Raw genomic sequence first — 240676 nt, forward strand, 5'->3', positions numbered from 1 at the left:
ATTATTTTAGGGATGTCTGGATATCTCAGTCAGTCCATTTCTTGATTTTGACTCAGGTTATGATCACAGGGTCTTGAGATCGAGCTCTGTGGGAGGCTCCGTGCTGAGCTTGGAGCCTGCTTAGGATTCTCTCTCTCCCTCTTCCTCCTTCCTTCCCCACTCTTAAAAAAAAATGTGTGTGTGTGTGTGTGTGTGTGTATAATTTTATTTTCACATCTTGTTTTATTTTATTTGGCATATGGTTATCCAATTCTTTAAGTACTGTTTGTTAAAAAGATTATCTTTCTTCCACTGAACTGCCTTGCGCCTTTGTGGAAAATCAACTGACCTGGGGCGCCTGGGTGGCGCAGTCGGTTAAGCGTCTGACTTCAGCCAGGTCACGATCTCGCGGTCCGTGAGTTCGAGCCCCGCGTCAGGCTCTAGGCTGATGGCTCGGAGCCTGGAGCCTGTTTCCGATTCTGTGTCTCCCTCTCTCTCTGCCGCTCCCCCGTTCATGCTCTGTCTCTCTCTGTCCCAAAAATAAATAAAAAACGTTGAAAAAAAAATTTAAAAAAAAAATAAAAAAAAGAAAAAAAAGAAAATCAACTGACCATGTGTGCATGGACCTATGTCTGGACTCTCTAATCTGTTCTATTGACTGACATGTCTGCCTTTTCACCAATACAACACTGTTTTGATTACTGTAGGCTTATAATAGGTCTTGATCATGTAACGTAAATACTTGACATGTGTTCTTTTTCTTTCAGAGTTGTTTTAGATATTCTAGGTCCTTTACCTTTCTATAAAAATTTTTAGAATCATTGTTAACAGTTTTTACAAAAAGCTTGCTGGAAATTTGATCAGAGCTGCATTGAATCTACAGATTCAATCCACAGAAGAACTGGCATCTTAACAAAATCGAAGTTTAGGTCCATGGACATGGTATATCACTTCATTACCCAAGTCTTTGCCTTTTCTCAGCAGTGTTTTATAGTTTCCAGTGTACGTGTCTTTCACATCTTTTGTCAAATTTATCCTTAAGTAATCTCTATGCCCAACATGGGGCTCCAACTCACCACCCCGAGACCAAGAGTTACATGCTCCACCAACTGAGCCAACCAGGTGCCCCTAAGTACTTCCTATTTTCGATACCACTGTATCTGGTACCATTTTTAAATTTCAATTTCTTTTTTTTTTTTTTAAATCATTTAGTAATCATAGGGTTTTTTTAATTTTATTTTTATTTTTTAACGTTTACTTATTTTTGAGACACAAAGAGAGGCAGAGCATGAACGGGGGAGGGGCTGAGAGAGAGGGAGACACAGAATCGGAAGCAGGCTCCAGGCTCCGAGCCGTCAGCCCAGAGCCCGACGCGGGGCTCGAACTCACGGACCGCGAGATCGTGACCTGAGTCGAAGTCGGACGCTCAACCGACCGAGCCACCCAGGCGCCCCTAAATTTCAATTTCTGACTGTTAATTGCTGATGTACAGAAAAAACAACTGAATTTTGTATATTGGCTCTGATTCTTGCAGCCTTGCTAAACTTACCTATTCACTCAACAAGAAGACAGCCTCCCAAATTTAAGGAGAAACATGATATTTGCATAGCCTCAAAGTATCTCCCCCAAATGTGCATCAATTACAAAGGGAAAAATAGGAACTTTACCGTGGAGAAGCATGCTAGATACCACCTTAACCAAGTGATTGAGATGAACATAGTCAGTAATAAGACATATCAGGGGCGCCTGGGTGACTCAGTCGGCTAAGCATCCAACTTTGGCTCAGGTCATCTCATGGTTCATGGGTTTGAGCCCTGGGTTGGGCTTTGTGCTGACAGCTCAGAGCCTGCTTCGGATTCTGCGTCTCCCTCTCTCTCTGCCCCTCCCCGGCTCACGCTCTGTGTCTCTCTCTTTCAAAAATAAATGAACATTAAAAATTTTTTTAAAAAGGTAAGACATATCAACAGTGTGTACCCCTAATAGAATGTGCTGAGAAGGGCACATCGCCTCTGAGGGGTATTTTTTTTAAACACTTTAAAAAATGTTTTTATTTATTTTTGAGAGAAAGAGAGCATAAGCAAGGGAGGGACAGAGAGAGAAGGGGACAGAGGATCCGAAGTAGGCTCCATACTGTCAACACAGAGCCAGATGTGGGGCTCCAGCTCATGAACCATGAGATCATGACCTGAGCCAAAGTCGGACGCTTAACCGACTGAGCCACCCAGACACCCCGGCCTCTGGGGTATTTTTACCAGAAATTCATAACGTCAATCAAATCATGAGAAAATGTCAGGTAAGCTCAGATTGAGGGGGAGCCTACACCATATCAGGTCAGTACTATTCAAAAATGTTAGATTCATAAAGCACAAGAAAAGACTGTGGAGTTGTCACAGGCTGGAGGAGGCTAAGGAAACATTAAAGACAATAGACAATCCTAGATGGATCCTAGAGCAGAATGAGGACATTAGTAGGTGGTGAAATCCAAATAAAATCTGTAATTTAATTAGTAGTATTGTAGCAATGTTAATTTCTTAGTTTTGTTAATTGTACCATGGTTATGTAAGACATTAGCCTCAAGCTGTGTGGGATGCTAGGTGGAGGGTATGTGGACACTCCCTATATTCCCTTGCAAATTTTTTCTAAATCTATTCTTATTTCAATAAAAAGTGTTTGTTTTTTTTTTAATGGGCAAAAGATTTAAACAATCACCTTACCAGGAAGAATATACAGATGTCAAAGAAGTGTCTGCAGAGACACTTAACTTCATTAGTTATTGGGGAAATGCAAATTTAAACACCAGTGAGATACCACCGCATGCATGGCTAAACTTAAAAACACTGACCATATCAAGTGTTGACAAGGATGTGAAGCAACCAGAACTCTTGCACTCTGATGGTGGGCATGTAAAGTGTTACAAGCATTCTGGAAAATGATGAGGCAGTTTCTTAAAAAGTTAAACATACATCTACCATACAACCCAGACATAACAATCCTAAGTATTTACCCAGGAGAAATGAAAGCAAATGTTCATACAAAGACTTGTACATGACTGCTCATAGCAGCTTTTTTTTTTTTTTCATTTTTTTGGTAATAGTCAAAAACTAGAAAGGATCCAAATTTCCATCAGTAGATTACTGGATAAACAAATTATGGACTATTTGTACACTGGAATAATACTCAGCAATAAAAAGGAGCAAACTATTGATACATGTAATAACATATATGTTTCAAAATAACTATTCTTAGTGAAAAAAAACAGAAAGAATACATCTTGTATGATTCCATTTAATTAAAATTCTAGAAAATGCAGTTGATTTTTAGTGGCAGAAAGCAGATCAGCAATTGCTTAGACACAGGATTTTGGGAGAAGGTAGGGATGAATTACAAAGGGACCTGAGGAAATCTTTGGGCTTGATAGATATGTTCCCTGTCTTGATTGTGGTGATGGTTTCATGTATCAAAACTCATCAAATTGTAGGTCTTAAATATATACAATTCAAAACATTTTTAATAGTTTTTATTTATTTTTTATTTTTTTAACATTTATTTTTATTTGAGAGTCAGAGAGAGAGACAGAGACAAAGTGTGAGCAGGGGAGGGGCAGAGAGAGAAAGAAAGGGAGACACGGAATCTGAAGCAGGCTCCAGGCTCTAAGCTGTCAGTACAGAGCCCCATGCAGGGCTTAAATTCGTGAACTGTGAGATCATGACCTGAGCTGACGTCAGACACTTAAGTGACTGATCCACCCAGTCGCCCCTAAATATATGCAATTTAATGTATCTAATTATGTCTTTTTTAATAAAAATTTTAAAAGTTTATTTATTTTGAGAGAGAGAGAGAGAGAGAGAGAGAGAGCACAAGCAGGGGAAGGGCAGAGAGACAATCCCAAGCAGGCTTCATGCTGTCAGCGCAAAGCCTGACATGGGGCTCCAACTCACGAACCATAAGCTCATGACCTGAGCCGAAATCAAGAGTCAGATGCTCAACCCACTGAGCCACTCAGGCACCCCATATGTTAATCATATCTTATTAAAATCATTAAAACGTGTATTTGGGCTCCAGGAACTGGTAGGAATAATGTGACCAGCTATTATATCCTCCTACCAGATACTAAATCAGATCCAAACTAGGTGTGGGGAGGGACCAATTTCACCTGTTATGGAGAGACAGGTAATAAGACACTTATCCCCCTGTGGCTTTCCCAGAGATTAGGTTTCCATGTCCAGAAACCAGGAATCTCCAGAAGGTATAATACAGTGGTCCCCCCTTATCCACAGAGGATAGTTCCAAGGTCCCCAGTGGATGCCTAAAACCACCAGTAGTTATGAACCCTATAGATACTATGTTTTTCCTATACCTACATGTCTATGATAAAGTTTAGTTTATAAATTAGGCCTAGTAACAGATTAACAACAGTCAAACTAGCACTAGAATTTCTTTTTCCTTCTTTAGTTTCACAGATACATACAAGATGCGTTCTTACTGTAGATCTCCGCAATTTCAGCATACATTTTTTATCTTTCCTTAGAAGAGAACTTCCACCTTCATAGCTACTCTTTGGCATAGCCAATTACCAGCATCACTGCTCTTGTGCTCTGGGGCCACTATTAAGTAAAATAAGGGTTATTTGAACACAACCACTGTGACAGTGACTAATAGGCGGGTACCGAATACGCCATGGATCCGCTGGACAAAACGATGAATCACATCCTGGACAAGACGGAGCGGGACACGCAAGATTCCATCACTACTCAGAGTGGTGCGCAATTTCAATCTTACAAATTGTTTATTTCTGGAATTTTCCATTTAATATTTCGGATCGTGGGAACTGAGACCACAGAAAGTGAAAATGCGGATCAGGAGAAGACTGCCATACAAATGGCTCTTATATTCATATATTCAGCTGGTAAGAGCTGAAGGAAGCCAGCAGGGTCCTGCAGGTTACATCCTGGGGGAGGGCTTCCCTCAATCCTTGGCAAAGAGAAATCCTTATTTTTAACTCACTCTAAATTTCAGACGAAGGTTAACTCGCCTGAGTCTTTCTCCACAGGGTGCCTCCAAACCACAAATTCCTGATTCCTACTCTGGTTTATCCTAATAAGAAGTAGGTTGAGCCCTTAATCCCCGTTTAAAGGGCCCTTGTTTATCGAAGCAGGAAACTCTGGGCAAAGGGTCATAAATCACTCTAGCTGGATCCAGAGTGTGAGGCGGGTGCGGGCTAAGAATGGGCATGCAGAGGTTACATTAACTGTCAATCTTGTCTGTTTTCCTTGTAGCCATACTCCTGGGAGCCCCTGTGCTGGGCCAGATTCAGCCTTGAATCTTCTCCACTCTGCTCGGTACGTAGAAGAAGGGGCGGAGGCAGTACCGATGCACCCTCCCTGCCCCCTACCCCTCTTCTCTGCTAGGCTTGGCCAGTGGAAGGTGCCAGTAGTAAATCAGAGATAGAGCTAGAGACTAGTGTCTCCCAATGATTGTTTTTTTACGTGAGGCCACAGCTCTGGTCAGATGCCTCCCTTCCCAAGACTGGAGCCCCCAGTTGGTTGGGGTACAGCTCCCTTGCCCATGTCCCTTTAGGTCTAAGGCTGATAACAGCTTCCCACTGTTCTAATCCCTGGGTTCTTCATCCTCCCTGGTTGATCCTCAGCTTCTAGCTCACACCTTTGTATGTGTTCCTTCTTCAATTCAATTAGCCCTTCCAGTGTGTAATCCCTTCCCCACCGCAGCTCTGACCCAGACATCTTCACAGCCCCCAAACACGGCCCTCATCTACTGTCTTTACATCCCCAGAGCCCACAGTTTGCTGATACACCTCCCTCAGGTCCTCCCACCTTGGCCTTGGCTCCCCTTCTGTTTCTATGATTCTTTCTCCCAGGTTCCTGTGTTTCCACCCATCACCGGCCCTTTGGCCTGTGCTGACATTGCTCTGCCCAGAATTGAAGACATCGGCCTCTTCTTCAGCCAGCGCCCACACTGTGCCTTTGATGTCCTCTGCCTTCCCAGACACAAAGCCTTGAAAACTAGGCGACAGCTCACTTCTGCCTCAGAGAAACCCAAAGGGAGCCACTACCCCCCAAAAGGTGAAACCAGTGTGTTATGCAAATATAGCCTCAAGGCAATTACCCCTGCATCTCATGGCCACCCTGAAATCCCTCCTTATAGGGGGATTCTGGCCCCACCACTGCCTCCTCCCTCTCCCCACTCCAGGCATCCAAGCATATCCTTAAAACATCCCACAGGGCATTCCTCATTCCTTTGTAGGCCCTCAATGTCTCTCACCTACTGCTGGAGTCTCCCTGTTGGTTCCCTCCCTTCCTCCTCGCCCCCATAATCTGGTCCGCACAATACCAGTCCCCGAAAGCACAGGTCTGAGCAAAAGCCTTCCCTAGTGCCTGTAAAGGCCCACCCCCTCATTCACTTCTCTACTGAATGTGTGAATTTTTATCAAAAGCTCTTAGTTAAAAAAAAAATTAATACTTTTCGTCACCTCCAGTTTTAAAACATTTGTCTTTAAAACATCAACATTAGCACTTAACGGGAAACTTCTTTCTTCGGCAACTCCGCTAACGATCACGCTTCCCTCTGCCTCTCGGCACCTTGGCTGACACCGAACAGGATGGGAGGGGTGGCCCCGAGCCGCATATAAACACAAACAGAAGCAGGGGTTTCTACCAACAAGTTTGTTCTGGCCGGCTCCAGACCCGGAGAGGTTTGGATAGGTGTCCCACTGTCCCACCCAGCGCCCTCGGGTCGGCGATCGGCGATCGTTACAAAGGGGATGGGCAGGGCTGCAGGGCAGGGTCAGGACGCGGGAGGAAGCAGAGGGAGCAGGGTGGGGGCCGCCACTCCGGCCGCCAGGTCTGGGCAACGCTGGCCCTTCCAGCGGGGACCTGGCCTGGGGCAGCGCTTCCCCGGGCTGCGGCCGCCGAGCCCGTCCATCCCGCGCTCTCCCGTCCCGCCCGAGCGGCGTAAACAAGGCTATTCCCAGGCGGCCTGGATTCCCTGCGGGAGGCCCGGCGCTCCAGCCCGCGTGACCCCCGCCCACCACGCCGGGAACCTGGCAGCGCCCGCCGCAGAGGAGAGCGCGGCTCGCGGGGAACAGGCGGGGAAAGCGGCGCGCCGGGCGTCGGGGGAGGGGCGGGCGAGGGCAGGTCAGGGCAGCCCCGGCCCGGGCCCCGCCCCCCGCCCCGCCCCCTCCGGGGGCGGCTGGAACCGGTGACGGACAGGCGTCCGGGCCGGTCACGGCGCGCCTCGCGGTCCGGAGAGCTCCAGAGGGGCGGGGCGCGCGGTGGGGCTCCAGAGGGGGCGGGGGCGGGCGGGGAAGCCTCTGGGTGGGGCGGGGCCGCGGGAGAGTAGCAGCGCTCCCAGCCAATAGGAGGCGGAAGCCGTCCCGTTAGCGCCGGATCCCAGCGGGTAGGGCGGGGCGGGCGGCGCCGTGGGGATCCCGGGGCGGCCGAGGGCCCCTGACTCGGCTCCGCGCGGCGACATGGACCGGATGGCTAGCTCCATGAAGCAGGTGCCCAACCCGCTGCCCAAGGTGCTGAGCCGGCGCGGGGTGGGCGCGGGGATCGAGGCGGCCGAACGGGAGAGCTTCGAGCGGACTCAGGTGAGGACCGGGGGACCCCGGGGCATGCGTGGCTTGGGCATCCCGAGAGACGCAGTGCCCGGGAGGGGCTTTGAAGGGGGCAGAGGTCTTCAGGCCCAGGGAGGACGGGGCAAGGGGGCCGCGAGAGGGAGCATCTGGGTGCTCAGGTCGAGGCGATCCTGGGGAGGTCGGGGACCCGGAGGCATCCCAGCTGGCCTGGGGAGAAGGGCAGGGCGGCTCCGAGGAGCTGGCACGACCCGTGGGGCAGGGCAGGGGTCACAGGGACGGTGAGAGCCGAAGGAACGGAAGAAGGACCGAATGGAAGGGGTGCCCTCTCAGCAGGGGAAGCGCATTGGGGGGCCACTTAAGTGTGGCGGCGGAGAGCGGAGCGCTGGACTGGGATGAGAAGCGGGGAGCCCTTTCCTCCCCTCTCCATCGCTTCTGGGTTGCACTGACATTCCCCCCCACCCCCACCCCCAGCACCCCCTTCCTAGTGCCTCTTGCTTGGCTCACGCCACCCCCAGCTGTCGGCCTCCGAGGGCCAGGCTGCAGGGGTCTGAGCGGCGAGAAGGAATGTAGGAAATGCGACGTGTGGCCGAGCTTGGAAAATGGGGGCTGGAGGAAAGGGCCGGCCAGGGGCCAGGGGCCAGGGGCCGGCCTTTGGCCGGACAGCCCGCTGCTGGTCAGGATGAGCTGCCCAGTGATGCCCAGAGCCCTGACTTGGGATTTTGGTTTCATCCCCCAAGATGTGCCTGACAGCTAATAGGCAGACTGCCCTATTTGTCCAGCCTGAGCAGGGCTGGGGGCCAAAATTCCCCAGTGTCATCAACAAAAAGCCACAATCCATTTCTACCTCGGAGTTTGAATGCCTGGTGTATTGATTTGACTGAATAAAGCGGATATGTTTCTGGTGTTCATCAACTCGTTTGTATGCAAAATCCATTTCAAAGGGCACAGCACTTCTTTTAATCCCGGTGCCAAAGTTGTATGGGCAGATTTGTGCTTCACTCTCGCGCTCAGGGTAGAACCTTTGAAGATCCAGCTGGGCCTCCACAGCCAGAGGCTGGTTCCCCTGCTGTGTTCTGCCTCACCCCCACCGCCAAACACAGTCCAATGTGAAGGAAGGCCTTTGGGGTTTTAGATAGAAAGATTGTGAGGACCTGACTGTGTATTCTGTGTATGGAATCTTGCAAAGAAGAAAGCTTTTCACCCCCCTGGGAACTTCGTCTTCTCTTTCCAGTTGCCTCTGGCCCTTTGCACGTGTGTCTGGGTGGTGTAAAGTAGGGTGTGTCCCCTTGCTGGGTCATCCTACCCCAGGCGTGATGGGAGAGGTGGCAGTTCCCTGCTGCCTCCCAGGGACCAGCTGGGTTTGGGTTTCTGGCTCTGTGGACTGGCCCCCTTGGAAGGAAAGAATCTTTCCGTCTGCTGGTCCACTGTGTGTGTTCCTGCCTCAACGAGCTGCCTGATCCTGAGGCTTCTTGCTCCAGGAAGCAGTGTGAATAGTCTTCTTTTTTTTTAATGGGAAAGGAAAAGAAATAGGTGTTATTTTATGATAACCCATTCCGTCTGGAGTCTCAAATCAGTAAAAACTGGAGCACTAGAGGAAGACACGTAAAACTTTGACTCATTATAGTGATGGAAATTAGATTTGCAAAAGCTTCCTTCTACCCAGGACTGGCATGTCCCCTCGCCATCCAGGGACCACCCAACAAAGGAGACTCTAGGTCAATGTTTGCGGGTATTTTAAATGCAGAACCCTTGCGATTGGCCACACCTGACCGAGTGCCTTGTTTTGGGGGTGGGGGTGAGAGTGAGGAGGTAGGCTGGGGCAGGAAAAGAAAGTTTCTCTATTATTGAAACCGTAAGGGGGGGGGGTATGAAAGCGAAGAAAAGAGAACAGTTCTAAAACTTGGCATTAATCAATCTGCAAAAGCTCATTTTGTTTAATGACTTCAACTGTATCCAATGTATTATGAGATATAAAAATGAGCTAGAAAAAACTTTTAATGAGTTGAGAGACCATGAGAATCAGCCAAGGTGTAGTGATAATTGTGGCTAATTATCGTGTTTGCCACTGTTCTAAGTACTTTGCTGTGTTACCTTCTTTAATCTCAACAAGGACCCATGAGGTGGGTATCAGCCCCATTTTCCATGGGGAAATTGAAGCACAGAGAGGTTAAGTCACCTGCCCAAGGTCACACAGCTGGAAGTGGTCCCAGCCTTTAACCACTGCGCTGTGTTGCCTCTGAGGCAACAGTGGCACCCAGTGCCTCTGGGTAGAACAGTGGCATTGGAGTGTAAGAGGTTTGAGTTTCATAGCCAGGCACTTGGATAGGCTATATGACCTCGGGCAGACCTTTCTAAGTTTTCCTTATTATAAAATAAAGATGATACTTACCTTACAGGTGTATTGTGGGGGTTAAATTAAATAAGAGGCGTGAAGGCATTTTTGTAAACTTTGGGACACAATTTCAGTGATTCTTGCTGTAATCTGGGGAGACCGAAGGAAGCACAAATGTCAAGTAATGGTGCAGGCTGTGATTAACTCTTCAGTAGGGGGGCAGAAGTGTTCCTAGGTAATGTGATAATTACCGAGAGCACAGGCGGAAAGTACAGGCTGGCGTGGGCGTGGAGAGGGGTTGGGAGCCCTCACCAGGACCTAACCGCCATTCAGCATGAGATAGTGCTTGCTGGGTGGAGAGGAGGGGAGGTGGGCATTCTAGAAATGGGGAATGGCAAAGAACACGTCTGGAGATGAGCGCAGATGAGGCTAACTGGCTGAAAAGCAGAATTGGCCACTCCCGCCTTTCAACCCGTAGCACCTGTTACCCTGTCCTGTCACTCTCTATGTTGCCCTCGGTAAACTAGGAGCTTCATGAGGACAAGACTGTGTCTTTTTTTTTTTTTTTGAGTTTATTTATTTATTTTGAGAGAGCACGCGAGCTGGGGAGGGGTACAGGGAGAGGGAGAGAGAAAGAATCCCAAGCAGGCTATGTGCCGACCGAGCCCAACTCGGGGCTCGATCTCGTGAACCGTGAGATCATCACCTGAGCTGAAATCAAGAGTTGGACACTTAACCAACTGAGCCACCCAGGCGCCCCATGATTGTGTCTTGCTCTCACCTGTGTCCTCAGATGCCTGTGTTAGTGCTGAGCCAGCTGTAGGTGAGGGTAGAAGATGATTGGTTAACCTCAGCAGGGAAGCCCTCCCTGGGTTAAACTCAGCTGTGGGCATCAGGTGGCATCTTTAATTACTTGATGCTTTTTCCTAACAGCCCCTGAGTGCCCTCCTGGTCCTTTGTCTCCTACACCCTCAGTCAGGAGCCCTGCCCCATGCCCATGAGAGGACTGTGAATTGTCTGCCTTCCTTCTGGTTAGGCCAGCATCCCTGCCAGAGTGGGGACCCCAGACCCGCCTGCCGCAGCCCCCATCTCCAACCTGATCCCTGCTGTGTCCCCCACCCAGCCCATCACAAGCACCCTTCAGGTTCTAGGGGAGTGAAAAGTGGCTCTTGCCCTCAAAAAAGTTGCTGGGGTAATGATACCTTGCCTGGAACACTTTACAGTTTATACAGCACGTTTTAGCCATCACTGGGGGCTCTACTATGGTTGGGTATTAACACCCTCATCTTACGGGTGAGAGCTCGGTAACTTGCCCAGGGCCACCCGCTGGTGACTGAAAAGCAAGATTCAGATCCAGGACTCCAGGTCCCAGGCCCCTTCTACCACACTGTCCCCATGTTGGCCAAGGAGGGCAATTCTGGAATGAACCAGGAGGGCTGGCACCCATAGACAAAATTCCCTGTCTGTATTTGCTTAGCTGGAAAATGGTTTTCTCCATGGTTTATGTTTTCACCATCCATTTAGTGAGCAGAGAGCATGGAGGGGACACCGAGATGGGTAAGATAAAGAGACCAGCCTGGGGGAGCTCATGAGTCAGCAGAGAGGTGGACCAGCTACTGTGGGGCTCTTCTACACAGAGGACTTACAGCACCAGCATCACCTACTGAATGAGAGCTTGCATTTCAGCCAGAGCCCTGGGTAGCCCTGGGCACCCTGAAATTTGAGCACCTCTGCTCTGTGGTTGGTGATTGCTAAGGTCAGAGGAGGCGTTGGGGCTCTGGAAACACAGAGCCTTCCAGTGGAGCCCTCCACAGAGTAACAGGATCCCAACCAACCGTGAGCTGGAAAGAGCCAGGAAACTCGGGTTCTCGAGAGGAAGAGACAGAAACAAATATTTATTGAGGGCCTGGTGGGCACTAGAAACATGCTGAGTGATTTATAGCCATTATTCTATTTAATAGCTCAGGCTCAGAGAGGCCAAGTGACTTGTCCAAGGTCATGCAGCGAGTAAACCGAGAAGCCAGGGTTCTGAAATCTGATGACCAAAAAGTCAGGGGGTGTTTCTACCATTTTGCTCATGATCTTCAGCTCTGGCTTTGATTCACCTGCTCAAAAATTTTGGGGTTTGAGCAGAGGGATCAGGGCTTCTTTTTTATTTATTTTTATTTTTTTTTAATGACTATTTATTTTTAAGAGAGACAGCATGAACAGGGGAAGGGGCAGAGAGAGAGGGAGACACAGAATCCGAAGCAGATACCAATCTCCCAGCTGTCAACACAGAGCCCAACATGGGCCTCGAACCCACGAACTGTGAGATCATGACCTGAGCCGAAGTCAGACGCTTAACCCACTGAACCACCCAGGCGCCCCGAGGGATCAGGGCTTCTTGACTCTGGCTGCACGGGAATGGTTTCTAACATAAAAGGTGCTGTCCCCCTTCCTGTCCCCTGCTTGCTCTCTTAGTTGGTATTGGAAAGAGAGAGGATGCTAAGAGCTTTCTTTGAACTTGTGGTTCTGTACTTTGGTTTCCTCCCATTGATAATAATGAGAATAGCCAACATTTATAGCATTTGCTGTGTGCACACGGTAAAGGCCTTTACGAGCCACACCTGCTCCCAGTTCTTGGAAGGAATTTACAAATTATGATCCCTATTTTACAGGTGAGGAAATCAAGGCTTAGACATGTCAGTAACCAGCCCAAGGTTCTGAAGTCAGGGTCAGAGTCGGGACCCAAACTCAGGAAAACCAGCCCCGGATTGTGCTTGATTGTCACCCTGGAGTCACAGCCTAGCCCCCTCAGCTCTCTTTCTCCCCCTAACGGTTGGGTCCCCAAAGTGCTAACCTCACCCCACTTCTCTTTCACCTTCTGTCCACTTCCTCTGTGCTCAGCTCCTCTGATAGTTTCTTTTCTTACTTCCTGTGACGCCACCTCCTGAGTTCTTGGCCTGTGTGACCACTTCCCATTGGACATTTGTCCCTACATAAACCACACATGCTCCAGACTCAACTTTGGGCCTCCCCAGCCTCTGAATGCCAGTGTCTGGTCCTCGCTGGTGCCCTTCAGCTCCTTGGCATCCACTGTGAGTCCTCCCTTTCCTGTTTCCTCACAGCCACACTGTGTTCTGTGATGTTTCTCTTGTCCACTGCTCTGCTCTTCACTGTTCCTGCCCTTAGTACCTCTTTCCAGTGTTGGTGTAATCCCCTCCTTTCTGCTTCCCAAATAGCCTGGGGCCAGACGGGTTGTCTCTAAAGCCCAACACTGGCTTCTGTAACCCCCTTTTTTCAAGAACCTTTGCTGGGTCCCAAGAAGCCCTGCATGACGGGGCACCTAAGGGTCCCTGGTGCCTCTCTCTTCCGGGCCTTAACACTGCATCCCTCCACTAGACCGCCACTGCAGTCTCCTCCAGCCAGATCAGGTATTCCAGCAAGCAGGGGCCCGTAGCTACCGTCTGTCTGTCCCATTCACCCAGGTCACACCGTGGCTTCTCTCCCAGACCGTAAGCTCTTGGGGGCAGGGTCTGGCTCTCCGTGCTGAGCGAGCCCTTGCAGGAGGCAGGCGCTGGGCCTGTTTGCCAAATGTGTGGATGTAAAACAGTTGGAGGATCTACTGGGAGCCTGGGTGCTACAGGCAGGCCTCTGCTTGCAGAGTACTTTCCCTTTGCACATTTTGGAGGCTCTCCCTCTGTCTCCTTTGATTTCTCCAATGATTAACTCTTACTAAGTGACTGCCCTGTGTGCCAGGCTGGTGCGCCCAGGGTATCCATTTAGGACAGAGCCTGCAGAGTCTAGAGATGGGATTAGGGCTCACGGTCGATGATTTGGATTTCCGTTAAGTTCCGAACACTTTATATACATTCCCAGAACACGGGCTTGGACTTCCCAAGGTTTCTTTCTGCTTCGGGTGGGGCCATTCTGAGCTAGAAGGTATTACGGGGAAGGGAGAGAAACTGGCCTAGTGTGTCCCAGGCACCTGGACACGGCTGATGGCAGTGGCCTGCGTACTGCTGCTGGAGTAAGGGATGTGCACATAATGTGAGAGTGCTCCCTGGGGAGTGAGCAAATCTGGCTCTGCTACTGAATTTCTCCGCTCAAACTGGGGAGGCCGGGCAAGATTTCCAGCTCTCAACCATTTGGGCTAATAGAATTCCTGTAAGCGGGTTTCCACCCTGAGGAATAGGGACCCGCGCTTGATCGGAGCTCTAGGCTGCTCCCTTGAAAAGCTTCCACATCCCCCCTGTATGTAGACTGGGGCGCATGAAAGGATGGTGCTGAACCTTGCTTAGAATGGGATGAGGAGCACCCACGTGGCCAGAGAGCTGAGTCCCCGCCCCACTTGGGCACTGAAAGGGCTCCTTGCCTGGCATGTCAGCAAGGCACCGAGGAGGACTGTTCTACACCCCCTGTCCACCGGCCCACTCACTCCACCACCTTGGGACAAAGTACGGAGCAGACCCGGGTTGGGGGTGGCGGGGCGGTGGGCCAGCGGCCAGTGCTTCTCCCGCATCCAGAGGGTTGATGGCCTGGAGAGGTGCCCACCTAGGAAAGGGAGCTTGTCAGCCCCACCTCCTGGCAGGGTGGGGGCTGCTTCCTGTTTTCCTGCCTGGGCAGGCGGGGAGGAGCCCTGTTCCTGGCTCGTGGGCAGTCCAGTCTGACACAGTGCGGGCAGAGGGACGGGGATTGAAGGTGTCCTCTGGCTGAGACGGTGGAAGGGAGAATGGGGATTTTCTTGGATCTGAAAGGTTGCTGCTGCCGCCTCTGTTAGCGCTAGAGACAGCTCTTGGGAAGCTGGTTGGGGCTGTTCAGGAAGCCCGTGTGGCTGATTGCTTCTGATTTTAACTGATAGGCAGTTTATAAAGCACATTTGCACATAACCTCCCTTCAGCCACAGAACAGCCGTGTGACAAATAGTGGGCCGTTCTCAAGTGTGGTCACTGAGGCTCAGAGAGCTTAAGTGACTTGCCCGAGAGCACTCAGGAAATGGGCTCGCAGAGGCTTGAACCTGGTTGGTCTTATCTCAAATTGTGTTCTTTCTAGATCTCCCTTTAAAGCTGAAGCCTGGTCTGGGGCTGGTAACTTAGAAAAATGACAGATTTTTTTTTTTTTTCTCTACGTCTTTTGCAATTGATTTATTTGGACTTTTGAAATTCCTCCCAGATTTTTGCAACACACATAACTATCAGAGGGCCTGTTTCCAGAATGTGTAAAAAAAAAAAAAAAAAAAAAATCTGAAAAGAGATCAAAGGACCACCTAAATGAAAAATAGGAAGAACTTCACAAAAGAGAATGAACAAATGGCTGATAAACATATGAAAACGTGCAACCTCATTAGTAATCAAGGAAATGCAAATTAAAATTGCAACGAGGGGCACCTGGGTGGCTCAGTCGGTTGGGTGTCTGACTTCAGCTCAGGTCATGATCTCACAGTTCATGAGTTTGAGCCCTGCATCGGGCTCTGTGCTGACAGCTCAGAACTCGGAGCCTGCTTCGGATTCTGTGTCTCCCTCTCTCTCTGCCCCTTCCCCACTTGCACTCTGTCTCTCTCGGTCTCTCAAAAATAAATAAATGTTAAAAAAAATTTTTTTTTAATTGCAATGAGATACCACTAGGTGCCCATCAACATGGCTGAAATAAAAATGGAAAAAAAAAGAAACACTGACAGTGCCGAGCATTGGCAAGGGTGCAGAGCAATGGAAACGCTCGTGCATTGCTGACGGGGCTGCATGTTCGTGTAACCGCGTTGGGTAGCAGCCTGGTGTTATCCTAAAATTAAGGATGTACAGACTCAAGAGGCCAGCACTTTTCCTGTTAGCTGTATACCCAACAGCAGTGCACACACGTGCCCCAAAAGATCTCTGGAAGCATATTCATAACCACCTTTTGCACCAGCTCCAGACTGGAAATAATCCAAAAGTCCTTAACAGTAGATGGATCACTGACTGAATCGTGATGTGGTCTCTCCTCGGGATACTGCACAACATGGAAAATGAAGAAGCTGGAGTTACATTCAACAACGTGGATGAATCTTACACACAGAATGGTGAATGGAAAAAAAAAAAAACAAAAAACAAAAAAAAAACAGAGCCAAAAGGACACCTTCTGTATGCTTCCATTTGTATCAAGTTCACAAAACAGGCAAAGCTAAACTGGTATTAAGTCTGCTGCTTCGACAGTAAAGCAGTAAAGAAATAAGGGGAAATAGGGGGACGATCACCATAAAAGGCCAGATAAATATTGTCCTTGGATGCAAGGGAGGTTAGTGATTGGGAAGATGTACAAGGAGAGTGGCTGAGGTCCTGCCATCAATCTGTTCATTGGTCTGTGTAGTAGTTTATGATAATTTATTAAGCTGTACATTTTATTTTGTGCAGTTTTTCTCTATGTTATATTTCAAAATACAGAAGGTTAAAAAAAAACTCCTTCCAGGGAGTAAGAGACAGTGTCTTGAGGAGGCCAAGAACTTACCACTTACATGCCCACCCACCGTTTGAGGTCTCCCCCAAATATAGCTTCCCCTGTGAAAACCCTTCTTCTTTTTTTTTTTTTTTTTTTTTAAATTTTAATGTTTATTTATTAGAGACAGAGACAGAGACAGAGACAGATCATGGGCATGGGAGGGGCAGAGAGACAGGGAGATGCAGAATCTGAAGCAGGCTCCAGGCTCTGAGCTGTCGGCACAGAGCCCGACACAGGGCTCGAACCCACCAACTGTGATATCATGACCTGAGCTGAAGTCGGACGCTTAACCGACCGAGCCACCCAGGGGCCCCAAACCCTTCTTTTTTTTAATGTTTATTTATTTATTTTGAGAGAGAGAGAGCATGAGCAGGGGACGGGCAGAGACAGAACCCGAAGCAGGCTGTGCTGTTAGTGCAGAGCCCAACACGGGGCTCGATCCCACAAACCACAAGATCACGACCTGAGCCGAAAATAGGAGTCAGGTGCTTAACCGACTCAACCATCCAGGCGCCCCTCCCCTGTGAAAACCCTTCTGATGCAGCTTTTGATTGAAGACACACAAGTATCCAAGCATCATGTTCCAAGCCCCGCTGTAACAGGTAGTTGTGAAGTTGAGACTTATCATTAGACCACACTGAGCGTGTTGCCCTCGGCTTCCATTCATTTGTGTCTTGTGTCTGCAGCGGCAGACGGGCCCTCAGGTCCTCCCTCGTCTTTCAGTGAGTCACTCCATGTCTAGCAGAGGGAATTACACACTGGCTAAAGCTCGGGAGGTCCGTGAAGTACAAAATAAATCAGGTGATGAAAAGTTCTCAAGGGAGAGAATGAGAGAAGAAAGTGTGGTGTAGGCTCAAAAGAAGCATATTTGAATAAAAGCAAAGATCTGGGGGGGGGGGCACCTGGGTGGCTCAGTTACCTAAGCGTCTGACTCCGGTTCAGGTCATGATCTCATGGTTCGTGAGTTCAAGCCGCGCATTGGGCTCTCTGCTGTCAGAGTGGAGCCCACTTCAGATTTTCTGTCCCTCCCGCCCCGCGGCCTCTCTGCCCCTCTCCAGCTTGTTCTCTCTCAAAATAAATAAACAAACTTAAATGACAATAAAATTAGTTAAAAAAAAAAAAAAGATCTGGGTGGCGGACTTGTGGAAGACATGACCCCACGCTTGGCTTGTGCTTCACAGATGTAGATCGAGTCTTGCTTGACCAGCAATGTCAAGTGGGAGAACCTGGGAGCTTGGGGGATGTCTTGAGGGAACATGGCCGAAACGCTGACCTTCTAACAGTGGTTCTGTGAGGTCCCTGTCCTGCTGCATGGTCCCTGGGGCCAACCCACAATGACAGTTCTTAGTTTAGACAGTTGTTGGTGTGTGTGTGTGTGTGTGTGTGATTACGTCTTACTGCCTGTCATGTGGCCCTTCTGCCATATTGATCTGGAAACTAATGCTTTCTCTGGTTTTTCTTGGGTCCATCTTGACCGATGCTATATTCTTCCCTCCCATTTTCCATGATCCTTCAGAAAGAGATTGACAGGCATGAGCTGTGTGGTTTTGCCTCTGAGCAAGATGCAGGGCAACTTCCCTTGAAGTAACAGGTCAGCCCAGGACTCTACCTCTCCGGGCCTGGCACCTGGCAGGCATGCCAAGACTCTATGTTGAGAACCTTATTCATCTTTGAAGCCTCAGGCTCCTGACACAGCATCTGGCCCCGAGTGACTCTTGATAAGGGTCCATAGCATGAAGGATGAAATATTTTGAATGAAGCCCTGATGAGTGTCAGCCATTTTTGGTCCCAGTTCTGAACTGTGAACCCTAAGAAGTACACCCTGACTCTGGGTTCACGGGAGCACGACTGGAGCCAGCAAGAGCCGGGGCCCCTGAAGAGACCAGCTGTCTGACGTAACTCTGGGTGGTTCTCAGGGACTTCCTCTTGAACGTCAGCTCCCTGACTCATGCTTGGAAGTGACTTGAGGTGCCCTGTTTTCTTGAGATTCTTATTGCAGGAAGGGACCTCCCTGGACAGCCTTAAGCCCATTACTGCCGATAAAAAACAAAACTACCCCAACACACCTAGAGCCGAACTTTGTCTCCTGCCACAAACTGGCTCCCTGTCCTTTGTTCTCGGTTCTAGAGAATCCCAGTTTATAAACCATCCCTGACCCTTGAAGCTGAAATTCTCGCGGCCATTTTGACCTCCCCGCATTCTGCGCCCCTGCGGCTACGCACGGAGTCCAGTTGTTGTGTCTTCTTGACTCCTTGATTGTTGTCCATATCGCTCCTGCTTTGCCACCGCTGCTTCTGCCTCAGCTCAGGCCTCTTCCTGGAGCCTGAGCTACGTCTTGCACAGCCCAGCTGGCCTTCCTGCCATCCAGCGCCGCCCCTCGGGAGATCTACCCTCCCTTTGGCTGTCTTAACGAGTTCTGTTTTAAAAGGCATACCTGCTTGTATCACTCCATGTTTTAATTTTTTTTTTTAATATTTATTTATTTTGGGGAGAGCGTAAGCCGGGGAGGGGCAGAGCAAGGGGGACAGAGGATCCAAAATGGGCTCTGCGCTGACAGGCTGACAGCAGCAAGTCCAGCGTGGGGCTCAAACTCACGAACCGCGAGATCATGCCCTGAGCCAAAGTCGAACGCTCAACTGACTAAGCCACCCAGCGCCCCTATAACTCCATGTTTTAAAAGCCTCTTTGTCACTCTAAGCTGAAACTCAAGCATATGGGCATTGCACAGAGCCAAACTTTGCGCCCCACACCCCCTCCCCCCCAGCCCTACTCTATCCCAGCAGCCCACTGCTTCACGCCTCTGTGTGTCTCCAGGTGGCACAGCGTTCTTTTTGGCCTAGAATGCCGCTCCCGCTTTTCCCGCCTGGCTAAATTCCTCATTCTTGAAGTCCCACGTCCGATGGCCCCCTCTCTGGGAAGTCCCTCCACCACTCTTCTGGGCACATCTACTTGGTGGTATTTCTGCGTGTTTCTGTGTCAACGTGTTGATCTGGATGACTGTCCATGATGGACTGTGACTTTCCCTGTAGCTTAGCCTTCTTTGTAGCCCCCACCCCAAGCATGATGCTCAGGGCCCCGCAGGCCCTCAACAAATGTTTGCTGAGTGAACTCATAATGCGTATTGAGGACCTGACTGTATTTGATTGTTGCTCTAACCGAAAATGGAATAGGGCCCAGATCCCATTCCAAGGCAGGTGCCCCATGCTGGGGTGAACGTACGTGGTCTCTGTCACATTGGACTGAAGCTGTAGGTTTGGCTACGGTGGTAGGGAGAGGAGAGCCTGTTTTAGGAGCGGAGGATTCAGTGGGAGGGACGCTTTCCAGAAAGAGGCTTGTGCATGCAAGAGTCCGTGCGCTGGGAGCCAGTATTCCCGAAGGGTGTCCCACGGGTGGGATGACAAGGACATGGTAGGCAACACAATATACGCCCCCCTCCCACCACATTCACATGGCGAAAAGGGCCTTTGCAGATGTAATTAAGGACCTTAAGATGGGGAGAGTAATCTGAACTTTTCCCAGTAAGGAACGCAGCTGCACCAGCACCTTGAATTTAGCCCAGTGAAACCGAGTTAGCCTTCTGACCCGCAGGACCGGGAGCTGATAAACGGGCGTTGTTTTAAGCTCCTAAATTGGTGGTAATTTGTTACTTTGGCGATAAGAAGCCGATACGGGATGATAACAGGTAACTCACGCTCTGGGACAACAAACCTCATGCAGCCCTTGCCTCGCTGCCCAGACAGGCCACCCTTTTTAAACCCGGAGGGACACTTGTTATTTCATCTGTGCTGATTGTGGCCATAGATAACACATGGCGTTTCCACACTTGGTGCCTATTCACAGAAATCTTATCCTGGGAAAACAATTCAGCAGCCGTTCAAACATTCTTTCCTGCTGCGCCGTGGGGTCCTTTGGTGCAATTCCAAGTGTGAGGGTCACAGATATAATTTACTTAACCTTACTTTTTTCTTTGTCTTGATCGAGCCCTGTGCTGTCTATTAAAAAAGGCGGGTGAGAAATCCCTTTGTTTTCTCTACGATCATGATGGCGTCTTTGCTCGCAAGAGAGCTGACTTGTGGTCAGGAATCAGAGGTGGTGACAGATGAACAGCTTCCCTCGGGGTGGCCCTGCAGTGTGCTGGTCCTTCTTCAGGGTCACCAGGGTGGTCTGGAGTGTGCCTGGGTAGTCCTGGCAGCCAGGAGCTCCCTTAGCACTGAATTAAGAATTGGGAACCCTCAGGGCACCTGGCTGGCTCAGTCGGCAGAGCATGAACGCTTGATCTCTGGGTTGTGAGTTCGAGCCCCACGTTGGGTGTAGAGATTGCTTAAAAATAAAATCTTTAAAAAAGGGGGGGGGGGCGCGCGCCTGGGTGGCTCAGTCGGTTAAATGTCCGACTCTTGATTTCAGCTCAGGTCATGATCTCATAGTTTGTGAGTTCGAGCTCTGTGTGGGGCATCTGTGCTGATAGTGCGGAGCCTGCTTGGGATTCTCTCTCCCTCCCTCTGTCTCTGCCCACATTCACTTTCTGTCTCTCTCTTTCTCAAAATAAATCAACTTAAAAAAAGAAAAGAATCAGGAAGTCTTGCTTCTCCTGGCTGTGGTTCCCCCTGCTCCATCATGGTCCCTACCTCCTACATACAGGTCTTCAGTCACAGTCGTGAAATGAGGGGGATTGGCTGAGATCACCCCGAAGGTTGAGAGACTTGGTGATTCTGTGAAAGCACAGTTATTGGCTGAAGCAGCAGCCCTGTGAGAGTTGACTGTCTTTTGACAACACCTGGCCCTTGTTATTCCACTTTTGCTGTCCCGTTTCTCAGCTTCGAACACGGAATTCTGTTTGGCTTTCCTTCTCTGTGAGACCTTCCTCTGTAGCCCTGGCTGCACTTAACTTCTATGGGTAACTTCTTCTGCATTGGTCAGAGAGGGTCTTGTGCCTCCCCGCCCACCAAGAACTGGCCTTCCAAAGTCACTCACACAGGAAAATTACCTAGTGAGAAGTCTTTTGCAGTTGGTCACTGCTGCCCAAGCACAGTCTTCTGTAGGACCACCAGGTACATCTGCATAGTCTGAGCACTGCAAAACTCCGGGAGCAACTTCTGATCTTGGGCTTCCCGGGGTTAGTCCGTTAGGCCAAGGTTGTAGCACATGACAAAAATGATTTTCCAGAAAAACTCTTTGACACTGACTCAAAGGCCACGCAGGGTGTCCAGAAGGGTGCCATTTTGTCTTCTGCCAGCCTGCTTCACCCATTGACCTTCCCTCCCTGGTGCCTCCCGTTTTCTGAGGTGTGGCCTCTGATCCAGTCCAGTTTCCCAGAGGAAAGTGAGGATTAGAAAAGAAACTTCAACTTGCCTAGGGTCCATTCTGCAAATCCTTGCCCAGATTTGAGGCAGACCCAGCCTTGTGTCTGGGTCCAGGTCGTGCCCCAAGACTCTGTAAAGGTTAGGAGCATGGGCTTTAGGTCCGGCGGGTCACCTGCCATGGGTTCCAGGCAGGCTGCTTTACAGAGACGCTGGTGGGCATAGCTTGATCTGACTCAGTTAAGCAGAGAGCCATGGGAATAGCATCTACGGTAATGAAAATACCTACCTCATAGGCGGTTGAAAGCATTAAATGACATAATGCAAAGAAAACGCTCAGTGCCTTGCCATCCATATAGCGAGCATTCAGATGCATCACCTCGTGGGGTGCTTGGGTGGCTCGATTAGTTAAGCGTCTGACTTCGGCTCAGGTCATGACCTCGTGGTTCGTGAGTTCGAGTCCCTCATCAGGCTCTGTGCTGACTGTGCAGAGGCTGCTTGGCATTCTGTCTCCCTCTCTCTCTCTGTCCCTCCCCTGCTTATGCTTTCTCTCTCTCGCTCAAAATAAACAAACTTAAAAAAAAAAGAAGAAGTATCAGCTGATATTATGATTCTCTTACTAGTACTTAAGCACATCTAAATTTGGGGGACTAGTGTACTACTGGGCACGGGGTAGGCTCATGGCTGTGAGATAAGTAAATGAATGGATCTTGGCTTCCTTGTTGGTCTGCTGCCCGAGGACGCCTGAGTTGAGGGTCACCTAGATGAGGAAATCCCACATTTTCAAGGGTGGGCACAGAACCACAGGAAGAGTTACCAGGAGATCTCAGGAGGCGATTGCCTGGACCATGACCCCCCCACACACTGGCCCACCTTTGCATCGGACCTGGGGAGGGATGGCGTGCTTGGAGGAATCTTTCTGGTCCTAAGTCCCAGGGCTGGCTCAAATGTCGGCTAAGATGACAGAGGGCATGCAGAAGGAATTGTCTAGTCTGGAAAGACAAAGGCCGAAGCGAAGGCACAGACAGGAGGGCAGAACACTGGGGTCTGGGTCGCGGCTCTGCCTGTGACCAGTTGTGTGATTTTATTTCCGTTGAAGGTCTGCATGTACACGGTTTCAAGGGTCAGATAGCAACTCAGACTTGTCACCACAATCCAGGAATGTCCTGGTCCAGCACTTTGCTCCTCCCCAACTATTTCCTGCTTCCCAGAAGCACACCACTTTTAATTCTTGAAACTGCTTTCGTTATAGCCATTATTGTGAACCTCATTATAGCCATTATTGTGAACCTGCCATTCTGGAAGATAAAGATCTAGCTTTCATCTGCGTATATGCTCCCCCCATCCCCAGGACACTTTTCCTCCTCTGTGCCGCTAGAGTTTTAACTCTCTATTCAGTGTCAACTTTATCACGACCCTGGAAATGCCAGGAGCAGCTGAGTATACGTGGTATCTTTTCCTTTCCTGCCTAAGTTTTTGTTATTCCCAGACTAATGAATTGTTTTCATTTGCTTGCTTGGGGTTCTGTGTGCTTACCACTGATTCATCCACAGCTCTCCCTTAATATGCAAATCTCCACTTACTCATTATGGTGGGGGTTGCCTCGGTGTCCCCATCCTAGGTCAAGTGAGAAGGCGAATGAGCAGGAGGTTGGAGGGAAGTCAGCAATCGCGAAGGTGACGTCAACCAGTGATGATTGTTGCTGTCTGGAACTTTCTTCCCAAACCTCTAACTGGAAAGTAATTATAGGGCAAGTGAAGGGGTGCCTCCCTGTGCACAGTGGGGATTAAGGCCCACCTAACGCGAGAGGCAAAGTCGGCTAAACCGTATAGGGCCGTAGGAGTCTGGATCAACTCACAGATGATTTAGCCGTGACCTTTTAGGAAGGAAAGTCTGAGCAATTAAGGGTATCCTTATGTCATAGGGAAAGACCTGGACCTCACAGACCCCTTTGGGGGCCTCGTTGGAAGCAGAACTTGGGGCTGATTGGACAAGACTGATCTGATGACACTAATGATATTTTTATGGAAAGAAAAAGTTTCCTCTAATGCCTTAGAAAAACAGTAACTGTCATAGCGATGATGGTGATTGGTGATGGTGTGGTCATCTCCTTCACACCCTGCTCAGGGGACGGCTCAGAGCCTGGGGTTTCCTTCTATTTATTCTCGGTGCCATTGAACGTATTCAGAATGTCTTTTCTCATGGGAAATGGGAAATAAAACCCATTGGTAGGAGAGAGTCTTAAATGCCTGGGGTAGATTCCCAGCTACTATTCTGCCTTAGGCCTCAGAGTGAGGGGCAGGCTGGGTAATGAGTGGCCCTGAGACCCTCCCAGCCTCTGCCTCCTCATTTGCAAACGACTTTATGTAACAGGCCCACAATTCCTGGTCTGCAGTTCTGAGATCCCGAAGGTCTGGAAGACTACAGGTTTATTTCAGGGTGTGGTGCCCGACCTGTACTTGTCTGGGCCTGTTTGTAGACTGTGTTACGTGCCCGTCTTAGAATGGAAGGTCCTACGATATGCTGCAAAGATGACCGTGTTTGATCAGAGGGTGTTGCCCAAACCCTGAAGTCCTAACTCCCCAGACACACGTGACCCCAGAAGTTTGGGATAAGGGATCAGGCCCCTGCAGCACCAACTCCCCTGTGTTGTGGCAAGGTTTTGAGCAAGATACTTTAGGGATGAAACATGAAGCCTTATGCCAGGCAAATAGTAGGCGCTCAATAAATGTTAGCTGTTGGGAGTCATCGGTTTTAGAATCCTATCTGTAAGACTAGGAATAATTAGGTTAACCATTCAAGTCCAATTTCTTCCGATCAGTCAAGGTCATATGAATGAGTTTAAATTGGAAAGAAGTGAAATGGCAGCTTGGCGTGTACTAGAAAGAACTGGGTGCAAATCCTGTCTCTGCCGCTTATCACCCCAGTGACCTCGGGCAAATGCCTTAATTTCTTTGCCTCAATATTCCCATCTGTGTAATGGGGATAATAATACCTGTCTCACGGGGCTGCCTTGAGTATCCAGAGAAACCCAAGAAACCGGTGTGTGAAAATGAATGGCTCCTGACAGATACGCTGAACTGGGCACATCACCCGAGTGGTTTTCTTGCCAAAAGTGCGTAGCCCCAATCTTATCATGAGAAACATCAGACAAAGCCAGTGAGGGATGTTCTACAAAATAACGGACTAGCGGTTCTTCAAAAACGTCAAGGACTTGGGACGCCTGGGTGGCTCAGTTGATTAAGCGACCGACTTCAGCTCAGGTCACGATCTCATGGTTCGTGGGTTCAAGCCCCACGTCAGGCTCGGTGCTGACAGCTTGGAGCCCGGAGCCTGCTTCGGATTTTGTGTCTCCCTCTCTCTGCCCCTCCCCCAGTCGTTCGTTCTCTCTCTCTCTCTCTCTCTCCCTCTCTCTCTCTCTCAAATATACACATTAAAAAACAAAATGTCGGGGTGCCTGGGTGGCTCAGTCGGTTAAGCGTCCGACTTCAGCTCAGGTCACGATCTCACGGTCCGTGAGTTCGAGCCCCGCGTCTGGCTCTGGGCTGACGGCTCAGAGCCTGGAGCCTGCTTCCGATTCTGTGTCTCCCTCTCTCTCTGCCCCTCCCCCGTTCATGCTCTGTCTCTCTCTGTCCCAAAAATAAATAAATGTTAAAAAAAAAAAAAAAAATGTCAAGGTCTTAAAAGACCAGGAAAGACTAAGGAGCTGCCACAGGCCGGAGACGAGACAGTACGAAGTGGGATCCTGATTGGGTCCTGGAGCAGAAGGAGGACCATAGTGGGTACACAGGAAGCAATCCAAATGAGTCCTGTAGTACATAGTTGATAGTATTGCACCCAGGTGAGCTTCTTAGCTTTGATGATTTTCCTACGCTTATGTAACATGTTAGTTAGTGTAAGGGGAAGCTGAGCAAAGATGTACGGGAACTCTGAACTATTTTTGCAATTCTTCTTAAAGTCTAAAATTATCTCAAACTAAAATGTTAAAAAAAAAAAAAAAAAAAAAAAAAAAAGGAATGGCATGTTGCTTGGCCGAGCTTAGTCAGGGCTAAGTAAACGGTGCGTTCCCTGGCTCCCTTGGGTCATCCGGGGGACACTGGAGACGCGCATACGCAGGGGGGCCGATCACGCAGGGGGGCCTATTGGTGGTTTGTGAGGAGGGAAAGTGTGACTAATCTAGGATGCATCGGGGGAGGGAGAGGTCCTCTGCCTGAGCCGCGAGGAGCTTCCCTGACCGTCCCAGGTCTTCCGGCAGAATCGGAGTGGGACCTGCGTGTGCGGTCTGGGGGACGCGCTCCGTCAGCCTCCACCTGTCGCTGCAAAGAGTGGTCAAGCCCTTTGCTCAGTTTCAGCTACAGCTCTGTTACTTGTTATCTCTTTGGACTTTGGGGAACTTACTCATCTGTGGTCGGAGACAACGTACTGGCATCTGGGTTCAATGAGTGGGTTCAAGGAGAGGGTCCAGAGCAGTAGCCAGTGCTGAGGGTTGTTTCCTTTCCCAGATGGCACCAGCAGAAGTGCCCCCCCACCCTCTGAGTTCCCCACAGCGCTCACTTTGTGCTCCCCCGAGAGCCCTTTCTAGGGATGGCCTCCGAGGGTCCATGGCTTGTGCATCCTGTTTGCCACGTAACCTAGCGCTCCTGTAGGGCCCTGGGCTTTCAAGTAGGAAGATGTGCAAATGTACTGAGTGGGTGAATGAACAAGTGAGCGAATGAATGAGTGAATGAGGGAGTGAATGAATGAGTGATGAATGAGTGAATGAATGAATGAGTGAGTAAGTGAAGGAATGAGTAAAAGAGTGAAGGGGCGAATGAGTACATGAATGAGTGAATGAGGGAGAGAATGAATGAATGAGTGAATGAGTGAATGAGGGAAAGAATGAATAAGTGAATGAGTGAGTGAATAAACGGATGAGTGAGTGAAGGAGTGAGTAAAGGAGTGAAGGGGCGAATGAGTACATGAATGAGTGAATGAGTGAGTGATGAATGAGGGAGAGAATGAATGAATGAGTGAGTGAACGAATGAGGGAATGAGGGAATGAATGAATAAGTGAATGAGTGAGTGAATAAACGGATGAGTGAATGAGTGAAGGAGTGAGTAAAGGAGTGAAGGAGTGAGTACTTGAATGAGTGAGTGAATGAATGAGTGAGTGAACAAACGAATGAATGAAGGAGTAGTGATGCCCCTTCTGCCTCTCTGAAGGAGGGCTGTGTACTATATATGATCACTGGCACATAGTTGCCCCGTGGCAGGCCATTCTCGAGGATGCCTTTCGAAGTGTTCAGACCAAGCACACCGTTTTATTATGATTTTTCTCCCCCTATCTTGGGTGCCAGTCACCTATCCAGAAAAAGCAATTACCTCTTTTTCTTACACCGAACCTCTCAAGCCTTGAAGCTGTGTGTTAGTAGTTCAGAATTCTCCAGGCCTCTCTCCTTGCTGCTGAGAACTTTTTGCCACAGGAAATCAGTCTCATTTTAAGGGCCAAATAGTCACTAAATATAGCCTCCCAGCACAGATATTTAAAGAGCTGCGTTGATGATGTTATGTCTGAACAGAGACGAAGGGGAAGAAAAAAAATTTTTTTTTTTTTTTTTTTTTTCTGGAAAGAAGCATGAAGTTACACCAGCATTTCTGTGGGTCTGCAAGGAACAGACTGACGGTATGGTGTCAATGTCTTAGTTATGGGATCGCTGGCTTGGGCCTCGGAGTTTAGGTTTCTGGTGCCAGGCATTTTTTGATAATTCCTCCTTATCTCTATTTAAAAATGACTCCTGCCCTGGAGAGTGACCTCCGACGAGCGTGCCCTCCCCGCCAAGCCCAGGAGAGCTGCCCTCCCCCAGCTCCGGGACCAGACGGGGGTGGAGTGGGACCCACCCCACATTATCCTCTCCCAAGTGCTGGCAGCAGGTGACAAAGGCATGAGTGGATGGCGTCCAGGGATCTTTACTGAAAAGTGAGCAGTGGGTGCAGAAGCCAGGAAACAGTTCATGCCTCAGAGAGAGGCCTGAAATTCCACTCATGCTGGCCACCATGATGTGGGGGAGGGGGGTGGCTTTCATGGGGGCTGATGGCTTCCCACTGACTCTCCTCTGGCTTTCACCTTGAGCTCATTGCATGGTCAGGGTAATATCAAGAGAGTATAAAGCCTTGGGGATGATGTTTTTATTTCTCAAATATTCCTTCAGGAATATAAATAAGACTATTTTAGGACTTCTTCAGAACTTTCTTTGGGGCTGAATTTATGATGTCTTTGGGAGAGAAACTTCATAGCTGTTTTCTGTAAGAAACTGCAGTGAACTGTCTTAGTCTTTGTCTGAAGATGTCTACATATATCACTGTCTTTCACCCCACCCCACCAACCCTGTCATAACCAAGATTTTATTGGTACTTGTTTGTTGATTGGTACTCAGACATCATAAGTTAATGCTGGTATTAAAAAGTCTACGCAATGTAATTGCAATACTTTGCTAAAGAGTTACTTAATCAGTGTTCCAGCTTAAACTTTGGGGACATTTTATCCACAAGTAGAGGTCACCAGAGCTCGGAATCTTCAAATATTTGTAACTCTCAAGCCTTTTATTGGGACTGTCCTGATAACACGGAATGTGATATCTTACACATTATATCCACGGCCCATTAACAGGTTTGGGGAAATTCTGGACCTTCCTTCCCTAGCCCAGATAGTGTGCAATTCTGATAAGGAGACAAAAGAACACACAGAAGACACAGAGACAACAATAGTAGGAGAAAAACACAAATATGGAAGGTGGGTCATTTAAAATGACTCTGTCACTTGGGTTATGTGTATTTTAGAGGATTTTTTTTATAATGCCCTTCAAAGTGGATGGAATGTTAAGTTTACATCAAACAAAGCCTTTCTTAGTCCAACATTCCACTATTTTCTGCTTTTTCTAAAATTAACTAGCACATTTTATCTCTTAAAAAGTCATTGGACTGGGGCATCTGGGTAGCTCAGTCGGTTAAGTGTCCAACTTTGGCTCAGGCCACGATCTCACAGTTTGTGGGTTCGAGCCCTGCATTGGTCTCTGCGCTGACATCTCAGGACCTGGAGCCTGCTTCAGATTCTGTGTTTCTCTCTCTCTGTCTCTCTCTCTCTCTCTGCCCCTCCCCCACTTGTGCACGCGCGCGCGCGCTCTCTCTCTCTCTCTCAAAAATAAATAAACATTAAAAAGTAAATAAATAAGGGGTGCTGGGTGGCTCAGTTGGTTAAGTGTCAGACTTCAGCTCAAGTCATAATCTCATGGTTCGTGAATTCTAGCCCTGTGTCGGGCTCTGTGCTGCAGCTCAGAACCTGGAGCCTGCTTCAGATTCTGTGTCTCCTTCTTCTCTCTGCCCTCCCTCACTCATGTTCTGTGTGTGTGTGTCTCTCTCAACAGTAAACATTAAAAAAAAATAAAATAAAATAAATAAAAAGTCGTTGTACTTATTTAAAGATGTATTAAAACATGCCCACTCACGCTCTGTGTCTTTCTCTGACAATAAATACCTTTTAAAAAGTTAAAAGTAAACAAATAAATAAATAGTCATTGTACTTATTTAAAGATGTATTAAAACATGGGATGTTGTGGGAGTCCATGCTTCTTTAAAAATATGTTTCTGGGGGCACCTGGGTGGCTCGGTTCATTAAGCCTCTGACTCTTGATTTTGGCTCAGGTCATGATCTCAGGGTCGTGAGATAGAGCCCCATGTCAGTCTCCACACTGGGCTTGGAGCCTGCTTAAGATTCTCTCTCTCCCTCTCCCTCTCTCTGCCCCTAGGCCCCCACTCATGCTTTTTATCTCCCCCCCCCAAATAACAATAAATAAAATAAAAATATGTTTCAGTTTATTACAGAAAACTTGCGTTCCCAAAATGTTGATAAAGCTGCCTCTTAGAACTGTAGGAGAGAGAGTATGTAAGAACCACCACTGAGATTGGTCTAAGACTGCTTTGTCTCCCACAGCATTTGGGCCTGAAATACCTTCATTTTTAGATTCTGGTTCTGCTGTTAAATCTTCTTTAGTCTCTGTTTTGATGATCCTCCTCTGCCCATTTGCTTTTGTTTCATTTCGCCCCTTTTTTTGAGACTTTTTTGGTCAGAAGATTTATCCTTTCCTATTGTCTTTGGGGGCCCAAGCTTCCATTTTTTTCAAGGCCAGATTAGATTACTATATGCTGGTATTCTTGGGGGTTTCTCTTTAGTGCCCACTGAGCAGAATTGACACTTTCCTTCTCGTCATCTTGGCTGCAAGCAGTAACTATGGACGCAGTGGGACAGGGCGGCAGTGCTAGGTGCCTGTGGTACCATGGTAAGAACCTTCCAAAAGCCAGCAACCTGGACACCCACCCTCCTGCCACCTGAACTTCTGGGATACAAGGTGGTGGTAGAAGAGCAGAAGGAACAGGATTAGGATACTGCTTCCTTCTCACCACACTGTTGGCTCTTTTTCTTCCTTGCTTTTAAGCTCTTCTGTTGTCTTGAGGCATTAATTCATCATTAATTGTCAGTCCCTTATGGATAATCTACCTTTCTCTCTGATAGCTTTTCTTTTCTTTTCTTTTACTGTGGTGTACCATGGGCACTGGGTGTTGTACTTTATTTGGGGAACTTGTTTTGCCTTTTACTCTAATTTTGGAAAATCCTCAGCCTTTGTCTGATTATTGCCTTTGATTTCTTTATTCTCTCTTTTGCAATTTCTGTTAAGTGTATTGTGGAACTTCTCATTTTATTTATTCCATTTTATTTAATGTCTTTCAGAATTTCCTGTCCAGTTTTCTTTCTGCATTTTCTAAGTGATTTCCTCAGATTCATCTTCCTATTCATGAATTCTCTCTTTGGTTGTGTCTAATCTACTCTTTGACTTCTAGAATATCTATTTGGTTCTTTTTAAAACTCACTTGCTCCTTTTCTGTAATGTCTCGTTTTTGTTCTGTGGTTTCTATTCCTTCCTTTATCTTATTGAACATTTTATTTTATTTATTTGTTTTTAAGATTTTATTTTTAAGCAGTCTCCACACCTAGCATGAGGCTTGAACTCACAACTCTGAGATCAAGAGTCACACACTCCACCGACTGAGCCAGCCAGGTGCCCCTTGTTGAACATTTTAAAGTCCCTTTTGGGGAACCAGTATTTATAGTTCCAAGGTACTTTATTCTCTGTTGAATCTGCTTTTTGTATAGCATTTGATTTTCCCTGTATCTTTTGTCATATTTGTCTGTGAGATCATCTTTGGTACAGATTATATTCTGTGGGGTCCTGCATGTGCCTTGTATTATGGAAGTGTCCCTTGGGAAAGTTGTATGGTTGTCTCTTCTAGGCCCTACAGGGTTCATTGGTTCCAAGTCCAGTTTTACATGATTTTCTGGGGGCAGGGCTTCCACACTACATGAGTAGTAAGGGAAAGGGAACTTGCAACCCAGGTCAGAGACTCTGGCTTCTCTCTAGGCTCCCCACCAAGAGTCTATCCCTTACAGCTTTGTCCAGGAATTCAGTTCCAGATCCCTGATGCACACACAGTCAGGGGTCTCAACTTTGGTCTCTTATAACATATACCTGGCTTGTTTATTCCATAGCATGTGTGTTCAGATCTCATCTGCAGTAGCCTTCTGGTACCTGCGTCTACATGTTCATGTTCATCTACATGTTAATGACATTTTTAAGGGGGCGCCTGGGTGGCTCAGTCGGTTGAGCGTCCGACTTCGGCTCAGGTCATGATCTCACGGTTTGTGGGTTCGACCCCCATATTGGGCTCTGTGCCGACAGCTCGGAGCCTGGAGCTTGCTTCGGATTCTGCGTCTCCCTCTCTCTCTGCGCCTCCCCCACTCACGCTGTCTCTTTCTGTGTCTCAAAAATAAACATTAAAAACTTGTTTTAATATCTTTAAGGTTTTTTTTCCCCAGCATTTCTACATATTACATGAGAAAGATCTTATGTATGACAGCTGCTGTCTTTCCCCAAGTGTTAGTCCCCTACTATTCATCTTCTGCAAAGCAGCCAGAGAGATCTTTAAGAAAACCCTCCTCCCCCCCAAAAAAAACCGCATAAGTCTGATTCTTTCACTGCCTGCTTAAAACCTTCTAGTGGCTTCCTGATTGCTTAAAATAAAACCCGCCTTCATGAAGTGAACTATGACATCCTCTCTGTGCTGTCCCTCACATCCTCACTGGCCTTGTGCCCCCTGGTCTTCAGCCTCGTGGTATTTTTGCCCACCTTGCTCCTGTCTTGGAAGCTCTGCGTCTGCTTTGTATGTTCTCTGCCCAACTGCGGCCTCTTTTTTCTTTCATTTTAATTTTTTTAATGTTTTTCTTTATTTTTGAGAGAGAAAGAATGCAAGTCGGGGAGGGGCAGAGAGTGAGGGAGACACAGAATCCGAAGCAGGTTCCAGGCTCTGAGCTGCCGGCACAGAGCCCGATGCGGGGTTCAGACTCGTGAACCATGAGGTCATGACCTCAGCTGAAGTCAGATGCTCAACCGAGTGAGCCACCCAGGTGCCCCCAAATTGCTGCCTCTTTAAAGGGGCTTCTTCTGATACTCCCCCCAAAACACTAAGTTACACCCCAACTCTCTGTTGTATTACTTCTTTGTGTTTTCTTCATGGCACCTATCACTGAGTAGAATCATCTTGTCATTTTGGCGAGGGGATTACATCATTGTCCACCCCATCCCCCCAAAAGCTGGGGTGAGCTCCATGAGCACTAGAAGAATCTGTCTTATTTGGGGCACCTGGGCGGCTCAGTCGGTTAGGTGCCTGCCTCTTGATTTTGGCTCAGGTCATGATCTCACGGTTCGTGGGATTGAGCCCTGTGTCGGGCTCTGCCCTGACAGCGTAGAGACTGCTTGGGATTCTCTCTCCCTGCCCCTTCCCAGCTTGTTCTCGTTCTCTGTCTCTCTCAAAAATAAATAAACATTAAAAAATTTTTTTTTAAATCTGTCTTATTTACTGTTGACTCTTGGCCTCCTGCCCAGTGCAGTGGGTTAGAAATTAACCTGAGACCTCTCCTCGGTAGATGAGATCACTCAAACCCCTGCCGCCTTTCTCCAGAATTCCTACCGGGAATGTCGGGAAAGAACCCACCCGAGGCAGAGTCAAAGATCCGTGTTCGATTCTGGCCGCAAGGCATATTCCCCATGTGATCTTGGGCAAGTCACGTCCTTTCCCCCAGTCTCCATTTCCTCACCTCTAAAAGAAGGACAGCCGTGCGTGGTCGAGATGTTGTGAGAATGTGACGTGGATGTTCTCATCGTCTCGGGAGAGGGAGCATCGATCCTTTTCATTTAGGAGTAAAGGCATTCACCTCTCAGCGAGTGGCTGCGTGGGTGCCCCTTTCCAGGACCGTGGAGCCCTAGGAGACTTTCCTCACTGTGTCCCGTGCATCTTCTTGTTGGCTTTCTTTACATGTTGGCTCTGGTCTCTGCTGTGGCTGTTTTTCGGGTGACTGGATGGTAAGCTCCGTGAAGGCCCACCATCAAACCTATTTTTGAGGGTTCCCTCTGTGTCAGGTGTAAAAACCAGATCCGGCCCTCGTGGAAGCGTCTGCCACGTCCCTTGAGGGCAGGCATCCCATTGTCTGGTTTGGCTCGTTCTCCAAAAGTCCTGTTGGGGTTCCGAGGAAGTAAGTTAGTTGACACGCCTACCTGCCCCCAAAGCATACATCCTTCAGCACAGAAGGTTTCCTAAGTGCCTGCAGTGCTAGGAGTCTGGAATGAATCAGACTTGCTTGCCGAGTTCAAGTTCCTCCTAGACCGAAGGAAGAATGTGGGCTGAACGGTCACTGCAGTCCGCTGACCGCAGAAGCAGAAGATGCCAAAGTGGGTGGGAAAGAGCCCAGGAAGTCAGGATGACCAGTCTCAAGTCGCTTATGAAAGAACTCAGGGCCACACCGTGGCTGGCACTGATTCTAAAGCTGACGGCCCTGGAGAAGAGGAGAGAAGTCCTGGGCAGACTGGACAAGCCAGGAAGGCTTCCAGGGGCAGGAGGGCTTCAGAGGACAAAGAGGTGGGGCTGAGGAGAAAAGAAGGGAAAAGCGTATTGACAGGGAATGCAGCACGCAGACTGGCGTCCTGGAGGCTGGATTCTCTTCTGGCCTTGTTTTGTTTGGCTCACACAGTGTTTTTTAAAAACTGTAACTTAATGTTTCCACATGGGGGGCACTCCTGCCCCATGATCCCCAACATTCTGAATTTCCATCCCCGACCTGCCCAAACACGTTCACGGAGCCAGCCCAGGATCCCTGCACGAGCCACTGAAAACCCAGGAGTATCCGTGGAAAAGAGAATGAACGGTCAAGTTCAGCATCAGGAATAAAAGTGCTGGGAGCAAGATGTATAAAAATCAATAGTACATTTTCCTCCACAACAGCAGCCAGCTGGAAGGTATCTTAGAACACAGATCCTATGTGAGTAGCAAAGCAGCAAGATCATACCCTGCCTTTATAAAAATCTGAAATCTCCAGGCATTCACTCGAATCACCTTTATTGAGTGTCTGCCCTGCATTTTATGTGAAATTCAAAATTTAAAAACATGTGAATTTTGAATAGGTAAAATGAAAAAAAAATAATTAAAAAAGATTTTTTAATAGATTGTATTGAAGACAGTGTTTCCTTTTTTTTTTTTTAATGTTTATTTATTTTTGAGAGAGAGAGAGAGAGAAGGAACACATGGGCAAGGGAAGGGTCAGAGAGAGAGGGAAACACAGAATCCGTAGCAGGCTCCAGGCTCTGGGCTGTCAGCACAGAGTCTGATGTGGGACTTGAACCCATGAACTGTGAGATCATGACCCGAGCTGAATTTGGACGCCCAACCGACTGAGCCACCCAGGTTCCCCCAAAAAGAATTTTTTTAAGTAAGAAAAAAAAAAAGGTGAAAGGCTCCCTCCCACCCTTGTCCCCTGCTGCCTTGTTCCCGTTCACCTCCAAGAGAGAACCACTCATTTACTAATTTCTTGTTGAGTCACTCCACGTTATTTTATTTTCACGTACAAGGAAACATGAATATCCTGAAATATGACCCTCTTCCCCACTTTTTCTACAAGTGATAGCTCAGAATCTTTCTTTTCCCCTTAAGGGACTGTCATGGCAGTCTTCTTATACCAGCATAGAAAAGGCATCCTCCGACGCCTGGGTGGCTCATTCGGTGGTCCGACTCTTGATTTTGGCTCAGGTCACGATCCCAGGATCATGGGATGAAGCAGGCTCTGTGCTGCGCAGGGAGCCTGCTTGAGATTCTCTTTCTCCTTCTCCCTCTGCCCCTCCCCTGCTCACGTGCTCTCTATCTCAAAAAAAAAAAAAAAAAAAGTCATCCGCATTCCTTTTTACAGCTGAATAGTAAAAATACTGATTTCAGATAAAACCACGGGCTCCAGGGGCGCCTGGGTGGCGCAGTCGGTTAAGCGTCCGACTTCAGCCTGGTCACGATCTCGCGGTCCGTGAGTTCGAGCCCCGCGTCAGGCTCTGGGCTGATGGCTCGGAGCCTGGAGCCTGTTTCCGACTCGGTGTCTCCCTCTCTCTCTGCCCCTCCGCCGTTCATGCTCTGTCTCTCTCTCTGTCCCAAAAATAAATAAAAAACGTTGAAAAAAATTAAAAAAACAAAAAAACAAAAAACCACGGGCTCCAGAGTAAAATTGCCTGGGTCAGAAACCTGCTGTGATTTTGACCTAGTGATCTCTGTGCGCCTCAGCTTTCCATGTGCAAGTGGAAATAATGGGTCCCTGTTCATACCGCTGCAAGAATTTAGTGAGATAATGCTTATAAAAGTGTTTAGAACAGTTGCCTGGCGTCTTGGTGAGCTTTCTCAGCTGCTTTTCTCATTCTTATTATAACAGCACTAGCAACGAAAGCAGGGTAACGGGATAAAGAGTGGCGTGGGGGGGTATTTTAGATAGAGGGGCCCTGCTGAAAATCACAAAGTTTACTGAGAGATGTAAAGCAGGCGAATTAATGGAGAGACACGCTTTGTTTCTGGGTGGGAAGTATGGATTTGTAGAAATGTCAGCTCTGCCTCGTGTAATTCATGTTTCTCCCGTTTGCAACTGACACCCCAGTAAGAGGATTTATTTGGGGACTTAGGTTTTTCTCAAACTTATCTGGAAGAATAAATGAAGTAGCTTTAAAACATCAGCAAAGATGGTGATAAGGAGAAACTTGCCCTGCTAAATATCGAAACACGTTTTAATGATTAAAACTGACGTAATTAATGGCTTAAGAATAAACGGGAGGTGCCTGCGTGGCTCAGTAGGTTGAGCGTCCAACTCCTGGTTTCGGGTCGAGTCATGATCTCACGGTTGTGAGATCGAGCCCTGAGTCAGACTCCGTGCTGGGCATGGAACCTGCTTGGGATTCTCTCTCTCCCTTTCTCTTGGTCCCTTCCCCACTTACACTCTTTCTCTCTCAAAATAAATAAACACTAAAAAAAAAAAAAAAAAAAGGATCAACAGAATAGATCACTCAGAAACATACCTTTATGTACACATGAATTAATTGTATGACAGAGGGGACTTTACACCTCAATACGGATGGAAAGATCTTTTGATAAATGGGTTTTTTTTTTTTAAGTTTATTTATTTATTTTGAGACACAGAGAGAGAAAGAGAGCAAGCAGGGTCGGGGCAGAGAGAGAGAGGGAGAGAGCGAGAATCCCAAATCCCAAGCAGGCACCAAACTGCTAACAGGAAGCTTGAGGAGGGGCTCTCAACCGTGAGAGCATGACCTGAGCCGAAACCAAGAGTCTACTGTGAGCGCACAGCCCGCTGCGGATCCTCTGTCCTCCTCTCTGTCTCTGCTCCTTCCCCACTCGCGCTCTCTCCCTCTCTCTCAAAAATAAATAAAGCATTAAAATAAATAAAAAAATAAGGACCCCAGTCATATTGGATTAAGGTCCCAACCTACTCCAATGGAGCCTCATCTCAACTAATATCTGCAAGTAAGGTCACATACCGGGGGTTAGGGCTTCAACACATGTTTCAGAGGGAGTATAATTCAACCCTGAACAGGCTTCATCCGTCAGAGCCCAACAAAGGATTTCACCTAAAGTAGCAGATTGGCTACATACCTCCATCTCCCAAGATTGGTTACAATTATAGTAAGGAAACATGATAAAGACCTCCAGCGACAAAGAATGGGAACAGGACCGTTATTAAATAGCACGTTTCAACACTTTGGAGGGAATTTGGAATTCCTTCCAACGTTTTGGAAGGAATTAAGGAGACAGTAACAGGAGAGCAGATATGCTCTGCTGGGCCAGACCAGCTTGAGTTTGGAGGTGTCATGGTGGAGGTGGCAGGACTGAAATCAGGTGGAGAGGGTATCAGTCTGTAAGAACTGGTCCTCCCACCCCCTGCCGCATTCCAGTGGACAGGAATTTATCCTGTGGCTGTGGACCAGATTGGAGAAACAGACCTGGATGAGATCCTAACTCACAGACCCTTTGTGGCAGAGGGTGGGGATTCCGTGGTGCTAAAAACAAGGGGTGTAGTTCCGGAACTTGCACTCCATCCAGATGGGCCACGAATATCCACCTCCCCGGCTGGTGATCAGAAGATGTTTTCTGAGGGCACCTGGGTGGCTCAGTCGGTTGAGTGTCTGACTGTGGCTCCCGTCATGATCTCACGGTTCATGAGTTCGAGCCCCGCGTCGGGCTCTGTGCTGACAGCTCAGAGCCTGGAGCCTGCTTCGGAGTCTGTGTCTCCCAGTCTCTGCCCCTCCCCCACTCACACTCTGTCTCTCTCTCAAAAATCAATAAACATTAAAAAATAATTAAAAAAAAAGGAAGATGTTTTCTGGAGGAACCCAAGACTTCAGAATAAAGCCCTTCACAACCAGATCTCTGGGAGGCACCAGTGTGGGGCTCACTCCCTGCCCACTCTCCCGAAAATGAAATGTGCTGGCTGACGAGCTCCACCATTGGAACTTCCACACGGAAGCTAATGTAAACAGCTAACCAGGGATCAGCTGACGTGTAAGGAAAGGAAAGGCTGCATGAACAAAGGAACTAAAATAAACAATCAGGAAGAAGTTATCTGTAGGAAACAAAGACTATGCAGGTTCAGAAGAAAACTTCAGAAACTTCCAGACAGTATTCACATAGAGTTCAAGAGGTTAGTGAACTCAGAATTTCATTAGGAAGGTAGAGAGGATAAAGTCAAGGAAATCTTGTACAAAGTAGCAAAAAAGGACTAGGAGTTGAAAAGTACACACAGTGGATAAGACACAATGGAGCATCAGTCTAAAAGGCTCCGACTGAAAAACAGAGTTCCAGAGGGGCAACTGGGTGGCTCAGTCGGTTAAGCGTCCAACTCTTGATTTCGGCTGAGGTCGTGATCTCACAATTTGTGGGATCGAGCCCTGAGTCGGGCTCTGAGTTGGTGGTGCGGAGCCTGCTTGGGATTCCCTCTCTCCTCTCTCTCTACCCCTCCCTCTGCCCCCACATGCATGCACTTTCTCTCTCAGAAGTAAATAAACTAAAAAAAAAAAAAAAAAGAAAAAGAAAAAAGAAAAGAAGAAAATAGAGTTCCAGAAAGAGAAATAGAGGCAACAGAAGTGAAGAAGCCTGGAAGAAGTTGTACGAGGAACGTATCTGCAGACCACAAGTAACCAGCCCAACAAATGATAAAAGTCACACTAAGGTGGGTTAATGAGGGGATTCTGCAGTTGTCCAGAGAGGAGCACAAGGCACCAGGCACAGGAATGGGAATTGGAGGATATCGAACTTTCCAAGAGCGACTCTGGACGCTAGGTGTTGTATGCCCGCGGCATCCTGGAGGAAAATGATTTTCCGTGTAGTATTTCATACCCAAGTATGAAAGCAGAACACAGATCTTTCCAGAGAACCAAGGATGCAAGAAAAAGGCATCTCCGTGATTCCTTTTTCTGGGAGGTGAACTTCAGCAGGACGAGAGGTAGAAGACAGCACGAGGTGCAGGGGAGTGGATCCTGTGCAAGGGAGCAGCAGAGGGTACCAAGGGCTGCCTCCCCGAAACACGGCGCCCCACAGAATTATCTCCTGCAGCAGAGTATTTGCGAGAAGTTCAGAACGTGTCTGTAGAAAGTTATGCAAATAAAATAGCAAAGGAATTTTTAACTTAAGGAAAGTTAAAAAAAAAATTGGACAAGAATGGAAATGTAGTCATTCCCCACCTATCTCTGTGCAGAACGACATTTATACAGTCATAATTTTGAAACACTGATTACTTAACGGAAATATTTGTATGACCATCGAGAAGATGAAGAAGTTGAGATAGTTGGATATCTAAGGGAATTTTGTCTTATCTATCATAATAGGAAGTCATTAGGAAACATTTAAAATTAATAAATTAGGTCATGTACATATAATAATTGGAAATAGCAAGTGTATTACTACCTACTAGAGGCGGAAAGAGGTGAAAAACAAGGCTGCCTTTGGAAGGGTGGAGGGGGGAATAAGGAACTTCTGGTTGTTTATTAGAAGCTGTCCTTCCCACTTGATTTTTTTTTTTTTTTTGAATTTTCGCTTCAGAAGCAATTAACCATTAACTATTTTAAAGTATAAATTTCCGTGGCATTAAGCACAGTCACAGGGCTGTGCAACCACTATCTGTATCTAGTTCCAAGATATTTTCATGCTCCCCCACAAAGGAAACCCATTAAGTAGTTACATTCTTGTCTCCTTGCCCCCACCCCCTGGCTCCTGGCAACCACCACTCTGCTTTCTGTCTCTAGGAATTCATCTGTTTTGGAAGTTCTGTACGATCCTACAATATGCAACTTTTGTGTTGGCTTCTTTTGCTTAGCGTCATGTTTTCGACGTACGTCCGTCTATGATGTAGCGTGTTATCAGTGTCGTTCCTTTTTATGGCTGAATAATGTTCCACTGGGTGGATGACACCACCTTTGTTTACCCGTTCACTGACCAAAGGACACTTGGGTTATTTCTACTTTTTGGCTGTTGTGAATAGTGATGCTATGAACATTTGTGTTCAGGTATTTGTTTGAATACATATTTTCAGTTATTTGGGTAGATACCTAGGAGTACAATTGTTGGGTCATATGGTAATTCTGTTTAACTTTTTGAGGAATTTCCCAACTATTTTCCACTGTGGCTGCACCATTTTCTGTTCCCACCAGCAACGTACAAGAGTTCTAATTCCTCCACAACCTTACCAGCACCTGTTATTTCTTCCTTCCTTCCTTCCTTCCTTCCTTCCTTCCTTCCTTCCTTCCTTCCTCCCTCCCTCCCTCCCTCCCTCCCTCCCTCCCTCCCTCCCTTCCTCTCTTTTTCTCTCTCTTTCTTTCTTATCAAGTATACCCAGACTAGTGGATGTGAAATAGTAGCTCATCGTGGTTTTGGTTGTCATTTCCCTAATGAGTAACAATGTTCAGTATCTTTTCACCTGCTTATTAGCAATTTGTAGATTTTCTCTAGAGAAATGTTTATTCATGTCCTTTACCTATTTTTTTAATTGGATTGTTTTTCTTTTTGTTGCTGAGTTGTAGGAGTTCTTTATATACTCAGGATTCTAGACTCTGATCAGACACATGATTTGTGAACATTCTCTCCCATTCTATGGGTTGGCTTTCACTTTCTTGATGGTGTTATCACTTGATTTTTGAAACTATATTCATGTGTGGTTTTGATGGTCTTTATTAAAAATTTAAATTAGTAAAAGGATAAAAATCATAGCTATTATCAAAAAGGAAATGTTTTTTATTTTTATTTTATTTTTTTATTCTTTTTTTTTTAACATTTATTCATTTTTGAGAGATGAGACAGAGACAGAGAGAGTGTGAGTGGGGAAGGGGCAGAGAGAGAGAGAGAGAGAGGGAGGGAGACACAGAATCCGAAGCAGGCTCCAGGCTCTAAGCTGTCAGCACAGAGCCCAACATGGGGCCTGAACTCACGGATGGTGAGATCATGACCTGAGCTGAAGTCGGACACTCAACCTACTGAGCCACCCAGGCACCCCGGAAATATGTTTTTTAAAGGGGTAGAGTAAATATTTTTGTATATAAAGAATTTACACGAACCTCTAAGACTCTCCAACAGATAACTGAACAGGAATAAATGACCCGCAAAGGAAGAAAACAGTTCATAAACACAAGAAAAACTATTAAGTAAGGAATACAAAATAACCAAATAAGATACTCACATTTTTTTCTAGTGACAACACTGAGTAATATTAGGATGTACAAGATAGACACTCCTCTGATAAAGAAAGTACAAATCGGCGTGACCTTTTGGAAAGCAGTTTGGTGCAATATGTCAAGAATCTTATTTGTTACTCTTTGACCTAGTAACTCAACTTCTAAGAATCTGTCCTAGGAAAAGAATTTGAAATATATAAAATACTGTTATAAACAAAGATGTTTATCACAGTGTTATTTAATAGTGAAAAACTATAAACAACTTATGCGTTCAGTAGGAGGTGGGTGAGTAATTTCTGATATACCCAGTGCTTTGAAAAATGCCTAGTACATGGGCATAAAATAAGTAGTTGTTGAATAAATGAATATATTCACAGGGAGGAATGTCATACAGTCATGTAAAATTATATTTATATATTTTTAACAAGTGAAATTCTTAAACTTCAAGGGGAACATGACATTTAAAAGTTTATCAGGATTATGGTCTAACCACCTGTTTTTTGTTTTTGTTTTTTTTAGATTTTTATTTTTTTGTTAAAAATAAAGATTCAGGCGAGCCTGGGTGGCTTAGTCGGGTAAGCGTCCAACTCTTGATTTCAGCTCAGGTCATGATCTTACAGTTGGTGGGTTTGAGCCTCGCATTGGGCTCTGCAGTGTCAGCACAGATTCTTGGGACTCTGCTGGGATTTTGCTTGGGATTCTCTGTCTCCCTCTCTCTCTTGGCCCCTACCCTGGTTGCATGTGCACATGCTCTCTCTCTAAAAAATAAATAAACAATAATAATAATAAAATAAAGGTCAAACAAAAGCATATTAATATAAAATGGAAATAAAAGGAAATAAAAATGTTACCTCTGGGTGATGGAATATTAATAATCAAAAATATACCATTCACTTAACTCCTGCACAGTTATCCAGCTTATCTCAGCTTAGATAGTTTCCCCAGGACCTCATCACCTGGGCAGCAGGAATGATCAGAAGGTGGAGGCTATGCCTCCTTCTGTGCCCTCCTTTCCCCCATTGGATTATTTCATTAAAGACTTCAGCCTTCATTAGAGCTGGGGCATCTGAGTCTTGGCTGGGTATCCTGGGAAATGCAAAATGTACGAAATTCATTCTCAGCCACTCTCTAGCACCTGTTTTGCACCAGGGACCAAGGACACAAAGTTCAAGGAGCCCCTCACCCCAGGGACTTCACATTTAAGATTAAATAAAACCTAGGGGCGCCTGGGTGGCTCTGTCAGCTGAGCTTCTGACTTCCGCTCAGGTTGTGATCTCACGGTTTGTGGGTTCGAGGCCCACGTTGGGCTCCACACTGTCATTGCACAGCCTGCTTGGGATTCTTGCTGTCTCCTCTCTCTGATCCTCCCCAACTCATGCTTTTTCTCTGTCTCAGGATAAATAAACTAAAACAACAACAACAACAACAACAACAACAATAAAACCTAAAACCCATCAGGACTCCAAACCATCTTCTGTACACGCGTTGCAAAGGATGATGTAATTTTCAGGTTTCCTGATGGCGCTGTCGGGGCAAGTGTCTCAACCCGCTCAGTTGACGTGTCTCTACTAGGCCTAGGATACCTGAGTGCTCATTCTGTTGCCAGCTCTCACTCTGTTCTTGTGGTTTGTGGCGTGGGCTCCTCGTGGAAACACAGACACGGACATTGAACATACTCCAAGGAGACTGACTGCCCCCAAGTGCCAGGGCACAGCTAAAACTTTTATTTATGTTATACATTCATACATGCATGTGTATACATTTATTGATATATATATGTATATATACATGTATAAATAATTTTCTGTGAGTTGATACTGCCTTTATACAAAATAAAATTGGGGCGCCTGGGTGGCTCAGTCGGTTAAGCTTCCAATTTCGGCTCAGGTCATGATCTTGCAGTTGGTGAGTTCAAGCCCCATGTTGGGCTCTGTACTGACAGCTCAGAGCCTGGAGCCTGCTTCGGATTCTGTGTCTCCCTCTCTCTCTGCCCCTCCCCTGCTTGCATTGTTTCTCTCTTTCTCTCTCTCTCAAAAATAAATATTGAAAATTTTTCTTTTTAAAAAAAAATTTTTTTTTTAATGTGTATTTATTTCTGAGACAGAGAGAGACAGAGCGTGAGTGGGAGAGGGGCAGAGAGAGAGGGAGACACAGAATCCGAAGTAGGCTCCAGGCTCCGAGCTGTCAGCACAGAGCCCGACGCGGGGCTCGAACTCACAGACCACGAGATCATGACCTGAGCCAAAGCCGGACGCTCAACCGACTGAGCCACGCAGGCACCCCTGAAAATTTTTCCAAAAAGCAATAAAAATAAGATTAAAACTAAAAAAGTAAATTTCTGCTTTGCGTTTCCCTTTAGGCATTCGCTCTGCTTGTTTGCTTTATTGTCTTGCTGTCTGGGTCGCCTGTGGGCTGTCCAGGAGGCTCTGAAGAGGAGGACAGGGATCTGGGCATGGCCATAGTGTGGAGCTGAGCCAGAGGGCCTCAGAGAAAATGAAGGGGCCTTGAAGAGAGCCCCTGGTCACCTGGAGGCACTTTGTGACTCAAGCTGGGGACACTAGGTGCCGTGGGGCTACTCTCTGCTGCTGGCTCCTGAGGAGGCTCCAGTGATTTGAAGATTGCAATTAGAAGCCAGGGCGGGGAGGCCCGTGATGAGCCACCTCCCACCCGCTGCTGTGGTACAGCTGTCCCCGGGAGAGGACCAAAGGCTGCCCATGGAGGGAGGGAGGCAGGCAGCTGCTGGCGGCAGGCACGGGGCCAGGCCTGGGAGCACCAGGCAGAGGAATCGCGTGGAGGGCCTGACAGGTGGAGCTTTGTGTCCCGGGTGTCCTCATCCGGAGGGGTGGCCGAGCAGATCTCCCCTTAACCCAGCTCCCTCTCATCCGGCCCACTTGGCTGCCTTCCAGGGACTCGCTCCTGCAGGATCTGTGCTGAGAGCCCCTCCGCCGCCTGCTCCCGCAGATGCAGCACCGTGCGGACCCCGCATTCCCCGGAGGGCCCCTCAGCCTTGACCACTCACGGTGAGGCTGAGGGCCTTTGGTTTCTGTGGTTGGGGGGGGGGGGGTTGTCTCGCTTTCTGATCACAGAAATTTCCACCAGCTCCTGCCCTGCCTAAGGGAAGGAAGTACTGGCAGAACTGCAGACAGCACCTGCCCGGCTTGTGGCACACAGTGGGGTGCCAGCAGTGTGGACAGGCACGGTGGTGCGTCCAGGGTGCAGGAAAGACCCCAGCTCTGCCCCCAGTTTCGTGAAGGAGAGAGAGTCAACAGCCAGAGTGAGTGTACTAGCCAAGGTATGAAAGGATGCTCTAGGGCCTCTGGGAAGGAAGGAAAGGACTCTTTCTAGGTGGGGAAGATAAGCTTACAGAGGAGGTGACACATGAGCTATGCCTTGGAGTTTTACAGCAGAAGAGGGCAGAAGGGAAACAAATTCATTGAAGAAAACATCACAGGGAAAGCCCCGGAGATGTGAAAGAAAGTAGAGTTTTGGGAACAGCCAGTGTTTGAGGATATGGGGTGAGAAGGGTATAAGGCGCAGGGAAATGAGGCTGGGAAGGACAGTGGGGCCCAGACCGTGGCCCCACCGGATGCAAGCCTGGACCCTCTCTGCACTGCCTCACTCCAGGCCTCAGTACCTTCCAGGGCCTTCGTAAATCTCAAGTGAGTAATGAAGGCTGATGTTTGTCTCTTGGAGCTCATTTAAATCCTTCAGCCTCACTGCCAAAGTCCTTGAATTAGAATGCCCCATCCCAGCCACCATGCCCTTGCCTGACCAGCAGAGCAGGAATGGATTAGCAGCAAAATCCCTCTAGGGCAGCAGGCTGGGACACATTTAGCAAGGAGGAGGTGGGGGCACGGTCAGAATAGTTTGCTGCTGTTTGTAAGTTTCGTAGCAGGTGTGTTTTGGAGTGTATGTGTGTGTCTGTAGCCACGTGTATCTATCAGTGCTTCCTTAAGCCTTCCAAGGTCAGAGGCCTGCGTAAAACTCTTACCTCCTGGGAAATAGGAATTTCAGTTCCCTCTGGGCGACAGGGTTTTGGTGTTTTTTTTAATGATTATTTATTTTTCAGAGAGAGAGAGAGAAAGAACAAGTGGGGGAGGGACAGAGAGAGAAGGGGACAGAGAATCCAAAGCAGGGTCCAGGCTCTGAGCTGTCAGCACAGAGTAAGACACGGGGCTCAAACTCATGAACTGAGAAGATCATGACCTGAGCTAAAGTCAGACGCTCAACCTGCTGAGCCACCCAGGTGCCCCTCCAGTTCTTTTTTTCTTTTTTTGTCTGTAAAATGAGGATCTTGGCCTAGATAGCCTTCAAACCTTTTAAATTTACTAATTTGACAGGCATTTGTTAGTTGTTCTTCATGAGAGCAGACATTATGCCAACCCAAGTGGTACATTTGGTGGGTGGACAAGACAGGACCGGGTGTCCCCTTCATTTATCTGGTGGTGGTGGACAGATGTTTAACACGTGATGACCGGTATGATGTGGCATAGAGAAGAGCAGGTGCTATGGGGTGAATAATAGAACCACCCTAATCTGGGGATGGCAAGCAGAGAGGTTCAAGTCAACATCTGAATTAGCTGGGAAGGAAGATCAGACAGAGGGTGCAAAAGCCAGAAGGTGGAGAAATGCTTTCATTCCAGGAAGGGTGTGGAGTGTCTACAGGGTGGATAAGGAAGAGATAAAGGGCTTCAGGTAGGGTTGAAGAGACAGGGCAGACACACAAGGCCCTGAGAGTGTTCTATTTTATCCAAAGGACAGTGGAGAACCTTCAAAGGGTTTGAGGCAGAGGAATCTCATGATTGCACCTGCACACAGTTGCAACCCCACAAGTATTTGAATGAGGGCAGCAGAACAGGTGATAGGGAGGCCTCACTGGGAAGAATGAGATGGGGGAGGAAGGAGACAGGATGAGGAAAGTGGATGGCGGCCTCCACAGGGATGGAGAAAAGTGGACGGGGGGGCACTTAAAAGACCAAGTTGCCAGCAGTTGGTCATTGGTGAGATATGAGAGGAAGCATAGTCAAGGATTAATCTTAGGATTCTGGCTCTGGCCATGATGACAGCATGATGGTGTTATCAGATTGCGGGGATGGTCAGGGATGGATTTGGGATATGTTGAATCTGAGGTCACTGTGGACATTGCTAAGCAGATCCAGAGGCCAGAGAGATGGAAATTCTGTTAGCTTCTGGGTGGTAATTAGAGGCATGGGGGTGGGGGAAACCACCGAAGGAGAGAGTACAGAGGGCCAAGAGGTTATGTCTGTCTTGAGGACCCCAACATTTAACACCCAGGTCAAGAAGACAGGTCTTTCAAGACTTTTGACTTAGAAAGGGCGGAGTGGGCTAGAGTTGGAGGGGTGTGTCCGGTTGACGAGGGATATTTATTTTTTATTTTTTTTTTATTTTTGGGACAGAGAGAGACAGAGCATGAATGGGGGAGGGGCAGAGAGAGAGGGAGACACAGAATCGGAAACAGGCTCCAGGCTCCGAGCCATCAGCCCAGAGCCTGACGCAGGGCTCGAACTCACGGACCGCGAGATTGTGACCTGGCTGAAGTCGGACGCTTAACTGACTGCGCCACCCAGGCGCCCCGAGGGATATTTTTTTAAGTTGGGGAACTTTGTCTAAAAGCAGATGGAGATGAACTGAATGGTTGAACGTACAGGTCACAGTGGGTGTAGCAGCTGGGTTCAATCAGAGAAGCAGAACCACTTGGGTTATAAGGGATGTATTATAAAGATTTGACCTTGTGTAGTTGTGGGGACCCATTACCCTGTCTATGTGAAGTTGTCGTCTCTGTATCTGGCGCTAGGCTTGGAAGTCCACGGGGGGCAGTTGGGAAGGGTAGAGGGATGTGAAGTCGGTGGGGAAGAAGAAAAAGCAGGAACCTTAGAGGTTGACCTGGAACCCACCAGGATGGACCAGAACTGTGCTGACTTCTCACTGACTCCATTCTTCCGACTGTGATAATAAAGATGTCACGCAAAGTAGGGCTGTTCTTTGTCACAGAGCTAAGTATGCCACTGGCCCAGGAGTTGGAAAAGCTAGAGCTAAGGGAGCTGCGGGCCTGCCTGCTGCTCCATGCCAGCCAGTTGACCCAGCAGACAAGTGGCCGTGTGCATCTCTGCAATCGTGCCTGGTGCTTACACCAGCTTCCTGAGCACAGAGGAGCATGGCTGCTCCTTCGTGGTTGCCTTCCAAATCTTGGGCAAAGTACCCCGTGATAATTTGGAACTACACCAGGAAGGGAATTCTGGGAAGCACCTGACAGAGTACAGATCCATCTTAGAGGACTACTTCATCTTTTAAAGATGGTTGTCTGTTTGTTTAGAGATAGAGAGCACACACAAGCAGGGGAGGGGCAGAGAAAGAGACGGAGAGAGACAATCCCAAGCAGGCTCCATGCTGTCAGCACAGAGCCTGGCGCAGGGCTCGATCCCATGACTGCGAGATCATGACCTGAGCTGAAATCAAGAGTTGGATGCTTAACTGACTGAGGCCCCCAGGTGCCCTTCCCGTGCTCCATTTTGAAGTCAGTGTTTATTAGCGGATCCAGGCACCACTTTAGAAGCTGGGAATGGAATGTAAGTCAGAGTTCATCCTCACAGAATGTAGGTTCCAACAGGGAAATCAAGCAATAGCAAATACATACATGATATCGTGCCAGATTGTGATAAGTACTACTGAAAAAAAAAAAAGAAAAGAAACATCTAGTGTTGGTGGTAGGGGTTGGATGAGAAGGAGGTTTTTTTAATTAGAGAGGGTGATTGGAAAACTTCTTTGATAAAGTTACTTTTAATCACAGATCATAATGAAGTGATGAAGCCAGCCAAGCAGAAATCATGGGAAAGAGCTTTTCGGGCAGAGAAAAACATTATGTGCAAAGGCCCTGAGGCAGGAACAGTTTTGTTCAAGAAACTGCAAGAATGCCAGGGTAGTTGGAGCACAGGGGTGGGAGGGGAAGTTGGAGAGCTAGGCAGGAGCCAGACCATGTTGAATAGTCATCATCTAACCTAGCTGGTGGTTCCCTTGAAGATGTCACTTAGAAGGCTTGTCCTTTTTTGACCTTACTTAAACCAACCCCAGTGCTTAAAAGCCTCTCCCCAGGGACATTTGCTAAATATTTTAACATCACAGCTGCATGAGGCAATGGATTACAGTTGGTGTGAACAATAGACTAACATAAGGCTTAAAAGGAAAGGCTGAAGAGTAGGATGTCAACTGGGGGCTTTTTAGAGCTCTGATGTTCCTGTAGTCCGTGTACATGTGTTGGCTGTGTGCATGTTCAGGGAAGACTTGAGAAGGAAATAATCTCTCACCTCTGACTGACCTCGAAGCTGTGTGCAAGCAGGACGTGAAAGTCAGGGCTGAGGTATATACACTGCCTGGCTGGGTGTTGAAGGCATGCCCCAACACACAAACAGAACCCCTCAGCAAAGAGGGGGAGATTGATTGCTTCCACGAGTTTAAGGAAATCTCTGTCTAATCATTAGCTGACCGCTAAGTTAACTGAGCAATGAAAGACTCCAGCAGTCACTCATGACCTAGAATACAGACTTTGCAGAATTAGTTCAGGAAAGTCACCAAGCAGTCACCTCATTAAGCAGCAACAGTGACAAACCCTATGAAGGGGCAGAATCTCATTTCCAGGGCTGCCACATTATATTCTTTGAAATGTCTGGTTTTTGACAAAAATTTTGAAACATACAAAGAAACCATAAGAAAATATCATGGGAGGGGGAAGCAATTGACAGAAACTGTCCCAGAAGAAGCCCAGAAGCCGGAATTACTTGACAAATACTTTAGATCCGCTATTTTAAATATGTACAAAGGACTAAAGGAAGTCATATCTAAATGACAGTATGGAAATGGAGTCTCACACAGAGGCAATCAATGGGGAAAGAAATTATAAAAAGATACCAAAAAGAAAGTCATAAAATTGAAAAGTGTAACTCAAACCGAAGGAAAAAAATCACTAGGAGGACGCAACAACTTATTTGTGCAGGCTAAAGAAGGAATCGGTGAGCTGGAAGGTAGATCACCTGAGATATTTGAAGAAATAATGACCCCAAACATGCCATATTGGATGAAAAAACATTCACCTCCACATACAAGAAACTCAACAAACTCCAAGTAGGGTAAATTCAAAGTGCCTCATCTGGATGCATCATAACCACAGCATCCAAAGCCAAAGACGAGGAGAGAAAGCAAGAAAAGTGATTCATCATGTACGGGGGATCCTCAATATGATGAACAGCTGATTTCCCATTAAAAAACCAAAAACCAAAAACCAGGGAGGCCAGAAGGTGGTGGGAAGACGACCAAGAATTCTATGTTTGGTAAAAGTGTCCTTTGAAAATGAAAGAGAAATTAAGATACTCCTCAGCCTGATAAAGGGCATCTACAAAAAACCCACAGCTAACATTATACATAACAGTGAAAGATTGAAAGTTTTCTTCCCTAAGATCAGGAACAAAATAAGGATGTCTGTTCTTCCTACTTCTATTCAGGATTGCCCTGGAGGTTCTCATGAGGGCAGTTAGGCAAGAAACAGAAATAAAAGGCGTCCAGATTGGCCAAGAAGAAGTGACACTATCTTTGTTGGTTGAAGACATGATTACGTATGTATATCTATGTCTGTATATCTAAAAATCCACCAACAACAACTATTAAACTAATAAATGAGCCAAAATGGTTGCAAGATACAAGATCACTACTTCAAAAATCAGTTGTAGTTCTAGCTGCTAGCTATGAAAAATCCCAAAATAAAATTAAGAATGTAATTCCATTTATAGTAGAATCAAAAACAATAAAATGCTTAGGAATAGATGTAAGCAAAGATGTGCAAGGCTTGTACACTGAGAACTATAAAACATTGTTGAAAGAAATTACAGAAGACCCAAGTAAAGGAGAGACATCATATGCCCACGGGTCAGAAGACCCAAATAATATTGTTAACAAGGCAATACTCCCCTAACTGATCTACAGATTCAGTACAGTCCTTACTAAAATTTCAACTGCCCTTTTGCAGAAATAGACAAGCCTAGACTAAAATTTATTTGAAAATTCTAAGGACCCCAAATAGCTAAAACAATTTTGAAAAAGAACAAAGTGGGTGGAGTCAAACTTCCGAATTCCAAAACTTACTACAAGGCTATAGTAATCAAGATAGTGTGGTCCTGACATAAGGACAGACATACAGGTCAGTGTCATGGAATTGGGCTTCCAGGAAGCAATCCATATATCAACGGTCAGTTCATTTTGACTAGGGTGCCAAAACCACTCAGTGGGGAAAGAAGAGTCTATTCAACAGATGGCACCAGGACAACTGGATATCCGTATACAAAAGATGAGGTTGGACCCCTACCTCACACTGTATATAAAAATGAACTCCCAGAGGATCAAAGACGTAAATGTCAGCGCTAGCCCTATAAAACAGGAGGAAACATAGGTTTTTTTTTTTTTTTAAGCCACCATGCCCTTGGCATTCCCGTCAAGGAAACTGGAACTTGTACTTTGCTTATGGGAATGTAAAATGGTAAATTCTATGATATTGAATTATATCTCTACTTAAAAAGCGGGGGGGGGGGGGGGGTTATTATAGGGTAGGAACATAAGTGCCCAAGAGTGGGAACTGGAAGATTACTGCAGTCTAGTGAGAAGTTGATGATGCTCTATGGTCCCAAGAAGATGATGCCTTTAAAAGGTGGGAAGGCCCAGGACAGGACTCATTTGGAGAGGCTGGCCTCAGGAGGAAGAGGGACATCTCCCAACATTCAGGCAACAGAGAAGAAGGAAGGTGTGCACAAGGGTGGCAATTTTAGAAAATTGGGTCTGTCTTTGGATTTGGGCCAGAGAAGATCATGCGTGACTGTGGGCAGAAGATGCCTGAAAGCATCCAATAGCTGTGGGCGAGCAGGGAACTTGGCCTTGGCTTCCGGGAAGATCATGGAATCCTGTAACAGGGTATGTGGGGTTGCTTGCCAGGGAAGCGGTCCTCTTGAGTTGTACCCAACCCTGAGTTTTGAATTGGAATTTGGGGAAATCTGAGATATTCATCCCATCACTATGGCTCAGTAATACCAGCCACAGATGGATTTTCACGGAATGACTGTTTTATGAAATCAAAGTGACTGATTAGTCAAGAGTTGGATTGTATTTTACAATTACCATTTAATTTTGAACTGGGTGTGTGCCAATGCATTGATCAAAAAAAGAGAGTAAAAGGTAGAATTAATAATTATATTAAAATACCACGCTTTACTTGATTGACAGATTTTTTTTCCCCCGCAGGGTCTCACTTGGTGTCTGCGGCAACCGCGTGAAGCAAGGTTTATTATTTTCACACTCATTTTATACAAGGCAGTGGAAGCTTAGGGAGTTACTTCTCTAAGCAGCCTGAACCCAGGCCTTCTTAATCTCGCGTTCTTTCCACTATGACTCCGTGAATCAAGCAGGCTACTTTTTTGTTTATTCAAATGCTCAGGGTATATTGCCAAGGTGTCCTTTTCCAGAAAGTCTATTTTTATAGAATGTCTTTAATACTTGCCCATTCCAGTGATTATTTTGAATGACATTTTTTCTGTTAATAATACTAATGTTAATTATAGAAAATCTAGAAAAACATTTTTTTTAAAAATCCCCACTCAGATAACTCCTGCAAATATTTAGTATTTCTTTCCAGGGTCTGCCTATAAATAATACTGCCTGTAAATACACACACACACACACACACACACACACAGTTAACCCTTGAACAACACAGATTCCATATGAGCAGATTTACTTATACGTGTGGCTTTTTTATGGTCCAGTACTGTAAATGCATTTTTCTCTTCCTTAAGAGTTTCCTTAAATTTTTTTATTAGTTTATTGATTGATTGATTTAGAGACAGAGAGAGAGCGCAGGGGAAGGGCAGAGAGAGAGAGGGAGAGAGAGAGTATCCCAAGCAGGCTCCATAATCAGTGGACGGAGCCCAACTTGGGGCTCAAACCCACCAAACCATGAGATCACGACCTGCGCTGAAATCAAGTCGGACGCTTAACCCATTCAGCCACCTAGGCGCCCCTCTTCCTTATGAGGTTCTTGATAACACTTTCTTTCCTCTAGCTTACTTTATTGTAAGACTACAGTATCTAATACACATAACATACAAAATAGGTGATAATTGATGGTTTTGTCATTGGTAAGGCTTCTGGTCAACAGTAGGCCATCAGCAGTTAAGTTTTTTGGGGAATCAAAAAGTATATGTGGATTTCCAATGCATGGGGGAGTTGACGCCCTTAACCCCCTCATTGTTCAGGGGTCAATTGGATTTATGTTTGTTGTTTTCTTTTATAGAATTGGGCTCACACTGTAAATAGTTTTGTGCCCTGCGTTTTCACTTAGTATGATGTGGTGAAGGTTAGTTAGGCCCTGGAGCCAGAATGCAACACCCTGTTAGCTATGTGCCCTTGTGAAGGCTGCTTGGCCTTTTTGTACCTTAGTACAAAATATGGTCCATCCTGCACACTCTCCTCTGAGCCCAGGTGATCTCTGATCTTGGGGTCAGGAACTTCTCCATGTTAGAAACATATCTGCTGTGTCTCCCATTGGCCAGGGGGTCCCTGCCTTCAATCCTCTTCCCTGTGTCCTGTTATCCCTTGCCCTGTGACTTTCTGCAACATCTACTCCAACCAAGTGAACTCCCCAGAGGCAGCCCCCTGACAGCATGGTCTTCCCAAGACAGTCTGTGGCTATGCAAGCTTATCATCTAGGTGAACTTCCCGCGCTACGTCACTTAATATATTTTTCCTGGATGTTGTTTGTATGGGCACATATGGTCCCACCTTTTTTGTTTTGTTTTGTTTGTTTTCAAACTGCCATGTGGGAGAAGGCTTTTTAAAGAATGCCATAAAAGCTGTAAAGGAAAAGCTCGTCGATTTGGCTACATAAAAGTCAAAAGGGTTGGGGGGCCTGGGTGGCTCAGTCAGTTGAGCGTCCGACTTCGGCTCAGGTCATGATCTTGCAGTTCGTGAGTTCGAGTCTCGCATCAGACTCTGTGCTGACAGCTCGGAGCCTGGAGCCTGCTTCATATTCTCTCTCTCTCTCTCTCTCTCTCTCTCTCTCTCTGCCCCTCCCCTTCTCGTGCTCTGTCTCTCTCCTTCTCTCTCTCAAAAAGAAACATTAAAATGAAAGTTTAAAAGTTAAAAGGATTAATTCAAGAAAAGATGCCATAAACAAAGTTAAAAGACAAAAGGGCGTGCATGTTCAGCAAGGCCTTCTACGTTGCTCTGTGATCCTCTTGTGGCCTCACACCTTTCTCAGCAGCGACTGCGTTGGGAACCCCCCCGCCCCCGCCCCCCCCTCCCTGTAAGATAGCGGATCACTTCCTGCGGTTCCAGGTACCCTCAGTCAACCAGTCAGAAAACAGATGATCCTCCTTCTGACGTAGCATCAGAAGGTCGCAGTGCCTGAGGCATTCACCTCATTTCGTCCCGCTCCGTAAGCATCTTATCATCTGGCATCATTACACAAAGAAGGGTGAGGGGTGCCTGGATGGCTCAGTTGGTTAAGCGTCTGACTCTGGATTTCAGCTCAGGTCGTGATCTTACTATGGCCGTGGGATTGAGTGCCACGTCGTGCTCTGCACTGAGCGTGGAGATTGCTGGGGATTCTCTCTCTCTGCCCCTCCCCTTGCTTTCTCTCTCTCTCTCTCTCTCTCTCCCCCCCCCCTCAAATAAATAAACATTTTAAAAAAAAACCAAGAAGGATGAGTTCAATACAGTCAGATATTTTGGGAGAAAGACCACACCCACGTAACTTTTCTTACAGTATATTGTTACCATTGTTCAATTTTATTATTGGTTATTATTACTGTGCCTAATTTATAAATTAAACTTGATCATAGGTGTGTGTATATAGGAAAAGACACCGTATATGGGATTTGGTACTATCCACGGTTCCAGGCATCCACACATCCACCGGGGGGTCTTGGAATGTATAAGGTCTTGGAGTGTGGATGAGGGAAAACCACTGTATTTCAAACCTTCCTGCTCCCCAGAGCTCTCCCGTCATCCCTCCTTCCTTGCTTGTCTTCTACTTCACCTAGAACGCCAAAGTCATGAGGGGCAACTGCTGTCCCCCCCACCCCCAGGCCTCTAAATGTATTTGAACCCGAGCCCACCTGCCCCACCTCCTGCAGTTAAAATGGAAGGTATCTCTCCTCCTGTCTGAAGCTGACACCACCTCTGTGCCTGGATCCCACCCCATCTTGCCTTAGTGGGACAGTTGCCCCGTTAACTACTGAGTCAGAAAACTACAAGCCAACCTGCCCTACCACTGCTCCACTCCCACCCTGTCGAGTACTGTGTCCTGCTACCTTTCACCCCCTCAGCCTGTCCCACCTGTGTTCTCTCCCCTCTTTCCTTCCCACGCTGCTCAGCGTCAGGCCCCAGCATTCCATGCCTGGGCCACCGCAGCACCCTCCCCACTAGTGTCTGCTTTCACCCTGGCCATTCTGGATGCTGTCCTCCGCACGGCGGTCAGTGGTGTGCCTAAAACTTGGACCTGCTCGTGTCACCTGAGTGACACCCTGCCCTGACCACCTGCCCCCTCCGTCAGGCAGTCTCGGCTACTATAGTTTGGGGGTAAGAGCAGCGTGTGAGGAACCTTCTGGTTGGTTAGGGATGGTCTGATCATACGGGGCCCTCTCCTCCATCAACCTCATGGCCCGTCTCTCCAGATTCACCTGCCAGCTTTCCTGCATTTGACTTTGTGTCCTTGTGACATCAAGCTGCCGCATACCTACCCCCGCTTCTTCCAGAAATATGCTCATCACCCTGCTTCACCACAGTGGCCACTTCCAAAAGTCTTTCAGAACTCGGCTCAGGCATCATTGCCCCCGTGCTGACTGGTAAGTGATACCCCCCTCCTCTGGGCAATCCTAGCATCCTGCACAACCTAAGCGGTTTATTGAGCAGTGTGGTGGTCTGGCTGTGCCCCCTCCCCGGGGAGCTAGTTGGAAGTTACTTGACTGTGTGGAAGGTGGAACACATATCACCCCCTTGGGGCCCAGCTTTGGGTCACAGCAGCCAATTCTGGGGCAACGGGAAATGTCCCCCTTCCTTCCTTCATAGCGCTTGCCATGCTGCTGAAACTATATTAAAAGGGTCTATGACTTACCTCCCGACGACACCATAAGCCTCTTGAGAGCAGACGCTGTGTCCTGTTCTTCCCATGGCCTGCCGCATACCTGGTGCGGCTGAAAAGGAACTTGGCAAACCAATGGACCGAGCTGAGTGTCTTCTTGGTCATTGCTCCGGAACAGATGGGCATCTAGACAATTTATGAAATGTCGTTAGGGTAAGTGTAAGTTCCTGTAGTTACATCCAAGAAGCGGCAGGCCTGCAGGTGTTCGGTGGGCGGCCGTGGCTCTGCAGCAATTCGTGTGGAAAGAGGGGAGGGTTTTCACTGCGGAAGCCTCAGTGTGAGCGGCCAGTGTGGCGAGGCTGCTGGGGTTGTGGTCCACCATGCTCGTGTCCCGTAACCTTGCCCATTCTCACTCGAGTCTTCAGTCATTTCCCCTCCCGTCCCTTTGGCCTGTAGACATGCCTCTGTGTCCCCCAGCCTTAAAATCCTCTTCCTCAGGGTGGCCGCCCCCCCCCACCCCATTCTTTCCTTTTACACTCTTGAAAGCAAAGTTGGAACTCACCGCCTCCCCGTCCTCACCATCCTCCCCTCACCATCCAAAAACTCTCCTCCCACCTTTGCCTCTGGGACACCGCTCTGTCTCGGTTCTTCCTTCCTCTCCGGGGATAACTTCGCTCCATGGAAAAGATGGAGACCCTCCAACACAAGCATCTTCTGCGTTTCTAATTTCCTCCACCATGACATTGACGTTGTCGGATGGGCTCCTTCCTCTCCCCGCTTCCCAGTCCCCTGATGGTGGCTCGCCTCCCCGCTGTTCCCTTGAGCCCACCCAACCTCAGAGACCTAACTCAGCCATCAGTCTCTCTTCTGCTACGAGCCTGTGCAAGTCTTCCCTGTCCTAAAACACCCCGCTGCCTTCTGGAGATTTTTCCATCCCCTTAGGAACTTCCTGTGGCTTTGCCACCAGCCTCTTCCAAAGAGAGGGCCGCCTCCCTGCCTCCCCCATGTCCCCTGGCACCTGTCGCTCAGCCTGACTTTGGCCTGACTTACGCTGCCACAGCTGCTCCCCACATGGCACCAGAGACCTAGCCACAGCCCTTTCGTGCCTTCCCTGCCTCTCCCCTGCAGGGAGCTGCAGGATTCAGCCAGTTGCTCCCCCTTGTAGGGGGGTCCAGAGTCCCCATCTTCCCCTACCGAATTCTGCACTTTCTTGGGTCTCTGCAGTGACTGCTCCACCCCTTCTAGAAGGAGGCCTTCCCCATGCTCTGCCTTGGTCTTCTCTCTTCTTTACACTTTCCCCATTGCCTCCAGTGAACAACGAGGCTGGGAGAGGCTGCTGACACTTTCAGGATGGGGGAGCTCTTTGTGTTGGCTTTTGTTGTTGCTTTGGCAAATGGCATGAGGGATTCCTCGGGCTATGACAAAAAGGGTTTTAGAAGGAGATCAACAAACCACATGTTGGTTTTGGTATTTTCTGGACTTGCCACAAATATTCTCTGTCTTCATGGTCTTGTGCTTCTCATCTCGACCTATTGTGTCCTCTCCTTGCTCTCAACCTCTGTAATGCTTCTCTTACCCATCAGATATGGCGCTACGGTCATTTTACCACATACTGTAGCTTAGACACTTCACCGGTCCACTCAGGCTGTCTCGAGATCAGGACTCAGCTTATTTCACATCCCCGGGAGCAGGTAACAGAGATTCTGGCTTACAGTGGGTACCAGTAAGAGCTTCCTCAGTAGCGTCAGCCAATGGGAAGAGCATGAGTTTTCGATGGTTCTGATGCTGGCTTTGCCCTCGATCCTTGCTAGTTGAGCGACCTTGGGCACATTGCTTGCCTTTTTAAAAAATAGTTTTGCATTGATTTTATTTTTTTATTTTTTTAAATCTGTTTTTTTATTAAGTTTTTAATTTTAATTCCAGTGTGGTTAACATCCTGTGTTTTGTTGGTTTCGGGGTGTAAAATATAGTGATTTAACAATCCTGTCTATTGCTCAGTGCGCAGCCTGAGAAGCGTGCTCTCTAGTCTCCTCTTCACCTGTTTCACCCATTCCCCACCCACGTCCCTTTTGGCAGCCATCAGTTTGTTCTCTGTAGTTGAGAGTCTGTTTCTTGGTTTCTCTCACCCTCTCTCTCGCCTTTTTTCTTTTGCTCATTTGTTTTGTTTCTTAAATTCCACACGAGTGAAATCATGCTTGTATTTGTCTTTCTCTGACAGACTTATTTCACTCAGCATCATACTCTCCAGCTCCGTCCATGTCATTGCAAATGGAAAGATTTCCTTCCTTTTTATGGCTGAATAATATTCCATTATGTATATATATATATATATATATATATATATATATATATATATATATATGATATCACATCTTTATCCATTCATCCACCGATGGGCACTTGGGCTGCTTCCATTGGTTGGCTATTGTAAATGATGCTGCCATAACCGTAGGGGTGCCTGTATCCCTTTGAATTAGTGCTTCTGTATTTCCCCAGGTAGATACCCAGTGGGACGATTGCTGGATCATAGGGTAGTTCTATTTTTAAGTTTTTGAGGAACCTCCATGCCATCTTCCACAATGGCTCCACCCACCAACAGTGCACGAGGGTCCCTTTTTCTCCACATCCTCGCCAACACCTGTTGTTTCTTGTATTTTTTTATTTTAGCCATTGTGACAGGTGTGAGGTGATGTGTCGCTGTGGTTTTGATTTGTATTTCCTTGATGATAAGTGATGTTGAGCATCTTTTCATGTATCTGTTGGCCAACTGGATGTCTTCTTTGGAGAAATGTCTGTTCATGTCTTCTGCCCATTTTTTTAGTTGGATGATTTGTTTTTTGGGTGTTGACATTGCTTACATTAAATTTTTTTTTTTTTTTTTTTTTACTATTGATATATAGTTGGCATACAATGTCACATTAGTTTCAGGTATACAGCATAGTGGTTGGACAGTTTTATACACCCGTGCTCACCACGAGTGTAGTCACCATACATTATGACAGTGTTATTGACTATGTTCTCTATGCTGTACTATTTATCTCCATGACTTATTTATTTTTATAATTGGAAGTTCGTACCTCTTAATCTCCTTTGCTTATCTCTCCCATCCCCCAACGCACCTCCCCTCTGGCAACCACCAGTTTCTTCTCTTTATTTAAGAGTCTGGTTTTGCTCATTTGTTTTCTTTCTTAGACTCCACATACAAGTGAAATCATATGGCATTCGTCTTTCTCTGTTTGACTTATTTCACTTAGCATTATACCTTCTAGGTCCATCCATGTTGTCACAAATGGCAAGATTTCATTCTTTCTTCATGTGGCTGAGTAGCATTGCCTATCTTTCTTTTTTTTATATATAAATTTTTTTTAAGTGTTTATTCATTTTTTGATAGAGACAGAGCATGAGTGGGGGAGGGGCAGAGAGAGAGAGGGAGACACAGAATCAGAAGCAGGCTCCAGGCTCTGAGCTGTCAGCACAGAGCCCGACGCAGGGCTCGAACTCACGGACCGCGAGATCGTGACCTGAGCCGAAGTCGGACACCCAACCGACTGAGCCACCCAGGTGGCCCAACATTGCCTACCTTTCTAATTACAGTGATTGTGGGGATGAAATGTGATAGTGGGTGCTCAGAAGATGCGGATCCCCTCCCCTTCTCAGATGGGAAGGGGCCGGAAGAAGTGGAGGGGGGTGGGCACCAGTGGGTGGGGACACTAGGACACCCAATGAGACCAAAGCCAAACATTTTTTGCAGACCTGAGGATTTGGGGGGAAGCCATTTGCAAGACTGCTGTAGTTTGTCATAACACACTATCCTCCGTGAGTGATTTACAGTTTCAACCCTGGGATTGGCCAGAAGTAGGAGGGCACAAAATGACCTAAAGCGGCACGTGAGGACATGTTGATGATGCGTGATGTGCCTCTGCCTGTAGACAAGTAGCCAGTCATTGGAATATTACTGCACTTGGTATGACCCCTTTGACCTTCACACTGTCCTGCCTTAGCTTACTTTCCTGCTCTTTTTTACAGGGTTTTTCCCTGCCTCCTTCCCTCCCTTGACCCCCTTCTACATGCACGAATAACACCAATACTCCAACCCTGCTATCCTCTTTCTGACTTCCTTTCCCTCAGAGTTAGCTGCAGGGGCAGGACATTCTAGGCCCTCATCCCAAGTCTGGCAGCTCTTCAGATGGATTCACACAAAGTTGTCCTGGAGCCCGGCAGGTGTGTATTCCACAGCAGAATCCTTTGAAAATGAAGCCAGCCAGCAAATCCATTTGGAGTGATCCAAGGGGGTGGGGTTTTCTTTCTCTTTTTCTTTGAGATTTTTCTATAAGCATGTTTCTTTCTTTTTTTTTTTTTAAGTTTATTTATTTATTTTGAGAGAGAGAGAGGGGAGGGGAGGGGCAGAGAGAGGGGGAAAGAGAGAATCCCAAGCAGACTCCGAAGTCTCAGAACGGATTCCCACATGGGGCTCAATCTCATGAACCGTGATATCATGACCTGAGCCAAAACCAAGAATCAGGTGCTTAACCGACTAAGCCACCCAGGAGCCCCCTTCTGCAAGGCTTTTTACATCAATGCCATTCTTTTTAACAACAGTATGGTATTTTTTTTAACATATTCTTTTTCTTTAAATTTTTTTTAATGTTTATTTATTTTTGAGAGACAGAGTGCGAGTTGGGCAGGGGCAGAGAGAGAGGGAGACACAGAATCCGAAGCAGGCTCCAGGCTCTGAGCCATCAGCACAGAGCCTGATGCGGGGCGTGAACCCACAAACCGTGAGATCGTGACCTGAGCCGAGGTCAGACGTTTAACCAACTGAGCCACCCACGCACCCCAGCATAGTATGCTTTAGAATTAAAATACCCTAGTTTGTTTCCACTTTCTGCTGTGGTGGGAACATTTGCGTTGTTTTCGCTTTCTCCTTAGGAACGATGCTCTGGCAAATGCCCTTGAAAATGGCTCATGGGAGCATTTCTCTGGGATAGATGTCCAGTGGTTAGAGGATATGTGTATTTATGGGTACTCAGAATTATATTAGATCCTGCCAGACCGTCCAGTTCAAAGACCATACCGCCACAGGAAAAATGTTTTCCTCTTTGGTGCCATCATTCTATATCTCGCCCGAGAAGAGCTTCTCATTGCCTAAGTTAGAACAGCTTTTTCTGTATTTTTTTTCTAAGTTTGTAGTTTCTTTTTTTTCACTTTTGGTTCTCCAGCCCCCTCCCCCGCCCGGTTGAGAACTTTTTCCATTGTGCTGAGACCCCCTGCATTATCTGCTTTGTTTTCCAACCTACTGTTCTATTTCACTGATCTGTGGGTCTACTCTGTGCTACTGCTATTGTGTTTTGCGTGTGTGTGTGTGTGTATGTGTGTGCATTAAAAAAAAAATTGTGGTAAAGTAGATATAAATAAAATGTGCCATCTTAACCATTTTTAGGCATGCAGTCTGGGGGCATTGATTACACCTATAATGTCCAAGAATCACCGCTGTTTCCAAAATTTTTCATCAGCCCAAACAAACTGTGCACCCGTTACACAATGGTTCCTTCCCGCCCTCTAACCCCACTCCCTGGTAACATCTAGTCTACTTCTGTCTTTGTGAATTTGCATATTCTAGAAATTTCATGTAAGTGGGACCATACAACAGCTGTCCTTTTGTGCCTGGCTTTTTTCACTTAGCATAATGTTTTCAAGATTCATCCGTGCTGAATCACGTATAAGAATTTCATTTCTTTTTGTAGCTGAGTTATATTCCATTTTTTGCATATCCATTCATCTGTCGACGGACACCTGGGCTGGTTCCATCCTTTGGCTGTCATGAATGATGCTGCTGTGAACATTGGCTCACAAGTACCTGTTAGGGTGGAGCTCTGGGTCATACAGTAATTACGCTTAACTCTTTGAGGAGCCACTACACTCTTGTCCACAGGGGCCCCAGAAGAGATATTACATCTCCTTCACTGCTGCCTGAGCATGCTCCAAACGATACTAGATTTTGCTCTTATCCCAATTTTGCATTCCCCTCCCCACATCCTCCCCCTCCCCTGGAGCCGAGCACAGAAGCTGGCTCGTGGTGGTAGCAGGTGAAGGGTGGTCTGGTGGGGTGGGCGGATGGACAGATGAACTGCAGACCACTGGGTGATCGAGCTCCTCCCTGTGTACAGGGACAGCAAGAGGGAGGATGATGCCGTGGAAAGAGCCTGCAGCTGTGTTTGGTGAATGACTCTGAAAAGAGACGTTTCTGTTTCTTAGATGAGCCCTTAGTTTCTCTGGGTCCCGTTTAGCTCATCTGTGAAGGGCGATTGCATGCCTACCCCACGGGATGTTGACACATAAGATACGGGCACAAAAGCCCTTGGGTAGAGCCAGAGGCAGCCGCCTGCATGAGAGATTGTAGTTCCCCATGCGCCCCACCACCCAGAATAGTGCCAGGCACGTGGGTTAAGTGATTTCCTGCACGCGGTCATTCATACGTTCAGCTGCTGGTACCTGAGTGCCTGCTCTGTGCCAGGCGCTGTTCTGGATGCTGGGATTCGGCTGCAAACAAGAGACAAAAAAGCCATGGCCTCATCAGTCATTGTGGTCCAAGAGTGCATCCCAGGAGTCCTCACTCCCTATTCTTTTTTTTTTTTTTTTAATGTTTATTTATTTATTTTGAGAGAGAGAGAGAGCGCGAGCATTGGTGGGGGGGCGGGTGTACAGAGAGAGAGAGAGAGACAGAATCCCAAGCAGGCTCCACACCGGCAGCGCAGAGCCCGATGCGGGGCTCGATCTCACATACCGGGAGATCATGACCTGAGCCAAAATTGAGAGTTGGACATTTAACCGACTGAGTCACCCAGGTGCCCCTAACTCCTCATCCTTTTTGGCCCCAACTCGAGACTTTTTAAGAATACAGCAAGAGGGGCATCTGGGTGGCTCAGTCGGTTAAGCGTCCGACTTCGGCTCAGGTCATGATCTCATGGTTGGTGGGTTCAAGCCCTGCGTCAGGCTCCATACTGACAGCTCAGAGCCTGGAGCCTACTTCAGATTCTGTGTCTCCCTCTCTCTCTGACCCTCCCCCATTCATGCTCTGTCTCTCTCTGTCTCAAAAATAAATAAACATAAATTAAAAAAATTTTTTTAAATGCAGCAAGAAACGCAGGGGGAGAGCTTGTATCTTAAAGCAGCATCTTCAGCTTTGAGGAGGAAAATGGATTTTAAAATGAAGAACAAAGAATGGGCCAGGTAACTGCCAAGTTGAACAGCTTGAAACTCCATGAGGGGAGCTGTTTTGGGGTTTCTGTGTGAAGGGAGGAAAGAGAAGATTCCAGATATATTGCCCCCTTCTCTGTCGCCCCCACCCCCAGGAAAAATGAGAGGGCCATGGGTTCCATGCCTTTCCTTGCAGAAGCTTGGGGCAGGGGAGACTGTCACCAGGCTCGCTGCAACACCAGATCTAACTGAGAATGGTGTCGGGTGACACCTTGGCCCCACCTGGCCTCCACAGGGAAACAGAGGTCTGCTTCTCCGGTGTGGTCACTGTGCCCTGCCCCCCAGGAGCCTCCGTGGTGGCCCAGGAGCTCATGGCCACTGAGCACACTTCCCATGCACTGGATATCAATCATCCCATTTAATCCTGTCCACAACCCTAGGTCATCTCCAAAAGACAGGCACAGTGAGGGTGAGGTCCTTATCTAGACCATACGGCTATATGTGGTCAAGCCAGAATCCTTGCTCTTACCAGGATGCTAGTTGAGCCAGATCGTAGGGGCCAGGCGAGGGGAGGAACAGCGAGGTTGGCAGGATGAGAACTGGCAGGAGACTCTATAAAATAAAACCTGTTATACCCATAAGGACAAGTGTGTTATTTATTAATAAAATTAGCAATACAGGGAACTTTTTGGAGCCCAGAAAATTTCATGGGCATTCATAGTTTACTCTAGGTACTTGTCTCATGTTATTTTTCATTTGATCCTTAATAACTTCTTGTGAGAGGGGTGTTTTGTTTTGGTTTTTATTTATTTTTTGAGAGAGAGACCATGAGCCGGGGAGGGGCAGAGAGAGGGGGACAGAGGATCCGAAGCGGGCTCTGTGCTGACAGGCTGAAACTCACAAAACATGAGGTCATGAACTGAGCTGAAGTTGGACATTCAATCGACTGAGCCACCCATGTGCTCTGAGAGGGGTGTTTTTATGCCCATTTTATGGAGCGAGAAACTGAAGCGCACAGAGTAAGATGCCTCAGGCTGTACGACGAGTGTGTATGTGAGCCTTGCTGTGTGTAGGGTATGGGTCTAATGGTTGTGGGCCAGTGGGGTTCTCAGAACAGAGGTGACCCCAGCCCAGGGGAGGGGCAGGAATCCCCAGCTTAATGAGGTCACAGGTTATTTTTCCTAAACTTTTATTATTCAAATCATGGATTGTAACAAATGCAAATGACATGTTTTTTTATTTAACATGTATATTATTTAATAAGCTCTGCCTCCATACTGATCCCATTTGTTTAAAATTTTTAATGTTTACTTATTTTTTGAGAGACAGACAGAGCACGAGTGGGGGAGTGACAGAGAGAGAGGGGGACACAGACTCTGAAGCAGGTTCCAGGCTCTGAGCTGTCAGCACAGAGTCCAATGCAGGACTCAAACTCACAAGCTGTGACATTATGATCTGAGCTGCAGTTGGATGCTTAACTGACTAAGCCCCATTTATTTATTTTTTTATAAACTTTTTTAACGTTTTTATTTATTATTTTTGAGAGATAGAGCGCACGCAGGGGAGGGGCAGAGAGAGAGGGAGACACAGAATCCGAAGCGGGCTCCAGGCTCTGAGCTGTCAGCACAGAGCCTGACGCGAGGCTTGAAGCCACCAACCACAAGATCATGACTTGAACTAAAGTTGGATACACAACTGGCTGAGCCACCCAGGTGCCCCATAATGTTGCCATTTATTAAAAGGATGATGGCCACCTCTAGTGATGTTGGTATATTTAGCAGTGGCAGAATTTTCCCCGTGCATATGCTTCAAGAGCCTCCCTGGAAGTTTGGAAGAGTTCCTGGCCCTGAGCTGGGCTCGGAAGGAGCCCAGGTTCCTGCCCTCAAAGAGTCAACCGGCCCAAGTAATCCCACCAGAGCTAGAGATGTTCAAGAAATACTGTGGGGAGCCTGACCCTTCATAAGTGAGGGTGTGTGTGTGTGTGTGTGTGTGTGTGTGTGTGTGTGTGTCTGTCTGTCTGCTAGGGGGAGAGAAAGAGAATGGACAGAGGTGGCCCTGTAGCAAGAGGAGCTGGCTCATGCAAAGGCCCTGTGGCAGGAGTAATGTGGGATGAGGCTGGAGTGGGTGGCAGGCCCTTGGGATCACCCCCTTGAAAGCTGTGTATAGGGAGCTGGGTTTTTAAGAAGGGGGTGACCTGCCTGTGTTTATGAATGATCTCTCAGGTGGGGAGGTGGGGCAGGTGGGGAGTCTGGAGGTAAGGAAGCCACTGCCTCCAGCATCTCCCCACCTAAGACTGAGATACTATGACAGAAGTGGACCCTGGTCCTAGAGTCCCTGCTGAGGCCTGCTGGGTGCTCAGCCTAGGAAGACTTCAGAGGAGAAGCAGCCTTGAGGGAGGCAAACAGGCAGGACAGAGTGGGCTTCACATCACCGTGACCCTGGGGGCCAGGGGCGTGAGGGCTGTGGAAATTCTAGCTCCTATCCTGGTCCCTTCCCCACCCCCCACAAGGGTCCTTTATCGCTTCCCGCAGGAAGATGTCCCCAGCCTCCTACACCCCTTCCCCCACTGCCCTTGGTGTTCCCTGGACACCCGCACCATCTTCTTTTATTTATTTATTTGTTTGTTTGTTTGTTTGTTTGTTTATTTATTTTCAATATATGAAATTTATTGTCAAATTGGTTTCCATACAACACCCAATGCTCATCCCAACAGGTGCCCTCCTCGATGCCCATCACCCACCCTCCCTGCCCTCCCACCCCCGATCAACCCTCAGTTTGTTCTCAGTTTTTAACAGTCTCTTATGCTTTGGCTCTCTCCCACTCTAACCTCTTTTTTTTTCCCTTCCCCTCCCCCACGGGTTTCGGTTAAGTTTCTCGGGATCCACATAAGAGTGAAAACATATGGTATCTGTCTTTCTCTGTATGGCTTATTTCACTCAGCATCACACTCTCCAGTTCCATCCACATTGCTACAAAGGGCCATATTTCGTTCTTTCTCATTGCCACGTAGTACTCCGTTGTGTACATAAACCACAATTTCTTTATCCATTCATCCGTGGATGGACATTTAGGCTCTCTCCATCATTTGGCTATTGTTGAGAGTGCTGCTATAAACATTGGGGTACAAGTGCCCCTATGCATCGGCACTCCTGTATCTTGGGTAAATTCCTAGCAGTGCTATTGCTGGGTCATAGGGTAGGTCTATTTTTAATTTTCTGAGGAGCCTCCACACTGCTTTCCAGAGCGGCTGCACCAATTTGCATTCCCACCAACGGTGCGAGAGGGTCCCCGTTTCTCCACATCCTCGCCAGCATCTATAGTCTCCTGGTTTGTTCATTTTGGCCACTCTGACTGGCGTGAGACCTGCATCATCTTCTTATGCAGGTAACCCCCACATTGTCTTGAAATGACACGAAGGGTGGGCCCCTGGCTTTATGTGTCTCAGTCATTATAGCACTTAGCCTGGTGTCATGCATACAGCAGGCACTTAATAAAGGTTTACTGGATGGAACTAGAAGGGAGCAGCCAGTAAGGGTTGCGTTCACATAAAGGGGGTGTCAAGGGCAGAAGGAGCAGCCAGGGAGGCAGGGGGTGTTGGGGAAGGGGCAGGTGAAAGGTGGCCCATGCAAAGAAAGGTGACAGCTGACAAAGAGAGGCAGATTCCAGAGGGGCCTGGATCTGATTTGGTGAGCAACCAGAGAAAGAGACCATTATAGATACAGATATGTTGATATATTGATATCACTATGTGTGTGTATGTATATATATTGAGAGCGAGGGAGGGAGAGAAAGGAGGTATTTATTTAGAAGGAATTGGCTCATGCTGCCACCTGCAAACTGGAGACCCCAGGAAAGGCAGTGGTGTAATTCGGTCTGAGTCTGAAGGCCCGAGAAGCAGGGAACCCATGATGGAAATCCCAGTCCAAGGGTAGGAGACCAATGTCCCAGCTCAACCATCAGGCAGAAAAAAGAACAGAATTCTCTCTTTCTCCACCTTTTTGTTCTCTTTGGGCCCTCGACATTGGACAAGGACCACACCGTGGAGGGCCTTCTTCTTTTATTTACGCCGTCCATCAGATGCTAATCTTGTCCACAGATGCCCCTAGAAGTCAGTTAGTCAAATCTCTGGGCTCCCTGTGACCCAGTGAAGGTGAGACACGGATAAGCCGTCACACCAGGATGGGCAATTCCAGAGTCAGTCCTAGTGCTGAGCACCTGCTGGGAGCCACCCTGTGGGCTTCTTTTTATATCGGTCCCTAAGCCCCCCAACAGTGGTTATTGCCCTGTCTGCAGGAGGAGAAACTAAGTCACGGCATCCACATCTAAACAGAGGCAAAACTCTTGGACACCCTTCCTCGGCAGGCATCGGGCTGCCAATACAAGTTTGCCTCTTTCCCACCTGAGGCCTTCGGTGATTTTCATCCCCATGCTGTGTCCTACCCCAGTGTAATTCTATTTTTGATGGTCATTATTACCAACAGTGATAATTAACACATGTGCGGCTCTTCCATAGAAATGATAGCTAACTGTTGGGTAACCTGAGATATACCAGGGAATCTTCTCTATGACGTGCATTGACTAGCCTCATTTTGTAGAAGGGGGAACTGAGGCAAAGAGAGGTTGCGTGACCTACACAAGACCACACCTGACCGGGGTTCCGAGCCCAGGGTCTCCTTTGACTTTCCCAGTGACCTGCCCCAGGCTGTATAGCAAGAAAAAGATGGAGGTGGGGACTTGAACTTGGCGGTTTTGACTGAAAAGCTTCTCCTCTGTAGCCTCTGCACTCTGCCTTCCAAATTCTGGGGTATTTTTGCTGTGTGTGTGGGAGGGGTGTCCTTGAAGACCCTCCCACTCTCCCTCCTCCTCCTGTGAGCCCAGCGCTTACAGGTGCCCCCAGCCTCACCTCCTGTGTAAGGAGCTGCCTCTTGCTAAATAGTTTTTGTACAGAGCCCATGTCCTGGCTTTTACAAAGAAATGTGTGTGATGAATAAGCATCTAAAAATAACTCAGGATCAATTTTTTGGGGGGTGTATGTGGAGAGCTGTGTTTTCCTTTCTCTTCCCTCCTCTCCCTCCCTCTGCCCCCAAGGCCCATAAATTGCTGCTGTTTGACAGCTGAGCCAGGCTGGCTTCCTGTAAGGCTGTAATAACATGGAATTAGCCTGGCTGCCGCCCCCCTCCAGCATGGAAATGCCAGTGCTTGGTCACTACAGACATCTCTGGGTTGCTACCTCCCGCCCTGGTCTACACCCCGGGGTATAGGTCTTTGCTTATTCGATGACTGGGCAGAGACAGGTTCCTGGACTTGTCCTCCTGGGAAGGGGCAACTGAGAGAGGCTGACAGCTTCTGGGCTGGGCCACTTGAGGGTGCCCAAAATTGCCGCCTCCAGGGAGGAGCCGGGCAGGCAGGGGCAGAGCTCTCTGGGAGCCCCGGGCCCCCGAGTAGAGGTTTCCAGGCCGTCTGCTGACTCGGGGACTTGGCTGAGTGGCTCCCCTCTGTCTCAGTGCCTTCAGTGGGCCCCCTCACCCCCACTGGCCACCCACAGACTGCCTGGAGAGGCTTTAGAAATCTAGCAGATTTCTGCTGCCCAGAACCCACCAGCTAAACACGGCATCCTAAGACCAGGCCGCTTTTCTTCCCCGGGAGAATCCATCTCGAAGAATGGGTATCGATGTCAGTGCCAGGGCGGGGCTGGGGGGAGATGTGCCAGGGCTTTTGCACGCTGCTCGGCTCTGCCTGGAATCCCTCTTTCCTCCTGTGATGTGAAATGTGCAGAGAGGGCCCACGGACACCCGTGTCTAACAGGGGCCGGGGCGTGGCAGCGCAAAGAGGGAAAAGAAATCTGCAAAGGTTCTCGCATATGCTGAGCCTTTGGCCAAGGAGTGGAAAATTCCAGGTGGAGCTCGGAAATCCCCAGTGTAGACTGGTAAGGGAAGTGCAGCACTTCCTTGTCTCCTGTCCCCTGTGGCTTGAGCCAGGACAGGCCGGGGCAGTGGGGGGGGGGGGGAGGGTGCTGCTGAGCTGAGCAACGGCTACTGTTGTACACTTGTTCCCACTCTTGACTGCACCCCAGCGTCTCCCGAGGGGAGCTTTAAAATGCTGATGCCCAGGCTGTCCCCACGCCAGTGACGTCAGCATCCCTGGGGCGGGGGCCAGGCCTCTCGGGTGGTTGAGATGTGGATGTGTCTCCGGGCTGGAGGGCCGAAGCTGGCTTTTCGTCCACACTCTGCCTTGCTTCTTCTGATCTCTCGAATTCAGAGGTGGGCACGGTGGGCACAGCCGAGCTTCCTACAAAACAGGGGCTTGGTGAGTACTGTGAAGGGCTGCTGTGCTGTGGATGAGGATAGAGAATGATTTAGGCCACATTTCAATTTCAGAAAGTGCTTTTCATGATGGCATTAAGAAATGGCCCTTACGCCTGGGTGGCGCAGTCGGTTAAGCGTCCGACTTCAGCCAGGTCACGATCTCGCAGTCCGTGAGTTCGAGCCCCGCGTCAGGCTCTGGGCTGATGGCTCAGAGCCTGGAGCCTGTTTCCGCTTCTGTGCCTCCCTCTCTCTCTGCCCCTCCCCCGTTCATGCTCTGTCTCTCTCTGTCCCAAAAATAAATAAAAAACGTTGAAAAAAAAAATTAAAAAAAAAAAAAAAAAAAAAGAAATGGCCCTTATAGGGGCGCCTGGGTGGCTCAGTCGGTTGAGTGTCTGACTTCGGCTCAGGTCATGATCTCACAGTTCATGGGTTCCAGCCCCTTGTGGGACTCTGTGTGGAGCCTGCTTGGAATTCTCTCTCTCCTTCTTTCTGCCCCTCAACCCCGCTCATGCACACATGCGGTGTCTCTCTCTCTCTCTCTCTCTCTCTCTCTCTCTCTCTCTCCCTCTCAAAATAAATAAATAAAGTTTAAAAAATAAAATTAGGGGCGCCTGGGTGGCGCAGTCGGTTAAGCGTCCGACTTCAGCCAGGTCACGATCTCACGGTCCGTGAGTTCGAGCCCCGCGTCGGGCTCTGGGCTGATGGCTCAGAGCCTGGAGCCTGTTTCCGATTCTGTGTCTCCCTCTCTCTCTGTCCCTCCCCCGTTCATGCTCTGTCTCTCTGTCCCAAAAATAAATAAACGTTGAAAAAAAAAATAAATTAAAAAAAAATAAAATTAAGTAAAAAATTAAAATTAAGACAGAACTTTCCCTTGGCCCATCTTTAAGCCCCACTGCCTTCCCCTGGGCTTGCCCTGAGCTGGGTTCTTGACCTTGAGACCCAGCAAGCCTCCCAAATGGCCCTGCTGGCTCCCTTGACTCACACACAGGTGACTCCCAAATCTGTGTGTCTGGGCCCTCGCGGCCCACACTGCAGTATGTCCATTGCCAACCACACGGCCAACCAGCAGCATAGACTTGAGGTACTGACAACCAGGGGTGTCGCCTGCCTCCCTGGAAAACAGGGCCCTTGTCCTGATTCCTCCTGGTTCTTCTTAACGGCACCTTCCTCCCAGTGCCCAGGGTCACCTCTTCCTCTGCCCCTCCGCCGTCCCTACAGCAGGTCTGTCTCCTGTTCCCTTCCGGAAACCATGGCCGAAATCCTGGCTCCTGTCTTCCTGGCTCCCCGCCGCAGCCCCTGACCACCTGGCCCCACTCCGGATGGGCATCGGAGAATCTGCCGGGACTACAGGAGCCATCCCCCTGCCCAGCCTCTGCCACTTGACTCTCCTGCACCCACAGCAGGTGCCCCAGCTGGCCTCAGCCTGAGCCCCACAAGCAAGGAGGCCCTCAGTCCTGCTTTACTTCCTGAGTCCGTCCTTGGCTGTAACTACTTGGCGGCCATCTGCCTTTCTGTTGCCCACATGTGAGCCTGGGTTCTAGCTGGGACTCCCTCTCCCTCCCCATGGATCTGCCTGGGGACACGGCTCTGTTTCACATGGATCTAGAACACAGTTGGCTTGTTGCCCTGCCACCCCTGGTCACCCTGCTGCGTGCGGTCACCCTGCCGCCCTGTCCCCCTGCGCATGCTGTGCCTGATTGTCCCCAGCCTCCAGTCTCCCTTCAGGGCTTTGTCCCCACACTGCTCTCCTGGGACCCCACCGGAGCGCAGTGGCCCATGGAAGTACGTGGGGCAGTCCCTGTGCACCAGGCAGTGGGGGCCCGGTAGCAGCCTGGCATTGCCTGGCCCATCTCGTTCACCTGAATTCCTGAGCCCTCTGGGCACCCTGCTGGTTTGGTCCCTTTGAAACTGCTGTCTGCCCATTCCTTCACCCTTTACGTGTATCCCTTCCTCCGGAGAGAAACACATTTCTGGGATGGTTCAGGTGCTGCAGCGGCCAAAGCTCTAAAGGGAGCCACTGGTAGGCAGGACCGGAAGCAGAATTCTAGATTTTGAGGTCCGTGGATGATGAAACTGGGACTAAGCCACACGGGTTCATGCACACTCAGTGTCAGAGTGGGAGAGGTGCCCCAGGCCTCTGGTTCTTTCTTCTAGGAGAACCCCGGCCCTTTCCCTGCCCAGGAGGGTACATTTCCAGGCACCTTCTGTAGCAGGCTGCACTCCCAGGCTCCTGAGTGTGCCTCTGGGTCCCAGAGGGGGCCTGATGATTGCAGAGCACTTGACCTCCCCTAGCACTAAGTGGCAATTCAGGCCTCATCTCATTACTCATTTATGCTGCAGGTCCCCTGGGGTAGCTCTGACATCCCCGGCCGCTACCCAGAGAGTGCCCTGGGGGAGACACATCCCAGCTGATGGAGAGGCTCCTGTAGCCTTACTCCCGGATGGCTGATGGACTGTCCATGAACAGCGATCCGCGTTTTTGCCACGGCGAGTTTGCCCTGGGAAGGTGGGCCATGGACGTGGAGGGTGGGGGGAGTGGAGAGTCTGCACTAGAAGAGCTGTGGAGTCACATCTGTGTGACCTTGGGTGTCACCGACGTCCCCGTAGCTCACCGTCTGTGTCGGGGTCAGGGAACAGACAGGACAACACAGGCAGAGCAACTTGTCCGGTGCCTGGCAGGTGCGTTCCTTGCTCCTGCGAGCACTGTGACGGGCAGAGCACTGCACAGACGCTTATTAAGTTTAGTGCAGGCTCAACAACACGCATCGCGATCATACTTCAGCAACTAAGTCTTTGTTTATTTAAAGTTTTTTTTTTTTTTATTTTGAGAGAGAGAGAGAGAGAGACACAGAGTGGTGGGGGGGCAGAGAGAGAGACAGAGACAGAGACAGAGACAGAGAGAGAATCCCAAGCAGGCTCCACACTGTCAGCACAGAGCCTGATGTGGGGCTCGAACTCACAAACCCTGAGAACATGACCCGAGCAGAAACCGAGTGTCAGATGCTTAACTCACTGAGCCACCCAATGCCCCCTAAGTCTTCACTGAGTGGCTGCTCAGAGCCCTTGCAAGGATTTGGTGGTACTGTGCCTACTCCAAGCTCCTAATGTGGATTTTGGAGATTACCAGCCCTGCTTGGGCCTCCTTGTGAACGTCAACACACAGGTGGCTGGTCTAGCTGAGAAGGAGAGCTGGTGGCCTGTCGACAGCGGTTCCTGCAGACCCAGCACTTACTTGGCTGTGACGTGAGCCCAGGACTCTGATGAGTTAAGCCGCTAATATGACCTGGTTCTTTGAGACCACAAAGGATGAGGCTTCTGGGGGCAGTAGTCAGAGAGCAGAGATCCAGAGCTCGGTGGAAACATCCATCTGGGTGGGAAACCTACGTGCCACCAACTGCCCCTGCCAGCCTGGGGCTTCCCCAGGAGAATTGGTCAGCTACACATTTTACTGTTACCATGTCACCAGTATCTGGATACTGCTGAGGGGTTCCTGGAAAACGCATTTTACACCCTGAAAGCAAATAGCTAGGATTCTGTGTACGCTAAGAGGTATATGCTCCAGGAGGTCAAGATAGAGACAGACTTACCAGTGGTTCCACCTGAAGGGTTTTGGCAAGAAAATGTTGAAATGGAAGCTGGAGCCTGTTTGTAACCTTCAGCAGCACCATGGGAGGTGGGGATTTGAGTCTCTGCATAGCCCTTCGTTCTCCTTTCCAGCACTTTCTTAACCCTGGTGACCCCATCTGCATTCTCTCCTTGTCTTTGACCTCACCTCATCCCCCTGTGTGGCTCTGGGATTTTCCTGGCCATGCCCTCAAATCCCGTTCATTGCCCACAGCTCCCTGCCTAAGTTGCAATCATGTTCTGTCCAGCTGGTGTCTTACAGTCAATATTTATTTTAACTTTGGTTTCAGAATTTGGGACACCTGGGACAATGCCAGGTGTCTCTAACATATAGGCCTGTTCTGTGTGTTCATGACCAAAACCTACGTGAGTCATTTCTTTTTTTTTTTTTTTTAAGTTTATTTATTTATTTTGAGAGAGAAGGAGCATGAGCGGAGGAGAGGCAGAGGGAGAATCCCAAGCAGGCTCCACACTGCCAGCGCAGAGCCCAACACGGGGCCCGAACCCACAAACCATGAGATCATATGACAAACCGTGAGACAAAATCAAGAGTCGGATGCTTAACCGACTGAGCCTCCCAGGTGCCCTGGAGCCTACACTTCCTTAATACTCACTGTAATTATGCAAGTAATAATATTTCAGTTCATCCTCCGTATAAAATACTAAAACACTGAGGCAAAGCTAAGAACCTTTGGACCTCCCCTCCCCCCATCTCAGTGCCTTCCTCTGGTATCAGTGGCACACCCTTTCTTCTGCAACACCTCACCTGCAGAATAGGTGTTGGCGTAATACCTGCTCTATCCGCCTTACCTGATGGTTTAAGGGTCCAACGAGAGAAGGGACCGAAGGGCATTTTGTGAACCTCACAGCCCTCTGCGTATGCTTGTTGTTAGTGGTAGCACAGTGACATACGCTATCTAAGGCCCTTCTTTAAGGGAAGATTGTTTGGTCGAAACTTCATTACTGGGAATTAAGGGACTCTCGCACTTCTAACGTACTCTGTAAGGTCCAGCCCAGACCATCTGTGTGGGACGGATTTGTAGGGCTAGGCTGCAGAACCGCGGTTCTCCAGTAGGTGTCACCCTCCACCAGGACTCATGGGCCTCCTGGGTCCATTCCATACTTTCGTTGCCAAAGGTGAAACCAGGATGTGGGTATGGAATTCTGGCGGCGGGGCAGGATGTAAGGCCAGTAAGGCCCAGCCTGTGCCTGAAGGAGCCCACAGGGGAGCAGGGAGAGCCCAGGGCACGGACCATCCCATCCCAGGGTGATCCAGGCTGTACACACACAGGGGCTGTGACCAGCTATGTGTGGATGGGTCTGGGATGGCTTCACAGAGGTGACATCTGAGATGGGTCCTGAAGGATGAGAAAGAATCTTCCAAGTGGAAGAAGTAGGAAGGGCATTCCAGGAGCATCCTGAGCACATGTGAGCAGTTTGATGGGCCAGGACCTCCTTGATGGGGTAGAGGGGGGAGGGGGGCTGGGGGAATACAGTAGAATGGAGATGGGGCCAGATCAGTAGGGACCTTGAGTGTCAAATGAACTATGGAAAGGTTTGGGGATTTCTGTTTTCCCATTTGGGGTGGGCCAGTGAGGAGCTGCAGTTACATGTGTGGAGATGAATCTGATGGGAAGAGACTGGAGGCAGGGAGGCCAGTTCGGAGGCTGTTGTTCAAAGTCTCAGCCAGCGGAGGAGCAGTCCGTATTGGAAGAGAAGACATCGACTGGAAGCTATTTGCAAGAAAGAACTGCATGGATGTGGAATCTTGATTACATGGGGTGGGAGTAGGCTGTTGTTAATGGACGAATAAGGCTGACTTCGAAGTTTCTAGCTCCAGCAACTAAGCAGAGGTGGAACCATTAGATGAGACAGAAAACACAGAAGAAGCAGGCTGTGAAAAGATGGGGGGAAACAAGACTATATCTTTAGACTCCTTGAGTGTGAGGGCCTGGGAGTCTGAGCCCCTCCCCCTCCCCCCATAGGTGGAAATGCCCAGTAGGCCACTGGATGCAGTGGCCTGGAGCTGGTGGAGAAAGGACAGAGTAGCAGCCGAGGGCCTCGGCATTCTTACATCCGAACCCCCTGTTTCTCTTCCTGTCCAATTTACTAAAAAAGAGGCTCCCCCAGCCTGAGCCGGTGGCCCATAGCCTCGTGGGCTTCCTCATGGCACAACCACTGCAGAATGGGGGGGGGGGGAGTCCCCTTCTCCCCCTCTTCTCCAAGTCTGAACCCATCTGCCCAAGAGCAGTGGTAGGAAGAAGGGCAGGCACCCAAAGGTGTTCATGTGCTGAGTGGGCCTGGCAGGGTGATGGGTTAGTGACAGCAGAGAAGCTCAGCCTCTTTAAAGACGCTGTTTGCGTGTGTGTGAGCGTGTGCGTGTGCATTTTATGCATATACATGCTTGCATGTGGGGACTTATTTATTTGCCACCCCCCCACCCCCCACCCCCACCGCCAGGCCTGCTCCTGGCCAGCCTCCTCTGCTGTCACTTGAGCAGCTCCCCAGCGAGGAAGTCTATAGGGAGGGCAGCCCGGAGGCAGCCATGGTATCAGTCCCCACTGACCCTCGGGCAGCCTATTGGTTTCCCGTGTTTGCTGGAACAAAGGATCATAAACCTGGTGGTTAAAACAACAGAAACTTATTTTCTCCCAGTCCTGGAGGCCAGAAGTCTAATACCACTGTTTTTTGGCCAAAATCAAGGTGTTGACAGGGGCCATACTCCTTCTAGAGACTCTAGGAGGAGACCTGTGCCTTGCCTGTTCAAGCTTCTGGAGGCCACCAGCATTTCTTAGCTTGTGGCCGCATCATCCTGACCTCTGTTATGCTACCTTGCCTTTTCTGTGCGTCGGATCTCCCTGTTAGAAGGGACACATGTGATTGCTCTAGGATCTACCCAGATAATTCCAGGACCATCGCCCCATCTCAGAATCCTAGACTTAATCATACGTGATCATCTTTGCCACAGATGGTAGTATTTATAGGTTCCAGGGACTAGGACATTTTCTCTTTGGGGGCCACCATTCAGCCCACTACAGGCAAAGTTTGGGAAAGTTCTTTCATTTGACCCTTACTGCCTGTGTGCAAAGTAGGCGTCACTATCCCCTGTTTCATGAGAAAATGGGCTTTGCCAGCTAGGATGCCAGGAACTATTAGGAGACTTTGACCTGTTGAGTTCATAGTATTTTTTTTAAACATATGAAAGCTTTTTTTTTTTTTTTTTTTTTTTAAGAAAGATGTTGGCACATTTCATTGGGCCGCAAATTAACCCCAAACTCACCTGCAGCCCAAACTCAGGGTTCGACAGAGAGACCCTGGCCCAGAGAACCGTTACCTGAAGCTGAGGGCCCCTTAACTGAGCTCCAGAGCCAGGAAATGAAAATACTCACCACAGTGAAAGCCCCATCCGTTCCTCTCCTTCTATTTTTACATCTTTTATATCATGCTGTTCTCACATCCCCCTAAGGAGGCAGGCTAGGAAACAGTCCCTATTTCATAGATGGAGAACTCAGATTTAAAGGGGAGGGGGCCCTCCTAGTCAGGCCAGCAGGCCCTGGGGCCAGGATGGGGCACTTACTAGTGCTGCCTTCCTGGCCCCTTGGTATGGGGCCAGAGGGTCAGGGTTGTGCATGGGTCCTGCCACCTGTTCACTGGAAAGGGTTTAGAAGCTGGGGCTCAGGGTAGCCTGGGAAGCTCTTTTTGGCTTGGGCTGCACTGTCCTAGTTGGGGGTTCTCCTGCCCCCATTCCTTGCCAGATGCGTGACCTGGAGGAAATCACTCCCCTGCTCCGAGTCTCAGTTTCCTCGCCTGGGTAAAGCAGGGTTGGTGTAAGTGGACTCCGGTCCCTGCTGACTCGGTTTGTGCCCCAAACCTCTCTGCTCATCGGAGGATTTGAAGCAGCTTGTGTTGAAACCATAGGTTTTTCCTGGAGACTGTGGCCCAAAAGAGCATTTGCCAGGGGCCCTTTGCTGCCACCAGCTGTGTCTCCTGCAGAGAGGAGTGTCTGCCTCCCGTTTCGCGAAGGGCAGGCTAGGCATTAAGGAGTGGAAGGTTCCGCGATTCTGGCTTGAGAGAAAGCTCTGCGCTCAGGGCAGACGGCGGCATTGAGAAGCCAGTTTCCCTCACCCCCGGAAGGGCTGGCTCGGGCTCCCTTGAGCCGGGCCGCAGAACCTTCCGGGGATACCTGTTCCACTTCCTTCCATTCGCCCGTCTGTTTGCAGACCCCAGACTCATCTGGGCGTCCCCTCCGGATTAGCCGCAGGAGGCAAACTGGCTCTGAATTCCGCCTTTGTGCGGGGAAGCCAAGTGGGGAGGGGCCGAGCGGACCCCCTGCCCCCACTGGAATGTCGGCTCGCTGCGCCCCCATCTCGCTCCTTTTCAGCCGCCTCCCCCGCTCACTTCCTGAGTCCCACCGATCCCACCACCAAAACGCGCACCCGCGCGCGCGCGCGCGCACATACACACACCCAAACACGCTCACACTCAAACACACTTCCTGGCGGGCCTGGCTGTCTCGCTCCCCGCTCGGCGATCCCCGCAGCCAGGGCTCCGGGAGAAGCGACCTTTTGTTATTCAAATCACACCCTCGCCGCGCGCCCGGGCCGCAGGCTCCGGCCCCGGGGATCCTTCCTTTGCCCGCACCGCCGTCCCCCCCCACCCCGATCCTCGCGCGCCCCCGCGCCCCCCACCGCGGCGCCACCAGCTGATCGAGGGACTCCCAGGCCCCCAGGGGGCTCGGCCGTGCGGTCTGCCCGCCGAGCCGCGCCTCCCCCGCCCCCGGTGGGCGCTGCGGCTCCGCGCTCGGCCCCCTCCCCCTCCCCGCCTCCCCTCCCCCTTCCCTTCCTTTCTCCGGTCCAGCCTCGGTCCTGCCGCCGCCGCCGCCGCCTTCCCCGGTCCGCGGGGGCCCTGCCGGCCGCCCTCCCCGCAGCATGGCACCATCCGGGCGGAATTAGCCGGGAGCAGCATTTGGGGGAAGCGGGATCTCAAGGGGTGGGGGGTGCCCTGCAGCCTCGGTCATGGATGTGAGCAAGATGGTAAGTGAAGAGCAGGAGCTCTGCCCTGGAGCCTCCCCCGGTCCCCGTCCCCGAACCCCCCTCCCTTCCTCTCTCCCTTCCAGTCGGCTTGATCCATTGAAAGTTTCTGGATTGTTGATCTTGCTTGTCGGCCCCAACTCCAGGAGTGCTGGAGGAGGGATCCCGGCCAGGATTGTGGGGGCGGCTGGCCAACAGGGACGGGGGCTCCCGGTTTCCCGCCGTGCTGCCACCAGGGCTGCCCGGGAGAGCTCACTAGATCCCAAGCAGAAGGCTGTTGAGTTCTCCCGAACTGGGAAACCAGCCTGGTACTGGGAGGGCCAGGCTGCAGGAGGGGGGCTTGTCCTATCCTCTCTAGAGCCCCCTGCTTGCACACCTATTTGAGATTTATGGGAAGATTTTTGGACTGTGCCAGGGGGCTGGGTGGGGGCACAGGTGGCTGGCCTGGAAGGGCAGTGAGGAGGAGCTAGGGCTTAAACCATCTTAGAAAGTGAGGGGGTAGGAATGGAATCCTTGGCATAGATGGGAGATGTTTTGATTTACCACTTGTAGACCCCAGCGGCTTTGGCCTGAGGACCAGCAAACACCTTTGCCTCTTAAGCATCTGGCCCTGGGGCGGCTGATTCCTCCCCCAGGCAGCCCTGTGCCCCCACCCCCACCCCCTTCCCAGGAGCACAGTAGGAGCTGAGTACATTGTGGTTCATTGACTGATTGGGGAACAGCCCTCAGGGGGTAACAGGATGTGATTTGGGGCACTTGGGGCAGGTTTTCCCAGAGGTCCCAGATGGCTCCCACTCTGAATGGAGATTTAAGGCTGTCCTTGAGACCGCTACCACTCTGACCCTGGCTTTAGACCAAGAGTGCCCCCACCCCCCGGCTCCCCCAGACTGATAACATTTGAGAGCCTGTGTGTCAGGCTGGAGAGGTACCCAGTGATGGTCTGTGCTGGGATGGGGTGTGTCTTTGTGTCTGGGGAGAAAGAGGTCTGGGTCTGCCTATTCCTTAGGGAAGAGAAGGTACTGGAATTTCAGTTCATCTTGTACAGAATTAGGCTAGTTTCCCCCAGAGAGTGCATTTTGAAGTTACCATCTCTATGGAGAAAGCAGGTGAGCTCCTGGGCCTGCCAGCCTTTGGCATTCCGTCTTGGGATGGGAAGCAGAGGATAGGTGATAGTTGTCTCTTCCACCGCTGGAAACCAGTCTCATACTGAGCAGTGCCCTGGACCTGGGGGCTGGATGCGGGGTCTCGCTGGCTCCCAGGTTCATACGAGGACACATACCCATCCGTGGTTGGGCGGGGCCAAAAGGCTGGACCACCATTCCCCGTGCGTGTACTATGAAAGCTTACTTTCTTTGGGCAACTATCAGAATGACCCTTCCAAAAACATCCTGTATGCAGCTGTGAGTGTGGGGAGGTGGAAAATTGAGTAGCAGCCACGCTCTTTTCTAGAGATGTCTCAGCAAGACCAGAGTCACCTGTCCTGCACATGGACCTGAGGCTCTAGACCAACGTCCACCAAACCACATCACTCCCAAGCTTCCTTCTGGCCCTGAGCTAAGCTTCCTTCCAAAGCCTGGACTGTGAGGACCAGCTTACAGAATTCAAAGACCTGCATCTTTAGAGATTTGGGTCCCTTCTAACACTACCACCTCTCTTCATCTGTCTGCTCATGGACTCAACAGCGTTTATTTAAAACCTGTGATTCCTATAGCGAGTGCTGTGTGAGGTACACAGAAATGTCACCTGTGGCCTCCCTCCCTGCTCCTCCAGGGCATCTGGATGGAGGTCTTTAGAGAGATGCAGGGCCAACGAAACACCTACCTATCAAGGCTCCCAACCAGAAGGCCACAGCTCTAAGGGGTCTGCAGAGGAATCAGGGGTGGGGGTGGGGACAGAGTTCAGATGGAAAACAAGGCCCTAGGCTGGCTGTCAAGGCTGGGTGGAGTTGGCTGTGCTGAGAGCAGTGAGGGGCATTGCCTGTTGGGAGAGTCACAGGAAGAGGAATGGCCAAGACCATCGGGTGAGACTGGGGACGTTTTGGTTCGGGCACATTTAGATCAGGAAATGTTGAGATTGTTGGTTGGAGCCAGATCACAATGGCCTTGAATGCCAGCCAAGGTGTTCCGACCTTGGCCTGTAGGCACCGGGTAGAGAACGGGGGGCACAGGAGAGGCACATGTATTACCTCTCTCTTCTTCTAGCTCGGGGTCCGAACAAAAGTGATATTAGGTTCTCATTAATCATTGAGCAGTCAAAAGCCCAGTCCAGAAACAATGGTCCCCTGCTCTTTGTAAAGAGCACAGACCCAGGACTGTGCCGCAAGAAGAACCTGACCCACCCCAGGGAATTGGCACCTGCTTCCCATTCCTGCCAAAGCCCAAAGTCGCTTTCCTGTTCTGACCATTTAAAGTCCTCTATCTGGTTTGAAGTCCTCACTCTTGGAGGCCATCGGCTCCAGGATCGACCTCAAACCCAGCATTTAAGCCACATCCTTGGCAGAGCCTGACATCAGCCTAGAAGGTTTCTCTTGCTTCCCACCGAATGAGAATAAGCAGATTGTAGTCCACCCGATTCCCTACATGCTATTGAGCAAGTTTTTGTAATCTCTTAGTCCCATCTGTAAAATGAGAAGAATGATATCTGCCTTGAGCATCCTAGCAAAAGTTGGAAATAATTCTTTCAAGGCACAGCACCCAGTATAGTTAGTTAGTCCCCCTTCCATGGTGGCTATTATGATAATGATGGTTTCCAGAGTCTCATCTAAGATGACTCTGATCTCTACCCCCTCCTTTCTTTCTTTCTTTCTTTTTTTTTTTTTTTTTTTTTGTTGATTTATTTAAGTATTCTCTACACCCAACGTGGGGCTCAAACTCAGGACCCCAAGATTAAGAGTCACATGCTCCCCCAGCTGAGCTGGCCAGGTGCGCCCCCCCCCCACCCCGACTTTATTCTCTTGATTGGCATGAAGAGTTGCCTGAAGGCTATATTTCAGTTGACTGCTCTCGGGAGCAACTCTTCCAGATCTATTCTCTTTCTGAATGAAGGTACAAATGACTGTGACAGTGGACCTACCAGCTGTTGCAAGCGATGAATTTTTGATGACCTCAGATTTCTGCCCAAGGGAGGGCCTGTTTAACCTGGCACTCGGGTGAAGTGCTCTTGGGGGATTGATGATGGAGTCTGTGCCTTTACTGAACGCAGAGAACGCAGTGCTGAAGTTTGGGGATCAGAGCCAATGTCGTCAATCCTTACAAAAGAATGCATGGTTTATGTGATGACTGAGATATGCTTAGTGCTTTACAGTGTACGAAGCGTTTTTACACCTGTTCATGCTTAGCACAACTCTGTGAGGAAGGCAGGGTGGAATTAGCCACATTCTACAGATAAGAAAACCAGAGTTCGGGAAATGAAGTCTGGATCCCATACAAGTGGCGGAACCAGGTCTCATACCCGGTTCTCCTGATCACCAAAACGTACACTATGGTGACAGAGTAAATAAAGGGCAAGGGAGAAGATTCAGTGACCAGATTCTAGAATGGACACAAGCCAATCTAGAAGGGCAAGCTGGAGTGGTGGCCTTTGGCTTCTGGGTCCCATAGAGGGGCAGGGGACGTTAGTGCCCATCTATATGCAGACTACACGCCTGTCGGTTACCTACCTACTGCTGTTTTCAAAATTCAGGTTTCTTCCTGCATCTCTGCTGCCCTCCTGAGATCCCCCAGCTTACACAGCAGGAAAATGGGAGGGGTAGAGAAAAGGTGTTTCATGTGTTCAGAGTCAGTGATAACGATGGTGCGGCGGGAAAAGAGCTTGTGCCCGACGTGTTGTCGCTGCTGGTGTGCGGGTGTATTTGCTGAGTTGAGGAGGGGCGTGGGAAGAGGAAACGCCGAGTCGGGGAGATCCCTGTGTAGAATGATGCTGAGAACTGTCTTCACAGCCCGGAGAGGCTAATGGCTACATGACGTGTTCTCCTGCCTAGGGTCTGAGCTAAGTAATCAGTTAAGGCTGGGCACGGATGACCGGCTTGGTGAGCCTAGAGCAGCGTTTTCAGCTCTGGGTTACAAAATCAGTGTAGTGGGCTGCAACCAGCATTTGGAAAGAGTGAAGTAGATTGGAAAGCATCCAGGCATGTTACGTGGAAGGGGGTAAGCGTTCGCTCTCGAAACTGGCTTTGGTGGTATGCACACGTGTGCACAAGTAACGACTGGCCTTGTAAAATGTACGTGTTTTTTTTACTATGGTCAGAGTCAGAAAAGGTTTTGAAGCCTCTGACCTAGAGAATGTCCAGAGAGCGAGGAGCATGTCAGCCTCGTAAGATGAGTGGTTCAGCCCATGGAAGAGAAAACCCCAGAAGCGCTGGTGGTTATCTTTGACTCACTGTGGGCTGTTGAGACAAAGAGGTAGTTCATGCACTCCACATGGCTCTGGAAGGTGGGATTCGTTTGAAGAGGGGCTAGATCTTGGCTGGCCAGCACTTCCCACAACAGAGCCGATCTTCGGCGGAATCAACTCCATGAAGCGGGGGAGAGCCTGTCTGTCCACCGGAGCTGCTCGGGGACCCTGGAGGAGCCTGGCCTCCTGAGTCCTTGCCAACCTTGGAGACTCTGGCACAGCTTGGCATTCAGGTTTTGGGAGCCTCAGAGACCTGTGGGTGGATGGCTGAGGTCTAGTGTGGCTGGTCTCACTGTAACACTGGGGAGCAGTTCTAGGGAAGCGAGTCCACATAGCCTAGCTTTGTGCACCCCTCACCATCGTTCCTAAACTTTCAGCAGAGCATCCTAGCAGTCTTCTCCAAACAGTCCCTGTAAGAAGGTCGGGGATGGTGGATGACAGTGGCCTCAGCCAAGTGCCAGCGAGGAAGGAAATCTGTGATTTGCCTCCTTCAAAAATGCTTAGAAAAAAAAAAGTTTTTGACATATCATCTGATTGTCATGTCTTATTGTCACTAATCACTAAGATTGTTATGGGCCAGGATGAGGTTCAGTTCAACCCACGTGCATATTGGATACTCACTTTATGTGTGGACCCCTGGATGTAGACGTTAAGATGTTTGAGCCAGAGCTGAGGACGGCCGGGCTGTAGACAGACAGAGACTCCCTTGAAATGCATTGAGTGGAATGACACGTAGACGCTTGTCAGTGACAAAAAGAACACTCTCACTTGGATTATTTACTGCCTTAAAACAGCCTTGAGAAGCAGAATTCATTGTCCTCGGAGGTATCTCCCGATCTCCCTGGCAGGCAGGGGCTAAGCTCAGAAGCAAATGGAGAGTTTTGTTTTGTCTTTTTTAATGTTTATTTATTTTTGAGAGAGAAAGAGAGAGTGTGCGCACATGCATGCAAGTTGGGGAGGGGCAGAGAGAGAGGGAGACACAGAATCTGTGGCAGTCTCCAGGCTCTGAGCTGTCAGCACAGAGCCTGACACAGGGCTTGAACCTACGAGCAGTGAGATCGTGACCTGAGCTGAAGTCAGACGCTTAGCTGACTGAGCCACCCAGTTGTCCCTATAGGGTTTTTTTTTTTAATGTTTACTTATTTTTGAGAGAGAGAGAGCGAGCGAGCACACAAGTGGGGGAGGGCAGAGAGAGGGAGACACAGAATCTGAAGCAGGCTCCAGGCTCCGAGTTGTCAGCACAGAGCTTGACATGGGGCTCGAACCCGCAAACAGTGAGATCATGACCTGAGCCGAAGTTGGACGCTTAACCAACTGAGCCACCCAGGTGCCCTGCAAACGTAGGTTTTAGGACGACGGTTCAGCCCACTGTGCTCTGTCGCCCAGCCCATCCCTGCCATCTCCCCCCACCTCCCCCACAGCTGGGTGATTTTCTCAAAGAACACGTCCCGGGGCTGTTTCCGCTCTACCTTTGTCTCCTTTCTTGCTGGAGAGGTCCCAGTCCAAAGCCAGACAGGCACGTGGTCTGGCAGCTGCCCCTGAGCCAAAGGATTCCAACAGCCAGACAAAACGCACGCTGCCCCGGAGCCCCAAAGAAATTAAGTATAGGTCTGTTAAGAAAAAAAAAAAAAAATCCCATGTCACCTTTAGATTCCCTGAAGTCCTAATGACTCTTTGATCTGGAGGGGATTTCTCTGGGCCAGTAGGATGGGGTTAGAGGGGTAGGAAGCAGCTGGGAGGCAGCTGGGGTCCAAGTCCCCTGCATGTGGAGGATCAGGGAGCATCTTCTGTGCCCTGAGACCGCGCAAGAGGCTGACCGCGGGCCTTTGGAGTCACCTAGGCCAGAGGCTAAAATCCTGACACCACATTTGCCTCTCGAGGACTGTGGACCAGTTAGTTGACCAGTCTGTGCATCACCTCCTTGTCTCTTGGATGGATTGGTGTCTGTCTGCCTACCTAAGAGGTATTGACATGGCCTGTTTAAAGTTCTTGGCACATGGGAGGGCACAGTAAGCCGTGCTGTAATTATTAATTTTTTTTTTGTTTATTCAATTAGGCAGCCAGTAAAATCTTAAGACTTTAGATGAAGGGTGGAACATTCCTTCTTTCAGAATGACCCCTCTGCTAGTAGGGCCATCAGCCATGTTGTAATTACAGTACCTTTGGTCAAACTCACAGAGTGCATTTGAGGAACGCGCTAGCATGGGAAAGTGGGGGGATAAATGACCTGGCACTAGAGGAGGGGTCTCCCCGAGAAAGGTGGAGAAGGAGGGATAAGGAGTCCCCCGGGGGAAAACCAAATGAGGGCATTTCAGGAAAAGAGAGCCATGTGCGTAAAAGCACAAGGTCCAGGGAACACGAGGCGTGTTCGGGAACTATCTGCGGTTATACTAGAATAGTAGGCGACGGTCCCTGTCTCAGGGGCCCGGCCAAGTTCCCAGGATGCGGGATCCAAATCCTCTTATACGTCAGTGCTTCCTGGAAGAGGAGGTGTTTCATCAGCTGTGTTAGGAAGAAGGGGAGCAGCCGTTTCATTGATGGAAACACATGGCGTGCCGTAGGTGGTAAATGAATGGGTGGTGACGTGGTGAAGGCCAGTGGCAGCATGCTGAGTAGGTTTGCTAGGAGCAGGGCCAGAGGGAGGAGCGGTGCCAGGTGTGAGGCCCACGTCGAAACAACCAGCATCCCGCGGCCGAAACCAGCGAGAGGCTGTCCCGCTTGGCGGTCATGTCGGGACGTGCGCTTCTGGCCAGCAGGCCTGCGCCTCCCTCTGGTCCCAGGCCTGGAGGTGGCCCTCACTGGGACCAGGATAAGCACGGCAGCCGCAAATTTAGTCGTTTTTTTGTTTTGTTTTGTTTTGTTTTCAAATAAGCGTTTCATTAACTGTTCTGACTTCTCTTTGGAGCACTCAGTTCGGCCTCGTTTTCTGGGACCTAAAGTCGTTTTTTCTCCTGCTGGATTTGTCTCAGGCTAGACTCTTTGGAAAGCAGTCTTACCGAGTGACTGCGTCTCGCGTCAAGTTCCATGTCAGCGGTCTCGGTGCTGGACAGTGTCAACCGGGGTCCTGGCCATCGTCCTTTTTGTCCTGTGCAGATGTCAAGATTGTTGCCTGAGTCGGCACACACCGAGGCCCTGTGCCAGGCACTGAGAATATAAAAGAGAATGGGATAGTTTGAAGGCCCCTCTCTTCAAGGAGGTGGAGACAATTATTATAATAGAGTACAATAAGTGTGATGTCACAGATTTAAGGAAAGAGCATAGAAAGTCAAGGGTAAGGATAATTAATTCTGCCAGGTGGTACAGGTGGGTGGGGGAGGGTAACATCTCAGGTAGGCATTCATTCATTCATTCATCTATTCAGAAAAATATTTAGGGAGTACCCCCCACATGCCAGGTGCTGTTCTAAGCACTTGGGACGCTTGACCGAACCAGAGATCCTTGCCTGTGCAGCTGACCTCCTGTGTGTGCATCGGGGATGGGGTGTAGACAGTAGCGGTAAATGTAAACAAAGGAAATTGTGTAGGATGTTGGAAGGTGGTGAATGGCCCAGGAAAAGGGGACAGAGAATGCAGCCGGGGATGTAGTTGCCCCAGGGTTAGAACGTTAAAGGTCAGGTGCATTACAGAGGTGGGCCAGTCATGCCCAGCAGGGGTTTTCCTTGGCTCTTGGTGGAGCCTAGTCACGGTCTGCTGTGGCTCACCGTCCAGCTGAAACTTTGCAGCCAAGGATGGCCATTGGCCTATTGCTCTGAGTTGCCTGAATCTGACCTTAGGGCACTTACCCCGCACCCCAGCCGCCCTCCCTGCAGTCTGTTCAGCTTGGCCTCCAGGACGGAGGCCGTACTGGACGGAGAGCCCTGGAGGCTCATCGATTCCTTCCAAATTTCATTGTCAGAGAAAGACACTACCTCTTATTTCTAACAAACCTCCATGAACAGAGCTGAATGTCAAGTGAGCAGGTCTCTGGCCATGGTGCTGTGGGTGGATTTGGTGACATCGTCAGTTTTGGAGGCCCCCTTGGCTGTACCCAAGTGACATCAGCTAGAACGAGGGTAGGATTGACACATCACCTTGGTACCTATGGCTGGACTCCTCCCTTTGAATCCTGGGCCCTTTCTATGGCAGTTTTTGTCTAGCGTTGGCTTCTCACCTCCTGAGGGGACACGACCGTGAGCACATTGGCCTCTGATGCTGTGGTTCAGTGAGGCTGGGGCTTCTGTGCTTTGGGTGCATTTTAATGTCACAGAGCTGTCTATGGTCTTCAGCAGCCGCAGCGAGGAGACACGTAATCTACTGAAGTGTTTAACTTGCACTATTTTTTTTTTTCAGAAAATAGGTAAAGGTGTAAAGAAATAAAGATCGAGTACAGTTCCACCATCCAAAACTTCTGCTAGCGATTTGGTATAGATCCTTAGACTTTTTCTGTGTGTGTGTGTGTGTGTGTGTATGTGTGTGTGTGTGCACGCGCACATACATACATGCTAGGTTGTGCCATATAAAAGTGCTGCTTGTCTAAGTCAAAAATGGCCAAGGGGCACCTGGGTGGCTCAGTCGGTTGAGCGACCGACTTCGGTTCAGGTCGTGATCTCACAGGTCTGTGAGTTCAAGCCCCGCGTCGGGCTCTGTGCTGACAGCTTGGAGCCTGGAGCCTGCTTCGGATTCTGTGTCCCCCTCTCTCCTCTGTTCCTAACCCACTCACATTCTGTCTCTGTCTCTCTCAAAAAGAAATTAAATAAACATCTTAAAAAGTGGCCAATTTTCACTTGATTCAACCAAATAGAAGCGTATATACAACAGGTACACACGTATTTAAACCAAACGGGACCATCCAATAACATAGGTTTGTCTAAGCTTATTTAGCTTCCACTATGTCTCGGGTCTAGAAACAGTATATCAGAATGGTCAAGGGCATGGGTCCTTAGGGCTCAAATTCTGTCTCCAGCAGTTACTCACCTGGGCAGGTTCCTGAGGCTTCCCGAGCCGGGGTTTGCCCCCTAGTCTGGTGGGGATGATCCCAGTGCTGTCTACCTGGGGTGTGGCGAGGGCATGCTCTGTGTGCCATTATTTCCATGTTCCCAGAGAAGTAGAGATGATGTATTACTTCCCTGTAATCAGTACACTGTTACCAGACATTTAACTATGTCCTATGTCCATTTCCCACCAGGAAGGTGACGTCCTTGTCCACACATCGATGAGTGACGCTTTTTCACTGCTTTATGCTTGAAATACTTGGGGTTTAAAGTTTTAGATTTTTATCATCAAGAAATGTATTGGATATATAACATTGTGTAACTTTCAGGTATACAACGTGTTGATTTCTTCCATTTCCATATTACAGTATGATTGCCATTGGATTGATAAAGGTTTTTGGCATTTAAGAATTCTTTTTATTAATCTGTTTCTAGCTGAGTGGTGGGCCCAGGGGATGCTCGCTTGGACTGTTGTATATAATTCTGCGAATGGGGGTCCCTGGACCCGGCTTCCTCTTCGTTTGCTTTTCTTTATTTTAATTTTAACTTTTTAAATTTTATTTGAGAGAGAATATGAGCAGGGAGAGGGGCAGAGAGAGAGAATCCTAAGCAGGCTCCACGCTCAGTGCAGAGCCCGATGCAGGACCCAGGCCCACAGCCCTGGGGTCAGGACCTGACCTGAAATCAAGAGTTGGATGCTCAACCAACTGAACCACCCAGACGCCCCTTCATTTGCTCTTCAGTGCTCCAGCAACACATCCCCACACTGGGCACTGGCCCCCATTTCTGTGCCTTGATGCCTGCTTCTCCACACCAACGTCCCTGCAGGCCCCTCCTCCAGGCCGGGTAGGTGGCTGGCTCTTCCTCCAAGGGACGCCCACACCGGCCCTGCAGCCTTGGTCAGATGCCCCCCCCCCCAACTCTGCACTCACCAGTATCTCCTCTCTAACCGGCTGTGCACACAGAGCACTTACATCTGACTCATGCATGAGTTAACTTAGTACAGCACTTGACGCATAGGTGCTTGATATATGTTTGGTGGGTGAATTTCGTGAGTGTATAAAGTCATCGCTGACTAAACTCATGGGGGCCAGATCCCGAAAGCCTTTTCCCCGCCTGCAGTGGTGAGCCCCTGGACACCTGGGCATGGTTGGAGCCGTGCTTTAGAAAGAGGGGTCTGGCCATTTGTACCTACCAGGAGCTGAGGGCCCTTTGGGTGACCCCCCTCCTGAACCTCGAGGCTCTTACCCCCTCCTTCCCTGAGGAAGGGCTCCTCTTCACTCCTCAGGAAACAGAAGTGAGAGTTCTTGGGTCCTCTGCTTTCGGAGGAAGTCATATCAGAGCACCACTGATGGTGATGAAATCCACCCCCGGAATTAGCAACCACCAACCCCCCGCCCCCTCCACTTTAGCAAACTGCTCGGCAGCTCTTCCCCAGCTTGTTTTGACTCCCTGGGTTCTGGGCCAGAAGTATCCATCAGGGCTCCTGCCCGCCAGCCAGGACGTTCCTTGGCCTCCCCGGGGTGACCAGATCCTGCACTGCCCCTCCACTCCCTCCTCTTCGGCTCTGCCCAGAGATCAGTGATGCCTGTACTTTGATTGTGTGTTAATAAGGACTTCAGTGGGCCGCCTGGGTGGCTCAGTCGGTTCAGCGTCTGACTCCTGATTTTGGCTCAGGTCGTCATCACACGGTTTGTGGGATCGAACCTTGCATCGGGGTCTGCGCCGCCGACAGTGCGGAGCCTGCTTGGGATTCTCTCTCTCTCTCTCTCTCTCTGCCCCTGCCCTTTGCACTCTCTCTTTCTCAAAATAAAGAAATAAACTTACAAAAAAAAAAAAAATAAGGACTTCAGTTCTGGAGGCTAGAGCTTGACAGACCTGTGTGTTCTCTCAGTGGAAGTGAGTCTGACTTCTCCTTCCCAGGCCTGGAAGGATAGAGCCGGGATCCGTGAGGTCACAGCTGGAGCAAGGTCTTGGCTGAAATCCTGGCTGTGCTGCTGGCCAGCCAGGCATCCCACAACTAGCTGGGCAAGTCGCTTCCCTGTTCCAAGACTCTGTTTCCCCATCTCATCAGCGGAGTTGGCAGCCCGGCTGCGACCATAGAGTTAAATGACATCATGTGTGCAAATGAGCCTGGGATCTATTACAGGCCAGGAGAGGTTAATGGCATTAGGGAATCAGAGCTGGAACTACAATAAGGTAGAGACCATTCAGTCCCAGTTTCAGATAAGGGAGTTTCAGATAAGGGAATTCGAGATCCAAAGGTTGTGGTGGGTGGGGCTTGGGGTGGGGGAGTGGAAGGAAGCTGAGAGAAGAATTGAGAGGGGATCTGGACATTCTGCCTTATGCTTCCTGTGTCCCACCCCCAGCCCCGCCCCGCCCTGCTCCCCACCAGCACACACATCTGCCAAAGGAAACCCCAATTTCATGTCTCCTTCCTGAAAGGCCTCATCGAAGAAGAAGAGCACAGAAGTGACCGAGTGTGTCAGCATTGATTCCGTGGAGGTGCAAGCAGTTCCAAAGCTGGAAGGCAGGGGGAAGGAGGGCACGAGTTAGTGTGAGAAACAAGGCGGGGATGGGGGAGAATTGGCCCCCGGGGAAGAGGAGGCAGAGAGGACTGGCTTCGTTTGTTTCTTCAAGCTTCTGTGGAATGGGCCTTCAGTGCCCCGAGTCCTGGCAGCCCCCCACTTTCCTAGACAACACTTCTGCCTTCTCCTCCCCCGCCCTCACTCTCAGCCCCTGACCTTGCTTCCTGTTTCAACAGCGAGGGCTAGATGCAATCCCCAGAAAGCCGGCACGAGCCCCCGCCAGCCATCTGCCGACACCTGTTTCCATACGCTGTGACCTGGGCCCGTGCCTGACAGAGTGGCCAGCACCTCCTGTGCACGAGGCCCCTTCCCCTGCCCCCTTCCCGTGACGCTCCAGTCCTTCCCCTCACACCTATGCAAACGTGTTGTGATTTCTCCCATTTAAAACAAGGAAACCTATGGGGCTCCTGGGTGGCTCAGTCGGTTAAGCGTCGGACTTTGGCTCGGCTCTCAGTCTCAGGTTCCTGGGTTCGAGCCCGACGTGGGGCTCTGCGTTGACAGCTCAGAGCCTGGAGCCTGCTTCAGATTCTGTGTCTCTCTCTGCCTCTCCCCTGCTTGTGTTCTCTCTCAAAAATAAATAAATAAATATCAAAAGAGAAGAAAAGACATCTCTTCATGTGCCTTTCAGGGTGCCACGCTTCCGGTTTTCCTTCTTCCTCGTGGGCCGTTTCTTTTCTGTTTCCACCCCTCGCTCCTTCCTACCTCTTTCTTGAATATTGGGTGTCCTCAGGCTGTCCCCAGATGTCTCATCTGCACTCACTCCTTGGTGATCTTACCCAGCCTTAAATCCTGTCTATATGTGGATGGCCACCAAATCAACTGATCTAGCTCAAACCCCTTCTGATTTCCAGGTTTGCGCCCCACCCTGCTGCCCCGGATCAGATAGAGTTCCATTTGGTATCTGATGGGCATCTCATTGTAACATGCCCCAAACCACGGTCCTGTCTGCCCCCAAACCCACTCTTCCTTTGGTTCTCTAGCGTGTGGATGGCGACTCAGCCCCGCACAGTGTTCTGGCACGTTGTCAGATGCCACTCTTGACTCCTTCCTTCCTCACACCCCACGTCCAAGTCATCAGCAAACCCCGTCGGCTCTACCTTCAAAATATATCCAAAATTCCTGAAGTCAAGACTACACTGTATGTTAACTAACTGGAATTTAAATTCATATATGTGTGTGTGTATATATGTATATATGTATACGTATATATACATGTATAGACATACACACACATACACACACACACACACACACACACACACACATATATATGTATATATATATCCAAATCCATCTCAGCATTTGCACCACGACCAGCCTGGTCTGGGCCCTCATCCTGTCTGGCCTGAACTAATTCATCCGCGATGCATCTGTTCTCCCCGATTCCCTGCTTGTCAGCACAGCAGCCCGAGAGTGGGGTCCTCGAGAACAGGAGTCTGATCACATCACCCTTTGCTCCAAACCTCCCAGGGGCTCCTCTCTCGCTGAGACAAAGACCGTTCCTTGCCAGGGCCCATGTGACCCCTTGTGATTCGGCCTCTCCCACCTCCAACCTCCAGGCTGCAGCCATACTAAACCTCCCACCTGCCAGGTGGGCTCTGATTGCAACCCTTCTCCCAGGTGTCCCTCAGGATTCCTTCCTCATCACCCTCTGTCACCTAATACAGCCTTCCCTGGTGACCCTGGGTGAGGTCGTAACACCAGCCTAGTAGGCCCCAGCCCCGTTCTTGGCCCTATAGCACCTGCCACCTCTCAGACACCATATAGATTGTATTTATTTGTTCACTGTCACGCTGTCTTCCACCCGAATATAAGATCCACGGGGCAGAGACGGGTCGTCTTGGGTGCATTGTAGGCCTTCAGGAAGTACGTGCTGAACGAATGAGTGAGTGTGTAAAGGATTTGAAGCAGTTGCTCCTTGCATTTAGGCAAGGCCAGAAGAGCTTCAGATGGTCTCTAAGGATCTGCTAACCACAATCAGGTGAAACAGAGGGAGAGGTGCTGGAGAGCTGGGCTGGGCATCTTTTAGAAGAAAGTAGATGACGATCTGTGCCGGGCCAGGTCTATAGCTGGCCAGACTACAAGGGAGGAGAGCTCTTTTCCTGAGCCTTATGTAACAGATGTGGTTTTGTGTAAATCACACTTCTGTAAATGGAATCCTATTTTAAATGTACTAGCAGAGGCTGCTATTTAAAGGAATGTGATGCCAAATTCTTTTGTGAAATGAATCATCTCCTAATGTGTCCTTAGTGTCAATTCATATCCCACCCCCCCCGAAATGTGTATTGACTTAAACCAAAGTCTGCCTGTCTGAGGTAAGGAAACCTCCATGTCCCGTTTTTTCTCTGTCCTGGCCATTCCCTTTCTCTTTGTCCTCATTCTTCCCTCGTTTCATTTCTGCCTTTCCTTTGGCTGAGTTGTTGTTGTTGTTGTTGTTGTTGTTGTTGTTGTTTCCTCCTTAGACACTGACATAGAATGTTCTTCTGTAGCATGACCAGAAAGAAGTAAAGAGTACGAGGGGCGCCTGGGTGGCTCAGTCGGTTGAGCATCCAACTTCGGCCCAGATCATGATCTCACAGTTCGTGAGTTCAAGCCCCGCATCGGGCTCTGTGCTGACAGCTCAGAGGCTGGAGCCTGCTTCAGATTCTGTGTCTCCCTCTCTCTCTGCCCCTGCCTCGCTCACATTCTGTCTCTCTCTCTGTCTCTCAAAAATAAAAATAAACATTAAGAGTACAAGGGGCGCCTGGGTGGCTCAGTCACTTGAGCGTCCAACCCTTGATTTCAACTCAGGTCATGATCCCAGGGTCCTGGGATTGAGCCCATGTGGGGCTCTGTGCCGAGCACGGAGCCTGCCTGAGATTCTCTCTCTCCCTCTGCCCCTCTCTCCAGCTCGTGCACTCTCTCTCTCTCTCTCTCTCTCTCTAAAAGAAAGAAAGGAAGAGAAAGAAAGAAAGAAAGAAAGAAAGGGAGGGAGGAAGGAAGGGAAAGAAAGGAAAAGAAAGAAAGAAAGAGAGGAAGAAAGAGAGAGAAGGAAGGAAGGAAGGAAGGAAGGAAGGAAGAAAGAAAGAAAGAAAGAAAGAAAGAAAGAAAGAAAGAAAGAAAGAAAGAAAGAAAGAAAAGAAAGAAAGTTGAACAGTGGTCCCCTTCCAGAAAGAAAGAAGGGAAGGGAAGGGGAGGGGAGGGGAGGGAAGGGAAGGGAAGGGGGGAGGGAGGGAGGAAGGAAGGAAGGAAGGAAGGAAGGAAGGAAGGAAGGAAGGAAGAAAGTTGAACAGTGGTCCCCTTCCAGATCAAATGAATCCAGTCTGGGGTGGAGTGGAGGAGTCTGTTAGGGTGATAGTCTCAGGTGATACTCGTACACAGCTGAGTTTGGGAACCACTGACCAAAGAAGCAATCGTGTGCTATTTGCCGTTCTCACATCCGAGCTCACCCCCTGCAGGACTGGTGAGGCTGGATGAACATCCGCTTTGGGGTTTTGCCGAGGGTGGCCAGTGTGAATCTGGCTGTAGACTGTTCTAGGACTGGCTGGAGCTCAGGGCTCAGGAATATCCCCTCTCAGTGCATCACCCATCCTGCTAATATCTTAGACGAGAGTAAGGTCCTGTGGCCACACTGCCTGGCAGAGTTCTGTCCTAATTCTCTCCAGAGTTTTGCAACAAACTTGGGCTTCCTGGACCCGCCACCCAATCTCTGTTTCCCTTCCAACCTGAATGTGTCTCTCTGAGAAAACACAACTGTGTGTTAAGGGTTTGGTGGAAAGTGTGGGAGCATCTAAGACCAGAAACTGCCTCCTAAAAATAGTGGAAGGTTGACTCATTTATTTAGAGGTTATTTGGCCTAGGGTCAGGTTTCCACTCTGGATTTTCTGAGAACTTTTTCCTTTTGGTTCTGATCAGACCAAGAGATCATAACATCTGCTAGTAGGCCTGGTTGGACCTTTTACAAGACAAGAGAAATCTGCCTCTAAGATAATGAATGTGGGTGGCTCAGTCGGTTGAGCATCCAACTCTTGATTTCAACTCAGGTCACCATCTCACGGTCCGTGAGTTCAAGCCCCATGTCGGGCCCTGTGCTGACAGTGTGGCGCCTACTTGGGATTCTCTGTCTTCCTCTCTCTCTTCCCCTCCCCTGCTCGTGTTCTCTCTCTCAAAATAAATTAGTACAATTAAAAAAAAATTTTTTTTAAGTTCTCATCACAAGGGAAAACTTTTTTAAAAAGATAATGAATGTGTTGAGGGCAGAGCAGAGGCTTAGCAAACAAGTCGGCTTTGGCTAAGAGATCAGTTATAACTATCTGACTACATCTAACTGGGACATGCGTACCTGACGGAGAAGGGCCTGACTACATCTAACTGGGACATGCGTACCTGACGGAGGAATGCGTACCTGACGGAGAAGGGCCGGTGCTGGGGCTGCTGTGTGGCTTGACCTCTCCAAGCCCACTTGTTAATAAAGTGCGCCCCACCTCCCTCCTCAGGTGTTCTCAGCATCGATAAGACAGTGGATTTGAAAGCTCTTGGAAGCTGAAAAGGACTAAGCAAAAATTGGAAATGCTTATTGCCATTATCATTCAAGCACACCTAGTATTTACACACTGGAGTGAGCCAAAGCAGGTAAATTGGGAATGTTTAAAGTTACAGAATTAGTTGATGGACTCAGATAAGAACGATATCTCCTCAGAGCCACCCCTGTACATAAAGTGGGGTTGTCTTTATGTACAAATTGTGTTCATGGGGACGCCTGGGTGGCTCAGTCGTTTGAGTGTCTGACTTCGGTTCAGGTCATGATCTTACGGTTCATGAGTGCGAGCCCCACATCAGGCTCTCTGCTGCCTGTCAGCGCAGAACAAAACCGTGTTCACGAGCCCAAAACAAAACCGTGTTCATGAAGATCGGATCATAGCCGCGTGAAGACCACCCTCTGAAGCGAGACATAAAAGCTGAAGAATTGAGCGGGGAGGGGACCCTGAGCCGAAATGGAGAGTTTGGACCCCAGAAGGTCAGGAGTCACCCTAGAGTCCTCAGCTGGGAGGAACGCATGAGGAGTTACTCCTGAGGCTTTATTATTTGGGTCCATTTGTGGTGGAGACTAGAGGTGGGGGGCCATATAGCCAAATGGGCATTAGGTAGGGGGGCGTGTGGTAGAAATGGAACCAAAAATAGCGATCTGCGGGAGAAGTGGCAGGCTTTGGCACATCTGGGTACAGCAAGTGCTTCCCGGCTCATTCATGTGACAGATGGAACAGGGCTCTGGAAGGACACAGAGCGGGGAATGAATGGGTGGCTCCTATGCCCAGGGACCCCCTGTCAGCCCGGCGCCACCTCCCCCTTGGGTCTTGAGATAGTGGGAGAAACGTTGCTCTGTGTTACTAAAAGAGAAGAGACAAACCGACCTCACAGAAAGCTGAGGTGGGGGGTGCAGGGGAGGGGAGGAGAGGAAGCTGGCAATGCCGGTGGTTCGGGGAGAGACACAGCACAGGGTTTCCGCTCTTACAGAGCAGCTGTCTCTCTGGGAGGCAAGGGGTGTCGCAAAAGGCCACTCCAGCCTGGCCGGTGAAGAGCGAACCATCAGGACATGTCTGATGAGGCTGCCTGAGTCTTGACCGTGTGGGCAAACTTGCCTGGAAAGTGACTGGGACACGTTCTCCGGTGCAAAATTCCTGGTGAACAGGGGCATTGCCATTTCATTTGCTCAGAAGGCAGAACCGATGCTTCCTCTGTGGCAAGAGAGGCAGAACTGTAGCAGAGGGGTGCTGTTCCAAAGCCTCGGCCACCTGCAGGTGGGCAGAGGGCTCACTTTGTCCCTTTCTTCGTGCCTTGGAATTTGGGGAGCTTTGGGACCAGTAATGAGGGGCAGGCAGGTCGGAGAGGCATCTTGTGTAGAAAGGGAGAGTACTCTTCGCAGGATTCATGAGCATCCTGGATCAATTTCAGAGAAGGACGGAGGGGCGCAGGCATCCCTTGGAGAGACTGCAGGTTCGGTTCCAGACCACCGCAGCAATGCGAATATCGCAAGAAAGCAGGGTCAGATGAAATTTTTGTTGCCCACTGCATATAAAGGTTACATCTACCTTGTGCTGTAGCCTATTAAGTATGCATTCGTGTCCTGTCAAAAGAACAAAATGCATACGTGCCTTAATTAAAAATGCTTTTGTTAAAAAAAAAAAATGCTAACCATCATCTAAGCTCTCAGCTAGTCGTCATCGCTGATCACAGATCACCACGACACATAATAATAACAAAAAAGTTTGCAGTATTGCAGGAATCACCAAAATGTGACCAGAGACACGAAGTGAGCAAATGCTACGTGCCGATAGACTTCCTTGATGTAGGGTCTCCACAAACCATCCGTTTGTAAAAAAATAAAAAATAAAAAAAAATAAAAAAAAATAATAATAATACAGCATCTGTGAAGCAGTAAGGCAAAGTGCAATAAATCGAGGCATGCCTGTATTTGTCTCTGGCAAAAGAGATTTTTTTTTGCAGCCTCTCTGCCCTCATTCTGGGGACATCCTATGCCTGTGTGTTCTCCTCATCCTCATGTATGACCCTGTCTGGAGAAGGAGAGGCAGCCTTGCAGCCACCATTCCAACGGGAACACGCTGGGAGGGCCTGGAGGGAGGGACGCTGGTGAGGGACAGGTACCGAGAGCCCCACCCCTGAACCCCGGGCCCTGGGAAGGAGGGCCGTTCATTTTGTCTTGGCTGCTTCCCACTCTGCCTCCCATCCTCTCCTCCCCATACAGACTTTCACCTCCATCACGGAGCTGCTGCATTTCTTGCCCTGGTCACCAGTGATGTCATAGGCAGTGGCGAATTCTCTGTCCTCACCCACCTGCCGCTGCAGCACTCTTTGACATACTGTCTTCACCAACAGGGGTGACCCCCCCACCCCTCGATTCTCCTCCTGCCTCGCTTGGCTGTTATTTGTCTTCTTCCCCGGTTTTCTCATTCCTCCCAGAATTCCATCCCCAGCTCCTCTGGAACCTCCTAGGCTCAGAAGGCATAGGGGCCCTGGAAGACCGTCTTGTGTAAACACTCCTCCGGCAGCCCGGGCCAAGCATCCGTGCCCACCTTCCAAAGTCTCCTTGTCCACCTCCCACTAAACTTGCTTTCTTTATCTTTAAGGCCAGGTCTATTGAAATGTAATGTAGATGTCATAAAAGTCACCATTGTTGGCATAGAGTTTTGTGAGTTTTGACAGGAACGTGCAGTTAGGTAAACTCCACAATCGAGATTGAGGATAGGATCACCTCCCCCAAATCATCCCCCTTTGTAACCACCCCTTCCTCCACCTCCAGTCCCTGGCAACCAGTGACCTGTTTTTTTTTTTGTTTTTTTTTTTATTCCTATAATTCTAACTTCTCCAGAATGTCCTATAAATGGAATCATGCAGTTTGTGGCCTTTTGAGTCTGGCTTCTGTCACTTGACATTCATACTTTGAAGATTCACCCATGTTGTTGGCATGAATCAATAGTTTGTTCCCTTTTATTGCTTCCTGTGGTGGGGCTGTACTGCAGCTTGTGTATTCACCCCCAAGTTCAAAGACGTCGTAACTGTTTCCAGTTTGCAGGATGATGGACACAAAACACAGCTTCTCTTAATGCTCACTGCCGGGTTGTGTCAGATCCCCGAGGACCTCCACTTCCCAAGTGCTGGGAATTGAGATATTTAAAGACCTCTGTACCCTTTCTTGCCCATCCCTACTTTGCACCACCTCTTGCCCTGATATCTGTTCTTATCTGACCTTGGGTGGTTCCCCATACTCATTGGGTTCCTTTGCATGCACCCACATTATCCATGTTCCTCTTGGATGGGGCGCCCAAAGCTGCATGCCGTATTTGGTGCCCGGCAGGATGTCTGGCACATGGTGGGATGAATCAGTACTCCCAAATGCGGTTGAAAGCCATAAAACCAAGGACTGGCTCTTGTTCTCGGTCATCTAATTCTGTTGATATAGCCCAAAATGAACTTCGCTTCTTGAATTTCATGTTATTATAGTGGCCACGTCATACTGTTAAACTCAGCTAACCTACCCGGAACTCACTGGGCACTTACTGTCTGACCATGTGCAGTTGAATTCTGGGCCCGGGCGTATTCTTCTGTTCCACTGGTTATCACCTATGGTCATACCCTTCCACTGTCATCCAAACACGTGTGCACTTGCTCGAGACATTACTTAGATCTGGCGCTATGCCTTCTGTATACCCTCAGTAGTAAACACGGTGGAGGGCACAAGTCCAGGGTGCCGGCACACCCTACCCCAAGGTGACGGTAGCCAGTTATCAGCACCTGCAAGCAGAGACAGCTGCCCTCATGGATCTTCCCTTGTAACCCAGGGACTGGCAAGCTTTTCCAGAAAAGGGCCAGGTCGTAAACTTTTGGCTTTGTGGCCAGATGCTGTTGCTTCCCTCTCCCTTCCTCCTCTTCCCTTAAAAATGTCAAAACCAACCTTCACTCACAGGCCACACACAAGCAGGCTGCAGATTCAGCTGGAGGTTAGTGGTTTGCAACACTGATATCCTGTAGTTTCTTGTCCTTGTGTATGAGATGTTGTACGAAACTTTGTTGAATGCCTTGATCCTCGAAATTCAGACACACGGTGCATCTGCTTGATTTTTCTGAAATGTTGCCTTAGAGTCTAGAAGGCACATCACCTTGGCTTGCTCCAGTTCACTCAGCACCGGCGACCCTTCGACACCCTCCTAACTCGCCTTGGGTTTTCCCTTTCAATGCTCTGTCTGCCTTTTTCAGTTTAAAGGTCCTTCTGGACGGAAAAGACAGAGGCAAAATAGGAGTTTATCATCCACAGTGCGCCACTGGCAGAAAGCAGCGTGCCCATTCCGTCTTGTTCTTTTTGCGTTTTGTACGATAAGATAGGCTTTTTGGGTTTCCTCCACATTTTCTGGAAGCTTCATCTCATTTTCGGCTTTCGCTTTCTGATACCACTCATCCGTCTGTGCCACTCATAGACGTAGGCATAAGCAGCTTGCGTAAGTAGCTTGCACACCCAAACTGGTTACTTTTTTTCATAAAGCGTTGCTGAAATTGCACAGAGAAGAGGGAAGGAAAGAACAGGAAGAGGAAGGAGGACGGTCTTTATCTCCCTACAAACAGTTAACTCTTGGATGGCAAGGTCCACTCTCTTCCATCTTGTGTTGTCCAGGAGCGCCTCGCTCCGTGCCCCACACCCAGGCACCTGGTCCAGTTGCATAGAATGCCCATCCCAGTCTGCAGAAGGCCCACTTGGGCTTGCATAGCTCAGTGCTACAGCCTAGAGGCAGCCCTGCACTACATCTGATAGGTATTCAGTCAAAATCACAATTCCTTGGTGTTTTCTACTTAAAAAAAATCTTCCACAAAACACAAAATTCACCATCTTAGCCAATTTAAGGCGCATAATTGAGTAGTGTGGTGCAGCCATTGCCACTAGGTTCAGAACGTTTTCGGCATCCCGAGAGGAAACCCCATCCCCATGAGCCACTGCCCATCCCCCCCACTCCTACCCAAACCTGGCAACCAGCAACCTGCCCCCTGTCCCTGTGGATTCACCCCTTCTGGACGTTTCCTATGAATGGAATCCTATAGCCCATGACATCGTGTCTGGCTTCTTGACTTAGCACGATGTTTCTGAGGTTCATCCACGCTCCTTTTTGTGTGTGGATGTGTGTGTTTTGATTGTGGCAAAACACATGTAACATAAAAATGTCCCATCTTAACCACTTTTAACGGTCCAGTTCAGTGGCATTGAGTGCATTCACACTTCTGCACCTGTCATCACCATCCATTTCCAGAACCTTTTCATCTTCCCAAAACTGAGATCGGTCTCCACTGAACACTAACTCCCCATTCCCCCTTCCTCCCAGCCCCCGGCACCCACCATTCTGCCTCTGTCTCTTCTATTTTGACTACTCAAAGTAGCTCACGTACATGGAGTCCAACAGTATCCCTCCTTCTGTGTCTGGCTAACTTCACCGAGCATCATATACTCCAGGTTCATCCACACTGTAGTGTGTGGTAGGATTTCCATCTTTCTGAGGCTGAATAATATTCCACTGTGTGAACAGACCATGTCTTCACTTATCCATTGCTCTGTGGACGAACACTTGTGTTGTTCCCACCAGTGTTTTCCACTTCGGAGCACTGGTTTCCTGCTGCACGGTCTTGACCACCCTCCTCCCAACTCAGGTTTGTACCCCTCGCCAATTGCAGGAGTGATTGACAGTTTTTAATCTTGTCAACTTGCTTACTCCATCTTCCCTTCCAGATGATGAGACTGCAGAACAGCACCTTTCTTTCTGCTAGGCCCTCTGAAATCTGTGTGACCCAGATGGCTTGGTTACTCCCCACCTATCCTGAACCTGGAGGATATGGTCGGGGGCTTCATAGAATGGGAGGAAGAGGGAGATGTGATTCTAATTTCAATAGCCCCCCAGGTTTTGATACAGAGAAGCCACACAAAATACTAAAAAGAAAAAAAAAATACTGTCATAGTCTGTCTGGGCTGCCATGATAAAATGCCATAGACTGAGTGGCTTAAATAACAGGAATTTATTTTTCACAGTTCTAGAGATTAGGTGCCTGCTGATTCAGATCCCTGGAGAGGGCTCTCCCTGTGACTTGTAGACGGCTGCCTTCTCGTTCTGTCCTCACATGGTGGAGAGAAAGAAAATGAGAGAAAGCAAAGATGCTCTGGTGTCTCTCTCTCCTTTTTTTAATGCTTTATTTGTTTTTGAGAGAGAGAGAGAGGAAGTTGGGAAGGGCCAGAGAGAAAGGAGGATAGAGGATCGAAGCAGGCTCTATGCTGACAGCCTCCAGCCCGACGTGGGGCTCAAATTCACAAACTGTGAGATCATGACCTGAGCCAAAGTCAGACACTCAGTGGACTGAGCCACCCAGGCGCCCCCATAAGGGCACCGATTTCATCATGAGGAGCCCATTCTCACGGGTTCATATAACCCTAATCACCTCCCAAAAGCCCTCATCTCCAGATACCATCACATTGGAGGTTACGACTTCAACTTACAAATTTGGGGGGTACACAATTCTGTTCATAACAAATAACCTTTTATAAAAACAAGGAAATGAGTGGAAGTATTTAGCTATATAGAACCTAGCTAAGTACTAGAGGATAATAAGAACAAGTAGCTGGATATCATTAGTTAGGGCGGCTTCTATGTAACTATCAGCAAGAATTTTTTTTTTTTTTTTTTTTTTTTTTTTTTTGAGAAAGAGCAGGGGAGTGAGGGAGGGGCAGAAGGTTGGCAGGGGAGGGAAAGAGATTGAGAATCTGAAGCAGGCTTCACGATCAGTGTGGAGCCAGACATGGGGCTCAATCCCACCACCCCACCACCCCAGGATCATGATCTGAGCCAAAACCAAGAGTCAGACACTCAACCGACTGAGCCACCCGGGTGCCCCCCACCCCCCCCCGGCAAGATTTTTGACTTAAGAACTGTGAGGAACTTGGAGGAAGGAGAAGATGGGGCATCCTAGACAGGAGAGGGGAGTGCACACGGTAGGGAGCACTGACAAGGAGTTCTGCTTGGAGAGATCTGAGCAGACAAGGCCTTCATCCATCAGTTCGTCTGGGTACCAGGCATAGTATGTATGTTCACGGGGGAAACGGCCAGATAACATGGTCCCTGCCCTCACGGAGATCACTGGCAGGTGGGGAAAGACACCAAGCAAATGAACAAACAAGGGAATTTCAGCTTGCGATAAGAGCCTCTACAGGAAGTAACCAGGGTGGTTAATCTTGGTAAAGAGATACTGCAGGACAAGGGGCGGGGAGATGCCGTAGATTAGACGGGCCGCCTAGGAGGTGACATTTGAACGGCCCGGAGAGGGAGGAAAAGCCAGCCTTGCAGATGGAAGAGCTTCCAGGCATAAGGAGCGTCAGCAACAGAAAGACTTAGAAACGCCGAAGGAACAAAAAGACAGCAGTGTGGTTGGACCGGGTGGGCTGTATGAAAGCACGGACTTCATTCTGTGTGCACACGGTGATCAGCTCTGAGCGGGGGCGTGACCTCACGCGCGTTCATACGGATCACTCTGGTTGCTGGGTGCAGAGCAGCTGGGGAAGGGCCGGTACGGTGGGGACCCTATCTCAGTGGCCCAGTGGGGACATCCTAATGGTTTGGGCTGCGGAGGAGGCAGAGGAGTGGAGAGAAGCAGAGGGGCCAGGGGGTGGGAAGGGCCCAATGGTCGATGTCTGGACGGAAACTCAGAGGCAAAGGCTGATTAAGGAGGACTCGGACACGGGGAGAGAGATACACAGATGGGCGTGCTGGCGGAAGTTGGGAGTGCAAAGCCACAGGCTTAGTTGAGATCATTAAGGAGGGAGGGCAAGTGGATAGAGATCTGGGGACGAGCCACCAAAGAAACCAGGGGACCAGGCGTCAGGGGTGGGAGGCGAGAGGCAGGCTGCTGGCGGGGGCGCAGTGTGGGGAGCCGAACTGGGTTGGAATCCTGGCCCCACCTGCTGTTGCCTGTGCTACTTTGGACAACTCGTCTCGGAAAATGTGGGCTCAGATTCCCCGCCTTCCAGGGCTGAAGGGGAGGATCAGAAGCAAATCTCCTGAGTACAGCGCTCCGTGGCAGCTCTGCTGACAGCAATGATGACCGCGCTACTATTCTTTCTGATCCAGAGAAGATTTAAAAAGACTTGATGTGGGACACCATGCATTCTCAGGGCGAAGGCACCCAGTGTGGAAGGCCACGTTTCATCTTCCACACCCTGATCGTCCTTCCCCCGGGCTCTCATGACCTCACCTGGGTTCTGAACCCTGCCGCCCTGGCTCAGGCTCCGCGTCCCGGCCGTGAACTCAAGCTGTGCCCCCCTCTCCCGTGACTGCTGCAGCGCCCTCCTGCGCTCCGTGCGTCCCCGGTGTCTTGCCCTCTCCTCACCCATCACCAGCCTGGTCCTCCCCAGCGGACCCCTTTCTGCCCTGCGTCTCGGCATCGGGCCCTGGGGAGGAAGGTTCTCCCAGCCCTGTGTTGGCTGAGCCCAGTTCGTGGAGGCCATCTCAGGGGCGCAGGCTGGTTGGGGGAAGGATGAGACCTGAGACCAACTTGCAGGTGTGAAAAGCGCCCTTCCTCTGGTCTGTTTCCCTCAGGCTCCAAACCAGATGAGGGGAAGCACACTGTAAGGTGTCACCAGCTCCCAGCCCGTCCCCAGGCCGCTGGCGGCCACCAGCTGTGCCTTTGCTCAGCCACCTGCACCCCACGTGCTCTTGGCATTTCCTTTCTCTGCCTTCCTTCTATCTCACTTTCTGCTTTCCCCTTCTGCTGCCCCGCCTGGTCTCACATTTCTGTCCGTGTGGCGCCGGGCGGGGACCCCTCCGGTCCCTCGCTTTGGGACCTGCCGCCCCGACCCTGCCACATCTTCTCTGCCCGGCCCCGCCATGGAACCTTCGCGAGCCAGCCCAGCCTTGGCAGCCCAAGCACGGGGCCCCTGCCAGGAGCTGTGTGCGTGGCCGGACAGTGCCCAGCTGGCCCCCAGAGGCTGAGCCCAGGCCCCGCTTCCCGCAGCAGCAAGGCCCCACGGTTTTCCATTGGGTGCAGCCTGGCCGAGGCTACCCTAAAGGAGCAGAGGAAGGGGCTGGAGAAGGAGAAGGAGGCGCTTGGGAGAATGTCCCCCTTCCCGCGGTGCCTGCTGATAATTGGCTCTCCGGAACCAGCTCGGGACACAAGGGCCAGCTGGGCCAGGAAGCAGTGCACAATGCTGCTCTTTCAGGGGGGACTCTGCGTGGTCGCCGGTCTTGTGTGACTCCAGGGAAATCTGGAGTACAGCCTGTTCTCAGAGGACGTTCTCGAACCCCGACTTCTCACTCTCTGTCCTGGGAGGGTCCCCGCAGCATCACCTGGTTCCTGATGATTTCTTGCAGGGAGAGTCTGGGGAGGGGAGGGAAAGGGAAAAGATTTTCTCAAGGAACCATGAATCATTGCGTACCTGGTGCTTTTTTTTTTTTTTTTTTTAATTTTTATTTTTGGGACAGAGAGAGACAGAGCATGAACGGGGGAGGGGCAGAGAGAGAGGGAGACACAGAATCCGAAACGGGCTCCAGGCTCCGAGCCATCAGCCCAGAGCCTGACGCGGGGCTCGAACTCACTGACCGCGAGATCGTGACCTGGCTGAAGTCGGACGCTTAACCGACTGCGCCACCCAGGCGCCCCCCTGGTGCTTTTTAGAGGGGGAGCCTGGGAAGCAAGCCACTCCTTAATCACTTGATGGTTTACTAAGACTCTGCGCCTGCCTTAGCAGCTGTGGGCCCTCGAGGGAAGAAGGCAGGTCCTTGCCCTCGGGAGTTTAATCTCGGTGGGGAGGTGAGACAACATGCCAAGTGTCAAACTCTAAGAAAAATTGGAATTCAAGAAGAAGGTTGGAAAGAACTTATTGGCCAGAGTGGCCTGGCCGGTCTAAAGGATGGTAAAGTTTGGTCTGCCCTGGGAAGACGGGCAGAATTTGGAACGTAGAAGGAAGTAGAACATGTGTGTTATGAAATTTTACAGAACTACAGGAAAGTCGTCGTCGTAGCTGGGAACTTCTGTCCTGGAAACATCCTGGTGTCCGACGTTCCGAGGACCCCCGAGGGCCCACAGCCTGCCATTACGAGCCCAGAATGCTGAGGCTCAGCCCTGCCAACGAGCCCAATAAATCTCTGGCTCAGAAACCGGGCGGCCTGCCTACAGCCGTGGGCCGGGCTCTCTGGGGCACTTGTACGTTAGGGAAGCGTTGGTCGGGGAACTTGGGGCATGTGGGCCACAGTAATGGAAAACTCCAGTGAGCTGCAAGTGAAGGGGCCGGGGCAGCCTCCACAGGGGCGGGCAGGCAGGGCTTGCGGGGGTCAGGGAGCTGTTGGTTTGGGCAGAAACTTCATTCCGCAGCCCAGCGCCAGGCTGGGCCCTTGGTCAGTGTCCTAGACTCGTACTGGGGGCTGCGACTATATGTGCACGTGGAAATTGTTCCACGCTTTCCTTTTTTTTTTTTTTTTTAAGTTTATTTATTTTTGAGAAAGAGGGAGAGAGAGAGTGCACACTTAAGAGTGGGGGAAGGACAGAGAGAGGGAGACAGAGAATCTCAAGCCGGCTCCGCATTGTTAACGTACAGCCTGATGGGCTGCTCAGTCTCACCAGTCTGAGCTCGTGACCTGAGCTGAGATCAAGTGTCAGACACTTAACTAACTGAGCCACCCAGGTGCCGCTGAGTAGTGTTTTATGTGTGAGTTGATCCTGCATAGAGTTGGAACAGTCCCCTCCCTCATTCTGAACACTATACTCCTTTTCATACAGCCAGAGCTCAGATTTGCATTTTGACCAATCACATCATAGTGTCACTTACAGTAAGTTAGCAGGCAAATAAAACACCTAATTTATTTCACAAGGGCTGATTTGAATCCTGCTTCCTCTGTGCCAGAGAGTTAGATCTAAATATAGGAAATCTCTTTGCTACCTACTGGGTTGCATATTGGGAAATGTTACTGTGGAAAGCATTTGGATTCTGATTCTGTGTTCCTGATGTGGAGGGCCATGTCTGCTATGGGGATGGTGACTCAGGGGCTGAGCTAGAGCCACATCGCAGAGTCTGGTTCTCAGCGGAGTCTCAGAGTCTGGTTCTCACTCCACTCATTGGAGTGGCCTTGGGCAACCTACTTGGCTGTGGTTTCCTCATCTGTGAAATGGGGGCGGTTAATACTAATACTCACCTACTTGGAGGCTATAGAATTAGGAGATTTTTTTTTTTTCAACTTTTTTTTTTTTATTTATTTTTGGGACAGAGAGAGACAGAGCATGAACGGGGGAGGGGCAGAGAGAGAGGGAGACACAGAATCAGAAACAGGCTCCAGGCTCCGAGCCATCAGCCCAGAGCCTGACGCGGGGCTCGAACTCACGGACCGCGAGATCGTGACCTGGCTGAAGTCGGACGCTTAACCGACTGCGCCACCCAGGCGCCCCTAGAATTAGGAGATTTTAATAAGATAATGAACACAAAATGTTTATTATTAGCACGGGGCCTGGGAGCAAACACTCATTAGCTGTCAGTAACTTGATGATTATAACCACTGCTGTTTCTGGTTCACGTCCTCCTTCTTTTAAAAATGACTGTTTCTCACCCCTAAGGTGCCCTCCTCTGCAGCATCTTCGATGCTCCCCCTGCTGTGTCCCCTGTACCTGGGAGCTCCTATCGGCCAGTCCTGTTTTTAGAGCCCACCTTCCACTGGGCTCTTGGCATTTTAATTTCTGTCATTTTGGCCGAGGCTTTACTCCCTCATTTCTCTGTTGTCACTAGCTTCCTCCTGCGTCTCCCTACCTCCAGGTTCCGTCCTCTTCTGCCTGTGGCCTTCACACCCCTGCCGCTTCCCCACTGGCACCCAGCACCGCCTCCCTCTCTGGCTCCCCGTCCCCACCCTGCCTCCGTGCTGCCCTCCAGCCACGCAGCCCGCACGCGCTCTGGTTGCCTGTCCTCTGTGACCCTGACCTAGACAGCCCCTCCACAGTCCAGAGCTGTCACGATGGCTCAGGGCTGGGATCCAGCTGACCAAGATTGGAAGTGAATAGCATGACCTCAGGCAAGCTGCTTGGCCTTCCTGTGCAACAGTCATAGGTGCCCCTGAGTTTGAATGAGCCATAACTGAGAGAAGTAGGTGAATTGCAGGGATAATTACAGTACCTGGGACAGGTCACACCACCTTCTTCCTCTAAGCGGTGTCCCCCTGGAGCAGTATCATGATTTCCAGGGGCTTCTGCCTCCTGTCAATGTTTAGAGCACAGAACATGTGCAGCGTGCAGCCCACACACAAACACATACAGGATCTGTAGTTCCAGACTCATGATATATTATTTTAAGGGAATTGTAAGGTGTTGGGTTTTCTTATTGTTGCAAGCAAGACTCATAGTGACCGTGAGCTTGGGCACTTGGTCAGTACGGTTTAAAGACGTATTTGTGGGGGCGCCTGGGTGGCTCAGTCGGTTAAGCGTCTGACTCTTGGTTTCGGCTCAGGTCACGATCTCACGGTTCGTGGGTTCAAGCTCCGCATCGGGCTCCGCACTGGCAGTGCAGAGCCTGCTTGGGATTCTCTCTCTCCTACTCTCTCTGCCCTTCCTCTGTTTGTGCTTTTATTCTCTCAAAATAAATAAAATTTTTAAAAAATTAAAACACTTAGAAGAGAACGTAGGAGTCTACCAGTATAATCCAGGGTCAGGAAAAACCTTAAGTACACGCAGAAGCGGTCAAAGTTGAGGTGAGCATACTTAACTATGTAAGACAGTCGAGCCGCCTGGTTGGGTCAGTTGGTTGAGCATCTGACTTTGGCTCAGGTCATGATCTGTCGGTTCGTGAGTTCTAGCCCCGCGTCAGGCTCTGTGCTGACAGCTCAGAGCCTGGAGTCTGTTTTGGATTATGTACCTCCCTCTCTCTCTGTTCCCCTCCCGCTTGCACTCTCTCTCTCTCAAAAATAAATAAACATTAAAAAAATTAAAAAACAAACTATCTAAGGCAGTCAACAACCATGAGCACATGTAAGGAAATACTCAGAACTCACTAGCAGTCAGTGAAATACAAAATACAGTCACAGTGAAGCGTCACCATACCCATAAGACCAGCAAAAATGGTGATGGTGGGGACGCTTTTGTACATTGTCAGTGGAAATGTGAACCATTAGGGTCTTTTCGGAATGCAACATGGCAAGCTTATCTGGATCCTGACTAGAAGAAATGCAAGAAAGTTTTCCTGTTTTCACACAACAGGGAAATCTGAACACCTAACTAACCATTTGATGATATTAAGGAATTATCCTTAAATTTTTTTTTAATTTTTATTTATTTTTGAGAGAGAGAGATGGGGGGAGGAACAGAGAGAGGGAGACAGGATCCAAAGTGGGCTCCACACTGACAGCAAAGAGCCCAGTGTGGGCTCGAACTCACAACCCTGCAAGACCACGACCTGAGCCAAAGTCGGACACTCAACCGACTGAGCCACCCAAGCGCCCCCATCCTTAAAAGTTTAGGTGTGATAATAGTATTATGGTTTAATTTTAAATTTTTTAAAAAATTTTTACATTTATTTATTCTTGAGACACAGAGAGAGACAGAGCACAAGCGGGGGAGGGGCAGAGAGAGAGAATGAGACACAGAGTCCAAAGCAGGCTCCAGACTCTGAGCTGTCAGCACTGAGCCCGTGGCAGGGCTCGAACTCACGAGCTGTGAGATCATGACCTGAGCCCAAGTCGGATGCTCAACCGACTGAGCCACCCAGGTGCCCCGGTTTAATTTTTAAATTGTTCTTTTTTTTTTTTTTTTTTTCTGTAAGAGGTTCATCCTGAACCTCTGGGATTTTACTTCAGATAATCCAGAGAGCAAGGGCATCAGAGGCTGACAGGAGAAAGCAAGGGTCAGCATACTTAACAGGCACTGGCCGAATCCCCACCACTGCCTGGTTTTTGTGCATAAAGTTTTATTTGGAACACAGCCACACTCATTTGGTTATGTATTTGTTTAGTATCTCTGAGGCTCCTTTCGTGCTCCAACTTTTGCAAAATTGAGGACTTTCAGCAGAGAGCCATGTGGCCCACAAAGCCTAAAATACCCACTAACTGGCCCTTACAGAAAATGTTTGTGACCCCTGGTCCATAAGGAAGTGGATTTGGCTGCAAGTTCATAAGGGTTGACACTGGGGGCTGTGTGGGCCATGTTTGTCTATGTTTGGATCTTTCCATAATGGCAGATTTTAAAAAAAATCACAACACTTTGACCCAGTGTATCCCACTCCTGGAAATCTACCCATTGGGAATGAAGGCATCAATATGTATAAGCATGCTTACTAAAATGGTTTACAGTGGTTAAAAAAGTTGTTTGATGGCCTGCCAGCACGGGAATGCTTGTATAAATCATGCCCACCCACACCATGAAATATTATACTGTCTCTTTAAAGAATGAGCTAGAATTTTACCATGCCGCTTGGAGAATTTTTCATAAGATGTTTTCAAGTGAGAAAAGGAGGATGTTGAAAAGTCTGTGCTTGGTGATCGCATTTCTATAGAACAGTGGCAGAATTAACCCCTTTGGTAGGGAGGGGTGTGTGTGTGTGTGTGTGATGCATAACATGTTAACGTGGCTTAGGGTCAAATGCCAACTATGGAAAAGCACAGCAAAACAGAAAAAGGAGAAAAACTGTACTTAAGCAGCCTCCATGATAGGATCCCATTTCGTCTTTCCGTAAGTTGTATCCATAGGTACACACGATTTGCTAAATTCCAAAGGGAGTTACGATTTTTAACACAACTGGAAAGGAGTGGGTATTGTTAATGCCTTGTAAGTAAGGAAATAAAAGGGAATTTGGTTAGGGTTGGAAGATGCCCAGGAGTGGGAAAACAAGGAGTTCCAGTGACCCCGCCGCAGACCTGGGCTGGCTAGGGAAGCCTCCGTGGAAGGCTCTCGTGGTGAGAGAGGGGCGGCTGGGTGGCCTTTGGGCCGCAGCCGCTCCCTGAGCTCAGCCTCTTCCTCCTGCTCCCGGAGAAATAATGTTTCCCTGGGGGATGAAAAGCATCCCTTTGTGCAGGCTTTAATTGCCACGCTGTTGTATCGAGTGAATGAGTGGCAGGCGGGCACAGCAGCTGGGCACAGCCAATGCCAGGCAGCAAAGCCCGCTGCCTTAGGACAGCCTGGGCCAGCTGGCCTGGGAGCGTTGCCCACCTCTGCCCCCCACAGCCCCACCTCCTCCGACCCGGACCCTGGTCCCGGAGGGGTCCTCAGAGCACTGGGGAGGAGTCACTGGAGGGAGAGAAAGGGGTGGGGCACCTGGGAGGGTCTCAGACACTCTAGAAGCTTATTCATCTCAGCCTCCTTTCCCCTCCCCCTCCCTCTTGTTTTTCAGACTGTCAGCATCAATAAGGCCATTAATACGCAGGAAGTGGCTGTAAAGGAAAAACACGCCAGAAATATCCTTTTGGATGTTGTTTGGAAGACTGACCCCAAGGAGGGTCAGGTTGTGGGGACTGAGGTCAGGGCGAGGCATCCTTGCTCAGCTGCAGGAAGGGGAACCCCCACATCGGCCAGGCCTCCTGCAGGGTTTGAGAAGCTCGGTTGGCAGCAGCTGGCCTTCGAGACCACAGCTCATCATGAAGGGACCCAAGGACCCCGCCCGGCCTAGGACTTGAGCTCCTCAGAACTGCCAAGTCCCTTGACATTACTTTCCTTTGAGAGATTTTCTCGGGCCACAGGAGTGACTTTTCACCTGTGTCCTCAAAGCACTTCAGGCCCTGCACTTGGCCCATAGGGCCACACTGACCACCCCCTTGGGAACATGATCGTCTCCCCTTCTCTGATCATGAAACCCAAGCAAAAGGTCTCGGCTGCAATGGTTGGCCTTACGAAAGCGCAGGGGCTCCACCAGGGAAATAAGATCCACCTGTGTGGGCCAGTTCACCCCCAAAGGCAGCAGGGGTGAAGAAGACAAGGACCCCAAGGTGGCTTAGGGAGCTGGTGGCTTGGAGGTTCTCACCAATCGCACCTCCTGGCCCCCACGCCAAGTTTGAACCTGGGCCACTACCATCATGGGTCGTGTCTTCGGAGAGAAGCGCAGGCGGCATCCTGGCTGATGGGTCCTTTGGGATCTGCCCTTGAGGTATAGAGACCAAGAGCTGGAGGGCTGATCCTCAAAGGCCCAAGGAGAGGCTGCTGGTGTGTGCAGCTCGGGGCGAGTGGAGGCTGGGCTTCGGCCTGGGACAAACAGCTCCTTCTTGCCTGGGCTCATCGTGGTGGCAGGGACACAGCCAGTCAGCTCAAAACCGCTCATCTTGAAGCCGTCCCACCTCAGCCCCTTAAGGTGGCGGAAGAAGCCCCGGACTGCCGGTGCGATGCCCCACACCTGTCAAGCCCCTGGGAAGTGTTGCTAAAAGCACGTGCTGCTCCTACTGGTGGAAACGCAGCTTGTGTTTGGTGGGAAGATACTTTGGTTGGATTTAGGGTTTAGCTGCAGGATGGGGGCTCTAGAACTTTGCCCAGGTACCCCAGAAGCCTGGCTCAACAGTGAGCCTAGGGAGACCTTGTAGACCTCGTCCTTTTATCCCCACAAAGGCACAGTCCCCTTGCTCTACTGAGTCGAGAAAAGCCTTCATTATAAGTGGCCCAACTGCTGGCCCCGCCCTGCCAAAAATACTGATCAGTCCAAATGAGACAGGAAATAAAGAGAGAGACAGTTTTCAGAGACTAGTGTGCTGCAGATGGGGGACTGGCAGGGCCATATCACACCCTCTCAGGAAGGCTGCCTGGGGTGATGGAAGGGACACCAGGAGATTCTGGAATCCCTCCTCTACAGCAGTCTGGCTTGCTCTGGAGCCTCGAATGGGTCCAGCGGGGGGGCCTCCAAGAGTCTTCGTCCCCTTGTCTGTCACATGAAAGACCTGGGCCAAAGAAGATTTGAAACGTCTAATGTTCCAGCTGTAACATTCTGTGAGTCTCTCTGCTTCACCGTTAAGAGGTGGATAAACATTGAAAGGGTAATTCCATAGGGTAGGGTTTTAAAGCCTAAAGATATCACACAACCTTTATTCTTTATTGATTTTTTTTTAAAAGACTGTCAGCCACCCTCAGTAACAATTGGATAAGCATTTGGAAGTCTGACGTCAGAAATGCTGTTCAGACAACCATTTATCCTTAGGTGCCTAACTGTGCCCGCCCCCACCGCGGCATCCACTCCTAGAGGGCTGGCGACTGAGTCTTAACTTTTTTTTATATCCCTGAGTGCCGTTTATAGTGCCTGACACGCAATGGGTGCATTAAAATGCTTATGAAATCAAAGGACAGAAAGGTCTCCTTGCCTCTTTCAAAGTCAGGGTGGCTGGCTAGCTTTCTGCAGAGGGGTTGGGAGCTATCTACCGCTCCTCTTGGCTTCTGTCTAGCCCGAGGGGGCTGTACTTGAGGGGAGACTGTAGTCATTGCAGAAATCACTCTAAGACCAAAAGCTGACTTCAGATTCTTAGACCCAGAAGTCTGTGTTCAAGCTCATCCCCTCTCGAAATGTAAATTTCAGTCTGGGGAAGGAACTTTATGATACCTTCCAGCTCAGAAGCAAAACAACATGTGTTCTGGATGAGTCATGAAGTTCCCTGACCCGAGGCAAGTTTTTCTGGCCTGCTTGGCACCTTGCTTCTTACCTAAGCTTTGACAAAGAAGCCTGTAGTTCTGGGGAAAGACCTGCACTTGGGGGTTGATGGTGCCTAGTAATTGGGTGTGTGAGGCCTATTTAAACGAACAATTAACGAAGGAAGTGTGGACATCCCCTACTGAGCCCAAAGGGGCTCACGAATTCCACATACAGAGAATTCAGAGTATTGGGAGATTAATGCATCCCTGGTTGAGGCCAGGCAGCTTTGCAGAAGCGGTGGGGTGTACGAGTCATTTTAGGTTTGGGGGGACAGGCTTCCAATGTGGTCAATAGTATTGTAATAGTGTCGTATGACGATAGGTTGCTAGTGGCCTGTTGCAGCCTCCACCCCAGGGATTGGCTGCCCGAGGCAGGGCCCGTGCCTTTGTTTTCCATGACCCTCCCTCACCGTGCATCCTGGGCACCCACCATGAGAAAGGGGCACAGACCTTTTGGTCTGTTGTCAACCGGCTGCCCCTCTCTAGCAACGCTGTCCTCTGCTGGAAGTTCTGCCACGTGTTTCACAAACTCCTCCGAGATGGACACCCAAACGTGAGTTCCTGGGGCCGCAGGGGTGACCAGGGAGCCCGGGGCCCCTGCGGGGAAAGTGGGATCGCCTGGGGCACAGGGGCCGCTGGCCACTCCCGCCCTGAGGGCCTTTTGGTTACTGGTGAGAGGAGGGCTTGTCTGTCTGGTCAGCCTCCCTGACTGCCCCAGCCCCATCTTCTACTATCCTCTGTCTCCTTGCCTTCTCGTCTCTCATCGGCGGATCCCTTCCCTCTCCAGGTCCTGAAGGACTCTCTGAGATACAAAAATGAACTGAGTGACATGAGCAGGATGTGGGTGAGTTTGGAGATGCAGCCGGGGGCCATCTGCACCTTCTTACCCCTCCCCAGAGGCCATAGAACAAGGACCATGGACCGCAATGAATTTATGTCTTTCAACTTGCTTAGAATTTCTCTCATGAACATCACAGAGGGGTCAAAGATGGCCCCCAAACAGTACCACGATATCCATAGTCTTACTCGGGGGCCCTGGTAGCCGTAGGGAAGTTCTAGGGCCTGAGAGCTTCTCCTGCCAATGGAAGCTTACATCAGAATGTGCTCCAGGCACTGGGATCCCTCAGCAGTGACTGCCACCGTTCCTGTGTCTTTCCTTCCGATGGCCCCGTGCAGGTCGCAGTACATTGAGAACCAGCATTCCCAATTCTTAATGTCAGGGCTTTTTCTTTCCTGTCTAGGGATTCTCAGTGCCTTAGGATGAAGGAGGAGGTAGGTGGTGTTATCAGCATCAATTGAAAAAGAAGGTTTTTATACACACACCAGAATCCCTCTAGATTCTGTTGTCCGAGGAGTATGTGTGTAGATGGGGTGTAATCTGCATTTTGAAGCCTCTCCCGGGTTGATTCTGATACGTCTCATTGCCCCCACTGGTTGAGAACTCCAGCCCTTTCCTTCAAATTCTTACCTGTATCTGTCTGCACTCACAGAATGTTATGTCATCCAGTCCACCCATTGCTGACAAGAATACAGGCCCAGAGAGGGAAGCAGCTCTTCCTACATAACAGGCTAGGTAGTCTGAATAAAGCTGAGGGGAGCACCTAGGTGACTCAGTTGACTCTTGATTTCAGATCAGGTCATGATCTCACAGTTTGTGAGTTCAAGCCCTTCATCAGGCTCTGCACTGACAATGCCGAGCCTGCTTAGGATTCTCCCTCTCTCTCTGCCTCTCTCCTACTTGTGCACGTGTGCGCGCTCTCGCGCTCTCTCGCGCGCTCTCTCTCTCTCAAAATAAATAAGTAAACTTAAAAAAAAAAAAAGCTGAGAGTTGTCCCCAGATCTCCCAAGTGCATATTGGAGAGCTTTCTATTATTATATCTCTAAACACGGGAAGCTTAGGTCTTTTTTGTTAGAATTTGCCTGGTGTGCCTTTTTCCTTCCTTTTAAAACTTTTGACTTTTCTAGGGGCGCTGGGTGGCTCAGTCAGCTAAGCATCCGACTTCGGCTCGGGTCACGATCTCACGGCCCGTGAGTTCGAGCCCTGCGTTGGGCTCTGTGCCGACAGCTCAGAGCCTGGAGCCTGTTTCGGATTCTGTGTCTCCCTCTCTCTCTGACCCTCCCCCGTTCATGCTCTGTCTCTCTCTGTCTCAAAAAAAAAACGTTTAAAAATTTTTTTTTTAAAATAAAAATAAAAAAAATAAAACTTTTGACTTTTCTATATTCTATGTCTTAGAAAAGTCCCTTATAAATAGCATTTCATTGGATTTTTGTTGTTGCTTTTCTTCAAGATAGCAGCCTTTGTCTTTTAACTGTACATTTACTCCATTTACATTTATTATAATGCATGATATTTTTAGATTTATATCTTCTATCTTAGTTTGTGCTATTTTCCCCTTGTTTTATGTTTCTCTTTCTCTTCATTTCTTGTCTTCTTTGGATTGATTGGGTATTTTTTTTTTCTCATTCCATTTTTCCCTCATTACTAGTTAGGAGATTTTTTTTAAACTCTCCTTTTATTTTTTATTTTTTTGGTATGTTTTCCAATAATTACAAAATACACATTTAGCTTATCAAGAGCTAAAATTCCTGTCTTTATCTGTTTCCTATTAACACAAAAACCTTAGAATATTTTCCCTCCATGCCGTCCCTATAAGCTTGTAGGTTATTGTTGTTGTGTATTTTAATTTTGGTTTTGTTTTTCTTTTTAGACTCTATAAGATCTTTTGGTTTAATTGTTTTATTCAGTCCTCTTTGTTTCTTTAGATCTCAGTTGAATCTAACTTTAAATCTTTAAATATAACGTCCAGGATTACTTTTTTTCTGCCTGAATTATTTTCTTTAGAACTTCCTTTAGTGAGAATCTCATGGTGGCAGATAACCGATTTCACTTGTTTGGGAATGTCTTTATTTCACCCTCCTACATGGAATATACTTTGTCTGGGCTTAGGATTCTGGGGTGACAGTTTTCCTCAGCACATGGACAGTATTATTCAAGATACCCTTCCACTGACTTCTGGCTTCCATCATTTTCAGGAAGTCGGCTGTCAGACTCATTGTCCCTTCTTTGAAGCAAATCTGCATTTCCTCTGGCCATTTTTAAGATCTTACCATGTATAGGTGCAAATTTATTGTGGATTCCTTAGACTTTTTAAATCTCTAGGTTAGTATCTCTTATCAGTTATGAAAAATTCTCTTTGTCTCTTCAACTATTGTCTTTCCTCTGTTCTGTCTTTTCCTCTGAGACTTTGGGTATATCCGTCTTTCTCATTCTATCCCCCAGTATCTTTTTTTTTTTTTTTTTTTGAGTAAGCTCTACTCCCTATGTGGGGCTTAAACTCATGACCCCAAGATCAAGAGTCACATGCTCTATCAACAGAGCCAGCCAGGCATCCACCACTACCACCACCACCAATGTCTTTAGACTTGTGTTTCATTGTTTTCTACCTGCTTATCCCTTTACTGTATTCTGGATAACCTCAGTAGATCTAGCTTTCATTTTATTTGTCCCCTTTTCAGCTGGATCTCATCTGTTAAACCTTTTCATTATATAATTATAATTTTAGTCTAGCTTTCATTTCTTGGAGTTCTTTTTTTCCCTCCAAATCTGCTTGTCATTTTTTATGATTTCTTGTGCCCTGCATGTATTTTGAAGCAGACTCTGACTTATTTAAACAAATTAAAGGGTGATTTCATGTATCACTTCTTATACTTCCATTATCTAGAGACCTTTGAGATATGTTTCTGCTGTCCATTGTTTTTGATGAATGCTGTTTGTGCTATGGAGTTTCTTTTTGTGCTTAGTTATTTTTTACTGTGAGGTGCTCATTTTCCTAGGAATCTTATTTGTGGGAACTCTTTGAAGTCTATAATGAAGGCAGGTTCCTCCAGAGAGAATGGGCATTTGCCTCCATTAAGATCACTCTAAGTTAAATCCTCAGCTTAAGGTTTTGTGAATTCCAGGAAGATTCCCTTGAGCTTTGGCTCCTTTGGGTCCATTTCCAAGGAGTTGTTTTTCCCTCCTTCTGATCACAACAGTGGTTCAAGGGCCTCAGGGAGGACTTTTTTGGTGCAGGAGTGCTGGGATCTGTGTTATGTCCAGTTCACCTTTAGTTCTCCTACACCAGGAAGGCAGTCTTTGGCTCTTCCCCCAGACTCTTCAACTTCAGCAGGGCTAAGTTCACACCTGGCCCCTGAGGCTCAGAAAACCAAGTTCAGTTCACCTGGTGAGGCAAAACCCCTGTCCCTGCCAACTCCATCACCCCAGTATTCCATATTTTCTCCTAGTAGCTGTAAGGGCTTGGTCCCTGGTCTGAAGATTCCTTACCCTCTCATTAGTTCATTAATGCCTTCAAAGAGAAGTTTTAAATATTTTTCCCAATATTTTAGTAATTTTCGATGGGAAAGTCAGCCCAACGTAATCTGACTCATTATCCAAACTGGCATTCCTTTAGGCCTGTCCTCCTATGTAGTTTTCTCTTCCATTTGACTGAGAGTTTCTAGGTATTAGAAACCTTTTCACTCTTTTTTTTTTTTTCCAAATAAGACCTTATTTTCTTTTAAAGCAAGTTTTATTAGGTTCACAGCAAAGTTGAGCAGAAAGTACGTTAATTTCCCATATACCCCCACCCCTAAATGTAGCCTCCTCTGTTATCAGCATCCCCTACCAGCGTGGTACATTTCTTACAAGTGATGAACCTTCACTGATACATCCTAATCGCCCAAAGTCCGTAGTCTACATTATTGTTCACTTGTGGGGTTGTGGTGTTGTCTATTCTGTGGCTTCGGACAGATGTATCATGACACACATCCATCACTGTGGTATCGTACAGATGAGTTTCACTGACTTAAAAATCCTCTGTGCTCTACCCGTGCATCCCTGCCCATCTCCTGCAGCCCCTGGCAACCACTGGTCTTTTTACTGACTCCACAATTTTGCCTTTTCCAGAGTGTCCTGTAGTTGGAATCCTTTGGTATGTAGCCTTTTCAGACTGGCTTCTTTCTCTTAGTAACATGCAGTTAAGGTTCCTCCATGTCTTTTCATAGCTTGATAGCTCATTTCATTTTTAGTGCTCAGTAATACCCCATTGTCTGAGGGGACCACGGTTTATCCATTCACCAACTAAGGGGCGTCCTGGTTGCTTGCAAGTTTTGGCAGTTATAAATAAAGCTGCTCTAAACATCCACATGCAGATTTTGTCTGGACTAAGTCTTCATCTCCTTTGGGCAAAAACCAAGGAGCGCCATTGCTGTATTTTGTGGTAAGAGTATGTTTACTTTTATGAGAAACTGCCACACCATGTTCAAAAGTGGCTGTATGCTTCTGAATTCCCACCAGCAATGAATGAGAGCTCCCATTGTTCCCTATCTCCTCACTGGAACTTGGTGTTATCAGTGTTCTGGATTTCGGCCATTCTTGTAAGTGTGTACTCCTATTTCAGTGTTGTTTTAATTTGCATTTCCTGGTGACACACAACGGGGAACGTCTCTTCACATGTTTATTTGCGGTCTTCTTTGTGGTGAGGTGTTGGTTAAGGTCTTTGGTGATTTTTTTAAGCAGGTTGTTTGTCTTTTTATCGTTGACTTTTTCTTTTAATTTTTTTTAATGTTTATTTATTTTTGAGAGAGAGAGAGAGAGAGAGACAGAAAGAGACAGAACACAAGCTGGGGAGGGGTAGAGAGAGCAGGAGACACAGAATCCAAAGCAGGCTCCAGGCTCCGAGCTGTCAACTAGAGAGCCCGAAGCGGGGCTCGAACTCACGAACTGTGAGATCATGATGTGAGCTGAAGTCGGATGCTTAACTGACTGAGCCACCCAGGTGCCCCAATTTTTATTGTTGAGTTTTAAGAGAATGTTACATAATCTGGATAACAGTCCTTTATCAGCTACGTTACACTCTGTGGGTTCTCGTTCTGTTAACGGTGATTTTTGCAGACTTTTTTTAATTTTAATGAAGTCTAGCTTGTCAGATATATCTTTCATGGGTCATAATGTTGGTGTTCTAGCTAAAAAATCATTGCTGGGGCACCTGGGTGACTCAGTTGGTTAAGTGTCTGACTCTTGGTTTTGGCTCAGATCATGATCGCACGGTGTGTGACTTTGAGCCCCTCATCGGGCTCTGCACTGATGGTGTAGAACCTGCTTGGGATTCTTTCTTTCCCTCTCTCTCTCTGCCGCCCCACCCCTGCCCCGGTCTCTCTCTCTCTCTCTCTCTCTCTCAAAATAAATAAACTAAACTAAAGTAAAATAAAATAAAATAAAATAAAATAAAATAAAATAAAATAAAAAGTCTTTGCCATACCCAAGGTCATCTGTGTTACCTCCTAGGGTTTGTTTTTGTTTTTTGGTTTTTTTTCAACGTTTTTTATTTATTTTTGGGACAGAGAGAGACATAGCATGAACGGGGGAGGGGCAGAGAGAGAGGGAGACACAGAATCGGAAACAGGCTCCAGGCTCCGAGCCATCAGCCCAGAGCCCGACGCGGGGCTCGAACTCACGGACCGCGAGATCGTGACCTGGCTGAAGTCGGACGCTTAACCGACTGCGCCACCCAGGTGCCCCACCTCCTAGGGTTTTTTATAGTTTTACATTTTACATTGACGTCTATGATCCATTCATATTTTGGTTTTTGATCCTGGTGCGTTTTCGTATGAAGTACAGTTGCCTTTGATGATGAGCATAGTTTCACTTTGTCTTTCTGCTACTTTCTAATTTTTCCATGATGAACAAGTATAATGTGCAACTCATAAAATATGATTCTTCATAGAAATGAATACATTAGGAAATACTGTCATCTCTGGCATTGATATCTTTAACTTCCTCTGATGACCCAACTCCCTTTGGTGCCCTTTGAGGCATGTTTCAGTGGGGTTCCTCTACCTTAGAGGATATAGATGCACCCAGAAGAAAATGTAGAAGTCAGACCTCAAGTGAGAACTACAACTATTCAGATCAAGGGTCCTTTGTGCCAGGGCGCCTGGGTGGCTTAGTCGGTTAAGCTTCCAATTTTGGCTCAGGTCACGATCTCACAGTTCGTAAGTTAGGGCCCCGCATTGGCTTCTCTGCCATCAGCACAGAGCCCGCTTTGCAACCTCTGTCTCCCTCTTTCTCTGCCCCTCCCCTTTTCTCTCTCTTTCTCCCTCTCTCTCTCTCAAAATAAAATAAAACATTAAAAAAAGAGAGTTCTTTGTGCCACCATGTCCTTCCTCCTTTGGGTATAACTGGCAGTTCCAAGCATCACCCTGCTAATTCCAGCTTCTTCCCAGACACCCAGGACACGACCGCATGGGCAGCCTCCATGGGAATGCTTATTTGTCCCCAGCCGGGATCCATCCCATTTCAATCCCCCCTCCATGCGGAATGTTCTAGCCTCTCTTAGTTCGCTGGAGTCCATCTGGAGGAGGTGTTTCCTCTCCTGCAGTTAGAGAGAGACAGAAGGAAGGAAATGGCTTGTAGCCAGACTGTGATTACTAAGGGTGGGAGACTTTAAATTCTTAAATCTGAAGGCTTGTCTAGAATTCATGCAAAGGAAGTTCTCCTGTGTGTACACAAGATGATACCGTAAAAATGTTCGTTGAGATAGAGCTTATAACAGAAAAACTTGCCTACAACTAAAACATACAACACTAGGGAGTTCGTTCGATAAATTACATTACACTCGGATAATAATATCACTGAAAATAATGATACAGGAGAAAATGTGAGAAGATAGAGAAAAAGAAGTATATTAAGTTAAAAAATGGGTTCCATTTTTAAAATTTTATTTAGTTTTAGAGAAAGGGAGAGGGGCTGACAGAGAGAGAGAGAGAGAGAGAGAGAGAGAGAGAGAGAGAATCCCAAGCAGGCTCCTTGCTCAGTGTGGAGTCTGACGCAGGACTAGGAGCCTGATGCAGGGCTTGGTCCCATGACCCTGGGATCATGACTTGAGCCGAAATCAAGAGTCTGGATGCTCAACCAACTGGGCCGCCAGGTGCCTCCCATTTTTAATTTTAAAATAAAGGTAGGACTCAGAGGATTTTTAGGGCAGTGAAAGTATTGTGTATGATACTGTAATTGGCAGGTACAGGACATTATGCATTTGTCACAACATAGAATGTATCACACCAAGAGTGAATCCTAATGCAAATTTCACTTTGGATAATAATGATGAGTCAGTATAGGTTCATCGGTTGGAACAAATGTCCTCTCTTGTGCGGATATTAACAGTGGGGGAGGCTATGTATGTGTGGGAACAGGGGGTATATAGGAGAGCCCTGTACTTTTGGCCTAATTTTGCTGGGAACCTAAAACAGCTCTAAAAAAAACATAATGTCTATTTAGGGGCACCTGGGTGGGTCAGACAGTACAGCATATGACTCTTGATCTCGGGGTCATGAGTTCAAGCCATGTGTTGAGTGCAGAAATTACTTAAATACATAAAACTTAAAAAAAAAATGTCTAGGGGCTCCTGGGTGGCTCAGTCAGTTATGCGTCTGACTTTGGCTCAGGTCATGACCTCCCAGTTTGTGGGTTCAAGCCCTGCGTCAGGCTCGGTGCTGACAGCTGGGAGCCTGGAGCCTGCTTTGGATTCTGTGTCTCCCTCCCTCTCTCTCTCTCTGTCTCTCTCTGTCTCTCTCTCTCTCTCTGCCTCTCCCCCCCTCAAAAGTAAACATTAAAAAAAATTAAAAATAAAGAATATCCATTTTAAAATAGGTCTATTTAAATTGAAAAAATTAGATCAAAGAACACTTTGTGCCCCAGAATGTTCGCCATGATTGTATCTTCTGTCTAGATGAAGGCTGATGTGTGTGTATCTGTACTTGTCTGTGTTTTCCAAATTTTCCACAATGGCCATTTGTTGTTTTCCAGAATTGAGAAAAAAAAAAAAAAAATCTATGTATTGTTTATAGAAGTCCCGGCCATCAGTCTCTCACCCAGGTGTTGTTAGTGGTGACCCTTGCTTTCTTTTCTTTTCTGGAAAGGGCCACCTGAGTGAGGGCTATGGACGGCTGTGCAGCATCTACCTCAGACTGCTAAGAACAAAGATGGAATATCACACCAAAGTGAGTCTGCGGACAATTCTGCCACCGCCCCCGGCTCCCCCAGCTCCTCCCCTACGGTCCCCTGGCACCTCCCTGAGCCTGTCAGGTCTTTACGGGAATAAGGCAGCCCAGGGCCCCTCAGGGAGTGTTTGTACCATATCCAGTGAGAGAAAGAGATTTCACGCGACAGCTGCAGTCAGGCCCCCAGGATGGGACACGGAACTGGGCGTTTGGCCCACGTCTCCTGCCCCTTCTGGAGAGGAACCCTGTGCCCTGGGTTGCCTTAGGAAGGTGTTTCAGAAAGCACCGCCTCGACTGTTTCTAAAAACGATCCCTCCATTTTATATAGTGAGTTTCCACACAGAACCTTCTTTCTGTCCATGTATGGCGTTAGACAGTATTTCTTATGCGCCCGATGCAGGTAAAACCGTTGTGCTCGGTACCAAGTGGCACATAAGGATACATAGGAAGGGTCGGCCGGTCAGGAGTGCACCGATCAGTCAGAGGGAGGAGGCTTCTTACCTGCAGCACCCTGTAACAGTGCAAAGCGGTCACTTGAGCCTATGGAAGGAGCCACAGATCACATTAGTATGAGGAACAGTCAGGCGCAGGGTGGCAGGGGTGGGGGGTGGCTGGGCAGCTAGGTGAGACCATCTCACTCAGAGTGGAAGATGGTCAGAGCCTGATCGAGAGACGGTGGTCCCTGGGACAGGCAAGAGCGGCAGGGACTCTCTGAAGACTGGCAGGAGGGGTGGGGGGCAACAGCTAGGGAGATGTGGGGCCTGTGGGAAGGACCTGGGCAATAGGAAGACGCAAAGGAGCCCAGGGAGACAGAGTGAGGCCACAGGTGCTCTGGACTGAGGGTTTCAAGAGGACAGAGGACAGGAGCGCGTGTCTCCTTGTATCCTATGTGCTGTCCAGTGTCTAGCCCAGAACAGGCGCTCAATCAGGACTGCTTGGATGAGTGACAGAATCAACTAGAACCTATATCGGATCGAATAGCACACAAGGAGGGCTGATCCTGAGTCAGGAAAGAGCTGGCCCCTCCTCTTTTGAAGCTGGAGAAATAGAAGGTCAGCTGGTACATTCAAAACAGGGAAGGGAGTGAGAAGAAGGATGCACAGGGAGTTCCAGTGATGTCAGGAGGAAGGCACGTGAGGAGGGTGATGGCATGGGCACCGGGTTTGAGAGCGGGACTGTTTGAGGTCAGGACAGTCATTGATGGATTAGGGAGCCCGTCGGGGCCAGGAGCAAGGACTGTGAAGGGGCTCCAAGGCTGGAGAACATGATTAAAGGGTGACTCCAGCTCTGAGTCCCTCTCCAGGGACATTGGCAGCTGGTCCTCAGCACAAAGATCCAGGTTCACCAGGTTTTGACAGCAATGTGGTGGAAGGACAGGCAGCAAGAAAGGCAGGGGACAAGGGGACCAGGTCTCTGTAATGTCCAGCCCGAGCGAGGAAGTAAACATGGCCAGAAGGGGGCGCTCAAGGAACCAGCCAGCTCTGAGATGGAGGCACAGGAGCGGTGAGCGTGGGGGCAGCAGGGGACAGCCAGGGCAGAGGGCCAGTGGATAGCCAGGAGGTGCCTGAGTGGAGGATCTCTGTCTCCCTGTGGAATTGAGACCCCCTTGATGGAGCAACCACCCATCTGTCTGTGCCCATCTACACCTTTCCCTTTGCCACACTGGGGAAGAGATAATGATACGGGTATTTGACAAGATTGCTGATACGTAATAATTTTTCCTGACTTTGGGGGTGCATGATGTAATGTTTTCCTACCTTCAAGTTTATTTTACTCATTATGTTTCCCTAAAGCTAATATCCCCTCCCCCCCCCCCCCAAACTCCCAAGGGCAGCTTCAGAAAGTGGCAGAAGGACAGAGGGAAGCATGGGTAGGACTCAGAATGTACTGGCGGTGCGCGAATGCAGCACTGTCTGCGCTTCGTGGTTGGTTGAGGTCCGACCGCTGTCCCGCTGCCTCTCACTGCAGCACCAGAGAGCATCTTTAGAAGAGGGTCCCAGGACCCAAATTGTTAGGACGGAGCCCTGTCCTGGCTCCCAGAGAGGGGTGGAGCCTTTACCTGTGATGATGGGCAGTGGATGTCCTTTGATGTGAGCTGGTCAAGGGGTCTGTGTGTACGTGAGGTTGTGTGCCCTGACAACCCCCAGGAAGGGCATCGGTGTTACACGAACAGAATCAAGCCTGCTGCTCCCCGAACTCAGTGTAGACAGTTTGCCTGGTGTCGGCTTAGTTGAGGTGCTCTGTCCTGACTTCATTCCTCTGCCTGCTTGCCAGAATCCCAGGTTCCCTGGCAACCTTCAGATGAGCGACCGGCAGCTGGACGAGGCTGGAGAGAGCGACGTTAACAACTTGTGAGTGGACGTCCTCGTGCGGTGGACCCAACGGGCAAGGAAGCTCTTGTCAATGTTGCCACTTCTGGCTGGGGTCACACAGGGCCTGACGGCAGGGACAGTGGCTGGGGTGGGGCGACTTAGTGCCGGTGCCCCATCCAGAACCCTTCCAGGCTGTCCAGGGTTCACTTCTCAGTGTCCCCTTCTGCCCTCCCACCCCAGCGTGGTACCTGCCCTTTCCCTCTGCCACTGTCACTGTGGAATTCACCCTGTTTGATCTTCAGATGGCCTTAAGACCCGTGTAGGCGGAGCTAGGGATTGGAGCTAGTGTGTGGGTCTGTGTGTGTCTGTGTGTCTGTGCGTGTGTGCATATGCTCGTGTATGCATGCATGCAGGCAGGCAGGCATGCACATGTGCACCGGGGACAGACACAGAAACACAGAGCGTGGGGAGGGAAGCCTTGGCCTTGGGCTATGGAGTATAAGCTCTCTTTCCTCTTGGGTCCAGTTTCCAGTTGACAGTGGAGATGTTTGACTACCTGGAGTGTGAACTTAACCTCTTCCAAACTGGTGAGTCTCTCGCTCCCGTCTGGCCTAGGCTCTTCTGAGAATTGCCTGATTCCAAACTTTGTTCCCGGCTTGGCCCAGCCGTCCTAGCCCCTCTCTCCCTACAAGATGTACAGCGCAGGCCAGGAAATGGGGATACCCACAGGCTATCTCCGCTCTCTCCATCCCTAGTGCAGGGAAGGACTGGAGCTCTTGGGTATTTTCAGAGTCAGTGATCTCATTTTGAGCAGAATGACCGTGCCCCCTACCCCGCCAGCTTCCCTCTAGAGGCCCAGGCCTCCAAGAGCCCAAAGACCGGTTTGGCCTCTTTGATAACCTCTGGACTGTGGCCCCAGCACTGGTCGGTCCTTTGTCTGCTACTCAGCTGGGCCGGCACTCAGGACCGATTTCCGCTCAGGAAGAGGGGTTGCTGTGTGCTGTTTGGTCAGCAGCTGGGGTTGACCTGCCGGTCGAGTTGAGTTTTGGCCAAGTCCGTGTATGAAGCCCCTTCCTACAAGCAAGGGGAGTTGGCCACACTTCCGGGCTCCCTTCGCTGAGAGTTCTGGTGCCTCCCGGCTGTCAGCCCCTCACACTTCCCTGACAAGAAATCAGGAAGGAAGCATTCCATTCCCTTCTCTCTGGTGTCCCCTCTTCCCCGCACCCCCCCCCCCGCCCCCAGCATGGCTCCCCTTCCTTCCCGGGGAACAGAAGAGCCCGTTTTCTAAGATTCACCATGCACCACGACAAGTGTTCGGCTCCGTGAAAGAGTGGATTCCAAACTGCAGGCATTCGTGCACAAGCTTGGCGACCTTCTCAGCATTTGGACGTGTGGGGCCCACTCCTGGGGTTCTGATTTCCTCAGGAAAAAAAACACCCTTTCACCCTGAATTACAGCTTCTTCCGCATGTTCATCTGTACAGGAGCTCGCAAATGGCCTGTTACCAGCCAGCGCTGTACTGGGTTGGCAAACGCCTTCCTGCCTTGGCCAGTCAGTTCAGGGCAGGTTATGGTGAGAACAGCACCACACACAGTTGGAAACCGTGGTTTGTAGGAGAAATAAGACGCTTGGCCTGCTAGCCACCTTCTCATACAAAAGTCAGTAGTTGAAACACAAAACAGAGTCCCCGCCCTAAAGCGTTCCCAGCCAGGTAGGAGAAATGGTGCGGATGCGTTTTTTTGAATGCATCGGCAATGTTTGCACAAAAGTACACCAACAACCGTATGCTGTCGTGGCTGCCTTTCGGTTACTAGTGGTGGGTGGGGAGGTCCTATGGGGATAATTTAGAATTTGTCGACATTCAGCCTCGGAATGTGCTTAAATCTGAATGCAGGTAGGAGTGATATTGCAGGGGTTGTCATCCTTGGGGGAGTCCTGGCCAGAGCCTGCCACTCAGGTGACCCGAGGCCTCTTCCGGGCCTCCTCAGACCCACCTGCCGCTGCTGTAGGGGTTATGGGAGAGCAAGTCAACTGTTTGAGCCTCTGTGGGGGTCGCTTCCGGCCCTGACAGACTTGAGTAGGAGAGAGCAGAGCTGTGATAACACCGAGCAGAACTTGAGGCTGGGAAAGCATGTATGTGATGCCAGCCAGTGCCCCACGCCAGGTGGCCAGCTCAGTCCCCCTTTTAGTCCCACATCCCATGATTACCTGGCTCTTTTTTTTGTGCGTCGGTCGCTTGTATTATTACCACTGGACGCTGGGCCCCTCCTCAGAATCAGGAGCCGTGTCCCACTCATCTTTGAATTACGTCCCTTCTGTTCTAGCTCAGTGCCTGGGATACACAGCGGGCGCACAACAAAATTCAAGAATGCTTGCTTCAGATAAACAGCAGTGAGGAAAGGGCAAGGGAACAGAGTTGATAAAACGGTGCCAGTATGCAGCTCAACGCGGTGGGATTGTCTGGAGTGAATCGGCCACTTTGAGTTTTCTTTTTTTTTAACTTTTTAATTTTTTTTTTATGTTTATTTATTTTTGAGAGACAGAGACAGAGCATGAGTCAGGGAGGGGCAGAGAGAGAGAGGGAGACACAGACTCTGAAGCAGGCTCCAGGCTCTGAGCTGACAGCAGAGAGCCCGATGCGGGGCTCAAGACCACGAACCACAAGATCATGACCTGAGCTGAAGTCAGATGCTTAACCGACTGAGCCACCCAGGCGCCCCGCCACTTTGAGTTTTCTAGAGGGGAGCACAGATCTTGGCACAGATCCCTCCACGGCTAAATGTTGGTGGCTTTCTTGCTCCTGAGCAAGCACTGATTTGGAATTGAGAGCCCTCTATCTTTTCCATTCCCCATCCATCCTTAGTTTCCTAGGGCGTGCCATTAAAACCAAGAGGACTGGTATTGGAAGAAGTCCCTCCAGCTTCTGAGTCCTAGTCTGTGACCCTGCAGGGTTCCGACCGGTACCCTTAGAAAGGTGTCCCTGCTTTTCAGCTGTGGGAAACATGGGCCAGTAACAGTTAACGTTTATCTCCAATGCTTGCAGTGGCTCTCAAAGTGTGATCCCTGGACCAGCCGCAGGAACAACTCCTGAGAACTTGTTAAAAACGCAAAATCCCCAGGTCCCACCCTAGACCTACTGAATCCAAATATCTGGGGGTGGGCCCAGCCCTGGGCCCATCTGTGTTTTTCAGCCCCCCAGCCCCAGGTCTGCACTGTCCAATATGGTAGCCACGAACCACGAGCGCCTGTTTAAATCGACTGTAATTAAATACCAATCAAAAGTCAGGTGCTCCGTTCCACTTTCCATATTTCAGGCCCTCGGTAGCCACATGTGGCTAGCATATTGAACAGCTCCTACAGACACTTCCGTCGTCACAGAATTCTGTCGGACGGTGCCAACAGGTGATTCTGCTACATGAGAACCACTCAGCTGGGAAACACAGTTTTCAACCCTGGCTGTGTATTAGAATTACCTGGGGGGCTTTGGAAACCTACCAATGCCCCAACCCTTCCCCAGAACAATTAAGACAGAACGGGAGGTAGGGCGGTTGCAGGCAAACACTAGCAGGCTTTAAATTTCCCCTAAGTGATTCTGATCAACCTGAAAGCCAACTCCTTCAATAGGTACAAGACCTTTTTGAGGTATGTGCGCTTTGAACCGTCTGCATTTTACAGAAAAGCATCTGGAGGCACAGCGAGGTTGAGGAACTTGTCCGTGGTCACACTGCTCTAGATGTTACTGGATGCCAAGGGGCATTCCTGGAAGGAGGCAGGAATTCCTGGAAACCTGGCCGCCTTGCAGTGACAGCTGCTTTTAATTTGTGTCAAAAAGAAAAACTGTCTTTTAATTAGAACTGTTGGGTTGTTTTTTCCTTTTTGTTTTTTGTTTTCAGCTGCCAGAATAAGCCAGTTAACGGGGATTAGCAGTCTGGGAAGCCAGAGTACAGCAGTTCTGGGCTTTCCCCCGGGGCAGTCCCACTCACTGATTTTTTTTCATTGCTGGCCATAGTGGAGTCTACGCAGACGGTGGGCAGCCACTGTGGGAGGGAATTCGGCCCTGGCCACTGCTGTGCGCAGAGGGTCCACGGCCAGGGGTCCGGTTACTTGGTTTAAGAACAAGGGGGTAGGGGGGCGCCTGGGTGGCTCAGTCGGTTGAGCATCCGACTCTTGATTTTGGCTCAGGTCATGATCTCACGGTTTGTGAGATCGAGCCCCGTGTCAGGCTCTGCGCTGAAAGCATGGACCCTGCTTGGGATTCTGTCTCCCTCCCTCTCTCTCTCTCTGCCCCTCCCCCCCCCCCCCCGCTCACACTGTCCCTGTCTCTCAAACTTTAAAAAAAAGAACAAGGGGTAGGGAGCGGAGGGTAACATGGAGGGGTCTGTGGAGCGAGACACTTAAGGGAATGACGTGCGGTCTGGAGCTCAGGAGAGTGGAGGGCAGTATTTCTGCTGGCCAGCCCCCCAAGGACCAACAGCAGCCTTCGATCCTGCTGGTTCATCCTCGGCCCTCCCAGATTCTCCAGTTGTCCAGCCAGGGCTCCTGCGCATGTCCCCTTCTGGTGTCCCAAGACGCTGTGGCAAGCCACCAGGAAGCCAAGGCTGAATTACTCCCTCCTTTGTGCTCTGATCAGTGTTTGATTATTTTCCCCTGCCTTCGAGGGACTCACCCTCCGGTTCCTCCGTTTTCCTCTCCCACAGGAGTGTTGTAAGGGGTAACCGCACCAGATGACCCAGCGTGTGCACAGAGCAGGTCCTCGGTGCGTGTCTTCTGCCCCCTCCGAGAGGGTCACCTGCAGTTTCCTGCCCCTACCACCTGTCTCCCTTTCTATCTCCTAGTGTTCAATTCCCTGGACATGTCCCGCTCCGTGTCAGTGACGACAGCTGGGCAGTGCCGCCTGGCCCCGCTCATCCAGGTCATACTGGACTGCAGCCACCTGTATGATTACACTGTCAAGCTCCTCTTCAAGCTCCACTCCTGTGAGTACGCCCGGCTGGATCATCTCTGCGCGCTTGGGGCGGGAAAGGGGTCGCAGCCTGAGGCTCTCCCTGGAGAAATGCGGTCCCCTCAGCGCCCTTTCTCCTGCTGCTCTCAAAGGCCCTAGAGCTCCTGACCTTCTTAAGAGTGGAGACGAGCAGGGCACAAGTTTTGGTGTGCCCACTCACCATAGGGTTTCCTAGGACGGTCCTTTCCCTCTACCTCTGGCTTTTGTCGCACCTCTGTCCGTATGTGTTGTGTATCCTGGGACCCACACAAATGATGCCAGACCCGGCCTAGACCCACAGGAGCAGGGGCACAGTGGTTTCCAGAGCGTTACAAGTGGCATTTTGTGGGGAAATAAAAAAAAAATAATAAAACAGAGCTGCTCTGGTAACCGGAGGGCCACCCGCTACCCAGCCAGACACCCCTGGGATGCTTTCGTAGATTGTATTTTGGAAACTACTAGTGTCGTGGATGTTCTCATGCTTTCACGTGTGCTTCTCGCTTAAAACAGCGTGTGTGGGTCCTGCCCCTGCAAGGTCTGCGTTGGTCAGTCTGGTAGGTTAGGGGTCTTCGTTATTAAACCGTATCCCAGGTGAAACTGATGTGGGTGGTTTCTGGGCCACCCTCGGAGGTGTTCACCACGAAGGATATACACATGCAGAGTGTATGGGTGATGGAGAAACAAGAGTTGAGGCCTGAGTGGATACTAGCAAGGTTTTGTGGCCCTGGAAAAGGGGACAGGATGAATTTTAGAAGACAAGGACAAGGGATCACTCTAGAACTGTGGTCACTGACGAGATGCGGATCTGGTGATTCAGACGGGACGGGAAAAGCGACATTCAGTCTGGTTAGTCTGGGAACAGTGTGAGGAAGGGAGGTTGGAAATTCGACGTTCAAGCGTTAGAAAGGCGTCGAGGCAAGTGGACGCCCCTGGAGGGGCACAGGGTGGACTGAATGCCAAGAGAAGAAACGCAGTTGCCCCACAGAGTATATACTTCTCTAAAAATGAATGTTTGATTTTAGAATAGTTTTAGATCTACAGAAAAGTTGTAAAGATAGTTCAGGAAGTGCCCCTATACCTTGAAGCGAGTTTCCTCTGTTGTTAAGATCTTTCATGAGTATGGTACATTTGTCACACTTAATGGACCAATATTGACACACGACTCTCAACTGAAGTCCAGATTTTATTCAGATTTCCCCAGTTTTTACCTCATGTGCCATCCAGGACGCCACATTGTATTAGTCTTTGTGTCCCCCTAGGCTCCTCTTGGCCGTGACAGTGTCTCAGACTTGTGACCTTGACGGTTTAGGGGAGAATCGGTCCGACACTTGTAGAATGTTCCTCAATTCAAGTCTGTCCGCTGTTTTTCTCACGACTGGGGCTAAGGGTTCTTGGGAGAGAGATCACGGAGGTACAGTGCCATCGTCCACCGTTTATACTTGGCATTCCGAATTCTCATACATTTTGCATGTGTTCCCTATTTATACCAAACATCACCTACCCAAAAATTACTAAAATGTAAATTTAAGGAATAAAGCAAGAACTAAAAGGATCGCTGAGCTGTGATCTGTGGTTGAAGTACACGGAGTGACATAATCTGGGAGCAGAAAGGACCTCAGAGAGCCCGCTCTGTAGGGGCGGAGGCCGGCGCTTCGATGCTGCCACTCGTCCAGCATCATGCAGTGGCAGGGCCGAACGAGCACCGGACTGAGATCCTGAGTGTCGTCCGCAATCTTTGCCTTCGCACAGCCAACCTCTCAGGCAGGCTCTCTGGATCCCTTCCGTCCCGCAGCTTGGTCAGGTCAACCACGGTCGCTTCTGTGGTCAGGGACACAACTTCCAGCCCACTGTGCCCAGAATAGCTTGCACTCCGGGAGCAAACAGGAGGACAGATTTGAGGGACAAGCGCCCCCCACCCCGGGTTCCCTGCGGGTCCTTCTGGGCCCCTTGGTTACCAATCCTGGGGCAGCTCTAGGCCAGGAATGCCCACCTTCCTCCTCCCCCCGCCCCCGCACCGGCAAGACTGGCCGCAAGCCCCAGGGTGGCTGGTCCCCTCCTTCCAGAGCCCCGCTGTGGCTCACCTGGTCCTCCTGTGGTCCTCTTCCCTCTCACTCTATTCCAATATCTTCCAGGTCTCCCAGCTGACACCCTGCAAGGCCACCGGGACCGCTTCATGGAGCAGTTCTCGAAGTAAGTGGCTTATGGGAGAGAAATGAAGGCGAATCCAAAAACTGCTATAAAATCAACTAATCCTTGGGGCGCCTGCGTGGCGCAGTCGGTTAAGCGTCCGACTTCAGCCAGGTCACGATCTCGCGGTCCGTGAGTTCGAGCCCCACGTCAGGCTCTGGGCTGATGGCTCAGAGCCTGGAGCCTGTTTCCGATTCTGTGTCTCCCTCTCTCTCTGCCCCTCCCCCGTTCATGCTCTGTCTCTCTCTGTCCCAAAAATAAATAAAAAACGTTGAAAAAAAAAATTAAAAAAAAAAAAATCAACTAATCCTTGTAAGAGCACTTGCTTTATAACGATTGAGGATCGCCAGTATCTGAATGGCAAAGCAGTAAAGTGAGGGGAAGTAAGTAGGACAGCAGCAAACCTACCACTGGCTGGGGAAGCTATCTGTTCTCTGATAAAAACCATACACGCGTGTAGAAGAAGGCGATTCCGTACATCCATTCATCACCTGCTGTATGCCCAGGGCTTCACCCTCTGTTTCCTCTTCCTACGTTCTCCTACCGCGTAGGGTCTTACACCATGTACATGAAAAGCAACGCCCAGATATGTGTCTCTAGCAGGGCCTTGACTCCGAATTCCAGTCTCACATACCCAATGGTCCGTCTGACATCCCACACCAAACTTACATCTCAAACTGAACTCTAGATTCTCCTCCCAAAGTGTTCTCCCCAGTCTTCTCTATCTCAGTAAATGCTGCCACATCCATTTGGGCCAGAGACCGGGAACTCCCCATTTTCCTCATCCCCATCCCCCACGTCCAGTCTACCAGCAGGTTCAGCTGATGCTCTGCAAATATATCTTGGTTCCAGTCATAGCTCCTATCTCTCTGGCTGCCATTGTTGTGGGCCAGGACCCTCCAATATGGCGGACACCCTGAGTTTCCACTGCTGCCCCCTGCAGTTCTGTCCTCCCCCAGCAGTTAGAACAACCTTGTGAAGACATCAGTCCCTTGCTCAGAACCTTCCGGTGGCTTCTGATTACACCGAGAATAAACTCCAAGCTCTTCTCCGTGGTCCCCAAGGCCCTGCTTGCCATCTCTCACCTCGTCTCCAGGGCTTACGAGGTTTCGGCCACACGGGGTCTTCTTGTTCCTGGAACCTACCCAGCACATTTCTCTGTCAGGGGCTTAGGGCTTGCCATTCCATCCCTGGGGATGTTCTCCCAGCCTGGCCAGCTCTGGATCATCTTCCATCACCTCCTCACAAAGGCATCTCTGGCATTAAATCTTTTAAGATTTTATTTTTTATTTTATTTTATTTTTATTTTATTTTTGAGAGAGAGAGAGAGTGCACGTGCACACAAGTTGGGGTGAGGGGCACAGGGAGAGAGAGAAAGAGAAAGAAAGAATCTGAAGCAGGTTCCACACCCAGCAGAGCCCAATGGTGGGGGGCTGGATCCCACGACCGTGAGATCATGACCTGAGCTGAAATCAAGAGTCTGACTCTTAACCGACTGAGCCACCCAGGCCCCCCTTAAATCTTAAATCTCTTATTTAAGTTGGGTTTTCTTCACCTCCTGTTCCTCCAACCCCAGCCCCGCCTCCCCATATTCTCCAGGCCAGTGCCTTGTTTCTTTCATGGTTCTTAGAACCAGCTTTATTTCTGCTTGACTACCCATTCTTACGTCCCTAGCTCCTGATACGTAGCAGCCAGTTACCCACAAATATTGGGATAAATTACTAAGCGAGGAAGCCAGGTGTCTTGTCTAGAAGAGGAAGAGATTATCTGACCGAGGGATAAATTATTCTGTGCATTTGGGCAAGATGATCACTGGTGAGGCGAGAAGTACAACTCAGCTTTCGATACGTGTGCCCCAGAAGAGGGGAAGGAAGCACGAGAGAGAGGGAGAGAGAACCCAGGTGCCGAGAAGGGCACTGGGGCTCGGCACGCTGTATTTGACCCTCTTGTTTTGCCTATTAATTTCTTCATCCCTGACAATAGAGGAAAAATACCCACCAAATCCCAGGCTTCTCCTACTGGTTCCGAGCCACAGTCAGAGGACAAGTTCAGGGTTTTGCTCACCTCCCGGTTTCCTTATTCCATTTGAAAAGCCTCATATGTTTATTCTATAATAAATGACTTATTAAATCCTAGGAGACAGGCCCTGGGGCTGATTTCCTGGAATGGTAAATTCCAGTAGCTTGTGAAAGCAGTGCGGCCTATTACTGTTGGCTCCAGCCCAGAAAGAGGGGGATGTGTGGTCAGGTGATTTTATTTCCTTTAATGTTCTCCTAGCTTATAAAAACTTCTGCCGTGAGCAGCTGTCTCACTTTCTCCTCTGCACAGACCTGGCAGCTCCCGGAGGCCTCAGTGTCGACGACTTTGGGGAAAGCACCAATGACATCACAGGGGCAGTTCCAGCCTTGGGGTCAGAATGGCTGACATGAGATCCCAGGGGTTTAGTTTATTGGGCTGAGCTGAAGGAGATTCTGAGAGAGGTTGCAGAGAGAGGGTGCTGAGACCCACGATGCTCTTTCCTCTCAGGAAATCTGTCTGGTGCCCTCTGCTTTCTGGGCCTTCCACGTTTCGATTGAAAACAGAGACCTGAAGACGAGAAAAAATATTTGGTTTCTTCACCCCCATATCCATCCAAGATGAGGACACAGTATAAATAGATTGCTTTCCTCCAATGAAGTCTTTCTTGATGAGTTGATGCCTCTGTGCATGGTACTGTGGTACCCCTAGCTCAGCAGGGCCCAGGCTCTGCCCTCTAGAGGCTTCTAGTCTAACTGGGAGGTAACACACAGCTTTAAAGCAGGGTGAGTTAATTAAAAGGAGCTTTACCTTAGTTTTGGGGTTGGTTTTTTTTTTTTTTTTACTTTTTTTAAATGTTTATTTATTTTTGAGAGAGAGAGAGAGAGAGAGCATGAGCAGGGGAGGGGCAGAGGGAGAGAGACACAGAATCCAAAGCAGGGTCCAGGCTCTGAGCTTTCAGTCCAGAGCCCAACACGGGGCTCGAACCCATAAACCGTGAGAACATGACCTGAGCTGAAGTCGGACCCTTAACCAGCTGAGCCACACAGGCACCCTGAGGAAATTTACCTCAGTAATTAAGTTCCCTTCCCTTTTCTTATGGTTAGGTGGTTTATCCTCAGAGAGAGTAAATTTATTTTCGTGTTATTCTAAGCCGAACATTCTTGGGAAGAGACATCAGCCAGACAACAGCGTAGATTCTGTGGTGACGCAGATCTTGTTCTGGGATGATCCACTCTTCCGGAGGATTCGGTCATTTGAATCCCTGTCTCCTGTGAGGACTGGCTACAAATGACCTTCCCCCTTTAGCATCACAATTGAAGCCCAGCGCCATGGAAGCCGTCTCCTTGACAGCCCACGCCTTTGGGCTGGGTGGGCAGCAGGAGAGCTGGGTGGCTGCAGTGTCCCCGACCCGGGGCTGGGGAAGGCGCCCAGCACCCCTGAGGCCCTTCTCCACCCCCCAGGTTGAAAGATCTGTTCTACCGCTCAAGCAACCTCCAGTATTTCAAGCGGCTCATTCAGATCCCTCAGCTGCCGGAGGTAAGCGTGCCCGGCCCCCTGGCCGTGGGAGCTGCCGGGTCCAGGGTGCTCGTAAAGACCGGCAGGCCTGGTCGGTGACGCGGTTCGGGGGCGTGTCTTCCCTCTTCAGAACCCACCCAACTTCCTGCGAGCCTCTGCCCTGTCAGAACACATCAGCCCCGTGGTGGTCATCCCGGCCGAGGCCTCGTCCCCGGACAGCGAGCCAGTCTTGGAGAAGGATGACCTCGTTGACATGGATGCCTCACAGCAGGTGCGGAGCGCCTCACTAGAACCCGAGGGGGGCGGGGTTGGAGCCCAGCAGGTGGCGTGCCCCAGGGGCGGCCCTTCCAGCTGCCCCATGCACACAGGGGAGAGGACGCGAGAGGCTCTGGCCAAGACCCTTTGACTGTCACCAAGATCAGCTGCCGTCTAACCCAAGCGCTAACCTAGACTGAGCCCCCTCCCCCCGCCCTGTGGTCCCCGGGAGGGACCACAAATGGATTTGAACCCAGTTAAGAAAGGGTCCTTTTTCACATGTCACTCATCTGACCCCTTCCCGGAAGTCTCTGGGTCTCTAACTTTGTCTTCCCTCCCTTTTGGTCACCACAGAACTTGTTCGACAACAAGTTTGATGACATCTTTGGCAGCTCGTTCAGCAGCGACCCCTTCAATTTCAACAGTCAGAACGGCGTGAACAAGGAGGAGAAGTGAGTGGGAGCTGGGCACAGCCCGCTGGTGCGGAAACTAGGTGGAGCCGGGAGCCGGCTTGCCGCACCTAACCGGGGCGGGATGCTCCGTGACACGTGGGCCCCCTAGAGAAACGTCTTGACCCACAGCCCCGTGATCCCAGAGGGAAATCGAATGGGGCTGAAGTAACGGTGGACCCATGAGTGTTAGGTTCAGGTCTGGGAACACTGAGGGTCTTAGCATATAATTTATGGGATCTCAAAGCACTTTCCCCACATTAACACCAGCTTTTAACTTCCTCCCCTGATCTCCCAGCTCGCATTTAAAAGGAAAGGGGGGGAGGCGCAGTGGAAGCAAACTTGTTCTCCTTCTGTTCCCAGGGAACACTTAATTGGTCAACTCTACAGAGACATCAGTGAGCTGAAGGCACAGCTGGAGAACATGAAGACTGAGGTAGGACTCAGGCTGTGATCCAGTTCTGGGCTTCATACTAACTTCGCTTTGTGGAGACACTTGTCAGACCTCATTTTAAGTGTGTGTGAGGGGGGGGGGACTCATTAGTAGAAATGCCCAGACCAGACAGACCTGGTCCTCTCGTGGTCTTGGTGGCACTGTGTTTCCACTCTTCCTACCTCGAGAATGGCATCTAGGCCAAGCCCGGCATCCCCGTGGTGCTTGGAAAGACCTATTCTCTTCCCATGGTGATCAGAAGGTTTGATTTGTAACTCTGGTGGCTGTTTGCAGAGGCCGGGGCAGTGAATAGGCCCGCCCCTCCGGCCCACGGCTGGTCGGAGGCTTCATTCACTGGGACAGGCACACATCGCCTCCTCCCTCAGGCCAGCTCACCCACAACTGCTCCTAGGCCCCTAACAGGGTCAGAGCTCCCCTGCTGTCACCCCGTGTTTGGCTGGGTGGCTTAGAATGAGCAAAACCCTCAATTCCCGTGAGGCCACGGGAGTGGGTTTGTTAGGCAGACTCGGGTACTTTATTGGATCAGCGCTGGAAACCCTGGAGGACCCGCTTCTCCCGCCCAGCCCAGCCCAGCCCGGCCCGGCCGACCCCAGCGGTGCAGCCATGGGGCTCATTGGCTGAGTTCATCCCACAGAGCCAGCGGGCGGTGCTGCAGCTGAAGGGCCGGGTCAGCGAGCTGGAGGCCGAGCTGGCAGAGCAGCGGCACCTGCGGCAGCAGGCGGTCGACGACAGCGAGTTCCTCCGCGCGGAACTGGATGAGCTCAAGAAGAAGCGAGAAGACACGGAGAAGGCCCAGCGGAGCCTGACAGAGATAGAAAGTGAGTCTGTCGGGCTGGGGCTGAGGGTGGGGGCCGCAGGGTCAGGCTAGGCTCACAGGGAGGACGGGGCTGGGTGGCAGAGCCCCAGGTGATACATCTGTCCAGAAGAGCTGCCAGGAAGGACCCTCGTGTTGCCAGTCTGAGGGGGGCAGGTTAGGGCCCAGCAGGTAGAGAGCCCCACGTGCCACACTGCTCAGAATGCCGGGACGGGAACCAGGAGGTGACGGTGGGGTGTCCAAAGGAGAGATAGCCTAAGAAAAACTTGCCATAAAAGCCAAAAACACTGATGAAGCAAATACCGTGTGTGTGAATGCCCAGGAGGCACGAATCAGTGCAGCCGTCAGAATCAGGTAGATTTTTTTTTTTTTTTTTGAGGTTTATTTTTGAGAAGGAGAGAGAGCATGCGTGCATGCACAAGCAGGGGTGGGACAGAGTGCGAGAGGGAGACACAGAACCAGAAGCAGGCTCTGAGCTGTTAGCCCAGAACCTGACGCAGGGTTCGAACCCACAAACCACGAGATCGTGACCTGAGCCGGTGTCGGACGCTTAACCGACTGAGCCACCCAGGCGCCCCACGAGTCAGGTGGATTCTTTTTTAAAGACCGCTTCCCAGAGGAGTTTATTTCAGTAGGATTTCCCAGGGAGCAGAAGGTGCATGCATTTGTGAAAAGAAAGGAGGATGTTCTAGGGACTCTGGCGTGTTGGAAGGAAGGCACGGGGTCCCCCAGCAGGGGTCCACTGCTCACCTTGGCCCCCTGACAAAACAGGGAGAGCCCAGGCCAATGAACAGCGGTACAGCAAGCTAAAGGAAAAGTACAGTGAGCTGGTGCAGAACCACGCCGACCTGCTACGGAAGGTAGGACCCTCCACCCGCCTCTTGCCCCGCGGCCTGGGCAGTCCCCACGCCACTCCCGTGCCTGCATCGATTCTGAGGGGCTCACCATCGTTTCTTGGAACCACAGCTTTTCAGGCTTCCTTGCCTCCCACGCCTTGAGCCCCACCTTTGATGCCAGCCCCGAAGGGTTTGTCCCCCGTCCTTGTTATTCTTCTTTTAAATACTTAAGCGTTGAGTATCTGAAAATGACAGCTTCATTCTGGCTTCTCTCCAGGTAGAAAAGTGATTACTGTGTCCAATAGCCTGAATGCTGTCATTTGTTCTAGAAGGGAGATGTTGTCCCCGAGATGTTACGCCTGAGATAAGCCCGCTGTTCTTTTCTCATCCAGAATGCAGAGGTGACCAAACAGGTGTCCGTGGCCAGACAAGCCCAGGCGGATTTGGAACGAGAGAAAAAAGAGCTGGAAGACTCTTTCCAGCGCATAAGTGACCAGGCCCAGCGGAAGGTGAGGGGGGAGAAGTGGCGGGGGGGTGGGGGGGGGGGCAAGGGAGGGGCCTGCCCGAGTTGGAGGCGGGCCTGGGGCACTAGGCCAGTGGAAAGACTGCTCCGTGGACAGCAGAAGTGGGTTAGAGCCCTACAAGTGTACTACAAGAGGCGTGAGGCAGGGCCATGGTGTCCGATGCACAGGGGATTAGAGGCACGGAGCGACGAAGGGGATCCAGCTGAGTAGGTACATCAGCAAAGGCTTGTCTAGGGTGAGTCCGGGAGGGTTGAGAGAAGTGAAAGCACCTGGGTGTCAGAGAGACTTGTGGCCAGGAGAACACCCATGAGTTGGGGGGTGGGTGGCAGTAAGAGATGTCAGATGGGGGTGCCTGGGTGGCTCAGTCAGTTAAGCGTCTGACTTCAGCTCAGGTCATGATCTTGCTGTCCATGGGTTCGAGCCCCGCGTCAGGCTCTGTGCAGACAGCACAGAATCTGGAGCCTGCTTTGGATTCTGTGTCTCCCTCTCTCTCTTCCCCTCCCCTACTCGCATTCTACCTCTGTCAAAAATAAGATAAACATTTTTAAAAATTTAAAAAGAGGGGTGCCTGGGTGGCTCAGTCAGTTGAGCGTCTGACTTCGGCTCAGGTCATGATCTCGCGGTTTGTGAGTTCGAGCCCCGCGTCGGGCTCTGTGCTGACAGCTCAGAGCCTGGGGCCTGCTTCCGATTCTGTGTCTCTCTCTGCCCTTCCCCACTCACACTATGTCTCTCTCTCCTTCAAAAATAAATAAACACTAAAAAAATTTTTTTTAATTATTTTAAAAAGGAAAAGGATAGTGCCTTTCACTTTTCTGTGACCCAGAGTAGGAAGTAAAATTTCACAAAGCCATGCTTAGCCTTACTGTGTGGATGCGTGTGGTTATATTTTTTGCTTTGTTTACTTCCTTTTTTAAAATGTTAGCTGTAAATTCTAATGGGTTGCAACGGGCTCTTCAAAAAATACCCCTCAGAAAAGAAATTTTGAAAGAAGGGAATTGTTTCCAGATGGTAAGATGCAGCGACATAGCAGGCGTTGGGGTGGCTGAATTAACGATCCGGTTTTGTATCAGTAATGCTTCTATTTAAATAATAAGAAAGAACACCTTCTATGTATAAGAAAAAAGAACTAGTTCTACTTTAATTAGTATCATAAGCCGAAGCGTGACACTTAGGAAATGTCCCTGAAACTCCCGTCTTTGATATTCCACTTAGCCAGAAGACTCGTCACTATACTCTGGGTTCTCACCTCCTCCCGCCCACTTTTGCGCACATCCAGTCTTGCCTCCAACAGAGCACACAAATCTCCCATTGATAGCTTGGGGCTTGTTTTTGAGATTTTGTTTTTAAGGAATCCCTACGCCCAACACGGGCCTCCACCTCACCACCCTGAGATTGAGTCGCATGCTCTTTGGGGCGCCTGGGTGGCGCAGTCGGTTGAGCGTCCGACTTCCGCTCAGGTCACGATCTCGCGGTCCGTTGAGTTCGAGCCCCGCGTCGGGCTCTGGGCTGACGGCTCGGAGCCTGGAGCCTGCTTCCGGTTCTGTGTCTCCCTCTCTCTCTGCCCCTCCCCCGTTCATGTTCTGTCTCTCTCTGTCTCAAAAATAAGTAAACGTTAAAAAAAAAGAAAAAGAGTTGCATGCTCTACCTACCGAGCCAGCCAGGCACCCCAGTAGCTTGGGGATTTTTACAGGTGTTTATCCCTGGCAACCAGCACCTTGATCAGAGTGCTCCTGTGTTTCTTCTCTTTCAGACTCAAGAACAGACCGAAGTACTGGACAACTTGAAGCAAGAACTTGCCACCAGCAAACAGGAACTCCAGATTGTCCAAAGCAGCCTGGAAACTTCTGCCCAGGTGAGCATCACCTCCCTTCTCTCCCTTATTTTTTCCCCTCTGGCCTGGGCACTGCCGTCACCCGGCGGCCAGCTCCATCCAGCAGCTGGCCAAGCTGGTCCCATCCGTGTTCTGTGTGTGATTGGGGAGGGTGAAGGTGGCGGCTTAGAGATACCACCTGCTGTTCCGTGTGGCCCGCTGGTGGGTCTGGACTCCTGGGAAGCAGACAGTTTGATTCTCCTTCTTCCCACGTGGCCGACATTGCAGGCAGAAGCCAAATGGGCGGCACAGCTCGCGGAACTAGAGGAGGAGCGGAGCGGCTTGGTGCACGCTGTGGCCCTCCGGGAGGAGGAATTATCTACTCTTCAGGAACAGCTGGAACTCGCCCAGCGGGAACTATCCAGCACACAGGCAAGTAACAGACGCCTGCTGGGTGCCCGGGTCCGAGCCGTGGGCCTCGGTGATGTATCCATGGAGGCGGGGAGCTGGGGACGGACTGTGAAAACCGTCTGGGGCCTCTGGGCTGATCGTGAAGGCATTCTGCTCTGCATCACCCCCAGAGCAGATGAGGGACAGCCAAGCTCCGTGTCTTCACAAGAGAAGCGCTGTGCGTGGTGCTCCCCCCAGGCGTGGAGAATGGGTTACAGGAGGTCCGTCCCCATAGCTTCCTGTGTTGCACCCCTGCGCACGCCTGTGGACCAAGGGAAAGGGTCGTTCTCTGTGGCAGGCGAACTGGCTTGGGCCTCGTTAGCCACAACTTGAGTTAAGATGCCGGAATCCCAGCTGCATCAAGATGGCTGCTGTTCGAAGGCTCATGACGGGGTCTGTGTCAGATTCTCACCTCCCTGGACCATTTCTAGGAATCAGCGTGCCAGCTCGCCAAGGACCAACGCAAAATGCTTCTGGTGGAGACCAGGAAGGCTGCGGAGCGGGTGATACAAGAGGCCCTGCGGCAGCTGGAGGAGCCCCCTCTGATCAGCTGTGCCGGATCTGCAGGTATGTCCCCCTGTCCTGGTTGCACACGTGAATCCTTAAAGCCCGTTGCCGTTGGGTGTTGACATTGAACCCCAGCGACACTGAGAGCGGGGGTCCTCGGCCTGCTGCCTGTCAGAGTCGCCTGGTGATGACCAGCCCCCACTCTGAGATCAGTTCAGCCGGAAGCTGTGTGGCCCAGGGCCTCAGTGGTAGTTCTTTCCGAAGCCCCCAGTTGTGATAAGGACTGCTCTGTGCAGTGGGTCACGCTAACGAAACTCTCCCTGGGAGCAGAGCCCTGATGACGACTCTAAGCGTCAGGGGGTGGAGGAGCAGACGGCCCTGCGTCTCTGAACAGAAAAACGTGGTCTGAATGAAGAGGTGGTTGCTCAGGAGCTTCAAGCCCACACGGGGAGCACCATGATGTATGGCGGGGCAGAAACAATGAGAATACCCATGCAGTCGCAGGCTATGAACGGGGCCCGCTCTGCAAGGTCAAGAGTCCTAAGGTCATGCGGATTGGGCAGCATTCGGAACTGGAGAAGCCCACCGGATGAGAGGAGGGCCGGGGGCGCCTGGGTGGCCCAGTCGGTTAAGCATCCGACTTCGGCTCAGGTCACGATCTCACGGTTTGTGAGTTCGAGCCCCACATCAGGTTCTCTGCTGTCAGCACAGAGCCCGCTTTGCATCCACCGCCCCCCCCCCCTCAAAAATAAACAAAAGAAAAAGATGTAAAAAGGAGAGGAGGGCCTTCATGCACACTAGGTAGCAGAGCATCCAGGCCCAGGACATTGGTGACGTCATGTGTAGTTGCTGGCGAAGTAACGAGAGGACCCACTGAGAACAAAGGTGGATGGAAGGGAACAGCTGGTAGTTGATTTTCATTATCGAATAGAAACGTCTCCATTCGGTGACGTGTACGGCCAGGACTGTCCTATCTTTTTCGCCAGGGAAGCCATCTGTAATGGCTTCCATTACAGCAGCCCCAAATGAAGGAGCACACAGTGCCCCGCCAACCGGGGAAATGCCAGGAAATGGGGCAGCCACGGGCAGGTTCTGAGAAGAGATTTCATGAGCCGGGGGTTTGCCAGAAGAGGACAGACATGAGCAGCCAGTGGAGGGGCAGAAACGTGGGCGTTGTAAGTGCTTCACATGCCTCAGCCCAGCGAATCCTCACGATGGCGCCGTGAGGTGGTGCCGTTACTCCGTCTTCAGATGAGGAAGCTGGCATGGACGGCCTGAGAGCATAGCCAGTGATGGTGGGGCCGGGAGCCACACCGATGCAGTGTGACCTGAGTGCCCACATATTAACTCCTATGGGACACCGTCTCTGTGGACCAGGGCACAGAGGCACAGAGTGGGGACGGCTGTGTTGCGTGCACAGCATGAGCCTAGATTTGCCTCACGGAGCCAGGGGTCTGGGGTCGAGAGTAATGCGAGTCCAAGGGCCCTGAAAGACTTAACAGGAAGGCCTGGATTTGATTTGGCGGCAGTAATGAGAAGTGAGAGGCTGATTCTCGGCTGCTGACGTGGTTGCCCTGGTTCTTGGCTCAGGGACCAGATGGCCTCAGAAGAACAGCTTTCGAAGCTGCGTTAAGAGAGTCGTGTACCTGCCGAGTCAACCATCTCCGCCCCCACCCCCCCTCTTAGGGCACCCCCCGCCGGGCTGAGGCCACTTGCTAGGCAGACTCATCCACTGGGTGGCTTGCCCTCACGGGGAGAAAGTGACTCCAACGCCAGTTGGCTCTGCCTCTGCCCTGTCTCCCCTCTCGCAGATCACCTTCTTTCCAAGGTCAAGTCTGTTTCCAGCTGCATTGAGCAACTGGACAAAAGCTGGAGCCCGGAAGGTAAGAAAGGCGAAGGATGGGGTCTGTTGCTAGTGACGGCTGGGCAGAGTTCAGAAACGCTTGCCTGCGGAAATAACCACCAGGCCCTATGCTCCAAGAAAGGGGTGCATATAACTTGTCAAGCAGGGAAGGAGGTAGGGCGGTGACGGCTCGTGAACAGTGCTGAGAAACCTCCTTTACACTCCTGGCAGATATCAGTGAGCTTCTCCGCTCGGTAACCCTCCTGGCCCACCTGACCAGTGACACCATGGCTAATGTTAACACCACCTGCCTTCGAGCCCCACCGGAGCCTGCTGACTGTGAGTACTGGGGCTGGGGGGGGGCCAGTCTCATAAGCAGGGGGAGCGGAGGACTCAAAAGTTTTGGTTGTCTTACGTCTCCAGCACTGACCGAGGCCTGCAAACAGTTTGGCAAGGAGACCCTCACCTATCTGGCTTTCCTGGGGGAAGAAGGAATGCTTGAGAATGACAGCACAGCCATGAAGAGCTGCCTCAGTAAGATCTCCGCCATTGGCGAGGTAGGACCAGTGTCTCAACCGGGGGGAGTGACGATGGTTCTTGGGTGAGTGCCGGTGATGGGCCAGGGAGTCGGTGATGTCCGAAGCCAGTTCTTTCTGGCTTTCCACTTGACTCCAGAAAGTGAGAGTTGGGGCACCTGGGTGGCTCAGTCGGTTAAGCGTCCGTCTTCAGCCCAGGTCATGACGTCACAGTTTGTGAGTTTGGGCTCCATGTCAGACTCTGTGCTGACAGCTCGGAGCCTGGAGCCTGCTTTGGATTCTCTGTCTCCCTCTCTCTCTGCCCACTCCCCAACTTGTGCTCTGTCTCTCCAAAATAATGTTAGAAAGAAAGAAAAAGAAAGGAAGGAAGGAAGGAAGGAAGGAAGGAAGGAAGGAAGGAAGGAAGGAAGGAAGGAAGGAAGGAAGGAAGGAAGGAGCGAGCTGACACTGAAGGAAGGAAGGAAGGAAGGAAGGAAGGAAGGAAGGAAGGAGCGAGCTGACACTGAAGGAAGGAAGGAAGGAAGGAAGGAAGGAAGGAAGGAAGGAAGGAAGGAAAGAAAGAAAGAGCTGACACTGAAAAATCTGACCCTCTGCCCAATTTTCCAGTCATATTTCATTCATCGGCTATGAGTTGAGAACCTACGGTGTGTTCATCGCTATGCTAAACAATATCAAAAAAGAATAAGCATAGTTTCTCTGTTTTTAAGGATTTGTATCTGGTTGGGCAGGTAACACCTAACATGGAGATAGCAGGATATTTACTGATTTAATAAAGATGTAGTGAGCATGTCACGTGTAGTGGGAATTGTGGTAGATGTCGTTGTACGGAGACAAGACATCGTCTCTCTGGGAAAGAAAAATAAGGAAATCATCCATTTTGATACAGCGGGACAAGAGCAGTAATCAAGTGTGTTTTAAGAGTTCAGTACAAGGCCGCATTTACTTAATTCCAAAAATGTGTCATGATATCAATTCCAGGGAGGGAAGAGATCAGGGCCAGAGTTCAGATTTTCGTCATCCCTCGTCGGAACTCTTAAAACAGGCTTCTGGTTAGTTTGTCTGCCTCTGGTCTCTTTTTCCTCCGATCTCTTCCAAAAACAAAGATCGTTGGATGACAAAAATCAAATCACGTAATGTGACATGCAAGGACCGTCACAGTCTGGCCCTTATTCATTTTTCTGGGTCCCTCTCCCCCTTTTCCGCCTTCACCTTACAGTGTTGGTGGCTAGTGCCACGGGGTACCTGCCTGCCTGTCTCTTTCCCCCATGAGTCTTCAAAGGTAGAGCCCGTAGCCTTTTTCCATTGTCCCTTGGTCCCTGGCGTGATATCTGGCAGGGGGTTTACACCCAGTGAATGTTTAACTAATTGAATATGCACATGGAGAGAGCAAAGCAGTTACAAAGATCGGATAGAGAGGAAGGTTCATACTGGGGAGAAGTGGGACGACGAGGTAGGGATCCGTGAAGGTCTGGATGAAGGAAGACTGGATACCGGTGAATTGCTAACCCTTCTTTCAATAGAATGACATGATCCTGGTGGTATTTTAGTATCATTAAATTCCTGATGGCGGCCAAGAGCATTGCCACAGTCTGGCTTTTGCTGGAGACAGAGCATCTTCTCCCGTGCTGTGCAGAACTCAGTGTCAGTAGACACACACAAAGCCTGTAGGACACCGTGAGGTGAGGAGATAAGAATCGAGTTAATTTAAAAAAAGCAAAGTGTGAGAGCAAGATCCTGGGCAGGTTTCCTTTCTGGCAGTAAGACTGACCAAATATTTAGAAGCTCTTCCAGCACAAGACATGGAAAAAGCTAAATAAAATTGGCGGGGGGGGGGGGGGGGGGGGGATGTTAATTGAATCTGAACTGGCCGAAAACTAAGGAAATTCTCAGAATCAGAAACCAAGAGGACGCAGGAACTGGTGTTTGTCCATCTCTTGACCTAGAGCTTGGATTTTAATGGGCCACACATACAGAGGAGACTAAAAAACAAAACGTAAGCCCGAGTAAGGTAAAAGTTTGGAATGCAGAGACTTCCTCCCCGAAGCAGAACTCCAAAAGGTCACACCCCAAGTAAGTGGGGGGGGAAAGTCTACTCTGTTGGAGAGATCTTGTCTCAACCTCAGTTGTAGGGGGAGAAGGAAACACGGCTGCCTAGGGAATTTCTAACTACAAGCCACCTTTCTATGGTTTCAGGGTCCAAATCTCCTACTACCTGTGTGACCTGAAAAAACCCAAACAGAAAATCAAATATAGGGCGCCTGTTACACGTCGGTTACGTGTCTGACTTCATCTCAGGTCATGATCTCGCAGTTTGTGAGTTTGAGGCTGGAGCCTGCTTTGGCTTCTGTGTCTCCCGCTCTCTCTGCCCCTCCCCGCTCATGCTCTGTCTCTCAAAAATAAATTTTAAAAAAATTTTTTTTTATTTTTTTTAATTAAAAAAAAAAAAAGAAAATTAAATGTAAAGTAGTCAGGTTTTTAGGAGCCCAAGTACCTGGTGGAGGCAGATCCAAACGGTCTCTGAAGGAATATACCTTGAACCTAAAACCCAAAGAACTTTCACAGAGTCCCAACGCACATCAGTTCACCATGAGTGTGTTTGACGTGTTCCAGCACGTTTCCTTTTTTAAGTTTATTTATTTAGTTTTGAGAGAGAGAGAGCATGAGCAGGAGAGGGGCAGAGAGAGAGGGAGACAGAATCCCAAGCGGGCTCTGAGCTGACAGCGTGAGATTATGACCTGAGCCGAAGTCAGACACTTGACCGACTGAGGAGACTCCAAGTACTTTTTATTTTTATTTTTATTTTTTTCAACATTTATTTATTTTTGGGACAGAGAGAGACAGAGCATGAACGGGGGAGGGGCAGAGAGAGAGGGAGACACAGAATCGGAAACAGGCTCCAGGCTCCGAGCCGTCAGCCCAGAGCCCGACGCGGGGCTCGAACTCACGGACCGCGAGATCGTGACCTGGCTGAAGTCGGACGCCCAACCGACTGCGCCACCCAGGCGCCCCTCCAAGTGCTTTTTAAAAGGCAATGGGGCACCTGGGTGGCTCGGTCGGTTAAGCGTCCGACTTCGGCTCAGGTCATGATCTCACGGTCCGTGAGTTCGAGCCCCGCGTCGGGCTCTGTGCTGACGGCTCAGAGCCTGGAGCCTGTTTCAGATTCTGTGTCTCCCTCTCTCTCTGCCCCTCCCCCGTTCATGCTCTGTCTCTCTCTGTCTCAAAGATAAATAAACGTTAAAAAAAAATTAAAAAAAAAAAAGGCATTGAAAGCGTGGCAAAGGAATAAGACATTTTCAAAAGTCACCAGATATATTTGATAAACAACCATGGGACTTCTAGAAATGAAAAATATAATCATTGAAAGTCAGAACTCAGTCTACAGATTCAACAGCAGGTTAAACAAAGCTAGAGAAAGAATTAGTGGGCTGGATGATAGAACTGAAGGAATTATATAGAGTGTGGCACAGATTTTATAAACTAGAGTATAGAAGTTATATGTAGAATGGTTAGTCAGGGTTCCAGACGAAGACAATAGAAAGACTATGTCCTTTTCTCCCCCAAGTAACATTTTTAGTTCTAAGTGTTACAGACTTTTCTCCTACACCTTGCTTTTTCCAGCATTCTGTGTGTGAGGTTCATCCATACAGATACATGCATTTTCACTGCTCTGTAATATTCTGTCGTGTGACTATAGCTCAAATTATATATCTGTCACATATCTGTTTATATTTATTTATCTATCTGTCACATAGCTAGATGTCTATGGTTGATGAACATTTGGGTTCTTTCCAGTTTGAGGCTGTCACAAATATGCCATATGGTCACTTGTGTAAATATCTCCTGATGTAAGAGTTTCTCTAGTGCATTTGCCTAGGGATAGAATGACTACATTACAGGGGCGGCTGGGTGGCTCAGTCGGCTAAGCGTCTTGACTCTTGGTTTTGGCTCAGGTCACAATCTCACAGTTTCACTAGGTTGAGCCCCATGTCAGGCTCTGTGCCGACAGCACAGAGCCTGCTTAGGATTCTCCCTCTTTCCTTCTCTCTTCCCCTCCCCCACTTGCTCTGTCTCTCTGTCTCTCTCTCTCAAAATAAATAAATAAACTTAAAAAAATAATAATTCCTACATTATAGAACAAATCTCACACACAATGCCAAACGAACAAGCAAAATACATACGGTAGGATTCCTTTTAAATAAAGACCAATATATGCATACTTAGCATTATACTGTTTAAGGATACATTCTTATGGAGCTTTAAAAAAAAGACATGACAGGGACGCCTGGGTAGTTCAGTCAGTTGAGCATCCAGTTTCAGCTCAGGTCACGATCTCATGGTTTGTGAGTTCGAGCCCCGCATCGGGCTCTGAGCTGACAGCTCAGAGCCTGGAACCTGCTTCAGATTTCGTGTCTCCATCTCTCTGTCCCTCCCCGCTTGCACTCTGTCTCTCTCTCAAAAATAAATAAGCATTGGGGCGCCTGGGTGGCGCAGTCGGTTAAGCGTCCGACTTCAGCCAGGTCACGATCTCGCGGTCCGTGAGTTCGAGCCCCGCGTCAGGCTCTGGGCCGATGGCTCGGAGCCTGGAGCCTGTTTCCGATTCTGTGTCTCCCTCTCTCTCTGCCCCTCCCCCGTTCATGCTCTGTCTCTCTCTGTCCCAAAAATAAATAAAATAAAAAAATAAAAAAATAAAAATAAATAAGCATTAAAAATAATAATAATAAAAGGATATGAGAAAGCATTCTCCTGAATTCTGTGTTTATCTTAAGGTAGGGAATAGGGATGTCAGGAAATGGAATTAGAGCAGGATACAAAGGAAATTTCAAACATACTGATGTTTCTTAAGCTGTTCCTTAGGTCGGGTGGTAGATACATGGGTCATTGTTCTTATTCTTTTTTTTTAATGTTTATTTATTTTTGAGAGAGACAGAGAGAGAGAGAGCGTGAGTGGACGAGGGTCAGAGAGAGAGAGGGAGACCCAGAACCTGAAGCAGGCTCCAGGCTCTGAGCTGTCAGCACAGTGCCTGACACGGGGCTCGAACCCACGAACCACGAGATCATGACCTGAGCCCAAGTTGGACGCTTAACCACCTGAGCCATCCAGGCGCCCCGTTTCTTATTCTTTAAACCATTCATACCTGTTTTATATTCTGGGAGGCGTAACACATAATATTTTCAGAATTCACAGACTTTGCCATCAGACCTGAGTTCAGATCCCTACTCTGCCATTCATTAGCAGTGTGACTGTGGTCAAGACCTCTCTGAGCCTTGGCTTCCCATCCGTAGAACAGGACGAGTCACTGCCTCATGATTGCTGTAGACACAGAGTTAAATAAGAGGCAGAGTGTTGGTTGGAAGGCATCACCCACATTTGAAGAGGTTTTTGACATACCTCCCAAGCCTCAAATACAATCAACACTGTGCAGCTGTGGGGTCAGGGTCCAAGCAGTCGCAACTGAATGGCCTTGTGGGGTTAGGCAGGGTGGCTTTCTGGAAGGAGGGGGAGTTTTTAGTGAAAGGGGGGGTGTGGAGCATGAGGGTTTACGCAGTAGCGAGTTCTAGATGAGGCCTCCATGGGTTCTACAAGCGTGTTGCGTAGTGGGACCTTCCTCTCCTACCTTCTGCCACCATGCGAGGACTGTGGGTCTGTCGGGGAGGAATAAAGAGGAAGTCAAAGGGTCATTTCAGCCTCTGTGCTGCCGTTCGCAGGAGCTCCTGCCCAGAGGCCTGGACATCAAGCAGGAGGAGCTGGGGGACCTGGTGGACAAGGAGATGGCTGCCACGTCAGCTGCCATTGAAACCGCCACGGCCAGGATAGAGGTATGGAAGCGTCTGCCCGTCTCCTAAAGCCAGGCCCTTGCAGCTTCCTCGGGTGTGACATTGCCCATGGGACGTGTCTCAGTTGTCCATCCAGGCCACAGATGGCCCCTGTAAAACCAACCCCAACCCAAACTCCCCAGGCTCCCTGAGGCATAGAAAAGGAGAAGGTCCTCACCTCCTTCGGTGTGAGGCCATCCTGCGTTACAGTTCCAGCTGGACCGCTTGTTCGTCGTGTGACTTGTGACAGGTTGTTCCATTAGACTCGCTCAGATTCCGTTTCTAGATGATAGCAGTAATAATAGTGCTTGCCTCAGAGGGGCGTTGGAAGAGTTAAATGAGATAATGCACATTTATCTTCGTGCCAGGCACGCACCAAGAGTTTCGATTGTGTCGGGGAAAAGCTGAGTGGGCACCATTGGAAGGGTCACATATTGTTCCTTTGGTGGAAGGCTGCAGGCTGCCCACCTTGGTTTGCCCCTAGCCGCTGCCCCCTCTGGCAGGTGCAATATCTCAGAGTTCTGTGCACGTCGGCCTGGGTGCCAGAAAGTCAAGACGGACACTCAACGGACAGGAGAGCCAGCCTGCCGGGGCTGCTTCTCGCTGACTAGATCGGAGGTCTGGGCTCTTTTCCCAACCCACCAGGACGTGGATGGGCGTTTCTGGATTTGGGTTTCTCAGCTACCACGGGGTGTTGGACACAAGGTGCTTCAGGATGCCAGTGAGTGCTCTGTACCCGCGATGTATTGAGATACCCTGCTTATTTTCAACAGGAGATGCTCAGCAAATCCCGAGCTGGGGACACAGGAGTCAAATTGGAGGTGAACGAAAGGTCAGTCTACACAGTGTGGTGGTGCCTAGGTGATCAGGATCAGTCTCTCCTGCATTGGATTATATTAATTACAATAGGACATTAGCAGCCACAGGCATTGGCTGAGTCTGTATAATTGTCGATAACGGTATTCTTAATAATATTGCTGCTGCATTTTAGGGGAAAAGAAACCCCGAGAATCATCACATAACTGTCTGCAGTCAAGTCTCCTCACTCACGTACCTTTCCTCCAAGGCTTCACCGCACCCCCAGCCCCCCTCCCCCCGCCACCGTATTCCCCACCCCCTTTCCCATCCCAAGTTTGCCTGTGTTTAGGCATGAAAAAGAAAAACGTCTGTTTCATAGCTCTTGGTCTGTGTTCTGTGTCCCTGACCTTTTTTTTTTCCCCCTAGGATCCTTGGTTCCTGTACGAGCCTAATGCAAGCCATCCAGATCCTGATTGTGGCCTCTAAGGACCTCCAGAGAGAGATAGTGGAGAGTGGCCGGGTAAGCGTGGCTGAGGGCCCCTGGATGGGGGGACCAGACATCATTCACAGACTCCCAGTTCACTGGGAGGCTCTGTCCACTCCATACACTCATCCACCTTCAGTCAAATCCACGGCTGCTGCCATCTTGTCCCATGTGTCCATCTGAGGGCGTGGTTCCCTTTCCCCGGGCCGAGCACAGATGCCATGGGAATCTGGGGCGCTGCCAGGTCCCCAGGGAGCAATCAGCCCCAGCCTCCAGCTGCAGGCTCGTTAACCCAGGCGCCATGGCCAGATCCTGCTCTGGAAACCCCGCGTGCATTGCAAGCCTGGGCCCTTGGAGGAGGAGGGGAGGGCTTTTGAAAAGTGGGCAAATGAGAAGAGCCAGCCTGGTGCTGACCTTTCATAGCGGGTGGGGCCATGTCTGTTTCTGACGGTGGAATCCACTCCTCGCAGACAGACTCTATCCCAGTTTCTGGTCAGCATCATCGCTTGGCTTTCTCAGTCCTCCGCGGGCATTCCTACTGCCGTGTTTCCTTCTCACACCTGCGTGCAGTGCAGCTCAGGAGACAGAGGTCCAGGGAGGGATTCCTGAGCCCGAAAACTATCCTTTATTTTTTTAATGTTTATTTATTTACTTAGAGAGAGAGAGAGAGAAAGTGGGAGAGAGGGGCAGAAAGAGAATCCCAAACAGGCTCCGCACTGTCAGCACAGAGCCCGATGCTGGGCTCGATCCCATGAACCATGAGGTCACGACCTGAGCCAAAACCAAGATTCAGACACTTGACCGACTGCACCACCCAGGCGCCCCCTGAAAACTATCCTTTAAAGAACGAAGCCATATCTGCTTTGATGGTGGTGCTTCTTACCAGTCTGGGAGGGGATGGTTTCTGCCCCCCGAAAATAGAGACGGGGACTGAGTAAGGAGAGCTTGGAGATTCTGAGATTATCGTCTTAGAATTTGGAAATGGAAGACACTTCCAAAGCATGGAAGCATTTTAAAATTCCAGGCAGAAATTATTTGCTTAAATTATTCACTGTGTAGTCTCTTCTTTTGGCAAATCATGGTAAGTGGTTGGACTCCAATCACGTTGTTCATCTATGCAGATGCCTATATACATATATATGTATATGTATATATACACTCTTATATATACAATGTAGAAATGCTGTGATATAATAGAAATTCTAGGGGCTTTGGAGTCAGAAAAGCCTGGGATTTACTTCCACTTATTTCCTGCATCAACTTGAAAAGTATTATTGCCTTTCTGAATCTTCGTTTTTGTCATCTGTAAAATGGGATGATAATGATTACCTCTTGCGGTTACTATGAGGTCTGTATGGGGTAATATATATATATATATATATATATATATATATATATATATACACACACACACACACACACACACAGATAGATAGATAGATATATATAGATATTTGTAGGTATCTAAGCACCGGGCACACAGTAGGCACTCAATAAAAGCTAGCCATTCTTATTTTTCATTTCCTTAGGGAACAGCATCGCCTAAAGAGTTTTATGCCAAGAATTCTCGATGGACGGAAGGACTCATTTCAGCGTCCAAAGCTGTGGGCTGGGGAGCCACTGTCATGGTGTAAGTGTCTGTTGCTCCCAAGGCTCCTCAACCCCACCCCCATTCCAGTGACCCATCACAGAGAATAGCCGAGGGAAAATATCTGCCCCTTAGAGACTGTTGATAGGGAAGACTACAGTACTAAACCTTTTTTTTTTTTTTTTTTAGTGTTTATTTTTGAGAGAGAGAGAAAGGCAGAGTAGGGGTGGGGGAACAAAGAGAGAAGGAGACACAGAATCCAAAGCAGGCTCCAGGCTCTGAGATGTCAGCACAGAGCCCAGTGCAGGGCTCAAATTCATGAGCCATGAGATCAGGACCTGAGCCGAAGTCAGACGCTTAACCGACGGAGCCCCAACAGGACTAGAAGTTTAAAAGGAAACCTGGGGGCGCCTGGGTGGCGCAGTCAGTTAAGCGTCCGACTTCAGCCAGGTCACGATCTCGCGGTCCGGTCCGTGAGTTCGAGCCCCGCGTCAGGCTCCGGGCCGATGGCTCGGAGCCTGGAGCCTGTTTCTGATTCTGTGTCTCCCTCTCTCTCTGCCCCTCCCCCGTTCATGCTCTCTCTCTGTCCCAAAAATAAAAATAAAAAACGTTGAAAAAAAAAATTAAAAAAAATAAATAAATAAAAGGAAACCTGGATCTCTTGGCAGTGCAGGGGTGGGGCAGGCAGTCTGTGTTCTCTGAAAAAGCCAGGGTGATAGGCGAGGTCTAGAGGTGGGATTATAAGGGGTTGCAGCCGTCAGTGACATAATCTATCTTGTCCCTTCCTGACTCCCAGGGACGCAGCCGATCTGGTGGTACAAGGCAGAGGGAAATTTGAGGAACTGATGGTGTGTTCGCATGAAATTGCTGCTAGCACAGCCCAGCTTGTGGCTGCGTCTAAGGTAGGAGCCGCACACGACGCCCCGGGGCTCTGTAAGGGCCGGCTAGATTAGAGACACTCGGATGATGGAGCCTGCCCCAAGAACAGAGGAATTATCCGGGGTCCACGTAGGTTGGGTCCCACGTTAAAATTCTGCCTCTCAAGGGTCCCAAGCTACCCTCCTCTGAGAGCCTGCCATCTGTCATCAAGGAGCCCCTCTGCCCAGCTTGTCACATGGGCTTCTCTTCTTGGCTTTCATCACTTTTGTTAGTAGTGGCCTTTGAGGGGCCCAGCCATGCCGACCTCTGATCGACAGTCTCGGCATTCAAGGAGCTCTTAGATAAGGAATATGTCGGCACAGGGGGCTGCTTACCTGGCCCGGCTCTGAGGTTCCACTACCAATGTCTGCCTCTCCTTAAGAGTCTCTGCATTTGTTTTTTTTGTTGTTGTTTTTAAATTTTTTTTTAACGTTTATTTATTTTTGAGACAGGGAGAGACAGAGCATGAGCAGGGGAGGGGCAGAGAGAGGGGGAGACACAGAATCCGAAACAGGCTCCAGGCTCTGAGCTGTCGGCACAGAGCCCGACGCGGGGCTCGAACTCACGGACCGTGAGATCGTGACCCGAGCCGAAGTCGGCCGCTCAACCGACTGAGCCACCCAGGCGCCCCAAGAGTCTCTGCATTTGAACCACTGCCCCATCTAAACGTGATACAAAGCTTGTTACCAAAATCTGTCTGTGAGTTATATAGTACCCCGGGGAGTGTTCTTATCGTCCTTACTTACCATCACCCCAAATTAGTTTCCATAACTAGGAAAGCTAGAGTCTGAGGCCACCAACTATGCCGGGGAGGTGACCCCAGAGGCAGCGATTTTTAAGAAGTCGATTGGGGACCACAGCGGATACCATGTTTGTCAAGAACTATCGGACCGACTGTTTGATTCAGTCGTCGCCACGTTGTGTGAACGTCAATCCGCTTGGTCCTGGCAGGTGAAAGCTGATAAGGACAGCCCAAACCTGGCCCAGCTGCAGCAGGCCTCTCGGGGAGTAAACCAGGCCACCGCCACTGTTGTGGCTTCGACCATTTCTGGCAAATCACAGATCGAGGAGACAGGTAGCCTTCCAGAAGCAATGCTTTCCTTACCTATCTTGTTCAGCTATTTTTGTGTTCTTTTTCATGACCCCAATGTCCCGCAATTCTGTTTCCAAATTCTGTACTGTTCATCGTTCTCCGCGCATACTTATATTCTCGTAAGATGGGACACCGCATAAGCATCCTATTTGTATCTCCATGGCAACAGACCTTAAGGTGGATTTTCCATTTAGTAATTTCTCTGGATTCAAAGACATGAGTCTCCAGGCCTGGCTGTCCCGGGGGGTGAGGGGAGGGGTGGGGAGGTTCCGAGCCTCGTTACCCTTTCACGGCACTTCTGTCCCGTCCATCCATCGGTGACTTTCAAGTGTGTGGTGGGAACTAACAAACCAAGCCTTTTAGCAGAGCGCTGACATCGGCCGCCTCTCGGGCGAGAGTCAGCCATGGGCATTCTCTGACAAGACCTTCTCTCTTATCCTTGCAGACAATATGGACTTCTCTAGCATGACACTGACCCAGATCAAACGCCAGGAGATGGATTCCCAGGTACGATCCCCGCTTCTGAGTCCACTGTTCTGTTGCTGGTGACGTCACCCCCAAATCTCGTCCCCATGGAGAGAAGCCAGTGGGGGAGAGTCTTGGGGAGGAAACAAACACGGACGGACAGTCGCCCAGGAATGAATGCCAATGATGCTGGAAGGGACAGTGGAGGCGGCGGCAGATGACGGGTTAAGATCAGAATCTTAACTCTTGCTCACTAATGCCCCTCTCAACGTTACCATCAGGGATTTCCTAGCTGACATCAACGAGCATTTAATGTCTTCTGATTGACAATTTTTTAATTGTAGTTGACATCTAACGGTACATTAGTTTCAGGCATACATGTAGCGACAATTCCATGTATGGTCCCCATCTGTCACCATGCAACATCATGACAATATTTTGTTAATGACAATATTATTGACTATATTCCCTATGCCTATGACTTATTTTTCTCATAACTGGAATCCCATACCTCTTAATACCGTTTACCTGCTGCACCCATCCCTCCGCCCGCTTCCCCTCTGACACCCACTAGTTTGTCCATTTCTGCTTTTTTTGTTTTTCAGCAGTTATTTTTTTTTAAACTTCTATGAATTATTTGTGTATGACCTCTGGTTTAAAAAAGAAAAATCAATTCACTGAGAACCCATCAAAAGACAATGCCATTATCCCCAATTGTTCAGTAAAGTTATGGCATGCAGAGGAATAGGAATCCATGGGACCCTGAAAAAAAACCCTGACATCCTTGTTTTAGAATGACTGGTCCCAGGGGTGCCTGGGTGGTTCAGTCGGTTAAGCATCCAACTTTCGTTCAGGTCATGATCTCACAGCTCGTGAGTTTGAGTCCCGCACTGGGCTCTGTGCTGACAGCTCAGAGCCTGGAGCCTGCTTCAGATTCTGTGTCTCCCTCTCTCTGCGCCCCATCCCTGCTCATACTCTGCCTCTCTCTCCTTCAAAAAAAAAAAAAAAAAAAAAGAATTACTGGTCCCAGTCTTGGAGTAAAGTCCAGGTTGAAGACCGTTAAAGGCTCTGTATGTGTCTCTTGACATCTTTCAGAAAAAGTCATATGGCCAAATACTGGAAGACCTGAGGTCAGGCTTGAGTCTACACTGTCTACACTGTCTTGCTTACTGGTCTCATCCAGCCCCGCTTGACTGCAGATCCCATCTGTATGCTGATAAGTACCAGAGCCTTCTCCCTGGCCTCAATCTTCTCCTTGAGCTCTGTGTTTGTCCAAGTGCCTACTTGATCCCTCCACGTGATGCCAAATACATCTCTAATTGAATGGGTCCAAACCAGGGCTACTGGTTTCCTTCCCACTCAGATGTGTCCCTCCCCTGTTTTCTCCATCTCAGTAACTGGAACCCCCCCAGACCTGGATGGCGGAGACCTAGGAGGCATCCTTGGGTCCTCTCTTCTCCCTCTTCCTTCTACATCCAGTCCCCCAGCAGGTCCTGTCAACTGTGACTCTCCTGGCCTGAACCTTCCCCCTTTTCTCCGTTTCCCTAACCCAGCCTAAGCCACCACTGGTTCTCTCCTGAACTACTGCAAAAGCAACTTAACTGTAACTTATGCAAGTGTTTGTTTCCAAGTAGTTTTGTGGAGGGGCCAGGGAGGTGGGGCAGTTGGGGTGGAGAATAGGAAAGGGTGTTGCTGAGACAGGTCCAGCCCTGGGTTGACAGTTGGCAGAACTTGGTGAAGGCACACGATGGAGTTCGCCATATCATCTCCATTTCTCTGTATATGTTCTCCATTTTGCATAATCAAAAATTTGAAAAGAAAAAAAAGGAACCACCTAACCGGGCTTCATTGCTTCCACTCTTGCCCCCTACAGTTTGTTCAGGTTCCGCATATTTTATTTACTTTATTTATTTATTTATTTTTAAGTTTAGTTATTTTGAGAGAGAGAGAGAGCGAGCACACACACATGTGAACGGGGGGGGGGGGGGGGGGGGGCAGAGAGAGCTGGAGAGAGAGAAAATCCCAAGCAGACTCCACACTGTCAGTGCAGAGCCCAACATAGGGCTTGAACTCACGAACTGTGAGATCATGACCTGAGCTGAAATCAAAAGTCAGACGCTTAACTGACTTGAGCCGCCCAGGTGCCCCAATTTTACGTATTTTAAAAGCGTAAATAACATCACTTTATGTCCCTTGCTTAAAATTTTCCAATGGCTTTCCTTTCACACTTGAGTTAATACCCCAGCCCGGGGCCCTGGGCTGTTTTTCCACCCATCTCCCATGGCCCTCTCCCCCTCTCAACCTCCTTCCTGCCTGAGTAGCCTTTGCTGAGCACCCTTTGCCCTTATCACATGACCCTGCGTCACTTTCACTATGGGTCTGATCTATTCTTGTTCATGAGTTTATGTCTTTGCCCTGCAGGGTAAGCAGAGACCTTGTCTGTCCATGCACCACTCTGTCTCCAGCACCTGCCGCAGAGCCCTGGGGTACATGATGGGTGCTCAGCTCAGCAAATGTTTCTTGAATTAATAAAATAACTAGAATTAATGAGGGATAGGGATAGCCAGGGACCAGCCTTTTCCTTGGGAAGATTGTGCTTTTTCCTGTATAATGATAACCCTAAGTTGGACCAGCCCTTCAGAGATACCAGAGCCATCAGAGCTGGCTCTTGCCTGGATTTCCAGGAAAGCGGGATTGAAGGAGAAGGGGGATTTGGTTGGAACATGCCACACGGATGGGCTACACGTTGGAGTTGCTTTCAGGTAGAGATTTCAGAGGAGCACGTTATGAGCCCTACTCCCAACAGGCGTTGGGGCTATAAGGCATCAGCTCCAGTAGAGGGCCCCAGTGAGGAACAAGAGGGGCCACTGGGATAGACTGGTGGATGGCAGAGGGTGGGGAAATCCACAGACCCGAGGATGAAATTGAGAACCAGGTACACTATGGAAACAGGGTGAATAATCCAAAGGAAGAAGAGACCCGGAACATGGAGGAGAGGGACTGAGTTAACACGAGACCACTGTCCGGTTGCTGCTCAAGAGCACATTCCACTCTTCCCACAGGTCCGGGTGCTAGAGCTGGAGAATGAACTGCAGAAGGAGCGTCAAAAACTGGGAGAGCTTCGGAAAAAGCACTACGAGCTCGCCGGTGTTGCCGAGGGCTGGGAAGAAGGTGGGCCTCTCTGAGGGCCGGTGAGGGCACGGTGAGGGGAGGGTGCACATCCCCTCAGACGTGACCGAATGAGGCGCCCTTCAGGCCGCTGACTTCCCCCTCACGACTCACGGAGCGTGTTTTCTCTGCAGTTGTAGATAACCTCCAAGCCCAGAACTGCCATAAATTGTGGCGAATCGAGAGCTTTGGGGGTCACCTGTTAAGGCCTTAACCTTGACCAGTGGGCTCATCACCCACTCACCACTGTTCCCTTCCAGGCCCAGTTAGCCTGGTTTCCGGCCCAGCAGTTTCCTGTGTGGCTTGTACAGAGTTGAACGGTGAATGAAAAAATGGCGGCCAGCAGGCAGGGCAAGTGGATCACAGGCCTCTCGCTGACTAGGGTCAGCAGTGGGCACCAGTGGCCGCGCCATAGACAGGGTCAAGAGCTAGAAATGGAGTGGAGTAGGGGTACTGTCAGGCCCACCCACCCAGAGAGGCTTTATCGCCTGGAATGTACTGCTCTCCCGTGTGCCTAATGCGGCCAACTTGATCACAACCAGGACTGCCAACCCTCGTCTTGTCTGTGGGAACCAACCACAGATGCGTACCACTCATGGTCGGGCACCTAACTTGGGGAATAGATGCCTGTGAGCATGAGGTATCTTAGAGCCTAACGCTGGTCACCGTTCCTGTTGGGTACATGAACGCGTGCACATGCGACGCGCTATGAAACAGAAATTACCGTTGTCTTTCAGGAACAGAAGCATCGCCACCAGCACTGCACGAAGCGGTCACCGGAAAAGAATAGAGCCACACCAACACCCCACACGTCTGAGTGTAAATCCTGTTGCAGTCTCTGTGTGTTATTCCCCAGCCACAGCCTAAGCCCCCGGGGGTCCCGGCGGCAGCCACACCGCACACCGCTCCCGTTGTCCAGAGCCGGGGACCCGAATGGCCTTCCACAGAGGAGGGGGACCAGGGCCGCCCCCGCGGAGAGGCCCTCCCTCCCAGTCCTGCCTGCTGTTTGACCCCCCACCCCCCCCTCCCCGATGCTCGGCATCCTTGTCCGAGGGGCCTGCTGTTCCGGAGAGCCTGGCAAGGGGCCATCTATGCCTTCTCTTCTCTGTTTTCTTCTCAGCCTTTTCTTTTACCATCACTTGCACCAACTTGGGAGCATCCGAGGGCTGGTGGGCTCCAGACCAGGATGCCGCCCCGAATCTGCCGTCAGAACGGCAGGAGCGTCCTGGCTGAGCACGCCAAGGCAGCTCTCCCCTCTCTTGGCGGTTCCATGGCTTCCCACTGCTTCTTACGGTGGTTGGTTGGGTTTTCTTTGGGGGGGGGGCTGTTTTTGGTTTTTAGGGGTTTTTTTGGTTCTCTTCTTTCAGTGTTCACTCGTAGAGCCAACTCTCCCAAAGGGAGCGCCCCCAGAGCTCTGAGCCATCGGGGAGGTGGGGGGGGGGGGCCCTAACCACAGCAGGTAACAGCAATGGTGCTGCTTAGCCTCCACCTTGGTGCTCCACGCCAGCCTCCATGCTGGGTGTCCTGCGGAGCGAGGATGGGTCAGCCGAGGCCACTCCCCGGGGGCGGGCACCGCTGCAGGGCCACGCTTTCCTCCAAAGGCTGAAGCAGAGCGAGTGCCTTTTCCTCCTAAAGCGAGAGTCCGGCTGAGAGAGCCCCTGCCCACCTTCACGAGCGACCAGGGGTAAAGAAAGAAGGGGAGGAGGGGTGCACACTGCCCAGGTCTCGGGAGACCCCGCTCTTGGGAACTCTTCGCGACCAGGCTGAAAAACCTGATCACATGCCTGAATGTGTTGGTGAGAGAAGCCACATTTCTGACCCCAGAATGAATTTTCCGGGCCACCTCCCTTCAGACCCAGGCAGGACCCTGAGAGGGAGTGCATGAGGGGTTTCCAATTCCTTTCTCCAAATGGCTGCTTTGGCATCCTTGTGAACCTGAAGAAGCTATATAGTTCCACGTTCTACCTAATCGATAGACCCAGAAGATCAGGCCAACTTGCTCCCGGCAGGAAAGAACCCTGTGCTTGGTTTGGTACCTTTCATATTTATTACTAACCTCCGTTGAGCAGCAGCAGCCTACAGAAAGCCGCTTTGAGCAATCAGGATTTGAGGTGTGACGATGGCAAGGCGTGCGTTGCTGCCCTAGGTCATCAGTCTTCAAGTATCAGAAACAAGCTTCCCAATCTGTTACCAGTCTAGACCCCGAAGCGAGCAGCTTCCTCCGAGCATCTGGGTCAGGGAAACCGAGAAAGGGGGACCACTGGCTCTGAGCCCTTCCAGCCACACATCCCGGGCCCTTGCTGCTCGGACGGGATGAGGACAGAAGGCACGTAACGGCTTCCTAGAGGCGGGCAGCCTGACAGCACTTGTCCACCTCCAGCTGGACCCCCGCATTTAAGTGACCTTCCGATCTTGGACAAACAGCGTCTTCCTTCCTTATCTGTAGCAACTCGTAGGTAGAAAGCCAACAAGCACTTCCCAGGACCTGTCCCAAAGGAACGTCTCGAAGTGTTGCTACCTGACAGGTTGTGAGAGTCCTGTTTGATCACTGTGAATCAACCCCGCCCCTTCCTAACCACGCCCCTCCCTCTCTGTACATTTCCTAAGTAGGGCAGTCAAGACGCACCCTCCCATTAGCTCAGATTCCAAGAGTCAGACGTGCTATCTCCACATTGGGCTAAGGGGGGGTGGTCAGCAGTAGAAGATGAGGGGTCTTACGCTTTAAAGCCCCTTGGTGCTCAGCGTTTTTCCATCCGCGGCTCAGAAGGAATGGTGTGCGGCATCCCCGTCCCCGTTGTGCGTTCTCCAAGTGGGTCAACATTACCACAGAGGACTAGTCCTCACTTCCCAGAGTCTTGGCCAAACTGTTGTGCTCTAGGTTCCCAGTGGTGACAAAAAAATCTAGAATGTGGGACCACACTAGGACTCTGAATCACACTCCCTCTAAAAAGAAGCCACGGTAACTTTTAACACCTTTGTGGACTGTGGACTTAGCCCGAGTAATCCAACCATGCAGAAGGCAATTAAACAGGAACACAGGCTAATCCCGTCTGTGCCAGATGCAGCACAATTCTGTTGGTCATTGCTCACCTTGGAAGCTGGTCCATGCTCTAGCCAAAATCAAATTGTCCTACCTTGGCTTTTCTAAAAATGAGCGTATCTCTACTTGGTGTGAAATGCTCAATTAAAACAGGAATCACATCCTAAGGCTAAAAATGAACTCACAGCCTTTTAGTCACCTGAGCATCGGTAGTGACTGAAGTCCCATGGGTCAGTGTAAATGGGTCACAGCAAGGCAGAGCAAGAAAACGGCTTAGGGCCGATGAGAGGTTGAAAGACAGCCGTATCCGTTATTTAATTTTGTAATACAGTGCTCTAATACCTCTAGAGTAAGGGTCTGTGTGTACATATTAAGGAACACAATAGAAAAGACCTGCCTTTGTGGGGTTCTTTTATATCTGAGTCAGGAGTTTAAATTAGACTGTAATTTAGATTGTTTGCTGATTCTGCTGCTTACAGCAGGGTCCCTAGGATCCCACCTGAATGGGAGTCCCTAACCCATGGCTGGAAGAACCAAACATTGTCCAGAATATCCTTTTTTGGAAGTGTTTGAGCTGCCAGGTCAACACCAGGGTTTACCAGGTACCACGGGGGTCACGATGCATGTCGTCCATTCAGTCAGGTTGGTTTGCTTCGGCTCCTCCCTGAGGAGGAACTGGTTCTGAACTTGCACCTGGGACATACTCACTTCTCTGCCGGCTCCGTGGCCCGGAGGCATCTGCCGGCTCCACTTACCCTGGTCTCTGACAACAGGTAGAAGTTCTTGCTACCTTCTACTGCCTTTGCAAGTCTCTGGAAATCCTTCCTGCCAATGAAAGCCTTCGATCCTGGCACTGGCCTCTCAACTAGATTGGCTTTGCCCGTCGCCATCTTCGGTCCTCCAGACACCGCCCTGTCTATAACATAGAACACCACCACCACAGGCCTGCCAGCCTTCACCACAGCAAACCGGGCCAGCTGTCTGCTGCTCAAGTCCCCTTCGTCTCCCAGGGTCAGACCAAATGCAGGATCAGCGACCCAGAGTGGTGGCACAGCCTCTCACCCCCAGGAGCCAAAGCAACGGGAAACAATTGGTTAGATGCCGTGGGGTCCGATTCTGAGAGTAGGTCATTTCCAGACATGGTTTTCAGGTGACCCTCAACTACCTCAGGTTTGAAGGCCCTAAACGAAGCTGATTACTACTCATAGGGACAAACCGAGGGGGTTCAGATAAATCTTGGTGATAACTTATAACAAACTCTCACATTTAGGTTTGCAGGGATAGGTTGGGTTTGTTTTTTTCTTGTTTTTAACCTTTCCCCCAGTTTTCCATTAGAATAGTTCCTATAAATGAATTTCATTTTCCACTGAGTGCCTACCTTCCCAGGGCAGGTAGCCACTGGCTTTTGTTCCCTTCCAACAATACTTTTCTTATGGTATTAAGACCTTTCTTTGTATAATACATTGCATCTGTGTTTTCAATTTTTCAAATAAATATTTCAACCTGGCAATGGAGAGTAGTTGTGATGACCGGCCAACCAAAGTGGTATGGAGGTTGGGGCTCCAGTGAAAAGCCTACACTTCTATCCTGGGATTCACTGAATCCACTTAAGCTCTGCACCTCTGGGAGTCGGTCTGAAAGGACGTTTTCTGAGGAATACAACTGTAGAGAAACTGGTTTGCACCCCTTAATCATGTTCTGTCTCCTATACACTGTCCTGACCTTGGGAATGATCGAGCGGAACGTGCCAAAGTGGCCAATGCTGTCATTTATCTTGATGGCCGGGTCTGTGCATGAAATCTCGGGATTTGAGGTGTGATCTGAGGTCCCAGGCTATGGATGAGCCTTTCCCCACCTGCAAGACACAATAGTAACCTGCCGTCTTAAAAATTGGATGGGACAAATGCCGCTCAGTGCCAGAGGCTGCCAGTCTCGGCTCCCAGAGGATCTGCAGAGGGAGCTGCTGTTAAGCTAAGGGGACATCCAAGGGAGGGAGGGAGATGGGGAAGGCCCGGGGATGAATTGCCCAAATGACTCATCAAGTAAGGAGAGAGGGACCGCCCAGCGGGAAGATGATCTGGATAAATACAGAAATGGGGGACGCTTGCCTACAGCCGGGGTTTTCTGCTCCCTGCAGCAAAATGCAAGGGTGAGCCTGTTGAATTTGAAGCACCACTGAGACAGTGGACAGACCTTGGTCACAGCTGTCTTGTAGATCACTCCTGGGGCTCAAGTGTGAAGCTGAGGGGTCTAAAAAGCCAGGCAGAGGGCTGCTTTGAGCTTCGAAGTGCCTTCCAGGGGCCTAGGTCTGGCCCGGCCAGCTGTGCCACCAAGGCAGGTGTACCCAGCCCTCGACACTGCCCAGCCTGCACGTGGCCTTGACCAGATGCCCCAGAGGCTCTGGTACTCACACCTAAGGGGTCTTCCCAGCCTCCTGTGGCCACGCCCCAGTTCTAGAAAGGCAGCTTGGCCGGCTGGTCACTCCAACAGTCAGAGCATTGCAAGGAATCTTGAGATCAGGCCACTAGAATGATACTAACAGGCCTTAATAAGGGCAGTAGGGGCGGGAATTAGGACTTACACAGACGGGCCAAATTTGGGGCCTAGGGGTAGCCCTGCCAAAGTAAAAAGCAACGAAGGGAATGGGCAAGTGGAAGGATGTGTAGCTGAAATCTAAGCCGAGGGCACACAGCTGAGGCACACGCTGTCCTGTTGTCTGAAGCCAGTGAGTTCATCTTGCTCAGTCTGTAACCCGTTCCTGAACAGATGGTAGGCCTTTCAGCATTTTGGGGCGAGTGAACGTTTCTCTATTTACTCTGCATTCTTAGTCATACACACGTTTTATGAATCCATCCACTGTGCGAGCGCCGAAATGTCAAAAGATGAAGACTGTTCCCTACCCTCAAAGGTTACGTGCACGTGTTAGGTTTTATCAGATGTCTGTTTTGTGCAGGGCTGGCAACACGGTGTAGAGCAGAAACCCACCCTTCTGGAGCTTACAGGCTACACAGGGAAACAAGCAGGACAATCCAATAATCACAAAGACAAATGCAGAACTGCAGTCGACCCTTGGGGCACCTGGGTGGCTCAGTCGGTTAAGCATCCGGCCTGGGCTCCGGTCACGATGGCCTTGGCTCAGGTCACGATCTCACTGCTCGTGAGTTCGAGCCCCGCGTCGGGCTCTGTGCTGACAGCTCGGAGCCTGGAGCCTGCTTTGGATTCTGTGTCTCCCTCTCTCTGCCCCTCCTCCACACGTGCGCGCGCTCTCTCTCAAAAATATATAAACGTTAAAATTTTTTTTTTTACAAAAACCACAGCTGACCCTTGAACAACACGGGTTTGAGCTGCAGATTTTTTTATCTGTGAATATTTTTTGATAAACACAGTATAGCACTGTAGGTGCGTTTTGTGCCTCTCTTAATAGCATTTTCTTTTCTCTGGTTACGTTAGTGTAAGAATCCAGTGTATATGAAAATACTGATTGGAAGGGGTACATGCACCCAATCTTCATGACAGGATTGTCAACAATAGCCAAATTATGGCAAGAGCCCAAATGTCCATCGACTGATGAATGGATAAAGCAGGTGTGGTATATATATAAAATGGAATACTAAGCCACAAAAAAGAATGAAACCTTGCCATTTGCAACGACGTGAATGGACCTAGGGAGTGTTCTGCTAAGCAAAATAAGTCAGAGAGAGAGAAATACCATATGGTTTCACTCACATGTGGAATTTAAGAAACAAAACAGAAGAACATAAGGTGGGAGGGAATGAGAGAGATAAACCAGAAAGCAGACTCTTAACTATGGAAAACAAACTGAGGGTTGTCAGAGGGGAGGTGGGCAGGGGGTGGGTTAAATCGGTGATCGGGATTAAGGAGGGCACTTGTGATGAGCACTGGGTGTTGCATGTAAGTGATGAATCACTAAATTCAATACCTGAAACTAACATTACACTCTATGTTAACTAACTGGAATTTAAATAAAAACTTGAAAAAGAAAAAAGAAGAATACGGCATATAACACATGTACAAAATAGGTGTTTGCTGACTAGGTTATCGGTAAGGCTTCTGGTGAACAGTAGGCTACTAAGTTTTGGGAAAGCCAAAAATTACATGTGGATTTTCAACTGTGTGGGCATCGGCGCCCCAAACCCCTACATTGTTCGAGTCAACTGTTCACCTAGAGTAGGCACAGTAACAATGCTCTGACAGCGTGGAAGTCCAGGTTATAGAAAAGCTTCCTTGATAAAGTGACAGCTAAACTAAGTTACAGAGTGTGAGGAAGTGTTGACTAAGCCACAAGGGAGGGAAAGCCCGTTCTCGATCGCAGGAGCTGCATGTGCAAAGGCCCTGTGGGACATTAAAGGAACTGAAAGGTCAGTAGAGCGGGAGCCCAGACAGTGGTTCAAGACGAGTCTGGGCAAAGAGGCAGGACCTGATTACGCAGACAATGGAAAGCAGTTGATGGGCTTTAGGCAAAGTGATGTCAAAACCGCATTTGCATTTCAAACAGACTATTCCAGATACAGTGTGGAGAACAGACCAGAGGGCAGGCCGCAAGAGTGGATGCAGAAATCCGGTAAAGAAGCTGTTGTATTAGTCCAGGCAGAGATGGTGGAAGATAAGACAGTGGCAGTGGAGGGGCGCCTGGGTGGCTCAGTCAGTTAAGCATCTGACTTGGGCTCAGGTCATGATCTCGCGGTTTGAGAGTTCAAGCCCCGCATCGGGCTCTGCTGGCGGTGCCCAGCCTGCATGGGGTTCTCTCTCCCTCTCTGCCTCTTCCCCAATTGCATGCTCTCTCTCAAAAATAAGTAAAATAAATAAACTTAAAATAAAAAAAAGGAGTGGCAGCGGAGATGGGGGGAAATGACAGGACAGAAGCACGTGTAAAAGGCAAAATATTCAAGTCTTGGTTTAGATAGAGGGATACGGGAGAGGGAGGCCCAGGTTTCCGGCTTGTGCCATCCGCTCAAGAGAGGGGACACAAGAGGGCCAAGCTTGGCACAGATATTATGTCCTCAGCCGAGGTGCCTCTGAAGCACCCAGGTGAAAATGTTCGGTGGGCCCCTGGAGCCCAGGGAAGTCGGAAGCGATGGGAATTCATGGTAACTGGAACCATAGCGTAGATGGCCAAGAGGAGGGTGTGAAGAAAGAAGCGGGTCCAGCACTGAGGCATTTCGATATTCACAATAGTCAGCTATAGGAGGCCACACTTGCCACGGACCTTTGAAAGAGCAGCTTGAGAGGCAGGAGGAAAATCGGGTGAATTGGCACTTGGAAACGAAGGGGGGACAGCGTTCCAAGGAGTGACACAAGATGGCGTCAGGTACTGCCCTTCTGGATGCGGGTTACAAGCAGATGCTGTAGGAGCTGTTGAGATCACTCCCAAATGGAAAGATCAGGAAAGGCTGCACGTGAACAGTGACTGATCCCCTAAGAGGCAGATCAGATTTCAACAGGTAGAAATTGGGGATGAGGACATAGCAGGTGCAGGAAGATGCCACAGAAGATGTCAGTGTGAGGAAGCGAGGCGAGGAAAACGTCTACACTCTGGTTTGGTTAAAGCATCAAATACAGGAGTGGAGAAATGGAAGACAGAGCTGAAGAGGTAAGTTGTGGCCGAGTGAAAGAAAATTTTGACTCAAGGGGCACCCCAATGGCTCAGTTGGTTGAGCGTCCGACTTCGGCTCAGGTCATGATCTCGCAGTTCATGAGTTCAAGCCCCACGTCGGGCTCTGTGCTGACAGCTCGGAGCCTGGAGCCTGTTTCTGATTCTGTCTCCCTCTCTCTCTTTGCCCCCCCCCCCATTCCACCTCCTCGCTCTGTGTTTCTCTCTCAAAAATAAACAAACATTAAAAAAAAAAGAAAGAAAGAACATTTTGACTCCCAGGCTGAGAAGTTTTCATTTTGTTCCCCAGTGAGCCACTGACGAGCCCTTGGTAGGAGAATGGGCTTGTCTCACATCCTCGCCTCTCGGGTTCACCGGTCAGACTGGCCAACCGGAAACACTGTTGTGTCACCCCACAGGATCCTCCACACTCCCTCGTGGCCCCCTTTCCACCCTGCCTTTCACCTCTCACAATTCCATGAGCCTGCACTGAGCAATCTTGTGGGCACACGGGCTCCGTGATCCACACTGTTCCTAGAGAAAGTCTAAGTTTCTAGGTTTAGTAAAGCATCCAGGATCCTTGAAAGCATCCTGGACCGTCCCTCAAAAACTTCTCCTGAAATCTCCACGTCTAGTTACATTTTTTCCCTTCCAAGACCAACTTTGGAAACTAAATTGTATTCGACTCGTATCTGGTTGAAAATGACTAATATTACAACAGGTGTATCTTCTTGAATTCTGTCAATTCAGCAACCGTCGCTGATTTCCTATCCTACACACGAGACTAGTAAGAGGGAAAAAAAAAAAAATAAGCAAGAGCTTGTCCCTTCTTTAAGGACCTTCCAAACTTGGAAGATAGACACATACATGAGAAACTGAAGGATACGTGTGAAAGAGATGAAACGCTGTTTGAGGAAATCCAGCGGTATCCAAAGGAAAGAGAGGGGTGAGGCGATCACTTTAGGAGGTAACAGCATCTAGAGAGGTGTTTTTAAGGAGGAAGACGGAAGCATGCTTCAAAGCTAAAACAAAGTCGAAGGAGGTAGAGATGGAGGTATGGCGGAAGGAGGAGGAGGGCTGTAGCACATTCCTTGAGACGTGGATTCATTCATTCCTCCCCCAAGTCCTTATTCAATGCCTGCCATGTTGAAGGCACGAGGGACACAGTGCCAGGGACACATCTGCCCTCCAAAAGCTTGGGTGGTCCGGTGGGCCAGCTGACGCCGAACCAGTGTGATGCAGGACCCAAAAGGTTCGTGGAAAGGAGGACCAGCACGTTCAAGAAGCTAGTATATTCAAGGAGGTCAGGGGAAGCTCCCATGAGCAAATGACATTTAAGCTGAAACCTGAAGAGTAAGGAAAAGTTGGCAGTGGGGGAGGGGGGGGGGAGGAATACTCCAGGCAAAGCTAACAGCAGGGAGAGAGACTTTGGAACACTGAAGAATGACAGAAGCCTGTGCGGATGGAGCGTGACCAAACTGAGTGCCAAATTGGAGAAGGTCTCGAATGCCACTTGAAGGATTGGAGGCTTTGTTAACTTTTTTTTTTTTTTTTTTTTGTGAGACAGGGAGAGACAGCATGAACAGGGGAGGGTCAGAGAGAGGGAGACACAGAATCTGAAACAGGTTCCAGGCTCTGAGCCGTCAGCCCAGAGCCCGACGTGGGGCTCGAACTCACAGACCGCGAGATCGTGACCTGAGCCGAAGTCGGCCGCTTAACCGACTGAGCCACCCAGGCGCCCCATGTTTTTTTGTTTTTTTTTTTAATTGAGGTGAAATTCTCATAAAATTAACCATTTAGTACACTTTGGACATTCACACCGTCATGCAACCACAATCTCTTTCCGGTTCCCAAACATTTTCATCTGCCCAGAAGAAAACCTCTTACCCACTCAGTAGCCACCCCTACCCGCCCTCTCCCCAGCCCCTTGAACCAACTGATTTGTTTCTGTCTCTATGCAACGGTGGATGACAGATGGCATTATAAGCCAGTGAGGAAATTATGGGATATCTAAATACTCAAAACATTAAGTTTTATGGATATAAGGGGGGGGGGAGGGTGTCACTGGGACAGAGAACAAAGGAAACTTCATCTTTACCTGGACTCTTTCCTTTTGACAGGGTTCAGGACGCGCTGATATCCCATACGGCACTTCTAGCATATTGAATATTTGAAGCTGAAGGAAACTGAGAAATAGCATGTACGGGAAGGACTTTGTGGCCTTCCTCTGAAACAGGTCATGTGAGAGGTACCCTCCTTATACCTGGAGGAAAGGAACGTCCTTATCTCCATGTGAGGGATGCTGAGAAGAATCGGAACAGGGCTTCCCTGCTGTTTCTCCCAGTTTACTGCACTCAGCTCACATTTTCTTCATTCTATCAGTTTTCTTATTTATTTTTTATTTATTTTTGAGAGAGAGCGAGTGAGCAGGGGAGGTGCAGGGGGTGGAGGGAGGGGGGACAGAGGATCTGAAGCGGGCTCTGCATGGACCGCAGAAAGCCCGAACTCACGAACTGTGAGATCACGACCTGAGCCGAAGGCAGACTCTCAACCGACTGAGCCACCCGGGTGCCCCTCATTCTATCACTTTTTCCACGACTTTCATCATTAAACCTAGCATAGCAACACTCAGGTTTAACTAACCACTTCTTTAGGTCTTCATTCCTGTATGAAGACGCCCGCGTCATGTAAAACTGATTTTATATAAAAGTGTACGTTTTTCTGTTGTTCATCTGTCTTCTGTTGCAAGGGCCCCAGCTAAGAAGGTAGAAAGGCAGAGGAGGGAAAAGACCTTTTCCTCCCCTGCAGTTTCTGACAACCACAAAGGGACGGCCGGGATACCTCACTCTCTCCAGAGCAATTAGATGTAGGTGAAATCCTTTGCTAAAAGTACAATGGGATTGAGTGGCAAGTTTGGGGCAGACTTTAGGAAACTGGGGTGAAATGCTGTAGTTAATACGACAGCAAGGTTCCAGAACGGATAAGAGAACTTCCAAATCTGCAGGAGGAGCACAGTGACATTAGAAAGCATGCACTGGGGGGCGCCTGGGTGGCTCAGTCGGTTAAGCGGCCGACTTAGGCTCAGGTCGTGATCTCACGGTCCATGGGTTCGAGCCCCGCGTCGGGCTCTGTGCTGACAGCTCAGAGCCTGGAGCCTGCTTCAGATTCTGTGTCTCCCTCTCTCTCTGACCCTCCCCCGTTCATGCTCTGTCTCTGTCTCAAAAATAAATAAACGTTAAAAAAAAAAAAAAAGAAAGAAAGCATGCACTGGGGCACTGGGTGGCTCAGTCAGTTGAACATCCCAACTCTTGATTTCGTCTCAGGTTATGATCTCACGGTTGGTGAGATCGAGCCCCGCGTCAGGCTCTGCGCTAACAGTGCACAGAGCCTGCTTGAGATTCTCTCTCAAAATAAACTTAAAAAAAAAAAAAAAAGAAAGAAAGCATGCATCTACAGAGGAGTGATGGCATGATTCTTTGATTTTCACCGGCAATGTTTAGAATCTCTGCAGCCAGACTGGAGAGAAGACACAGTCTGGTTTTGCAAGGGATGGACATTGGCCAAAAGGGCAGAGTGAAAACTCACTGAGGTGAGAACTGGATCGGTCAGGATATCCAAGCCATTCGGGAAAGGAAGAGAAGCCCAGAGGGGGCTGGTTAGAGCCAAAGAGACCTGGCTGCCATGAGGGTGAAAAGTCTATTCATAGAAGAACTGGAGAAATGTGAATTATGCATTAAAATGAAGGATCAAGAGAGGTAACAGAATCATTTTATGGGAGGAATGAGAGATTGCAGAGTTTGACCCCCTCCCCTTCCCCCAGATGGCTTTTCTTTAATGCTGAGACTGGTAGAACAGGTGTTAGCTACTCAGTTTCATCCAAACCTTGAGACAGAATGATTATGAGGGGGTAATACCCCTCAGCTATTGTAAAGAAAGAAAAAAAAAAAAAGGTGCCCTTTGGGTCTGCCTTCAGTCTAATTGTGCCATTTTCCGGGCAGTCTTTACAAAGGTCTGAGTAATTTACAAGGGAACAAGACAAAAACCCAACAACTAGCCATGGGAGATCTCCAGCTACTTGCGGGTGCTCTGTTCCTGGGGGTCCCAGAGAAACCCTGCACAAGCAAAGGGCAGAGACGCAGGGGGATTTGGGTTCTCAAAGAGCCACACAGCCTGGGAGGCACACACCACCCTAAGGGACGCGGGTCACTGGACGTGAGCGGATTCCCTCCTCCCTTGGGAAAGAGTCACCGAATGGGATCCCGCAAGTCTACAAGGCGAGGACAGAAGGCGGGAACGACAGCCAGCAGGCGCTCTTCCCTTCCTGACCCGAGACTCCCGAAGCCCACTGCGGGCAGGGAGCGGCCGAGAGCGGTTGCCCGGCAACCGGCTCCCTCGCCTGCTCTCGCGGGAGTCGCCCACAGTGACGCGAGACGCGCGTGGTGCACGGCGGGACCACGCGGCGTTCGCCCGCTGGCGGCGGGCTGGCTACGGAGGTTGGAGACGCGTCCTCACGGCTCAGGCTGGAGTACGACGTGGCCTCCAGGGCCGCAGCCTCCTGGGCTGGCCGCTTGCTGGGGCCGTGGATGGGCCACCGCCTGGAGGCGCGCCGTGGGGTAAGCTCCTTCCGCGCGCTCTGGCCTCGCGCGTCCCCGTCCGTGAGGCTCGCTTTTGGGCCGGCCGCCAGCGCTTGCGACTCCCGCGAGGTGGGGGCCGCAGGACGCTGTGCGCCTGGGTGTGTCGGGCACGTCATAATGGAAAGGCAGTTCGGCGCATAGTAGGTGCGCAGCGTTTGCTGCTTAGCAGTCGCTCCAGCGGTCGATCCTGCGCCTTCTTTGCCGATTCCTGGGCCCCCGTGGGTTCCATGATGCCGCTCCTTCGATGACATTGGGTCTCCTCTGCCTGCTGCCCCTTCCTGGGTTTCTGCCCCTGAGCATTACGTCTCTGTTCAGGATTCAGTTCTTGGCGCTCTTTTAAGAGATGCTGGCCAGCCCTCCCGTGTCCCTGATCACCAAGGTTGTTTACATGGCTCCTAAATGCTGTCCTAAATGCATTTCATCTCTTTGTAGGGTAGCTTTGTGCCTTTTTCCCATATCGCAGACTCCGCCTGAATCTGGCCTCATGATTTTCGCTTGTCTCCCAGTCTCCCTCCTCCTGTGTGTTGGCTGACTCCGTTCACAGCAGTCACTAAGGCATGAAACCGTCAGATTTGACTCGTGACCAGCTCTTAAGCGCCATCATTCCGTGAGGTGGCGGGTCCTCTAAAGCCGTCCCCATCCTTCGGTTCCCACGGGTCTTTTTGGGCTCTGTTCCATTTCTTCGTTTAGTTTTCTTCAAACCGGATAATTTCCAAGGACCGGTTTTCAAGTTTGCTGATCTTTTCTTTTACTTCTCAGATCTGCTGCTGAACCCCTCTAGTGAGCTGTTCATTTAATGTACTCTTCAGTCCAGAATTTCTGGCTGGTTCGTCTCCCTAATTCTTTCTTTTCATAGATGTTCTCCTTTTGTTCATCTCTTGTTTTCCTGATTTCCTTTGGTTCTTTGGCCGTGATTTCCTGAGCTCACTGAGCACATTTAAGATGGTTGGTTTAAAGTTTGTGTTTAGTAAGTGCGATGCCTGGGCTTCCTTGGGGATGGTTTCAGCCAAATTCTTTTTTTTTCTTTTTTTTCCCCTGGGAGTGGTCTGTACTTTCCTGTTTCTTTGTGTGTTTTATAATTTTTTTGGTGACAACTGTACATTCAAATGTTATAACGTGGTGACTTTCAAAATGTGATTTTCTTAAGTCATCAGGGATTGCTAATTTTTGTTTGCTGAGAGCCGGAACTGTGTTACCTTTCCAAACTAATTTTGCAAAATGTGTATGCTTTGTTTTTGTATCATCACTGAAGTTTCTGTTCCATTTTCTCTGCAGTCAGTAAGTAACCTGCCATAGATTTCCTTAAATGCTTGACTCTAAGTGGGGAAGCAGGAGAAGGGAATTCTGTCTCTTCAGGTCTGATAGATGCTCCCCGGGGAAGCCGTTGCCGCCAAGAAGGTCAAATGCACAGCAAGTATCTGTGCTGGTCGTCAGGGATCTGTCAGACTGCCCAAAACGTATAGCCCCAAATTTACGGAGGACGAGGTTTCCACAGCCTGCCCTGGGGCCAGCAGATTCTTCAGGAATGCAGGCTGCTACCCGTACAGCGGCAGCATGTCTGTCTGAGGAACGGGGGGGATATTGGCTGGTTTCCACATGCTGCTCACTTGTGAAGAATCAGCAACCTCTCCGTTCATTTTGGAAGGACTCCTCTGGTTGTTAAAAGTCTCTGGTCATGTTCCAGAATTCCAAAATAGTTGACTCTAATCATTTTTCCCAGTTCAGTGGTTGCTTTGGTGAAGGGACCAACCCTTAGAGCTTCCTACTCCTCCATTTTGTGTGCTGTCGCGCTGGGTAGTTTGGTTTTTTTTTTTTTTTTTTAATGTTTATTTATTTTTGAGAGAGAGTGTGAGCTGGGAGGGGGCAGACAGAGAGGGAGACACAGGATCTGAAGTAGCCTCCAGGCTCTGAGCCATTTGCACAGAGCCTGACACGAGGCTCGAACTCATGAAGCACAAGATCGTGACCTAAGCTGAAGTGGGACACTTAACTGACTGAAACACCTAGGCATCCCTTGTTTTGTTTTTTTTTAATTTAACAGTCTGTTTTTTAAATTGGTCTGTTTAGATAATTTACACTTAATATAAATTTTGATTGGTTAGGATTTAAGTCCACAATTTTACTTTTTTCTCTTTGTTCCCTCTGGTTTTTTCTGTACTCTCTTCCCTTTTTCCTTCCCTGTTGTGTGATATTTGAACATTTTTTTAGTATGCCATTTTATTTTTATTTTTTTTTTCAACGTTTTTTATTTATTTTTGGGACAGAGAGAGACAGAGCATGAACGAGGGAGGGTCAGAGAGAGAGGGGAGACACAGAATCGGAAACAGGCTCCAGGCTCCAAGCCATCAGCCCAGAGCCTGACGCGGGGCTCGAACTCACGGACCGCGAGATCGTGACCTGGCTGAAGTCGGACGCTTAACCGACTGCGCCACCCAGGCGCCCCTAGTATGCCATTTTAATATGTCTAGAGGGGTTTTTTAATTTTTTTTTAACGTTTATTCATTTTTGAGAGAGAGGGGGGGAGGAAGCAGGGGAGGGGCAGAGGGAGAGGGAGACACAAAATATGAAGCAGGCTCCAGGCTCTGAGCTGTCAGCACAGAGTGCCATGCGGGGCCCAAACTCAAGAACCGTGAGATCATGACCTGAGCCGAAGTCGGACGCTTAACCGCCTGAACCACCGAGGCGCCCCTGTCTAGAGGTTTTTAATGTAGCTCTCATTTTATAGGTTTTAGTGGTTGCTTTAGAGGTTGTATTATACATACTTAGGATAATTTACTAGTATCAGTCATTTTACCAGTTCACGTGGAATGTAGAAATTTTACCACCTTTGGGTCCCTTTGCCTTCCTTTATATGAGGCTTTAGTCTTAAATATTACCTCCGCACACATTGAGAACCACATGAGATGATGTTATAATTTTGCTTTCAGCCATCAAACATAACTAAAAATTCAAGAGGTTATATTCACCCAGATATTTACACCAAAAAATGCTTTTTTCTTCATTTCTGTCTGATGTTTCAAGTTTCTGTTATTTCTTTTTCATTTGAAGAAGTTTCCCTTGATCACTTTTTTTAAAAAAAAGATTTTATTTTTAAGTAATCTCTACACCCAACGTGATGCTTGAACTAACAACCCTGGGATCAAGAGTCGCATGCTCTTCTTTTTTTATTTAAAAAAAAATTATTTTTAACGTTTATTTATTATTGAGAGACAGACACAGAGCGTGAGCAAGGGAGGGCTAGAGACAGGGGGAGACATAGAATCTGAAGTAGGCTCCAGGCTCTGAGCGGTCAGCACAGAGCCCGATGCGGGGCTCGAACTCACAAACTGTAAGATCATGACCTGAACCGAAGTCGGTCGCTTAACTAACTGAGCCACCCAGGCGCCCCAAGAGTTGCACACTCTTCTCATGGAGCTTGCCATCCACCCCCCTTGATCACTTGTTTTGGAGCCAATCTGATGGTGGCAGATCATTTCATTTTCCTTTATTTCATAATGTCTTTATTTCCCCTTTGTTCCTGGAAGATATTCTCACTGGATACAGAATAATGGCTTTTCAGTTCTTTTCTTTCAGCACTTTAAAAATATTTGCCACTTCCTTCTCTCCTCATGATTTCTGATGAGAAATTGTTATTCCTTTGCATTGTTCTTTCCCTGTAGGTAGTATTTTCCCCTGTCAGGGTTTTTATCTTTATCTTTAATTTTCGGACATTTGATTATGATGTGTCTGGGTGTTGATTTATTTGGGTTTATCCTTTTACGGTTTGCTCAGATTCTTGAATTGATAGGTTTACGTCCTTTGCCAAATTTGGGATATTTCCAGCCATTATTTCAAGTATTTTTTTAACTTTTTTTTCTTTTCTTTTAATTTTTTAAAATTTCCATCCAAATTAGTTAGCACATATTTTTTTTTAACTTTTTTTAATGTTTATTTATTTTTTTTGAGAGAGAGACAGAGCGTGCACAGGGGAGGGGCAGAGAGAGAGGGAGACACAGAATCTGAAGCAGGCTCCAGACTCTGAGCTGTTAGCACAGAGCCGGATACAGGGCTCAAACCCATGAGCCGTGAGATCATGATCTGAGCTTAAGTCCGATGCTTAATTGACCGAGCCACCCAGATACCCCTCAAGTTTTATTTATTTGTTTGTTTGTTTATTAATGAGAGAGAGTGAGAGAGCATGCATGCACATGCACAAGCCGAGGAGGGGCAGAGGAAGAGGGGGAGAGAGAATCCCAAGCAGGCTCTAAACCTAGCACAGAGGCTTGATCTCATGACCATTATATCATGACTTGAGCCAAAATCAAGAGTCAGATGCTTAACCAACTGAGCCACCCACATGCCTCTCTCCAAGTAATTTTGTGTCCTTCACTCTTTCCTCTCTTTCTAGAACTCCAGTAAAATGAGTAAGATCTTTTGTTATTTTCCTGTAGACACTTGTTCATTTTTTTCTGTTTTGTCTCTGTTGTTCAGATTGGATCATTTCTACTGATATATCTTCAGGTTCACTGATTCTTTCCTCTGTTAAATCTTCATTTTGTATTAAGCACATCCTGTGAATTTTTCACTTACTGTAATTTTTCATTCTGAAATTTCTATTTGGGCCTTAAGATATTTTACTTTGATGAGGCTTTCTATTTTCTGGTATCTTTCAAGAGTGTTCATAATTACTTCTGGGAACATTTGTGTGATAGCTGCTCTAAAATCCTTATTTAATAAATCCAACATCTTGTCACCTTAATGTTGGCATCTGTTGGTTTTCTTTTCTCATTTGAGTTGTTTTTCCTGGTTCTTAGTATGAAGAGTAGGTAATTTTGTATTTTATCCTGGGCATTTTGAATCTTCTGTTTTGAGGCTCTAGTTCCTATGTAAATCTTCTATGTTAGCAGTTAGTCAGTATGTTTATATTCAAAATGCACATTCTGGTCCCTCTATGTAGCCTCTGGTTTGAAGGTAACTTTGTTTTTCAGAACCTTTGGAGAGCTGTTTTGGCCTGCCCCACTAGTGTGCTACCCAGAGGCCGGTTTGAACCCTCAGAGTATTCCACATTGTAGTTCAGTTCTCAGAGCTTCAGAGCTTTTGCTGTGTTGATGCTGGTGGGTTTCACACATGGGCTGCTTAGGGAGGCATGCCCAGTACTTCATACCCATATTTAAAGAATCCCTTTTTCTAGATCCTCACTGTCTACTTGAGAGGGGAGGGGGTGCCAGCTTCTTTAGTATTATTCAGTTAGTGCAGGTAGTGGATGATGGGGCTCCTCCCCAGTCTCCTCAGTGCCTGGTGGGGAGGGGAGAGGCTCTACCTCTGCTTTGTTGGTGCAAAGTGGGCCTGGTCTACAGGGCTTCATCCCACAGTCTCTGCAGTACCTGATGGGAGGGGAAAGGTATGGATTCTTTTCCAGTGTTTGCCTGGAGTAGGGTGGCTGTAGTCAAAAGGGTACCGTCCTGCAGAACTACCCTCTTCCTGGTCATTTGGCTGGAGAGAGTGGGCTTTTCTTGGCACTTTTGTGTTTGGGGTTGTGGGGGTGGGGCCAGGGCCTGTTGGCGTATTCTGGTTGCAGACTGCTCTGTCACCAGAGCCAAGATATAGAGAAGGCAAAAGAGACAGACCACCCAGGGAACTCACCACTGGGTCTCCTCTCAAGTCCCTAGCCAGTTGGCCTTCTTTTTTCCACCTTTCAAGAGGTTTTTTGATAGTTGCCTCATGTATTTTAAACAGGAGTTTCGGTTGTAATTAGCAAAAGGAATGTGATGGAATGTCCTTACTCCTTCTTCTGTGGGGCCAGGAACAACATCAGGCGTTTTTGTTTTATTCATACGTTTTAGAGTGTTACTCCTCATTTTAGCAGAGATACATTTGCTGCCGTGTGATGAAAATTCCTATCCATGTTGTGTGGGGGTGACGTCTCATGGCCCCGTGCTGCGGCAGGCGGTGAAAACCCGACCCCAGTCCACAGTGTGCAGAACTCCACTCTCCAGCCCCTCTGCCTTTGGACCCTGGCCCATGGGACCTCTCCAGATCTCTCCCCTCGTTTCGTCCATCCATTTGGGCCCTGTTCTCCAGGTGACCAGCCTCAGCCTTGTCACCCTTTGCTGGACTCACAGCAGTAGGACTGGCAGGAGGAATAGGTGGATAATACGTGTCAAGCACTTAGAACAGCAGCTGGCATGGGGGAAGCAGTCATTACATGGTGGTCGGTGGCTGTTACACCCTTCAATTTTGGCATAGTCTCCGCTTCAAGTAAAAGACAACCCAAAGTGTCTGTGCTCTCCCACTGAAGTAGGGGAGTCGGATTCTTGTTAGCTTCAGTTTGAAGATGAAATTTTCACTCCTCCAACCGTCTGCAGACATTTATTGAGCGCTCACGATGTTGTGCAGCCAAAGACGGACAAATAGTATATATGTGAATGTGCACAATAAAGTAAATAAATGCAGTGAGGGGTGCCTGGTTGGTTCAGTTGATTAAGCATCCGACTTGCACTCCGGTCGTGATCTCACGGTTCATGAGTTAGAGCCCTGTGTCAGGCTCTGTGCTGATAGCTCAGAGCCTGACCTGGAGCCCGGAGCTGGCTTCAGTTTCTGTGTCTCCCTCTCTCTCTGCCCCTCCCCTGCTCACACCCTGTCTCTGTGTCTCTCAAAACTAAACGTTAAAAAAATAAATGCAATGAAATTAGTCTGTACTAGATAGAACGGGGACCCCAGGGCAAGCATGGCCGTATGTTTCGGGTTGAGGAAGGGTTCACACAGGTGGTGATGCTCAGGTTGAATCTTAGAACATAAGTAGGTTTTCCCCATGTGAGTAAAGGCATTTCATGCAGAAGCATACATCATTGTGGCAGGTAGTTTAGTGTCCACATAATCTGTGTCATGTCTTCAGGTGGATTGAAATTGTACGCTTAGAGAGGCACACAAGACAGACTCTAATTTTTTTTTTTTTCAACGTTTTTTATTGATTTTTGGGACAGAGAGAGACAGAGCATGAACGGGAGAGGGGCAGAGAGAGAGGGAGACACAGAATCGGAAACAGGCTCCAGGCTCTGAGCCATCAGCCCAGAGCCTGACGCGGGGCTCGAACTCACGGACCGCGAGATCGTGACCTGGCTGAAGTCGGACGCTTAACCGACTGCGCCACCCAGGCGCCCCAGACAGACTCTAACCTAATTTACGAGGTTATGTTTCTGGTTTTATCTCTTATCATTTGCATACAGATATTTATAATTTTGCCTGATGGAAAGTATTAATACTTGCACAGTGATACACAGTGACCGTTTGAAAGACAAACTTCGTGGATCTGACTCTGCAGACAAGACCAGCAGCCGTACACGCATTCAGTCCCAAGTAGAAGGTGAGAAAAAGACCCACTGAGTCACTGATCTGAATGGAGGATGAAGGCAAGGAGTACGGGGTAGCAGATGCCTAAGTGACAGCAACTTGAGATTTTACTGTGGACGTGCCGGATCTCCCCGTAGCCGCCGGGCTGCTGATACACCTGTGCGGTCCCCATTTTTAGCTGCCTCGAGCATCTGTTAGAGGCAGAGCTGTTTTCTCCAGATTTCCATTGCTCTGTCTGGATACAACTTGGCCAGATTCCATTTTATCTTCCATGTGGGGGCCTCTGGGGTGGGATGGCAGCTAAACCGGGCAGCTTTCCCCGCACTGTCACCGGTCTGCTGCTGTCCTCTCGAGCTTCTCTTTTCCTAGGACACTGCTGCGTGGAGGCTGCTGCTAATGTCGGGGGCAGCACAGAGGGCCTGGCCCAGAGGCCTCGGAATCTCCCCTGTGTATCTTCCTTCTGCACCACTTTTTCCTGCCTCTGCTTTCATCACAGCCTCTCTTTGGACTGCAGCCTCTCACATTCCTCCACCTGAAATTCTTCCCCAGGCTCCTCTTAGCCCCTGGCCCCCTCTGCCTAGGACAAGACTTCCTCACTGAGGCCTTTGCTGGCTGACCTCTTCGGCTAAGTTGTGCCCCCACCGCCCATCCTATGCTGTCACGACAGCCTGGGGCAGATTGTATTCTTCCCCAGAATACAGACACTACTTTGTGCCACACAAGATTCAGCACCCCGCGTGCTCTTCTTACCATATCTCCCACCCCGCGTGTTCTTCTTACCATATAACCTTACTGCTGCTCCCGTCACATGATGGTGGCAGTACGTCTCTTCCCCTAGAGCCTGTGTGCACATCTTTGAGATTGCCTTGACCAAATACAGGAGGACAGAAGTGATGCCGTGGTACTTCTCAGGCTAGATCACCAAAATGCCATGCACGTCTACCTTTCTCGCCAGGAGTGCTCACCAGGAGTACGGCCACGCTGCCGCACTCTGCGGAAGCTCAAACTAACCAATAGGGAGAGACGACAGGCAGAAGCAGCGCGTAGCTGTAACGGCTCAAGGTTCAGCAGAGGTCCCAGCTGATGGCCGGCACCAGCCTCTCGTACGTGAGCCGAGATACCTCTAGATGATTCCAGCCCCCTACCGTCAGCCACCCCTAGCCTTTGAGTCTTCCTAGCTGAGTTCCCAGACATGGTAGAGCAGAAACAAGCCAGTCCCGTGGAAGCACAGAATCCCTGAGGATCATAAAATGAGTGTTTTATAACCACTGCATATTCTGTTGGTTTCTTACGCTATTAGTAACTGAAGCAATCCTTTTCTTTTCTACTTCTGTACTTTTCGGTGCATTTCTTTTGGTTTAATGTACGCTCCTTGAGGGCCGGTACTGTGTCTGTAGTGGTCATTGCTGTATCTTGTGTGGCACAAAGAAGGTGGCGGGTGCACAATAGATAATGAATTCATGAATAGGAGCTATGTGTTTCTTCTTTTGATGTGGGTAGACACGTTGGTGTCTGTATGTGCAAGCAGGCACACATGTGTTTCTGCTTCCAGGGTAGCTTCTGGCCTGTGGTTCTGTGCTTAACGTGTTAGTCCCTCCCTCCCCAGGCATCTCCTCTCCCTCCCCACCCTGACTGATCTGTTGGTGTGAGACGTACTTGATTGTTTCTGCCACCCGGTTTTTTTTACTTGACAGGTGGTGCCTGTAAATGTTCACATCACCACTGCAGGGACAAGGGGAGAAAAGGTGAAGAGATAGGAGGCTAGGAGTTCCAGAGACAAACTTGACCCATTTCATAATTTTGTCAATGACAGTCTTGAGAGAATAAATACGAACCTTAGGTTACGTGGTATTTTGTCCTTCAGGGCTGGTCACAGGTAGTATGGACTGTGGGGTTAACAGCCATTATGGAAAAGCTTCAGCCTGCCCTCTAGTGGGAAGTAGCACAATCCTACTGTGAGTAGGGAAGTAGTGAGATCCTACTATATTCCACTCCCAGGCAACCTGGATCTCGGAACAAAGAAATTAGAGTGTAGGGGCCAGTTCTGTCTTGCTGACGATAATCGGGGCCTACGACATCATCTGGCATTTAGTAGGAGCTCCACTAAGATTTCTTGAACAGACTAAACAACGTGCACTGCTTATGAATGCCAGCACATTTCTCAAGAGCCTCCTGTGTTTAAGACATTAAACCAAGCACTGTGGATGATAGAAATCAGGGCCAGGTAGTTAATATTTTGGGCGTAGAGGCCATATGGTCTCTGTCCTACTCAACTCTGCTGTTGTGGTAGGAAAGCAGCCATAGACAATACATAACCTAATGAGCGTGTCTCTGTTTTAGTGAAATTTTATTTACAGAAACAGGTGGCCTGCTTGCAGGCCATAGTTTGCCAATCCCAATATAAATAATAGTATAAATAATAAAAATGGGGATGTTTCTAGTTGGGTTCACCAGTAACTCCCATTGCCAAATCCCCTAGATCCTTTAAAAATGTTTTTTTTAGGGGCGCCTGGGTGGCTCAGTCGGTTGAGCGTCCGACTTCGGCTCAGGTCATGATCTCACGGTCTGTGAGTTTGAGCCCCGCGTTGGGCTCTGGGCTGACGGCTCAGAGCCTGGAGCCTGCTTCGGATTCTGTGTCTCCCTCTCTCTCTTCCCCTCCCCTGCTCATGCTCTGTCTCTCTCTGTCTCAAAAATAAATAAAAACATTAAAAAAAAAAAATTTTTTTTTAATTTTTTTTTTAGTAGGAAGTATTTCAAATCTCAGAAATGTACAGAGGACAATATAATGAATACCTCATTCATCTATCACCCAGATGTACCAAATGTTCATATTTTGCCATGTTTCAAATCTTGAAAAATAACGATACATTATGGGTACAATCGAAATTCCTTTGTGTAGGCCAACTGGATGCCATTCTCTTCTTTCTCTTCCTGTCCGGAAGTGAACATAATGTTGAAGTTTTGTGTTTTCTTCCCATGCATGCAGTTACGTTCTTAATATATATGTAGGTGTTCATATTAGGTATATTATTGTTTAGCATCCTTTAACTTTGCATGCATCGTTATGCCACTTTGCTTTTCCACTTACCATTGTTTTTGACATTTATCCATATACTATGTGTACAACACTGAATTATTTTTAATGGGAAGTGCTTTTTGCACACTAAGAAATCTTGGCCTCTCCCAAGGTCACAAAGATTATCTCCTATGTTTCCTTCTATAAGTTTTATAGTTTTACAAACCTTTGTTAAATTTTCTGATCCATTTTTAACTAATTTCTACATCCATGTGGGGCTCGAACTCATGACCCCAAGATCAAGAGTCATATGCTCTACCAACTGAGGCATCCAAGTGCCCCTCTCTGATCCATTTTCAATTAATTTTTGTGTATGGTGTGAGGTAGGGGTTGAGATTAATTTTTCCCATATGGGTATCTTGTGTGGGCATTTTATAATATGTTTACAAATTCTATGATACTCCTGTCTTCAAAAGATAGAACCCAATTCTCTTCTCTTAGGTGTGGACTGTACTTAATGACTTGATCTTAATGAGTAGAATGTGATAGAAATGATGTTATGTGACCCAAGATTAAGGCATAAAAGGCATTTTGGCTTCCCCCTTGCTCTCTCTCCTTGATGATTCACCCTGTGGGAAGCCAGATGTCATTATGGAGAGGTCCACATGGTGAAGAACTAGGCCTTCTGCCAGTGGCTGGCAAGGAACTGAGGCCTTCTCTAAATGCTAAGTGAGTGAGCTGTCTTGAAAGCAAATTCTACAGCACTAGTTGAGCCTCCATGACTGCAGCCCTCACTGATGTCTTGACGCCCACCTCCTGGAAGATTCTGAGCCAGAACCACCTAGCTAAGCCACTCTCAAATTCCTGACTCACAGAAACTGTAAGATAAGAAATGTTTGTTGATTTAAGCCAGTAAATGGTGGGAAGCTATGCAGTAATACATAACTAACAGGTCCAATGTCCTAGCATCTTCCCCTTTGAATTACAATGGTGCCTATATTGAACATCAGTTGACTACATATATATTAGTCTTTTTCCTGGATTCTCTATTCTGTTTCAGTAATCGATATGTCTGTGTTTATGCCAATAACATACTGCCTTGATTGCTATGACTTTTACTATAGTCTTGAAGTCAGGTAGTGCAAGTCCTCCAACTTTGTTACTGTTATTTCTTTTGTCAAAATTGATTTGGCTACCCTGGGTTCTTTTGCATATCCATATATATTTGATTTTATTTATTTTTTTAATTTTTATTCATTCGTTTTTCGAGAGACAGAGAGAGACAGAGTGTGAGAGGGGAAGGGGCAGAGAGAGGGTGACACTGAATCCAAAGCAGGCTCCAGGCTCTGAGCTGTCAGCACAGAGCCCGACATGGAGCTCAAACCCACAAACCGTGAGATCATGATCTGAGCCGAAGTCGACCAAGCCACCAAGGGGCCCCTCCATATATATTTTAAATCAGTTAGTCCATGGGGCGCCTGGGTGGCTCAATTAAGCGTCTTTGGCTGAGGTCATGATCTCATGTTTCATGAGTTTGAGCCCCGCCTTGGGCTCTGTGCTGACAGCTCAGAGCCTGGAGCCTGCTTCGGATTCTGTGTCTCCCTCTCTCTCTGCACCTCCCCTGCTTGCACTCTGCCTCTCGCTTTCTCAAAAATAAATAATCAGTCCATTTTTACAAGAAAAAAAACCTACTGGGATTTTCATTGGTATTGCACCAAATCGATAGTTCAACATGAAGATAGTGGCTATCTTAGCAATATTGAATCTTCTAACACATGAACATGAACATATATCTCTCCATTTATTTAGATCTTAAATTTCTCTCAAAAACACTTTGCAGATTTGTGTGATGTTTTAGTATAGAGGTCTTGTACATATTTTGTTAGATTTATTGCTGTTTTTCAAGTTTCTATGCTATTATAATTGGTATTGTATTTTTAAGTATAAAATTTTAATTATTGCTAAAATTGATTTTTATATATTGACACTGTTTTCATGTACTTTTGCTCAGTTCACTCGTTAGCTCTAGCAGTTCTTTTGTAGATTGGGTAGGATTTTCTTTGAACACAAATCATTTTCTCTGCAAATAAGGAACACCTTTGCTTCTTCCTGTCCAATTTGTATGTCATTGCGTTCTTTTTCTTGCCTTGATTGCCCTGGTAATGTTGAATAGAACTGATGAGAGTGGACATCCTTAACTTGTCCCAGTCTTTCCTCATTAAGTGTAGGCTTAATTAAGTGTACAGCTCATTAGCTGTAGGCTTTCTAACATGTCCTTTATTAGGTTGAGGAAGTTCCTTTTTTTCCCTAGCTCACTGGGAAATATTTTTACTTCATCATAAATGGGTGTTGAATTTTGTCCATTGCTTTTTACTGACTGGATCCTCTGCCTTTTAATTGGAGTGCTTCTACCATTAACTTTAATGTAATTATTGACATGTTAGGTTTGCTTTTATCCTCTTGCTGTTTGGGATTTGCTCTTTGTTCCTGTTTCCCTCTCAGTTCTGCATTCTTTTGGATTAATCCAGTACTTTTTGTTATTCCATTGTCTCCTTTGTTGACTTGTTAGCTTAATTCTTTGTTTTGCTACTTTAGTGATACTTTAAAGGTTTTCGTATTCATCTTTAACTCATCAGAGCCTACAAGTAATAGGTGGGCACATCATATATGTGGCTTAAAAACCTTTTTTCTCCTGTCTCCCCATCTTAAAAACTTTTTAATATTATACTTTCATCCCTACCTTTATGGCCCCTTGTGCTATTGTTATTACGTATTTTACTATTACTCATGATACAAGCCCCTCAATACATTGTTATTGTTTTTCCCAGATTTATTGAGATATCATTGACATATTGACAAAGTTCAAGGTGTACAAATTGATGATTTGAAACATGTATATATTGTAAAATGATTACGATAAAGTTAGTTAATACCTCCATTCCCTCACATAATTACCATTTGTGTGTATGTGTGGTGATAATATGTCTTAACAAATTTCAAGTATACAATACAGTATTGTTCATTATAGTCATCATAATATACACTAGATCACCAGAACTTGTTCATCTTACGGCTGAAAGCTCTGACCAACATCTCCCCATTTTCCTCACCTTCTGGGCCCTGGCAATGACCATTCTATTCTCTGGGAGTTTGATTTTTTAATATTTATTTTTCTATGTTTATTTATTTATTTTGAGAGAGAGAGTGCAGGCAGGGGAGAGGCAGGGAAAGAATCTCAAGCAAGCTCTGTATTGTCATCACAGAGCCCAGTGCGGGGCTCGAGTCCATGAAGTATGAGCTCTTGACCTGAGCTGAAAATCAAGAATCAGACGCTCAACCAACTGAGCCACCCAGGTGTCTCTCTATGAGTTTGATTTTTTTAGATTCCACATATAACTGTCTCTGACTTATTTCACTTAGTATAATTCCCTCAAGATCTAGCCATGTTGTCACTAAAAGCAGGATTTCTTTCTTTTCATGGCTGAATAATATTTCCTTCCCTGTTCATACCACATTGTCTTTATGCAGTCACCTGTAGATGGACACTTGGGTTATTTCCATGGCTTGGTTATTCTAAAGAATGCTGCAGGGAATGAACATGGAGAAACAGCTCTCTTCAAGGTCATGATTTCATTTCCTTTGGATATACACCCAGAAGTGAGATTACTGGGATATATGGCAGTTCTGTTTTGTATGTTTTTGAGGAACTGCCAAACTGTCTTCCACAGCAGTATTTGAGGGTTCTAATTTCTCTATATCCTCACCAACACTTACTTTCCTTTTTATTATTATTATTATTATTATTATTTATAGTCATCTTAGTAGGTGTGAAATGGTATCTCATTGTGTTTTCATTTACATTTCCCTTATGACTAATGGTACTGCTTTCATGTCCTTGTTGGCCATTTGTGTCTCTTTGGAGAAATATCTGTATGAGTCCTTTGCTTATTTTTTAATTGCACTATTCCTTTTGTTGTTGTTGACTTGCAGAGATTTGCTGTATATTCTGGATGTTAAACTCTGATCAAGTACCTGATCTGCAAATATTTTCTCCCATTCTGTGGACTGGCTTTGCACATTCTTGATAATCCTCTTTGATGCACAGGGTTTTTTGTTTGTTTGTTTGTTTATCTTGTTGAAGCCCAGTTTAGTTCTTCTTTTGTTGTAATGCTTTTGGTACGAAAGCCAGTGTCATGAAGAATTTACCCCTTTGTTTTAGAAATTTTATGGTTTTAGCTTTCATGTTTAGAATTGATTTCTTTTCAGTATTGTTTTTTCATATTTGGAACCCTTGCAGTTCCTTAGGAATTTGAGGATTGACTCTATTTCTGCAAAAAAAGAAAAAAAAAAAAAGCTACTGAAATTCGGATAGGGATTGCATTGAATCTGTAGATTGCTTTGGGTAGGATTGCCATCTTAACAATAAGTGTTCCAATCAATAGGGGTGTCTTTCTATTAGTTTAGGTCTTCTTTAATTTCTTTCAGCAATATTTTTTAGTTTTCAGTATGCAAATCTTTGGTAAAATTTATTCCTAGGTATTTTAGTATCTTAGATTTTACTGTAAATGGAATTATTTCCCCAGTTTTTTTTTTATTATTTATTGCTGATGTATACAAACAAAATTTAACACAATTGATTTTTGTGAGATCTTATATTCTACAACTTTGTTGATTTTATTAGCTCTAGTGACTCTTTTGTGAATTCTTTGGGATTTTCTGTATAGGATTGTGTCATCTACAAATAGAGATGGTGTGATTTCTTCCTTTGGAATTTGGGTGTCTTATTTCTTTTTCTAGTCTAGTATCTCTGGTTAGAACTTCCAGTTCATTGTTGAGTAGCAGTGGCTAAAGGCTGCATCCTTGTTCTTTATTTTATGGATGCTTTCAGTCTTTCACCACTGAATATGCTATTAAATGTAAAGTTTTCATAAATACCTTTTGTCACCTTGAAGAATTTTCTATTTCTGCTTTATCATGACAAGATGTTGGATTTTGTCGAATGCCTTTTCTACATTAATGGAGATGAGTATGTGTTTTTCCTTTATTCTATGAACGTGGTGTATTACACTGATTTTCATATATTGAACCAGCCATACATCCTTAGGATAAATCCCACTTGGTCATGATGTATAATACTTTTTATATGCCAGATTTGGTTTGCTGGTATTTTGTTCAGGAGTTTTGCATCTCTTTTTTTCCCCAAGTTTTTATTTAAATTCTAGTTAGTTAACACATATGGTAGCATCTATCTTCATAAAAGATATTGGTCTATAGTTTTCCTGTGATGTCTTTATCTGGTTTTGGTTTCTGCCCTCTAGAATGACTCACAAAGTGTTCCTCGTCTTCTGTTTTTTGGAAGAATTTGAGGATAGTTTGTGGTAATTTTTTAAAAAAGTTTATTGTATTTTGAGAGAGAGAATGCACGCAGGAGAAGGGCAGAGAGAGAGGTAGAAAATCCGAAGCAGTCTCCACACTGTCAGCGTGGAGCCCAATGAAGGGCTCAAGCTCATGAACCATGAGATCATGACCTGAGATAAAATCAAGAGTAGGACGCCTAACCGACTGAGCCACCTAGGCACCCCATTGGTAGTTCTTTAAGTATCTGGTAGAATTCACCAGTGAAGCCATCTGGTTCTTGTCTTTATTTGTTGGGAGGTTTTTGATTATTGATTCAGTCTTTTTACTTATAGGTCTATTGAGATTTCTGCTGCATCTTTAGTCAGTTTAGATAATTTGCATATTACTAGGAATTTGTCCATTTCATTTAGATTATCTCATTTGTTGGTGTACAGTTATTCATAGTATTCTCTTATAATCCTTTTTCATTTCCATAAGGTTGGTAGTGTTTCCACTTTCATTTCCGATTTTAGTTATTTGTGTCTTCTTTTTTTGTCAGCCTGTCTATAGGTTTGCACATTTTGTTGATATTTCCAAAGAACCAACTTTTTGGTTTTTATTGATTGTTGTTTTCTATTCTGTACATTAATCTCTATTCTAATCATTATTATTTCCTTCTGATAGCTTTGCGCATAGTTTGCTTTTTTTTTCTAGTTCCCCATAGTATAAAGTTAGGTTATTGATTTGAAATCTTTCCTGATTTTATTTTATTTTATTTTTTGTTTTTGTTTTTGTTTTTTATTTATTTTTTTTGGGACAGAGAGAGACAGAGCATGAACAGGGGAGGGGCAGAGAGAGAGGGAGACACAGAATCGGAAACAGGCTCCAGGCTCCGAGCCGTCAGCCCGGAGCCTGACGCGGGGCTTGAACTCACGGACCGCGAGATCGTGACCTGGCTGAAGTCGGACGCTTAACCGACTGCGCCACCCAGGCGCCCCGACTTTCCTGATTTTAAAATGTAGGCATTTACAACTATACATTTCCTTATGAACACTGCCCTCACAGCATCCCACGGGTTTAATTATGTTATCTTTTCATTTGAATTTGTCTTTTTAAATTTCCCTTGTGATTTCTTCTTTGACCCATTGTTCAAGAGTGTTAATTGTTTAAGAGTTTAATTTCCACCAACTTGTGCATTTTTTCAATTTTCCTTCTGTTATTGATTTCTACCTGTGTTCCTTTGTGGTCAGAGAAGATACACTGTATTATTAAAATGTTTTAAAATTTATGGAGACTTAGTTTGTAGTCTAACTTACGCCATATCCTGGAAAATATTCCATGTGTATTTAAGAAGGATATGTATTCTGCTGTTGTTGGGTACACTGTAGTTGTTTTATAGTATTGTTCAGGTGCTCTACTTCCCTGTGAGCTTCTGTGTAGATAGTCTGTCCATTGAAAATAGCACATTGACTGTTACTGTAGAACGGTCTATTTCTTCCTTCAATTCCTTCCATTTTTTGCATCATATAATTCAGGGCACTATGTTTTTGTTGCATGTATGTTTATAATTGTTGTATCTTCTTGGTAAAATTGGTCCTTTTATCAGTAGATAAGGTCTCTTTGTCTTATAATAGTTTCTTAGTCTTTTTTGTGTGGTATTACTGTGGTTGCAACTCCCAGGTCTCTCTTGGTTACTGTTAGCATGAAATATCTTTCCTTTCCAATCTTTGATTCTCAACCTATTTGTATCTTTGCATCTAATGTGAGTCTTTTGAAGACAGCACCTAGTTGGATCATGTTTTTTCTCCATTCTGCCAAACTGCCTTTTGACTGAGATTTTTAATTTATATTTAAAGCAGTGACTCATAAGGAAGCCTTTCTTTTCCTTTTTCCTATTTGTTTCCTGTATGTGTTATACTTTTTTTTTGTTCTTCATTTTTTCCCATTACTGCCTTCTTTTGTATTTACTTTTTTTTATAGTGAACCACTTTGATTCCCTCTCATTTCTTTTTGCAGGTATTTTAAAAATATTTTCTTTGTGGTCACCATGGAATTACATTCATCATCTTAAATGTATAACAGTCTAGTTTGAATTGATAACAACTTAAGCACACAAAAATTCTGCTTCTATACAGCTCTGCCACCCATTATTGTTGTCACAAATTACATCACTGTATATGGTGTGGCCAATAACACAGATTTACAATTACTTTTTATGCATTTGTCTTTCATGTAAGAAATAAAACTTGGAACTACAAACCAAAATACAATAAGGTTTTTGTATATGCCCATTTAGTTAGAGATCTTTGTTTTTTCACACAGCTTTAAGTTACTCATATCCTTTCATTTCCATCAAAAGGACTTACTTTAGCATTTTTTGTTAAATGGGGGTTTTAGTGTTATCAAATTTCCACAGTTTTTGTAACTATGAATAAGTTAATTTCTTTTTAATTTTTGAAGGAAATTTTTCCTGGATATAAAATTCTTGGTTGACAAGTGCATTTGTTACCACTTAAAAAAAAATTGAGGTGTAAATATAGAACACTGTGTAAGTTTAAGGTGTACAGTGTGTTGACTTGATGTATTTGTATATTGCAATAAGATTACCACCATAGCTTTAGCTAAGACTACTGTCATGTCACATAATTAACACTTTTGGGTTGAGAACAATTAAGTACTAGGTTTCGAAGTTTATAATACAGTATTGTCGACTATAACCACTGTGTTGCGTGTTAGATCTCCAGAAGTCATTTTTCTCTTGGTTGCAAGTTTGTACACTTAAAATAACATCTCCTTGATTTCTCCACCCTCCAGCGTCTAGTAATCACCATTCTACTCTGTTTCTAGGAGTTTGGATTTTTTGGATTCCACATATAAGTAATATCATATAGTATTTGTCTTTCTCTGACTTATCTCACTTAGCATAATGTCCTAAGGGTGCATCCATGTTGTCTCAAGTGGCAGGATTTCCTTTTCTGATGGTAAATAGTATCCCATTGCATGCATATACCACATCTCTTTTATCCATCCTTCCACTGATGGGCACTCAGGTTGTTTCTACATCTTGGTTGTTGTAAATAATGCTGTAGTAAACATGGGAGTGCAGATATCTTTCAATGTATCATCTCTCTGCCTTCTGGTTTCAGGTGGTAAGTCAGCTGGTAATCTTACTGAGGATCTCTTGTACTTGACAAGTCACTTCTGTCTTGCTGCTTTCAAGACTCTGTCTTTTTTTTTTTTTTTTTTTTTTTTTTTTTGCAGCTTCATGGTTGGTTTTGGCCAAACTTTTTACTTAGTATTCTGTAGTTGCTTAACACACACTTAAATGGTCTTATTGGGGGAGGGGAAAGGGGAGGTTCTTGTAGATTCCCAAGGAAATGTCAGAAAGGCAAAATATGGCCAGCATTATCCATTTGCTTTTTTGGATTTATTGGGCGAATAGCACTTTCCTTACATAAAAGCATCTGATCTCAGGTTTTACATACTGAGAACATGGAGATTTCAGTTTGAAGACACTCTGAAATCCTAAGAGTAGCATATCCCGACCACCCTCTAATAGCTAGCTTGTTTGTATAGGCAGAAGAATTCCACCTCTCCATTTTAGATGGCTAGATGTTTGTGGAAGGTCCTAGAATTGCTTGCCTCATTTACTGGGAAAAATCAAGATATAGGAAGTGACCTTAGGGACACTTTTACTTGGAAAATTACAACACTAGTACACAAGTCAAGTCTTAAACACATTTAACATTTGCTTACTGAAAGCAATGTCATAAAGTCAAATAAGATTAACAGATTTTACTTTTTTCCCTCACAAGAACATAAAAATTATGGAAGGGGAACTTAACAGGAAATTTAAAAAAGGTAACACAATTTTTCCTTTTAGTAGTCCTTGGGTAGTTATGACAGAAAAGTTTCCACTGTTTTGTTTGTTTCTTTGAACGGGGATTTTGGTCCAAAGGTTTGTTTGCTTTTAATACCTGCTTCTGCCTCCCCCTCTATCAGATCGGCTTCCTCCACGGCCACCACCTCTTGGTGCTCCGCAGCTTGAACTGCTGTAGGAATCACGTGGAGGAGGGTACCCCCTTTCCATAGAAGGGGGAAGCCGTCTTGTCTGCCAACCCGATCACGACCACTTGAAGACTCTTTGTCTTTATACAGTTTGATTATAATGTATATTGGCGTGCATCTTTTTGAGCTCACTTTATTTGGAGTTTGTTGACTTCTTGGATCTGCTGACTAATATCTTTCACCAAATTTGGAAGGTTTTCACTATTACTTCTTCAAATATTCTTTCTGCCTTTCTCTGTCTCTTCTTTGAGACTCCCATAATGCATGTGTTCGTCTTCTTGTTTTTGTCCCACAGGTCTCTTAGTCTCTATTTTTTTCTCAATCTTTTTTCTTTCTGCTTCTCGAACTGGATAATTTCAGTCAAGTTCGGTGATTCTTCTGCCTGCTCACATCTGCTCTTGAAATCATCTGATGAATGTTTTATTTCAGTTAATGTACTTTTAGCTCCAGAATTTTTTTGGTTCCGTTTTGTAAGTTACCTCTTTATTAGTATTCTCATTTTGCTTAAACAGCATTTCCCTGATTTCCTTTAGCTCTTTGCCCATAGTTTCCTGTAGTTCTTGAGCAGATTTAACACTGTTCTTTTAAAGTCTTTGTTAAATCCAAGGTCTGGAAATTCCCAGGGCCAATTTGTGCCAGTTTATTTTTGTTACCTTGAGTGGACCATACTGTCCTGTTCCTTTGCATGACTTGTGATTGTCATCGAAACCTGGACATTGGTATAAAATGATATAGTAACTCTGGAAATCTGATCTCCCTCTGCCTTGCTGTTTGCTGGGGTTTGTAAAAATTAAATCACTGAAGGTTGTAATAGTCCTCTTATTTAGTGTCTTTTCCAAACTATTTTTGCAAACTGTATCATTGTCATGTGTGATTGCTGAAGTCTGTCATGTTGACTTGTATCCAGCTAATGTTTTGACAGAGGTTTCCTTGAATACCAGGAGCTAAATATGGACGGGGAAAAAAACCCACTTCTAGTCTTTGTGGATTGCCTCCATGCTACAGCTTTTCTTCAACACTTGTCCAGGCCTACACTGATCTAGGATCAGGCCAAAGTGAAAACTTTGGTCTTGTCAGATACATTCTGAGCATGCATCTTGCCTTGGGCATGCATGTGGCCTTCTAAATCCTCTGTTATAATGGGTGATTATGAATGCCCTGATTTCCCATAGAAACTCCCACAATTTACCTCCCATACTTTAGTCAGTCTGTATTAGTCTGTTAGGGGATTGCCATAACAAAATACCACAGACTGGATGGCTTAAACAATAGAAATTAATTTTTACACAGTTCTTGGATGCTGAAAGTCCAAGATCAATGTGTTGGTAGGGCTGGCTTCTCCTGAATCCTCTTGGTTGCAGTTGTCTGTCTTCTGGCTCTGTTCTTACATGGTCTTTGTACACAGACATCCCTGGGGTCTCTACCTCTTCTTATAAGGACACTGGTCATGCTGGATTAGGGCTCCACCCATATGACCTCAATGAAATTTAATTACCTCTTTTTTTTTTTTTCAACATTTTTAAATTTATTTTTGGGACAGAGAGAGACAGAGCATGAACGGGGGAGGGACAGAGAGAGAGGGAGACACAGAATCAGAAACAGGCTCCAGGCTCCGAGCCATCAGCCCAGAGCCTGACGCGGGGCTCGAACTCACGGACCGCGAGATCGTGACCTGGCTGAAGTCGGACGCTTAACCGACTGCGCCACCCAGGCGCCCCCGAAATTTAATTACCTCTTTAAGGAGCCTGTCTCCAAATAGAGTCACATTGAGGATTGGGGTACAGCATATAAATTTGGGGGGAACAAAATTCAGTCCATAACAGTGATTCATTGTGTGTCTCAACTGTAACCTTTTGCCCCATGCATCTGTGGTTGCTTGTTTCCTTTGCAATGTTTTCAAGCAGTGCCCGCTGTTTTTCCAGCCTGAATGAGTTCCAAGTTTGGCAAAATAGAGATGAGTTCCTGCATCATTCCCTCAGGTAGCCCCCATATAGAGCAGATATACATAGTAATTTGCAAATAAGGTCTGCTGTGCTTTGTGGAACCAGGAACCAGGTTCCCACACTAGGAATGCAGGTTTCTGTCTTGAAGATTACTGCCAAGATGGGGAGTAGGTGGGAGAAGGGCAAGCAAAAACATTACAAAGCTTTCCACCACTTTAAAATTGCAGTTTTTTTGATTCAGCATTTGTTTCATTGATGTAAACCTTTGATTGTTTTCCAGAGTGCTGATAAAGTTGGTTCTAACAGTTACTGCTAGTTTTGTGTTCTGTTTTGTTTTCATTTGTTTGCTTTTGATGTTTCTGTTGGAGGATGGGAGCTGGAAGCTGTCTACTCTGCCATTTTGCTTATGTCACTCAATTATGTCTTAAAGAGATTTAAATAATGGGGGGGGGGGAGTCATATATCTACCTATGTAGTTACCATTTCCAGTGCTCTTCATTCCTTTGTGTAGATCCAGGTTTCCATCTGGAATTATTTTCCTTCTCCCTGAAGCACATCTCTTATACTGTTTTTACTTGTTTATATTGTTTTACTGTTTATAACATTTCTTATACTGTTAGTTTGACACTGACACTAAATTATACTGTTAGTTTTGTATGTCTGAAGACCTCTTTTAAAAAAAGATATTTTCACCAGGTATATATATCACTCTAGATTTAGTTTTTTCTCTTAGTACTTTGATGTTGTTACTCTCCTGTCTTCTCTCTTGCATTGTTTCCAACAAGAAATTTGGTTATTATCTTTATCTTTGTTCCTCTGTAAGTAACATGTATTCTATCTCTAGCTGTCTTTAGGGTCTTACCTGTGGCACTGGTTTTGAACAATTTGGTTATGATGTGACATTACCATGTGACTTGTTATAGTTCTCTTTGTTTCTTGTACTTGAGGTTGAGCTTCAGATATGTGGGTGTATATTTTTCATTATGTCTGGGAAGTTTGAGGCCATTATTTCTTATATTTTTCCATATCTGTAGTTATCTTTTTGAACATATGGAATACAGTTAAAACAACTTTCATTGTCCTCTGATAATTTTAACATGTGTGTCAGTTCTGGGTCAGTTCTGATTGATGACTCTTCTCTTGGTGAGTCGTGTTTTCCTGCTTGTTTATATTCCTGATAATCTTTGTTTGGATGCTAGACACTGTGAATTTTATCATGTTGAGTACTGGTCATTTTTTTATCCTTGTACATTTCTTAAACTTCGTTTTGGGATGCAGTTAAGATCCTTGAAAACAGTTTGATCCTTTTAGGTTTTGCTTTAATGATTTATAAGGTAGGTCCAGAGCAGTACTCAGTATAAGGCTGATTATTTCCCATCACTGAGGCAGCACCTTCCTAATACACCCCTAGCATTTAAAAGAAACTTAGTCGTCTTCTAGCCTACCTTGTTTCTGATGGGAAGCTGTGTTATTCTCTTAGTTGCTTTGTAGTTTGTTCAACTTCATGGATCTTTATGTTACAATTTTCATCACATTTGGGAAATTCAGACATTATCTTTTAAATATTTCCTCCTGCCCCAGTCTCACTTTTCCTTGTTACAGTCCAGTTACACAACATATGTAGACTATTTGATATTGTTTCATAGGTCCTGGAAGGTCTCTTCATTATGAGATCAGTTCTACTGATCTGTCTTTAAGTCCACTGACTTCATTTTGCTGTCTCCAATCTGATGTTAAGGTTATCTGGTAAAAAATTTCAATTATTGCTTAGTTTTAATATTTCTGTTAGTTTCTTCCTTATAATTTCCATTTCTCTGCAGATTCCTTATCTGTTTACTCATTCAGACCATACTTTCCTTTAATTCTTTGGATGTATTCATAATAGTTACTTTAAGATCTTGGTTGGCTAAATCTAACATTTAGACCATCTTGGGTTCATTTCTATATACTGCTTTTTTTCTTTCTTGACTATGGATCTCATTGTTTTGTTTCTTTGTGTGTCTCAATGGCTCTTCATTGAATATTGTATGCTGTCAACAATACTCTGGAGTCTCTTATCTCTCCATGAGATATATGGATTCTTGTTTTGGCAGGTAGTGTAATTACTGGCTAATGACCTTATACTTGTTTACACTTGGTTTTTTGTTTTGTTTTTACAGATACGGCCCCACTAATTTGGTGAGACTCAACCTCCAAACTCATTGCTTGTGGATCTTGTCATGGTTTGATTTTAGAATTTATTAAGGCAGACCTAGAGTAGGTCTTACTCTAGACTGTGGTCCTTACCTCAAGTTGTAGCCTTTCTGCTGTTTCAGCTGGATGCCAAGGATGTTAAAAATGCATTTATGAGATCTCTCCATTTTGGTAGGGCCAGAACTCCCCTGGCAATGCTCTTACCCCAGGATTGCTCTAGCTCTAGTATTTCTGTTATAATCTTAACCCATTTAGTGCTTTGCTTTCTGGTACTCCTCAGGTGGTCTCTCTGTGCGTATACAGCCCAACTATATTATTCAGGGTTCTCCAGAGAAACAGAGCCAATAGGATGGATACACGCGCACACACACGCACACAGTATTATTAGGAATTGGCTGAGAAGTCCCAAGATCTACAGTCAACAAGCTGGGGGGACCCAGGAGAGCCAAGGGCATAGTTTCAGTCCAAGGCCAAAGGCCTAAGAAGCAGAAGAACTGATAGTGAGTTCCAAGTTCAAGTCTGAAAGTAGGGGAGAGAAGACAGATGTTCCAGCTCAAAGCCAGGCAGAAAGAATTCTTACCCAGGCCTTTTGTTCTATTCAGGCCTTCAACAGATTGGTTGAGGCTTACCAACCAATTCCCCTGTGGAAGGGGAATCTTCTTTACTTAGTATACCAATTCAAATGTTAATCTCATCCAGAAATACTCTCACAGGCATCCCAAAAATAATCTTTAACCAAATATCTGGGCACACTGAGCCCCAGTCAAGTTGAGACATAAAATTAACCATCACTCCGGCCTTCAGCCACAGATTTTTGGGGAACTCACACATAGACTTCTGGAACTCCCTGTCTGCATGACATCCTCCTTTCTCTTGCTCTGCCCAGTGGTTTCCAGCAATTTGAGCAATCCTGAAGTCTGATTTTTGCCTCCTCAGCCCTACTCTAGCTGTCTGCACTGAACTTGGGAAATTGTCCCCAAGTAGAGGAACTAGGTGATTTTCAAGGCTCATTCAGGAGCGTCCTCTCTGGGATCAGTCTTGAGCTTTCTGCTGTTCTCTGTCTGACAGTAGTTGCCTCATAAATTTTGTCCATTTTTATAGTTGTTTATGGTGGGAGGACTGGCCTGGAATCACTTAATTATGGCTAGAAAGGTGGTTAATTTTTCAGCGGCCTTTATAGTATTTTATGATATGAATTATACACTGTCCATCTGTCCTTGGGTTGGTAGGCATTAGACATTTAGGGTTGTTCAGATTGCCGGTAATGCAAATGATGCTGCAGTGGCTGTCTTTGTACCCAGAAGTGGAACTGCACAGTTAGGAGGTACCTGTTTCTTCACTCTTACCTAGATATTGCCAAATTGCTCTCCAAATCATAGTTTTACGAATCCACAAACAGTATGTAAGTTCCATTTGTTCCACATTCTTGCCACAATTTGATCTTGTTGAACCATTAAATTTTTCTCCTTGAGCAAAGGAATGCAAAATTTTTACTACCGTAAAGCCTTCCTAGATTACTAGTGAGGTTAAATACATGTACATATATATTTACTTATTACTACCTATTTGGGTTTCCTATTCAATGAATTAATTTTTATATCACTTGTACTTTTTACATTTGAGTCTTTTTGTTACTGATTCCTTATAAATTTCATTTATGTGTTTTTTTATATGAGGTTTATTTGCTTATATGAGAGCGTTTTTTTTTTTTTTTTCTCAGTCTTAATTAGCTTCTCTTTTAGCACCTGTGTTGTCTTTTCCCATACAGGAGTGTTAACATTTTAATGTAGTCATACTTATCTGTATTTTACTAAATGATTTGCAGGTTTTGTGTGTCCATTTCTTCGACTTGTAAACACTGGGGTGCCCTGGGGCTCAGGTCTCAGACCTCTCTCGATCTACATTAATTCCAAAGTAATCTTAGTCTCCCAACATGTATACACTGATGGCTTTTATGTCTGGCTCTTCCTCTCAATTCCAGTAATATATGATAATTTAAAGGACCCTTGCTGAGCTAGATACTTTCCTTTTCCTTAGTATCCCAATTCTTGAATGGGAAGTCTGCAGTCACTGCCTCCATTTCCTCGTCTTCCATTTCATTGTTTAACTCACTGCAGCTTGGCTTTTGTCCCGCCATTCCGCTGCTGCTATTGACATTTGTTCCTAAATAACAGCCCATCCCTTTGCTTGTCAAATGAAGTCTTATATGAAATCAAACAGAAGCCGAATTGCCCTTGCAGTGGGTTGGGGAGAACTGCGTGCCTTTCTCATCTCTTCAAATTGCTCCAGAGGCATCTTTACCGAGTCCTGCCTATCTTTCCACCCTCTTTATTCCCTCAAACTTCCCAGTCTCCAGCCACATTGAACTGTTCGGAGACTCTTGTATCATACTCCTTTCCATCTCTGTGCCTCTGCACAGTGCTCCTGTATTTGCCTTGAACTTGCTTTAGCCAGTTCTCTCCCCTCCAGTAACACCTCCCAGCCTATCTACTTCTTTATCATTCCCTCTCTCTTTTGTGCGTCTGTTATCACACTGGCCACACTGAATTGTAGCTTTCTACTTACACCTATTTCTTCTCTACTAAAGAGAAGGCTTGTAGAGATCAGAGACCCTGGCTTTTCCCCTTTCATCTCTTCAGTGCAGATTAGCAGTGGAGTGAGTGAATGGTCCAGGAAGCTCAGCTAGTTCAAAATCTGAATTGGCAGACCACTAAAGGTTTCTTTGTTTTCAGCGGTTTTATTAAGATACAATTCACATGCCATACAATTCACAGGATTCTGCAACAATCACCATAATCTAATTTTAAAACAGTTTTGTTGCCCTTCAAAAAGAAAACTCTACTTTTTAGCAGTCTCCATTTTCCGACCCCCAACACACTCCCCAGCCCTCGACAACCACGAGCACACTTTCTAAGACCACCACATTTAACATAGGTAAATTGATCACAAATCCTCAAAATCTCCCCGATTCTGGACCCGATGTGAAATTTGGTAGATAACTGTATCACTGAAACAATTTGTACCGCAGCAACTCCGACTCAGGTCGCAGCTTAAGGTTTGATCCGCAATCTGTTAGACTCTTTGTTAGACTGCTTGAGCGGGAATTTATTAGAATTAGATACACATTTAACAAGGGTGGTTGGTTTGGGTTGGTCTTGCATTTCAGTGTTGCTGTAGAAGTAAACCCCCTTGGGCAGTAAACAGGGCAACTGAAAAAACTCACTACCTCTGGTAACACTGTTCCGGGGACGTTAGTCCCCTAGAAAATAACATGGATCAAACATCACGTCGCTTTCCGGAGCTTTTATTCTTAACGCGACTCTCCAACAGGCTCACCTCGGTATGGGTGGGGTGCGGTGCGGTGCGGTGGACGCGCGGAACCCGCCAGAAGACGAGCGCCGCGTTTCTGCGAGACCGCCTTTGCCGAGCTGGGTCGGGTCTAGCGCGTTGCCGGGCAGCAGCGGCGTTGCCCGCGGCGGTCGCGCGTCCGGGTCGCGCGCGCAGTGACGCAGCCGGCGCGCGATGACGCGGCGCGCGGCGCGGTGCACGCTGGGATATTTAAGTCTTCTCCGCGGCGCGGAGCCGCGATGTCTCCGGCGGCTGCGGCGGCTGGCGGAGGCGAGCGGCGGCGGCCGATAGCGAGCGCCAGGGACGGCCGGGGCCGGAGCGGGGGCTGCGGTGGGTCGGCCGGGGCGGCGCTCCTTGGCTTGTCGCTGTTCGGCCTCGTGCTGTACCTGGTGCCGGCGGCGGCGGCGCTGGCCTGGCTGGCCGTGGGGGCCACCGCGGCCTGGTGGGGACTGAGCCGCGAGCCCCGAGGTTCGCGCGCCCTCTCGCTCGTTCGGAGCGCGCGGCGTCAGCGAGCACTGCACGCTTCGCCTCCGGCCAAGTCGGCGGTGAACGGAAGTCTCCTAGAGCCGCGGAGCCCGCTCGAAGGACCCGACCCGGCCGAACTGCTCCTCATGGGCAGTTACCTGGGCAAGCCCGGCCCCCCGCAGCCTGTCCCCGCCCCGGAGGCCAGGGACCTGCTGGAGAGGCCTGGCCGCCGCTGCGCGTCCGCGCGCGCCGCGTCGCCAGCGCGCTCGGCGCATCGCGCTCACCACATTCACCCTTCTCTCCCCACTCCTCTTCTCCGACCCTCGAGGAGGCCTTCCCACCGGTAAGATACGCTCACCTTCCCCAGACCCTCCTCTTTGTCGACCAGCTTTGAATGGAGGGCTTAACTTTTAAATCCGATTTTCTTTTTCGTTAAGTCAAAGTGGATTCTGTGTCGCTTTGTCCTCTTTAAACACCTTGGTGTGTGTCAACCGCCTCCTGCCCTCCTTGAACCTTTGGGATGAGATGTGATGGCAGAGCTGTTTCCTTCCTTACAGTTTTTAAAACTTAATTTTCATACGGCATGGATTCAGCAGGATACTTAATAAGCTACTAAAATATCCCACTTCTGGTGAAAATATCTTGTTCTTTCAAGAATAGTTTAGATCGTATATTTTGTTACATTTTTTCCTTTCGACCAGTAGGAGAAGTACATCAAAGCGGTGTTCCCAGGAGACCCCTCTTTGATAAAATTTGATGATAAATATCAAAGAGGCATTTCCGTTTAGTCCCAATAGCTGAGTGACACAAGGAAATCCAAAACTTTGGTGAAAATATTAGATTATGGATAAACACATGTAGTTGAAGGATCAACCTTAGGTAGTAAAAATGTTTGACTTTGGGTGTATATTACTTATGACTCAGCATAAAAAACTGAAATGCTTTGAGAATTCTTGAAAAGTGCCGCCTGGCGTGCCCTAACATGTACTTTCCTTCCATTGTAGTTTTCCTTGTGTGGGCAGGGTTTTCAATTTCCCTCTCAAAATTGTTGAAATCCATTGTAGGGACAGCTGTTCAACAGCTGCCACTTGCCACCCTTAGATGGAATGGGGGAACGTTGCCATAAAAATGCTGTTTTGTGTGGCTCAAAAAGCGGTCTGAGCTCTCTGGAAAATAACCGAACCCACGTGATGCTTTAGGAGTCTACGTTTTCTGCCATTCTTTTAAGCTTCTTTGATTCTATAGTGTGTCTCCCATTCTCCATAGGGATTGTGGGACTTTATCAAACCGGTTTGTCATAACACCTCGAAGACGATACCCAATCCAGCAGGCCCAATATTCCCTTCTGGGGGTACTTCCTACAGTGTGCTGGAATGGTTATCACAAGAAGACTGTGCTATCTGCTCGTAATTCCAAAATGGTGTGCAGCCCAGTGACAGTGAGGATTGCTCCTCCGGATAGTAAATTGGCTCGTTCGCCAATGTGAGTATTACTGCTGGCAGAATGAACTCCGATTTATTTCCACTTATTCTTCTATAGCTACTCCTCTGACAAAACAAATGTAAAGCATAAAAGGGAAGAAACTGCTTATTTGAATGAGAAATCCCTAAATCTGGTCCTTGAACAGTTTTTTATGTTTGTTTTGTTTTGGCCTTAGGCTGTAGCTTTAATTGCTAGGGGCAGTTTCTATCAGTGTATATGTTTGCTTATCAGTTAGCTTCTGATTTTCAGCGGCTGAAGTCTGTGCTGTATGGCATGATTATTTTTTTAACATTCATTTATTTTTTAAAGAGAGTGAATTTGGGGGGGTGGGTGCAGAGAGAGACAGGGACAGAGGATCTGAAGCAGGCTATGTGCTGACAGCAGAGAGCTCGATGTGCAGGGCTCAAGCCCACGAACCGTGAGATCATGCCCTGAGCCAAGACAGAAGCTTAACCAACTGAGCCACTCTACTGTTCCTGACATGGTTATTAAAATGTGTTGATGCTAGAATATTATCTTTCCTTACAGACCAGAGCAGATAATCAACTCCACACTGTCCTCACCATCAAATAATGCCCCAGACCCATGTGCAAAGGAAACTGTACTGAGTGCCCTCAAGGAGAGAAAGAAAAGGACGGTGGAGGAAGAAGACCAAATATTTTTTGATAGCCAGGAAAATAAAAGAAGGTAACCAGCCCAGCAGAGTATTAAACAGGCCTCCCACATGGACTCCTGTGATTTGTTGAAATACAGATCATTGCCAAAAAGATACAAAGGCCAACTCCAGTTTGTGAGCTTTATAGTAGGCTTCTTTGGCTTCCGTGGAAGAGCTTGGTAACAAGGGCTTTAATGTTCTTAGTTTTCTAAGATACAAGTTATACTTTATAATTTACCTTTTCCATAAGTGCCAGAGATAAGCTGACAGCTGTTAGCCATGTTAGCCTCATACTTTTGATACAAATGTGCTGAATCTTATTTTTTAGAGAGAATGCTAACAATCTTTCCCTCACCAGCTTGTGTTGTTCAGTTATTTGGGTAACCCCCATTTCAAGTGTCTTACCTGTGCTGAAGAAACGTTTAGCAAAGAAAGGTGAAGACTGGAATATGGCAGATTTATCAGTAATGAGAGTAAAACCAATTTCATTGTTTGATTTCTGATATCTTAATGAAAATGGAATAAACTGTCTCCTGAGTGTGGAAAGAGTAGAGGCTGAAGTCACTAGTTAGGATGCAGAACTGCTTATGGCTTTCCAAGAATCAGTTCAGGATTCCAGTCTTTTGATTCAACAGATTGAGCACCTTCTTTTTGCCAGGGCCTACTCCAGGTACTGTGGATAGGGCAGCGAGCAAGATGGAGTTCCCATGGGACTTGGATAAGAAGATGAGGAATTCTAGATTGTGTCTAGAGGTTAAAAAAAAAAAAAAGAAAGAAACAACAGGGTGGATCTAACAGACTAATTAGAAGGGGGCGTTGTTTATATTAGACAAGGAAGCACTCTGAGGAGACAATGAACCCCATACTTGTTAAATATATTGTTTCTATTACCTAGACTAGATTTTTCATCTCCTACAAGTTCAAAGATGGCCATCTTTGATACTGCCAGTGGAAAATTAGGTAGGGAAATATTAATAAGTGGAAGTGTTTTATGTGATGTGGGAAGATCTGATGGTGGAGAGATGATTTACAAGTGAGCACTTTGAACTAATGTTAGCTAGCTAAGCGGGGGTGGCGAGTGGGGCTTGGAGGCAGGAGAAGGACTCTTTTTTTATATTCCCAGTAGGTCTCCCTTGTTCTCCAGTTACAATTTTTCTTTACCCCATGAGCCTATATAACTGAAGACCCTGTTATCTTTCTGACACTTGGAGTAAGCGGTGATTATGGGCACCATGCATAGGTCCTTCTTATGTGTGTTATATGACATTTTTCCCTAACGGATTTGCCATATTAACCTTTAGAACACTATGGGATGTGTGGGTTGGTCCCTAAAGTGTTCATTGGTTTTTTGTTTTTGATCTGTGGATGGTAGAGTATCAAATTTGCGATTGTAAAACTTTGGAGAGAAGTTAGCAATTAATTGATACACCTTAATAAGGTCAAAAGGTCTTGAAGCATGTTTATCCTTCCCTTGGTATGAGGACAATCTTAGAATAAATTTACCTTTCAGAATCTTTAGGATTTGAAGCAACTTTTCCTTATCTAGCGTGGAACTTATATGCCATGGAAATAGTATAAGGTTCCAGGAATATGAGAAGATACTCTAAGAAAAAAAAAACCAGTCATTTCATTTAATTGAGGGTTTTTTGATTTGTCACAGGCGCCATGATAGCAGTGGGAGTGGACATTCGGCGTTTGAGCCCCTGGTGGCTAATGGAGTTCCTGCTGCTTTTGTGCCTAAGTAAGTGAGACTCTTATCTGAATGAGATAGACTGTTGGGGAAAGGGAACCCTCAGAGCTGTTTTCCTGTAGATTTTACTCTGTGCTTTTTTGTGATGCTTTATTAATTCAGGTTCAAATCTTTGAAATTGGAGAGGAACATTTTGAGTAATGTGCCACAGTATCATCTAATTTCTTCTAATAGTTTTTCATTACTATGGATAAAATATGGTAAGGCTAAGAGTTTGTAAATGTATTTAACCACATATGTAAACAGGTTTGTGCAATGGATAAAATGCAACAGTGTGAAATTTAAGATAAATGTTAAGTTTGTACGTGTGAGTTGAAGTATATTTAAGGAAGAATTGGATAGGAGGGAAAGTGGCTTAGAAATTGGTGAGGTACTTGGGGTGACTTACATGCTTATTGAGTTAGTAGTATGATAAGGCTGTCAGAAGAGCGGATGTGCTCCTAGTCTGTACTGATAAAAGAACAAAGACTAGCATGGAGCAGGTGAGAGGCAGTCCTGCTTCCCTTAATTCTGTTCAGATCATCCATGCAGTGCTGTGCTTGCTTCGATGCCCTACACGGTAAGAGAAGATAGACACAACCTGACATTCATTCCACGTGAAGCAATTATAAGATGTTAAGGGGTGGTGGTGGCACATGAATGGGTTTTAAAGGTACAAAGTACTAACCCAAAGGAAAAAAATCTCAAGGAGAATAAGGAAATGAGGGAGGGGAGGCTAATGGTCTTCAAGAACCTCAAGGACAGTTGCATGGAAAAAAAAGAAGGAAAACAGTCGCTTGGTTTGGTTCCAGATGGGATTCCCCTGGTGAAATAGGTGGACCTTAGGGGAAATACGTTTCCTCCATCCAGTGTAAGAGTGGCTAACAGTCATCACTCTAGGAGATCGTGAGTTGTCTACATTGTAACAAAGGTTGGATGACTATTCTACAAGAAAGATGTTTAGAGAATTTGTGTTTCGGTTGGAAGCTTAGAAAAATTGGTTGGTTCCTCTTAACTCTGATTTTTTTTTTTAATAGCTTTGTTGAAGTATAATTGACATTTATAATAAACTGTGCCTGTCTAAAGTGTACAGTTTGATAAGTTCTGACATGTATACACCTGCTAAACCATTGCCACAATCGAGGTAATAAACATAACCGTCACCATCACAAGTTTCCCCGTGCCCCTTAGTAGCACCTCCCTCCAGTCCTGCCTCTATCCCCAGGCATCCACTGATCTGCTTTTTGTCACTGTAGATTAGGGTGCATTTTCTAAAATATTTTTTTCTAAAATATTATTTAAGTGGAATCCTACATTTCACTTTTTGAATATTTGGCTTTCCCTTCCTGCCTTTGTCAGAGATATTTAGCTGAAGTGGTAACAGTAATATTAAGAGCTTTATCCTTTTTTATTAAGTTTATTTAAGAAACATTTTATGGTCACGGATGAAAGCCTTCAAAGAATGTTGCCTTGTGCACCTCACTGTTCTTTTCTCTTGTATTAGGCCTGGCTCTCTGAAAAGAGGTCTCAATTCCCAGAGCTCAGATGACCACTTGAATAAGAGATCCCGCACCTCTTCCATGAGCTCCTTGACAAGCACGTACACAGGTGGCATCCCTAGCTCCAGCCGCAATGCCATTACCAGTTCTTACAGTTCTTCTCGAGGTTTCTCTCAGGTACGTTCATCCTGTGCTATGGGAGAAATGCGTTCCAAGCATTAATTGGTTGATTAGCCAGTGTTTACTAGGCACCTTCTGTTTGTCAGATATTGGGGTTACCTCTGAGCTAAACAGAAGATACGAACCCTTGAACGGTAACGGTAGACCCAGGGATGGACTAGAAAGCCCAGAAAGCAAACCAGGGCATGTGGCACAAAACAGCCAGTATTGCAGATAAATAGACTAAAGGATGAAGAATTCCATAAATGATACTAATTTAATTGAAAAGGTAGATTCAGTCCCGATTGCACTGGGTCTTAGAAAAGAAATTCACCCTATTGTCATTGAGAATTTAGTGAAAGTTTTTAAATATTGTCATTAAAAAAATTTCTTTTTTAGAAAAATTTGCAATTCTTTCTTAGTAAGAGGAAGTAGTGTGGCCTAGGGAACAGAGCAAGCTTTGCTACCAAACAGACTTGCGTTCAAATCTTGACTCTTGACTCTTAGTACCTATAAGGCCTTGGGCGGGTAAGTCACTTAAACCTTTCTCATCTCCAAAAGATTATTACAAAGATTGAGGGCAATGCTTGGAAAATGCCCATCACAGTGCCTGTCAGTAGTGGACACCCTATATATAGTAGCTAGAAAACAAATAAGGCATGTGTGAAAGATTTTTGAGAGGAGACCGTTTTTGAGATAAGATAATCCAGAAGGTTCTTAGGGTGATACAAATGAAAGATGAAGGCCTAAGCCAGAGCAGCCGTGGGAATATAAAGAATATTAAATAATAACCTTTACCTGGAGCACTTACTCTGTGATAGGCCCTGTGCTAAGCACTTTACGTAACTTTCCTCGCGTAATCATCACAACGCGCAGATTTAGGATAATTCTTAAGGGCCCTAGGATTTTCAGAACGGTCAGTGAGCACTGGCTTCAACTTGAAGTCACCAGCTGCATTCGCCCGTGACAAGAGAGTCGGCCTGTCCTTTGAAGCTTTGAAGCCAGGCACCGACTTTATAGTTACAGAAGTCCTGGATGGCCTCTTCCAACGTAAGGCTCTCTGTACTGAAAATCTGTTGATTGGTGGAGCCGCCTTCATTAATGACCTTAGCTGGATCTTCTGGATAACTTTGCTGCAGCTTCTCCATCAGCACTTGCTGCTTTGCCTTGTTGTGCAGACGGCTTCTTCCCTTAAACCTCATTGAGTTGGCCTTTGCTGGCTTCAGACTTTGCTTCAGCTTCCTCACCTCTAAGCCTTCGTTGAATTGAGGAGCTGGGTCTTGCTCTGGATGAGGCTTTGGCTTAAGGGAATGTTGTGGCTGGTTTGGTCTTCTGTCCAGCCCACTGAGACTTCCTCCATCTCAGCAATAAGGCCTCCTCACTTTATCATTTGTGTGTTCCTGAGGGTAGCACTGCTGATTTCTTCAATACCTTTTCCTTTGCGTTCACACCTTGGTTATTGGGTACGAGAAGCCTAGCTTTCAGTGTCTCGGCTCTTGACCTGTCTTTCTCGCTCAGCTTGATCATTTGTAGCTTTTGCTTGAAAGTCAGACATGCGACTCTTCCTTTCACTTGGACACTTAGAGGCCATTGTAGGCTTGTTCTTGGTGTGATTTCCATACTTTTGTATCTCGGCAAATAGGGAGGCCCGAGGAAAGGGAGAGAGAGGGTGGGGGAAGTGCCAGTTGGTGGAACAGGACACATGCATTTACCAGTTCAGTTTGCCACCTTGCACGGGTATGGGTTGTGATGTTCTAAGACAGTTACAGTAAGAGTATTGAGGATCACTGATCACAGGTCATTATAACACATAGAATGATGATAAAGAGTTGGAAATATTGTAAGACTTACAAAATGTGAGACAGAGACATGAAGTGAGCACATGCTGTTGGGGAAATGGCAGCAATAGACTTGCTTAAAGCAAGAGTTGCCACAAACCTTCAAGTTTGTGAAAAATAGTATTTTTTTTAAGTTTATTTATTTTGAGAGTGAGACAGCGTGAGAGGGGGAGGGGCAGAGAGAGAAACTCCCAAGCAGACTCCACACAGGTGCTCTTACCCCAGTAGTTTTTGATAAATAACTTCAGTCCTTTTTAACTTAAAAAAAAAAAAAAAAAAAAAAAAAAAAATCCTTTGTGTACATTTCCAACTCAAACTGAAGTCTCTTTGTTCAGACAGCCTTGGTTTTTTTGAGTTGGAAATGATATTTGTAGGTACAGTCTCTAGGACCATTAAGGTATGCATACCCTTTAGAAAGAGGACGCTCAATCGTTAGTTTGTACTGATATTTCAAATTCAGATTTAGGATTACAGAACTTTTTACATAATTTCTTTGATTTTATATTTTTATGTATTCTTACACAAAAAATGTCGCTGCATACTTATTTGATGGGTCCCTAGTACACACGATTTCAAAATAATGATATCAGTGCCATTACAAACAATAAGACAAACCAGCTTAAGAATTATTTGTGACTCATTTTGTTGTTAGTGTATATCCTTGTATGGGTACTGGGGAATATACAATCAAAATACGTGTTATAAAGTAATGTGAATTCAGTGTTCTCATTTACACCACCAACTTGATATACAGTAAGGTTTATTCAGTGTATTTTAATGTTTTAGGGATTTCTTTTATTTTTGAATATAGTTTGCTTTTAATTATGTAAAATAAAATACTTAAATCGTCCGAAGGACGTTCCGACGTTCTTTATCAAATACGATAAAGCAAAATACACTCAGAAGTCCGGTTGCCACCTCTTTCTACTCCATGTTGTTCCCTTCCTGTTTTATTACTTTTTGATCGTCCTTCCACTGTTTTTTTTGTTTCCCCTCGAAACCATATGCAAATCCATGTCTATCTGTAAAGCCCACCTTCTAACCTTTGAGGCAGTGATAGGTGCAAGTTTGAGCCTTGCTTCGTCTTTCCTGCTACACCTGCATAGTTACTCTTTCCCTTTGGTGACAAACATTGGGTTGTTTCCATCTAATGCTGGGACAGATGGTGCTGCAGGTAATGCTCTAGTTCATGTGTCATTTCACACTGTGGCCTCTACACTTCTAGGATAGCTTCCCCAGAATATAGATTTCCAGGCCAAAGGTTAAATGCATGTGTAGTTTTGCTAGATATTGTTAACTTCCCCTTCTTAGAGTATGTACCATTTAGCATTCCCATCAGCATCGTATGAATCACCATTTTTCCATAGTAATCAATAGATGAAGGTTGTCACAGCTTTGGATTTTTACCAGTTAGGTGAGGAGTAGTATTTGTCTCTTATGAGTGAGTTTGGGCGGATTTTCCTATATTGGAGAAACAGGATTTAAATGTAAAATAAAAGCCATGAAAGTATTTGTGAAAACGGTCTTCTTGTGCAATGCTGGTGGGAGTGTCAATTCATACAGTTCTCTGGAGGGCAGTGTGGCAGGTAATTACCAATATTAGAGATGCAGGTGCCCTTGGTCCAGCAGCCTTGCTTTTCGGAATTAATTCTACATATCCACTGGAAAACATACACAAGGATGTTGATTGTAGCATTTTAATAGCAGAATCTTGGAAACAATGTAAATGTGCCTTGGGGGGGGGGTGTTGAATGACAGTTTTCTCATAAGTTGAAATACTATGTAACTATCCAAAAGAATAAGGTACCTTAATAGGCGCTGATGTGAATGATCTAAAAGATACATGACAAAAGCAAGGTGCAGAACTGTGTCTATAGTATCCTCTGTTGTTTGTGCTGCTGGTTTCTTTAATCTTTTAAAGTGCATAGAATAATTCTGACAGATGTCATTAAAAACTAGGAATAACTATTGCTGTAGGAGGGAAACTTTTTACTGTGTACTCTTTTTGTTGGAATTTGTGATACCTGCTGCAAGTAGTACATTTCCTGGTTTCAAAAAGGTTTTAAGTAAAATAAAATTCCCCTGCCCTGGGTGTCCCAGGCTCTGTCCCATAGTACCTGTTAACATTCGTGCTATATGCAAACACAGATAATACACAGAATTACTGGTCTGTGTTACACAAATGGGATCATCACGTGTGCTTTTTTGAAAAACATCCTTTTTTATCATATATTGCATAGCATTCTGTGTCATATGATCCATGTTGAAAATATTTTTTTAAATCAGAGTCTAATGTAGAAAAACAAGTATTGTAAGTGTTTAGCTCCATGTAACCACCACCCAGGTCAAGTAATAAGTCATTTTCTTTTTATTTTTTTAACTTTGTTATTTTGAAAGAGCGAGAGCACAAGTTGGGGAGGGGCAGTGAGAGGGAGAGACAGAATCCCAAGCAGGCTCTTTGCCATCAGTGCAGAGCCTGACGCCAGGCTCGAACTCCAGAACCATGAGATCATATCCTGAGCAGAGATCAAGAGTCAGACGCTTAACCACCTGAGCCACCCAGGTGCCCCAATAAATTTTCAACGCCCAGAAGCCCCTCTCGTACTCATTCCTTCCTTCTTGAATATTAGCAATTAGCACCATATAATTTTCCCTGTTTTAAAACCTGATATATAAATGGAGACCAGAATATGTTTTCTTTGGTATTTGGCTTCTTTCACTCACCATTTTCTTTGCGAGATGCATCCATGTTGTTGCATGTAGCAACAAGTCTTTCATTTTCTTGCTGTGTTCATTTTTGTTATATGAATATACCACAATTTTTTCCTCCTCTTGTTGGGACATTGGGTTTCCAGTTTGGAGCTGTTACGCATATTAAATCTTTTGGTGCACGTATATAAAGTATGTGTAATTCTCAGTTTTAGTAGATTGTATTGAACTGTTTTAAAGTTATGTTTCAGGGTGCCTGAGTGGCTCAGTCGGTTAAGTGTCTGACTTCGGCTCAGGTCATGATCTCACGGTTCGTGGGTTAGAGCCCCGCATTGGGCTCTGTGCTGACAGCTCAGAGCCTGGAGCCTGCTTTGGATTCTGTCTCCCTCCCTCTCTGCCCACCCCCTCTTGAGCTCCGTCTCTCTCCCTCCCTCCCCCCCCCCCTCTCAAAAATGAATAAATGTTAAAACAAAAATTTTTTAATAAAAATTAAGTTTTGTTTCAAGGGTGCCTGGCTGGCTCAGTCAGTTAAACTGACTTTGGCTCAGATCATGATCTCACAGTTAATGAGTTCAAGCCCTGCATTGGGCAATAAACTTTTAAATATATATATATAAATAAATAAATAGATGAAGGGAAGAAGGAAGGACGTTATGTTTCCGTTGATACTCCTACCCTTACCAGTGCAGTATGAGATTTTGTTCCTGTGGTTACACAGCCTGACACTTGGTGTTACCAGTCTTTAATTACCCATTCCAGTGGGTGTGAAATAGTATTTCATTGTGGTTGTAATTTCCTAATTGTAATTTGTGGTTATAATTGTAATTGCTGATTGCTAATGAAATAGAGGTATGAACTGTTCATTGGCCATTCATACTTCCTTTTTTATGAAGTACCTATTCAGGTTTCTTGGCTTTCTTCTATTTAGTTGTCTTTTTTTTTTTACTGATTTATATACATTCTTCATATATTCTAGATGCAAGCTCTCTGAATTCTATGTATTGCAACAAATCACTGTCCTATTCTGTGTCTCACCACTTGGGTTTCTTCAGATTTACTCTTATGGTTAATGTATTGTGTGCACTGTTTAGGAACTTTTTGTCTACCTGAAGTCATGGTGGTGTTATGCTACCTTCTAGAAGCGTTATTATTTTTCTTCTCACATTGGGATCTATAATCCACCTGAAGTTGATTTTTGTATATGATGCGAGGTACGGATCAAAATTAGTGTCTTTCCACATAAATATCCATTCGACTTAGCAACATTTATTGAAAGGATGGATCACCCTTTCCCTCTTGCGCTGTGGCACTGCCTTTGTTATGATTTAAGTGTCCATAGATATATGTGGATCCATATCTAGATTCTGTTCTGTTGGTCTTCTTTTCTACGCTGTGCCACACAGTCTTTTAGTTTTGGTGTGTAGTAGAATAAGTCATCCAACTTTCTCATTTCTTTCATTCCTCTTCAGAATTGTCTTCGATCTTGACCCTTTGCGTTTTTCTGTAAGTTTAGAATTAGCTTGTTGATTTCCACCTAAATAAAGACCACTTGCTGAGATGTTAAGATTGCCTTTAATCTGCCAGTTATTTTGGAGAGAAATGACCTTTTTACAGTGTTGAATCTTCCAGTCCATGAACATGGTATATCCTTCATTTACATCTTTAACTTCACCATGTAGTTGTTCTACGTATTAAACTTATTCCTAGATATATGTTTTTGATGCTACTATAATGGTGTATTAAAATCTGTTGCTGATGTATAGAAATACAACTGATTATTGTATTCAGGAAATTTGCTAAATCCCATAAGCATCTATATATTCTTTAGGACTTTTGTGTGTGCATCACGTTGCCTACGATAATGACAGCTTTTTTTCTCCCTTTGCAGTCCTTCTGTTGTTTGCTTATGCCTTAGTGCATTTGGTTAAGACCTGAAGTACAACGTTGAATAGAAGTGATAGCAAACATCCTTGTCTTTCCTGATCTCAAAGGGAGTGCTTTCCACATTTCCTGTTACATGTGCTGTTTAATACAGGTATTTTGTAGATAGATACTCCTTATTGGATTAAGGAAGTTCCTTTTTCAAGGTTATGTATCAATGAATTTTAGAAGTCACTCTATTTTATGTTTTCCTTTTTCTTTAATTTCTGCCCTTATAGATATGACTTCTTTTTTTTTCTTTTTCCTTTTTTTTTCTTTTTTCATGTTTGATTTGTTGGGATTTCTTTCTGGCTTTTTAATCCGGATTCTTAGATCACTGGGGTTTTTCCATTGTTTTCCCTTTTCTAATATATGTATTTAAGGTTACACAGTTCCTGCAAACTTAACCGTAGCTGCATTTCCACAGCTTTGTAATAGAAGAATTTTTCATATTCATTCTTCGATTCATGGGTTACTTAGAAATTCATTGCTTAATTTCAAAACCATTAATTCCTTGTCCTCTTTGTTACTGGTTTTTAGCTAAATTCCATTAGCTCACAGGATATACTCCTGTATCCGTTCTTGTTTTGAGATTTGCTCTGTGCCTGAGTACATGTTTAGTCTTGATCCAACTTCACTTGCAAAGAAATTTTATGAAGTGCTCGTTTACAGTTTATATTCCTCGGAGTTTGTCTTGTGGCTCGATATGTTTTGAAAAACTCTCAACCTAGTATTATCTCTTCAGATACTGTTCTGCCCTATTTCCTCCCCCCCCTCAGTGTTCTAGGGCACATGGTAGACCTTTTCCTTTTGTCCGCGTCTGTCTGTGTCTCCCGTCATTTCGTCTCCACCTCTAGTCTTCCTTCGTCTAGTTTACTGATTTACTTTAGCCTTCTGTCATCCACTGCCATCCGTCTTAAGTAGTTTTGATTCTCTTTCTTATAGTTGTTACTGGTGTGCCAGGATTCTCCATATTGTCATTTAAATTCTTGTGTAACAATTCTTCTAAGGTTTTATTCAATAATTCCAGCATTTGAGTCTTCTGGTCTGTTGTTGATGTCTGATTTTTTCCTCTGGGGTATTGGATAACTATTACTTTCTTATATATTTTTGTTGTTGCTTTATTTCTGTGTCAGACAAACAAACAAAAAAAGTAATGGTGACTTAAAGCTCTGAATGATGGTGTCTTCCTCCAGGGAGGTTTTACTTTTTTACTTTACTTGGGCAGTAGTTAGGATAGTGGCAGGTTACTTCTGTCCAGGTAGAATTGACATGGTTTTGAGTTGGTTGTCAGTTCTCGTGAGGGCTGCTTTATTTCTGATTTGCCCTATCTCCTCATATGTAGCCTTTGGGATCCCAACCAGAAAGCTTTAGGTCTTATTAAGGACCCCCTACTTTGGAAGACCCTGAATTCATTTTTGTCTTTCCAGCCATATGAGACTGCCAAAAGCTTTTCCGTGCCTCTCAACTACAGCTTTTGCTTTTGGAATTGGCATTCGCCATGAGAGAAAAAGTAGCCTTAAATATGGGGGCTAACCCTTGGCTCCACGATGTCTACTGCCCCGCTGGCTCTTCCGTACTGCCATACCTTCAAACACACGTAGCTCAGATCTTCAGCATTTGCTTCTTGTCTCTGGCGGGAGTGTTAGTGTAGAACAACACGGTCAGCCTTTGCCTGGAAGTGGGTCAGATTTTAAGCAGCCTCATTTCTGGTGGAGCCTTTGACCTGTTGCAGGAAATACACTCCCTGACACTAATAACTGTTTGGTATTTTGTTTTAAGTAGTTACTGGTCCCCTCTCTGCTTGTCCCCTGCTCACATGCATGCACTGTCTCTCTCTGTCTCTCTCCATCTCTCTCTGTCTCTCTAAATAAATAAATAAAGTAATATGGAAGTTCTTTATTTGCTTATTTATATTTAGAGAGAGAGACAGCATGAGCTGGGGAGGGGCAGAGAGAGAGGGAGACACAGAATCTGAAGCAAACTGGGAGATTATGACCTGAGCCATAGTTGGATGCTTAACCAACTGAACCACCCAGGTGCCCCAATATGAACGTTCTTTATGTTTCTTTGGAAAAAAATGTACTGAGGTAGTGATCATCTCCAGTAATCAATTTCAGTGTCAGTCCTTACATTTGGTGCAGGTGGTAGTAGAGGTATTTAATTTAACTACATTTTTCCAGGGGAACGCTAGTAAATATCCACATCTACAACCGTCTACACTGGAAGTCCTAGCATTGATACAAAATCATCACAGATGTTACACTGGTACCAGTTATAGAAAAAGTAAACTGTCCTCTGACCTTTTGTGTGCGGCGTTGATATCTCCCTGTGTCTTACCAGATTTCTCATTTTCCAGAGTAGGCGTATGTATTTACCCTTGCCGTCAGTGCTTCCAGGCCTAACCTGCCTCTCGCCCTTGTGCCCCTTAACTATGTTCTACGTTGCAGCCAGACCGTGACATTTATTATCTACCAAGAGCACTTCCTACCTGCTGCCTTCCCTTGCTTTGTTCTGGTCTCCCTCTGGAATAACACGTCCATCCCACTGCAGGCACTCTTCAGGTGCTTTCTGTTAAGTCATGAAAGGCTGTCTTATCTTTTGGCTGTTACAGTCGATTTGTGTTCTTTCCTCTTTTTCACACCGTAAATTTCTTGATGGAACCGTCTTGCTCATCTTGGCATTCTTTGTAAAGTAGAAAGGTCTAGAGCCTCTGTGAAGAGGGGACTCTGCAAATCAAAGTTGAGTTATAGCGCAAAACTAAATTGGCTGTTAGAAGTGTAGATTGACTATTTTTTTAAATGACTGTCCTTGTTACATCTTTTGCCTGTTTTTCATTTGGTACGTTCATTATATTTTTGTGGAGTTGCAGGACTTGCATTTTTCATGTTAAGGATAATAACTCTTTCTGAAAATATTTGCCTTTTAATTTTGTTTATAGTTTTTGTTTGTTTCGGGGTGTGTTTATTTCCAGCCTACATAGATTTTATTTCGATTTTATGGAAATGTGAGCATGGTGGAAAATACAGATGGCACCTAGAGTCTCCCTGCTGCATGGTGATACTTTTACACAGAGAGGTTCTTTACGTAGCGATTTTATGTGACAGTCTGTCAGTTTTCTGTCTTCTGTCTCTGGCACAGACTTCTCCCTGTCCCATAGTATGGAACAGCTGATCTGTTTTAGTCCTTTTGTGACACTTCTTACATGTAAACCTTGGTCACATCTGGAGTGTGTGTGTGTGTGTGTGTGTGTGTGTGTGTGTGTGTCACCTGTGACAGACATAGTGGGGATACAGTATTTCCCCTTAAGTGTTGAACCAGGTCATCCTTAACCCTGGCTAAACATTGGAATCATCTTTGGTACTTTATTAAAAATGTAAGGTGTGAGGTCCAAGCGTTTAGTTTTTGTTTTGTGTTTCTTTCCCTGAGTGCACCAGCATTCCTCTCACACCCGTTCTCAGCCTTGGGTGTCCTGATACTGGTCTCATGGAGCTGCCCTGTTTCACCACTTTCGCCACCTGTCTCTGAGTTTAAATTCTTCTTTACCTCTTCAGACTTTTATTAAAGATTGTTGTCTGCTTGTTTGTGCTTATATAACTGTTACTGAGTAAGAAACTTCTGGAAGAATGTCTGCAGTGATAAGTTATTAGTATTTTTGTAATTAAGCTAAAGACTTCACGAAACTTCACAGTGCTTGCTCTTTGTCAGTTATCGAGGCTGCTTTGCATGAGGGGAAGGTGAGAACAGACCTTCGCTGCCAAGGAACCAATTGCCTGTTTGTTGGAACAGACAGGTGTCTGGATAATAATCATGTAACAGCAAATACCATAGATAATGCATAAGTCATAAATGTCATGATAGGACATCTTAAAAAAATAAAGTTGAAGCAGGGGGCACCTGGGTGGCTCGGTCGGTTAAGCATCTGACTTTGGCTCACGTCATGATCTCATAGTTTGTGAGTTCTAGCCCCACATCAGGCTCTGTGCTGGCAGCGCAGAGCCTGCTTGGGATTCTTTCTCCCTCTCTCTGCCCCTCTCCACTTGCTCTCTCTCAAAATATACCTAAAAAAAATAAAGTTGAAGTAAAACAAAACTAATAAAAGCAAGGCTATTAGTTTACTGGCTTACCTTTGCCGTAATAGGTTTTTTGAGGCGGGGAGGGGGGTTGGGAAAGCTTCTTAATTGTATAATTTCTGCAGACAACATAAAGTAAAGCTGGATGCATCATAGGCTCTAAACCATGACTGAATGTAACCTTCTACTTTTTAATATATGCAAAAGTACATTGTTCCTTGTACTTTATTAGTTAGCATTTCCTTACTTGTTCAGATTTTTTCTCCGTAGTTAATACTGGCAACTGACTTTCCTTCAGGGGCCTTCCTTCACAGAGAAATGTTTTTCTTTATTTTTATTTTTCTAAATTTATTTTTGAGAAGAAGCTCATGCACCAGGGAGGGGCAAAGGGAACGGGAGAGAGAGAGAATCCCAAGTAAGTTCCACGCTGCCAGCAAGGAGCCCAGTGTGGGGTTTGAACCCACGAACTGTGAGATCGTGACCTGAACCAAAATCGAGTCAGATGCTTAACCGACTGAGCCATCCAGGTGCTCCTTTTTTGTTTTAAAAGATCATATTTTTAAGTAATCTCTACACCCAAAGTGGGGCTCGAACCCACAACACGGAGATTGAGTCTCATGCTCCACTACGTCAGCCAGGTGCTCCACAAAAGATGTTTGTCACTGAGGAGGAGACCCTGTGTGTGGCGATGAACAGAATACAAAGTTGTATTGAAGGCGGATGTCACGCTGTCCAGTAGGGTAATCATGTCACTGCTTTTTGCCTTTTAGCTTTGGAAGAGAAGCGGGCCCAGCTTGTCACCGTTCTCCAGCCCAGCCTCATCCCGCTCGCAGACACCAGAGAGGCCAGCAAAGAAAATAAGGTAACGGGTCCTTGTTTGCACTGCAGACTAATGAGAGGGCAGGAAAGGAAGCACACGTACTTGGCTCTTAGGCATCCTGCGGCTCCGATCCGGAGGACCCAAGATTGCCATCCAGAAGGACAGTGAAGTACCTGCCCAAACTGCTCTCGTCTCTTAAATGTCTTCTGTGCTGACCCTGGAGGCTCTGGCTCTCTTCCTCATCCTGCAGCACAAGCGACTGGGGTGTGAACGCAAAGGCCACAGGGTAGAGGGGGCACAGAGAATCATGGCAGGGGCAGGAGAGTTCATGTTCTGTACCCCAGCTGATCTCCAGGCACCGACAGTAGACTAGACTGCTGCTCTTCGGGGTCAGCTCTGTGGCTACAGCCCTCGGGAACTGGGCAAGGTGTAAGTAAGGTTGTGAAGGTTCTCGTTTCGTGCTGGTTGTGAGACAGAGGTTTCTCCGTGGCTTCCATGAACTTCTCCCTTCGTTTTGTAGGAATTTCCTTTTGATTTCTCTTATTTTTTGTCCTGGCCTGTGATCTTAAATCACAGTTGTTCTAGACTTTGGCCGGGTTGGTAGTTACGAGGCTGTAAGTGGTTCCCTGATACTCTGTATCAGGAAGTCTTTCTAAATGCGCTTCTGCCTCTTCTGCCCTCAGAGAGGACGAGCTTTCTCACCGCTCCAGTTCTTCAACTCCTTTGGCAACAGACAAGGAGGCCCAGGGAGAAAAGGGTAGGTTGTGAAGCGCGCAGGAGTGGCTTCTGGTGGTGGGAGTGTTTATGGAGCATGTGAGACCCCTGCTCATCCGGAAGCATGCGCTGAGCCTCGCTGTGTGCAGGGCCTGGTAGGTGCAGAGGTCTGTGGTCTGTGGCACAGGCAGCTACGGCACCGGCCAGTGGATCTGTGGGCCGGCGATGAGCGCTGGTGGGGGCCTCTGAGCAGCCTGGGTGACTACTGTCAGTAAGCACTTGTATGCCTGTGTTTGGAGCAGTTATCTTGATACCCTCCTGGCAGAAACCGTCTTGCAAACTCTCCAAGACCCCCCATCCACGGAAGACCAAATCTTTCAGACATAACCAGTGAGAATTCAGTGTTAAAAACCAAGTGTAGACAAACTTGGCCATTTCTGGAAGAGGAGGAAGAAAACAAGTCCATGTTGTTTCTTTAGCTACAGATACAACCACATGGAAGGCGCAGAACTCGTGGAGCTCCCCTCCCACACCTGGCAGCTCTGGGCAGCGGAAGCGAAAGATTCAGCTCCTACCCTCCCGGCGAGGGGCTCGGCTGACCCTGGTATGGCTTTGTCTGTCCACACCCGCCCACCCCAGCTCGGCATCCCCAAGTTCTAGGGTAGCTCAATACAGGTTTCTTCCAGCTTCCCTGATGGGCCTCTCGTCTTTCTCTCTGGCAGCCCCCACCTCCCCAGCTTGGCTACTCCATCACTGCCGAAGATCTAGATTTGGAAAAAAGAGCTTCGCTGCGGTGGTTTAACAAGGCCTTGGAGGATGGGACTGGTAAGGAAGACTGACCAGCTTCACGCTGCAAAGAGGAGTTTCCTCTGGTTTTATTTGGATCTTTCTCATCTGACAAATCCTTTTGGGGCCTCAGTGGAATCTGGAGAACAATGAGCATTGGAATCAAGGAGAAGTATTTCTTTCTTGCTTTTTTTTTTTTTTTCAGTTTACTTATTTAGAGAATGCCAAATGGGGGAGGGCAGAGAGCGAGAGGAGAGAGAGAGAATCCCAAGCAGGCTCCATACTGACCGTTCAGGGCTTGAACTCACAAACCATGAATCATGACCTGAGCCGAAGTCAGTCGCTTACCCGGAGCCACCCAGGTGCCCCAGGGGAAGCATTTCTAAATAAGCAGATACCGAGTCCGTGAGCGTCTCATACTACGTGATGTGCCCCTGGAAAGAATTTCCCAGCACCTTTCTTTCTCCTTAGATACGGCTTCTAACTCTGGCACCGAGAAGCCCCCTACTACTCAACCTTCTTTGACATTTACCCTGCCAACTACTGGGACTGCCGCCTCCCCAGCTGCCCTCCCAGCCCCAAGCCCTAACCCGCTGCTGGAGAGCTTGAAGAAGCACCAGAGTTCTGCAGGCCCACCCCCTTCCTCGGGTGAGTGGGCGAGCTCCATCTGCGGCGTCGAATGGCATCCGTCCATGGGTCACGTGGAGTAAAGGCGTCATGCCTGCCAGTCCGTGAAGGTCTTCGGGAGCTTGAACTTGCTGTGGCTCAGCAGTCCTGAGCTGGCGCACGCTCCTGAGCTTCAGAATTCTCTCATCAGGAGGTTCTAGGGAAGGGGGTCCGCGGCTTAGTCTTAGCAGTCGGAGGCTCTGGAGGCCAGAGCCACCCAGAGCCTTGCTGTTGTCCTCTTTAAAATGCACACGTTTACCTTTGAGGTGGCTCTGAGATGTAAATGTGATCCCATGGTTACCAAGTCTTGTCACATGACCACAGGCACAAGAGGACGTCATTTTTCCCTCTAGGTTTCCAAGGGTCCTTCATGGTACTGCATGTGCCCACACTCCTCTTGTTGCCCTTTAACATAGAGTAGTCTATCCGGCATCAGCCTGTCCCAGGGCTCAAGGGCAGAGACTCTTCCATTCGTGGTTATGTGCCCTGCACTCAGCACAGTAGGCAAACAGAGGCAGTCTTTGTTGGGTGAGTAGTAAGTAAGGTGCATCTGGGAAATTAACGGGACTGGAGTTTGGGTGATTGGGTTTTCATTAGTTTCTACACATTACCCCCCCAGTGAGGCCACATCGTATCCCCTCATATCTTACGATCGGGGAAGGGTGGAAATAATGAATGTTTCCTTGATTTTAAGGGGTGGATACTTTAACGGTCTGTGGTGTGGATGTCGTCACAATTTGTTGACGGACTCTGAATCCCCAGCACGGTGCTAGGGTGAGAAGCGTTGAATGCCATCACGTTTGAGGTATTCAGAATTTACTCTCTCTGTTCTTCCAGAATCTGCTGGAGTGGCAACCACTGGGGCCCACACACCTCCGAAGACACCCAGCCTTCCGGCCCCTCTTGGGTCTTCACAGTCGGGACCCCTTCCGGGCACCTCCTCGGACTCCAAATCCACAGCTGCTTTCTTAGGGCTGACCCCTGCTGCTTCCCCGATCCCAGCCACTGACCCCACCAAGTCTCCTCCCGCTCCTCAGGCTGAGACATCTGCCCCGTCTCCCACCCCAAAGCAAAGTCTTCTTTTGGGAATGCTGAGCACCCCACCTGCCGACCCCCCTACCTCCGCGGCCCCTGCCGTGTCCTCGGCATCTCCCATGTTCAAGCCCATCTTTCTGGCCCCACCAAAAAGCGAGAATGAGGGCCCTTTGCCATCCAGCCCATCCAAGGTCACCACCGTGACCCCTTCCGGCTCTGCCCTCCCTGCGCCTGCCAGCAGCCCCAAGCTCACTTTCGAGCCGATCTTCGGCAGCATCGGGCCCCCTACGTCTGTGCCCTCGTCGGTCCCCTTCTTCAGTCAGACGGCCGTTCCAGCCACTGCCACGAGCACTCCTCTTTTCACCGGCCAGGCCGGTGCCACCTCAGCCGTGGCTCCCACGAGTACAGCCAGCACGTCCACAGACTCTGCTTCGAAGCCCACGTTCAGCTTTGGTGTGAGCAGCGTGACCAGCACCACCACTTCCGCTGCCCAGCCTTTCCTCTTCGGGGCTCCCCCTGCCTCCGGTGCCAGCTTCACCCCGGCCGTGGGCTCCATATTCCAGTTCGGCAAGCCTCCTGCCGCGCCCGCCTCGACGACGGTCACGACCTTTGTCCAGTCCCTCCCCGGGGCCGCGCCGACGACCGCCGGCGGCGGCGGCACCACCGGCTTCGGCGGTTTCGGCGGCGGCCTCAGCACCCCCGCCCCGGTCACCAGCAGCCAGCCGGCGCCGACCTTCACTAGCACCGCCACCCCGGCGTTCCACATTCCCTTCGGCTCGAGCACCAAGCCCCCCCTCTCTTCGTACCCGGGAGCCAACCCCCAGCCCACGTTCGGGGCCGCCGACGGGCAGCAGCAGGGCGCCGCCAAGCCGGCCCTCGCCCCGAGCTTCGGCAGCTCTTTCGCTTTCGGGAACTCCACGGCCACGGCCCCGGCTGCGCCCCCAGCGCCCGGCCCGGCCCAGCCCGCCTTCGGCGGCGCCACGCAGTCCGGCTTCGGCGGTTTGAAGCCCGCGGCGTCCGCCTTCGGCGCCCCCGCCAGCACCCAGCCGGCCTTCGGCAGCGGCACGTCCGTGTTCTCCTTTGGGGCGGCCGCCGCCTCCGGCTTCGGAGCTACGACCCAGACCACCAGCGGCGGGACCGGTAGCTCCGTGTTCGGCAGCACGACGCTGGCGCCTTTCACGTTCGGGGGCTCGGCCGGCCCGGCCGGCGGCGGGGGCTTTGGGATCAACGCGGCCACCCCCGGCACCAGCTCTGCCTCTGGAGCGTTCAGCTTCGGCACAGGACAGAGCGCGACCGCTGGCGGCACGACCCCTTTCGGAGGAGGCTTGAGTCAGAGCACGTTGGGCGCACCCAGCCAGAGCACACCCTTTGCCTTCAGTGTGGCGAGCGCGCCCGAGAGCAAGCCCGTGTTCGGAGGTAAGATGAGGAACGGACTCGGGTGCTGCTCTGAGTGCTGGCCCCGGCCGCCCTCGGAGCTTTACGGTGTGGCGGTGAGTGACGTTAGATACAGGGTCAGGGAGCTGTGTGTCCTGGGGGAAGACGGTCTGGTGGTCGAGGAGGTGGGCCTTGCTGAGGCAGTTTGAGCCAAGACTCCCCGTCTGTGATGCAGGGGTTGGGGGCGAGGGTGGGTAGGTGTGAGCCAGAGCACACTCTTCGGGCGCAGGAGAGCTGGCAGAGGCCCAGGGGTGGAAGCAAGCTCTGGTCACAAACAGCGAAAAGTGAGGTGTAGCTAGAGGATCGAAGAACAGAAGTGCTCCAGAATGATGTGGGGAGGCAGAGTTGATGGTCACACGTGGCCAGGATTAAGTTTGGATTTAAGCATTGAGGGAAATCCTGGTAGAATTTCAAGCAGAAGAATGAAGTGATCTGATGTGCCACGTGGAAAGAGACTCCCAAGGAGCTCTGATCCTGATAGCGTGCTTTCTTCAGGAAACGGGAGAGGTCTTGGGGAGGTCCGTGTACAGAGGAGGGCGTCTTGAAATGGTCGTTTGGAGAGTGGGAAAAGGAATGTAACGAGAATGTTGGAGAATCGCGGTTACGAATTTAAAGCGAGGCTGGCCCGTGCCGTCACACGTTGTTAATCAGCGACATCCAGACTGAGGTGGAGAACGGGTGCAGGCGCGCCTGTCACAGCCCCAGCTGGTGCCGCGAGAGGGGCGGGGCTCGGCAAGGTGGGGGCGATACTTGAAGTGCTCGTGGTGGCCATCTGGGTGCTGGGCAGTCCCAGGCAGCGGTGAGGGGTGACGGGGTGGGAGTGGGGTGCGAGGTCAGGACTGGGAGCGAGGCTGCCGGCACTCCCTGAGGCCTGTTGGGGGGAGGCGGCGGCAGGACTGGACTTTGCACGTGGCCATGAGAAGGCAAGAGGACCCGCACTGGTGGGGTGTTTGGAAGGTTCCAGTTTCTGATGCCAAGGGACAGATAAACAGGCGGCAGAGGCAGAACTCAATCAGTCATGACAGAGGGAAGTAACCTGGTCCAGGTGGAGGCGAGGGGGGTGGGGGGCGTTGAGTGGCCCCAGGAATGCAGAGACTCTGTTCCTGAGGTGGCCAAAAGGCAGCACGGCGGTTAGCAGGCAGAGAGGCACTTCCTACCACCGGGGGAGCCAGCTTTGGTGGCCCAGGGCTGAGGTGCCCTGTGGGGACACCCCCCAATTCGTCGTCCCGGGTGTTATGCCCTCTGCCCACTACCTAGTCGCTCGTTTTCTACGGTCTCTTCGTTCTAGGCACTTCCACACCCACTTTTGGTCAGAACACCCCTGCCCCCGGGGTGGGCGCATCGGGCAGTGGTCTCTCCTTTGGGGCATCCTCAACACCCACCCAAGGCTTTGTTGGAGTCGGACCTTTCGGTAAGCAGCCAGCGTGACCCTGCTTCTTCCTGCAAAGAAGGGGGGAGGTGGAGGAGGGGGGTGGGTCTTGGCAGGTTCCTGGCTCTGGGGCTCCCTGCAAAAGATCAGGCTCACAGGCGTGAGAAAGATGTGGCCTGGCTACGAGATTGGCAAAGCCCAGGTATGGAGTTGAGTTGAGGAGTTGAGGGTGGAATGTTTCAGACCACTGGAAAGCCAAGGGCAAATGCCTTTTTGCTCACTCTTAGGTGTTCTGGGATTCTGTACTTTCAGTAGCCACAGCCACCCCCCCCCCCACACACACACACAGCTGCCACTGTTTGGAAAGCCCGGTTTAAGTACCGGATTCTGTCGGCCTAACCCTCCGGAGATTAGAGTACCCAGGGAGGTGTGCCGGATAGCAGCTGCCCTGATGAGACCTTGTTGAATCTTTCCAGGATCGGCGGCCCCTTCATTTTCCATTGGTGCAGGATCCAAGACCCCGGGGGCTCGGCAGCGACTGCAGGCCCGCAGGCAGCACACCCGCAAGAAATAGCCTTTGTCCCCGTTCCATACCCCCCCCACCCCCCTCCTTGCCCACATCTGGACCTCAGCACCTGCTAGGAAGAGCCTCTGACCCTTCTAGTTCCATAAAGCAACCTACCCCAGATCTCTGGCTTCCGCCACCAGGGAGGCGGTGGCAGCCCCGGTGGCCGGTTCCTGCTCCTTGAGGAAGAAGCCCCCTGGCCTCTCGAGGGAGGGGGGGTGGGGTGCGCAGGGCAGGAGCCTGATCCCTTTACTTGAATGGCTCCGTGGTGAGGCTGGAGAAAACTGAAGAAACATCTGTACATACTGTCCTCGTCCTCCCCTGACTCTTGTCTGGTGTATGAGCTTGGTCAGGCGGCCTCCCTTCCCGCCTTGCCCCCAGAGCCATCTCCTCTCGCCTGGCAGGTCGTAGGCACGGCCCTACTCACACGTGCCGCCGCCGTGCAGTGGATGATGGGAGTCGGGGAAGTGGGTCAGCCCCGCGGCTTTACCTTGCTTGGCTTGCCTATAAAAAGCGGTTCTCCTCGGGTCCCGTTAGGGGACTCTGCTTCCCCAGTTCTTGCTGCTTCGTCCCTCCCTGGCTCCCCGCAGGCTCTACCCCTTTTTAAAGGACCTTGAATCTAGCTTTGCCTTGGAGACCCCAGTGGGGCTGCTCCTGCTGGTCCGCTTCCTCCTGCCAAGTCTGAGTCCATGTTTGTCCTCAACCCTCTGCCAGTTCGGCCCCTAAAAGCTCGGTGGCTCAAGACTGTTAGCCTGGCAGCTGCAGGGGAGCTACCTCGCTCCGGGGGAGTGGGGGGAGCGCCGGGAGCGGGCAGGATGTCCCCCGCTGCCTCCTTGCCCGCCTTCCCCCCCTGGCCTCCGTGGGGCTCGTCCGCCTCCTCCCCGGGGTTGTATGTTTAAAGCCTTGTCCTGTGTTACTGTCTGACGCTCACGTCTATTGCTCTTTGAATCGAGTTTGGAGGAAGAATTGAATTGTATGAGTGGCGGCATGTTGGTAGTGCCGGACTTCACTGTTTCAAGTTTCTGGGGCCTCGCTAATTGAATGTGGAAAGTAGCACCGCTTTATGGCTACACGTGCTGACTCCTGGATTTTCAAATGGTGTTTTGACTTTAAGGGCTGGCAGCCCAAGAGGATGGGGCCGAGGGGGAAGCAAAGTCCTCTTCCCTCTGCTGTTTCCCTCCCGCCTACCTGACCCCACCGTGGGCTGGATCCTCCCCAGAATGTTAGAAGACCAAAATTAACCAACCACGCTTCAAAATTCATCCCCCCCACCCCCCCCTTCAGCAGAGCCTCCCCTCCGTCCCGTTCTTCCCCTGTTCCCAGATCACATACCCCAGGCCCAAGAGCCTTGCTGCCAATGCCCATCCTCTTTGGGAGAAGTATGAATGCGTGTGTCTAAATTAAAAGAAAAAAATATTTAAACATTTTTTAACGAAATAAAAATTTATTTTTGTATTTAAGCTAAATTGCCTTTTAAATTCCTTCAAGCTTGGTTCACTGAGGTGGTTAAGTATAAATGCTATTGACTAGGAATTAGCTGTATAGTTAAGTTATGCCTGTGTGGACAAGAGGCTCAGACTGTCCCAGGCAGCTTTCCCGAGGGACTAGAGCCCCTTCGGGACACATTCTATAAACCATAATTCTTATTTTATAAATAATGTGACGTAGATGTGACTTGTCCCCCCTCCCCCCTCGTGACTGAGGTTGAGTGTGACGCAGGGGACTGCTCCTTCCCACCCCCCAGGAAGAGCAGACAGTATTTACCTGTGTGTGGCGCCCAGAGGCCTGGACCTCGAGTCCCAAGTCCCTGTTAGGATCGGTGGGGGTGGGGGTGGGCACGGGTCTAGAAACCAAGCTTCTAGCGATACCTTCCGGAAGGTAGAGCCTCGTTAGTGTTAGTGTTCCGAGCTAGTTTACCTCAGGTCCACAGGCAGGACACTTGGCCCGGGAGCCCCCAAAGAGGGTGTCCCGGCGCGGCCTGAGTGTGTGTGTGTGTGTGTGTGTGGGTGTGTGTGTGTGTGTGTGTGTGTGTGTGTACACGTACGTGCACTGGACAGGAACGGGAGGCTGGGACTTTCCATTACAAATAAAGACTTAATTCCTGTGAGGCTAGTTGGAATTTTTAGTATGAATGTGAGATTTTTCTCCTTGCTTATGTCATTAAGAATAAAAAAAAAAACTGTGATCTATCGTAGACCATGTCCTGCTTTTTATTTCCGTGGGCAGAGCTGTCACGAGCAAGAACACGGCCCGGGGAGGGGCCCAGGGGACAGGCAAGTCCACACTCTCCCTCCAGCTACCGCTTTCCTTCCTAAAGCAATAAAAAGAAAAGAACCTTAAAACCCGCCGGCTGTGAGCTGCGGGACGGCGGGGTCCCCCCGCACAAGGCACAGCTCTGCGGACCTGCTCGGTGCGGGGCGGCGCCCCAGGGGCCGCCGCTCTGCGCCGTCTCTTCCTCCGCGGGGCGGCCTCGGGTGGAGGTGCCGGTGCTTCAGCCCAGGAGACTGAGCTAGAAGGAAAGTACCTAAGTTAGAGGTGCCCGGGTCGTCCGGCGTCTTCCAAGCAGCACCCCCCCCCCCGCCCCGCCCCCCACTCACCTCGGCACCTCCACCCGTTCAAGTACGGCAACAAAGAAGCCGCCGGTGAGCGTGGTTTCAGGGGAGGCCCGGAGGCAGCATTCAGCCCCTGGAAAAGTGCCGAGGCCACGGTGGGGCCAGGAGGGGAGGACGGGGACTAGCCTGTGGAGGTGAACAGACTTCTGGGTAAAAGACAGCAGCCCCCTTCCCCAGGACCCCGGCGGGTCCCCACTACCTGAAGGTCCCCGAGTTCTGCTGCAGGGCGTCCCGCACCACGTCTTCATTCTCCTCTTGGCAGAGAGAGCACGTGGAGTAGACCAGACGCTGCAGGGAGGGGAAAGTGAGCGCGTGGCACAGTGCTCGCCGCTGGAACCCAGCCAGGGCCTGCAAGCGCGCCTTGCTAGGTGTGCCCGCCCCGGGCTCCTCCAGCCGTCTGGTCGCCATACCTAGGGACAAAGCCTGTCAGCTGCAGACGGGCCTCGTTTCGCACCGAGATCCCTGCACTGCAGGGGGACAACGTCTGCCCAGGGTCACCACTGTTAGACCGAGGCCAAAGCGAACCGCTGCCCCTTCCGCCACGAGGTTGCCCCGTGTCTGGGTCCCGCGGCCAGGCTCTGTCCCCATCTCACCAGAGCCGCTACAAGAAGGATCCAGCAAGATGTACTGGACCTGACGGTAGCGCTGGTCGGAGGGCGAGATCGCCAGGAAGTCCTCCTCGGCCAGCTCGCAGCACGCGACTCCGGCCCGGGCCAGCAGGGTAGCCATGGACGCCAGCCGCCCGGCGTCCAGGTCAAAGGCAAAGATCTTGCTGGAGAAGAGGGGAGAGACAGGGCGAACTGAGAATCCACGGGGAACCTCAGGGCCCACAGTTCTGACATGAGAACATGTCCCTTCACAGGGACACAGAAGAGAAGGGACAGTGGTTAGAGGGACCTGACCTGGAGATTCTGCCCCAAGGGCTGAGGGATTCCTATCTCGCACCGGCCACCCAGAGGGCAGCTGAGCTTCGGGCTCTGCCACCAACTGCTCTGGGTCCAGAAGCGAGTATTTAAAGGGAGATCCTCCTTTCGGCCTTCAAGCCCCCACTGGGTCACAGTTTTCCTCATCTCGTCCTCCAAGTACAGGGTCAGACCCCAGCTCCCTCGGGCTGACCATGGCACTCACCCCTGGTTCTTGAGAAGAGCAGCCAAGTGACTGGTCTTGTTGCCTGGGGCAGCGCAGGCATCGATGACGTGGGAGCCGGGGGGCGGGGCCAGCAGCACGGCCGGCAGACAGCTGGCCTGGCAGGCAGAGCAGGCCCTGGGCTGGCGCACAGAGGCCCGGCTCCCTCTCGGTCCTCCCCTTCCCACCCACCTGCCCTACCTTGTCTTGTAGAATGAGGTGGCCGGCCTGGTACAGCGGGTGGTCGTGCAGATCCGTCTGGGCTGGAAACACCAGCAGCTCTGGCAACAAGGGATCCAGAAGAAAGCACTTCCCTTTGAGGGCCCGGAGGTCCTCGAGGCTGCCAGGGAACAGGAAGCATCGGCACGTCTGAGTTCCTCCGGGCTATGCGCCAGGCTGGCCATTTCACACGTTTCCTCACTTGAACTGTTCATTCACGTGACAGATGCTCCAGACCGCCAGGAAGCGAGGGACAGGATCGATTTGATACGAATGGGCAGCAGAGGGGCGCCTGGGTGGCTCAGTCAGTTAAGTGTCCACCTCGACTTCGGCCCAGGTCAGGATCTTGAGGTTCCTGGGCTCAAGTCCCATGTCAGGCTGCCAGCGCCGAGCATGCTTAGAATTCTCTCTCTCTCTCTCTCTCTCTCTCTGCCCCTGCCCTGTGTACGTGCACATGGGCTCTCTCTAACAAAAAAAAAACCACCTAACTTGGACAGAGGTCACTCCTGGGGAGGCGGGCACCGAGCTGACTGCTCAGGGGCAGGGGTCTCCTAACGTGAGGAGCAGAGACGGAAGCGTCACGTTCCAAACCCTCGCGAAGCGGGCCGACAATGATGCTCAGTTCGGAAAGCCATCCACAGGGGCAGAGCTGGAAGCCAAACCCAAATAGCCACTGCCTGGCGCACCGCCCGGCCTCCCAGCCACGTGCTGTGGGCAGGACGACAGAAGGACCGTCTACCACAGAAGGGGAAGGCGGATGCAGGGGCGGCTTCCCAGGATGAGGGGGACGGGAATGCAGGGGAGCAGCGGGGAGTGCACAGGAGCGGTGGCGGGCAACGGAAGCAGTGGGCACAGCACAAGAGAGCCAAGGACGGTTTAGGCAGGGGAGATCTTTCTGTGGCCGACCACATGACACGTCTGGAGGCGGAGAGACCAGGTCAGGGGCTGCTTCTGCCAAAGAAGACGGAAAACCACGGGCAGAGTGGGGGCAGGGGGCAGAAAGACGCCGCAGGCAAGGGCATAGGTGACGAGGGTGAGAAGAGAAGCATTTCCGGTGACTGGGTTCGTGGCCTGACCAAATGGTTGTGTGATGGTGAGGTCAGCTGCCAGGTTAAGAGGGAATGCAGAAGGGGCAAAGGTCAGGGATGCAAGGACGGGTTCAGAGTCCACAAAGCAATCCCCGTGCTGCACTACACTCACAACAGGAGGGATAAAAATCTTGATCGGCTCATCTGACAAAACTCAACATGCACTGAGGATAAAAACACTCTCGGCAAAGCAGGTGCAGAAGGCACACGCCTCGCCACAATAAAGGCCGTATGTGAAAAGCCCACAGCTGACATCCTCGGTGGGGAAAAGCTAAAAGCCCTTCCTCTAAGATCAAGATCAGGGATGCCCACTCTCACCCCTGTTACTCAACCGAGCCTGGTGAGCATTTGGGCGAGATCAAGAAGAAAAAGGCACCCACGATGGAAAGGAAGAAGTAACACGGTCACTATCTGCAGACGATATATATAGAAAACACTAAAAACTCCCAGCCAAAAAAACTTGTCAGAATTTTTTTTTTTTTAAGTTTATTTGAGAGAGACAGAGCATAAGCAGGGGAGGGGCAGAGAGAGGGGAAGGAGAATCCCAAGCAGGCTCCTCGAGGTCAGTGTGCAGAGCCTGACTGGGGGCTCAAACCCACAAAACCGTGAGATCATGACCAAAGCCAAAATCAAGAGCCAGATGCTTAACTGAGCCACCCAGGCGCCCCCAAACTGTTAGAACTTATAAATGAATTCAGTCAAGTTGCAGGATACAAAATTCATACGCAAAAATCTGTTGTGTTTCTACACACTGACAACCTATCTGTTGGGGGAGGTCACAGAGATGTGACCACCTGTTGGGAGCAGGACCCGGGCAGTCAGAGGCTCCTCACCCCTGCCCCGGGATGAGCATCCTGCTTGCCTTCGCCCCTCCCAGAGGCTGCCTGAGGACACAGCCTTGAGAGAGTAATACGGTGTTGAGACCATCTGGAAGGTATGAGACAACCCATTAAGGCCTCTGTATAAACTGAAGATTCTGGCAGACAGGTGTATGTTCCCTCGCTTATGAAACCTGCCACCTAGGGGCGCCTGGGTGGCTCAGTCAGTTGAGCGTCTGACTTTGGGTCAGGTCATGATCTCATGGTTCGTGAGTCCGAGCCCCTGACCGGGCCCACTGCTGTCAGCCTGTCAGCACAGAGCCTGCTTTGGATCCTCTGTCTCCCCTCTCTCTCCACCCCTCCCCTGTTTATGCTCTCAAAAACTAAAACATTAAAAAAAACAAAACAAAACAAAAAACCTGCCACCTACCCACCCTTTGGTCTCTCCTTGCCCTCTGCATACAGGGGCCAGTTTCAGATCAAAGGCTGCAAACCAACAACGGATGAACAAGCCTGGAGACCAAAGACACGGGCCTTGGGAAAGGCGTCCACAGAGGAAGTCCGCAGTTGGCCGGCGACCTCCGTGTGGGGAGGCGTGGCCCATACGTCGGCCTGGGGATCGCTGCACGAGCACGGGGCCGCCCGGGGAAGTGCGGGCCGCTTAACCACACGGATCGCACGGCTGGGAAAGTGAGGACGTGGAGGGCGCTGTGGTGGTGGACAGCAAAACAGACGAAGCACCGGGGCTGGCGGACCCCTCGTACAAGGGAAAGCGAGAACAGCCACGGCAACCCCAGCCAGCAGGGCAGTCCCCGGTTCAGGAGACACTCCTGATGAGTCTGCTCCTGCCGAGCTCACCGACGTAGCTGCCAAGCTCCAGCAAAAAGCCAGGGAAAGCAGCCAGGCGCAGCTGGTGCGGCCACGGGGCAGTGGCTTTTCCCTGACCACGCACGAGGCGGAGATGCCCTCCAGTCGGGGCTGCCTGGCGCTACTTCCTTCCTTAGACACCGGATTACTCTAGCCCGCGGGGAGGCTTGGCCCTGTGAGGGGGACCTTCCTGGGCTTGTGGGACCCTGGGAATCTAGAGAGGAGATATAGCAAATTCTTAGGGGGGCTGGGAGCGAGATGGGCCATCTGCACCCGTCTTTGAAGGCTCTGATCAGGCCACATGATGGCAGGGAAGAAAACCGACATTCTCCAGTCCACCCCCAGCCCCGGGACGGGATGCTGGTGTCCAACGCTGAGCCCACTTGTGCCACAAAACGCTTAGAATGAATGCTGGGCAACGCGCTGCTGATCTAGGGGAAGCGGAGCAGTCCCGGGGACGGGTGTGGGTCGTGGGGAAGAGCCGGGCCTGAGAGGGAGCTCAGAAAGCCAAAAAGGCTATCCCAATGGGCCACGAAGGGTCTGGAGAAAGTAACCTGGAAGCAAATGTGATCTCACCGCATCGCTGCAGGGACCCCACCTGAACAGAGGTCAGCCCGTGGAAAGCCTTAAAACCCGAACAACAATTTCGGTCAAGAAAGTCCCTTGACACTGCAAGCTGGGTGTTCTGCCCCTGCCCGCGAATATGGGGTTTCTCTCTCTCTCCAGTACGAGGGAACACACCAGGCACAGACATCCCACAGGGCTGAACTCTGCAAGCCTCTTACGGTGAATTCACGCCGGTGCTGAGGGGAAACGCAGCTGGGAACCTGTAAACCTGTTACCCCCACGAAGAGTGACTGTCCGACAACACAAGCCACACAGGGAGACCGGAGGAACTACCTAAGATCTGCGCCGAGTGGGCACTGTGCGCCCTGCACATAGTCCTTCCAAAGCCTAGCAGGGCAGACAGAAAAGCCAGAAGGCTCCTGGTGGGTGACAGCCAGGACCTCACAAAGCGTGAGATCACGACCTGAGCCAGTATCAAGAGTTGGACACTTAACTGACTGAGCCATCCAGGTGCCCCAATGTTGGACCTTTCAAGTGCTCCCCCAAGGTCACCGGCACAACCCCACCATGTCATGGCATGGCGGCCAGAGACCTGTAAGATGGGCCCGCCACATTAACGCAATAATGGTCACATGTGCAGACCTGCCTCTCTCGCAGGACATCCTGCAGGCTTTGCTGGAGATCTGAGAGAGGCTGGGCGGTGAACCCACGGAACATTCCAGGCCCAGACACTGCCCCAAGGTTTTGGGAATCGTTTGGTCGAGTAAGACCCGCCTTGTCACAGACGCCGTGATTGCCAGAGGGCACACTTATCCAGCCCCTAAGAACGTGGAAGATGTGTGTGAGCCTCTGCAGGGGTTTTTGGAGTCTGGAGGCCTCTTATTCCCTACCTGGCACAGTGCTGGGTCCTCTATACCGCCCGCTAAAGAAAGTGCACGTGTGCGAGCGGGGATCAGAGAGCGGGCTGCCTATGAAAAGGCAAAAATACCAGTGGGACAGATGAAAGCCCTGGGCGTCCCCCAAGCAGGGCTGCCACTGGAGTTCAAGGTGTCTGTGACTCTGGAAGGTGTGGGGCGGGCGCTGTGGCAGAGACAACAGACGGCAAGGGTGCCCCTGTGATTTGGGTCTCGGCGCCGGAAGGAGACAGAAGGCACGCATTCCGCCCCGTCCCCCTGGGCGGGGGGCAACAGCTTCTAACGGTGTGCCCCACGCTCCTCCAGGCAGAGCCTCTCAGGAAGAAACAGCACAGAGAGCGTTCTGACTGGTGATCTCTCAGAGCCCTGGCCCTTAACCCCCCGCACGGGCAGCGGGCTGCGCCAAGGGCACTGGCCCCGCGGCTCGGACAGAGGATGGTGAATAAGCCCCTGTGCGGTCAGGGCATATCACAAGACCCGTGGTTCCCCTGCAGGAGCCCAAGGCAGGCCTCACCGACCTCCACACCCCGGATCCGAAGGCACTGACGCCCCCTGGCGGTCAAGAAACTGATGCCCTGGCTCAGGTACGAGCCCTAGCAACTGACCTTTGGCAGGCAGTGTGGACTAGGCACGGAGGAAGCCGACCCACCGTCGCCCCCTGGTGGGACGGCCTTCTGCCAAGGAAGCCAGACTGCCCCGCAGACTCGGTGACTTGGTTCACCCGGTTCACTCCGTAACACGACCTGTGTGTTCTAAGTAACGCCCGAGGCAACTGCCAAAGGTGCCTGCGGCCATCCTCCTGAGCTCCCAACCAGTAAGGAATTGGCAAACTGACTAGACGGCCCCTCCCTCCAAGCGAAGGTTCTAACTGCGACTTGGTTTGCGTGGTTATCACATCTGGCCGGACCTGAGCTTTCCTGGCCGCCGCACCAACTGGGCCGCCACCGTTGGGAGACTGAAAAAGACCCGTGGAGAGACATCCTCATCGACCAGTGACTGGGGGTCACGTTTGAAAGGCCGTGACGTGCAAGACCGGGCAGAAGAACATGATACTGAATGGAGGATCCTTCACCCACACACCCTGCAAGCAGCAGGACCGGCAGTCAGGAAAAAGAGATGTTTAATTTTTTAACGTTTTTATTTATTTCTGAGACAGAGACAGAGCATGAGCAGGGGAGGGGCAGGGAGAGAGGGAGACACAGAACCCGAAGCAGGCTCCAGGCTCCGAGCTGTCAGCACAGAGCCCGACACGGGGCTTGAACTCACGGACCGTGAGATCATGACCTGAGCCGAAGTCCGACACTTAACTGACTGAGCCAGCCAGGCGCCCCGGAAAAAGGGATGTTGTAACAAGCAGATTACGTCACTAACAGAAAACCACCTTGGCTGGGTGGACTAGGCACCGTCCCTGCCGTTAGTACGTCCGGACGATCCACCGGTAGGGCCTGCCGAGACACCCAACACCATAAAGCAAACAGCTGCCGCCCCCTTACCGTGGAGCAACGTGCGGCCACTGAGCACGCCAGGCTCCACCACGCCTGGGAAAGGAGTCACCCACTGACACGCACGCTGGGATGTCCCACACCTAGGCGGGGAGCTACCCGTCTCCCCCGGGATCCCGCTGCCCTGCAGCAAGCTGCACCTGCAGAAAGGCACCCCACCTGGAATGGCACACGCGTTCCTGGAAGAGGGGAGGAGGTGGGGGTCCCGGTCTGGCACATGCACCCCCCAGTCCCATCTCCTCATGGCGGACAGCGCTGCCTCCCCCCCCGCCCCACCGACACTCATGCTGTGGTCAACCTGGTCAAGAAACTAAAGCTGCCAGCCTCCCTCTCCTCAAGGCCAGATGGGCACAGTCTGTCGTCTGTGAGGATATGATCATTTGGATGGTGCCTCTGTTCCTTCCGTGAAACTGGAGGACATTCTAGCACATACAGAAGCCCTTATGAAATTCACCCAGCCCACTGTGAATGGCAGCCAGTAAAGCCGGTCCTTACAGAACACTGAAACGTCTCTAATAACAAAAGCTGCCCTCCAAAACAGGATGGCCTTGGAAATTATTACTGCCTCACAAGGAAGCACCTGCGCCATTATCCAAACAGAATGTTCTATGTTTGTATCTGATGAATCCACTAAAGCACCATCTTTACTAAAATCATCTAAGGACACAAGTAAATGCCCTGAGTGATCTGACCTCCAGCCTAGAGGATTTTAAGAAATCAATGGTTTGGATCCTGGGGTTCTTGGAGGAAGAAGTTATCACTGATTTGGGGAATTTCTGCCTTAATCTGTTTTCTTCTGCACGTGCCTATACTGTTGCTGTGGCTTCTGCCTCCAGGGCAGCCAGCCAGCTACCAAAGGAGCTGTCTCTGTGCTCGTGAGACCCTCGCTGACCGCTCAGGGCACACTGAGGACAACAGTCACGTGGGATTTTAAGAGCTTGTCACAGGGGTTAATGTGGAGGGAGGTCACCGAAAGGACATGACTACCAGTTGACCTGTGAGCTGGACCCCGGCAATCAGAGGCTCCTCCCCTCTTTCCCTATCCTTGGGATGGGCATTGCCACTCGCCTTCTCCACCAAAGGATGCTCCAAGGACAAAGCCTTGAGACAGGGTCATGGTGTTGAGACCATATGGACGGTGAAGGGGCATACCTCATTTCATTGCATTTTGCGCTTCACAGGTAAGTGCATTTTTTACAAACTGAAGGTGCCATTTTTCCAACGCTATCTGCTCACTTCTTGCCTCTGGGTCATGTTTTTGGAATTGTCACAATATTTTAAACTTATTATAATATTTATTATGGTCATCTCTGATTAGTGATTCTGACTCGCCAAAAACTCAAGTGATGCTCAGCATTTTGTAGCAATAAAGTATTTTTAAAATAGTTTTTTTTTTTTTTTTTTAGACATGATGCTCTATACACTTAAGAGATCACAGTATAGTAGAAACATAACTTTCATAGGCAGGGGGAAACCAAAAAATTCATTCCACTTGCTTTATTGCAGTGTTCTGGAACTGAACCTATAATATCTCCAACGTGGGGCCTGTATGTGACTGAACCCAATTAAGGCCTCTCAATAAACTTTCAAGATTCTGGCAGGTGGGGGCAAAGATGTACTTGCCTTCCAGTTACCCAAGACAAGCCTCGTATAGAAGTTCCCTTGCTTATTAAACCTGCCACCTATCAATCTGGAGCAGCCTGCCTCTTTTTTCATTCCTTCTCTGGCCCTGCCCTCTGTGTTTGGGGGCTGGTTTCAGATTATATCTGGGAAGCTCCCAAGGAGGTTGCAAACCAACATTATCTTGAAAAAGAAATTAACAATCCCATTTACACTTGTATCCAAAAAAATTCAAAGAGGTCAAAGTCCTGTACTCTTAAAACTATAAGATAGTGGGGTGCCTGGGTATCTCGGTTGGTTAAGCATCTGACTTCGGTTCAGGTTTCATGGTTCGTGAGTTAGAGCCCTACATCAGGCTCTGTGCTGACAGCTCAGGGTCTGGAGCCTGCTTCAGATTCTGTGTCTCCCTCTCTCTCTCTCTCTCTGCCCCTCCCTGCTCATGCTGTCTCTCTCTCTCTCAAAAATAAACACTAAAAAATAATAGTAATAATAATAGTAATAGTAATAATAAAACAAAATTACCTATTCTTGAAAAAACAAAGAAGTAAACAAACAAAAAACCTCTAAGATACTGATGAAAGAAACTAAAGATGATACAAACAAATGAAAAGATAGTCCATTCTCATGGACTGGAAGAATAATGCTAAAATGTCCATACTACCCAAAGCAATCTACAAGTTCAATGTGATCTCTATCAATTGCGATAGAACTGTTTACAGACAGAACAATCCTAAAATGTAGAACCACAAAAGACCCTGAAGAGCCAAAGCACTCTTGAGAAAGAACAAAGCTGGACATACCACACTCCCTGATTTCAAACTATGTTACAAAGGTATAGAAATCAAGACAGTATGGCATTGGCATAAAAATCAGACACACAGATCAATGGGACAAAACAGAGAGCCTAGAAATAAACCCATACTTAAATGATCAATTTATGACGGAGAAGCCAAGAATATACAGCAGGGGAAAAAAAAAACAAAACAAAACAGTCTCTTCAATAATGGCGTTGGGAAGACTGAAGCCACACGCAAAAGAACGAAACGGGACCCCTACTTTACGCCAGACACAGAAACTAACTCAAAATGGATGAAAGACCTAAACGTGAGCCCTGGGAGCAGAACACCCCTGGAAGAAAACATGGGTGGTAAGCTCCCTGACATCTGTCTTGGTTTTTTTGATTTTTTGGATCCAACTCCTAACAAAAAACAAAAGCAAAAATAAACAGGTGGAACTATGCCAAACTAAAAAGTTCTGTAGGGCACAGGAAACCATCAACAAAATGAAAAAGCAACCTACCGCGTGGAAGAAAGTATCTGCAAACCACATATCTGGATAAGGAGTTAATATCTAAAATATGTAAAGAACACTAACTCAACAGTTAACGAAAAAAAGGGGGAGGTGGGATTAAAACACACATAAGGAATCTAAACAGTTGTCCAAAGAAACAGATGGCCAAAAAGTACACGAAAAGGTGCTGAACATCACTAGTCATCAGGGGAAATGGAAATGAAAGCCACAATGAAACGTCACCTCACACCTGTGAGAATGGCTATTCCCAAAAAGAAATAACGAGGGTTGGTGAGGATGTGGAGAGAGGGGAGTCCTCGTGCACCGTTGGAGGAAATGTTAACTGGTGCAGCCGCTGTGGAAAACACTATGGAGGCTCATCAAAAAATTAAAAATGGAACTACCATATGATCCAGCAATCCCATTTCTAGGTATCTATCCAAAGAAAATGGAAACACTACTTCAGAAAGAGATCTGGGGGGCGCCTGTGTGGCTCAGTTGGTTGAGCGTCCAACTTCAGCTCAGGTCATGATCTCACAGTTCGTGAGTTCGAGCCCCGCATCGGCCTCTGTGCTGACAGCTCACAGCCTGGAGCCTGCTTCAGATTCTGTGTCTCCCTCTCTCTCTGCCCCTTCCCTGCTCCTGCTCTGTCTCTCTCTGTCTCAAAAATAAATAAACATTAAAAAAGAATTAAAAAAAAAGAAAGAAAGAAAGAAAGAGATCTGGACCCTGTTTACTGCAGTACTATCTATAACAGCCAAGATGTGGTCGACGTGTCAACTAAGAGATGAGCAAAAAAAAATATGTAACTACATATACGTGTATGTGTGTACCTACACCTGTGTACACACACACATAGGAATATTATTCAGTTCCCTCTAAAAGAATAAAATCTTGCTATTTGTGACCACATGGATGGACCTTGAAAGTATTATGCTAAGTGAGACAAATCAAACAGAAAGACAAACACTGTATGTTCTATTGGGTGGACTCTCTTTTTAAAAACAAAAACAAAAACAAAACCAACCAACAAACTCATAAATACAGAGAACAGATTTGTGACTGCAGATGGGTGGGCGGGGGGCATGTGTGCAAAAGGGGGAAAGACAGTCAAAAGGTACAAGTTTCTACTTGAAGTCTTGGGGATCTAATATACAGCATGGTGACTAATAAAAACACACTCTTGCATATTTAAAAGATGCTAAGAGATCTTAAAAGTTCTCATCACAAGAAAAACAAACTTTCTGTAACTATGTGCGGTAACAAATGTTAACTAGATTTCTTGTAGCAATTCTTTCCCAGTGTACACACATACAAAGTCATTAGCCGTCTATCTGAAACTAATGTTATGTCAATTATAAGGGGGCGGGGACACTGCAAAATAAACCAACAGCCGTGTGTTTACGCATGCTGCTTTGGAAGGATTTCTCTTAAATCTTGAATTTTGAATAAACAGGATTTAGCAATTTAAAAAGAAGAAGGTGCAAAGTTCAGAGGGGAGATGAATTTAGTAGGACACACACTGTGACTGTGGGGTGTGTTTACCACTCATATGACCCCGAGGGTAGGAACACTGAGAGAAGTCTAGACTGGAAGACACAAATCATCAGGAGAGAAGCAGGAGTTAAGAGTTCGAGACATTGAGGGATGCATTAGAAGAACATAGGAGGGAACCACAAGAATCCATGTTTAAGGGACAGAGGAAGACAGGCCTTGGAAGGAGAGGAAGCAACTGCCAGAAAAGTCCAAGAAACGGATCCCTGTCTCCCAGTGCCCTCCAGGCACCTCCCCTGGAGGAGGGCAGCCAGGCGGGGTTCTCAGCTCACCTGGAAGCCCGACCCTGGTAGGAGAAACCTTGTCTCTTGAAGTAATCAACCGCATCATCACAACAGGTCTTCAGAGTATTCACCCGCACAAACCGAGGCACCTGAGAGGCTGGGAAGCAATCAGCAGTGAGTGGGCAGGATCGAGGCCTCTCTTCCCAAGGCCCGCGAGCTACCCTCCTCCACACAACTCCTTCCTGGGAGAAAGCTCACCTGGGCCAGGCTTGGATTCCACCTGCAACAGGTCCTCGTTCTTGCTCACACCTCGATGAACCTTGAGCCGGGCCAACTCGGCCTTCAGCCTTGCCTGGTGCCGGTCCAGCAAAGGTTTCCATCGGCCCCCACTGCCACCTTTAAAGCCCTTTCCCAGCAACAACTCATACACTAGTACCTGGGGATGAGGAAAGAAAGAGAAAAAACCTTAAACGTGAATGTCTTGGAACTCCGTAGTGTTGGAACCGCAAGCGCTGAACCAATCACCTATCCAGACGGCAACAGATGAAAGTGAGGTGTCCCGCCCAGGATCACAGCGGATTTACGGCTGAGTCCTGTCCCGAAACCTGTCCCCAGGGCTGCTCAGCCCAGGGCTCTGGATCCCAACCTTCCTCCTTGTCAGCATCATCCATTTGTTTCGGCCAGTGTCCCTGCCACGGCTACTTTGCACTTTCGTCCTTATTCCATCTTCCCCTCGGCCCGAAGTTAAAGCACTGTCATCCCACCTCAAATAACCCGGCTTAAGAGTGCTCACCCTCATTTCAGAGGGGCGACTTGCCGAAGTCACACCGTGGACGGTACCGCGCGGCGACCAGGTCCGGAGGGGGCTCACGGCCCAGCCCCGCCCCGCCCCGCCCCGCCCCCCGGCCCCGCTACCTTGGCCAGGTGCGGCCGCAGTTTCTTCTCGGCGCGGAGGAGGCCGGCGCTGGTGATCACGGCGTCCAGCACGGAGGAGTAGCGCTGGGTCTCGCACACCAGCGCGTACAGCTGCTTCACGTTCTGCTCGTGGCCGAGAGGACACCGGCTGAGGCAGGGGCCCCCCCGCCCGGGCTCCCCTCCCGCCCCTCGCCGGCCCGAACCCCGCACCCCGCTACCTGGAAGCTGCTGGCATACACCAGCCCCTTGATGGAACCCCGCCGGCTCTCCACGCCCGCCAGCACGGACGCTGCCGTCGCGTAGAGCGCCATGCTCTGCTCCCGCGCCTTTACGGCTCTGTCGCGAAGCGTGCCCGCCTCTGCACCGCCCTGTCTGCCTGCACTTCCGGAGTCAAAGGGCACGGAGGTTCCGACCCGGAAGCCCCAGAGCTCTTCCGAGGCTCTCGGGCGTGTTTGCGGCCGAACCCTGGGAGCGCGTTTCCCTGTTTCGTAGCTCTTCGCATTTTTCTAACAAATCTTTGCCAATCTCATAGACAATGGAATTTTGCTGCTGTTTTAACTTCCCTGAGGTTGACTATTTTCCTATGCTTATTGGTCCTTTGTGATCTGTTATGGTAACATGCTAATGTCTTTTGGTCATTCTTACAGCATCCCTTAGTGTCCTTTGTATATTGACCGTATATAGCTCGTCTTAGGTGTTATTTTTTCCGGTTTTTGCCTTTAATGTGGCTTATAGTTGTTTTGGACAACTGTAAATGTTTATGACAACATTTATGAAACTATAAAAAACGTCTTCACTTTTTACAAACTTTTATGGTGTCTGCCTTCTGTGTCATGCTTGGAAATCCCTTCACACCTTTATAATATAGAAATCGTGGCTTCATTTCTTCACACTTAAATCTTTAACCCATTTATAATTCAGTTTGCACATGATGTGAGGAAGAGCTCTTTGTTTCCAAATGGCTAGCTTTTCAGGCATTGTAATCATTCATTTACGGGAAAGTTTCCCCAGCCTGAACTCTAGTAGGAGAACAGGGATTTTGCAGTATTTGCCTCTGTCCCAAGCCCCCATGTGGTTAGTGGTACATATCGAGTGAACAGATCCAGTGCGTGTGTATCTCAAGCATTCAAGTAGGCCTCCATGGACCAGAATATTCCTGCCTGTATAGCCTCTGTATTGTCAGCAGCATGTCGGCAAGCATTTTGCAAGAAGGTTGACTCTAAAATTGCTGAGTTGTTTAAAGGTTTAACCCAGTCCTGTGCCTCTAGGTTGGTTAATAAGTGATCTTTTAGTGGACTCCCCCAACCCGATCAAATCACATAATCTATTTTATTTTCTTCATAGCATCTGTTCCATATGTAGCTATGATTTATCCTCTAGCTGGCTCCATGAGGGCAAATCCTGTTTGACTTATCAATCCCTACCTCCTAAACCAGTGTTTTTCTCACAATAAGGACCTAATATATCTGTTGAATAAGTGAAAGAGTGAATGAATTGAGCACAAATTGATGTGGACACGTGGACAGCTGGGCCAGAGTTGACCGTCCTAAATCCCAACCCCACTCCTTCAGGTGAGTGGTTAAAAGTGCAACAATACTAATAAAGTCCATAGTTGACTCAGATGTCCTTAATTTTTACCTAATGTACATTTTCTGTGCTTAAATACCAGGACACCACATTACATTCAGTCATCATGTCTCCTTAAGGCAACTCTTGGCTGTGAGTTTGTCAGACTTTCCTGGTTTTTGATGACCTTGATAGTTTTGAAGAGCCCTGGTGTTTTGTAGACTGTCCCTCCACTGGGATTTATCTGAGGTTTTCTTTCTCATGATCAGACTGGGGTTCGGGGTTCTGGGTTCTGGGGAGGAAGACTCCCAGTGTCATCCTCATCAGATCTCATCAAGGGCATATAGTATCAACATGACCTTATTCACTGATGTGAACCTTCATCATCTGGTTATGGTCGTGTTTTTCAAGTTTCTCCACTGTAAACCTCTATCTTGTTCCCTCTGAAAAGAAGTCACTATGCACAGCCTGCCCTTAAGCAGTAGGGGGTTATCCTGTCCTTGAGGGCAGAATAACTACAGAAGTTGTTTGGAATTCTTCTGCAGAACGGTCTCTTCTTCCAGATTTATTTAGTTAATCACTTATCAGCATGAACTCATGGATATTATACTTTGAGTTGTAACCCAGTACAGGTAACCCCCGTTTTGAAAGTTTACATTAATTACACTGCTTCACTTTTACAAAAGACCTACATCAGTACCTGTTTTCGTTAATTGAAAGAAATCCTAAGAGGATTTTCACTTTTATGGAAAAAGGAGAGAAGTAAAAATAGCATCAGGGGGTCGTTTTGCTGCGAGCCCTGGTAGAGGCAGTGAGTACCCCAAGCAGTGAGAGTGATGCCACCAAGTTCCTTCCCCAATATCTCCACGCATCTCAGCATCAACCTTCCATAGCTTGGAACGGTGTCTGTGAGCACCTGTGCTTTGCCTTGATTGACTGTGTTTGCAAGATGGATCCTAAGATAGGGGCACCTGGGTGGTTCAGTCGGTTAAGTGTCCAACTCTTGATTTCAGCTCAGGTCAATCAAGACCCGCATCCGGACTGCATCAGGCTCTGCGCTGGGTGTGGAGCCTGCTTGAGATTCTCTCCCCACTCTGCCTCCGCCCCTCCCCCCCCCCCCTCTCTCTCTCTTTCAAAAAAAAAAAAAAATGTATCCTAAGGTAAGAAAAGGTTAAGAGCAGTTAATTTTTTAGGTCTGGAAACACTAAAACAATGTTTCCATATAAATTAATGGTAATTGCTTCTTCACTTTATTGCATTTCAGTTAATGAGAGATTTCATAGAAACACTCTACTTTTTTAAGTTATTTATTTTGACAGAGTGCAAGAGAGTAGGGGAGAGGCAGAGAGAGAAACCCAGGCAGGCTCCGCCTGTCAGCACAGTGAGCCGGAACTCACAAACCATGAGATCATGGCCTGAGCTGAAGTCAGCCACCGAACTGACTGAGCCACCCAGGTGCCCCCACTCTACTTTTTGGTAGCAGGGAAACCTGTACTACTTGATTTTGTTGCTCAAATTCTTCCCATCTTGGCCACTGGGAGAGCTTTCAGTTGGCTCCCATGTCCCTGCGACAGTCCTCTATTATTGCAGAGGTTTTTCCCACGGTTGTTTGGTTTTGAGCATTCCTAGCACTAGGAGACTCATGGCTTAGCTTGTGTATTTCCTCCCCCAGTCCTCGAAGCAGCCATTTCTCCAAGGAGCCCTGGTTCCATTTCACTGGAGAAGGGTATTAGGAGCCAAGATCTGGAGGCCAGGTGACCTGTGCCTTTTAATGTTTAATATGTGACCACTAGAAACCTTAAATCTACACATGTGGCTCTTCTATTTCTGTAGGCCAACACTGTTTTAAGTCTCCTCTATCCTAAAAAAGCCTTCCCTTAATCCCACCTTCTCTCAAATTCGTGACCCAGTTCTCTTCTTCCCTTCCCCATCAAGCTGCTTAAAACAAGAATCAGCAGTCATTGCCTTTACTTCTTCCTCACGTGCTGTTTAATTCCCTGCAGTCTGGCTTCCACCCTAGTCCACTGAGATGGCTTCCTCCAAGGCCACCAAGAATCTCCTGATATTCCTCAGGCCTTTCCTGCTGAGGCTGGGGTTTCACGGCACTGTTGGCACACCTTCTTTGCTGGAAAGCTTTGGCTTCTGTGACCTTTGCTGCTGGTACACACACCCCCACCCCCAGTTCTCTGACCATTTCTACGTTTCCTTGGCAACCTTGTCTAAGCAGCTCCTTTAACTTCTGGTGTTCCATCCTCTGACCTCCTTTCTACCAGTCTAGTATTTCCTCCTGGGGCAGACTCCCTCCCTTCCACACCGTCATTGCTACAGAACAAAGTTAATACGCACTAAAGTAGCATCAACGGCCCTCCCTGGTCTGGCCTCCACCCCCTCTCCAGGTGCAGCTCCAGCCGCAGCACCCCTCGGTGGACTAGACCCCCAAAAGCTCTTCCCCTCTGCCTGTATTCCACTTTTTTTCAGCTAAAATGCCAACTCCGCATAAAGAATTCACTGCTCTTTCCTCTGCCTTCTCCATATTGGGTGCATCTTTCGGGTGCAAGCAGAAACACGAACTCTGGCCAGCCAAACAGAAGAAGGGATTTACTAAGTGAGCGCAGAGGTGTCTATTGGCACCTGGGGCTGGGGGGGCTGGGGGGGGTGGGGGGAGATGAAAGGTGAACGCACATCGGTAGTTGAGATGAGCTTAGAGAAGGGAGTATTTATAAAAGAATGGTCAGAGTTAAGGGAAATCATAAGAGATGGTGCAGGACTCAGGGCTAGTGACAGAACTGCTCGCCACCCGGCCTGAAGGAACAAAGGAGAGCAACAGAGGAAGGGACCCCCTGTTAGTGATCTCTGGATGAGGAAAGCTGCCAACCCACAGCCAGGCAGGCAGGAAACCAAAAAAATAAGTACCTGAACTCCTTCTCCTGCCCTTGGATCTCCGACCAGTCCCTCCCATCTGCTGACTCCAACAGGAAGCTAGAGGGTTTTGCGTTCCACCGGGGCCAGCCTCCCAGGACACAGAACAGGGGGGAGAGGTAGAGGGGAGTGGATGCAGAGGGTGACAATCTTCAGCCCAATCATGGAACTGAAGGAAGAGCTTCGTAACCAAAAACCAGGTCTGCAAGGTGTCAAACAAGCAGGAGCCAGGGCCAAGGCCTCACAGATTCAGCCGGTAAAGATACAACAAGCACCTTTTGGTTCAGACAGCCTATTACTTACATGGGCAGAAGGAAGATCGGCCGAAGGTGCCTCACGGCCCTTGTCGCACACAACGGAAGGATGGCTGCAGTGAGGGCTGGGGGATCTCCTGTTGCTGAGAAGCCAGCTCTAGATGCAGCCAGGCT

At 48.6% G+C, this 240676-nt stretch overlaps 3 protein-coding genes and 2 long non-coding RNA genes across 10 annotated transcripts; 2 read left to right on the forward strand and 3 right to left on the reverse strand.

The window, feature by feature from the left end:
* The first annotated feature begins 7400 nt into the window (after positions 1-7400).
* HIP1 (huntingtin interacting protein 1) lies at positions 7401-160561 on the forward strand. The gene is made up of 31 exons (XM_058710848.1): positions 7401-7585; positions 108883-108946; positions 111563-111705; positions 111940-111996; positions 120111-120191; positions 122466-122542; positions 123029-123090; positions 127339-127479; positions 129617-129674; positions 133151-133226; positions 133336-133476; positions 133815-133912; positions 134273-134345; positions 134998-135181; positions 135949-136037; positions 136406-136522; positions 138288-138389; positions 138636-138779; positions 139229-139364; positions 141116-141187; positions 141379-141486; positions 141571-141704; positions 147390-147500; positions 148271-148329; positions 148722-148815; positions 150309-150409; positions 151164-151269; positions 152237-152360; positions 152824-152885; positions 155906-156014; positions 156749-160561. The coding sequence occupies exons 1-31, from the start codon at positions 7466-7468 to the stop codon at positions 156799-156801; spliced, it is 3096 nt and encodes a 1031-aa protein (XP_058566831.1). The 5' UTR covers positions 7401-7465; the 3' UTR covers positions 156802-160561.
* Positions 128217-133001, reverse strand: LOC131501129 (uncharacterized). The gene is made up of 4 exons (XR_009256656.1): positions 132756-133001; positions 131670-132257; positions 129566-129682; positions 128217-129352 (listed from the first exon to the last, which is right to left on the reverse strand). It is a non-coding gene; the product is annotated as an uncharacterized LOC131501129 (long non-coding RNA).
* An 8581-nt stretch (positions 160562-169142) lies between the features above and the next one.
* LOC131501469 (nuclear envelope pore membrane protein POM 121C-like) lies at positions 169143-222642 on the forward strand. 3 transcript variants are annotated; one of them, XM_058711641.1, is made up of 13 exons: positions 169143-169275; positions 198262-198477; positions 199006-199164; positions 200793-200873; positions 202366-202537; positions 213830-213921; positions 214563-214636; positions 215073-215197; positions 215316-215418; positions 215851-216027; positions 216883-218496; positions 219803-219925; positions 220360-222642. In XM_058711641.1, exons 2-13 carry the CDS (start codon positions 198413-198415, stop codon positions 220455-220457), a joined length of 2883 nt encoding a protein of 960 aa, XP_058567624.1. In that variant the 5' UTR covers positions 169143-169275; positions 198262-198412; the 3' UTR covers positions 220458-222642. The 3 variants fall into 3 exon arrangements, with proteins under 3 accessions (XP_058567624.1, XP_058567625.1, XP_058567623.1); XM_058711642.1 differs by lacking the exon at positions 169143-169275 and adding an exon at positions 176502-176638; XM_058711640.1 differs by lacking the exon at positions 169143-169275 and adding an exon at positions 196747-197338.
* LOC131501471 (uncharacterized) lies at positions 208313-220700 on the reverse strand. Its single transcript, XR_009256800.1, has 2 exons — positions 220566-220700; positions 208313-215518 (listed from the first exon to the last, which is right to left on the reverse strand). It is a non-coding gene; the product is annotated as an uncharacterized LOC131501471 (long non-coding RNA).
* Positions 222636-236140, reverse strand: NSUN5 (NOP2/Sun RNA methyltransferase 5). 4 transcript variants are annotated; one of them, XM_058711644.1, is made up of 11 exons: positions 235982-236140; positions 235764-235886; positions 235107-235284; positions 234897-235005; positions 224387-224525; positions 224189-224304; positions 223654-223832; positions 223260-223470; positions 223046-223186; positions 222852-222957; positions 222636-222759 (listed from the first exon to the last, which is right to left on the reverse strand). In XM_058711644.1, exons 1-11 carry the CDS (start codon positions 236072-236074, stop codon positions 222745-222747), a joined length of 1410 nt encoding a protein of 469 aa, XP_058567627.1. In that variant the 5' UTR covers positions 236075-236140; the 3' UTR covers positions 222636-222744. The 4 variants fall into 4 exon arrangements, with proteins under 4 accessions (XP_058567627.1, XP_058567628.1, XP_058567626.1 ...); XM_058711645.1 differs by having other exon boundaries at positions 223260-223348; positions 223694-223832; positions 224189-224328; XM_058711643.1 differs by having other exon boundaries at positions 224189-224328.
* Between the last annotated feature and the right edge of the window lie 4536 nt (positions 236141-240676).

This window comes from Neofelis nebulosa, chromosome 18 (assembly GCF_028018385.1).
Source record: "Neofelis nebulosa isolate mNeoNeb1 chromosome 18, mNeoNeb1.pri, whole genome shotgun sequence".
Taxonomy (NCBI): Eukaryota; Metazoa; Chordata; class Mammalia; order Carnivora; family Felidae; genus Neofelis; species Neofelis nebulosa.

What these genes read in the sequence shown, in the direction of transcription:
- HIP1 (XM_058710848.1), top strand. Translation starts at nt 7,466, where the DNA reads ATGGACCGGATGGCTAGCTCCATGAAGCAGGTGCCCAACCCGCTGCCC. An exon ending in ACTTAACCTCTTCCAAACTG is followed by an intron (nt 123,091 to 127,338) that starts GTGAGTCTCTCG and finishes TCTATCTCCTAG; the next exon opens with TGTTCAATTCCCTGGACATG. An exon ending in AGATCCCTCAGCTGCCGGAG is followed by an intron (nt 133,227 to 133,335) that starts GTAAGCGTGCCC and finishes TTCCCTCTTCAG; the next exon opens with AACCCACCCAACTTCCTGCG.
- LOC131501469 (XM_058711640.1), top strand. Translation starts at nt 196,770, where the DNA reads ATGTCTCCGGCGGCTGCGGCGGCTGGCGGAGGCGAGCGGCGGCGGCCG. An exon ending in AAATTGGCTCGTTCGCCAAT is followed by an intron (nt 198,478 to 199,005) that starts GTGAGTATTACT and finishes CTTTCCTTACAG; the next exon opens with ACCAGAGCAGATAATCAACT. An exon ending in GGCCTTGGAGGATGGGACTG is followed by an intron (nt 215,419 to 215,850) that starts GTAAGGAAGACT and finishes CTTTCTCCTTAG; the next exon opens with ATACGGCTTCTAACTCTGGC.
- NSUN5 (XM_058711643.1), bottom strand. Translation starts at nt 236,074, where the DNA reads ATGGCGCTCTACGCGACGGCAGCGTCCGTGCTGGCGGGCGTGGAGAGC. An exon ending in GCTCTTCTCAAGAACCAGGG is followed by an intron (nt 223,833 to 224,188) that starts GTGAGTGCCATG and finishes CCTCTTCTCCAG; the next exon opens with CAAGATCTTTGCCTTTGACC. An exon ending in TCCTTCTTGTAGCGGCTCTG is followed by an intron (nt 223,471 to 223,653) that starts GTGAGATGGGGA and finishes CTTTGTCCCTAG; the next exon opens with GTATGGCGACCAGACGGCTG.